At 33.2% G+C, this 288358-nt stretch overlaps 1 protein-coding gene, 1 long non-coding RNA gene and 2 pseudogenes across 2 annotated transcripts; 3 read left to right on the forward strand and 1 right to left on the reverse strand.

The window, feature by feature from the left end:
* The first annotated feature begins 11684 nt into the window (after positions 1–11684).
* LOC118607060 lies at positions 11685–11803 on the forward strand (annotated as a pseudogene).
* Positions 11804–87843: 76040 nt separating this feature from the next.
* On the forward strand, positions 87844–173231 carry ST8SIA4 (ST8 alpha-N-acetyl-neuraminide alpha-2,8-sialyltransferase 4). The gene is given in 6 exon segments (XM_036225597.1): positions 87844–88079; positions 88082–88290; positions 95672–95803; positions 104863–105120; positions 125585–125878; positions 170150–173231. Coding segments are annotated over 6 exon segments (1371 nt in total). The 5' UTR covers positions 87844–87884; the 3' UTR covers positions 170433–173231.
* LOC118606966 lies at positions 160554–160672 on the reverse strand (annotated as a pseudogene).
* Positions 173232–218069: 44838 nt separating the features above from the next.
* Positions 218070–251954, forward strand: LOC107504016. The gene is made up of 3 exons (XR_001595352.2): positions 218070–219426; positions 240498–240592; positions 251830–251954. It is a non-coding gene; the product is annotated as an uncharacterized LOC107504016 (long non-coding RNA).
* The last annotated feature ends 36404 nt before the right edge of the window (positions 251955–288358 follow it).

The raw sequence follows: 288358 nt of genomic DNA on the forward strand, positions 1-288358 counted from the left end.
AGCTTCTGCATTGTTTCTCCTCCTCTCCTAGCCTTAGCCTGCATGAAATTCCTCACTTTTGTTATAAAAAAAGTGACAAAAACTCTAAATAAAATATAACAGTTATTTGTCTGTATAGTTTTAGTTCAACTTCATAAAGCATTGTTTTGGCTTTATGTAGTATATTTTTGAATATGTCTTGTATTTTATAGTAGTGTTAGGTTCACAGCAAAATTGAGCAGAAGGTATAGAGATTTCCTATAATATCCCCTATCCCCACATGTGCACAGGCTTTTCCACGTCAAAGTCCCCACCAGAGTGGTACACTTGTTACAATTCATCAACCTACATTAACATATCACTATCACCAAAAATCCATCGTTTACATTAGAGTTCTTTCTTTGTGTTGTATAGCCTGAGTTTTGACAAATGTCTAACAACTTGCATCCACCATTATAGTATTATGTAGAATAGTTCCACTTAAAAAAAATGTTCTATGTGCTACCCAGTTATCCCTCCCTTCTCCTAACACCTGGTAACCACAGTAAAAGTAATTCTTGTATCGCTGCAACAGTTTTGCAAGATGTCATATATTTTGAATCATACAGAAGCCTTTTTCTCAGATTATCTTCTTTCACTTAAAAATATGCATTTAAGGTTTATCCGTGTTATTTCATATACACATTCTTATTTTGTTGCTGCCACAAATTATAACTCTATACATTACTTTTACATTATCACAAATTTATAACTGTTGGTTTATGTATGTGTTTGTTAAATCATGAAGAAGATAAAAAGAAGAGTTACAAACTAAAACCACACTTTAAATTTACTGTGTAGTTACTTTTACCAGAATTCTATTTATTCACGTCGTTTCAGGTTACCGCCTTTCATCTCAGCCTGAAGGACTCTCTTTATCATTTCCTATCAGGTAAGTCTACTTGCAAAGAACTTCTTTAGCTTTTTTTTTTTTTTTTTTTTTTTTTGGTGGTGGGGGGTTAATTTCTCCTTCAATTTTGAAGGATAGTTTAGCCATATACAGAATTATTGCTTGACAGTTTTTCCCTCCTTTTCTTTCAACATTTTAAAAATACTGTTCCATTGTCTTCTGGCCTCTGTGGCTTCCAATAAATCTGCTGTTACTATTATTGAGGATTCTTTGTATGTGATGAGTTATTATTCTCATAGTGCTTTCAAGATTCTCCTCTCATCCTTGACTTCCAACATTTTGATTATAATGTGCCTCGGTATGGATTTATTTGTATTTATCCTTCTTGGAGTTCATTGAGCTTCCTCAAATAATAGATACATGTCTTCAATCAAATTTGGGATATTTTTAGTCATCTTTTCATCAAATATTCTTTCTTCCTTATTTCTCTCCTTCTGAGATTTTGGTTATGTTACTTTTGACTATCCATTCATGATTTTGATTTTTTAGTTCTGTTTCTAAGACTGAATAATTTTGATTGACCTATCTAGAAGTCACTTGTTTTTTCTTCTGTGTGCTCATATCTGCTACTGAGATCTAGTGATTTCATTTCAGTTATCAAAACTTTTAGCCCCAGGACCCTGGTTCTCTATTATAATTTATTTCTCTTTATGCTCTACTTTTTTGTATATTTTTGTCCTGATTTTCTATATATCTTTATCTAGGGTCTCCTTAGTTCTTTGAACATATTTAAGACAGTTGATTTAAAGGCTTTGTCTAGTAATTTTAATATCTGTCCTTCTTCAGGAACAGTTTCTGTTACTTTGTCCCATGAATGGGCTATACGTTCTTTATTCTTTGCACGATTCATATTTATTTTTATTTAAAATTAGACATTTGAATATTACATGGTGACTTTGGAAATCATATTCTCCTCTATTCAGTGTTTGTTTTCATTGGTTGCTATAAACTGTGACTGTATCTTTAACTAATTTTCATAAGTCATTTTTGTAAAGTCTGTATTCTTTGCCATGTGTGGTCTCCGAAATAGCTGTTCCTTTGTCCTTTGTCAGCTAGTATTTTTACAGCTTTTTTATTGGATTCCAAAAGTTGAGAGAGTGAAAGAGATAAAATGAGAGTGAGAGAGAAGTAGAGAAGAGAAGAACAAAAAAGGGGGCGAAGAGAGAGAAAATAACACACACACAAAGAGTTTGACAGAACTTAAATACCTGTAGCAAAATCGAAAGGAAGGATAAGAAAATACTCTCCCATCTTTTGCAAATTGGCTCTGTGCTGGGACACACCTTCAGCACTTAGCCAAGCCCACTAAAATTCTGCCTTAGTCTTCATTTTCTGCTTGCATTGAGTCTAGGGATCAGCTTAGGGTCTTCTCAACATTTCTATCACATGTACTATTTTCTTTCATTTCAGTTACCTGTGATCAACTGTAGTAAGAAAATTTTAAATGGAAAATTCCAGAAATAATTCATAAATTATAAATTGTTCATGATTCTGAGTAGTATGATGAAATCTTGAGCCATTCTGCTCCATGTCTTGCCTGGGAAATGAATCATCCCTTTCTTCGTCCAATGTATCCATGCTGTATATGCTACCCACTCATCAGTCACTGAGCAGCCATCACAACTATGTCGTCATCAGTTGTGGTATCGCAGTGCTTGTGTTCGAGCATTGGGTGAACTGGCGTGTCTAAATTGTCCCAGCCTGAGTGAATGTGGATATGCATGTGAGTGTTCTCAGGGACAGAAGGGCATCCAGTGCAGGGTTAGTTTCTGCCTGGTGCCCTGAGCTGCCGGGATGGGCTTCAGCCACCTGTGACTCTGAACTTAATAAAGCAGGTTGGAAAATAATGATCTGATTTGTCTTTATCAATCTTTCTTAAGTATGTATAGCTCACGTGTATTTCAATGCTTAATATTAGAAGTGTTTTGGGACTTTATTTATAAGTTTGGAGAAGTTTTTGTGACCAGAGATATACCATAGGAACATAGGAACTTAACTTTTGTTTATATCAATTAGCTTATGGTAAAATGCTTCATTTCCCTTAAAGTCAAAGTTTCCAATAGCCTATAGATGATATTAAGTGAGGACTTACTCTATGTTATATATACACACTGTTCAAGTACCTTGCTCAACTAGAACCAATTCAAATATTTCAGTAGAATTTTTTTCATAATTGTTTTATTATTTATAATTACATGAATCAAAATGCTAAATCCCGGAATATCATAACTCTAAATAAACTGTCTTCAGATAAATTAAACTTGATTATTTTGAAAAGGCAAATGTATTCACAATAGAGAGCATTTACATTGCCACAGTTAAAAACAGGATTCAGACTCAACTAAGTCTTTACAGGTGTTTGGAACTAAGGTCTGTAAACTCAGGAGTGGTGTTATGGCAAAGTTTTGCTAAGATCACCAAGAAGCAAGAAAAGCCAATATGCAAAAAGAATTTGTAGATTGAAAAGAGCCAAAAAGCAGAAAGAAAGTACATCTGATATTCTAATGATTTTCTATCTAGATTAAGTGTGTCTTGAGGAATGACTCTCCCCATCCTTGTATTCCAGGAGATAGCTCTCTGTCCATCTGGTAACTATTACGGTTTTTGTTTAAATAAGCTTCTATATGTTTCTCTAATATTTAATCAAAAGAGTTGCAATAAGATATAGTGCTTTTAAAAGTAATAAATTACGACTGGCCAGAGAAACTTTTGCTTATCTGTGCACTCTGTGATTTGACCTCCAGGTTTCTGGGGCACTCTCTTCTTTCAGGAAGATTCAGCTAGCTTGAATCATCAACTGTGAGAGAACCTCAGATTTATTTCAGATACTAAAAAAGGTTATGATCTAAAATAAAATAATAGGACAACTTGTATTTTGAGTAGCTATAGAATTGCTAATGCAGGCTCAAAGGCTATTTTTTTCCCATCTAATTCAGTAATAAAATGATGAGCCAAGGGAAAAGGAAAAGTATGGAAATACACTCTGAGTGCATATTTGCTATTACTTTTCCACTGACTTTATCTCATTAGTAAATCAAGAAGAGTATGTATTAACTCAAGGTCTAAAGGATACACTCCTGTATATACTGTTTCAATTGGAAATCTTGAGTTTTCTTTGTCATTTCATAGGGCTTCCAGATGACCAAGTAACAGGAAGAAAATGTCATGCTACTGTTTTTGATCACAGTATGAAAAGGAAACAATAAAGACAACAACAATACATAGTATTGAATTACATCTTTATAGAGTGGATAATAGAGATGATTTGAAACAGCCATTGACTTTTTCTGCACTTAGAACCTAGAGTAAATATATTATTTAATCTTGGCCTATGAATTGAAGGCATTTTTTGAGAATTATGACATCATTCATGTCCCAGGTTTCAGGTTTTAAAGCTCAGTTATTAAATTTGGCTTCAAGATAAAGCATGGTGTGGTAAATGCGAATGATTGAGAGATTGGGGATGAAAATTGGATCTCCAGTTATAGAATTGAAAAAAATCAAAATGTGGAACAATGAAAAAAAAAAATTGTGGCATCTGACAGTACCTCTAGGTAGACAGTCCCACTTAGTGAATAGGACCTTCAAATTGTGACTCCAACTGTCTCCTCCTTAATATATTTTGTAAATCTCTTTTACTTTATGTTGGCAGAATGATTGTTTGGGATTCATGTGGAATATTCAACAGAAAAACAAACAGTTACTGGAAAAGAGCAACTTTATTTTTCATTTTCTTGATGAGTCTTTTTGAGGCATGTTCAGTTTTGTTCATCAGCTGTTTATTAAATATTTAATACCTGTTTAATATAGTTTTTTTGTGTGTGACAGGAAACTATAATTGTCAAGTCCATATAAAAAACATACTAGTCTGCTATATGGAAATACATTTTTCTCAAGTGAATAAATTCTATTCTTAAAGGCATTGTGAAAAAAGAATATCTTACAGAAAATCACACTCAATGCTTTAAAGAGTATTTAAAGAAATAAAAATATCATGGGTGGAAGATTTCCCTCAAATTAATGAAATAATATATATATATATTCTATAAAAATAAGCACAAATATTTTTAATACCACTGAGGTTCATTGTATTATGCTAAAGCATAATAATAAACTCTGTATGAATATAGTACACATTTGTCACAGAAAAATGTGACAAAGCCTAAACACTGTAGATTGTTTTGAGAGAGTAATTTATTGAGATGGAAAGGCGATAGAGATGATGGAAATACGAAGACAAAAATATCTTTGTTTTAGTTTGTTTGACTCTGTGGTAGGGGGTGGGGGATACTGAATAATAGGAGAAACTATGTCTCCCAGGTATGTAGGTTTGTTCACCAACCTGGAAGCTCTCTGAGCCCCATAATATTGGGATTTTCATGGAGGCTTCATTATGTAGGTATGATTGATCATTAATTCCATTCTCTAGAGATACAGGGACCAAAAATTCCAAGTTTCTAATTATGGGTTGATCTTCCTGGTGACCAGCCCCCATCCAGGAGCCATTCAGGAGCCCACCCAGAGTCGCCTCTTTGGAATGAATCATGATTCCAGTGCTCTTATCACTTAGGAATTTATAAGGATTTCAGGAACTCTTGTCAGGTAGGGGTAGGGGTGGGGAGAAGGAAGCAAAGACATATGTATTTTTCACATATGTCATTATGCACATGTTAAAGTAATGATGGTAGTGACAAGTAATCTGATGTTTTATAGCTTATGGTAGAATGTAAGAATACCCTTAACTTGCCTAAAATATATTTAAACTTGAATTATGAACAAAATCTTATAAATTTTTTAAATTCTAACTCAAGCTCTACCTCTGTTTCCCAGACAACTTAACCCATGGAGACATTTTCCTTTGAATTCTTCAGTATTTACTGTCCTTATCGTTATTTGTTAATCAGTATATACTATCTTATGCTAGAAATGACCTTCATTGGATTTTTGTTTCATTGTCCCTACTTGCACAATGTGATGTATCACCTCTGTGTAATCACATGGTTTCATATTTATACCACACTGGTACCTTAATATTTTGCACAACAAATAGTAATCGTTTTATGAATATATAAAATAATTGATTTCCTTTTTCTTTCAACTGAAGTTTTGGCAGGATAGATGACTCCTGAAGTCCTTTTCCTTTTTAATTTTATTATAACTTCACAAGAGAGTATTTGTAGGTTTCGATAAATGTTAATTATTCTAATTTTCTAGAGAAGCAGTTAACCTTGAAATTAAACTAAATTGTACACAAACCATGAATTTTATATTGTCATATTGAATGAATAGCTTGGGATCAATTTGTGAATTTACAGATACTTCTTTATCTGGAATAGTATGTATTTAGATCATGTTAATCAGATTCTGGCCCCATAATATTAGTGCAATTTATCTTCCTAATACAACTTCCTCTACTGGTAGTTCCATGATGTGATAAACCCACTACATCAGCTTAGAAATGTTCTACCCCCTAAAAAACAAAATACGTGTCCCACATAGTAACACATAGTGCCTAGAAAATTAATTTTTAATAAACATTTTTAATGACAAGGAAGGAAAGAAGAAAGAAAAGAAAGGAAGAGGAAAGGTAACAAGGAAGGAAAGATTGAAGGCTAGATTTAAAGGAGAAAGGAAGGAAGGAAAGAAGAAAGTGTTAAAGAAGGGAATTTATTAGTGACACATGTTAAAGAAAAGGCAGATTTTATTCAGGGGAACCATCAGGATAGGTGTAGGGACCACTGTAATAGGATTTTACAGTAGGGAAGAGAGATTGCACTTAGCTCTGAATACAGAAGAGGAATTTATAGCTAAGGATCTAGGGCGGAGCTCAGGTGTTCATCGAATAGAAAATTAGTTAGGAGGAAGTATTAAGTGTAAGGGGCAGATTCTGGCTAAACAGATCCAGTAGGATTCTCACTGAAGGCAGGCCAAAATGATCAGATAGCATGTGGAGGATGGTGGAAAATGAGAAATCCAATCAGATATCAGGGATGATCAGTTATTCAGAGTGAGGAATTCTGGCTAAATTGATTTAGCAGAATTCTTGCTGAAATTGGACAATACAAAGGAAAATAGAGAAGTCCGGAATTTGAGACCTTGTTGCAAAAAAGTTCAGAACCTGAATAGAATTTGGTAAAGGATAAAATTTTTGTCACAAGAAAAAGGAAGCAAGACATATATAATCATGAAGCTTCTTTACAAATGGCATCCATGAGGTGTATAATCTTCCCAGAAGCAAAAGCTGCTTTAAAAGAAAAGTCCAAATTGAGCAATTTTAAATTTGAGGATATTTGTAGCACCACAATTTTGTGATTTTTGTTTTGCTAGCAAAAAATTCCCAATGAACTTGCACCTGCAAAATTGCAAACTGCAAAATATGTTCAGCATGTCATTCTGTGTGTACAAAGGAGCAGGTTACACATCTAAGTAATTTTAAGTTTTAAAGATATTATCATTAATATTCTAACTGTCTTGAAAGGCATAAAAATCTGACTTGGAGTTCTGGAATCTGGAAAAGTGCTGTGTGCATGTTGTTTTCTTTGATAGGCTTTCTACCAGTTATTTCTCTCAGCATATCTGTACTCCAAAATTTTTAAAAAAGATCAGAAATTAGAATTTTTTGGAGTTTTATTTTTAACCGAAATATAGTTTATTTTTCTTAACATTAAACATTTACCTCTAGTAAAAACTTCACTAAAGGCACTTCCATGAACCTGACATCTGTCTTCTATAATAGCTGAGATACTTTGGAAGGACAGAGCTATTATATTATTGATTCTTTGCCAAGTTTCTTGGAAGTATTAGCATGTAGAAGCCCTGACCTTTAGATTACAAATGGATTATATGCTCTGTTGTGTGCATTTTTATTTAACTCACTCCACTAATAGGTCACTTCTCAGGCGAACAGCACCAAAAGCGCTGTAGACATTAGTGTAACGTTTTGCCTTCCCCCAAGCCCACGGAACTGGTCTAGATGGCCAGAATATTTATAGAATATTACAGCATCCCTCTGAATTCTGACTCTATTTCTTCCTGATTTTTACTAACTAATATAATTATTTTTGCATAGCAGAGGGATAATGATAACAGATGTGCAGAATACTTTAAATACGGTAATGTCCAATATGTTTTTGCATATGTGTATTTCCTTTTCTGAATTTGTTTTCAGGTGTTCTTCCTTTCCATTGCACTGAAATGGATATTTCTATCTGTGAAATATATGATAATCATATGGTACTGTGTTATTTTATCTATTGATTCCTAGTGTAAGTGCTGTCAAAAATTAGAATAAAAATAGTGAAAACTCTGCCTTGATGAGGCACAGATGGAAATGAATTTTTATTACCAGGAAACAAGAAGACAAACTTTGCTTTTGGATCTGTATGAACATGTATAATATATAGAATTAGTAGGAAGTTTGCCTTTATTATAAATGATAGTATGCTGAATCACTGCCAGAATGGAAAATGGGAGATTTTTGTTGCTAAGTATGTCTTTGGTAAAATTTAATGATATAATCAAACAGAATTATGCTCTCATAGACAGAGACTTATGTTGCCTTCTGGTCTAATACATTTTGTAAGTTTTCAGAGATTTCTTTTAACCAACTTTTTAGGTTGATGGTTTCTTAAAAATAACTGTTAAGTAGGAGAATACGTGAAGACCATACATTTTCTGTATTGGTTTGACTTTGTGCTCACTTATCCTCCCTTGAAATAGACTAAATAGTGTGAAATAGCCTACTTGTGTGTGTATAGTATACACACACATATGTATATATATATATATATACACACACACGTATATTACAGTAAAATACATAATATATACATATGGTATATAGTATAGAATATATACTATGTATAATTCATATAGTATACTATATGATATATAGTATATAATAATAGTACACACACAAATAAGCCAAAGATGAGAGAAAAATCTTTGATGGTGTAATGCATGTGGGTAGTGTCATGAGTTGAATTATGTCCCCTCTACCTCACCTCCCAAAAATTCATGTGTTGAGATTCTAACCTCCAGTGCTCAAAGTGTGACTTTTTTTGGAGATAAGATCTTTATAGAGGTTATTAGAATGAACTTCTGGTGGGTTCCTGAAACCAGTTCTAACAAGGGTGGAGTGGGGTGGCTCTTTCCACCAATAAGCAAGTCTCTGGACACAATCTGGGTGTCCTACAATTCAACTAAATTCTGATGCTGTTTATTCAGAGAGCATCAAATATCACAGGCAAAGAGTTCAGTCCTAAGGGACTCCCTCCTCCCTACTTCCAACTCCAGTCACAAGCCCATGTTGTCACCTGTGCTTCTGACTGAATATAGAAGGGGGTTCCCACGACCCCTTCCTTGGATGCTGATCACAAGTCCAGGTTACCCATACCTATGACCGAGGGGCTATAAATCAGAGGTTTCTACGACTCCCTTCTTCCTTGGGTTCAAGTAATTTGCTATAGCGGCTCACAGAACTTAGAAAAACATTTTTCTTATTAGATCACTGGTTTATTATAAAAGGGTACAACTCGGGAACAGTTAAATGGAAGAGATGTACAGAGTGAGATATGGGAAAAGGGTTTAGAACTTTCATGCCCTTTCTGAACACTCCGCCTTCCCAAATCTCCATGTGTTCACCAATCTAGAAGCTCTCTGACCCTTTCCTTTTGGGGTTTTATGGAGGCTTCATTACATAGCCATAGTTGATTAAATCATTGGACACTGGTGACTGGATTAGATCTCCAGCTTTTCTCTCCTCGAGGTAGAAGGGTGGGACTGAAATTTCTACCCTCTAACCACATGGTTAGCTCCACTGGCAACCAGCTCCCATCCTTTGGTGAACTCCAGAAGTCACCTCATTAATATAATGAAAGACACCACTGTTGCTCTTACCACTTAGGGAGCTCCAAAGGTTTTAGGAGCTCTGTGCTAGAAATGGGACAAAGATAAACTATATATTTCTTTTGTAACTCACAATATCACAAAGCCCTAAACCCAATATGGCTGGTGTCCTTATAAGAAGGGGAAATTTGGACACTGACATGCATATGGAAAAGGCATAGGGAGAAGACAGCCATCTATAAGCCAAAGAGAGAAGCCAGGAATAGGTTCTTTCCTCACAACCTTAAAAGGAACCGGTCCTGACAACACTTTGATTTTGGAATTCTAAACTCCGGAATTGTGAGATAACAAATTTCTATTGCTTAAGCCACCCAGTCTGTGGTACTTTGTTACAATCATCTTAGGAAACAAATACAGCATCACTTGGAAATAATGCTACCTTGTAGCTGGTATCAATATATAAGAAAAAAATTACAAACTTTCCTCAAATTCTAGGAGATTATAATTCAATAATAGGTAATTTTACATACAATTATAAGAGTATTATTATCTGTTCAAAAGTTTCATTTTAAAGTTAAAATGCCGAGTGCTGTAATAATATACTCTGTGACTCATATTCCATAAGACCGAAAGTAATTCCTTGAAAAATAATTTTTTAAAATTTTCCTGTGTTTTTAGTTATTTCTTTACAAATAGATTTTCTACTAGCCCATTTCATTTCAAGTAAGAATAGAATTTTTTATATTAATTATATTTCTTTAAAAAACATTTTAGGGTTTACTTTAATTTCTTTTGTGTTGAACAACTTTGGAAAATCATTTTCTCAAATTTCTACTGTTATTTATGCTGGCAATGAAAACAAAGTCAATTTAATGGAACATAATATTAGATATAAAATGCTAAGAATTTTTCTAGGTACAGATGAAAATAAATAATTTTAAATTATGCATTATTCACCATATGTGAGTTCAAATTTACGTGAGGGAAGACTGAACTTCTTAGGTAGACCCTGTAAATTAGACATAGCCATTACCAAAGACCTTTCTGGAGGTCTTTTTGGCAGGACTACAATGTAATATCATTATCAGGTGTGCAGGGTACTGAACGCTTAGTGAGCTTACTGACCTGCTGTCCAGACTGAAATAAAACTCTAAGTCTCCATTTTTATCTATTTGTTTTTAATTTAAACAATAAGAATGTTTTTCTCAGGTATGTTGAGAGAACAAGTTACTTTTTTATACACTCATGTTTTGTTCACCATTAAGAACTGTTGAATAAAGGCAAAGTATTATTATCATTATTACATTAATATGATTTTGATATAAATCAGACTGTCTAATAGAACTTTCTGCATTGATAGAAATACTCTTTTCTGTGTTTTCCAGTATGGTGACCATTAGCAATATGTAGCTATTGAGCAATCGAAATGTGAGTAGTATCACAAAGGAACTGAATTAAACCCACACATATGGAGTTCATTGATGTTTGAAGAGAGAGCCAGAAATATTCAATGGGGAAAGAACAGTCCTTTTAATAAATGATATTAAGAAAACTGGGTAATCACATACAGAATTAAATTGGACTCCCATCTTACCTTACTCAAATTTTAAAGCAAAATGGGTGAAAGACTTAAATATAAGATCTGAAATTTTAAACTGCTAGATAAAAAACATAGGAGAAAGTCTTCTTAACATTGGTCTTGGCAATAATTTTTTTGGATATGACACCAAAAGCACATGCAACAAAAGCAAACTAAGAAGCTTCTGCAAAAAGGCACAGTCAGCAAAGGAAAATGCAACCTACTAAATAGGAGAAAATATTTGCAAACCGTGTATCTGGTGAGGGTTAAAAATCAATACATACAACTCAATAGCAAAAAAAAAAAAATCTATCAAAAATGGGCAAAGGTTTCTATGGCCTTGCTACACTGAACAAGTCTGATCCTGTCTGATCTCAGAAGATAAGCAGGGTCGGGCCTGATTAATACTTGAATAGGAGACCACCTAGGAAGACCAGGTGCTATAGGCATAAAAAAAATAAAAATAAAAAAAAATAAGAGATTGCAAGCTGACAAGGTCCTTGCAATCTGCGAGGTCAACCAAGGGTTGCTTTACCTAAAAAAATAAAAAATAAAGATAAATAAATAAATGGGCAAAGGACCCGAATAGACATTTTTCTAAAGAAGACATACAAATGGCCAATAGGTACATTAAAAAATAGATGCTCAACATCACTATTCATCAGGGAAATACCAATCAAAACCACAATGAAATATCACGTCACATCTGTTAGAATGGCCATTATCAAAAAGACAAGATATAACAAGTGTCGGTGAGGATTTAGAGAAAAAGGAACACTTGTGTGCTATTGGTGGAAATGTAAATGTTTCAAAAAAAAATTAAAGATAAAACTACCAATGTGATCCAACAATTCTACTTCTGGGTATTTATCCAAAGGAAATGAAATCAGATTCTCAAAGAGATATCTGTACTCCATGTTTATTGCAGCACTACTTACAATAGCCAAAAAATAAAAACAACTTAAGTATTTGTCTATGAATGAATGGATGGAGAGATGGATGAAGATGGAAGGTGTGTGTGTGTGTGTGTGTGTGTGTGTGTGTGTGTGTGTGTGTGTTTATACACATACATGCAATGGAATGTTATTCAGCCAGAAGAAAGAAAGAAATCTTGCCTTTTGCAACAACATGAATAAAACCTTGGGGACATTATGATATGTGAAATAAGTCAGATACAGAAAGACAAACAGTGCATAATCTCAAATATATGTGGAATCTAAAAGAGCCAAACTTATAGAAACAAACTAGAATGGTGGTTGCAAACAGACTAGGGTGTGGAGAAAATAGGGAGATATTAGTTAAAGGGTACAAACTTCTAGTTATAAGATGAGTAAGTTCTGGGGAACCTAATGTAAACATGGTAACTGGAGTTATAATACTCTATTATATACTTGAAATTTGCTAAGATAGTAGATCTGAAGTATTCTCATTATAAGTACACACAAGGTAACAGTGTGAGATGATAGAGCTGTTAAGTAATCCTATTGTGGTAATCATTTCACAATAGAGACATGTATCAAATCACCAGATTGGCCACCATATACTTGCATAATGCTGTCTGTCAGTTATATCTCAATAATGCTGGATAAAAGGTGATACGAAATAAATTATTTGTAAATACAATTTAGACTACCAACTTGTACATTTTACCTGGTCTACTACAGAAATAAAACATTTAGTTGAAGCAGTCTTTGTATTTTTGTTAATAGATATGGAAGTTAGTAAATATTTAGTAAAGGATGGGAACCTAGAATGTAGAACTATAGCTTGGCCCCTTACGTGAGACAGACATGGGGAAAGGAAAAAAACATTAAAATCCACATCCCAAAACTGCAAATCAGATTACTCTTAATAGATCAACTTAAAAAATTACTTATTAACTTCAATGAAAAGGTACTTTATAAATTCAATATGATATTGGGGGTTTTGTCAAGATAATTGCATAATTTCTTATTTGTAGTTAAAGTTTCTTGGAAATTTTGAAGGTCAGGAATAACATGAAGCATAGTGGTCAGGTATTTTGTAAAATATCCTCAATTTGTATTTGTCCGATATTTTTTTTTTCGTGAATAGATCTGGGTTATAAATTTGGTAGGAGACTACCATAGAGGTGATGCTCCCATCTCACTGCATTTTTTCAAGGTACATCATGTCAACATGCTTTATTTCTGGTCTTGTTGCCTTGATTGGTGAAAGTAGTACATTCCAGGTTCCTCTACTGTAAAGTAACTATTTTTTTCTTTTCCGTACTGTATTTATTATAACAGAGTCAAGAAGTTCAGCCCCTACTCAGAGGGAGGAGATTAAGTTCCACCTCCTAGAGAGATATCAAAGTATTTGTGGTTATGCAAATTTCTGCTTCTCCTTAAAGTGCCCCAGACTGATTTTAACATTTTTCTATAGGTCTTACCTGCAACAATTACTACTATGGTTTTCTAATGATGATTTTCAATTTCCATCATTATTTTCAAAATAACTAATTGGAATTCTTCTGTAAGATAGAGTTGGCCCTTATTCCTCACTTATTCATTTAATTGTTTGTTTATATCAGTATGGTCATAGGATACTTATTCTATACTTAGGGTTGTAATAAAATATATTATTTATTTTGTTGCTCAACTTGTTTTATCTTTGTCCACTTGGAACTCTTTCAGGTTGGTCTTGTCTCCTTTTAACATGCCTCTATCCCATTTTTTTTTTTTTTTAATGAAGTACATCTGTACTCTCTGCTATAAGAAGATGCCTCAGGCTCCTCTTGGATATATTCTGGCCCTAGAATTAACCTTTGACCTTGCAGTGAACCAATTCTCCAAGGAGCACTGGTTTATTCTATTGTAGATTATATCTAGGAACCAAGACCTAGGCCCTAGATGTGTTTGTTGCTACTGGAGTATCTTATTAGAAAGGTATCTTATTAGGTATAAGGTATATAAGGTATCCTATTAGAAAAAAACTATGTGGTAGAATGAAGGGTCTTGATAATATAGTTACATTGATAATGCCTCACTATAGCTGCAGTATTGATCTGCATTGTATTTTGAGGATGTGATGACTTAGGGGAAAAAAGTAACACCTAGGGTTCAATGTTTCTCATGTGTAAGATGACACAAACTTTAGCATCTATAGTGACAATAGATAGATTTGGCTTTGAAATAATAGATTTTCCAGTTATTCACATAATTTAGTATAAGGACATTGCATCATTAAATGTAAACCTTAACAGAAACCATAGTGTAGTTGAAGCATATAATACACAATATATCTATATGCAGATCAAAATTTTCTAGTCTCCTTTGCAATTACGTTGGCCCCTTTAACTAGATCTGGCTGATAGACTATGAGAGGAAGTGATTTGTGTTACTTCCGGGCTTATGCAACTAAAAACTGGTATGCATTCTCTCTCCTAACTTTCCCTACTAAAGGCCATTTGATACAGGAGGCATAGTTACCACAAAAGAAAATGAAAACTGTCGAATTGCTTCAGATTTGATATAAGCAAGCAAGAAAAAAAAGTGCTACTTTTTTTTCATTCTAAAATTATTCAAATTGTTTCAAATATTCTCTATGGTAGGCATATTAGTAAACACTGCTAATGTTATCCTTTGTATTGTCCAAGCAGATGATTACTCAGTGCTGGACCATGAACACATTCTTAAATCCCTTCTGCTAACAGCCACTTATTGTGAAATCTTCTTCAATATTCCCTCTTGAATTAAGTCATTATGCCTACAAAACTAGAGAAGCAGTTATGTAGCAGAAGGTCCTTAGACATACATTGGAGAATGACAAATATGACCTTGTGTTCTGCTTCAGGTATTAGTTTTGATATGTTTTTGGCCAAACATATAAATCTTATTTGACACAATTTTTGAAGGGTACAGATAATAGATATATAAAATTACTGGCAGAGAGCGGGCACTCTGACCTCATAATTTTGATTTTTATTTATTCTCATTCTTACTCTTATTTTCACTCTAATAGCTTACTTAGAGTAAAGTAGAAACCCAACATTTTCTTAGCAACAAATCATTTACTTTTAGGCTACAGGTTTACCCAGCACAATAAAATCTGAAATATACATTTCTACCATGATATACAGGTAAGTTTGAAATGCTCAGTAAAGAACCATAGTCTAATTCCATTTGAGTGTACCAACGGTCTGGTAGATGTGGGTATCAAGTGCTATAAAAAATCTAAGGTCTCAAATGGTTAGGTATTAGCTAAGTAATAATTACTATCATCTATATAATTATTTAGAAATTTATGGAGGCATTTATTTGTATATCCTTATTTGATTGTTAAAGCTCTGTGAAATGTTATCAATGTTTTCCTTTATTAAAATTAAAATGATCCAAGGCCTATGCTAAATAAACAGTGAGACCAGGTATTCTGACTCCAGAACCAGTGTCCTCCTGGATTGTGCTATACCTCTGGGGGAAAAAAATTTGGTTGGCCATATACCTCTTTAAAACATTTGCTGAAGACAAGCCATGCATTTTTCCCCAGAGGTACAGCCAATCAGTGTGTATATATTTATAGATAGATAGATGATAAATAGATAGGTAAATAGATAGAAAGATAGAAAGATAGATAGATAATAGATAGATAGATAGATAGATAGATAGATAGATAGTCAGACAATAGGTAGATTGTTGATCACCTCCTGAATATAGTTGCTGAGGACTAGCTGTACCTACATAGTTACCTATATGAGATGCCTCAACATTACTTAAGAAAAATGAATTTCTCACAGTTTACCTTGTCCTGTTGCTACTTTGCCTGTCAGAGATCTGTATGTAGGTAATAAAAAAAGCATGAAAATGCATGTAAAGTAGTTGCTTAAAGACATTGCTCTGGATCAAGGAAAAGAGGATGTAAAGAAACAATGCCATCAAGTTCTAACAGAATGGCTGAAATCCGTCGTTGAAATTCAGTCTTCCCATTATTTTCTTGAAACGTTGGATTTTTCTTTTTTGTTTATCAGAAAGATGGTTTTCAAGATCAGCAATGCAGGAAGGATTCTGTGTTAGAGGTATTGGAATGAAAGTGTTGCTATGTGCACAATGTGCAGCAATGCATGCTAAGCTATTAAATGTGAAGATCATGGGCAAAAGGATATGGTAGGGAATAACAAGGCACTGTCATTTACGAGGCTAATTAACACAATGGGTTTTATTCTAGTCTATTGTATTGATGACTCAATTAACTTCTTTTCTGCTATGACATCTCATAGTGGGCAGCATGATATGGTTAGTGTTGGAGCCAGTCTACTCAGCTAGTTGCCACTTTTCCATTTATTTTTTAAAATATTTGCATCGGTGAAACCGCATCTTCATATTGAGATTCCTTGCTGATGAAAACACAAGATTTCTATTAACTAAAGCAAAATAAATGCAAATAGTCTGTAGGGATAATACTCTGTATTCTGTTAAAAGTTCCTCTTTAATGGAATTTATCAAGGGCATGAACAATGAGAAATGAGGAGCACATTGTTCAAATGTAATTATGAAAAAGTATTGTAAAATACACAACTGTGAAAAATTATGAAAAAGTATTATGGCTATTGTTGGTTGCACTATATCATCTGAAGTAATGTGTGGCTTCTGTGAAATTACGGTTATAGAATGGTACAGCATGAAACAATAACTGAGGGAAGGGAGAGAAAGAGAGTTGATAATGAGAATGTCACACATAGAGTTCGAAGACTCAGGGGGGGCAGACCTGAGGGTGGAGTTGAACCTAATGCAGTAACGAGAATACAGTTAGTTACTATTCTTAAACATCTACAGAGACCTGGCAGTCACTTAAATGACACACCTGGGTCAGGTATTGCATTATCAGTTGGAGAAAAATGGATGATAGAATAACATCATTCTAAAGAGGGCAAAGTTTACTTATTTTAAACCACAGAGAAATGCAGTCATGTGTCCAGCAAACATGATTTCTGCAAAAGTCCTAAAGTGCTGTCTGACTTTGCGTTTATAAAAGTTTTTGGAAATATCTCTTATGAATGCCAAAGATTTGATGTGACCAGATCCTTAAACTGTCATTAAGATATTTGAGCTATAATGGTTAGAAATGTGAGATGGGAACAACACCGAGACCATCAAAATACTATGAAATTCGAAAAATAATGTCTCAATATATACATTATGTGTGAGTTGCTTATAAAACCAAAGGTCTTAATTGAAATTTAAGACATTTCTCTGCTACTGTTTGCCACTGTCAGAACATCTCTGCTGTCCATCCATACTTTATTCTGGGCTTTACAAGGACAGTCATGCAAATTATATTTATAAGCTCTTTTTGGAAGTTGCAATACAGTCTCTTTATAATGCAGCGATGTCTGAAATATATGTCTTTATCTATAACTTACAGAAGTGACTAGTACATAGGAAGGTCAGAAAAATATCAGTTATGTTTATTATGAGTATACTCATCATTTTTAGGGATGTATTTGATTTTCTAATTTGTCCTTTATATCCCTTTTGAGTATAATTAAAACAGCATGAGAAAACTAGCTAGTTAAATAAATAGAGATTTGGTATATTTTTTTTCTTACCTACCATTAGAGCCTTCTCTTATTGGTAAGAAAGTTTGCATCCATCTTCTTTAGTTTAAGAGTTTTTGGATATAACCATGATTTATGATCTACAATACAACAGTAGCCAATATCTGAAAACATCTGCACTTGAGCCATCTGTTTATGCCTAAATACCAGATGTTATATATGTTGAAAATTTATATTTACTGAAATTGCTTAATACATATACTTAGCACACTTACAACAGTACAGCTAACTAGAAATATTCTTGAGTCATGGATAGATTAAATGCATCCCATTATATCTCTCAGGACATTGAATATAATGCCCTGGCAGGTTAATGGCACTTTATCTAAGCACCTAAAGGTTTGTGGCTGGTGAAAATAATTGGAATTTGTGATTAGGTAAATTCTTCCTCAATAGAGAACAGGGACGACTGCATTACTAGTAGCCATAGAACTGAAAAAAATCCTGATAAACATTTGAGTGTGTTGATAGGCAATTGGTGGGTGTTAGGCATATTCTAAATTCGAAATCTTCTTTATCATGGTAATAATGAGGAGTATTCTTATATGAAATAAAAAGAACCATTTAACTTTCCCTATTTTCCTACATATATTTGACCACAGAATTCATTTCAAATTTATACCATTTGAAAGTGATATATGAAAAAATGTACACATAACTACATAACTATATATAACTATATATATATATATTTCTGTTCCTATTATTTTATCTATCTATCATCTATCTACCTATCATCACCTATCTTGTTGTTATATGTTGGAGGCAGGCAAAGGTTCATTTGTTCCAGGTTCCTCTCCTGAATTTTAAATAACTGTAAAGTTAATCTATATTACCTGAAGTGTAGTTTAACCTTTGAAAAGCTCTATTACCATAACCTCCACACTATGGCCCTACAAGATGGCCGAACACCACTTTCCTTAACTCAGTTTACTCTGTGCATGTGTGTTTACATGTAAGTGTATTATTATGAATATTTACTTACTAACATTTTTGTAAATATTCAGGTTCAGGGATTTTGATTACACAGAATGAAAAACTGTGACAAAATAACCTGAATAAATTTAGAAATATTTTATTTTAATATAACAATAATGAGAAACAAACTTGAAAATTATTTTATTTCAAGTCTTATTGGCTAAAAATAAGAAAAGATAATATGTAAACATACTAACTTTTATACATTGAACACCATACTGTGTTCAGAAAAAATCAGGGAAAACCACTCTCTATGAATTTCCTCAACCCTGGCACATTTTTGACATCTTTTTTTCTTCAAAGACATTTGGCTTCTAATTGGATAGAGAACAAAACAGCATATGAGTAGGAAAATGAATTTTTTTAGCGTTTCTTCAATTGTATAGCTGAGAAATAGAAAGTGCAAATATTTGACTTTTGTATTTTCAGAAGAGGATTTTTCCCAAATGAAAGACTTAGGAATAAAGTGAAATACCAATTATATTTAAATTGATGCAACTTATTTTTCTACCTATTCAAATAAAAACAACTGAGAAGAACGTGAGTACACATTTCTGTTTTATGTAGCAGTTTCTTTTAGGAAAATAAAAATTCTAAACACCTACATTTCTTTCTGGTATCACAATGAATTTCCTTTCAATCATTAACAAGTAAAGTAGAAGTCTTCGCAAGAATTCTGTCTTTTAGCTGTTGTACTGTCACTGTGATGCCAGTTGGACTTAACACACTGTTCGTTTTCAAAGCAATGTCTTCCATGCAACAACTGGCTCAAATTCTGCTTTCCTACCGTATTAATGTGTTTGTATTTGTACAAAAATCTCTATTAATGTGGTTGCTCCGAATATTTCAAGTGTCAAATTTTAGATACTTATAAATTGACTCCCCAAAAATCCCAAAAAACATTTCCTTATGTAGAGTAGGACACAGATAAAAAGTATAGAAACCTCATTTTAAAGTACTCTATTATAATATCAGATACATAGTGCTGATTTTTATATATAAGAGTAGCACATTACTGAGATATTTCAAGGGAAATAGCAGTACTGTGGTGATAGAAATTTTATTTATATCAGAAAAAGAATATGTTACTCCACTTGTCAAAACCTATATGGCATTGTCATCAACTATTAAATATCAGCAACTAGTCTGAGGTACTGAGCTGAGAAAAGAAATATCTTCTTTGATGACTTTTATAAGATTTAAATATATCTTTGGTAAAGAATTCAGTCTCTTCAGAAGGCTTAGAATATTAGCTCAAATGTTTAGGTGAAAATACAGAAAATACATTGATAATTGGCCCAATTCCCAGGCATGGATGTTTCTATGTGAATTCATTTTTCAGTTTGTCCTTGCAAATCTAACTTAGGCAATCAGAAGATCTGTAATGGTGGAGACTATGCTCTGGGAGTATCTGGCCAGATTAGTGAAAGAAGTTTGGTGCAGCAAATAGAGAATGCTGTCCCATCCAGCAAATTCTAAACAGTTTATCTGCTGTGTCTTCATATTAATGGTGACTTGAAGAGGTTTTGTTTTGTTTTGTTTTTTTAGCCCCAAAGAGACAATCTTATTGGTGAAAGAGAAAAGTGATGCTCACATACAGACCTTGGGGAAATGTGCCTATAAAAATATTAAGACTATACACACACATGCATGCACACACACGAATCATAATATCAACATCGTTACAGCAATATTCTCTAGTAAGCATTTCCATTTTTACACTTTGAAAATATTTGGGGAAGCCAAGCTTTAATACTGCTTTTGTAGTCCCAAAAAAGAATGCATTTGGAACAACTCTTTCTTTATTTTCAACCTGAAGTTGCATCCCTGACTATAGACTATGCATAGTACACACTCAGAACTTAATCAATATTAGCAATTGTGATAAAAAAAAATGAGTGCATATTTAGTATTCTCCTAAGTTACATTCGTCATTCTCTGTGCTTAACTTATAACGATTTGTTATATTCTAACTATGACTTTCTGAGGCCAGTGCTATTATCATCTCTAAAATGCAGATATGAAATCTAAAGTACAGATTCACTAGGTCACTGTTGAAATTCACACAGCTAATACACATTAGAACTGGAATCTTAATTCAAGCTTTGGCTCTATACTTCAACCGTTATATCACATGCCTCTCCACTCTTGTGCCTACTCCTCTGTCACTACCTAAAAGTAAGAGAAATTATAGAAATGTTAGAAATTATCATTAATAATGATATATAATCCTTGTTTACAAAGAGGTTAAAATCTAGAGAGAGACAGATGATTTTAAGAAATACAATGGAAACAAAATAAAATGTTAGATTGTATTTGCATATTAATATCTGCAAAAATGAAATTATTTGTTAATATTCCTGAATATTCTAAGAAAAGTATGGGTTTAAACTAAGAATTCATTCATAGGAAAGAAAGAAATATTTTATAGAGAGATTTCAAGGTACAGCGATGAGAAAAAATAAAGTTGCTTTCTTGTACCACACTAAATTAGATTATCATGTGAACCACTTTCATATGCATTATACATTTACTCCTGACAAAAACTCTATATTGAAGAGTCAAAGATTTAAAAGATTAAGTATCATCTCCCTGGTCATACAGGTTTTAAGTTATTAAGTCAGAAATTGAGATAGAGAACTATTCAAACAGCTTCAGAGATAAAATTGAGACTTTAGGCCTCGGAGAAGACAAAAGGAAAGACAAAATCACACACATACACACACACACACACACACACACACACACACACACACAGACTTGGAGGAAGAATCTTTAGTATGTGTTGTCTGACTATATGGAACGGGCCACACCCTTCTTCATGAACATCTTAGATACCATAGTTACACCTAGGATTTGAAAAATGACTAATTTGACATTACTGAAAATGTGATGGCTAGCAACTGTGGGAGAAGTATTAGAAAACAGGCACAAGTTAAGATGTGTCTACAGGTTTGGGGTTTAAGGCTGCAAGGAGATACCTATATTCTTTCCACGTAATCATTTGAAAAGAAGATGGTAGGTAGTATGCGCACTACTGGCAGTAATGGAGAGTATATTTTCCCAGTTCGTGTAATAAATATCTTAAAGAAGAGCTAGTCTGTGGCAACTAGCTGAATTTTTAAAAGGTAGAAAGGACTTAGATATCATTTAATCTATCTTGTTTCCACTTTAGAAGCACAGAGATGAAAAACACCTTGCCCATGGTCACAATTAATTAATGACAAACTCAAAACTAGGAATAAGGTCATCTCTGTCCTTATCATGTACTGTGCTGATTTTGCAATCGGATCATCCACAGTATTCTGCATTGTAAACCTGTCTGAAAGTTTAGATATTTTTCTTTTTCCATCTTTACTATTTGACATGCAGGACTGATTCAGATTGTGTAGGAAGGCTCTGATGTCCTTGTAATTGCCACCTCAAAAATGGGTCATGATTATTCTAGAAATTTGTAGATACAAAAACAACAGCTTTAGGAATCTTTTGCTGTAATTCAGAAGGTCATGAAGCAACAGTGACCGAGGTAAAGTGTTTTTTTAGCATAGCTTTCTCTACTCACCTGCTGGGTTGCCTATGGAGACAAGACCCAGAGAGCTGCTGACTTCTTAGCTGCAAGGAAAATAAATGCACAAGAGCACAGTGGTATCTGCACTTTATGCACTTTATCTTGTAATTGAAACCCTGCGAGTCACCAAAATTTGTTTATTGTTATTTGGGTAATAGTTCTTGTCAAGATACAATTCGACTATCTGGCAAAGTATACAATATGTTCGTTTGTCTTTATATCTATTATTGTCTTTCTCCTACAGAAGAGAGTATTATTAAGTAATTATTTCAGACTCAGAGTTAAGATATAGTGAAAAGTGTGACCTTGCCCTTGAGTTTATTGATATCAAGAGCTTTGTGCAGAAGATCGAATGACCAGTCTGGAAGTTTTTACTTTTTAAACCAAGTATTTTCCTTTTCCATCACTTCTATTTTTCATTTTGCTGCTTTATTTAGAAACCTTGGGTATTCAAAAACCTGTAAATACAATGACAAACACTATATGAATGTGTTCATTGATACCATTTGATAACAAAACTATTTCTTTACTTGGTAACTCTTTAATCTATCTATCACATTTTGCTTTAATCTATTACCTTTGTTGTCATCATCATCACTATCATTGCCATTAACAGGCATCCAAATCGACAGCTATTACATTAAGTAACTAACCAGGAAGGAAAGCCCTTTTGGAGGAAATGAAATATTTTTCTTACCAGTTCATCTGAGAAAATGCCTTTGCTATTTAGGAAAGCATAATAATCAAATAATCAGCTAGTTGGCAAAGAACACTTCAGGGTTGGAATGAACAGTATTCTTGGATCAGCTGTTAATAGATAGCTGTGAAATAAATGTAATAATTTTCTGAAAACTTAAATTAGTATGGTGAGTCCAAATTGGTTGAACCTAAAAGTTTAGTTCAAACAGTTTTTACATTCACTTCTAAGACTCTCTAATAAAGTTTTATCCATGAAAAGATAATCCAATTTTTAAAATTCTTTTATTAAATTTTACTAATAAGTGTTTATTAAGCTGTTTATAAATTTCTCTACTTATTTAGCCAAAAAAAAAACCCTCTAAGCTAGTTTAGTGTGCATGACATTTATTTATTACCAGAAAAATTACTTCATGACCTTTCCATTAATCACCATACAACTGTATCCCACTCCTACACATGATACACATAATTCCAGATTTACTCATATTAATAAAGATATATTATAAAAATTAGATCAGTTGAAATTTTGGAGTTGAAAAGAATAATAACTGAAATAAAAAATTTATTAGAGAGATCAACAACGGTTTGGGGAAGACAGTGAAAGATTCAGAAAACTTAAAGATAAATCAATGGAGATTATCTAGTCTAAGGATAAAATGATAAAAAATGAAAAATGAGCAGAATCTCAAAAACTCATGGAATACAATTAAATGTGCCAATATCCTCATAACTGGATCACAGAAAGAGATGAGAGAATGAGTTAGAAAAAATATTTGAAGAAATAAAGGTTGAAAACATTAAATTTGTAAAAAAAAAAATAATAATTATAATGTACACCTACAATTTCAAAATTTCAGCTCTTATATGAACACTCTGAATCATAAACCAAGCACAATGACCCTCCTTCATCTCCATCCATTAAACTTGACATTCCGTTCCTTAAGACCTTCATCATGAATACTTCCCATATCATTTGATTCAGAAATAATTTCTTCCTTGTTTGAATTCATATAACATTTGACCGAACTCATGGCATATGGTGTGTAAGCATTCAACTTTACTCATCTTTAGATGACTTATTTCCTTTGTTAGATTGAGGCACTTTGTATCATTCATTGTTTTGGTTTTCATAGTGCAATACTGATTACAAGTGGATATTTGGGTATCTTGATACATTTATCAATCTGATTCTGGTGTGACATAATTCTGAAATATTTGTGTCAGCCACCCTCTCCCAGGGGTGAATAATTTACCTGTAAGTTTCTGAATGACTTCTGGTGATCTTAGAATGTCAGATAATACAAGGGTTCTTAAATACATTTAAGAATCTGTATCTTGTTTTAGTTTGTATGTGTAACCTGGAATCTCTTCTTGTTGTACTATTTTTCCCTTAATAATGTGTCTGTGAGAATAGATTTGAAATGTTGTCTTTAGAGATAAGACATTTAATTTAATTAACTAAATTAAAAATAGACCACATAAAGTGTTCCCCTGGTGTCATCAAATTTTTCTTTGATGTATTTGGGGTCTAAAATTTTTATCTTTCATTCTCCTTTTGTCATTGAACCCAGAATCAGAGTGCCTTCTGCTAATTTGATTTCTTGAAATTTTATTTTATATAGTAAAAATTTCCAGTCATAGCTTGCATATACTGAAAAAGCAAAATTTAAAAGGAGAAAATGAAAAATTAAAATTATTTTAGAATTCAATAACATAATAAATATATCCATAAAAACTCAAAAAAGTATTCTGCACAATATATATGTGAACTTTTGAAAAAAATTTAAATGGGCTAATGAAAAAAATTATTCTGCATGTCTGAATTAATGAGCATAGGGAAATTAAGGTTAGTGATATTCTAGAAATAATGTTGTTTGTGTTAGGTTAAAATATTAATCCTTTGATGTTTTTAAATTAGTACTTTGATTCCACTGATTTGACCTCGAAACAAATTGAAAACATTACGAGCAGAAGGTAGCAGGGCTGTATTTGAAATATGTTCCTGCTAATAAATGTTTGCATTGCCCTTAGATTTTTTCCCCACACAATACATACAAAAAGTTCAGATTTTTGTGGTCAGTGCTGCAAATATTAAAGTGATGCTTTTATCACACTAGATTAATCATGCAGTTGTAACCATAACCTGTTTTATAATTCTTAGATATATATTTTCCAGGTTTTAAACTTTTAGAAACAAGCAAAAAATAATTGCCTATTTAAGCATTAAAAATATTTACCAAGAATGGCTTCATATTTTTGTTAGAATGACACGCCATCTGCACATTCTTCCCTGGAAAATTTATTAATGTTCATTTTATAAACTTTGACAAGATGATATTCTTTTAATTAATTACTGTTTATTTGGGTAGCAAGATAATTTCTTTATAACATATCAAATATAAAATATGCTTACCAGAAAAACATTCCATGTGTTATTGTAACTTACCGTATATTTTAGTATAATCAAAGAAATGTTTGTAGTTTTATAATAGCTGAATAGATGATATGGGATCATTTCAGTGAAGGCTACTTGAACTGTAAGTCCTTTAAATAAGGCATTAAAGCAAAAGATGGGCTTGTTAATCTGAATCTTTCATTCCAAATGAAAAAAAAAGAAGAGGAAAAATGACAAAAATTATAATGTAGTTTTTATTAAGTAGTTAATTAGCCTCTCCTTTGAAAAATTGTCACCTTGTATTCCCTTGCTGTTTTAATATCAAAATATTTTCATGTTAACTACTCAAAATGGCTATGCTTCCCATAAATTACTGTTTATTTCTTTAATGACATTACATTTCAAATTAAAAATGAAAAACAATTCTGTTTTTTACATGATAGAGCTCTAAATATCTGAGGTGATGTGCACTTTTCAAGTCTTAGAGAAAATGTCATCTAATATTTGGTTCTATGTATGATTTCTTCATTCTCTAATTTCGTTCACCCATTTTACCAATAAATTCAATTGTAATTCTAATCCTTACTACCATTGTTTTAAAAAATTAAAAAGTTATCTAAAACTATGAGTTAAACTTAATTTGTTACATAAATTTGTTTTGATATTTAAAAGTACAACAGAATCATCCCCCAGAAACTGTACATCTCTCTTACCCAAGAAGATATCTAAAAATGCCCAAATGTTCAAATATAATATGATTGTTCAGGCCTTAAATGTCTAAAAGAGAAAAAAAAATATGTATTTTCACCACAAAGAAAAAAAGAAATGATAATTATGACATAACAGAGGTGTTAACTAATGCTATGGTGGTAATCATGTTGCAATCTATACATATATCAAATCAATACATTTTACACCTAAAACTCACACAATGTATATCAGTTATATCTCAAGGGAAATAAAAAATAGTGTAAATTCCATAGTGTTTACCATAACTTGTTGACCATCTTAGTTATCCTATAAATATTGCTTTGTATAAAATATTTTCAAACAGAATCCCAACTCGTCCTTGTACTGTAGTAATGGAATATTTGATTCCAATAAATATCACATTTAATTTTATCTATTCTTTAACAGTCTTCACCCAGCCATGCCTAAACACGCCAAGGTTGTATTGTCTGTTGTCTGCTCTAGTTGTCTCAAATGTTTGATCAGGTCTTCAGCAAAACCCTTTGTTACTCCAACATCTAATTTGGGGGCTTATTTTCCACAAAGAAAGAAAATAGTTGTTAATAAATGTATAATGAGACATCATGACTTTATTATTTCCAAGGACACTATTTATGTTTCTAAAATATTCTAACCATTCTCATTTAAGTGTTCAATGTTGAATAGCGTACTGGTTCTTTATTTTCAGCGGTTAGAACATTTTATGACTTCAGTCTTCCATTTCATTTTTTTAATATATTTTTATTTTCTCTTTCATCTGAATATGCTATTCCCTAGCTCCCACATAGCTCCTATAATTGGGTAGAATATCTTATTATTATGTAGCACGTTTTCTCTTTGTGAAAGTCTGCTTAAGCAGCGTCACTTTCATCATTTTCTTTTGATAATATCCTTTCTTTCTCTAGGTCTTTTTGAATCTAAAAAGGAAGTAAAGATTCTTACTTTAGCTACCAAAATTTATAGCTGATGTCCTGTTGTTTTAATTCTGAGTGCTGTTACAAGCAAAGGAAAATAACAATTGCATTTCATAATTTGATGGCACTTTGGGATTTCAAAATATTTTCACTGCCACCTTCAAAACAATCTGGATAGGTATGTATACCATGTCTCTTATTGTTTTACCAATGTCATAAGCCAGCCTCCCCAAAATTAGGTGACATTTCCACGGTCTCAAAAACTACAAATGAGATATTGTTACTCTACCTCCAATGTGCTTTCCTTCCAAAAAACAAAAACAAAAACAAAAAATAACAAACAAAAAAAAACTGACAGCTTTTTTTACAAATACACAGTATGCAGACTTTGATGTATTTGAACTAGATGCACGTCAAAGTTTCTTTCAATCATAAGATTAATAATTAAAATTGTGTCTAGGGGAAATGAGAAAAATATGCCAGAACTTATTATTATTTAAATTATTTCTTGTTTTCTTTTGGTCCCTCCTATTTTTCCACTCCACTCAGATCCTTTTTGTCTTTCTCACCCAAGAGCCAAGAGCCAAGGGAAAAAAACATCGAGGACATCACACTCTGCAAGATCACGCTCCACATACTGCCTTTCTTCCACATGGAGACCTAGATGGATGCTCAGTTTTAAACACCAGCCGTGATGCTTCTGATACTTTGATGGGAGAGTCTGTGGGAATTTGGGTCTGTTTTTCCACAGTGACTGGAACATTCGTAGGCCACTTTATGCAAGAAATCAAGGCATCATTTCTCTGTACTCCTTGGGCCTTAGACCTTACGCTATGTTTAGCATTTTCCAAATGTCAGGATATAGCAACTTTTTATACATTTGTGAAAATTTAGGATAGGAGAACATTTGGTAGCATGAAGCTCTTCTTTGTACATTTGAGGGAAAAGTCATAATGTTATAAGTCTGTTGGGGAATATAAATAAAATTGAATTTACCTGGTTTTTAGACTTAGCTATTCCCAGAAGATTAATAATAAGTAAAACCTATTTATGTCTTTTCCAAATGCAGTCATATTATTGCTCATGTGCATAGGTGGTTTTTCTTTTTGTAAGTTTTTAAATAAAATATTTCCCTCTTTTTGTTGTGCTTATATAATAGGAGTAGATGAATAAGCCAATAGAGTTTTGAGTGATTATAAACGTAAAATGCAGAAGGCAGAATTGACACAAAACAAAAAGATATTATAAATAGAAAAGCATAGATTGAACTCTTTTGAATCAAAAAATTTTGTTCCCTAGCTGGCCAACTAAATTTCAATTCATTACCAGCAAAGCAAGTTCCAGTGCCTTTTGTACAGTGCCAACTCTATAGAAAAATATATTTTAGTGCCACAATTACAGTTTGATAATACTTAAGACATATCTACATTAACTTTTTAAAATCTGAGAATAAGAATAGATTTTGCAATGACTTGGAATTTCTATGTTAGGGAAAATTACATAGATGCAATTTTATTTTTGAGCCATAATCAGGTTATAGTTATAACTATATCTGTAATTTTCTCTGTAGATTTTCCTAGCAAGAAGACTGTTGGGTAAGCTTCTAAGCGTATAATAAATTTAAATCTCCCTATTTAATACATATATGCCAAAAGAGATTATCCTGAGCTCATGAAGTAGCCATATTTTAAAGAAAGTATGAGAAGTATATAAGATAAAAGAAGTATTTAAAGTAGTTGTCATAATCAATCAGTAATTTGAAAAATGATATGGTCTTATAGACCAAATTTGATCAGCAGTGTTATAGTTCTTGAGGATAAGTATTGTATGCTAACTGACCTTGAGAGGTGAACAGGCATAGAAACTTCAGACATATTTTGCTTCTAGGTCAAAGAAATCTTGAAAAATCAGAAGCAAACAAAAAGTGAAATAGACATTGATTTATGATTTATCTTTTCTGAACAAAGATCCTGATAATATTTTATTTTCTTTCTAAGATTTAAGAGTAATCCTGAGATCAAAGGAAACTTCTAACTAGACCTTTTGCAGAGCACAAATGTAAAACTTTGAGGAGAGATTGGCTGTGGTGGCAATTAATACTGTGTTCTTATTCTATCATACCTGACTTATTGTTCAACACTTACTTTCTTCATGTAACTTATGAAACAAGGCAGAAAAACATTGTGAAATAAATAATAAATGGCTAATACCAACCCAGACCATCAAAAAGATGGATACATAAATTCCTTATTATTTTACCAGATATGACATTGTTATCTAGGCCTGACTAACAGCTTGGCCATGATTGAAGACCTACTGTCAAGTCTCCTAACCAGCTGCCATACTAAACTTTCCTATATGAGAGATAATTTGCAATTCTCCCCCTTTCTTTTTCCGCTTTGTGAGTTCGAAATTGTCTTCTTCTATCTATTGACTTCTGTCTAGATCCTAACTATATTCCCATACATTTTCATATTTGTATAAAGAAAAGTAACATGCCATTTCAAAGTTAATTTACAGCATATCCATACATTAACTTTCATGGACTTTTGTGAATATCAGTAGGGAAAGTATTATTATTAGTTCTTTTCTGTAGTTGAACAAAATTTATGTTCATGAAGAGTAGATATCTTTAATGAAACCTCATAGCTGGCAAATGTTAGAACTAAAACACAAATCTATGACTTCTAGGTCCAATTCTCACTTTCTTTTTATTATTCTATTAATTTTCCTAACAAAAAAAAAAGTGTGGTGGTCTTGTACTTGAACATATGTAAAGAATTATATTTCCCAAGATTCTAAAATAAGAATATTTTCATTAATTAGAGAACATTTTACTTTCCAAGATCTAACATCAATTTTGTCGAATGTAGGAACCAAAAGCTTGTATATTAAATAGAATCTGTCACTGTTAACACAGATATCTTTAACTTCTCATGTAAAGCACATAACTTAGCACAGAACCTGATGATGGCTTTTGATATTAGGATTTATTCAAAATGTTTATTAATACAATTAAATAATGTTATCATATTTCCATTTTTACCTAAGTAAGTGAATAAAAAATATTTGGGAAAAATAATAAAGCCAAAGAGAAACAACATTAAACTCTTCAGATTAAGTACATGTTGGAGAAGGAAGAAATAAGGACCTGAAAAACAAGCTAACTGAAAATGAAATTGGCGGTCAAAGCCGAAAGGGAAAATGAAATAAGAAAAGACAAATTAGCAGGTGGAGCTGCATGCTGTTTTGTCATTAACTATTGTTATTCACAGAGCTTCCTTGATATTCGACTCAGGAAAACAGCTATTTTGGGCATTCTGTTAGTTCAATGTTCAGGATATAAACAAAGTACTGAGATAAGAGGAGAATCGAAGCTTAGTCGGTTTAAGGTCACTAATCTTATACACTCCCTCTCTTCCATATCATCTCTTCCTCAGGGCCTACATAAATTTGAACATAAATAGTAACTAAATTCAACAAAGCAAATTGTATACACATTGTATATAACTATTCGTGTTTATGCCAAGTGTGGAAAGGTGGTAAAGTTGTGAGTCCCTTGAGTTTCCCATGCTTTTGAATATGTTTTTGGACGTATGTGGGAGCATTCTACAGATGCTTTTGAACATTCAGAAAGTGGTTGACGAAGGTGGATTTCTTCTTGGCAACTCCTTATCAAATCACAATCTAAAACAAACTCAAGCATGGGAAGGGGTATAGGGTGGATAAGGGGGAGTCTGGTTAGTTACTTGACAGAGCATCGGAGGGCAGAAAGGAGAAATTTTCTTTTAAGCGGTCTTCAGAGGAGAGAGGAGCACACAAATAATCATTCTCATTAAAATATATTCAAATGGTTTGATTTTTCACAAAATTTCCCAGCTGTTCCATAGTCTCCTTAAATAATACGCTTGACTAGCATACGATGATAGATATTATTTACTTGAAAAAAACTCTATGCTACAAAATATTTTTATAAAAACTATAAAAAGAAATGATTCTATTTCAGCTGTTAAATATATATCTATATTTTCAAAAAATATATACAGTTGTACATTAGGAAAAATGTGCTGTTGTGTGCTGAAAATTGCACCTGTGAAGATTTAGAGTTTTAGTGGCTTCGTACCTTTCTAAATTTCTACCTTTCTTGGGAATATGGTACAAGGTATCCATATGAATTAAGACTTGAAAAATATTATTTCTCAATGGAGCATATAGTCAAATTTTGATTTTTGAAAAGTTTTGAAAAGTACAAATCACAGTCATACTATATAGAGCATTACAAATATATGTTTTAACTGTATTACCATTCGTGCGTCATATGTAAAGTTTGTAATATTAAATGATAATAAATTATCCAATTCTGGACAGTCTAAAAAAATTAGAAGGGCTTTGTCTTTTTTTCTCAATTTCTCTCTGTGTCAAAGACACATAGTTTTCAATTAGCTTTGTGATTTCAGCCCTAAAAAAGGTAGAATCTGGAAATGTTTACATCTGTAACATGAGAATTAGTGATGAAATAAAAGCACTTAGTGTTAAACTCCTCCTCCTTGTATTTTTGTTAATTCTTTTATAATCTGTTCTGTTCTGTACTTTGCTCTTATTCCCTGAGGGTATAAAGCTATGTGACTTTGTTTAAAGCAGTACTCCCAAACTTGCTTTATTTCCTACTTCTTTGCAATGAGTCATATCTTACTTCATATGTAATGGCTTTCTTGTACTTCCACTTTACTCCAAAGTTATAAAATTATATACAAAATACATTCTTTTTAAAGAACATTAATAGGTGTGACAAATTGTGGTATCCTTTGTTAAATGAGTTTATAAAATATGGGCTAAGAAAGGTTCAACAAGTTTCCTGACTCCAAATATCTCAGAGTTTGTTGCGTAGTAATGAGGGATAAGACCTCTATGAGAAAGCTTTAGCATGCCAGTGTGTGAATCATTCACTGGAATTTTCTGCATAGTTAAAAGCAGGAAATGAGAAGCCTAGTTTTGGGATTTGTGGGCCAGCTATTTTGTTGTTGTTGTTGTTGTTGTTTCTTACATTCAGCTACTAGAATCAAAGACACTGCTCTCTGGATACATTTTGGCCAGATAAAATGTGTGCATAAAACCAAGTAGGTACTATTAACAAAGGTACTAGTAACAAAGTTACTAATTGAAGATCATCAAGAGATTGTGGTTATTTTTGTGGTTAATTCTCCTGAAAAATATACAGCATTCTAAATCAATTCTACAGATAGAAAGAGAACTTAAACAACTAATTTCCTCAGAGCAATCTAGTAAAGACATGAATTGTAAATAACATCACTTTAGGTTGAGTAAATAATGCCTGGTTCCAAAATTTAATTTTCATGAGAATGCTTGATCTTCAGCAGAGTTTGTAAAAGGTTAGTATGTTGGACGACCCTAGAATTTTATAAATTTATCATTGTTAATAAGTGAAATTGCAACCTAACTACTCATTTCTGGTGTATCATTTTAATTATTTTGAAAAGTACTTTGCTTCTTGAAAAATTTACAAAGAGAAGTTTTGTTGTTTTTTTAACAAGGAATCACAGTAATGATTGTCTATTTTTTTTAAAACTGTAGGAAAAGAAAAAATATGGTAAAAAATATTCTTAATATACAATTTTATATTCCTTGACTAATTTCTATCCGTAAATTGCAGGAAATATGTTGTAGAGGATGCAATACTCACTTTCTAGATCTCAGCCTGGGACTCTACCTCTAGGTGGAGCTCTGGTTTCTTGCTGAGCTAGGAATTACTTATGTCTGATTTGCCAGGGACACCACAAAGGAAAGAAAAATCACCAAGATAAATGAATAATTGAAAAGAAGGTATTCTAAGGAACTCTAAGCTGTTAACATTTCACATAATTTCATCACTGCTATCTCAGTTGATTATTATAAATACATTTCTAATATATTTCTCCTGTGGTTTTATACAAGACCTTTTAGAGAGAGACTGATATAAGAATATCTTATTTGTAATGTTATACACCCATATACACTATTGGTAAATCTATACCCCAAAAATATAAAAACAGTATTCTAAAAAACTATGATTTAGGTGAAAATTGAATAAAAAAACATAAATCTAAAATTGATTCTAATATTGAATGTTAGCTTGTATGGATTATTTCTATTCACATTAAAATGAGCTGTAATTATTTTGAAGGAGCTATGTATATACATATCTGTAATACTATGTTAGATATATAGATTTTTATATTATAGATAGATATATCTAACATATGTATTAGATATATAGACATATAGATATATATTCTGTATATAAATTTTAAAGTAAATTAAGGATAGATTAAAACAAAAGATGTTTGTGTTTTTATTTGAACACATTAAAAGAAAATTGGTGTATTAGGATTTTGATACCATAAACGTTGTCCAAAAAAATTAGCATTGGCATCACCTGACAGATTTTTAGAAATGCAGAATGCCCACCTCAGACCTGCTGAGTCAGAATCTGCAACTGAAGGTGGCCTATGAAATTAAATATTTTCTCAGATTTATTTTTCATGTTCAGTTACTAACAGTAAAATTTACCAAAATCTATCAGTTATTTTTATACATAAAGTTTGTGCTTGTGCCTTTTGATTCAATATGCTAATTGCTTGTCTTTCTAAAAATTCTTTATGCTACCCAATTACTTATGTTATGTCTAATCTTTTTATATTGACACAGTTTACTAGAATATGAGCTCAGTGAAGACAAGCTTGGTCTGTCTTGTTGAGTATCCCAATGCAGTAGCCAAGAACAAAAACAACAACAAACTAGGCTGGGAGAGGGACAGAATCCAATGATAACAGAGCAGAATGATGAAATAAACAACTAGAAGGGTTCACAAGAGGATTTAGGAGATTGATCTTAGAAAGAGTCCTTGAACTGCTAAATATAAATGCACATATACTTTATATGATGCCTACAGCCTCAACAGTAGGTGAATGGGAGTGCCTAAAAAAGTTAACGGTGTACACACACACACACACACACACACACACACACACACACATACACACCAAACCATAGAGGAGTTAAAAATTTCTGGCTAATCAGAGAAACAACTAATCTCATTTATTTGTTCATTCATATTATTCTATCAGTGCACAGCTACTTTTAAATTTACACTGCCAACCACCTTGCTGGTAACTACAGGTGGAATTCAAAGATCATAGATACAGAGCCTTGCCACCAAAGATGTTATTGCTTTACAGGAGAGTGTACCGTCTTAAGACAGATGTGATTTAAAAAGAAACAAATGGATGTTTTGAGAGTGGAGAAACAAGTGGTTATGACACTTTAGAAGGAAAGAAGAGAAAAAAAATGCATCATACAATAGTATGTTAGATTTTCCCACACATTGTGACCAATATTCTGAATAGTTAGGTTGAGTATAGATAAATCATGTATCAGTTCTACCATGAAGCTTGAAACAAAACATTAGTTGTTCTTTATTCAATCAAATATTACTGAAAAATATAATCAAAATATGAACCTTCTTCTGATCCCACAGAGAAGCAGAGCCCATGGTAAAAGGCCATTTGCTTACAGATATGCAACTGCAAATAAAGTTAATATTAGACTGTGTATGATTTGTTATTGGTCATTTGAAATTTAGTCCAAACTTCATGTGAAGATTACAAAATAGTGAAAGCCTCCCACACTGTCTGAAGATGAAAATGTTACAATTTTGATCTTAGATGAAGACAGAATTATTGATATACCAAATATGTAGAACTCTTTCAAAATTCCAGTTTAATTTTTTTCATGTTTTAATTATGCATTGTTTGCAATACTCCATTTATGATTCAGCTTTTTCAATGGTGGCTCAGAGCGGGCTAAACAGAGGAATTTTAACATTCTATGAAACAGGTCTTTCTTTAATTTCTGTCTGTAAGCTTTCCAAAATTAATATTTTTAAGTTTGATTGTCATTGCATTTCATAAATACAGAGTTGACATGTTTTTAATATTATAATGGCATGTATATTTAAAACACAATCAACATCTTGTTATACTTTGCAAGTACTAAATTATTCTTTTCATTAAATTTAGCTCATATCTCAAAATGAAGTCACTGCATATATGAATAATAAAATTTCAGAATGATTTCCAACTTAAATTTATATTACAGATATTTCTAACTCCTTAAGTGCTTACTTTGTAGCCTCTCAATATATTTAAATTATCTCAGGATAAAACATTATTTATATTAAAGTAATACTATATGTCTAAATAAATAATGACATGTCAAATATATATTTGCATCTTTCTAAAGCAATTTATAGAAAGGTAGTGATTATTTAAACTGCTTTGTATGCACTGTGATTGTATCTGTCAGCGTCCAAGCAGAGACCAGTATGAGATACAGTAGAGATTTGTCATAGAGAATTGGTTTACTCAATTGTGGGAGATAGGAGTCTTTGTAAGGCTGTCATCTCAGCATCAGATACAGAAGCTTGAGATACACAGGACAGGCAATCAGGAGAGGAAGACCACTGAATAGGCTGAAACCTAGAGGCAGTAGCTGTAACCCAAAAGGGGTGGACCAAAATCCATGCCTTTGACTTTAGTGACACTGCTATCCTGAAGAAATCAATGTCTTTCTTTAGGACCCTTCATCACAAAACTAAAGACACACCTAGCCCACTAGTTAGAGAAACTGAAAGACAATCTAGATAAGCTAGAGCACTTGTAGGTCCACTGCTGTTTCGTCAACAAAGTGAATCAGCAAATACTCAATGTGTACACACATGTGTGAGCACATATAGGGTACACTATGAAATGGCAACTGTCTCCTTTGTCTTCTATATTCATCAAAGATGCCCCTTGTGTCCATTTTCCAAAAGGAAACATACAAGAAATAGATTCTGAAAAGGGCTGTTCAGTCTAGCCAAATTGACAAATTCCTAAGCCATAACAGTGATTTTGACATCTAACAAATGTTATATAGCCTATTGCAAAGTAATACTTTTTTCAAACGATGATGCCTTCTACCAATTAATGTTCGGTCCATGCTACATATACTTTAGCCAAGATGAGTCACGATTCTGTTAATACCTCATCACTGACTTTTGTTCTGTCACATGGGGGAACAGAGGCAGTAGGAAATATAGAAGAAAGAATTATGTTTATGTCTCATGACAATTATTTTTCTGAAAATGAAATTTTGAATGAGTACCTGGTCTTAATGTCAGAATCAACTTATTAAAATATGTATGATTAATTTAATTACCTATTTATAACTCATGATTCAGAAATAATCAATTCTTTCCCTTTATTATTCAATATTTTTTAAAATGAAATTTGTTGTCTAGAGACAACTGTGGAGTCACATGTAGTTGTAAGAAATACTGACAGATCCCAGATACACTTGAACCAGTTTTCCAAAAGATGCTTAAAGCTTCCAAAACTATTGTTAAATATCACAATCAGAATATTGACATTGATACAGTCCATGTACAGAACATTTACATCACAAAAAGTCTTCCTCAGACTGCCCCTTCTAGCCACATGCACTTCTCTCCCATGCCTCCCCTCCCCTCTCTCCCCTTTGGCAACCACTTATCTGTTCCCTCTTTTGACTATTACTATTAAACTGCTATGAACATTCCTCTATAGTTTTTGTGATTTATTTCTACTGAATAAATGCCTTGAACTACAGTTCCACGGCATTAATGTTGGGTATTTAGTTTTCTCTTATAGAAAATGCTAAGCTGTTTTCCAGAATGGTTGTATCATTTCACATTCCCATTCTCACTAACACTGTATAAATAATCAAGTTTCTCTGAATTCTTGCCAATGTTTGGTGTTATCACATTTTTTTTTTTCATTTTAACTATTCTGATAGGTGCGTATTGATATTTCATTATTTTTAATCCGTATTTCCCTAATGGCCATACATACATTCAAAACAATCACAGAATTATAATTCTTACTTCAACATTCAATTGTAATTTGGAGAACTCAAAAGGACAAGAGAAACCTATTATTTACCTGTATTTTTGCTTATTTTGTTATTTCTTTCATGAAAGGCCTTGGTTCCTTCTTTTATTGTTTCTCTTTTTTTGGAGAACTTTCCTTAGCTCTCATATATTAGTACCGGCCTGCTTACAAAAAAATTATTTTAGTTTCTCTACCTTTTGAATGTCTTAATTTCCCCTTCCTGAAGGACATTTTTGCTGGGTACAGGACTGGGTTGGCAGTTCTCTTCTTCCTATACTTGAAAAATGTGCTGCTTTCTTCTCGTCGCCATGGTTTCCGATATGAAATCTACTTTTACTCATTTTTTTCTGTGTGTAAGCTATCTTTTTCTCTCTATCTACTTACAATATTTTTCTTTGTTTACTTTTCAGAGTTTAATTTAGCATGGATTTCTTTGATTTGATCCAAAGATTTACCTAAGTTTTATCTATAGCTTTGTGCCTCTCGCCAAATTTAGGAGGTTTCCGTCATTTTTTTTCTTCAACTACATTTATAGTTAAGCTCTTTCTCTTCTCCTTCCAGGACTCTCATACAAAAAAAAAAAAAAAAAAAAAAAAAAGTTAAATCTTTTGTTATAGTACTACAAGTTTCTGAAGCTCTGTTCATTTTCTTCCAGTCTAATTTTTCTCTGTTTTCAGATTGTGTAATTTTTATTGTTTTATCTTCAAAGTCAATGATTTTCTCATCTGTTTTCTGCATTCTTCTGTCGAACTCATACATAATGTTTTTTTTTTTTAATTTGTATTTACAGCTCTAAAGTTTCCATACAATTTCTCTTTATGATTTCAATTTCTTTGCTGAGATTTTCTATTCCTTTGATGAGGTTATCTTTTATTAGTAGTTTTGTTTTGATTTTCATTTGTTTCATTCATGTTCATAATTGTTCATCGAAACTTTCTTTTAAATCGTACAGATAAACAAGTATCTTTGTCATCTCAACATTGCAATCCATTGATTGTCTTTTTTTTGTATAGCTTGAGATATTTCAGGTTATTGATAAGAAGAATAATTTTTATAGAGTTTCCTCTTATGATAAAAGACTGGATCTTACGTATACTTTGTTTAAGCTGGCTTTATCTGACATCATTTTGGCAAAACCACCTCATTATAGCCAGGTGGATGTAGGAGTTCAGGTTCCCCATTTGGCCTCTGTTGACACTCAAGGTGGGGGCTCCTTGTTATGGCTTTTAGGGGATGAGAGTTCTGGCTCCTCAGGTAGTGAGTATGGGCTCATTATCCCTGAGTGATGGTGAAAGCCCTGGCTCTCTGCCAGGTTCCTGTTGAGATCACTCCAGAAAGCAAGAGGGTAGGCAATTCATTGACACCATATGAGGATGGAAGTTCAGGGTCCCCACATAGTCTTCACTAACACCATGATGAAGGAGGCCTTGTTACCAGCCAGTAGAGATAATAGTTTCAGACCTCTATTTGACCTTCTATGATGTTACCCCAAAAAGAATGTTGGAATACCTCCCAGGGGTGAAAATATGGGCTCTCCCCTCTGTCTTTGCTGGCATGAGAGGGGATGGAGTCATAGTGTTTGGCTATAATAGGAGCGATTCTTGTCTAAAAGTTTTGTCTTGTTAGGCTGCCCCTTCCTCGGTCCAATCCAAAAAAGAATTTTTGAGAGGATTTTTAAATTGTACTTGTTGATGTCTCTGGATTGCCAGCTTCAGCTTCAAGTATGTGATATATGAAGCAAAAATAAAACCCTGGGGGACTCACCATCAGGTCATTCTCTGGGTTTTGAGGTCCTGTCTCCTCTCTTCATTTTAGGCTTTCTTTGTGAATTTAGTTCTACTTGTCAGAAGAAATAAGCAAAATAGTCTACTCTATTTTTCCCAAAGTAGAATTATATCTCAATGTGATTTTGACAATCAAATTTAATATTGTCCTAGTAAAAATACATTTTGGTAAGAAATGCATTCAAAAGATAGATGCATGTAGGTAGCTTGGTGTTAATTTCTAACAATAACTTGCTTTCTTCCCTTAGTTTTATCTCCTTCCTTTATTCTTCAAACTCCATCACCAGATTCCTTTACTAAGTGGTTTATAGTTTATGGCTAGATTTAGCCATTGAGAGCCTTGGTAAGAGATCACAGAAATGAACACCAGACTGATTCTCATTCTCTCACTCTCTCTCTCTCTCCACCCTCTACCCTCTTCTTTCACCCTTCACCCCTCCTATCCCCCTTTATTCCTCCCACCACACACACTTATGAAAACATAGTATTTCTATGTCCCTCCAGGCTAAGAGTGGTATTGATTTCTTGCTGTTGCTTAGCTCTGGATTGTTTCAACATTGACTTATCTCTTCTATCACCAATGTGATCAACTTGCTATATTAAATACTCTCTGATTAAAATACCCCGAGTGGTATATGTTTTCTTAACTGGAAACTGACTTATACATTAGGGGTTTTCCATACTACTATTACTATTAGGATGAATAATGAATAATAACCTTCTTTGACTTATTATCTTACTTTTTTCCCTTTCTAACATAATAGGATGCTACTGAGCCAATGAGTGAAATGAAATTGTTTCTCTATTTTTTATGACATTTTGTATATGTAATTTTCTTTATTTGAGACAGTTCAGTAATAAAAAAGCCTTAGTCCCTTTCTAGCTCCTGAATTTTGTAAATCCTTCAAAATGGTAACCAACTAACAATCACTTTTGCCACGAGCAAATATTTTTTAAAGTTGATTATTGCCTTCTGTTTTTTTTTTTAAATAAATAAGCTTCATTTTTTAGCAGTTAGGTTTACAGAAAAAAAAGTTAGCAAAAGCATAGAGTTCTCATATACACCTCCATCTTGCATTTGTGATGTACATTAGTTACAACTTATGAGCCAATATTAATATGTTATTTTTAACTAAAGTACCTAATTTTATTAGGGTTCACTCTTGGTGTTATATATTATAGGGGCTTGGTAATGTTTAATGACATGTAGGCGCTAGAATGGGTGGCTCAGTCAACGGATATTCTCTCACTGTTCTGCAGAGTTAATTCTTTCTGAACACCATGAGGGAAATATCTGTTTCCGGTCTGTGTCTTTGGCTTATAGATGGCTGCTTTCTCTCTATGTTTCCACATCATCTCCCATCTGTTTATGTCTGTGTTCAAATTTCCTCTTTTTATAAGGATATGAGTCACATTAGGGCCCACCTAAGGACCTCATATTAACTTGATTATCTTTCTGAAGACTTTATCTACAAATAGAATTGAGTTCTCAGGTATTGAGGGTTAAGACTTTAGCATATTATGTTTTGTGGGGAGGGGGGAACAATGCAATTTAACTCATAACACCACAATTACAGTATCATAAAGAATAATAGTTTCACTTTTCTAAAAATTGCCTTTGTCCTGTGTTCCATGTATTTATCCCTCTCTCCCTCCCCTCAAACTCTCAGCAAACATTGATCTTTTTACTGTCTCCATATTTTTGCCTCTTCCAGAATTTCATATAGTTGAAATCATATAATATGTAGTCTCTTTAGATAGCCGTCTTCTACTTAACAACACATAGTTGTTTCCTCTATGCGTTTTCATGGCTTGACAGTTCATTTGTCTTTATTTTTTAAATTTATTTTTCTCTCCCATTTATTTTTGGAAAAATAAATGTAATCATTTTAATTAAATACTGAACTGGTAATATAATCTCATTTTTATAAAATAATTTCTATCTTAATATACAAATATTCTTATATGTTTGGCTTTTGAATTATTTTTTTATGCTTGTATTTACTCCATTGTACAGGTTCTTTTTAATAAGCTTAAATTGTTTTCACTAAGTAAAAATCAAAATTTAAACAAAAGAGCAATCAAATCATAGATATGTTATTTCTTGAAAATACATGCACAGATACAAGTATAAGAGCCAAACCATCTGTACCTATGGGCTGATGTCTCCAGTGTCATTGACAGTAATGTGAAATTATCTCTACATACCCAGCTGTGACTATGCATATCTAATACGAGTTCATAAATTAAACTGCCAGAAAGAAACTCAAACTAAGCTATGACCAAAATAATGATTCTCAGCAGAAAAAGAAAACAAAGTGAATAAAACTATACATTAGCTAAAATTAACATGAATTTGTGACCAATAATACAACACCATGTGTGTTAATGTTGAATTAGATTTTCAATGAATAGAAAAACACTGAGAACATTCTGAAAAGATTCAATAACTCCCAAGTTCTGCAATATTACTAATTTTAACATTGTGTTTAAAAGATTTTCTATAAATAATAAAAAAAATTATATATGCTACAAAATGCAACAAAACCAGATCTAAATATTTGAAAGATTTACTTATTTTCATACAAGTTTATTCTTAAGTAGGATATGCTAGAATAAAAGAAACAAATTTTTTTCACGTACCAAAAACTCATGGTATCTATATATTTTTCTCATAATGTGCTTATTCATATAGAGATTTTCTCATTCACTCTATCTTCTCTCCCTCCCCACCACCCCTTTCTCTCTCTCCCTTCTTTACTGTCTCCCTATTTCTCCTTTCTTTTATGACCAAGGACAGGAATCAAATATATAAGATAAATCTTCACTTTCTTTTGTTTGCACAGAAAAGAAAGTTTCTAGAAAATATGTGTCAAAGGAGGTGCTGAGTTTTTATGATTTTTTTAAGCTTTATCTATTAGTAAAACATTGATCAGCTCAGAGAAAGTAGTTCTTTTTCATAAGTAGTAGACCATGTGTTTCTTCTCAGCCATGATCTCCCACTATAAAGCACCTTATTCTCTTTATCATTCTTGAGTTCTTCTTTATTGTCCCAGAAACTTCAAGATGAAAACTTGGTCACTAAAATTCATGTGTTGCAGAACACTCTAGAAATATATGTGGGTCCTAATTCTGGTGTTAGCACTCTGGGGAAGCTCCCTTAACTGCTTTATAAAATAAAATTTGAGAAACCCTTCTTTTACTTTGAAGTAATTTCTATTTAACTTTGCACAAGGATCTTCTTGGACAAATAGCATAGGTCAAATAACATATTTTTAAAGTTATCTGTCAAATTAGAAAAATTTATTCATACACTTCCCCCTACACACACATGCACGTGCTAGTGTTATATATATATATATATATATATATATATATATGTATACCCACAACTCAAGGTCCATTTCTTTTATTTTTTTTATTAATGTTCACATTCCCTACAATATTAGTTCCACAGTATGATATTAGTAAAAATTGTGGGCATTCCTTTTTTTTTTACTGCAATTCTCCATTCATCTTTCAAAACATTATAATGTTAAATGATATTTTAATCACAAACACCCATCAATACGTAAAATCTAATTTTGAGCATTAAATTTACTGTTGAAATATATACAAAAACGTGGAAAAAATTGAAATTAACATCAAAGATTTTGAAAGTCATAAAATTATGTGTCGTACTATAAATGAGAGAAAGATATTTTACTAGAATTAACAGGATTGTGAAAACTAAAACTTGTAAAACCTTATAAATCTTAATAATCTGTGAACTAAATTATAAATCAGAGACTGCGTACCGACAAATTGAATTGTCGAAATATCAATTGCTTGAAAGTACCTATTGAAGGAATAAGTTCACTTAAAATTGATTGTTGACTGAAACTGTACATTCCTTTTATTTTATTATTTTCTGAATATACTTATGAATGTGATGGGTCATTAAATAACTTGTTTTCAAAATTACATTGCTCAAAATTACTACAAAATATAACATTATAATTTAGGAAAATATATTCTTATGTGCTCTCGAAAGTATCAAAAGAATTTTTAAGTTATATTATTTTTATTTATTTTCTCCTTCCACTCAAGACAAATGTTTTAAAAAATAAATAAAGTTTTGGTGAAGTGTAATATATTTGTAGTAAAGTCAGTTCAAAGAAATTTAATTCATGCAGATTTTTTTTAAAAACTCTTCAGAGAAAGCGAAGGAAATGCAAATTATACAAATAAAGGAAAATATTTTTTCTAATGAATAAATTTGTTAAGATTAAGACAAAATCTTGAAAATTTCAAACTAACAGCATATTTACCAAAAATATGAATATTTAAACTAATTTATTTTATCTTACACAGAATACCACCTATGCCTTGATTAGCTTCTGTCTTGCTAAAATGAAAGCATTTTCCTAAAAGTAGTCTGATTTTCATGAATTCAATGCATATTCATTTCAGTGATTACATCTAAGTTGAATGAGCTTTACTCTCAAGCAACACAAGCCATTTGTTCACATATATACAAAATTTTATTTACTTACTTACCTAAGTACAGTTTTCTGCTTACTGTATTTAGTTTATTTATTACCTTTCATGATTATATCCTGGAAATCAGGAAATTCACGCTTTTTTATTGTTTTTCAATTTATCCATCTACTGTCAGAAGATTGAGTAAAATATGTAAATCAAAAAAATTAACTTTTATGGAAACAAAAAAACTTCATCAAAAGATTTCATAATTTCAACTCTCGTATCCTGGCAACAACTGTTCACCATCTGCCCGTCACACTTTATTTACTGCTGTTATTTGGTGCAGATATTTTGTACATATTGCACAATTGTATCCTTTCAATGATATAATAAACATTTTATAAACATTGTAGGTTGAGGAAATTGAGACTTAGCAAGTTCAAGTGGGAATTATGTAGTAAATCAAGGATATAATTCTAGGTTTGCTGGCTACGCACACACACGTTTTTTCTATGATATATACAATAAATATCTTTCAGAATTCAGCTCAAGAAACAGAAACTAGTCCAGGTGTTTCAATAAGAATCAATGTAGCAACAAAATTAAGTCTTACAATATTATTGGACATACTAAAGAAGTGTCATTTGATTTCAACATAAACGCAGTTGTAAACTAGCAAGAGGAAACTGCTACTGCTATTACTGCTGCAGTCACCACAAAACTACCACATACTTATGGAGCTGGTGATTAGACCCTGGAACATGGAAACAGGCAGTTGTTGACTCTCATATCCAAACTAGCTTGCCAGCTGACATAGGAACAGGTAAGAATGGTCTCAGCTTTCTTTCAGCTGCCAACTCTAAAAGAATAAAACTCATTGGCAAAACCTATGATACAGTCAGAACACTAGAAACAGTTTGAAAAATAGAGTTTTTTGGCTTTACATATTCGGTGATATCTGAAGAATATATAAGAATGTAGAAGTGGATGGGAATGTTGAATTATAATGGTGCTTATTGAGCACAATATAATATGTATTTTCTTAAGGGACTTTCCTAGTCCTAAAGGACAGAAAAAATAAGTATAGCATAAATTCTGCTATCCTGTTAGATGTTCATTTTCTTTTGTTGAAATAATTGTGTAAAAATAAACATTAGGACTGTATAACAGAGAGAACTTGAACCTGACATGTGCACTGCATGTTCGATTTAAGGGTTTTTTATATTTTATACTGAAACATGGAAGTAAACAGTTTAACATATGCCAAAAAAAAAAAAAAAAGGAGTGGAAGGCATTCAATTCTTTAGTGCACCTCAGATATTTAAAAACTAGAACTTATTTATTTTTCAGGAAAAGCTGATGTTTGATTAGTTGAAGAGAATTTTAAAGGGAAATAATCTATTTAAATTGAGAGATATAATAACTTTTATTTATCTAAATTTGTTATTTAAGGTTCAGCAATGTTTTAATACTTTCTCCATCATGAAGTCCTGCTATAGTTGTCACCTGGGGATGGAATAATAATGCCTTACTGTTCTATAAGGTGTTGCAACTTTTGACTACTCAATCATGTATAAGCTATAAAATACATGATTGAGTATAAGCTATAAAATTTTGAAGTCCATTTAAATGATTGGTACAAAACATGAGGAATAGTCAAGTTGTATGGAGAAATTTCATAGCTACCCAGCAAAAGAAAAAAGTAATTTATACAACAAGAAGAAACAGCTTGAAATTAGGTTTCCCATCTGCAGCACTGGAGACTATAAGACTAAGCAACACTAGGTACAAGCTACTAAGAAAAAAGGACTGCGACCCAATCCTAGACTCAGCCGAACTATTGTTCAACTATCAGAGTTAAAAGATTTAGATTGTGTCATTCACACACCCAACCTAAGGAAAATACTCAAAAAAGTACTGTAGTCAAAATTTAAATAATTCAGAGGGAAGACCTCATTCAGAGGAAATGAAGCATATAAGAAGGAAAAAGGTAATTAAAATTGTATTATAAGTTGTTTAATCTAAATGGCTGATAATGATTACCATTGGAAGTTTAAGGACCAAAAATACATTCTTGCATTAAAAATGGTTGTTTTAAAAAATGGATAAAATCATATTCTTTTAAATTTGAAAGTTATTTACTTAGACAATTAATGATGAGAAACAATATTGGTAATTCTAGAGCAAAGGATATTATTGACTTCTCTATTCAGCACCTATGAAAATAAAAACTTGAATTCCTTTTGGGGAACTATCATAATTCTGCAAATACAGTCTTATTGGGACTGACAATCAAAATACAACATATATTTTCAAGGCCAACTAATGAGCACATGATCTAAATGCACCAATCAGATACTCTCTTCTTAGAAATTATATTTTAAATAAGGTCTTAAAATATTTGACAATAATTTAACCCTCTGACAATACTAGAAAGACTTTACACACTTATGTTAGCTCCCAAATTTTCCAGAGCCATTGTTTCTGATGCCTGCTTTTCCAGCTTCATCTCTGTATTCTATGGACAATCCTATATCCATCAAATGAATTTCCTTTTCTGTTTAAATTAGAGTCGGTAGCAATCATTGGCAACAGAAACAATATACTAATATACTAACAATATACTAATTAACTTATCACAATAGAAAAATAATGCATATTATAAATATATAACAATTTTAAGGGCAATATTAACTATACCCTGATTTTCAATGTTTGGAAGTTTTCAACAAGATGGGATATCCAAGTCTGACATGATTAATTTTAATTATGTCAAATAAATCATCAGTCACTATTATTGGAAGTTTTAAAAAGTAATTAATGTTTGTTTCAACTCTGGGCATAAAAGTTAATTTTGATAATTTTTTACATCACTTGCATAAATGAGACAATCAATGAAGAGAAATTACAAACTATGCAAAATGTAATTATGTATTTATAGTTAAGAGAATGGTAGAGGTGATAATGATAATTATGTGACATGATAGAGGTGTTAGTTAACACTATGGTAGTGAGCGTATTACAACATATAAATGCATCAAATAAAAAATGGGTAATTATGTATTCTTTATTTTTTTAATTATAGTTGACATATAATATTATATTAGTTTCAGGTATACAACATAGTGATTAGACATTCATATCCCTTCTGAAGCAATCACCATGATAAATCTAGTACCCATCTGGTACCATTCATAGTTATTATGATATTTTTGACTATAATATTCCCTACACTGTATATTACATCCTCATAATTAATTTTATAATTAGCAAGTCAGTAGTACTTAATACCTTTTACCTCTTTCGCCTACCCACCCATTCCCTCTCATTTGGCAACCATCAGTTTCTTTTCTGATTCTATGAGTTTGTTTCTGTTTTGTTTTATTGTTCGTTTGTTTGTTTTTTATTCTAGATTCCACATGTAAGTGGTATCATATTGTATTCGTTTTTCTCTGTGTGACTTATTTCACTTAGCATACTATTCTTTAGGTTTATCATTGTTATTACAAATAGCAATCTTTCATTCCTTTTTATTGCTGAGTAGTATCCCATTTTATGTATGTACTCCTCCTCCTTTTCTATATGTCGATGGACACCTAGGTTGCTTTCATATCTTGGCTATTAAGAATAATGCTGCAATGAACATAGGAGTGCATATATCTTGTCAAATTAGGGTTTTGGATTTCTTTGGATAAATATCCAGAAGTAGAATAGCTGGAACATACAGTAGTTCTGTTTTTATTTATTTATTTATTTTTTATATGAGGAATCTCCATACTGTTTTCCATAGTGGCTGTGCCAGTTTACAATCCCACCAATAGTGCGTGAGAATTCCTTTTATTTCCACATTCTCGCCAACACTTATTCTTTGTTGTCTTTTTAATAATAGCCATACTGACAAGTGTAAGGGGATATCTCATTATGGTTTTGGTTTACATTTCCCTGTTGATTGGTGATATTGGCATCTATTCATGTGTCTGTTGGCCATCTGTATGTTCTCTTTGGAGAAATGTCTTTTCAGGTCCTCTGCCAATTTTTCACTTAGATGTTTTTTTTTTTTTATGTTGAATTGTATGACTTCTTTATTTTTTTGGATATTAACCCCTTATTGTATATATCCTTTGCAAATATCTTCTCCCATTTAGTAGGTTGCCTTTTTAGAAATTTTATTTTATTCTTAGTTTCAAATATACAGTACATTTAGGCATTTATAAAATGTTAATAGTTTATAAAAAGATCCCACTAATTGCTCTTTTTCTCTTCTGGCTCTCCTCCTAGCCATTACATTAACGCTAACTGTGTTCCCTATGCCATGCTCCCTATCCCCATGTGCAGCTATCAACTACTAATTTGTACTTCTTTAACCCTTCACCCCATTCTCCCAACCTCTCAATCCTCCTCCCCTCTGGCCATCCCCAGATAGTCTGTTTGTCTATTTGTGAGTCTGTTTTTGATTAGTTTGTTCTTTTTGTTCCTTAAATTTCATGTATAAGTGAAATCATATGTCATTTATCTTTCTCTCTCTGAATTATTTCACTCAGCATAAACTCTGGATCCATTCAAATAGTAAGATTTCATTCTTTTAATGGCTCAGTAATATTCCATTATATATATGAACCATAACTTCTTTATCCAATATTCTGCTGATAGGCATTTAGGTTATTTCCATATCTCGATTATTGTAAATTGTGCGTCCATGAGCATAGGGATGCATAGATCTTTATGAATTATTGTTTTGGTTTTCTTTCAATAAATACCCAGAAGTGCAATTACTGGGTCAAAAGTTATATCAATTTTTAATGTTTTGAGAAACCTTCGGATTGTTTTCCGTAGTGGCTGTACCAATTTGCAATTCCATCAACAATGTATAAGAATTTTTTTTCTCTGCATCCTCACCAGCACTTATTGTTCTTTGATTTATTGATGATAGCCATTCTGACAGGTGTGAGGTGGTATCTCACTGTGGTATTAATTTGCATTTCTCTGATGATTACTGACCTTGGACATCTTATCGTATGTCTATTGGCCATCTGTATTTCCTCTTTGGAGAAATATCTGTACAGATCTTCTGCCCATTTTTTTTTTTTAATTGGATTGTTTGTCTTTTGTTGTTGTTGAGTTATATGAGTTCTTTATATATTTTGGATGTTAAACTCTTATTTAGATGTATCATAAATAAATATCTACTCCCATTCAGTTGGTTGTCATTTTGTTTTGTTGATGGTTTTCATTGCTGTATAAAAACATTTTAGTTTGCTGTAGTCCCGTTTGTTTATTTTTCCTTTCTTTTCCTTGTCTAGGGAGATACACCTGAAAAGAAATTACTGGTAACAATATCTACTTATATTTTCTTCTAGAAGTTTTATGGTTTCAGGTCTTACTTTAAGTCTTTAATCCATTTTGAATCTATTCTTGTATTTGGTGTAAGAAGGTAGTTCAGTTTCCTTTTCTTTTTTTTTTATTGAAGAGACAGCTTTTACTCCACCATATATTCTTGCCTCCTTTGTCACATATTAAGTGAATATATAGGCGTGGATTTATTTCTTGGCTCTCTATTCTATTCCATTGATCAATATATATTTTTGTGCCAGTATCATGCTGTCTTGATTACTGTAGCCTTATAGTATAGTTTGATATCAGGAAGGGTGATACCTCCAACTTTGTTCTTCTTTCTCAAGATTGCCATGGATATTCAGGGTCTTTTATGGTTCCATATAAATTTTAGGATTATATGTTGTAGCTCTCTGAAAAATGCCATTCATATTTCGATAGGGATTGTATTAAATCTATAGAATACTTTGGGTAGTATGGCATTTTAATGACGCTGATTTTTCCTACTCATGAGCATGGTATATGCTTCCATTTATTTGTATCTTCTTCAGTTTCTTTTTTCAATGATATAAGTTTCTGAGAATATGTTTTTTACTTCCTTGGTTAATTTGGTTCCCAGGCATTTTACTGTTTTTGATGCAATTATAATGGGATTGTTTTCTTAATTTCTTTTTCCAAAAGTTCATCACTGGTATATAGGTTACCTTTTTGTTTTGTTGACCAAGGAGATAAAAGACCTGTACTCTGAAAACTATAAGACATTGATGAAAAAACTTAAAAACACAAATAATTGGAAGGATATACCTTGCTCATAAATTGAACAATTCATATCATTAAAATGTCTATACTACCCAAAGTGATCTATAGATTTAATGCAATACTTATCAAACTACCAATGGCATTTTCTACAGAAGTAAAACAAATAATCCTAAAATTTATATGGAACTACAAAACCTCAAATAGGCAGAGAAATCTTGTAAAAAAGAATAAAAGTGGATATATTGAGCTTCCTGATTTTAAAGTATACTATAAAGCTGCAGTAATCAAAATGGCATGATACTGGCACATAAAGAGACGTGTAGATCAATGGAACAGAATAGAGAGCCTCAAAATAAATCCATGCTTATATGATAAGTAATCTATGGTGAAGAAGGCAAGAATATATAGTGAGATAGAGACAGTCTCCAGTAAAAGATGCTGAGAAAACTGGACAGATAGATACATGCAAAAAATGAAACTAGACCACTTTACAAAAATAAACTCAAAATGGATTAAAAATTTAAATGTAAGACCCCAAACCATAAAACTTCTAGAAGAAAAGATAGGCAGTATACTCTTTGACATTGGCTTTAGCAATACTTTTTTGAATATGTCTCCTAGGGCAAAAAACGACAAAAGTAAAAATAAACAAATGAGATACATCAAACTCAAAATGTTTTGCACCATGAAGGAAACTATCAACAACAAAAAAAAAGAGTGAGAAATACCCTCACATATGTTACATATTTAGCTAATTTATTTTATTTCAATTATAGCATTTAAAATAACTGCATGATAGACACCAAATATTTTCTGATACTTAGTTGTGGTCATTCTATTACTCTCAGTGGTTAAGACATGAACTTTGGGGTTCAATATCGCCAAGACTGAGTTCTAGTTTTCTCTTTTGCCTGTGTAAACTTTTCAAATAATATAAATTCTATAATTGCCAATTTGTCCTCCAAATATAAAATAATAATAGGAATAGACGTGTGAGAATAAAGTGGGTATAAATAGATGATAGATGATAGATCAATAGTGATACAGAGCTTTCTTTGTAGAGTATGCCAGAATTTAAAAAATAAATTTACAAAGCCATTATAGATTTGTTGACATGATTAAACTGTAATTTTTATGGAAGGAGGAGGAAGGTAGATGGGGTAAAGAGGGTCAAGTATGTGGTGACAGAAAGAAATTTAACTATGAGAGGTGAACACATAGTATAAATATATATATATGTGTGTGTGTGTGTATATATATACACACATATATATATACACACACACACATATATATACACATATATATACATACACACATATATATGTATATATATATGTATATATATATGTATGTATATATGTATATATACACATACATGTATATATGATATATATACACATACGCATATATATGTGTGTATATATATATATTACTGTTAAAGTGTACAGCTAAAATTTATTGGATTTTGTTAACCAATGCCACCATAAAATTAGTTAATTAATTTCAAAAACTATAATTTTTAATCTGAATTTCTCAAATTATTTACAAATTGATTTTCAAATGTTCTTTTTACCAGCATGTATCTAAATAGCAAGTTCTTTATGAAAGCTTAAGCAAAGATAAAGAATAAATATGAAGTTATAAGATATGGCTCCTTTACTCATTAAAATTAGTTTGAAACAAGGTCAACCAAATTAACTTGTTTCCCACAAAGAATCAGAGATGAGTTTATTAGACACATCATCCTCATATTGTAGTGCAACTTATTGATAACAAGAGCAACTATTTATTAAATCATGGCACTATACCAAAATAGGTTATAATGGAATATGAATATCATCATATGCAGTCTAAACCTTGAAATATTTGTTATAATCAGATGGAATAATATGGAATAATGCTATAAAATTACAACCATGGCTCATCGTTGCAGGAAAATTACCTCTTATTTTAATTCACCAGTGGTCATATTAGCAACCACAAGAACTCTTGGTGACATGTAGTTTCAGAAAAATGATTACTATGCAGAACCACAAAAGTCATTTACCACTAAGTTATATTGAAATGAAAACTATAGATAGCAATTTCTAGATAGTATAAAGTCTGTGTTTTCATCAGCATAAATTCCATTAATATAAATCACATTGGATAATATGTTGCTAATGATAACTAATGATGTTTGCTATAAATCTAGAAACCTCAAAGACAATGGCTAGAGATCAAAGTCCTAACATTAATATTTTTGCAAAAATTTTACTTTTGAAATGAATCCAGTGGTTTCAAGACAGGAAAATGTTACTGAAATTTGAAACAGTGTAATACCTCAGGATTCTAACTTGTAGTTTTTTAGATTCCATATTACCATACTAATTTTAGGATGAGAAAGGAGGAAAAAATTAAGAACATGATGCTAACCTTCAGAGTTTAGTGATTTTCAAAATATTGCTATGTCTTCTTTAGCAGATAAAAGGTAATTGAAATGTTTTTTAATAAATAAACGAAATTGATACAAAGGGTAAACTGAGCATGAACAGAGTGATATGTGACTAACTTGGCCTCAATTAAAAGCATAGGTTCAAAGCAGGCCAAGGGCTCTGATAAAAATCTGGGGAACATAACCATGATAGAGTTAAAAAGTAGTACAGAACATCTGAGAGAAGCAGTATTTATGTGATGGCCTCCTTTATTCAAATGAAATATGAGTTGAAAATTCTGCGACTTCAATGACAGCCACTAAGATTCTGTGAAACATACTGAGAAAATGTATTGAGAGTTAAAAAAATTAAAACTCAAGTAAACCTATGTCACCTCTATGGCATTTGGAGGCAAAAAGTTGTAGACATCTAAGCCAGGGTCTGAGAGACCTATATTCAAATTTCGACTTTATCATGGACACGGTTTCCAAACTAAGTGAGCCGTTTCTCTCTTTGAAAAAGAAAATAATTAATATCATCTAATTTAAAGAGTTATTGTGACAATTAGTAATAATGTTCATAAACTGTCTAACACAATACTTGAATACAGTAGTTTTAAAAAACATGGTGATGTGTTATTATGTCCACGTTTAAGCTTCTTAAAGTACACATTATTTTATCTACTAAACACATCGTTAGTAGATTAAAGTTTATAGCCCATTTTTAGTAAGTTTATATATTTTATTTGTACTATATATACATGGATTATAAATATTACATAAATATAAACATAGTCATATACACAAATAGAAACCTATACTAGGAAACTTGTTCATTTACAATAACCTAAGACTGAATACTTTTGTAAATAATTCCTAAAGTTTATCTCATTGGTCTTCATTTAGGGCCATTAATTCACCGTCTTTTTGTCATTAATATTTCCAACCTGAACTACATGGGCCAAATACATGATTCTAAGTATCATTTTGTTTTACCACCATGTTTTCAGAGGACTCAATGAAGTTTGATAATATGAATAGTTCTTAAATGTTTAAGAGTTATTTAATTCAGAACCTGTATGGAAAATGGCCAGTATGAATAATTCTTTAATTTAAAATGCTCTCTTTCTTGTATCCTATTATCACTGAAGCACTTAAAGTTATGGATATTTTATATATCAGTAGTGATATTTCATGTATAAAATGATACAGTTAAGTTTCTGATCACGTTTTTAACTTGCCCCAAAGAAGAAAGATTTCAATGGAAGAAAAACTGTTAATATAACAAGAAATTGTCCCTACACATAAAAAAGAAAATTTAAACCTCTCAAAATTACCCTAAATGTACCATGACGGCTTAGTGTGCCTATGCAACATAGCAGATTCTGATGTTTTAAAACCAAACATTTAAAAATCAATGTTTCCCTAGGGTGGTTTTCAACTTTTAATTTAAGATGTAAGCCTAGTATAAATCCATCTATCCTATACTGTTCTATCATGCCCTTGAACAAATCACAATATTATTTATCAAAGTTTGATACAAGTAGAGAATGAATATATATACACACACACACACACACACACACACACATATATATATATATACACATATATATAAAATTTAGTGCAAAATCAAATGAGTTACTTTGTTTAATTTATTCTTAGTGAAACAATCCTAATGACCATTCACATTTTTTCTATATTTACTATCAGTTTAATATGTGATGCTAAAATGGTTTTACGTGAATTACTATAAAGCTAAGAAGTGTATCATTTCTGAGACAACACCTAAAATTCATATATAAAAGCATAAACATTTGTCCATCTTTTCTTTCAGTAACTCTAGATCTCCATGATTTCTCAAATATTGTTTAGAATAACTTCTAGCTATAATAGATTTACTCTACAAATTTCCTTTCCTAGTATAAGCAGAAACAAAATGGACAAAAGACATGGAACAATGTTTTCAGACATTGTACATTAGGTAGAAGAACTAATAGAAGGAAGTTTCTTTATTGCCCCAGCTTCCGGCTTGGAGACACTTCTAGACCATGGTGCAAAGAGGATGATCACAAGAGAAGCATGTGAGTATTGTCAAGTTGAGGAAAAGATATTAGAGTTTGAAAAGGATGAAACAACTAGAAATTTCAGGACAGAGAGCAGGAGCTGGAGTAGTTGTGCATATAAGAAGATTCAGGAATCTGCTTTTGGATGTAATTATAAGCTAGCCATCCACCTTAAGAAGTCAAGAAAAATAGAGCAGAAGGAAATAACAGGGAACTGAACAGAAAAAAAAAAATAAGAGAATATGGAAAAAAAGAAGGCAAATTCTAAGAGACCAATGTTGAGTTTTAAAAAATAGCTCCTACACACTTTCAGTTTGGCGCTGCCCGATGCAAATTGATGTTTTCTCAAGTAAACTCTTGGAAATGTTAGTGTGCCTCAGTTTATCATTTAACAGATGGTTTATTGGGGTGAAGGATGTGTGAAACTTCCCTGTTTCACAACTTCTTGTGTATCTATAATTATTTCAAGATAAAAAGTTATGATAAGAACATCTTGTCACCTTAATTGTCCATTCCACTTGTTTAGCCCCTTGTAAAAACTGAGGCAATCAGCCTGTTCTGCAGGTCATACTAACTATACCAGATTTTGGACTTGAGTTTAAAGGAGGCAGGTTTGGCAGCAGTTACTGCTAGTCTTGCCTATCACATGTTTGTAATACTTAAGCATGATGTGAAATTCTAGAGAAAAGGAGAATGTATTCAGAGGCCTCAGAGTAAAGATACTATCAAGCACCAAAATATCAGCAATATTGCCTTTTCTATTTTCTCCATTTTTTAAAAACTAACTGGTTTCTAGATGTGGTATTTAAGTGTGGTGTAAAAGACAGTAAATGTTAAAATATAAATGGTTTATTTTAGTAGCAATTATTTTTTACTTAAAAAATCAGAGCCCATTTTTAATATCTTGGTTACAGTTCTAATAATGTCTTTTAATTATAAAGCAAATTGAATATCTCTGTCTCTTAAAATAAGAAATAACATCTAAAAAACAAGGTGTTTAATAGCATTTAAAAGATACATTAAATAACATTTCCTAGATAACACTTGAGTATGATTGTATATTTTTTCGTTTTGTTCTTTTACTATACACTAAACTTTTTAGGTGGAGAAGGGAATTGCAATGACTTGAAACTCTTCTGGAATCTGACATATGGTTTTGGAAGTTATGATTTTTAATGTGTCCACGTAGGTCAGCCAGCTCTAGCTGTCACGAATCACAATTATATTTATGCTCAGTTGTTAAATGGCCTCTGTGAGTTAATATCTGTTAAGCCCAAATAATCCTCCTATGTTCAGTTATCCACTAGAGTAACGATATTTTTATTATGATTCAAAATTTCTTCCTTTTATTCAGTAAAAAATAATCCTATTTCCTTAGACATAGAATAAGTAGTAGTACCATAGGTTTGCCTGTTATATCTACACCTAATCTATATCTAATCTCTGTATTCATTAATTTTTTTAATCCTTTGGGGGAAAAAAATCTATGTACAAAAGACCAACATTTTCTTTGCATGTTTAGTGAAGTGAGTGAGCATCTACAAAAATAAAAAATACTTCCATAGGACATTGTAGAGAATGACAATGAATATATGCTATGTTGTTCTATAAGTGAACCAGTCCGAAACAACTTATTGTCAATGGCCTAAGCATACAAGATCTGAAAATGAATATATTTTTAATCAGAGATATTTATCTATGGCATGTATATGTTGGATAGGGTTTTTTGTACTGTTATTTTTTAAAATTTATTTAACAACTTAATATTTACTGTTAGTTCTACCAATGACAGGACATGCACAGTGGATATACATTTTTTTGATTTTCAACAGCCTGAAATTTAATTTTTCATAGATAGCTGAGTTACAAATTTAATGAAATAGAGAATAATCACAGAAGAAGAAAAGAGGACACACACGACCACTGAACTCAAAAGTCTCAGGAGCAAATTCTACATTTAATAACATAATATATTTGAATTTAATAAGATAATGTATTGGAATTGATGCTTACCTAATAAACTATTCATAGTAAGTTCGCAGTATTCTTTAAAATATTATCTCTCTATCCCAAAAGTCATGTCTACATAAAAAATACTGACACTGTATTAAGACTCTTAGTTTTAATACTAAATATTTGTGGATTCTTTATAAATTGCTTAATATTCTTCAATGCCGCTCAGTGCCTTGATCTGCAAAGGGGCTGTACGTGGGGCATTGCTTTCTTCCTTTGTAGGAAAGAAATTCAAGATCTCTATGCTGAAATGATTTCTGGGAAAAACACTCTTGGTGGTATTTGGTAGTAGAGTTTAGGAATATAATATTAATTAATTTATTATTATTATTATTAAATTTATTGGAGTGACATTGGTTGATAAAATTATGTAGATTTCAAGTGTACAATTCAATAATATGTCATATGCATATTGCATTGTCTGTTCACCACTCAAAGACGAATCTCCTTCTGTCACTATATATTTGACTCCCTTTACCCTTATCTACCTCTCCTCCTCCCCTCTTTTGTTCTGGTAACCATTAAAATGCTGTTCTGTGTCTATGAGTTTTTGTGTATTTGTCTTGTTCATTTTTTTGCTTTCAATTGTATATCTCACAAAAAATTGTTCATTTTTTGCTTCAATTGTAAGTCATATGGTTCTCAACTTTTTCTATCTGACTTATTTTACTTAGTATAGTAATCTCAAGATCCCTCCTTGTTGTCACAAAGGACAATATTTCATCTTTTCTTATGGCTGAGTAATATTTCATTGTACATATGTACCACATCTTTTTTTATCCAATCATTTATTGAAGGACATTTCAGTTGTTTCATGTATTGGCCACTGTGAATAATGCTGCAGTCAACAATGGGATGGATATATATTTATGAATAAACATTTTTAAATTTGGGGGGTAGAAATCCAGAAGAGATATTGCTAAGTCATATGGTAATTTTATTTTTAATTTTTTGAGGAACCTCCATACTATTTCCTGAGAAAAAAAGAAAAAGGCCAGAGGTATCATACTGCTTGACTTCAAATCATACTACAAAGTGATAGTAATCAAGAGAGTATGGTATTGGCAGGAAAACAGACACATAGACCAACTTGAAAGCCCAGAAATAAACCCACATGTATATGGACAAATAATTTTCGACAAAGGAGCCAAAAACATACAATAGAGAAAGGAAAGCCTCTTTAATAAATAGTGTTGGGAAAATCAGAAAGTCATATGTAAAAAAATGAAACTAGATTGCTATTAACATACGCCCAAATTAACTCAGATTGGATCAAAGACCTAAATATAAGACCTGAAATAATAAATTGAGTAGGAAAAAACACAAGTACTAAACTGATGAACCTTGGTTTTAGAGAAAATTTTATAAATTTGACCTCAAAGGCAAGGGAAGTAAAGGCAAAAATAAATGAATGGAACTATATCAAACTTAGAAATTTATACACAGTAAAAGAATCTGTCAACAAAACAAAGAGGCAGCCACCTAAATGGGAGAAGATATTTGCAAATGATGCCTCCAAAAAGGGACTAATATCCAAAATATATAAAGAACTCTTACAACTTGACAATAAAAAATCAAACAATTCAATTAAAAAATGAGGTGAGGACCTGAACAGACCCTTCTCCCAAGAGGACATACAAATGGCCAACAGACATATGAAAAGATGCTCAACTTTACTAGCTATTAGGGAATTGCAAAATCAAAACTACAATGAGATACCACCTGTTAGAATGGCTATTATCAACAAGACAAGTAATAACAAGCGTTGGAGAGGTTGTGGAGAAAAGAAAACCTTCATACACTGCTGGTGGGAATGTAAATTTGTATAGCCACTAACCTACTTTCTTTGGAAAGTGTTTTGTAGAAAAATGAAGCAATATAAAATTTCTTTTTCTTAATAATGAAATAGGTGAAACTTTGGAGTAGAGATCATCTTATGAAGTAAAATTTTGAGTAAAAAAATTAATAAATTTGACTAATAAAGAAAAAGCATACTAATACTGACAAAAATTTTGAATCAGCATATAAAATTCAATAAAGCCATATACAATGATTCACCCATCATTAAAATTTGTTTTATAACAATTGTATTTAAATCTGAAATTATTAAAATGTGAAATTATGTTAAATATTAATACAATAAGAATAAAACTGAATATTTCTTCCATTTGACATTTTGTAAGTTTACACTATGTAGGTATCATTAAGGTTTTTCTTAAAAGTCTGTTTCTTTATACTACAGTATGAATTGCAGATTTAAAAAGTTATAGAATTATTTTAATTAATTATCCTAGTAATTTAAAATAGCATTTTGTACCAAAAACATCCTAAATTTTTAAATAGTTGAGTATTTAGACTAATCAAACTTGTCAAGTTAGCACACTTTGTTTAGAAACTTGAAGAATGACTATAAAGATCTTTTAAGTGAAAACAGAATGTTGTGGATAGATTGCAATTTCCTAAAAATATTATCTTCTTACTTATGCATTTTCCATATTGCCTTCATCCAAAAGGTTTTAAAGTGGCTTATTTTTTATATATAAAGCTGTAAGTAAGTTAGAAATTGATTGAATGCAGACAACATTTACGTGCTTTTTTAAATCTTTAAATACTTCTAACCTCAGCATGAAATTGTAAAATTTGTTCTCTAGGAACCAACTATACTAAACTATTAACAAAGTCTGAAGTTATATGTTTTTATTGGGAGGATACTGTTTTCTTTTCTTAAAACTCTTAACAGTGATTTCGAGTGTATCAAATGCTTTTATGTGATTTGTCTTTCATTTAGAGAGAGAGAGAGAGAGAGAGAGAGAGAGAGAGAGAGAGAGAATTGATTTAACCATGAAATTAATCTGAACTATTTAGAGAATTTATGCTGAGTCTTGCAGAGTCTCAGTGATCATTTAGTCACATAATGGTGTGTTTACTAAGAGTAATTCGGTGACTTTTACAAGTCTGCTGTATTATAAATCAGTAACTCTGCAAGTAGATACACATATACTTGTGTGTTTACTTTTTTGGTAATAATGAAAATTGAAAAACAAAAAAATGTTACCTGAGCTTGATATATTTAGATATTTTACAAGTTATACCTAATTGTCATGCAACAAATTTCAAAAACTCTTCTTGAACAGTTAATTATTATTAATTTGTGTACGTTTTCCTTGAGAAAGTTTTTCTGCCCAGCCAGTTGCTTCTACACCTAGAATCTCTGAACTGTCTTCCTCCAATGACTTTATCAGATATTTTTTAATGCTCACAGCAAGTATTTTATACTAAATGGTACAAAATAGTAAATCTAAACTGGGCAGGGTAAAGTAGCTGGGTTCACAATCCACAACAACTTTGAGTCTATTTTTCCACCTCCTTGTTTATCTCTGTTACTGGAATTTAAACACTGCCATGTTGGTTAGGAAAAGTCAAGAAGAATTATCTACTGATTTATATCATCTATACTTGTGATAAACTGAGAAATTACATCACAAAAAGTTTAGATAAGAAAAGGCTGGATATCTCTCCTCAGTAATGAATAATCTATAAGTTCACCTCCTTCTGAATCATGGAATGCTTTTCAAGCAATACTGCCACAGGCACAGTTGAGTCTGTCATTCACCAGTCCTCAGATAGACAGGATCTAAGTAGAGAGCCTGTAGCTAATTCTTAGATTCTTGACATTTCATAGACAGTGCTTGAAAACACACACCAAAGAAAACCAATTATATATGCAATCAGATAATTTTAATGTTATTCAAGCTAGCCTGACCATATGTTGTAGTTTACCACTTTTTATTTGTTATTCCAGGATCCCATCTTGCTTATTAATTTTTGTCATGTAAAGATTCACCAAAGTGACTCAACTAGGCAAGATACACCCTGTAGGGTCCATCCTAGCATGATTTAATCACTATTCAAAAGGCAAAACAATTTTTGGAAATGTTTTTATTTCCTTTGAATATGTTGATATTGTCTGAAATGTAGGTTGAAAAACTACATAGACATATTTAAACAAACCACAGAGATATTACACATACGAATGGATAATACTTTAAAATTATCATATCATAAGATTGTGTTGACCCTGGGTTTCAGGTCAAATGATGGACTAAATATGTACTGAACTGCCTGTTGTTAAGAATTTATTGTGACTTTTCTTCGTGTTTTTTATTTTTTAGAAAATCTCCAAAGCGCTAACCATAAGAGTAAAATTAAGTATTATTACATTAAAAATGAAGTATTTCTCATTAATCAAAGTCAACATAGGATAAGTACATGAAGAGATTATCAAATGACAAATATAGCTGTCTGAAATTTTAGGATAATAGTGCTTGTAGAATATAGAAAAATACAAACATTTATGCACTACTAGAAATAGCATAAATCAGTGTAACTACTTTAGAAATTTTACAACTAGTTATAGCATAAGTCAGTGTAACTGTTTTGGAGGTATTTCTGGATTTTCTTGTTATGAAATTAAGCATGTATTTCAAGGCTTAGCTCCAATATACAATCCCCAATGGGTTCACGAGGATGCTCTTCTTAGCTTGTTTGTGGTGACAAAAGTTGAAAAAAACTGAGCCATCATCATAAAAGAAATTAATAATAAAATGTGTTATGCCCATATATAGTGATACTATGTATTATGCTTAAAAACATCAAAGTAAAAATATCAGAAAACTATTTAGTACAATTCAATTAATATAAATAAAATAATAAAGCAAATTAACATATTTTTCAAGTATATTTTTATCTAAACATATATCTTAAATTATTAATAAGATTTTTTATGGGTATGGGAGACGGCATAGGGGAAGGGGGAAGAAGGGGAAATATAATTAAACACGATAAAAATGTAACATTTTATATGTTTATGATAGTGATATGCCATGAACCGAAGAATTTAACTTAGTACTCTATGTAAAGATCAGAATAAACAATTAAATATCAATAAATTAAACACTAATGTTTAATCTATACAAAAGTTTCCAATATAGGTCATCCACTAAAATACAGAGAGTAATTCACTAACACAGTTTAATTTGTTTTTTTTTTTTTAAAGCATATTACCTATCCATAGATGTCACCAACACTGAGATGATTTGTAATGAAAATAAAGAGAGTTATTAATAATTGGCTACATTCCACACTTGGGACGAATAAAACAACAACCAAGATTTAATAACCTCATTGCAGTCTGTATGAAAAAAGAGTGAGAAATGTGGTTTCAAATCTAAAAGCAGCGTGTGACAATTTGTTTCTGTGGTCACCTGATAGAACTGGCGCCCTGAGCAGCAGCGCTGTCAGAAGATAGGTGTATCCAGTGATGGTGGGGCAATCAAACCGCCAGCGGCACAGTGACCCTAGCAATTAATATCACACCATTATCATTATCATGCTTTCATACTCACTCTGTGATTAAATTTTCCATGTGGATTATCAACTATTCTCTCTAATTTATACTTTATGAGTTAAGATTTTGTGCCTCTAAAATTTATCAGATGTTCATGTCATGTAATGATTCACCAAGGTGACTCAACAAGGTGACAGTGTGTGAGTGTCACTTTTGTGTGTAGATATACAGAACCCTGACTTTTCATTCTAGTATAAAACAACAATTGCAAAGCATTCAAACAATACAGAAAGAAAGAAAAAGACAAAAATGAAGTACCATCAAAACATTGTGACCATTAATTTCTGAGTATATAAGCCTTCAGATATACATCAATGCATACTAAAAAATATATATGCTCCACATATTTGTCAGATCTGCTAGCTATTAGTTTTCCTAAAGCAATATATAAATCTGCATGGCCTTTTTGACAGTTACATACTATTCCTTTTTAAAAAAATTCATGACATGAAAATAACATTTGAATTTAAAGCTTTTAGTTTTTGTGTTTTATTTTCATTTGAGTTTAAAGTTTTTCTTTATTGGTTATATTATAATTATTAAAAAATTGCATTTAGCTCAAGATTGTGCATGTTTAAATGTTCATTAAAGGAAGACTCTATGTTTTTGTCTAGACAGCTTCATTATCTTCTTTAGGGAAAAAAAAGGTATGTAATCATAATTTTTCTCCTTAAAAATGCCAAGGTCACTTTAAAAATAAACCCCCAAAATTTATCATCTTAAAGTTTCATAGGTCACAAGTCTGGTAAAGTTCTCACCTGGCTAAAATCAAGGTGTAAACAAGACTGTGTTCTTTTTGGAAGGTCTGGGGATTAATAAATTTCCTTACTCACTTAGTTTGTTGGCAGAATTCAGTTCCTTACCATTGTAGGATCAGAGTTCTTATTTCCTTTTTTACTCCGAATTCAGTTCCAGGTTTTAGATGCCACCAGAATTCCTTAGCTCATGGTCCCTTTCCTCCACTTTCAAAATCAGCACAGTGCATTGACTACAAGACTGCATTCTGTTGACACCAATACCACTCTAGACTGAACCAAAGTGATTACAACTTTGTATTTCTGAATCAGACACATCCATTCACACATACTTAGATAGACTGAGAGAATCAAAGATAGATATAGTATATATTACACGACATATAATTAACAAGATATATGATGTCCGTAGCATTCAGGTTTAAATAAATGCATTTGAAACTGGAAAATAAAGGGACATAAAAAATAAAAAAGTTTTTTTTTTTTTTTTGTAAAATAAAGAAGAATTTTTTTTTTTTTTAAACAGAACAAGTTCTGAGATTGGGTTTAATTTCTAAAATGGCAGTATTTGCTTGGAAATTACTAGATTAAGTGTTCTCTTTCTAGGGAAAATGAAGGCTTAACAGTTAAATAACTATTATTTTAGTTACACAGAAATAAAGATGACTGCATTTTTGTACCCCTGAATTTGTGCTGCTAGAATTCATTATGAGATGTAAAGTAAGACATGTAAGGGAAACTCAGCTGGGTTCAAAAGGATTTTTATGCAAAGCATAACTTCACCACAAAACAAAATTTAAAAATAAAACCTATACATAGAGATAAGTTATCTTGAGCCTTGCTGATGTGTAGTTTATATGAAAGTTTTAATAGCTAACATAACAGAATGTCTTAGTAGAGAAGAAATATTAAATATTTAAAAAAACATTTCAGGTTATAAGTTTGGTGACTTTGGGCAAATTGGAAGAGAGAGTACTTTGACAAAATAGCAGACATTCAGGGTGGCTTGGAGCTCACAGGACCAAGGGGTGCTGAGCTGTGTGGAGTCCACAGAAGCAGAACCCTAGTTCATTACCACACCCCTCTCAGAGCCAGATGACTCAGCACATGAAAGTTTTTACAGTAAACCATTGCCTGAAAGAGAATTGATAGTAATATGAGGTCATTTTTCCGGCCCCAAAGGGAAAATAGGTTCATGTGTGGCAGAAGATTGAGGATCAAAATGGATGTTCATACACAAAGCAAACTTGCATCTCCCTTTATCCTTTGAGGCTCTTGAGGAAGTAGTTGTCAGGAGATTTATCCATATAATTTGTAAGGATTCTGAGATAAAGAAAAGCAGTGTCTATTATACCATACGAAACTTGAGTGAACAAAGCGAAAAAAGCAAAAATAAAGAAATAAAAAAACACCTTCTGCATACCACTACCACTACCATTTCTTTTTGAAACTGAAATAGTACGAGAGAATATCCCTAAGTATTCCATATCCCCAAAACTTGTGGCAGAGAGTAGAAAAATAGTCCCAAAGAGATCTCTCTATTTATAAGGCAACTGCATCAACGTAGTGACTAGAGAACAATTCAACTCTCGACATGTAAGTTTCTGCCTACCTCATTCTCCTACCAAACTCAAAGGAGAAAGAGAAAAAAATATTGGAGAAGAGAAAATACAGAACTGGCTGATCTTCTAACCACTAGAGGAAAGAGCAAGTGAGGGGGAAGGAGAGAAAAGCAGAGACAGAGAAAACTTTTATCTTAAGTTGGCACTAATTTTCTAATTAAAGCAGAATTGGGACACAACACTTAAATATATTTATGAAAAATAAAGTTTTACTATGGCAGTTTGTGTTTTCAGACTATGAACTTTGTACCTACTCTACCAGTGAAGACATCTCAATATAGTAATGATCATCTTATAAAATTAGTACCATTATATAATAGCAGTACTAACAAGCTGTTCCTCATGTTTTTGGAATATTTGAACAAGAGATAAATACTGCAAAAAAAAAAAATGCCTAATGGAAGAAGAAAAAAAGTAGCTCTCTGTATTTAAATTTTGGTATAGGATAAGTTGCAAGGTGGTGGGAATGCCATCCATATCTGTTTGAGTAAAAGGAAGAGGAAAAAATGTATATGATAGCCACTACCTAGACTGCAGTTGTTAACCTTTTCGGAGGAGAAGGATTAAAGTAGATGGTTTTTCAAAATACAATCTAGGGCTATCATTCTATCATTCCATGGCTCTTTGATGTCAGAATGCAATCCAGAGCTTTTGAAGTATATTAGAAAACTCAGTATAACTTGCTGTCTCCTGGGCCACAAGCCAACATGAGGCTCATGAAAGAAAGTGTCAAGGATGGCATTCACTAAAGATGCAAAAATCAACCAAAGAAATAAATGAAAGAGGGAATAAGATAGTGATGAATACATTAGGAGGGGAAGTGAATAGTGGAGACATAAGATACTCAAGAAGAAACGATCTAAAATAAGATGGCATATATACAGAGTACTGTTTATATGTTTTTATCCATTTCAGATAACCAAATTTTGAATGTTAATAGACAAGTATGTTTCAGATATAGCACAGGAAACTCTAAAACTGTGTCTAGAGTAATTTCTTATAACAAAGTGCTGTGAAGAAGAAAGCTTTATTGAGAATATCTGAAATCTTGAAAATAAACTGTTTGTGTGTGTGTGTGTGTGTGTGTGTGTGTGTGAGAGAGAGAGAGAGAGAGAGAGAGAGAGAGAGAGAGAGAGAGATAAAATACAAACACATATATGGGGACACTGGGATCATTAATTTTTCAAATTAATATTTATGAGCACTTACTATGAACTAGACACAGGCTATATTCTGTAAATAAATTAGTAAACAAGAAAAATAGTCTTAATTCTCCCAAAACATATAGTCAGTGCAAATCATATGTATCTTCTACCTTTCTCTCACTCTCTGTTTCACAACAGGGCTGTTGCTCTGTTGTAATCCACAGACAGCACCCCCTTGCTCCCATGCCACCAGACTCCAGTCTGGGTCCTGACACAAAGAGGTACCAGTGGAAGGTAGGAGAGAGAGAATTGGGGAGAGAGAAGCTAAGATATTCCTTGACCTCTTACTCTACTTCTGGCCTCATTTCTCATGGTGGCTGCATCTCTTCAGTAGTTTTTACTTCTTCCAGATGACAATTCTGCACATGGTTCCGCATGAGATTGTGGACTCCTGAGACCATCCTATCCATGTTTTCAGCTCTCTTCAGGTGATCATGGATTCGTGACTCTCATAGCACCATATTTTTCTTTTGTTTCTCAAGCATCTAATTGCTGCTGATATCTTGGCAGCCTTATTATCTTTAATAAAGGTTTTGGAAGATCTGAGAAGCTCTGTTTGGCTTCTCAGGTCTTCTAAAACCTTTATTAAACTATGTCTTGTAGACTCTGTTTTCTTATCTTAACCCTAACTAATTCACTGCCTAATAGAGTAATTAAATTAAATGGGAATACAGAGGACCTAGGATACTATGGACACACTTATTAGTGGGGACTATCTTCTTCTTAGGTCAAGGAAATGTCTCTCAAGTCAACTGACATTTATACTGGGACCTAAAAGTTGAGTGATCATCAACCAATTACAAGGAAAGGAAGATTTCAGACCTGGCAATAGTACTCTCAGAGCTACTGTGTGTATCTGTGTGTGTGTGTGTGTGTGTGTGCGCGCGCGAGCGCACATGTACGTACACGTGCACGTGTGTCTGTGTGTGGTTAGAGCACTTAAGATCAACTCTCAGCACATTTCATGTCTACAATAGATTATTAACTATAGTTATCATACTGTACATTGGATAGCTAGAACTTATTCATCTGTAAGTAAATGTTTGTGCCTTATGACCAACATCTCTTATTTCCTCCAACTCCTGGCAACCAACATCCTACTCTCTGTTTTTCTAAGTTCAACATTTTTAGATTCCACATATAAATGACATGATGTAATAATTTTTTTCTGTGCCTGGTTTATTTCACTTAGCATAATATCCTACAAGTTCATCCATGTTGTCAGAAATGACAAGTTTTCCTTCTTTTTTAAGGCTGAATAATATCTCAATTTAGCTATCATGTTTTAAGAGTCATGGGGATGTAAGATGGGACTGGCAGCGTGCTAGATGGAAGGTAAACAAGTGAGGGGTTGGAACAATGAGAAGGTGACACATGGACAAGTAAGAATCTTCGCATTTCACCTCACTACAGAAGTGAAAATGTTAATGCATGTTAATCCACATAAAATTTTGATTATAATCTTTTCTAAAACTTATTTTCTTCCCCCTTCATTTTCTTCCCCCTTCATTTTCTTCCCCCAGATAACTAGATGGCTCACTCCATCAACTCATTCAAGTATTAAACATCGCCTACTTATTTCTTCATCTCATTTAAATCTCAAACTTTCCAACATGACCTATTTTTTTTGCTCACGTTTTTTTTCTCTCCTTAATGCTTATTATCAGTAATAAAGCAGAATTTTTTAACTCTATGTGTTTTAATCCTTTCTCCCCAACATCAGATCAGTGATTAAAATATATATAAGAAGAATTTAATAAGTATTTCTTTAATTGAATTTAATTATATTATCCCAACTCTGCTGATCCTTTTCTTTCTGACAAAGACTTATGGGCCATTACTGCTAAATATTTAGACTTTGAAACAACAACAACAAAAAAAACTACAGTTCCCTTTAAGTAGAATCTACATTAGTTAAGTAGAATCTACAGAAACTTTGCTTCCATTCTGAGATGTTCTGCAATATGCTGACAGCTTTCCTTGTTTTCCACAGGAATAGTGTCTGTCTGTCTGTCTGTCTGCTCAGACTGCAGCGCTTCCTATCATGAAATCCCCTACTTCGGGGATCCTTGCCATGTTAAATGTGAGGGACAGAGAAAGAGACTTTCCTCATATGTGGTTTGAACTGATAATGGGCTCTCCTCACATAGGGCCTTAACATTTCCTTTGTAATCCCTACAAATATTCACTGGCAGCAATTTTGTATAATCAGTTTGGAATGGTCTCTGCAAAATAGACCCAAAGACAGAGATGTTTATGCAGAGAAGTCTTGCAACAACTGCATTTCATTTAATATATCATGAACATTTTAAGAACTTCAAATGTTCTTATAAAATACTATTCTTTTGGTTGCACATTATTCTGTTACACGGAAGTGTTACAGACACTTACAGAAGTTTACTCAGACAACCACATGGAAGATCTGAGACGACGGGGATGGCCCTTCAAAGAAGTCCTGGATCCAGGCACAGGCCTCACCATCTGTAGCTCAACACTAGTCATCTCTGAATGATGACCACTCCCAAAGGAGGAATCATCAAATCTTGGGTGGCTTGTCTCTCCTAAGACAAAGGCATTTCTGGGGGAAGCATCTGACTGCCTGTCATTGTCAGGCAGCTTTCCTGGTTTCTAATGGAATGAGTATGTCCTGGGGGCACACCCAGCATCCACCACAAACTCATACTTATTTACGGGATTAACAAGAGAAGAGAAAATAGAAATAAAGTAGAGATACAAGAAAAAACAAGATTCCTTTCTTTGAGGTAAAGAAAAGAACGGGTATAAAATGAACAGGTGAATCTAGGAATTATAATAATTATAAGACAAGAATATCTTAATACTAGACCTAGGAGATATAATAATAATGGGTTATATTTGTGTGTAATTTTTTTAAAAAAAGAAAGTTTTGAGGTTTTTAAAAATTTTTATTTTTTAATTTCAGTTGGCACGATATATTAGTTTCAGGTGTATAACATAGTGCTTATACTTTTATATAACTTATGAAGTGATCATTTTTGTTTTGTAGAAATAAGCAATTATTGATATAGTAGATATTAAATGATTAATAAATATATATTCTCTACGATCATTAATAAAGTTTTCTTGAAACCATCATTGTCTTTTAATAGTTATATATAGTCATGATGAAAACTTTAAAACTCCGAAGAATGATAAGAAGGAAAATAAGAACACACTACCCAGATGATGCTTGTTATTGTTCGGTTAACTCTTAATTCTAAGTAGCTGTGGCTATCTATCTCTATCTCATTTTCCATACACACTGTATATGTACATATATACACACATATTACATTCACCCACACTGTTTATATCATAAGGTACATATTGCTCGGTCACAATTGCATTTTAAAAATATATCAAGAACATTTCAATAACTTCAAATACTCTTTTAAAATATTATTCTCCTGGTTACACATTATTCTCTTGCACAGATGTATCTTAATTTCTACATTCTTCAAGTTAACCATAATTCATATGAGTCATGAACTACTGCTTTGGTTGTCGACAGATAACACTTTAAACTCTTCTAGTTTTCCTTAAGCCGTCGGCAGGTTTTCCCAAAACCCAGTTACTGCAGAATATATAACAACATATTTTGCACGACATGTTTATAATTCCTCAATATGTTCCTCAGCATGTAAAGAGGCTTCGAGGCAGAATATATCTTTGAAGGTAATTAACACATTAAAATGTTGAACCACTCAAACATATGATTATTGGTATTTTTATATTTTGTTGAATCCAACTTTTCATTATTAAATAAACTCAGCAATTACTATCAACGTCCCTAAGAAAGAATATGTGCTGCTTTAAACTTCATTAACATAACTGAGAATTATTAGATATAAAGTTTCTTTTGCTTTATTTAAATATTTCTTTTAATAATAAATGCACAATGTCATTTAAATTTTTAACTCTGGGTAGCTTGTCAGCATCACGTATTGCTGTTGAAGGGACATTAATGGGGTTAATTAAAGAAATCAGCGATGTGCTAGATAGATTCTTAACATTCTTTTACAGTAAACTCATTTTGTGTAGTAATAAGCTTTGCCATTACAAATGAAATGCACCACCTGGCACAATTAGTGTTATGTTTCTTGTTTTTTAGTACACCTCAGAGCTGTAGTACAATATTATAATTTGCAATGTTAAAGCTCAAGTAAAATGCTAGGACTTGATTAAAAAAATGTCTTTCATAACAGGGTGTAGGATCATTTACTATATCATATACACTTCAGTTAGATGTCATGAACTTTTTAAAGACTGCACAGTGTTGGTAAAATTATGGCAAAAGTTTGTAATATATATATATAGCTAAAACTTTCAGGTAAGAGTACCTGACTCATGTAATCTAGTGAAAATTACAATATTATCTTAAAATATAAACTCAATACAATTAATCATGTATATGTATTAAACTATCCAAAGGTAAAATTGTAATAATAATATTTAGTCAAAGCATATAGATTATCCTTCTAACACACCAGGGGCAGATGGGAGGAAGTCTAAAAAAGTGGTCTATCCAGTGGGCCTGGCTTTATTAATTAACTTGAGAACAGCTCATGGCAGAATGAAAATAGCATTGTAGCCATTAAATTTGAGACAGTGATGATTCCAGTACAACAACTGTCAAACATACATATAGTAAATCTCTCAACTATGAAACGGATTACTAGGATTATCTCAATCTCTATCTCCCAAATTCCATTAAAGTCACTATAGAACAAATGAATAAGAATAAAAATCACAAAACCTCTGAAATCTAAAGATAAAAATAAGAACAGAACGGTATATCTCTAGATGTGTGCTAAATTAGAAACCCAATTCTCAAGCAGTGCTTTCAAAGCAAGCAGATGGACCCCTTTCAGGGGATGGCTGGAAAATGGGTGATTTTGCCTGCATTCTCTACCCTGAGCCCTGGGTGGCATAGCCATAGCCAGAAAAGTGCCAGTGTGCTCACTAATAACTGCTCATGTGTTTGCTATAGCTTGGTAGGTCTCTTAGTTGCAAGCCTCAGTGAAGCTGGGAGCTGGAAGTTCCTTCTCAATTATATGGCGCTATGCCTGGGATGGGACTTGTGGAAAGATGGAGTCTCAATCTTTTCCAGCCTATTTTGGTGTGAGTATTTTCTCATTTACCCATGTTTCCCCGGGAGTAGGGAGTTCAGGAGCTTCCTATATTGTCATCTCAGTCGAAACCTGAAAAGTTTTTTGATTGGACGACAGGCATTATATATTTTAAATTGTTAGTTACTGAATTCTGTTGTCTGACTTTTAACAGTGTTGGACTTGGTTCTGACAGGTTGTTGGATTGCATGAAAATCCTTTTGATCTGAGTGAGTCTAGAGGAGGAATCAGCACACTTTCTATGAAAGGGAAGCCAGTATCTATCTTAAGCTTGGCAGGCCACGTGGTCTCTATGTCAATTAATAAACTCTGTTGTTGTTACACAAAAACTTCCGCAAATCATATGTAAATGAATGGGAAAAGCTATGTTCCAGTAGAACTTTATATCCTGAATCAGGCAGTAGGTGAAATTCGGTCCTTAGTTTGCGGACACCTGGTCTTGAGTAACCTATTCTATAAAAGGAGTTCAGCCCAATTACTAAAGTATGACCTCTTTTGTACCTCTATTAAATGTCCCATGTATTTAATGAGGTTTCTTCATTTCGGTTGCTGGATTTCGGAAGGATCCATAGCCCTGTTTAAGATATAGCAATTGTTTGGCATACAGGTACTTGGCAATTTCTCTGAAATTTTTCTTTGTCACCACTCATGGAGTTGCACTCTACACATGCAGGTTAATATTCCACCAAGGACTCCAGAGGATCCTTATGCACATTTTCGGAGCTCTGACTCTCTGTAACGCCCTCCTAATTGGTTACCTGCTTCCGGTAATGCTAGCCACCTCACCTTCACGTTGCAAACTCCTCAAATCAAACGTATATCACAGGTCTTTTGAGTCTCCCTGCTCCAGGATTTAGAAATTGCCTGTAATCAGAAAGCCAGAGTGAGTAAGAGCATTTACTCCTTTCGTTTCTCTCAGCTAATAGTCTTGTGTTGACTGTTGTTCAATATCTGAAAACATATTTTTTTTTCTAATTTTCTAATTGTTCAGGGATGGAAGTAAGACCTTACCCAGAAGTATATGTCCTCTATCGAGTTTTTATGAGTTTTTATCAAAAACTCTCTACCTAAGCACATATTTTCCCTCTACTTTTGAAGTAACCTTACAGTTTCTATAGCAAAAAAAAAAAAAAAAAAAAAAAAAAAGAATGCTGTTATATGTTATATAGTAAGTTTATATGTTGCTTGTTTGGAGAATTAAAACCACAATTATGTAGAAAAAATTTAAAAGTTTAAAATTTCATTGAATATTTTGACTGGTTCTCTTAGGTAGAAAGGTGTTGAGCAGGAACATTGAAAATAAAAGTTGTTTCAACAGTGGCTTTAGCAGTTTTTGCCTTATCTAACTATTTTATATCTACATATTGTCATTTTCCCCTAAAACAGTTGATATTAACATTTTAGTCATTTTTAATTTTCTCTTTCTTCCTTTTCCATTTTCTTTTGCTGTATTTTGTGTTTTTGAATATTAAATAAGTACTTTTATTTTCACTTTCTTGAGAGAGAATGCTGGTGTATAATCATAAACCTGCTCTGGCAGTGTAATTAGTGATATAATCTCTCCATTAAGCAAGCTCTATTATCAAAGCAGAGAGAATTTAAGGACCTAGATACAACCATGGAGAGATGTTAACAATGTGATCATGGTTAAATTTCTGAAACATACTTTTATCTGATTTGAATATCCAAGTTTTCTCAGGGGTTTCCGGAGAAACAGATCACATAAAATAGATATCAATATCTATGTAGGTATTTACGCCTCTATCTATCCTTTTATCTATATATGTATATCTATTTCTTTATATCTATATTTACCTATCTATATCTATATCTCAATAGCTTTACCTGTATCTATATCTATATTTATATCTATATGGAGAGAGAGAGAGAGAGAGAGAGAGAGAGAGAGACTGTATTTGTTATCAGGAATTATAGAAGCTAGCAAGTCCAAAATTTGCAGTGTGGACCATTAGGCTCAAGACACAGGAGAGCCAGTGGTGCAGATAATGTCCAAAGGCAGTCTGCTAAAGAATTCCCTCCTGCTCAGGAAGGCTGATCTTTTTGTTCTATTAAGGTCTTGAACCGATTCGATGAGACCTACTAACATTATAGAAGGCAATCTGATTTACCCCAAATTCACCAATTAAAATGTTAATCTCATCCAAAAACACCTTCCAAGTTGACACATGAAATTAACCATCACAACAGCATTTGTATTAATCCCTTAGGCCTTATTAAAATACTGACAAAAAGATAAACAAATTACAATGAATATATTTGATAAACTAATGAAGTCATGCTTAGTTTATAGAATGTAATGAAGAGATGTGAGGAGGAGGAGATAGAGGTTGTAGAAAATGCATTAGAATGCATTTAATGTGAAACACTGAAGAATTTGAGATACAGGAAAACAGCATTTTTTTTTTTTGTATTCTATTATTAAATCTCTAGAGTGTCTGTTGTGCTAAAGTCTTTACATGCCAGTAGCACATAAGGACAGCGTGAAGACTCATGAGCACTAATGTTTTCAGAGACTTCAAGGATCATATGTGAAAACCCTACAATTAGTGTGGTGGTTAATTAGCAGTTTTAATCACACAAGGGGTAAGAGATTTTTCAACCTTAGCTTTTGGTGTAAACATTTCTAAAGAGAAAGCAATATTATTCACAACAATTATTGAATAATTAGACTTTGTTAGAGTTCTCGTTCTGCCTCCCAATCCACAGGAATTAGATTGATTTTTTTTTTTTGAACCTCTTTTATTGGTTGTCAGGCTACAGCCAAGGAATTAGTGTGTTTCTGACTTATTTGTGAGGAATTCTCCCTAGTTACCTTATTTTCTTTCATTTTCTTCTCCCAGGATACTTTGAATATGTGAAATTTCTAAGCTCCCTTGAGCTTTATCCCCACCCTCAAAACTTAATTTTTTTCTCCAGAGATTAGGAATATTTTGGGTCCATTATGTAATTACACTAGGTGAAACAGAGAATAAAGAAGCATAATTTGGTGCCTTTTATGTCAAAAACAGCACTCTTCCAAATACTCAAAGATAATAGAGCCACCTCCATTTTTACGAAGTTTAACACTCATTCAAAAACTCTTTTTAATCTATGAAAAAATAATAAAATGACTCTTAATTCTTTCAGAATAACCCGTAAAATATTCATACAGCTCTCATATTTTTATATCTGGAAACAATACAAAGACCTATGTAAACATTACAGTGAGTAGATGATGCTAGAATATCAACTAGGTCTATTTTAATTAATCATACATTTAAATGTGCACTTTCAGGCTTTGTATTTGAATCTATCCCACGACAATATGAAACATTTAGGTACGTGTTGTTGAACATTATGTGCAACTGTGTGATTATTCATGAACGTTTATATGAATCTTTCATTGCCCATCTAAATAAATGCCACATTGAGCATTCAATATGTTTGAATGTACAATCTCTCTCACACACACAACAAATAGTCTTTCTTCAAACCATAATGTTATACATTACCTTACTATGGGGTTTTTAATATCATATTGGAGTATGATTCTGCACGTATCATCTTTGGGATTTTGTGCTATGAGCCATGGGATGCTCTTATACAGTGATGCCTGAATCAATGGACCCGAGCTTTATTATCCTACTGCAAAGAGAAAGTAGAACAGAGGTGCTAACCACTTACATGACTGTCTCTTATTTTGATTGTTTCATTTAGACAATAAATCTCGGTGACATTAAAGGTGAACTGAAAGTTAAATATTGTGAAGAATCTCCAAAATTAACAGTGGGTTGCTTTAAAACAAAATCCTCTTAAAACTGCAGGTGGTATTTATTTGGTTTTCCCCTTTTTCCATTTTTCTTAATACCTATACAAATTGATTAAATAGCTCATTTTCTTCTAAAGCCTACAGAGATATTGGGCTTTGTGAAGTTAGCTTTTATAAGAGGTGTCAGAAATAAGCTGTCTTTTTGCTATAAAATTCTGAGTTTCTTGAAAAAAAAAAAGTTGTAATTCTCATGGAAATGTTAAATAACAACGCCCTAGCATGTATTACTTAAAATAGCCATCACGTGCATCATTGATGACGGTACAGAATAAACCTAATGAAACTGGAACCAACTTACTTTATACTTCCAGTTATAGTAGAAATGGGAAGTAAAAATTTTTCTAAAATCCTAATGAATGCAAAATCAAGGTGTGACTAACCAACAGTGTCAAACTTAATCACGCTGTAGTGGTTAATAGGATATGCCACCCAGACTCCCCCTACACTCATCTTTCCACCTTTTGGGAATTCCAGCAGCTGGAGTCCTTCCTAGAAATTTACAATAGCTGAAGAGAGTATCTATACTCAGGTCATGTCCCATCCAAAGTAGAAACCTACCCATTGTAAATATAGGAATGTAAAGTGATGGCTCCTTTTTCTGAATGCAAGACAACTCCTAAGGGCCGTCCAAACTCCAGTGCTTCCCAAGACACTATATGAGTTCATTATGTAACTGCACTGAAATTCAGCTTTTCTTTTTTGTACGATTCTGCTGTCTTTACTCCTACAAATGTTGTATTGAGGTTACTACCAAAACCACTTCACACATGCAAATCTACATCTCAGAGCCTGCTTTCCAGACATCTTGATTTAAAACAATTAGTGTTCACAGTAGTTTAAATAGGTTTTAATATGGGATATTGAAGCTGGATGCCCTGCCAGCCAGCTGGCAAAGAGGAAGGAATTAATTATAATAGCAGAAAGCCTTCCAGAGAACGTTGAATTGTCAGTCTTTACAACAAAGACTGCCAGTGAGAGATCTCTGCTTGTAAAGAGTGAGACTCTGAGGCTTGGGCTGGGGACATTTAGGTTGATTAATTCACAACCATTAACTCCATATATCTTGAATCCTCTGAGATTGAAGAAGAGGCCCACTCCTTCCTACTAAGGCAAGCATGCCTTCACTGCTTGAAAATGAAGCAGTGAGCTCTGCCTCACAAGGCATCATGAGTACCCCCCAGCACCAGGCTGTAGCATCCATTTATCCCTCAAGCTGGGGAAGTGCCAGGCATACTAAGGAAGATAGCGGACTATACCCCCAAGGGTTCCTGAGGTCACCTCTCAATAAATTTCTAGTTTGGTTCTTTATGACCTAGTCAATACACACTGAGAGGAGTTGGAAGAATATGATTGGGATTACATCCCAAGGGTCTTGTATCAAAAAAAGTAGAACAGGCGATTAGATAAGGACTCCCTAATTTATTAATAAGGGAGAACTATTCCAAGATAAAAGATTCCACACCTTGACAAAGACCTCAGAAAATGGTGCTGATACATTGTTTAGATGGTCCTTATAAACATGGAGAAAGTGATAGACTATAATAAGTAAAGTAGAAAGGTCAAAATGCCATGGCAAATATGGAAAAAGGGAATTTAAAAAATTCACAGAAGTTCTCAAGCTATTGGATGTATGAGTAAGGCCAGAAAACCCACAAGTTAACCATGTTCTAAAAGAGCCTGGAAGGTGCCCCATTTGCCAAAGCAATAGTAATGCACTGGTAAGGGAAACACCATCATCCTTAGCTCACTTGTAGCTGTCCTCTATTGGTAGGGCTCATGGTAATCAAGGCTGTACAGAACTGTGTTCTCTGATTGTAAGAAGGATGATAGAATCTTGAACATATAGAGGCCAAAGGCAGCATCTAACCATCAGAAGCAAAGTGGGTGCAACATTATAATGAGTGGCAAAATTAGAATGGCTGTCATAGGAACCTACTCAGAGAGTTATAGAAGTGGTTAATAGAACACATCAGCTTTGGGCAGCTGACAAAGATATTTCTCCATCTGTGTAATCAAAAAAAAAAATTAAATATCAATGATCAGAAGCTGAGGGCAGCCACTTCAACAAGATGTCATGATTTCTAATCCAACTTTCTGAATTTCAGCGAGTTTTCATGCCCGGATCCCACTGAGAAAAAAAACGGAGGGAGGGAGGCAGGTTACTAGACCCTGGTATGTATAGAAGGAGTACTTAACCATGGGAAGTTAAATTATCATTCAATCCGAATGGCCAATCGTGAGGTTAGTTCTGTCAGATCCTTCAAGTCATAAGCAAGGCATGCTTAGTAGCTATACATTGTAACATGGAAATAGTACATATAAGATCAGGAATGTACAGGGCCAGATGGAACATATAAGGAGTAGGAAAAAACGGTCTAGAATTTCATTATATCCACGACCCTTATACCAGCCAGCACCACTGTCTGCATTTGTGACCATATAGCGGCTTGTTTTGTGTAGCTTATGAAGGAGGAAAGAAGTTGAGCTTAATCTGCTGCTGAACTACAATCCCTCTCAGGAGTAGTCCTGAAAGGTAACAGTGATAAAAAATCCTGTACATGGTAGAGCTTCAGTTTTAAAACCAACTGCTTTTGCAGAGGTGATAATTTATCTCATTGTCCTTTCTTTTTGAAGTTTCTCTTGACTAATAGTCCAGCAAGAATCATATAAAATATGTTCAAGATGTACTACAGGGCGGAAGTGGGTTAGAATAGTACAAGGGGTGGACTGCAGTGAATATTGTGTCACACAAGCCAGAAACTCAACTTCAGAAATGTTGATAGATAATGGTTCTCAGCTGAGTCCTTCTCTATGCATTGCTTTTAGTTAACAAGAGCTGCCTTGCTCTACCCTAGAGCAACTCACATCTCATAACCACTGGTCCGTGCCTTAAGGCTGGGTGACACTGATTGTCCTTCCCAGATTCAGAGCTCCTTAATGGATAGAGTGAGGCCTTTGTTAAGATTGAGTCACAGTTCACCTTCTCTCTGCCCAAACTTATCACTCCAACACGAATATTGAAAATTTTCTACATTCAAGTCTTCATTCCAGAGTGTGTTTCTTGTACCAAATAATATGTACACTTAAGGAAAATCTGAAATCTTTACTGACTACACAGTTATACCTTGGGGATATTGCGGGTTCAGTTCCAGACTGCTGCAATCAAGTGAGTATCACTATCAAATGAGTCATAATCTTTTTATTGGGGAGGGTCTTGCCTTTAATCTATGAAAAACACAACATCTTTGAAGTGTAATAAAACAAAGTACACCTGTGTTAACATGCCAAATAACTTAAGTTCAGCCAAGCACCCCAGCCTTAATGGGCAAGAGGATAATCCAAACGTGTGTATATAAATCCAAGAAGGCCTGGAATTTTCTAATACAGTATTAAGAAAGAGGAACTGAAGCTGGAGTTTTGATCCAACATAAAGTCACTGTCTCTAGCAATCTCTGCTGGACACCTGAAGTACTTTACTTGAGATGAAGCATGGTGGCTATAATTGAACATTAAAAGGAGAGTTCTGGCACAATAGAGTATTTGATAGATATTTACAGTGCTCTAGAATAAGCCATCCTTATGCTGAGATGAATAAACAAGCTATTAGCTTCAAAAGATTGATAATGTGAGTCTGCCTTTTTACAATGAGAACTTGTGAAGTAATGATAAAATCATATATCTATCTGAGCCAGTAAATTTGGTGGCCAGACATTGGATCATGAAAAATTACCATAGAAGAATTGCTACTTTGTAAGGGTTTTAGGAACATGGACTAACTAACCTTTTCTTCTACCAGCACTTTTCCCATCACTTCACCTGTTTTTAGTTTCTGTGATTTTTAGAGAAATATTCTTGACATTTATGCTGTCTTTAAATCTCCTACCCCTTTGGACCCTGCAGATTTCTAGCCATAGCAGATACCTGTCTGTCTGCCCAGTGTGGATTTATCTCCTGAGTATGCTCTTAATCATTGATCTATTATAACTTTATATCTTGTGAGAGGTACCAGTGCTATCTTCCAGTGGTAGGCCTTATTTTTGCCATTAAATTTTTTCTCTCTTCTCTTCCTAGTAAAGGCTTCACCAGTCTCACTCATGCACGAGGCATAAAGAGCCCTCCTGAAGCTGATGCTATCTTACTGTCTCATTGATTTGGGGCTTGGCCACAATACAAGCTTTAGCCAAAGAAATGTGAAGAAGCATACAGAAATATCTGAAAAAAAAAAATTTTAGGAGGTGTCAAGAGTTTCTGCCAGCTCTGTTTTTGAGTGTCCCAAACAAGGCCCCCTTCTGGAGTCTGGAATCTGGAATTCCAGAAGAATGCGAATGATGTGTGGAGCAGACCCACTGAAGCTGACCCACAGCCACTGACATCTATCATGAACAAGAGGTAAACGTGTTTTGTTGCAAGCCACTGTGATTTGCGGGGTTGTTTTTAATTAATAAAGCTAATGATATTCATTTGCTGGATTAGGAAATAATCAAACCAAAATATCTTACAGCAAATTCAAGTTGCAAATTTGAACCCATTTTAGATGACGTGTCAAATATGAGTGATAAATACACTGGCTAAACAAAAGTAAAAATAAGATTAAAATTATTTCAAATTCACATAAATACAGAATTAAAACTTTTAAGAAGGCATCTGTAATCCAGAGGTGCTGAAACACATAATTTCTTTGTCTTTTAGTTGTAATAATTTAAGATTAAGCTAAATAATCTTCTCAAATGATCACTTTTGAGTATTTGAGGAGAGATCTCTGCTTCTCCAGTAAGCCCTTATAAAGTAAAGGCTGTTTTTCCTTGACATGTCATGAGAGTAATGATCAGGAACGAGAAAGATATTCTTTTGGGTTCCCATTACATATACAAAACATTTCTCCATCTCCTTTGGATCTCATGCCATCAATGGTATCTCCGTCTGTCTTCCCTCATGCTGTCATCTGTAGACCACCTATTCATTCCCAGTAATTAAAGTTTTGCCCAACTCACATAATCCATATTTACTTCTGTCCATAATGCTTAATGACTTCAACTAATCATGTGGACAATGCCATTCCAAAACTCCAGTCTCTTTCCATTCCTTGTCTTTCTCAAATCTGACAAAATTCAGTTTCACCTCAATTTAGTCTTTCGTTAGTCTCAAATTCCCATAGAAATTTTGTATTTTGTACCGCTATTAACTTATTTTGGTCTGAAATCCAAGTTATAAGTATTTCATTCTCTATGTACCATTTATTACCTTTTCTATTTACTTTCTCTGGTAACCCCTTAAAATTGCTTCATTATATTGAGAATTCTTCCTGTTTGGTTGTATACATGTGTCCCCTTCTGTTTTCACTTCTCTTTTTACCATTTTAGATTAGGTGGTTCATCATTATTTTCATGAGTTTTTAAATCACTTTCAATTTTGTTTTCTCTCTCTCTCCCATACTTGTTTGAAAAAACTTCAGCCCTGATTGAACTCAAGTATATACATTCTGTGTCTAAAACCTCTATAATTTGACTCAAATGGAAATACTTATATAATCATGCTGACAAGTCTCTGTTTTAATTCACAAGCTCAAGCCTCAAATAGACAAGTAGCATTGCTTAAAAATAATATTACATGTCCTAAATAATTTTGCTTTTCTAGGCTTTGATATAAATATTTTAGAAATTTGCTTTCAACAAATATCTTCTTACGCAGTTCTCTAGTTTGCTTAATTGATTATGCACAATATAATGACTTTTATTGTATTCTTTACTTCCCAATATTTTTGCCTAGCTGTCTTTTACTTCCCGGTCTTTGCTTTGCACTTGCCATTGCCTCAGCTTATAATGCTTTTGTCCAGTTCTGTGCCTTGCTAGCTCCCTCTTATTCTGCAAGTCTTGCTTCAGATGTCGCCTCCTCAGAGAGCCCTTCCCTGACCATCTTATTCAAACAACTCCTTTATCACCCTCCATTATACTGTCTTGTTGAGTCCTTCACAGCACTAATCACAATATGTAATTATTTCAATTTTTTTATTTTATATATTTCTATATCTGGAAATTAAACTCCTCAAGAGAAGGACATTTGTTTGTTTTCTATTCTGCTGAAACTTTAGTACCAAGTATATTGTCTGGTAAACAGTATGTACACAAGAAATATTTTTTGGCTCAAGAAATATTAATGAATAAATGAATGAATACCATATGCAAATCCCTAGATAACTCTTCATTTTATTTTTTAATCTGTACAATGAAAAGGTGATAGTACATGGTTTCCAAAGTCTCCTGTGGGATTTTAGTCCCATCTTTAACTTCTGGACTATAAGTTGTGAATAGCTGTACTATGGGATTGAGTGAGTACTTGACTCAACTGGTACTTTGAAGTGTCTTTTCGCACTTGGTCTACCATTTGTCATTAGAGAACTGATGATATAAGACTAGTTTTGATACTTCTTATATGTGACTTCATCTTCAAAGAGATCTTAATATCCATGGACAAGAATTGTCAACAGCCCAAACTCCCATACTCCCCTCAACAGACGTGACAGGTTATCTGCAATACCAAGGATAAACATCAAAAATCTTCATGGGTAATAGGTTAGTCTTCACTGGAATTCTACACATCAGAAATATTGTAATAATTCGTTCACTCTTGAGAATTCCCTATTGCTTAAAAAAATATTTACTCCTGTGTAAAAAAGATTATAAGTGGGCACACTGTATCTACTTCTTCATGTCTCTATCTAACACATGTGGTCAAAAGATAAATAGTTCTGCATTTAGTTCACACAAGAGCGTTTAAAATCCCCCGCTATTTTAGATCTTCCCAATAGAATTTAAAAATGTATTTCTTTGTTTTCCTAATAATAGGAGCACGATTGTAACAATATAAACTCATAATTTACAGAAGTTGTGACTTTGAGAGTGTGTGTTTAGCCACTGTACTTATGTTAGCCATAGGTATTTACATAAAGTTTTCTGGTGGAATGTGGAGAAATATGATTTTTGTAATGCAGAAGATAAATCAATTATTTATATTATAAGTCACAGGTCAAATGTGAATTAGACTCATTATTTTTCCTTTATTCCCACAGGCTCCCTCCAATAAGTGTTTATTGATTCATTTTGCCACAGTAACTTTCTCCTGTTGACAGATTAAGCATCTCTAGACATGACATTCAAAACTTTGGTTCATAAGGGCTTTTTAAAGTTATTTTCTCAATAAAAGCTGACATCATCAAAATTTCAATACAGTAAAATTTAAAAATTACAGCCCTAAAGAATAAAATCCCTAGATCATGACACAGAAAATTGCCTTGTAAGTGACCACTATTTAATAGGAGAGCAGTTTGGGGTAATAATAGTTACTAATGGTTACTCTCTTCCTACCAGACAGTTCATCCCATCACCATTGAGTATGGAAGCACAGCAAGAGCAAAACACAGAAAATAATTTCACTGGGCAATAAGGTAGGACATCTAGAACTTCCCAAAACATGTGAGGGAGAGTGTATATGTTTGTTTCAGGGGTCTCTGCAGCAGGAAATAATACAGCAAGACCCGAGATTACAGAACTAAAGGGGATAGGTATTTTAAACAATCAAAATGTAGACTACAAGCAATAGAAGTCCTCATTCAAAATTGGAGTATATTTGACTAGCAGTAGTTAAAAGATGTCTCATACATTTCAAATGGATATTACAAATTGAAGAATATTTGACTAACAGTGCATAAGAACTATCTCTTCTAAACATATTCATGTTTAAATAGAGGTCAAGTAATAAATGTAAACAATAATGTAAATGTCATGCATTAGATAATGAGGAAAAACTGAGAATGGCAATGATGGGGCTTTTCCTGTTGTTTCATAAATTATACTAGATTTATAATTGTATAATGTACCTACAGTCAAAATCATCCTTCTGTTGTAAGCTTATTAGTTTGCTTATTATGGATTAAAAAAAAAAACCTGAAAGTAACAGAAGTACTATAAATATACATGCAAAAAAAAAAATCGGTGAAACTTTTATGATATTTACATGGCAAAATGAATTAATTTAGAATAAATTTTTTAAAACTAGTTATTTTGTATTAAAAAAAAAAGAGAGAGTGAGCTGCCTAGTTGAATATTCTCATTAATATGCTTCTTTTTTTTTCCTGATCATTGGTTCATAGGTAAAAGGCTTTGCATGAATAATTCTCACTATATTGTAAGATCATTGACAAAAACTCGAACCAATCCATCTGCGATGACTTTATGTACCCACTTGATTAGTCCATGGTATCCAGATATTTGTTAAACACCAATCTAGAAGTTACTGTGGAAGTATTTTTAGATGAGAAGGAACATTTAAACCAATAAACTATGAGTAAAGTAAATTATCCTTCATAATGTGAGTGGGCCTCATTCCATAAGCTGAAGGCCTTAAGAAAAAGAGAGATTTAAGTTCCCAAAGGAAGAGGGATTTCTGCCTCCGGATATCCTCAGACTTGAGCTGCAACATTAACTCTTATCTTCCCAGGTCTGCAGGCTACCATCTCACCCTGGAAAATTGGAATGACCCAGCCTCCAAAGTCACACAGTCAATTCCTTAAAATAAATCTTTTCTCTCTGTACGTACACACATCTTATTAATTTTGTTTTTCTGGAGATTCTTGACTAATAATACCAACATTTTCATTATAAAACTGTTATGAGTACTAGCAAGGAACAACTGAAACTTGAAATGAAAAAAAAAATACCATTTATTTTAACATTCAAAAAAGTAAAAAACTTAGATATAAATCTAACTCAACTTGTACAAGATCTGTATGATGAAAACTAACCAATTCTTATTTTTTAAAAAAAATCAAAGCATAACTAAGTAAATGAAGAGATAATCAATGTCCATGGATAGGAAGACTCAATATTGTCAAGATGTCAGTTCTTTCCAACTTGATCTACAGATTTAGCACAATTCCGATCAAAATCTCAGCAAGTTATTTTGAGGATATTGACAAATTTATTCTAAAGGGTGTGTTGAGAGGCAAAAGATGCAAAATAGCCAACACGATATTGAAGGAAAACAAAGTCTGAGGACTGAAACTACCAGACTTCAAGACATACTATAAAGCTACAGTAATCAAGACAATGTATTATCTGTGAAAGAATAGAAACACAGAAGTATAATCAACTAATCTATGACAAAGGACTAATGGCAGCGCAATGCAGAAAAGATAGTCTTTTTAACAAATGATTCATAAACAACTAGACAGCCACAAGCAAAAAAAAAAAAAAAAAAAAATCTAGACATACACCTTCACCGTTCACAAAAATTAACTCAAAATAGATAGTAGACCTAAATATAAAATGCAAAATTATAAAAGTCCCAGAAGATAACATGAAAAAATATAAATGACCTTGAGTTTGACAATGACTTTTTAGATTTAGCATCAAAGATATGATGAATATAAGAATAATTGATAAGCTAGACTTAATTACATTAAACATATTTGCTCTGTGAAACATACTGTCAAGAGGATGAGAAGATAAGCTGTGGACTGGAAGAAAATATTTATGAAATATGTGATCAATGACTTTTATTCCAAATATACAAAGAACTTTTAAACTCAACAGTAAGAAAATGAGAAAATGAAAAAAAAAAAACTGATTTAAAACTGGGCAAAAGATCTGAACAGATATCACACCAAGAAGATATACAGATGGCAAATAAGCATATGAAAAGATGTTCCATGCCACATGTCATCATGAAAATGCAAATTAAAACAAATAACAAAAATCATTTAACTCCTATTAAAATGGTCAAAATACAAAATACTGAAAATATCAAATGCTGCTGAGGATGTGGAGCAAAATGAATTCTCATTCTTTGCTGGTGGAATGTAAAAAAACAACCACTTAGAAGACAATTCAAGTTTTTTACAAAGCCAACCATAGTCTTACTACCAATCCTACCAGAAGTTACACTTTTTGGTATTTACCCAAATGAGTTGAAAACTTATGTTCAAACAAAAAAAAACCTGCATGTGGATGTTTATAGTAATTTTATGATTGCCACAACTTAGAAGTAACCAAGAGGCCCTTCAGTAGGCATTTGGATAAATACTGTGGTATATACAGACCATGGAATATTATTCAGTGTCGGAAAAAAACGAGCTTTTAAGGCATGAAAAAATATGAAGGAATCTTTAAAGCATATTACTAAGTAAAAGAAGCCAATATAAAAGGGCTAAATACTGTAGAATTTCAAGTATTTGACTTCTGAAAAAGGCAAAACTATGGAGACATTACAGATCAATGTTCACTACGGGTTGGTGGGGAGGGAGGGATGAATAAGATGAGCACAGATGATTTTCAGTGCAGTGAAACTACTCCTTATGACACTATAACGGGGAATATGTCATTACACATCTGTCAGAGCTCATAGAATATACCATATCAAGAGTGAAGGCTAATGTAAACTATGGACGGTGGGTGACAATGATACGTCAAGGCAGTTTCACTGATTATAACAAATGTACTATTCTGGTATGGGATGTTGATTGTGAGGGAGGCTGTGGATATTCAGAGGTGAGGATTTATGAGAAGTCTCTGTACTTTCTGTTCAATATTGCTGTAAACCTAAAACTTCTCTAAAAAATAGTCTATTAAAAACTGTCATGGACCATTAAAAAACCCACTGAGACTCCAACTGTCTATCCATATATCTCAAGCTAAAGTTGAGGGCACAGCCAGCAATTAAGATATGATTTACATTAAGTTAAAGATAAAGTAGCATTTTAAAAGCAGCTGCCATTACTTGCATTATTTATTTGCAGGGTACTGTGTAATTGCAGAATTGTGCTGAATAAATATAAATGTGTTCTCTTTATTGAAGAGCTTACAGTCCAAAGATAGAATGGAAATTTAGAAACAACTTTAATTTCTCAGGATCACCAAAATGACATTCTAATGAAAGGCAATGAGTCCAAAGGACCCTTGTGTGGATAAGACTTCTTACCTAATATTTATATTTATTGTTCTTGTACCTAATTGCATATTGAGAAGAACCAGACAGTCCTCGATTTGGCTCAAGTGTTGGCCTGTATGTTTTTTATTAACTTGGCAAATTGTTATAGATCTAAAAATATCAAACAGATGACACTAAAATACACTCTAAACACTGAATTGTTCAAATTTGAGATGGGGAATCTCTTGAGTGTCACTGAACTATTATCAGTCATTTAAAAGGGTTCACCTCAATTTAAAGGTGTTATGCTTAACGAATTTAGAAACAGCCACATTATACAATTGGGAAGTTCACTTCTTCCCTTTTAGGTGTTAAAATGTCTTATGTGTTTCCAGAACTAGATCTTAGTGTGCTTTCATTTTGCCGTTGGTGGGTTTGTTCTGTTCTGTTTAGGCCAGATGAACAGTTTCCCCTAATTTAACTTAAAGCTTAATACAGGAATTAACCCCATTTTTCTCTTGAAGATTTTCTTATGGCAACTTTCCCATTAAAAGAGACAGTTTGACATTGTCGAGCTGTAGAATATTAGATCATCCTGAAACTTTTGCCCCATTACTCTTATTTCTCACTTCCTGTTATAATAGTACTTGAGCTACTTCAAAGTTCCCCAAAGCACCACCATTTTATTCCTCTTTGAAGTCACACATCCTCTGCTTGTGATGTTCTGTCCTGCCTCTGCCTGCCTCTCTGAAGCTTTGCAAACCCCAGTTTGTGTGCCCTCCCCCCAGGAAGTTCAGCTTCCTTGCTCCCAAAGACTTAAACACTTCCTCTGTTTCTTCTCAGTAACTTACCCCAGATCCAGGTAGATGCTTCCAATGCTGCTGTTAGTTTGTGGTGCCATATCACAGCTATTTCTCCTACAATCTACTCCCTCTCTCCTAGTGAGTGAATTTGAGTCTGGCTAGATGCTATATTTTATTCACGGCTGTGTTTCCATGCCCTCAAATTGCCTGACCTATAGTAATTGCTCAAGAAATACTGGCTAAATTTAATTAAGTAATGCATATGACTGCATCACCATCAGCAAGTGGTGTTTTATTTAAAACCCCCAAAATATGTGTTTATTATTTAAAAATCAAAAGACAACCTGGAGAATTTAGCATCCTAACCATGCATTGTCCACCTCTTCCCTGTCCAGGTTCCCTTTTAACTTAAATAAGCTGTTTTGTTCTTGCACTTTCTGCAAGTTGAGAAGTCAGTGTGATAGAGATGCATTAAAGGAAGTGAGATTTGCCTAGACATCAATAAACTTGAAAGGCTCCCAGTGGGCCACTTGTTGTGTCAATAAAGGCTCATCATTACTTGCTCCTTTGAGCATTTTAGACTCAACCCCTTAGTTCGCCCTGCTGTGAATACAAGGCTTCAGGACTGAGAAGTTTTTAACTTCCTAAACCTTAGGCGAAGAATATTAAACATTGGCGGGGACCTCGATTTTTTTTAAGCAAGGGAGCCGGCTGTTATCGTTATTTTAAGCTGTCAAGGGACTAGTAACTCAGAACTCCCTTTTTTAGACCCCTCCAGCGAAGAATTAGTGGTGGGCCTCACCATTTCCGGGCTTGTGTGGGTGTAAACCCCAGGGGCCAAGAAGGGATGAAGGGTGGAGCCACTGCTCAATCTGAAGGAACTAGGAGTTCAATTGAGAAATGGGGCGGGGGGCGAAGAATTTGGGACTAGCACTTGTACCTGGTGGAAATCCTGGCTTCCAGGCATTGTCTCAGGCTAAGCGTGCCTTGGATTCATTCCCACCAGCCTAGCGCTGAAGAGCCAAACCAAGGCGTGGAACGTACCCCAGCAGCAAGCTTCTCTCTGGGTGGGGGTGGGGATCAAAGGGCCGTGGAGAAGTACTCATACTAAAGATTGGAACCCAAGACTGGAAAAATGCTCCTGCCACATAATACAGTAGAAGTGAAGAAACAGTAGGAGGAAGGAGAAGGTGAAAATCAGAGGATAAATGCATATCATTGAGACTTTTGAAGAAGAGCTTATCCGCTTTCCTTTTTCTTCCTTCTTTCCTTCCTTCCTTCCTTCCTTCCTTCCTTCCTTCCTTCCTTCCTTCCTTCCTTCCTTTTTTTCTTTCTTTGCGTGAGTATGCTTGCATTTAAAAAGAAGGTCCTTGGTGACTACTTTTTCTCAGAATCCTGTTTCTCAGTAAAGTTTAAGTGGGATTGGAGTTTCCTTGACTTCTGCGTGAGGAGTTTTTAAATGGCAACGAGTCACATAAGCATCCATAAAGTGCCTAATGATACTTGTCATCACTCGTTTCCTACAGGATTTTGAGTCGGAGTTGTCATCCCCCACCCACCCTGAGTGGGCGATAGGTTAATCAGTTCATGTATGTATTTATACTTTCCAGATTGAGCTGTGCACGGAATGTAAAACGTCCTTCTCCTCCTTCGTCCTCCCTCTCCCCATTCACTCTACTTGGGAGGGCGCGCGGATGCGTGTGTGCGCGCGCGCGTATTTAGCACAGGCGCTTGGAAGAAGCGATCCTTCTTATAATGCACCCTCGCTCTATCTGGAGAATTTCTCTTCCAAGAAGCGTCTTTGATCTATCCGCAACAGAAGTGCACTCTCCACGCTGATTCGGAATAGACTGTCTCGGCGCTTCTCGATTCAGGGAGCTGACGCTTTGGTGTTCTGGGAGAGGTGCCTGACTTCTTCCTGGAGTTTGAGATTTTCCCGGGGTGTAGGAGTGGGGTGTGTGTGTGTGTGTGTGTGTGTGTGTGTGTGTGTGTGTACACGACTATGAGCTTGCCGGCTTCCTCTAAGCAGGCAACGTTACTCTCCAAGCAGCCGCCAGCAACGCAAGGCAACAGCAGCCTCCGCCTCCTCAGTCTGGTGATTGGCTGGTTTTGCTCATCATTTCCCTGCTAGAAAAAGGGAAGGGCTAGTGACGCCCCCGAACCCAGCTGCAGAAGCGGCCGCCACCTCTGATGCACAAGGTGTCTTGTCCTCAAAGAAACCTGAAACCTAGGTTGGCGACGCGGAGCGACCTGGCAGAGCTGGCGCGAACCGAGAGGGAAAGCGCTGGGCAGCGCTTGAACACCAACGGGAGCTCTGCCTCAGAGGACCCTCGCGACCTGCTCTTGAGATCCCGGCTCCACGCTCTCCTCGCATTTTACAGATTCTGCCCTCCACCCCCGCGACTATATTCCCTAAAACGGAGCTTTCACATCCAGAGAAGGTGCGAGAGCTGGGACAACCAGGACTTTCCCGGGCAACCAAGATGCGCTCCATTAGGAAGAGGTGGACAATCTGCACGATAAGTCTCCTCCTGATCTTTTATAAGACAAAAGAAATAGCAAGAACTGAGGAGCACCAGGAGACGCAACTCATCGGGTAAATGCAAAGCTTCATTTCAGGATATGACAAAAGTCAAGCCATATAAGAAATGTGAATATAGATGATAGAGAGAGGGTTGGGATAGTATGTGTGTTCGTATGAGCTTGTGTGTATTTAGTTTAATTAATTAAATAACAAAGGCAGTTGTTAAGGTGTGTGTGCTTCTCCACTGTGTGTTCCCAGTAAGAGTTCAACTTGCCTCTGTTTGGTGGTAGTGACAGTTGTTTTGGTGCTGGGGGCTTGCACGTCAAAGGGGAAGTCACTGCAGAAGTGTCAACAAAGAACGTGTGCCCTTGTCCTTTTAATCCGTGGGCAGAACTCAAGCGAGGTGTCTTTATTGACCATCTGGTTGCCTTTCCTTCTTTCTTTACCCTATCACTCTAGGAGATGCTAGAGAAAGTTGGCTTTTTGAAAGGCTGAAGTTAAAGCCCAGAAAGCAGGAAATGTGTTTCCACTGTTTCTTTAATCTTATTTGGGGTAGGGTAGATTTGGGTATCTTAAACTCTAGATACTTCCTTATTTACTCTTCCGTGGGTAAAAGGCACGGGCATCATGGCTACAGTTTTAGAACCTGGGGGACTGTAGCTTTACGCAGACTATATTTCTGCCTTTTTTCTTTCTTTCTTTTTTTTTTTTTTTTAGTTTGTCTTGATGAGTTCAGACTCTTTCCCTACCCCAAGTAGGTTATCTAAATACCACACTTCCTTCCTCCCTTCCCCTGGCCTCTGTATCTTTGAAGTTTACTCAGGAGGTGGCTGCAACTTCGTGTTGCTTACATTGCTTGGAAGCGTTTTCTGAGGATGTGAACCTGGTTGTCAACTGTGTTCAAAGTCCTGTTTCGGAAATCCTCCCTCATCCGGAGCAGTCTGTGGTCGAAAACTCCACACTGGCAGAGATGCCCGTTTGATTTTTATTTTCCTTGACGTTTGTTAAAGAGAACATAGAACCCTTGGCGGGGCGGGGGGAGGGTGGAGGGTAGTGGGCATAAGGACTGCTAAAATGCGCGCGCGCGTGTATGTGTGTGTGTGTGCGCGCGCGTAAGCACACACACAGACACACACAGACACACACACACACACACACACACACACACACACACACGAACTTCCTGCACTCCATTTCTTAATATTCCTGCTCCTCCCTAAGTAATGAGCATTTAAGTCAGCAAGTGGCAGGCTTATCCTTACAGAAGGAATTGCTATTTTATATAAACTAAGATAGCCAGAAGTACAGTCGAAAGGAACTGGAAGAGAATGAGAAAGCTAATAAGGAATGGACTGGATGGTCTTTATTCATAAACGAATCTATAAAGGGTCTGGGAGGGGGGCAGGAATGCCGAACTATATGAGGTCGTTTACACAGGGTTGCAAATACAGCCTAGCTCAATTGTCAGAAAAGAAGGACTTTGGGCAAGGGTGTGGGCATCCCTGGCAGACCTCTACTTCCCGAGCAGACAAAGGCGTCTTTAGGAAGGTGATGAACCGGCGCGTGGGGGAGAGGCGGAGGTTGGGGCGTAGGGGTCGAGGCTCTTTGTTCTCTTCCGGGATGATGGGCTCCAAAGACAAGCCTGAACCCAGACAAAGCGGCCAACCTTCTGCAGGACTCTGAGGGTTCGGGCCCACGGCTCTCAACCCTAGAGAGCAGGAGTGGGCGGGACGAATTAGGCGAGAGGAGGCGCCACATGCTGCCCAGGCGCCCTTCCCCGGCCCCCCTAAACCGCCCGCAGGGAGGAGCGCACCTCGAGTCCCTCAGGGGAAATAACAGACCTGGGATGCTCCAAATTTGAGGGGTAACATTCCTTCCGTGACCCTTTCCTGGATGCCGCTGGCGGGTGGGCACTACCCAGGGTGTCAGGGAAAAGGAGGCGGCGCAGTCACAGGCGCGGCGGTTGGGCTGGTCGGGCTGGGTTTTGTTTGCACCCTTTTCGGGCTTAGCTGCAGTTTCTTCCCTGCTCCCCAGAGAAAACCTGGGGCAGGCGCTTGAGTTAATCACAGGGAAGCGAGGTGCGCCCCGGGGTCTATCCTGGAGGGCTGGCGGGGAGGATGGAAGAATGTGTGAGGAGACGGTGGAGCTTTTATTGCAGAAATCAAGACCCCTTAAAAAACATCACTTTTTCTGCTCAGCTCGCATCCGGGCTCCTCCTCCTCAATTAAAACATACTATTACAGGTGTGCGTGGAGAGGCAGAGAGCCCGTTGCCGGCGTCGCATTTCTGCTGGTGCCCCGCAGTGTCCTGGCTGCCGCGGTCGCCACGGGCTCATCCTTAAGACCGTAGAGTTGGCGTGGCCACGAGCAATGGGAGGACAGCCAATCCCCCTGAGCATCCTTTCCCTCAGAATAAAACGTTCAACGGAAAAAGCTTGTGACGTTAGTTCATGATTTCGTTTTAACTCCCAAATACTGCTTCTGGTGGAGAAATTGACTCATCAAACGATCATTTCATTGACACTTCATCCAAGTCAGGTGGAGGGGCTTGTTTTGAGATGAGTAAACTGGAATGGAGGTTTGACTCCAGAGCCCAGGCCAATATTTAAGTGAGGCAAGACCTTTGGGCGGTGGGGCGGGGGACACCGCGTGTCTTGCCAGTGGGCAGTATATTCAATTAAGGGTTTTCCATATTTCTCATATCTTAAAACGTCCCACTAGATTCATATTTAGCCTCCCTGCTATCATTTTGCAATAGGCAGGCAATTTCTTTGTCTATTGGACCTCTCCTCTCAACTGAAGGTCCCATTTAGTCAGTGCAGTATTACTCTTACATACAATGTTAAGCAGTCATTCCCTGCAGAAGAAAAAAGAACACAGCACAACTTTCCTTCTACCCATCCACATTCTCTATGTCCACAGGAATACTAACAGCATGGTTTTTGTTTTGTTTTGTTTTGTTGTTTTGTTTTGTTTTGTTTTGTTTTTATAAGGGAATATTTGAGAATAGGTCAAGTAATTATGCAACATTTAAAACTGATATATCCTTCCATGCAAACCTGTTAATTGTCTGGCATGATGACTAGTTAATAAGGTTGAACTCAAAGGCTATTGAGGGTATGAAGTGGTCTATTTTCAACAGAAATCTTTTTTTAATAGGAAAAATGTCACTTGCCTCACAAGTGGCCCATGATTTCACTGGCTCTATGTACTCTTTGGGTGTCATTGGAAATGTGCTAACCTAAGGGTCTTACAGATAATATGTGGGTATGCTTATTTAATGAAATAATATATTTGAGAGTGTAACAAACTTTAATATCATACAAATATTTTTGATTGTCATTCCTTAAAATTTGCCATATACCACTTTTCCGATTGACCACAAATGAGATTTCAAATTACTTTTCTTATCATTTAAGATCTTTATAATTTGATTGTGTACCTTAGGTTGTCTCATCTGTATTAGTTCTGAGACTTATGACAGAATTGATTGTAGAGATAAGCATTCATACTTAGAGTATCACCATTGTCAGCAAAGTTCCTTCCAGTTTGTTCTAGGGTAGAACATACTCTTGTAAATTATGAAATCCAGAAAATGTACTTTATTTTATATGTTATTTTTGGAATTCTGCTAAAAACCATAAAGCAGTAAGTTAAGGTAGTACATCTTTCATCTTTATTTTTAGTTGTTTGACACTTAGGTAATAAAGATACAAAACTGCCTGCTGTTTGTGTTCAGACTTAGTTGGATGCAAGTTCTTTTTAAAAAATGACTTTAAAAGTTTTATATTAAGGAGGAAATTTAGCCTAGTCCAAAGGAAACACATTCATTTCGAAATCAAGTCAGGAAGAGTTTTCAGTGGAGTTGAATGCAAGGCTTCAGGAACCTAATTTCATGAAACAAAAATAATCATATTTATTATGTACTGCAGAATTAATAGAATAAATTATAGTGATGCCTGACAACTCAAATTTCAAATCGAAAAAAATATTGGTAAATATAGTAACATAACTAATGATTAGTTTGTCACTAGTATTGCATTGAGTCAACCTAAGGTTTTAAGCTCTACATAAGCGGGAATACTGTATAACATATATTGCTTTATGCTACATTATTTCCTTGATGTGTTTTATAATTTTCCCTTTAGAAGTGCATATTGAATCTTCCTGTATGTAGCCCTATGAAAGAAATGTTTTCAGTGCAGCTGTTTAGCAATCATGTCCGATCTGGAATAAGAAACTGTAGTGGGCGGCAACATTCTTCATGCCTTGCATTCATGGGAAGGAAAAGTCTTTTTTAAGACAGAACATTACCAAGGTCACAAATGAAAAATCCCTTGGGACCCATTTAACTTTATACAAAGAAATTCGCTCCAGAGCCTCAGATTGTACTAAGTCTGGCCTTCTTATATAGGAATTTCATTGACTTCAAGAAGTGTGACTAGTTGTAGCTGTTTTTTATTCAAACTTCTTTCCAGTGATAAAAGTTTGAAATTTGGCTTGTCACCAGCCAGTTCAATGAAAACAATTCAAAGAGCAGAGTAACATAGTAGCATTTTATTAATATAAATCACATTTTTTTTTTTTTTAATCTTAGAGGTTCTGAAAAGGCTCCATATAGGTGGGTACATCATAACCATCCTTTTGCCATGTCAAAAGTATCTACATCAGTAAAGTAATCTTCTACAGATATTTAAAAATGCCAGCCTATGTATATTTTTATTTCTCCTATAAAAGTTCATTGGTGTTGGAATTAATTATTATAAACATAGCAATCTGTGGTTAGAAAAAGATAATAATGGTAAGCTGGAAAGACCCCTACCCCTAGAAATAGTGAGAGTTTGTACCATACTCTTAAAGGCATATCTTCAAAAGTTGTGAGGGTTAACTTCTTTGTATATCAACATTTTCATTCATATGTAGGTATTATCATTAGACATGTAATATAAAAATTGACTTCTGGGCCACTGACTAGTAAATTGCTCCCCATGTTTCCTTGCATCCTAAAAGAGCTCTATAAAATGATTATTACTAGCCATGCATAGGCATGCAAATATATGATTTTCACAAGTAAGATAGTTTAAATATTAGTTTTTGCAGAGTTCTAAATTTCACAGGAGTAGTTGCAAATGATGCTTTGAGTTGCTTCGAATTGGAACTACATGTTTAAAAAAGAATGCAGGCAAAAATATCAAACTACAAGCCTCCAATTAGAGAATTCATCTAACAGCTGTTACACATGCAGTGTTTCCATTGATAGTAAGAGAGGATTGCCTACGTAATACACACAGATTTAGATTTTGTGACTGAGCAAATAGTTATGTTACTTTTTAGTTATGTTTTTGAGATTTTAACATTAAAAAGTAACATGTAAAGAAATAAATGCAGATACTGAAAGGGCTATGTCATACACAGGTGGCTTTTCAATTCTCTGAGTCTGGGTTTACATTTGTAAAGTACCAAGAAATTAGTCTATTGAACAATTAATTGATTCAGCTATAAATGTCCTAATAGCATAAATGCTATCAAAGGTACCTGTCACTATTATCATTATCTCCAGCACCCCTGCTACATGGTATACTTGCCTGACACTAATATTGATTGGAGGGAGTAGCACAGTTAATTCTTTTGATGTAATAAAAAATACCAGTAATAATGACTACTCAATGAGTTTTCTCCCCACTACAATCTCTGTCTCCTTACCACCACCAATTATTAGGAAAGTGTCTCTTGTTTTGAGATTCAATGTAATTTTAGAAATTAGCACTTCAATAGTTCTTTATAAATTACTTTCATATACAGAGTCCTACTTAATCCTTACAAAGTCATTGTAAATTAGATAACAGTTATTGCAATTTTCAAGGTAAAATAAGGCCTCCAAGGCCTAGAAAAAAATATTATCCAAGGTCATGTAGCCTAACAAGTGATAAAATCACCGACATGTCTAGATCACCTGATATTCCAAGGTCTTCTTACTCCAAAACAAAAGATTTTTCCCTTATGTTAATATCCCTTCTGTGAAAATAAAATTACAATCTTGGGAATCACAATTATACAGATGCAGAAGAATTGGCCAAACATCCTGTCCTATTGTCTAAACACAGCGGGGAGGGATTGGCTAAAGGGGAACAGAGCTTTGATGATATATTTTTTTTTCTTTTAATACAAAAAGAAAGCCTTTTTCTTTCAAGATTTTTTATTCAGGTAACATTTGTTTATATTGGTTTATGAGGGCTTATATTAGTTTATAATAGCATGTAAGTTTCAGGTGCACAGCATCATAATTTAACATCTGTGTACACTGTAACACACTCACCACCATAAAATTGACCTTTTATGCATTTCACCCTATTCCCCCTACCCTTCCACTCTGTAACCACCAGTCTTTTGTCTGTATCAATGAGTTTGTTTTTATTTTGTTTTGTTTGTTCATTTTGATTTTTTTATTCCATATAGTATTTGTCTTTCTTCATCTAACTTATTTCACTTAGCATCATACCTTCGTGGTCCGTCCATGTTGTTGCAAATGGCAAGATTTTATCTCTTTTATGGCTGAGTACTATTCTATTGTGTGTGTGTCTTTATATATCACGTCTTCAGCTATTCATCTGTCGATAAACACTTAGGTTGTTTTCAAATCTTGTCTATTTTAAATAATGGACATAGGGATACATATATCTTTTTAAATTAGTGTTTTCATAGTCCTTGGATAAATACCCAGAAGTGGAATAGCTAGATAATATGGTAGTTCTATTCTTAATTTTTTTTAATGGACTACTATTCTTAATTTTTTGAAGAACTTCCATATTATTTTCCACATAGGCTGCACCAATTTTTAATCCCACCAACAGTGCATGAGGGGTTTCTTTTTACCACACCCTCTCCAACACTTGTTATTTCTTTTCTTTTTGATAATAGCCATTCTAGCAGGTGTGAGATGATGTTGTGATTCTGATTTGCATTTCCCTAATAATTAGTGATGTTGAACATCTATTCAAGTGTCTTTTGGCCATCTGTATCTCTTTTTTGGGCAATGTCTTTTGGATGTTCTGCCCATTTTTTTAATCAGATTTTTTGTTGTTGTTGTTATTGAGTTGTATGAGTTCTTTATGTATTTTGGATATTAACCCTTTATTGGATGTATAATTTACAAGTATCTTTTCCCATTTGGTAGATGCCCTTGCGTTTTGTTGATGGTTTCCTTTGCTGTCAAAGGCTTTTCCTTTATATGAAAATGGTTTATTTCAAAAAGAATAATATAAGTAATTGTCCTGATGAAGTCATATTCAATTAATCTTTATATTACCTTTCATTGTGCTCATACCTCTTCTTCTAACATGTAGAAAATTTCTATCTACAATTTGTTACCAGAAATCTAAATCAAGTTGTGTATTATGCCTCTTAGACAAAATGCTTCTTATTTTCACAAAGCTGGCATTTTTATTTTGTTTCAGAGATGGTGAACTGTGTTTGAGTCGATCACTTGTCAATAGTTCTGATAAGATCATTCGAAAGGCTGGCTCTTCAATCTTCCAGCACTCTGTAGAAGGTTGGAAAATCAATTCCTCTTTGGTCCTGGAGATAAGGTGAGTTTCTTTAATAAGGCAGAATACATTTCACATCATGTTTTGAATACATTGGGCTTGCCAAACTTATATCGAATGCTTGATTTATAGTTTAACTATGAATACTTTAATGAAAGAGTGAACCAGCTCTACTTAATGTTATTCACTGAAGAATATGAAACCATAAAAATGAAATCATACAGTCAGAAATTTAAGGATGAATGTGTGAATTTTGAATATACTATCTTTATAACTAATTAAATAAAATATTTAGTGGAGTAGTAATATTTACATACTTTTCTTCACTGAATTACTCAGGATAGACATATATTTTGAGAATTAGCTTTAACTTTCCTACTAAGTCTTCATACTGATCTTGTGTTTTCTCACACTAGATGAAAATAGAGCCTATTTAACTCATTTTGCTGACAATTACGAATACAAATTGCAAATAAATTTAACTTACTCTATCAATGGGTATATGAGCTTCTGTAATAAAAGTCTTAATAATTTTATCCTCGATAGATTAAAAAAAAAACAAAATAAGCTTTCTAGAGTACTAATTTATTCTTTGTAAGATATTAGCATTGTAGCTAAACAAGCTCTTGAAATCAAGATCGGTGCATAAATATACCCATTATATCTATTTTCTTCAATTTTATTTTTTTTACTAGTAAGAAAGGTAGGGCCAGACCTTCCTAATTATGATGGAAGAAAGCAAATAATTTTTCCCTATAGTTACATTGTTGTATTGGTTGCTATGTTTAAATCAGAGCATTTTGGTAAGTCAGAACTCTTTAAAAGTTCAAGAGAATAACTATCCTTTACATAATAAAATTATTGCATTTTTCTAGGATTGGCAAAATGCTAATTATTCAATGATTGGATAAACAGAGATTTTATAAGAGTAGATAGTGGTTAAGAGGATAAGCTGCTGATCTATTTAGGTTACTACTAATCACTTCTTAGATCACACCTATAAATAATGTAGAGTGTAAGCAACTTGAAGGAAGAATCTACTACCCTCATCTTTTAAAGTATGCGTAGCAATTCATAGAATTCATTGCTGCAAATGCACTCACTACATGTTGAAAGAATATCTTTAAAGAGACGTGTTAGGGAAATGTAGGGATGGTTAGATTACTTTGTTTTAAAACTTTGGAAGTGACTGGAAAGAGAAATAGGAATCAAATCACGGCATTGTCAAGCAGTACCGTGGTTTGTTTTTGTTTAGAGGGAACATTGTATATTTGTAGATGGAGTGCAAGAGCACAACAATGAGTAGAGTCTGATGACCAAGTTTATCAATTGGTATATTTGGGGTAGAATATGGTCAGCAGGGAAGATTTATTTCAACCGGATGGAGAAAAAAACTTAAAGCCAATATTAAAAATTTGTAGATTACTTATAAAAGTATAGATTTTCATATATACTTGAGAAATTGAAAACTTTGACATTCTGGACCCGTATTCCCCCTAAGAACTTGTCGTCTAAAGCGAACACTAGCCAAAGTCTCCCTTGTTTAACATTTTTACACCTAGAGTTCCCTTTTCTCTTGGTACCTACTTAGTATATTCTTTTTTATTTCACACCCTTATACTCACATTTGAATTCAGAAACTCTACAAGAGATGAGATAATTATGAGAAAAAGCTACAGTATGTGAAACTAGATGAAGTCATAAATACAGGGTAGTTTAGTTTAGAAGAGAGTAAAAGTTCACATTTCTTAACAGAAGATTGTAAAGAGAGAAAAATAAATGGTTAAAAAGGGAAACATTTGATCTATAAAGATGTCTTAAAAGCAAACTTTAAAATTGAATGATTGGCAGGAGGTGAACCAATTAGGCAAAGCTATATAGATCAGGTAAAGGAAAGAAATGGAAGAAAGTAAAATGAAATAAATGGTAATAGTTTAATATATCTAGATATGCTAAATAATATATCAGATAAAGTAAAATCTATTAAGTAAATTAAATAAGTAACTGGAAATAGTTTAATTACTGTATCTGGCTATGTCTTCCTAGTATCTATATAAGAATAAATACTTTAGATGTGCATGAAACTACAGAAGTATGTTTTGCTATTTTTAAGATATTCAAGCTAAAGGTATTAAGCAGTTCATTACTGCCTCTTTACAGATTAATGAGGGTTGTATTTATATATTTGAGGGTAATCTATTTTCAATTATAACAGCTGATAATGTGTATGAAGCATTAGTACTCTCTTCATAAGGTTCTCCTTAAGAGATAAAGAAGTGAACAATAAAACAGTGAGCAAATATTGAATAATACATACAAAGTTATCACTTCCTTATAAGAAAATAATAATTTTTAAAACTATTATTGCACAATGTGCAAACAGTTCATTGAAATTATAATTGCCTATAGCATTAGTAACTAGTATTAATCAGTTTGACACCTGTAGTGAAAAATTTAGAATACAGAAATAGTTGATTGTTAGCTTAGCTTTTGTTTTTCTAAATTATACTGGGAACTAATCATATTTTTTATTATATACTTTACTTTTCCTCCACATCAACAGTATTTATTAAGAATCATATTTTTCTGTGAGTGAGTATGGGCATATTTTAAAAATATTTTCAAAATTCTTTGAAGTTTTTGATTAAGACATTACAACTAATCATTTTTGATCTTATATGATTGAACCATGCTTACATCTCTCTCACTTAAAAAATCTCATTAAAATTATAATGCTCTTGTGACATTTCTAATAAATTATTTATCTATTTGCATTAAAATGTGAAACAGTCACTGGAGAAAATTGTTTTTTCCTACATTTATAGACACGATTTTCTTTTTTACTAATTCTTTCAGCCCTATGTATACTCTGCTACTTTGATAAGTATATCAAGAATTGATTCATATATATTCATTGAACAATTGTACCTCTGGGGAGTTGTCAAAGAGATATGGTTTCATGTATTAGTTCATTGTACTTTGAAGATTCATTGTGATTTAGGGAAGTTTATGCATTCTACAGATAACTTCACAATTAAAATAATCAGCTTGGTAAAAGCTTGATTTTATTGGTACTAGTTTGTTCTTTATTATTATAAGCTAAGAAATGACACTTTCAAGATGCATCAGATGTTGTGAGTAAATCTGTAAACATTGTACTGAGACATTATTTGGTCATGCCTAACACTTGTGACTTGACTTTTTCTTTCCATCTTGGGTTGTTTCTTGTCTTTTTTTCCCCCATGAGTTGAATAAATCCTAAAGAATTATCAATACCTAACATGGATGTATGAAAATGCATGAGCTCAAATACTCATCGGAACAGAGTAAGCACATCATAATTAGTCAGAAAAAATATTTTCAACTCTTAGTATTATTATATATTAGAGTTCTTAAACAGATAAGGCTGGCAGGTTAACTAAGCATATTGCAAATTTATCTGTGCTTACTTGTAAAAAAAAATCTTGCTGTTGCCTGCATTTATTTACATTATAAAAAGCTCCACAAACACTTCTACTTATTTTGTTCAGTAAGTGACCAGTAGAGCACATCTTTGGTCACACAGCTTCTTAGTGGCAGAGTCAAGCTACAAAGCTAGGCCTGTCTGCCTGTAAAACCAGAACTCTTATTAAGAAACAGTCTTATTGGAAGACTATATGTTAATACTAAAAATGTATACGATTAAAGCATCTATGAAGTACAAAGGTTTTGTTCTAAAATAACAAAATGCATATGAGATGTTATTGATCCAATATTACCAAATGCTGGGCCAAATATGAAATGGCCACTTGAGGTGTAAATTAAACTAAAAAAAATGCTTTCCTTAAAGCATTGTGAGATAATTTTGCCTTTTCATTTGGTTGTTTTTAGGATATTTATTTCGATACTAAAATATCTTTCAATGAGGTAACAGTGAGGACCCTCAGCTCAGAAATCCTAATAAGCTACAGGTTATGTTTTTTAAGATCACTGACTTATGGTGCCTCATGAAAATAATCTTTGAGAAAAAAAAATCATGTGTTTTCTCAGTTTTTTGTAGGCATAACAAAACGTTTGGCATTTCTTAAAACTTTTTTCTTTTTAGTAAACCATGTAGTAACAATTAAATTCAGTGATGACTTTTGTCTGGATTTTTGTCAAAAGTTTTTAAAAACTGATTCCTAATATGCGTGTCAACCTAATTTGCTTCTCAACTTGTGATGCATTGCAACTGTAAGATTTGTCTCACAATACTTGCTGGTGGTGTCAACAATGTCATCTAGATTAAAGTTCAGTTGCTACAGCATGTATGCTTGTTGTTGACAGGAAACCTACAGAGAAGAAAGAGTGGCACCCGGTGATAGGTTAGCTATATTTAACATTTCACAAGTGAAAACAATGTTTAGTAAATTAATTCTCTGAGACTCGACAGCTGTTATTTCGAATGATGGGCAATGTTGAAAAGGAAGTTCTAGTTGAAAATTCAGTTAAAAAGTTTCTGTATAGAGTCTATTTTTGTCAGTTTAACAGTCAGTCTAAACCATCTTTCAGTTTAAGCCAGTGTTGCCTAACAAAAATATAATCTTTATGACTAAGACTTTTAGTCTCACTAGAAGTGAAACATATTTTCGGATTCTTTCAGTCATCTTTATCATGAAAACAATTACTGATTTAGGTGTATTCTTATCTAATGGGTTTAAAAAGTTACATTATGCTTATAAAATGACAGTTAATTTTTTTTTGTTGTTCTTATCATTCTTTTAAATCACACGCAGGAAACGCAACCCCCTGCTTTAAATATCTGGTAATAACTTGACTACATATTAGGAAAACTTGTACAGAAGGACCTTAAATAACATGGCTTCCATTCAATGTAGTTTTGTTATAACATTGATGAGAAAAAAAAAAAAAAAATCTGTACCTGTCTGGGACCATTGCCTGTGTGGAGTTTGGATGTTCTTCCTATGTCTTTGTAAATTTTTGTCTGGGTTCCCTGGTTTCCTCCCACAATGCAGAGATATGCACATTAGGTGAACTGGTGTGTCTACGTTGTCCCGATCTGAGTGAGTGTGGGTGTGGGTGTGAGTGCGCCCTGAGATGGAAGGGTGTCCTGTCTAGAGTGGGTGCCTACCTTGTATCCTGAGCTGCCAGGATATGGTCTGGCCACCCATTATCCTGAACTGGAATAAGTAGGTTAGAAAAGAATTCTCTTACTTGTTTTTATTTATCTTTCTTAAATGTGTGTGTAGCTCGTGTTTAGTTCAGTGTTTAATATTTGAAGTGTTTTGGGTCTTTAGAAGTTTGGTAACGTTTTTTGACCAGATATATATTGAAAGAACCTAACTCTTGTTTATATCAATTAGCCTGTGGCCAAATCAGTTTTGTCCTTTCACTTAAAGTCGCAGTTTCCTAGAACATATCCATGATATTAAATGAGGAGAGCTTACTATACTAGTTCGGCCTGCATATTAAAGACTAGCTTTTGTTGATTCATGTTTCTTTAGAGCCCAAAAGTTAAACTGAGCTGTCTTCCTATCTCTCTTATTCTGAAGTAATTTGTTTAACTTGCTCTTTTCATTCATATCAATTATCTTCTGAGCAAAAGCAGGTCTGTTCTCCTTGGTGATACTTAAAGTGTTATTTCAGTTCAATGTATGTACAAGAGTTTTTCATGCTTCCAGTGACATTTAGGTAATTCAACATTAGTTTTCTTCTTTATAAAGTCTGAACAACAACTAGAACTTAGTAAATTCACAGAACTTTCTATAGTTCTTTACATCTGTAATCTAAAAAATGCCTACAGCCTGCTAGGGAGAAAAAAAAAAGTACTAACCTTTGCCTGTTTCCCAAAAAAATATTAAGCATTGAAGTCACAATATTATTCGCTAATAGTCATTATTTTCAATCTTTCTTGCATTCTACATGAAGAATGTTAGCTCAGATATTTTTTTTTTGCATGGAATTAAGCTCTAAAAGAGTAACTAAATGTTTGGTTCAATATAAGAAAAAGAACATACTGGAGACATTCAAGGTTTCCTCCTCCACTCTTTCAGTCTAAAAAAAAAGCAAATACTACATTAACAATCATTTTGAATTTTTTCTAAAATTTTAATATTTTGATTAGTCTATGTGAATTGATATTCCTTATTCTGTCTTGGAAGGCATTTTTACTGTTTTTACTGCTCCTATTTAAGAAAATAAATTGTTGGGCTATAACAGCCTTGGAAGAACATATAATAGTATCATCTGCACTTAATAATTATTGTTCTCATTAAGGACAATATGATGTCTTTCAAAACTTTTCTGAACTCTAATAGTCTACTTTTTTATAACAGTTTTCCCTGAGTGAATAAATTAAAGATGTCCTATGATACTTAGGAACTTAGAAGACTTAATATTTGAAAATACTTTTGCCGTTCACTTTCTAACAGCAGAGGAGCTGTTATTGGAAAGTTCCTCTTGTAATCAGTTGACATATATACGTGTTAACTGTTTTTATGAGTATAGGGATTTTCCATTTTGGATTTCCAAGCTAAAGAATCTTCTTTCAAATCTAGACCTGAAATCTATTTACTTCATGCTTGGAAACATGTCACTAATTGTGAGTTACATCTTTAAATATCTACTGCAACCCCTTCGAATTATATTCAAAGGAAAATGATAATACCATCTAGTTTGGTGATTTGACCACATCCGTGAAGTCTTTATTTAAAGCCAGCCTTGTCGATTTGACAGGAAATGAAGTTTTTGTTGAAATGCAGGTGTCAGGTACTATTTTTTTCCCCGCCAAACAAGTAGATGGTTGTTAATAAGTATGTACAAACGTTTCTATGGATTTCTGCTCTTGGTGCCAGTTAACTTTTGTTAAGAATTATATTTGTTTGCTTAACATAATGAAAAACTTCTAAAATTTCTGCAGTTCAAATGACCTATAATTACTGATTTCATCAGCGATTCTTTTCTTATATATTCTCTGCTTTAAGATGAACCATTATGGTGCCTGATAGTATTTCTATTAATTTTTAAATTTCATTTGTAGGACATTTATACAGGTTTTCCTATACAAAGTCCACTCTTTATGAATCTAATATTTTGAATTTTTGAGAAATTTTTTCAATATATCTTTTTTCAGAAAGCTGATGGACACATCCCTTGTAAAATCTGGCCAAATAAAGTTTTAAATCACCTGGTTTTCTAATTAGACCACACATTAAACTGGGACTTATTTAATGCAAACCAAAGTAAAGAAAACAAAAAAAGATCTCAGTTATTTTCCATTCCTTCTTGCTAGTCGTGCTTCTGGCTCACAAGTATGATTTGGAGAATTGCCCTTTTGGTGGATGATGGGAAAAGGTCATATTTTGTGCTCAGTAATAAAATGTACAAATTGTGATGGAGCTTAAAGAATAATACCACTAAAGGAAAAATATGTCTGTCATATCTTGAATGTCATAATAAGGGCATTGTTTTTAGCACTTTCAAAATACAAGCTCGCAGTAAGAACACTTCAGCAAATAATATACAACTTTCAAGCAAAAAGAACTTTCTCCAATTGTTTCTAAATGTTATGTATTTGGTAGCTTAAAGATCAAGCAATCACCAGACTTTGTAACTTTGTAGGCCAGGTTCATAGTTTTGTTTTTGTTTTTGTTTTTGGCAATATAATTCCTTCAAAAATTTATTTAGGCTCCCAGGCTATTTCCTTGTAGTTAGTTCTTGATATAAATAAACCCACCTAAGGATTTCTTCTGAACACAGCTCTTCAGTGTTCTGTCTGTCCTCTCATTATCTGGGCCTAACCCTCCTTTCCCTAAATTTAATGGCAGCTACTCTAAAAGTCATTTGAATAGACATACTTCAGTGGGAAGGCAATATCCCTCTTGCTGCTGGGATAGCTCTGATTTATAGTTGCACCTGTTGCTCATTGGAATATTGGAAACATTTGGGAGGTCCCAATTACTAGAGCCTCACAGAGTTTAGATTACAAGTCATTGCCAGAGATATTCCCTTCCATCTCATGCTGCAACTTAGCTATTTCATGCAACAAACATAAAACATGAAAACACTTTTTAAACAATTCTCCAAGAATGGCAGGCTTATTAGATATAGAGTATGACTCCCAAATTATTGCAGACAACAATTTCATCAGGAGATTTTCTGTATCATGCTAAGGGTCACCAGCTTTCCAGCCAGCTGTATCTATTATGTCATTTTCCATCATCTAACTTAGTATATGCGTATATGTTTATGTAGCTTCTCATATCTATTATCAATTTCTTTATTAGTTATGGGATAGGCTAAGCTTCCATAAAAAAAGAGACCTTAACATACAAGGATCAAGCAAGTTGAAAGTTTATTTCTCTCTCATATAGTCATGCACAGGATTCGCTCATATACCACTTAAGAAAATTAACTCACATGACCAAAGCCAGTGCACCTATGTTTGAAAACTTGAAAATGTTCTTGTTGAGAACCCATGCACTCGATTAAAATTTAGGAGATCAAATACTAAAAGAAATGAAGAAGTTCAGTGTTCTATCTGTTCGTCTTTTCCTCTAATGTACTAAGCTTGCTTTCTAGATTTTTGAACTTGGAAGGAAACTTTCATATGAAAATAGTGTTATAGTTTTAACTCTTTTTCAAATAATTATAATATGCATGTGATTTGAACTGTATATCTGAAGTTGTTGAAAAATTTAATGATTTTAATAGAGTTAACTAAGGTATAATTCCAAACAATTTTAAGTTAATTCTACTCATCTTAACTAGAAAACATCAAACAAAATAGATGATTGTAGAAAATTAAATACAGCAGAATATCTAGTTATAAAAAGTCAAGTCATGGCAATTGTATTTTATTTAATAAACTAATTTTTCTATATATTTTGGTAGATGGGGGCTATATTCACTTCACGAATAGGTATAAATTGAGAAACTGTGTAAATGACTTTTTAAAAATATAAGTCCTATGGAATCTACTTAATTGGTTTACTTACCACCTCACAATTTAAGATTAATAATTTACCGATTTACATTTTATTATTTGGTACTTTGTAAATGATATCGCCAGTTCTTGGACATGTTATCATTAATGGAAAGCTTTGTTTCTATTTCAATTACAGGAAGAACATTCTTCGTTTCCTAGATGCGGAAAGAGATGTCTCAGTTGTCAAAAGCAGTTTTAAGCCTGGTGATGTCATACACTATGTGCTTGACAGGCGCCGGACACTAAATATTTCTCAGGATCTGCATAGCCTCTTACCTGAAGTTTCACCAATGAAAAATCGCAGATTTAAGACCTGTGCAGTTGTTGGAAATTCTGGCATCCTGCTAGATAGTGAATGTGGAAAGGAGATTGATAGTCACAATTTTGTAATAAGGTAAGCTTTCTACTGTTTCTAAAGATTGTAATTTCTTCAAAGATGTTTAATTTTAAAACTGATATAAATTTCGATCTAACAATATTAGGGATTATTGAAAGCTCAAGCCAATATGCTTTCTGCGAAGCATCCAAATTTACATTTACCCTGAAATATAAAATTAAAAGTATTTTGTCATTGAAAGAAAAGATTCATACCAGCATTTTTTTGTCAAATGGCAATTTTATTAGTTTTAATACTACATAGGGAAACTATTTTTCTTAATATTTCCTCTTCATATTCATTATTTGACATTAATTATATTATTGCATGAATTAATTCACTTAATTATATTTATAATTATATTTATATTAAACAAATTCTATTACTTTATTAATAAACATTTTAAACGTTAATATGCAATGATGTAATAGATGTAAGGTAATTTTACTTTTTAATAATTACTTAGCAGATTCTAAGAATATAATTTAACAAGTTGATATTTGATATATTGGGCCAAATTGTCTTCATTATTCTTTATACATGGTATTTGTGTATGTTAGTATTTTCTAGTTTTTGAGTTATTGCACATAATTAGACATACCTGTTTGTTTTTCAGTGATAGTTAACAGATATTTGATGAGTCGTGTACTCAATAAACTTTTAATTAACTGAAAAAAATAGAAATAGGATCATGATGGCATCACAACTATTAGCAATTTTTAATCCCCAATTCATATATCTGGACAGATTTTTTAGCTTGTTTTAGTTCTTTAGAAAAATTTGCTGAATGAATAAAGTATGTATATTGAAATAAGAAATAGTGCAATATAAAGATAAGTAGAAAAGATGCTGATTAGCCATATTGACAATAACCCTGAAGTCTTGAATATGCTGGAATCCAGCCTATCAAAGTACAGATCTTGAAAAAATCATTTTGATATATAGCCTAAAAATTAATATTATTAATTATGTATCTATTAATTATAATACCTACAAAGTGGTAAAAAGGCATTAATTGTTTATAAAACATTAATAGCCAAGAAAAATCATAATGGAACATTATCGAGTGAATATAATTCACAATAATGAATATAACTAAAAACGTTTTGCCTTATTATCTTATCTTTTCTTAGTCAGATGCGAGGTCAGAGATTCATTTGATGTCAGTTGAGCCTTTAAAAACCTGATCTCTTAAACTGATTGGACCAAGAGAAAAACCCTGTTAACATGTGGATATACAAACAAAATTATATCCAAAAGGAGATAAAAATATTTGGTGAGAGAATGGCAATGGAAGTGGAAGTAATGAGCTTCAAACATTGAAATCTATGTGAAGTATTGAAGTATGGTTGTGAAAAAAAACCATAAAGCTTTTAGAATTTCCAAAGAGACTAAACTCAGAGGACAGGTCAAATAAAGAAGTAAAGATTGTAGGGCATAATGGAAATTGTTGCAATGTAAAGAAGATAATTTTAAAAGTTGATTAATACTGGAGGAATTCAGGATCCGAATGTGACTGATTCCTCCTTCCTGCATCCCTCTGAGCTGTAGCGTTAGGATCTTATTGTTTCTTTTTTTATGGTGAGAACAGTAAGATCTAGTATTTTGTAACTTTGAAGTTTAGAATACATTATTGTTGACTATAAACACTCTGATTAGATCTCCATAACTTATTAGATCTCAACTTATTTATCTACTTGTTGCAAGGCACATACTGGTGTTGGAGCATTTGCCAACAGTAGAGTGTTCTTGGGAATAGAACTTCAAGAGATTCTTTATACTTTCTTAAGCTGTGATTATTTTTAAAAGTTATTTAATAAGAATGCAATAATAACCATGAAAATTACCATCATATACATGTTTTCTTTTTTTATTTTTCCCTCTATTGTTACTATTTTCCAGAAATAGAAGTTGGAATGTTCTAGATTAAAGTGTGTATCAGGGAAATGTAGCTCAGGATTGGGTTTTTGATTTTCCAAGAAAAACATTATCAGGAGTCCACTTATCATTAGAAATAATTAATCTTTACAGGAAAAAAAAATCTTTATTGTATAATAGCTACTTGGGGAATTCTGGTCTTCAGTGATGTGTCATCCTTTCTAAACCTTTTGTCTTTGTCATGGCATTCTGGCTCATTGTCTGTGTGCCAGAAACCTTTTCCTGCTCCAGGAAAAGGCTTGTGTATGTATGGCCTTTTGTTTTTGTATGTGTCTCTTCTATGCTAAAATATCAAGAAAGATTTTTTACTTAAAACTTAATCAAAGCACTGTTCCTCAAAATAATTTCCCATTTGTATCAAACTGGTTAAAGTTGTTAATAATTTTAGTAATCTATAGAATCTTTCAAATTTCTCACCTTTCTGGAGATATATTTTGTGTGTATCTGCATAGCTATATAGATAATTTTGGTTGGTTGTTTGCATGTAAAGCCTGGGTTCCTAATTTGTTTGATTCCCACTTTTCTTGTAAAATAATAGTTTTTTTAAGAGAAAGATAAGTTATGCCTGGTTTGCTTGCTGTGGACACTAATTAGTTCAGTGACCCTGCAATGATCAGATTCACCCACATATTATATTCAAATTGACCTCTACCTTTATAAACCAAAGCATATATTTAGATAAAGTCTCATTCGACATTAATTAGATTATATACTCTGCCTTTATTAATTTGATACACTTATACATTGCAATATGAACACCTCCATCAGGTCACGTAACTGCCATTTCTATTCTGTGATGAGAAAATTTAAGATGACTCTCTTAAAAACTTTTGAGCATATAATACAGCATTGTTAGCTATAATCGCTATGTTATGCATTAAGTCCCCAAAACTTATTCATGTTAGAATGGGAAGTTTGTACCCTGTGACCAACATCTACTAATTTTTCCCACCTTCCAGCCTCTGGTAACCACCATTCTACTCCCCATTTCTATGAGTTTGGCTTTTTTAGATTCCATGTATGGGCAATATTACATAGCATTTGTCTTTCTTTGACTTTTTTCACTTAGCATAATGCCCTCAAGTTGCATCCATGTGGTCACAAATGACAAAAAAAATAAATGTTATTTTAATGTTATTTTTTAGATCTACTTCTTCAAATATTGTAGATGTTTTGAATTCTCTGGATGTGCTACCTTGAAAGTGGAGGAAACTGTGATTTCCTTTTATGTGCTTTGGCATCCATAGGGTAGGCACAGGCCAGGATCTACACAAAAGAATGTTTTGTAAGATGTATAATTTTACCTCCAATATTCTCTTTTTAACTCTCTAGGATAAGCATTTTTTTCCTTCAAGTAACATTTTAGATCTAACCAAATATTCAGTTGACTAAACTTACATTTCTAAGAAAAAGAAGAAAAAAAATATATGTGAGTTTCAAATTGTGAAGCACTTTTTTATACCAGTACTTATATGACCAGTAAATTTAGAGGCCTGCACAAATAATTCCTTAAAGTTCTTCTTCTACCCAGGGGCCACATAAATTACAATTCTACCCATTAAAACACATTTGTTTGGTATTATTCTTATGGTCATTTAAAATGAAAATAATCTGTTAAAAGATAAACATTAAATTATTATCTTAAAGTTATTAATAACTTACTGTATTGGTTATTTATACAACAAAACTTTATGAGTGCTAACCACAAGCCATCATGACTAGAGCACAATAATTCTTATGTGAAAATATAGTAAAGAAATGTATAAAATGTAAAACAAAACTAATGATGAATGATACTAAAGCACATCTTGTTCGAATTAAATGTAGTTAAAAATTAAATTTGTCACTGCATCCTGATAGCAATGGCCATTGACTAGAAATTAAAATTCTCATTCTCTGATATAAACAAAAAGACAAACTTTCCCCTGATTTATCAAATATGTATATAGTTGACATTGATTAACACTAGATAATATGAAGTGCAGACACAGTAACACTGCTTGAATAGATGAGTAACTATAAAATTTGAGTACATAAAATTAGAAATAATGGTAGCGAAGATATATATTTATTCATGAAACTAAAGTAATAAGATAAAAATGTTTTACTTTGTGATGATCTAGCTTCCTAAGAGAAGGAATGATATGTTTCACAAAAGAAAAAGATGGAGGAATTGACTCGCTTTGACTTATACAATGAGTTTTTATAACTCAGTTTTTCATTCAACACTAGTGGGTAATTTATGGCAAACTTTCAATTATTCTCTTGACCGTCTATAAATGCTAACTCTTTCATAGCCAAATAGACTCTTAGAGAAAAAAAAAAATGTTTGGTTTTTGATGTGTTCATAAAATGGTCTTCCCCAACCACTCTCACAGAGAATATGTTTGTCATTAACTCAAATGTTTTTACTTCAAACAATTAAGTTTCTGGTAGGGATCCATCCATAGAATTCTAACTTATTTTTATTTAATATTTTATTTATATTTTTGATCTATGAAATTTTGTAGTTTTTAAAGTAATTGTTTTTGTGATTTCTATTGATTTTAACCATAAATTGTAAATTTTGGGTCAAAATCAGAACTTCTGCTTTAGTTGGATTATGTATGATTTTAAAATTTTAAGTTAAAACTAAAAATGGAATGTATTATAGATTGTGTTGTGAGGTAAGGCTTTAGCTTTTTTTTCTTTAATCATGTCATTTTGGATAAAAAGATTTTATTTACAAGAGATAATTTTTTTTAAATAGAAATGACAATGACTGATAAACTTATATTTTAAAACATTTTTAAAATACTCCATTTTCTAAATATAATATAAACAGCTACAATTGCTCACCTATCAATCTAGTAAGAATTGTTTTTTTTTAATTCTTAATATTTAGTACACAGTTGCAATGATATTGGCGCTCCTGTGAAATGCTTTCTAAATGTAAACTGATAAAACTTTTCCAAAAATCAGTTTGATGTTTAGCAGTTCTAGGAATATATCCAAAAGTAAACAATAGTTTAAGTAAGAAGGCATTTTAGAATCATATGGTGACAGAAGGAGACTACACTTTAGGTGGTAAGCACGCAGTGCAATTTCTCCATGATGTATTTTAGAATTGTACACTTGAAACTTTTATAATTTATTAACAAATGTTAACCCAATAAATTTAATTCAGTAAAAATTATACAACAAGAAAGGACAAGTAAATAATCATACATCTGATGATCGGTCATTCAACAAATGGAAAAGAGGAATCTAAGGCAAAGGAACAAATAAGTGCAAAGACAAATGCTTTCCAAGGTCTTAGAATAAGACAAGAGTTTGGGACCACTCTACTATTATGTTCGTAATGAGCAGCAATGTGGCAGGGGAAATGGCAAGGCTTAAATGATGAAGGATCATTATACCATGTTAATAATTTACATAGTATCCTGTAGTCTAAGAAAGGCCCTTAGAGTTTGTTGGTTTGCTGATTTATTTGTTTGTTCTTATTTGTTTGTTTGTTTGTTTGTTCTTTGCTATTGCTATGGGCAGGAGAGGAACATACTTAGAGGTATAGAGCATGAGTATATTTGCAGGTGGAAGGACCATGTTAATAAATAAGTCAAAGATAAGATAGAGAAAGAGTTCTCAATAAAAAAGATACCAGAGGAGGCAAATATGATGAAATCCAAGTCATAGGATAGAGTAAGATGATAAACCAAGCTTAGATGGTATGATTCATATTAATGAATCAAAATATTGTGGAGATCCTTCCCTGACATCAAATGAGCATTAGCAAATGGGCAGTTGATCAGTCCTTCCATAAATTTTAAAATATAACTCCAGTTTCGGGCTTAAAGAATCTGTTATTTATCAGCTATCAGACTCATCTGTAAATGAACATAAGCCCAAAGTATGTACTCCAAAGCCAAACACAAACTTTTCAGTATTTATTGTTTTAAGTGATGCGTAGTATAGCTTTGATCCTTCTTATACTTTATTCATTAACTCCTTCACTCTTTTACTCGCTCATTTATCAGGAAGTAGAGATACTTCCTGAAATGGAGAATAAGTCTCTACATTGAGATGATCACAGTCTAGTGAAGGAGATAAAGTAATGAATTAACAATGTGCAGATTGTTTTATTAGAGGTATGCAGAGAAGTAGACACTGGGGAAGAGGCAGGGAGGAGACATAAGTGGATAACCAAGGATGATTTTCTGAGAGAGGCAGCGCTTGAATTGAATCATGAAGACTGAGGAGATAAGTATAGAAAAGAGAGTGATACCTAGTCCAAACTGTATCTACAATGAACAAAGAGACCTGGAAATGAGAATGAGTGGCTTTTCCAGGCCCATGAGTAGTTTCAGCATACTGGAATAAAAGGTTGTATAGGTCAGAGGAAGCAGGTGAGGCTGGAGAGAGAGGCTGAGAGACAGGTAATGCTGGGTCCATTATACCTTGGTAAGGAGGGTGGACTTAATTTTGCAGGTAGTCTGTGGAGCTAATCAGTATAGAGGTATGACATGATCAAATGTAAATTTCAGGAAGATTTCTGGGTAATAAATAAATTAGAGGGAGACAAAGATGGTAATGCTGAAAAGAGTCTATAGGTGGAGATAACGAATGGCAAAGTAAGATAGTGACAATGGGAATGAATGTAGAAGGAAAATTAGGAAAATCAAAGAACGATATCAATTATATAAGGGAAAGTACAAATAATAACATAATTATGCTATATTTTAAAATATAACATGTTTTGAATGACAGAAAATGAATCTTGAAGAATCTGAATTGTTTTCCATTGGTTCCCCTGAGGTAGTTAGGTTTAGGTTAACTACATTTTTCTGTAGAACAGAGTTTTGAATGACTTTCCTGAGTGTACACCGTAAGTTGGAGAAAAAAGCAATAACAAAGCTTTTTATTCCCTCCTATTCAAAGATTGAAAACATCTTTTTCAATAAGAAATAATAGTTAGTGCTACACTAGATTGATAGATTTTTAGTTCATGTTCACTCTGAAACATAAAGATCAGTGAGAGATTGTTTCAATTATAGATTTCAAATTCTGATGACATAAAATAAAATACAGAAGAAAAAAATGTCCTTTGAATGTCTGATATTTCCACAAGGTACTAATCATTCTTCAAAGTCTAGGCTCACAAAACCAACTGAACAACAAATAAAACCACACTCTCACAAAAAAGGTAACTATGTAAGGTGATGGGTGTGTTAACTAACCTTGTCCTGGCAATCACTTCACAATATATACATATATCAAATACTCATGTTGTACAGATTAAACTTACACAATGTAATATGTCAATTCTATCTCAATAATGCTGGAAAGAAATTAAAAAATCAAAGAAATATAAAATAATTTTTAAAAAGCTGATTTTATAATGTCGAGTAGTTTCTCCAGTTGTAGTCTGTGAATCATCTGTGAGATTTCTTTCTTTTATCAAGTACTTATTGTGTGCCAAAAGTATATAAAAATATTCTACATATGATAAGTGTGTGGGAGACATGACCTCTCAAGGGAGCTAACACCTTAATCAAACGAGATAAATCTTAAAATCAGGTAGATCTAATTTCAAGATCCAGTTCTTCCATTTAATATGTATATTCAATCTTAAATGATTTATTTACTTCTCTAAGCCCCAGTTACTTGACATTTAATATGAAGAAAATAACCCGTATATTTTTTTTGTTGTTGTAGAAATAAAATTAGATAATGTGTAGGAAAGAGTATAAGCCTAAGTACAGATTAGTTATTTAAGAAATGTAAATCTTCCTTCTGATGGCTTAAGATTAATATTCATGATGAGAAAATTGGTGACAGAAAGTGCAAATATTTGCAGTTATATGGCCATTGTAGCTAAGTAATATGGATTCTCCTATGAAGTGCGATTGAAATGATATTTATTTGATAGTTCAGAAACCCAGATCCTCCTGCTGGCATTGCTGCTAAGTATAGCTGTATGACTTTGAACAAGTAATGAAAACCACTTAGGGTTTTAGTTTCCCAATATGCTAAATGAGATAGTTGAACTAGATGGACTCATGAATTCCTTTTGATATTTGAAATTTTATGATTCTATGTTCTTATGTTTCAGTAGATAACTTTGGAATAGGTCCTGTCAATTTACATTGTTTGAATTTTTTTTTCTTCTGGTTGACATGTTTTATGAATAAATTTTCTTCTCATTCCCTCTATACTCCAGATTGTAATACTGCATCCTCCATTCTGGCTGTTTGTTTCCTTTGGTCCAGGAGTGTTGCCTTTCCTTCTGATATATGTAAGAAAATGTTAAGACTTAAAATCAGGAGAGTATCACTTCCTTGCCAAAGAAAATCAAGGATAATTTTTAATGATTTATACAGATTATTATAACTAATAAAAGTTATGAGGTCAGGGGCTTGGAAAGTCACAGTATTATAAAATATGTAAAGAAGAACCAGTAAATACAAGTATTATCAAAAGGGAGAGAAATTATTTTACATCAACATCATTTAGTATAGTTTTGGGGAAAGGACTCTGACATTTTTCTGGGAAATAAGACCTCCTGCTTTCCATATCTACTTCACTGACAACCACCAAGATCCCAAGAACCACAGAAAGCAATCTTTTTCATGTGTTATTTGACTTATGTCATTACCAGAAACTTCTTTTTAGAACAATGGCAGTCAGTATGGTATCAGATGTTAATATAGATTTTCTTTTAGAGGGAGACTTACAAGTATTTTATGTTTGAAAACTAGCTTAACTTCTGTTTTTGGTACTGGTGTGGTGACGTGTGTGTGTGTGTGTGTGTGTGTGTGTGTGTGTGTGTGTGTGTATTTCCTCATGCAGTGAACACAAATAATGTTTTTAAATTGGGAATAAAAATAATTTTAATTTAAAAAATTACGTTTAAAATCTGGAGTATAGATGGGAAGGGTGATATAATAGGAGTTATAAGAGTGAGGCTCATGTTCCAGCTAACACTCCCCAGTGAAATTAAACATGAAATATATTTTTTTAACAAATGTAAAAATTTAACTTAGAGTGTTATAGTCTATAGTTTTAATATTCTCTCATTAGTGTCAAGTGTGTGTGTGTGTGTGTGTGTGTGTGTGTGTGTGTGTGAGAGGGAGAGAGAGAGAGAGAGAGAGAGAATGAGGGAGAGAGAGAGAGAGAGAGAATATGTATTTCAGATAATCAAAATCATTTGAAACTGCAGTATTGTGCAATACATTTTGGATTCATTTTGTTTCAGATTCAAAGTTGAGTTCAAATCCTAACTCTGGAGATTTGTAAACTGAAGCTCCTCCACCTTATTTGTAAAATATGATTACTGATATTCAATTATATGGATGTTCTTTGGGTTTGAATAACTTATATATGTGTGGTATTGGATATAAGGTAGTGACATTTAGCTTTTAAATGTTTAGCGAATTATATTCACTAAATTATATAATGATCAGACTGAACAATACAGTCTTGATTCAAAAGCATGGTAATCCTATTAAAAACTGGAAGTGATTTTTCTACTATAACACATTAATTGTTTAGGAAGATGTTCCAAATTAGAATCCCATAGTTATTTTTTGACTACCAGTATGATCTTCGGGATTAAATGTATGGATCCTAAATAAGATTATTAAAAAATTCAAAAACCATTTATTTGAAGTTGTTTAAAAATGGAAGTAGTTTTATTAATCTGTTGTCACATTATTCAACAAGTATTTTTTCCTTCAACAGACAATTATCAAGCAACTACTAAATGCCAAGTTCTGAGGGACTTCAGGAGGTATGAGGGATATAAAGATAAATTATGTAGTCCATTCTGTTTGGGATTTGCAGTCTGTTGGAACACACAGACATGTAGAGAAGAGTAACAAAATAGTATGACAGTAATAATAATAGAGCTAGGAACAAAGCATTGCCACCAGTGAGACAGAAGGAATTAATTATAAAACGAATGAAACTAAGGTTTAAGGCAGTTCCATTTGGGACAGGAAAAATATTTTTTTTCAATGATTTATGGATATTCTTGCCCTTGTTCTTTGTGCCATCATCTTATGAGTCTTGTGTGGATGTGCTTTTCATGCTCTTCAGACCTTGATGATTGAGTTCTTTAATAATCCAACTCAGTTTTGTAACATGCATATATACATGCCTTGCCCTTCACTTTAATTTTTCATATTCTCCAGGAATGACCTTTTATATGTAATTTAAGAAAACTATTAATATTTAGAATGTTTAATTTGGTTCCTTTTAGATTAAAGATATTTATGATCTATTTTTAATTATTCATGAGATTTCTAAGTCTTGGACAATTTTAACATACATTAGACTTTTAAGCATAGCTCAATATTTTACATGAAGTTCAACAGAAAACCAAACACTATCTCGGTTCAGAGAGAACTGGGAGTTTCATTTTTTTACAAACCACAAACTGAAACTGTTATGCTTTAATAAAATTAAGTGGGGAGGGATCCTAACAATTGGAAGAATGCTAAACACTAGTTTTTTTCCCCACTTTTCATCCTTACGTACCAATTCTTTTTTATGAGTAAATTTTGACTTATGAGTATTTTTAAAAATCAGGGTATTTTTTAAAAAAATCATCTTTTAGAACTTCTCTAGTTTCCAAACTCGTTTTGAGTAATGATAGTTCTGCTTACAGAAAACATTAGTCACTTAAAATAGGTATTTTGGTGAAGTAGATTATAATTCTTGTTGAAGTGTAAATAATTCCAACTTAAAAGGACAATTTTTTTTTTCAGTTTCGATCTAATTTAGTTAGCACAACTTCTGAGAGTTAAACCTTATAACAACTGCAGTTAAAATACAGTTTTCAGATTAACATATTTATTGGTACTCTTTGTTTTCCTTAGCTTATCTCCCAAAACACACACTATATCAACTTTCCAATGGAACATCTTTAACAAGTTTAACTGAACTAACATGTTAAAAATAAATATGGAACAGAAAATCAGAAGATCTAGTGCAGAGCTCACAAACTGACAGCCTGGGGGGTCTAATCCAGGTGGTAGCTTTTTTTATTTTTATTTTTTTTTGCATTAATCATGACAGGCCCAGGAGAGGCTGTCCCCTTTAAATAGGGAAATGTATAAACAAAGTTACTCATTTTTCAGAGTTCTGTTAACATCTGGTCTGAGGGCCTGTATGTTTTCAGGACCTGGTTTAGAGTGTCAGCAGTGCTCTAGAAGACTACTGATCAAATACCATTGTGAATAGTTCTCATTTCACATGTATATACAGAGTAAGTCTCATTATTATTATGGTTGGCTCTACTAATTTCACTAAAGAGATACATCAACCCTATACAAGCAACTAAATATGACAGAATTTCATGCATGGTAGAATAAGGATATAAGTAAATATTTTAGAACACTGCAATGAAAGCAATTAGTTCTGCCAAAAAAAAAACATGTAAAGCATTGCAATGGATATTATCCTTTGAGTTTTAAGAATACTTATGACTCTTCTTAGGTTAGAGGCTAGAGCTTCTTGATGAAGGAGGTCACTTTAGGCAAAGACATCATCATAAACAAAGGGACACAGAAAAGTACAAAGAGTATACTCCGATGCCATTCAAATCTAAAACAGGCAATGGGTGTAGACAGAGAATATTCTGAAAGTAAGAGTAGGTACAAGCTATGAAGCCCTTGATCAATATTACTGAAGATTTTTGGTTAAGATAGTAACATGATCAAATGTACATTTTAATAAGATAATACTAACTGTAAAACAGAGAATCATAAAGTTGGAGTCCTTGTGGTAAAGAACTGATTAGAGCAATACTGTTTAATGAAGAGGCATGGTAAGAAATACAACTTACATCATAATATACTTCTACTATTGCTTCCATTGCTACTATTATTACAAACACATAAATCTGGAACAAAGTTTTATAAAATTATGTGCAAGGAAATCTTACATTTTCTATTATAATCCATTCTGTTCTTTTTTATTTGTTAAAAGTTACTAATCAATGACCCCAAGTTTAATTAACGATCCACCAGTATTTCTAACTAATAGCTTCAAAATAATTAATTAAGATATTATTGCAGTGATAGTTCAAAGAAACATGGTGGTGGCTAAATTAAGAAAATATAAATAGTTCAATGGACAGAGAATATATTTAGGAGAAATTTTCTGAGAGGAATTTTTAGGGCTTTGTAATAAATAAGATATGAAAGTTAAAAAATTTATGGATCGAGGCCTTTCAGCAGAGTCAAAATGTGACTTTCTACTAAGATAAAGCATAAGAAAGATCCACATAGAATAAATATGGTGTGATGAATGAGAAATTGCCTTGGTCTACCTTGCGATATCAGAAAATTAAACATTCACTGTTATCTTCTTATGACATGATAGTTTTCTCAATGCTTGACCAATATCAGAATGCCTAAATTTTCTGGTCATTATACGAACTGTTTTTCTGAGACCAAGTGTTGAATAAATCATATGCACTAAGTTAGAAATAATTTCTCAACACTGGACTGTACTTTCAAAAAAAAATAAAAAAGAAAAAATATATTTTTAATTTATATTGACCAATGAACATGTTTTTAGTTTATTTTCTTAAATAATAAAATAAAATGTCAAGGCAATTGTACTGTGACAAGTTTGATGATGTAATCACTACAAGTTTGAAAACTCAGGTATGTTTCCCTCAGACACTGTGATGAACCCGTGGTACCTAGTTTATTAACACCATGACTTGCAAAGAGAAAAGTTATGATTTCTCTGCCTTGGCTTTCTGGCATGGGTGATTAAAGTATCAGCCATAATATTTCATGAATTCTGTTTGTTTCTTTTTAATGGAAATTAATTTCTAAGAAGATGAACCCATGCTAAATAGTTCTTTCCTCTATAAAACAGTAGCAACTGTTCAAGCAACCACCAATCAATGGAGAAGTCCAGTTCCCTGATTTTGACAAGAGTCCATGAAAATGCGTTCTAAGAGTTCTTGCTTGGTTTCCTACCCTCTTGTCTTTAATATATTATCATGGATTTTTACCAAGACAATAAACAGGGAATTTCTCAACAGCTGCCAGAAATTTCTCTTTATACTTTCTTTATTCAGAAAATTAAAATGATCCTACTTTTTTCAATTACAAAAAAAAAAGGATTTAGAGGGTACGTTTAGTATTCATTCTATATGCAGTTTCAAGCAACATGGATTTATAATAATTCAAATAGATATTACTTTCGCACATATATGTATATGTCCATATTCACTGTTGTGGGGGAAAAAACACATGCAAGTCTTTAATTGTGATAAAGGGTGAAATGAACAGATCATATTTAAATTACTTTAAAATTTTATATACTGTAGCAATAAGTTTTCAACAAAGCTCATGAAGTTTAGGAACTTGTACAAATGTGTCGTCAAGCCCCAGATAGAGAACAGCTGTTAAAGCTCTTACCTTCTAATTGCTTAGCGCACACAATCATGCACTGACCACCAGGGGCTGTAAGACTTTATTTTTAATTGAGAAAAATATATTTGTAAGTTATTATTCTTTCCGATGTGTTACATTTTTTTTTTACTTCTTTTAATATTCCTTTTATTCCTTCGTCCATTTCTTATTTTGCCTTGGAAAATAAGTGATGACTTGTCAGTAGTCACACCGCTCAAAATGAAGTGGGCTCCAAAGAGGATGACAAATGCTAAGTTTGAGTTTGATTAAAAATGTAGAATCACAGGTGTATAGCATAGTAGTTAGACATTTATATAATTTATGAAGTGATCCCTCCCATTAGTCTAGTGCCTGGCACTATACATGGTTATTACAGTATTGTTGACTATATTCCCTGTGCTGTACTTTACATCCCCTCGACTATTTTGTTACAATCAATTTGTACTTCTTAATCCCTTCATCTTTTTCACCCAGTTCCCTAAACCTCATCCTATCCAGCAACCTGCTTTTAATTACCTGGCCCTTCTTCCATACCTCACTAGTAGGAATCCCAGAATCAACCTTTTCTTTTTCTTCACATTCCTTTCCATGTCTATTTGCTCTGGAGAGTTTTCAGAGGAGCACAACTTTTTATAGATCCCTTCCTAGAAGTGACCTTCCATATGCTGAGATTGTCATCTTCTTCCATCCTCATCCTCACCTTTGGAGAATGAGGAAAGTTGAAACTTTCACTTTAGCCATCCAGATCTTCCAACCAGACATGCAAATCAATAAAATGAATGAGATGATAAAAGCCATAGCTGTATCACATTCAGCTGCAACTAAATTTGTGATCAAGTTCTCTAAATTTGTTCTGTGGTCTAGTTCATCCTTTTCATTCACAGGGATTAACTGGTATGCAATTTTTAAGAGCTTAAAACCTGTGCCTCTACCACTTGCAAGCTGTGTAAAACTTGTACAATTCACTGCAACTCAGTTTTTTCATCAGTGGGGAAACATATGATAGTGCCCGTCTCATGGGATTATTATGAGAGTTGCACATAATTTACATGCAAAGGAAATAAAGCAGTTTTGGCAAGTAATCAGTGCTCAATAAAACCTAGCTATTCTTCTTCTTAATATTATAGTAAAAGACCTTCACTACCTTATATATGAACTTTCAAAGTTATAATTGTAGAGCCTTATTCTCTAGCACACTTATGTTATATTTTTCTTAAGTACACTGGGCATGTCTATGAGCTTCTCAAGTTTTCACATTGCCTGTGCAGTCAGATTTACTCTGTTTAATACTCAAGATATTTGCAATCAACCATTGAATCAACCGTTCAAGCCCCAGTTAGTTTTGGGGGTGCCTAATTCCAGACAAAATGGGTTATTAAATATGCTATAAATAAATCTTTTTTTTTTTAGTGTTGTCACTTCTTCCTATTTTACATGCTCTTTAATTTGCTTGCCTGCATTTCTTTTGCCTCTCACAATAGGTTGTAAAAGGAAAGAGCATGTAAAAAAGATGAGTATAAACTAATATTTACTACCAACTCTAAGCAAGCAATCCTGAAAGGATATTCAGATGTTCTGCTTCATTTTTTTTTCAATAACATTCCAATCAGTGTTAATAACCTCATTTACAGAAAAAGTTGGATATCAGAGATGTTAAGTAACTTGTCTAAGGTCACATATGTTGGGATGTGAACACCAATGCCCATATTGCTACTATTGAAAAATGGCTGAAGGCAGAAACTAAACTGAATACCTTTTATTTCTTAAATTATAAGCTAAAATTGGATATTATTAGGTGGATATTTAACATTTTATTTGAATTAAGCACAATATACCCATTCTTTGGTATACCTTCTCCCTTTACCTTCCCCCAAATAACTGTTATTGAATAACATCTGTGCAATTGTAGCAAATTTGCCCAATGACTCCGTTTTGGTTTTGACTGAAGTGTGGAAATGACATAGTCTAAAATATTTCTTGGTATTTAGATCTTTATCTTTTAGAATGAGTTTGAGTTTTTTCATTCTGTGATTTCCCTAGAAATAATATGACACTGTTCTTCCCAGCCTTGCCAGTAATGTAAACAAATCTGGATTTGTGAAAAATTTCCTCTTTTGTTTAATCAGTTTTTCATGATATGTGTCATTAGTATTTATTTCTATGATGTTTAGGATTTTTTTATTACATTATCAGCAAGCACAAAATATGACGTGTTTATTTTTGTATCTACCCGCTATGCTGAAAATCTAAATCTTCAATATGATGTTTCATCTCTATTTCTTACATTTTGTTTACTATATAATATATAGTCAATTTATATGGTATATCACATAGAATCAACTGTTAGTTCTATACCTCATATTTCAAAAAGTCTCATCAATTAAATAGTTAATCGTTTTACTGGCATTTTGAAAATCCTTTCCCTCAAGAGATCTGAGGTGTTAATATTATTTTCATATTTAATGTTCTTAAAACCTTTTGTTTGATAACTGCTCAGGTTTGGGGTAAATTCATGGCTGAGTGGCCTTATATAACATGTGTAAGTCCTAGGACTCTGAGACCAAAATATAAAACTCCTTTTACGGGAAAGTTGGGGTGAAGAATGAACATAAAGACATTGCCTCCAATTCTGAAAAAAAAAAAAAAATTATATGTGTAAATAGTGTCAATTAAATCTTCTGTCCTAGAATCATTCTAAAGTAGCCATACTTTTCTTTTATATACACTATGTCCTTGAACATGTTTCTTAACTACTTTGACCTTAGTTCCTCATCTCTTACAGTGGGGGTGATATTACTCCTCACCTCAAAGTATTGTAAAAATTATTGGTTTTGTATCCATTTGGGGCCTACTACCTTCAATCACCTCAAGAAAGTCAGAGAGACTGATATATTTCATGTTTCAGCTTCCCCTAGCAATTTTGAGAGGGTAACCACAAAACCTAAAACACTCAGGTATCAGAGATACTTTGTTCTCTTGGTTCTTCAAGCTCAAAAGCAGGATGGGAATAAATAGGAACCATGAGCTTCCTCTGTAATCAGAAAAGAGAAGAGACTCTCCCTTTTCACAGCTGGTTGAAAAATGTGGTTCCATTGGTAATGATGATTTGGGCTGAGGGGTTTCAGTGCTAGTACAGAAAAATGCACATTGAGATTGGTCAAAGGAGAAAAAAGATGCTAATTATGTGTTTGGAACTTGTCTGGACATTAGCTAATGGTTTTAAAAAATAGATTAGTCTGTAATCCATTTAATATTGTTTTCTTCTCACTTAATCTATGTTACATGTATAAAGAATTAACGATATCTTCTATCACAGTACATGCTGTTTTACCTCAGTATCGTATATGACTAGTCCTGTGGCAAGCACAAATGTATAACATGTACCGTGGGATGAATAAACACATAGCTAAGTGAATGAGCATTATCTTGTTGATATTACTAATAATAACTGTCAAGATTATATTTTGGCCAGATTATATCATTGTAAAATAGCATAAATAGTAAGATAGCCAGAAAAAAGAGTTTTGTGCATGCAGTGTAATATTTGTACAACGAACTCTCAAGACAAAGCTGTTGAGCTATTGAAAGAGGGATTTCCTTGTTGCTTAAACTGTTGAGCTATAACTTAAGGGAAATGCATAAAATATTGACAAATCTAAGAGATATGTCTTCCCAGGGAATTCTGTAATCTTGAGATGTTATATGTGTAATAAGCATCTTTCCTTTAAAAATTAAATGCATTAATATTAAAATGAATTTTAAAAATGATATAGCCTTGAAGAACAAAGATACCTTCAATTCTGCATAAAAGGAATGTTGAAAGGCAATCATGTATAGTGTGAGATCACAGAAGAAGTTATAGAGGTCTAGAAAGCAAGAGGTTTTAGTTGCATTTCTGCAAATTTTTTATCAATGATGGAAAATGAACACAAACAACTTGAAAACTGGGCAGAAATTTGGCCAACATACCTGATTCTTTGTATATATTTTCAGGTTTTTAATATGTCAAAAATAGTTGGACAATACAAAGAATGTAATTTGGCTAAAGAAATAGAGTTTAGGTGTATTAAATATTCTTATGAAACCAGTAATTTTGACTCACAAAAATCCGTCGTTTAAAAATTGGTCACTCTTTAATTTTATGAGATTAAGAATAACATGTCGAATAACACGTTATTTCATAAATGCTTGCTACACATTCTGGCTACTTTTGAATATTATAATCCCAAAGAAGATTTAAAGAAAGGAAGATTAAAAATGTGTGATTGCAAATCTATTCATAATCTTGCTCAATCAGCTGTATTGCTACTACTATCGCTATGAAGTTTACAAGTCTACTGAATTGCTGGAGTGCAACACAGCTGCTCCGTTATTTTGGCTTCTTAATGCCTGCCCTGATTATGTGGCAGTCAGCTAATTATATGACTAAATATCTGACTCAACCACAGAGTAGTTAATTTACTGGCAACATGTGGATATGATGTTAATCTTTCCTTCCAATGAAAAATTAGACAGTCACTGCAAGGAAAATGAACTACTGGACTCCAGGAGCCAGCACAGGTTATATTTTACAATGTGTCCTTCTGTCATGCTATTTTCAGCATCACTATCTCTGTCTCTCATAAAGTCTGGTCGGACTATGTTTAGCTCATAAAAACTTTACAATAAAGCTCATGTGGATTAATTACTCTTTGATCTCCTGGTTTCTTTTAGTTAGAACCACAGCCATTTAGCATTCTCTGATTGAATCAAATATGTTGGTTTGTCTTCTGGGTCATCCCTATTCTCTAAAAATATTCTTATTCTGTTAATTTCCTTTTGCTTCCAAGGTGGAAAATCTTTTATTACCCAACTTTATTGATGAAAATCTCTTTAGCTCTTAATAACACATGGACAGGCAATAATGTTTTAGAAACATGCTGAGTCAATCCTAAAAGAGTGGGTGTTAGTAAACATTGAGGTGGGGGAGCTATTAAATATGTTCTAAGAAAAAGTAATGAAACTATAAAGTAATTAATCAATTTTTTTTTCCTGAAAACATTCAGCGGAATGCTATTTTCGTTCTCTTTAACTGGATTGGCTTGGATTATTTTTATAAATGTGGAGAAAATGAAGTACCGATATTGTTTTTGAACAGTGGAAATCCTCTGAAAAGAATTGCTGAGGAATTGTTATAGCAGAATGATATATCTGAAGCCAGCTTCCCCCCACCCCCACCCCCTCCCAAGACAAGGGCATGTTAACCGCAACGTTAGTAAGTGATGTCTATTTTTTACCTGAGGAAGGAGAAGAGTCTGTAACAAAGAAGTCCAGAATACATGCTCCCACAGTATCCACAGTCATCTTATGATCAGTTTGGTTAAAATTTTAAACTATTTCTAAAGCTGGTATGGAATTCATTTTAGAACTTTGAAAATTATCATGTCCTCAATCTTCCTTGAGTTCCACTGCTAAGATGTTCATTCTGGCTTCTGTTCACATGTAGCTATGTTTCTCCAGGGCAATCCCATTTATAAATATTCTGACTGTGATGGGAATGAATAATATCTTATCTCAAATAATGCATGGACCATGGATAGAGACAAAAAATGCTGTCTCATAATATTGTGTGTGTCATTAAATACATATAACTTGAAAAGATATTTCTAAATAATATGATGTGCTAATTTTTATTTGTTTTCTCTTAGTAGCTCATGGTAGATATTGCTTAATTGTGTGAGATGAAAGATATTTGTTGTGGTAGTTAAATGTTTTCAGAGATCTAAGAAGTAATAGGATGTATTAATTAAAAGAGATAAGGAAGGATATACAAGCCAATATTTTTAATAGCAGAGCACGCACTTTACTTTTTAATTAAATTTAACTTGTATAAGAACATAATTAACATGGCAAAATGCACAAGGAAGAGATTTGTGAGAAACTTATAATGCAGTCAAACCTGCAAAAAGCAGAAAAAGGAAATTGGTTTATTTTCCCTTCCCTCGAAAGACTGATGTAAGGAAAGGAAAAGCAAAGAAGAACTTTTCTCTTTGTGCGTGTGTGTATATGTGTGTGTGTTTTCATGACAGTGTAGATTGAATAGATTCAAATAATTTTTTTTTCCAAATTAGCAAACTGTTGTTTAAAAATCTATTTTTTTCACTAATCGACTAATTAAACTTTGCAGTTTTTTTTGGCAAGTTAAAATATTTTAAAATATAAGACTATTTTTTAAGTATCCAAAGATTAATGTGACAAATTCAAAAAAGCATCACAAATTAGTCAAAGACAAAATTCAAGATGCTCTCCAAAGCGTTCTTATAATACAAGCATGAAATCAGATTACAAGAATAAAATCAAGCCCGGGCATTTTGAGAGGTCCTGGAGCTTTAGTGGTGAGAACAGGACAAACAGTTCTGTCCCTCCTCCAGAGAGTGCATGTGGCCTGCTAGCAGGAAAAACAAGCATTCTGAGGATGTCCTCAAAAGGAATGGAAAGATATTTAACCCTATAGAAGGGCTTTTCTGCATTATTTAACATCTCAAAAAAAAATATGAAGTGTGATAACTCTATTTTTCTTACTTTTATTTTCCATTTAGGCCTCTAGAAGGTAATTACAAATAGCGCTGTGGAACATACTATAAGAATTATAGTTTTCCCTTAACTTCAGGGGACAGAATAGCCACTGTCATATGTTTATAAAGTTGTCGAAATGACTTAAGCTTAACAAGTGGTGTGGACTGGAATATCAAGTCTCATGTGTTTTACTTACTTACAGAAAGAACAGCATGTGGTTTAGATTTACGACTTCATCACAAGAGCCAAATTTACCATCATAAATTCACCTGTTAGGAATTCATATCATATGGTTTGTGAAGATAACAGAAAAGAGAATTCTTAGATAATAGGTTAAATTAACGTAAATGACAATTTGATCTCTATACCAGAAGTGTATATCTTTATTGAAGACAATATTCCTGAATGTGTGGTGACTTACTAAAAATGTAATTTTACCAGATTATCTGTTTGTTTGTTTTTTCCCACCTGGTTAAAAAAAAAAAAAGTCTGTTCTCCATTCTCTTCATGCACACCTTTTTAGGAGTGAATGTTTCATATTTATTTTTCATTTGTCCATTAATTTTTTTCCTCTTCAGGTGTAATCTAGCCCCCGTGGTGGAGTTTGCTGCAGATGTGGGAACTAAATCAGATTTTATTACCATGAATCCATCAGTTGTACAAAGAGCATTTGGAGGCTTTCGGAATGAGAGTGACAGAGAAAAATTTGTGCATAGACTTTCTATGCTGAATGACAGTGTCCTTTGGATCCCTGCTTTCATGGTCAAAGGAGGAGAGAAGCACGTGGAGTGGGTTAATGCATTAATCCTTAAGAATAAACTGAAAGTGCGAACAGCCTATCCATCACTGAGACTTATTCATGCTGTCAGAGGGTAAGTGTCTGGAAAGGACCAGTCTGTCCTTGGCACAATGGAACACATAACTAAACATTTCCCCTAGACAGGAAGGAGCCTCCATAAAATCTCCCAATGGATATATGTTTTCATTATTTTATAGTGGCTATTCACCAACTTGAATTTTGTTTATGTGCTATATAGTATTTTACCTCATTCTCTTTCTTGAAAAAGCAAATATTTGAACTTGGCACTTATTTATGTTTGTCATGAACAAACTGCTGTTTTTTTTTTTTATATTTTCTGTGTTAAATAATAAGAAGAATTCAGAGTAAAACCAATGAATTTGGGGTAAGAAAACTACCAACTAGAAGTAATAAATGGCTAGTGGGTAATATTATGGAAGCATAAATGTTAAATGTATTTAAGGAGCAATTAAGACCCATCTATAGTTAAGAGGCCTACTAGTGGTCAAGAAGGCTGGCTGAGATACTTTTCCTTAATGCTTCTCCACAAGTTACAGATGCTATTTTTATGAATTAAGTCAACGTTTTCCTTTTATTAACTCAAGCTCAGAAGAAAAGCCTAATAAATAGATTCTTGTTTAAAAGTGCCAAATGATCAAAAAGCCAAATTCGGTCATATATATGTGTGCAAAATACATGACACAAAAATGAACAATAATGTGTATTTATCAAATATCTACTAAGTAAGTGTCAGATGCTAAGGATACAAAAATGAGGAAGAACCGATCACTGCTGAAAAGGAATGCATAGGGTTTATGGTGGAAACAGAGGCAATTATAAGCAGCTAGAACATTAACAAATGATAAGGGAGTATGCTCTCAAGGAAAGGAGGGAGAGAGAGGTAAGAGAGAGGGAAGGAAACAGAAGGAAATGTTATTGCATCATTCGAGCAAACTGAGGCAGGAAATGATTAAGTACACAGTAAACCTGTGGAATTATGGAGTCCATGTGGAGCATTGTAATATAAAATTAGAAAAATTACTTGTGACCTGGCTGGGAAGAGAATTCATTTTATCCTGCATTAAGCACAGTTAGCTATATGAATTTAGGAGAGTAAATCGTGTAACTGCAGACTCTGCATTGGCAAGGTGAAGTGCTAAGTGGAATGAAGACCAATGAGGCTTTTGACTAATTTATTCATAAGATGATAAGGCTGTAGGGCAGAATCAGTGGACATGGAAAGGAAGGGTAGGTTCAAGGGGTCAATTAAATACAGTGGCTAAAAATCCTAAAAGAAAAAGGTTTCCAAGTCCAGAGTTAAAAATAATTTGCTTCATATACTGTAATTGAGACTGGGCTAAAGTGTTTTCATTTTGTTTAGTTATTGAAATACTTTCAAGGATTTACAGTTTCCTTGTTTAAGCCTCCTGACAGTTTCTTGGATTGTGTTATTCTGCACAAAATTAAATTGCATTCTTATAATTACATCATGATTATTCAGTGTTTATTCTATTGATGTTTGGCACAAAGTTTTAACAAAGTAGGATAAAATATGTGCTTTAGAGAATAAGTATTTTTTTAAGTTACAAAGAATCCTGGTAATTTCAATTTGACTGGAAAAAATAATGTGTTCTTAACAGAGTAACTATACAATGTTATAATTGTACTAAGAACACTTAACTATTTTGAGATATTAATGTTGAGTATCAGTTGATTCATAGAAAAACAAAGATACCACTCTGTCCTATCTTACAAATGCACATGCTGTGACACACACATACATATACACGATATGCTCCAGTGATAGCTTATTAAGATTCAAAATCGTACTAAGATTAAATTTGTTAAAACTAACAAATCTACACTGATACAATATCACCCAAAGTCCATAGTTTATAGTTCATTCTTCGTTTGTACATTCTATGGGCTTTGACAGACATATAATGACATGTATACACCATTCCAGTACCATACAGAGTAGTTTAACTGCCCTAAAAATCCTCTGTGCTTAACCTGTTCATTCTTTCTTCCCCATTAACTAACTCATGACAAGCGCTGATCTATTTACTGTCACCATAGTTTTGCCTTCTCTAGAATGTCCTATAGTTGGAATCATACAACATTAAGCTTTTCACATTGGCATTGTTTACTTAGTAAGATGCTTTAAAAATTCCTCCATGTCTATTTATAGCTTAGTAGCTTATTTTTTAGTGCTGAATAATAGTCCATCATCTGGACGTACCTGTTTATTTATTCATTCACCTATTGATTCCAAGTTTTGGGAATTATGAATGAAGCTGCTATTAAATCTGTGTGCAGGTTTTGGGTAGACCTAGTTTTCAACTCATTTGGATAAATGCTAAGGAGTACAATTGCTGGAACTTATAATAAGAGTTTGTATACTTTTTGTAAGAAATTTCCAAGCTGTCCTCCAAAGAGGCTGTACCGTTATACATTCTCACCAGTGATGAATGTAAATTTCTCAATTTCCACATCTTCACCAGTGTTTTGTGTTTTCAGTGTTCTGGATTTTTGCCATTCTAATAGGTATGTAGCGATGTTTTATATTTATTTTAATTTACACTTCTCTGATGACATATGACGTTGAGTGTCTTTTAATGTACTTATTTGCCATCTGTGTCTTTCCTTAGCGAAGTGTTTTTTAAGGTGTTTGGCCCATTTTTTAGTTAAGTTGTTAGTTTTTGTTGAGTTTTAAGAGTTCTTATATGTTCTGGATAACTGTTCTTTATCAGATGTATATTTGCAAATAATTTTTCCAAGTCTGTGGCTTGTCTTCTTATTTTTTTGGCATTGTATTTTGCAGAGCATAAGTTTTTATTTTTAACGAAGTCCAGATTGTCAATTATTTCTTTTATGGATCACGCCTTTGGTGTTATATCTAAAATGTCATCACCAAACCCAAAGTAATATCGATTTTTTTCTGTGTTTTCTTCTAAGAGTTTTATAGTTTTGCATTTTACATTTACATCTCTAGTCTATTTTGAGTTATTTTTTTGTGACGGGTATAAGGTCTATGTATAGAATCATTTTTTTGAATATGGATATCCAGTAGTTCCAGCACAATTTATTGAGCTATCTTTTCTCCATTGTAGCATGTTTGCTTCTTTCTAAAACATTAGTTGACTATATTTATGTGGGTCTATTTCTGGGCTCCTTACATGTTCTGTTGATCAATCTGTCTATTCTTCACCAAACCGTACAGCCCTGATTACTGTAGCTTTATGGTAATTCTTGAATTCGAGGAGTGTCAGTCTGCTGACTTTGTTCTTCTCCATCAGTATTATCTTGACTATTCTGGGTCTTTTTCCTTTTTATATAATCTTTAAAATTAGTGCTTTTTTTCCTCTACTTTCGATTATGGTTTATATATCCCTATTCATTCCCAATAGCAAGACACAAAATAAGAAGCATGGTTCAAACAGGGCGTTTTCAGATCATTAGAATCCAGAAAGAACTACGTATATTAACTGTAGAAAGTACACAGCCTTTAAATTAGTTCATCAGTACTCTCCTTTGATATCTTATCCACCTTTCTTCTATAATCACTGAATATAAACTACTTCACTAATTCCTAAATATTCTATTTCAAAGAGCGATAAGACAAAACTTCCGACCACCGGTGATGTTAATGGTATGCTTTCTTTTGATTACTATGCTGAAATGTCAAGTGATTAAGTTCTAAACTGTGGCCTAGGATATAAAAAGTAGATGTAGAGATGCCTTTCCACCTTTGAAATACTTTGGAAATTTGTATACATAGTATATGTGAAAGGTAATTTTGTCTGCGGAATTAGTGAAATTAATACATTAATGCATGCAGTACAGCTTTCTAACATAGTGTTTGTACCCTACACAGCTACTAAAACTCTGAAAGAAAATAAGGAGATGTGAATGTTGATTAAACAAGAGTCACATGATACTTACAGAAGAGCAAAGTTCCCAAAGATCTTGAAGTACTTGTTTTCATCTCTTTGAAATCCTGTGGTTAATACACAGTTCAGGGAAATACTTCAGAGAGTTTCATATCCTCTATTGATTACGGGAGTTTGTTGTCTCTTATGAAAGTTTTGGAGCACACCCAATACATGCATTTTAGGGTGTACATAATCACAATGTTAAAATGTGAAGGCCTTTCCAAGGCAAAAGGTTCTTTAACACAATGAGAACCATTTAGGTAGTTTTCATATTGTCAAATTACATTTTGTAAACTTTTCTGGAAATTATGATGGCTTACTAACTTTAAATGTCCATTCATTTGTAGGTTTTTTTTTAAAGGCTCAAAAAATATAATTATAAATCACAAAACTCAAAGAGATTCTTAGATTGTTTTAATGTATGGTCATTCTTCCCAAGCCATATTAAGTGAAACAGTAAGGGAAAAAATATAGCTGAATTCCAGTTTTAAAACAATCTTAGAAAATAATGAAAGGGTTATCTATTAGGGACAAATAAAAGCTGTAATTACACATTTAGGAGAATACATAAGTGTATTAAACTGGTTTGGGATTGCAAGCTTTTCATTGGTATTCTTCAGAAGCCACACAGGTCTATATATTTTTATTACTATTTTGTAATTTTTCTTTTGAGAACTGGAACAATTTCCATAAGACTTTAAGACCAAAGAGGGGATTTTTGAAACTATAAAATGATGTGTTGAAATTTGTAAAATGTGACTAGATATAAAAATCAAGATTTTTTCTTTATACATTTATAATAAAATTATCAATGTACAACCTAAAAATTTCCAAAAAAATTAACCCAATGACATAATTTAATATATGATTTTAAAATAATATTTAGGACATATAAATGTATATTTTTATAAAATAGTTTTAGGCAAAAAACAAAATTATATTTTATGAAATGAAACATATATAGTTAGTTCTAGATTAGAATCATATGTACTTTTGTACATTTTTGTGTTTTGAAATTTGCATTTTAGGGAGTTCGCTCTAATAGTTATCATCTCCATTCTTCTATTTCTTATTATAATGCTCATCTCTATTCAGATATTTATATTTAAGAGCTTAATCGATTTAAACATTATATTTGTATTCAGTTCTGAAAAAAATATCCAACGTTTATATTTGAATCTTTTGCCCCCGGCAATTATTATGAACTATTACTGAAAACATTTAAATAAAAAACAAAATAAATGTTAATTATTTCAGAATGTATATGACTCATTAGTTTTATTATTTTAATTCTACTTGTAACAAAAATTATGTATTTGCTCTATTTTGTTGCCACACACTAATTATTAATTTGTTCTAATATTAATATTAATATAACAGTGATTTACTCATTAATTTGATAAGCTGATACTTTTTATTAATCAAGATAAACACGTATTAAAGATTTATTGGCGATTCTTGAGATTGATAAAAGTACATATGTTCTGTGATGTTACTTTCATAGTTAAAAATTCTAAAGTCATCCAACAATTTTATAAACAAACATCTTCACCAAAATAAGTTTTAAAGAAAATGTAAATTCAGTTCATATAGATTTTAAAAACTTATATTTGAGTCCTACTTGTGATTTTCATTCTTTATCTTTCAGCGGAGAATAAAATAGGCAATTTCATTTCTTTGGAATTAAAATTTTTCATTCGAAGTGCTTGATATGTCCCTCATGATCTATACCAGTGTTTCTCAAATTTGCAAAGTCTGAGGAAATGTTTTATGCTTTTTAAAATATGTTTTTACATTGATCCCAAATAAGTATACTTACTTAGAAATTTTTTAATAATTATTTTGGAGTTTGATTTCTAAAGAAAGTAAAAAAAAAAAAAAACCCTCTCCTATTTTGACTGTAGACAAGGCTATTTACCTTCTTCAGTGTTAGATTTGTATCCTTTAAAATGTGGATATTGACATAAATAGTCATATAGATTCTTTTGGACTTTGAGTTTTAATGGTTCTGTACTTTACTTGTTCTTACTGAAGTGAATATTTAAATCACCACAGTAAACTTTTGTACTTAATTTTCATAAACATCCTCAGGAATGTCTTCTCGTAACCTAAAGGAAGGTCATGTAACTTTTGATCATTGGGATAGTGAAGGTAACTTACTGAAATATTCCTGCTTTAAAGTCATTTCTCTTAGAACTTCAATATTCTTCATATTCTTCAAGACTATAATTTAACTAACCCACCTTATATAAATGTTTCCTGTTGATAGTAAAAGATACACATGCATATCTAGAGCCAAATATGTATAGGCATATATGTATGTATGTATGTATATATATAAATAGATATAGAAGATATAGGCATATATGTTTATTATGAGGCCATTTAGTCTATTGAATTTATTCTTTCTTTGGATTTCTGCAATTATTAAGTTTTTTTAAAAGCATAGCTTCATTTATAAATGCACATTCCGAAAAATTATATCTGGAGTGGTATATGTTGCATAGATGAAAAATAAAAGTAGTATACATATATAATATATACACACACACAGCATATTACAATACTTAGTATACTATTAATTTATATACACTCACAAATATAATATAATGCACTATCATATAGAATTATATAATGTATTACGTAATATAATAATAGTGTGTGTATATATATCTATTTTGTTTCTATTTAAATTTTTTTAGTATATATATATATATATATATATATATATATATATATATATATATAAAACAACCTATTCTTGGCAATTGTTTTGCTAGACCTTTTGTGTCAAACACAGTATCAATAATCAATCGACTTTCCTTATAATTATGATACATTGTTGATTCATATTAAACTTATTGTCACTTGGGATTTTCAAAAATTGGTTTGCCATGCTTAATATATAGCAAAAGTCTCCCGTTTTATATTTATGTTATTGGTATTTGTTGTGCTGTCTTGCATTTATTTCTAGTAATTTCATCTTATGTTGGGAGGATGTTTCTCTTACACTATTACTGTGAGTGACTAACTTTTGAATTATTTTCTCTTATTCAAAATATAAGATAATATTCTAATTAATCTTCATATTTCATAAACGGTATACTTATTTCTTCATTTTTGTTATTAAATAAAATTAAGTTGAACAATGGGATATCACTTAATATACATACCCTCCTAAATTTCCCAAGGTTTTGCTGGATCACTGATGTGTTTTTGTGGCATGCAGCCCATAAACTAATTGATTATATTTAATTCACAATTTAATGATTAAGATCATAATCCCTAGCTTGTGAAATTAAATGTAGAAAGGAATAACAACCTTACAGAAATCAAATCAAGTGACATCTCTAGCTTGCCTCTTATCCGTGTAGCTGTCACTCTGTTGTAAAATATTTCGTTGGTCAAGTATGTCTTTCTATTAAAAGAAGCACACATTAGTTGCTTTTTTACAATGTATGATTTTTATGTGGCTCTTAACAAATAAACAGATTGTATTTCCACATATCTTCCAGCATCAACTTTTTTTTCCAGTTTTAAGATTAACACAAAAATACTATTTCTCAGACTTTAGTTACTGTACTCATCTTTCAGATGTGAAAATTTGTCCATTTTAAATTAGTGTAAAGATAAAAGGCTGTGTAAAATTAAGGTGATCCTCTGCAGGCTAAATTTATGTGAATGGCACACGCTTGCAGTAGAATTTGAATCAGACCAGGGTTCCAATAGAACCCCCAGTAAAAGTGTAGGCTGAAATAGACCATTAGTAGGCTTCAGGAAATTTGAGTTTCTCACTGTTATTTAAATGAATTGTTTTGGAATATTGAATCAATTCAGTGACATAAGGAAAAGCAGTTTTAAAAAACAACTGAAAATGGGCACATGCACTCCAAATGCTTTCTGAAAAAATGCCTTACTTGTTTTAAATGTAGTCTTATGCCAAAAACATTTTCCTATGGTTTCTATTTTGACCAATGAGCAGCACAGCTTAATATAAAACATGTATCCTTCTTTAATGTTTTTGAGTAGTGAGATACTGCATAATAGGTATTTTAAACCTCATGATATTTTCATGATGGCATATTTTTCTTTACTTACTGGGATACTCACCCTTCTAGCATTGCAGCATTTCCTGATATTTACTGTTTTTTTCTGAGTCACAATATTATTTCTTACCAGCTTCCATCATTCATATTTCCTTCTGGAATGTGAAAATGTAAATAGGTTATATCTAAAAAGGTGAAAATATCTCACCTTTTAATATTGGCCATAAGTTGTTTTTATTTTGATAAACATTTACTTAGGTTTGCAAAAACAAACAAACACACAAACAAACAAACAAACAAGTTGTATCCGAGAAGTCATTCACAGCTACAAGATTCAAACAGAAAACCATGGGAAACAGAGCTGCCAGGGTACCCTTCATCAACACGATTTCCAATTCTGGTTCTCTCTCATCGAGACTAAAAGACTGCAAAGTATCTAGAATGTCTTTTGAGAAATGGGAAGCCTTCATGGCACTCGGTGACATTGACATATCCTGATTTTTCTCTTTGGTATTCATTGTTCTCGCTTCTCTACCTGGATAATTTCTACTCCTTCTTCAAGTCTCAATTAAAGGTAAGTTCCAGTTGGATGCAATTCTTCACTCTCATCTCTTTGAGATTTATCTGGGTGTCTTTTCTCTGTATTCTCTTCTCAAGGGATATACATGTCTAATAGAACAGACTTCAGAATGTATGATTATTGTTCATTTTGTTCTCTGTCTGTTTATATTTTAAGCTTCATGAGAGCAAAGTTTGATGTATTCATCACTTATGTACCTAAGAAGCACAAAAACCCCATGTTTATTATGGTGAGGGCTGTGGCACAGATGTAAAGGGATGGAGAATGGAGTCATGTTGAAGTTTGGTTCAGGGTTACTTATTTAGAACAAACAAAGAAGCAGGGCAGCAAGTAGAATGTAAGAAAGAATTTTTTTTAAATCAATCTGAGTATAACTGGAAATCACATTCACCCTTTAGTTTATGTTGAAACAGTGGGAAATCATGCCAATAAGGATGGCTTGAATCTCAAATAATGAGGCTAGAACCTGGATAGCTTGTCTATCCAGGTTAGCAATTTATTAACTAATCAACTGGTATATGTTAAGAACCAACCTGTGTCCAGAATCCACAAAATCATGAAACCAATACTTATTAAATTTTACCTGCCTAAGGAGTCATTAGAATGAAAATATAAGATTAACTTCTGATTAAAAAGTAAATGGATCATAGTAATGAAGTGTGACACATGGAAACATCCAAACTGAACATTTGCAAATTTATCCTGGCTACTCGAGAAAGTTGTCATAGTTTCATAATTTAGTAACTTAGTGTTATCTCTTGAATATTATCATGAGAATTATCTTTCAAAATCTCTGTGTATATGTGTACAGGGGGATCTACTAATTTAAAAAAATAATTAGTATGGTGCTTTCAGGAAAAAAAATGGTAATTTTAAACATTGTACACAGGGAAATTAATTTTCATCATTTTTTTTTTTTAAATTCCGAGACCGAAATTTAGTATATGGAAAAAAAGGTTTATACTACTATATTTAAGAGCTACAGGAAAAATTCATGAATTTATTTCATATGTTATATTCATTACATGCTTTTGGTTGTATTATTCCATTTCTACTTTCAAGACCCAATCTTGTACTGAGTAGTAGTATGTACATAAATAACCTAAGAAATTCCCTTGTTTCTCTGACCTTTCAGGAAAAAAGAGGAACACTAATCAATATGCAAAATATGTATTGAATTAATCTGAAAAAAATATTCTAATTTAAGCTCAAATGACTGAACAATAACTATATTCAGAGATTTCTTATATAGATTAAAATAATTGTGAATTTAAAATAAAATAAAAAAAATGAATATGTAACAATGTTTTTTTTTTTTTTTTAAAAGAAGTGACCATGACTGGATATTGAGTTTGCCAGAGGAGGTTATTAAAACAACTGTCACATAAATCTTTCAAAGTTTATAGTTTCTTATCCCCTTAAGATTATTTAACTCTTATTTATCTTAAAGGCAATAGTTTAGACTAAGAATTTCCTTATGATCGATCATAGTCGATCAACTAACTCTAGCTTCTAATACGGTCACTCAGATGATCACAACCTCAGGCTACAACTTCCACATTATGGCTTCAGATAGTTGAAATGTCACTTCAATATACCAGTAATATATAGAGAGAATAAGGCAAAGGACTTAGGGCTTGCCCACTAGAATTTTCATGTAGGAAACAAGTCTGTTCCATATTTCAAAACCCAGTGTGCTAGCAGTTGATTCCTATTGCCTAGAGATTAAAGAAAGAGCATCTCTTCTTCCTTTTCTCTCTGCTAGATAGCCTTACCCCTATATCATTTGAATATCTGGATGAGTAACTAAGCATATTGTACTAGAATAAAGACTTCGACTATTATGTATTTTTAAAGTCTTTAACAATTTCTTTTGGTTCTTCGTTTATATAAAAAATAATAGAAAAGCATATTTGGGCCCCTAGGGCCAGGCTGGAGGCTCTGTTTCCTACAGGTTCCACTTGGAGCCATATAGCTGGGATTGACTTCTCAGAATTAAGACATTTATATTTTCACATTCTATGGATGCAATCAGTCAAAAAGAATATTCACAGAGACAAGAGAAGAATCAAAGTTATAGAGTCCTAGTAAAAATCAATAGTTAGTGGTAGGGAGGAAAACCACAGTACTGCTGTCCAAGTCTGATACCTCTACCAGCTGCCCTCATCAAAGTGCAGTCCAAACAGTCAGGGCCCTTCTCTGTTCCCCACTGACATGCTGAATGGTGTTCCTTTTTACGTATTGATCAGTGAGCTTGCTCCCTCTTCAAGTTAGGACATTTGTGGTTCGGTGTGGTTTTCTGAAGACTATACCTGTTTAACAAGTATAGTAACAATATATGTTTGTAACAATAGATGTAACAACATATGTGGGAAACTTTCAATAGTTTATTTTGAGAACCAATCAGATCACATTATACAAGTTACAAATTCTTATATTCATTTTTTTCAGATCAGTGTTCATTGTCACAATTATTTCCTCTAAATGGTATCATGCAGGGCCTGTCATGTCAAGGCCTAAGGGAAAGTAAAATCCTAAAGCATTTTTTTCAATTCTTAAGAAAGGTTAGTTTTCATTATACCTTAAGAACTTTAGCCTCCTGATACACCATTGTTACTACTTGGTGATAAATTGGAATTCTGCTATATGGCAGAATGTTTTGTATGTGCCGTGAAGGATTCCTTATCCCTCAAAGGCCCTTACTGCTATAGAATTTGAACAGATTTTAGTCTCAAAGAGAAATAACCAGCTAATATTCAGAAGAGAGATAATAAAATAACCTAGATGAACAGTAAGATAGTTGATTCTTACTTATTGGTAGATATATTTTGAGAATTAAAGGAAAGTAAGCCTGATATGATATATAGACTTTGGGGACTGAGAAGTAAGAAGTGAAGAAGACGTGGGAACAGCAGCACTGCTGATTTTTGATATCACATTTCTCTCACCCTGTGCATCTTTATCAAACTGAGTAATAAAGTTAGTCACTGCATTTAAGTTCAGTACCAAAAAACAGTGGGAGATAAGTCAGTACTCTGTATTGGGTAAATGCCTACTGCTTTTTTGTTTTTACATGGGTTTTCAATACAAGAGCTCATTACCTCAGCAATGGTATTATTTAGCTATAATCCTTGATTAAATTTTCCTAAAAAGAATATCAGTTCAATGCTAGGATATTAAAAGCTCAGTTTTAATCATTCAATTCTACCCTGTTCCACTTTCTTCTTCCACTTTCATCATCCGATGACCATGTTGGTGGTCAAATGCTATGTGTTGCAGAGACTGGGCTGGAAGTTGCTATCTTATTATTGATTTCTTACCAAGAATAAACTGGTTTTATTTCAGGCAGTATAGTTTCATTGTCAACACCCAATTGTTTTCACAATGAAAAAGTATGATTCATAGTATTTGACTCATTCTCTAATTCCTCATTTAAAACATACTCTTCAAGAAAATATTGCCCTTTGATGACTCTCTAGAGATGGAAAAATTAGTGAAAGAATCCATTTCTCCTTCTGTAAAAAAGTAAACAAAATGATAGTTTAATACAGTCATTAGGAAATCTCAGGTACTTAGCTTGTATAGATTTCATTGACTGAATTATATGGATTGAGTTTCCTTGGCCTTTATAACAATGTCAGAGAAATTTGCCAAAATTAATTAATCTGTAGCATCAAGCAACTGAGTTCAGAGTTACAGCTTCCATGTTTTAGCCATCCAACGATACTTATGTCAGTTACAAACTTAGACAAAATTAAATAGCTAAGACAATCACGTGACATCTGGATATTCTTACATAATCTAAAATAGAAGGAATTCGATATTACATTTTTAATATTTTTGATAATTTAGTCTAATAAGAAATATATTCTTCTTTTTCTTGTTCCAGGGAATCTTACTTAAAGTATTACTTGCATCTAAAGTTATGATTTTGTATTTTATTCCATTGTTGATCTTATTCCTCTCAATAGAATTCTGTAAACTTCCTGCAGAAGTTATTTTATAGGCATATAAAATTTTTACAAGATGACAAGCTGATCTTATGTTAAAATATCTGTTTCTCAGTAGTGCTTGAGAAAATTGCAGTCATTTTAAATGTTTGACAGTACCTATTTTAAAATAATAAAAATTGAGCAAGCAGTGTTCAGATGGAATGTGGGCACTTTCCCAAAACTCTCATCTTTGTTTTTACTTCTTAATAATCATTATTAAAAAAAAAAGAAAAGAAAAGAATGTGATACTTTGTAGAGTTCATATGTATTATAGTCAAATAATCTATCGGCAGGTATCCATTAATAAAAGTCATACCAGGAAGAATCAGTTCTACTAAGCACATTTTATAGTTTATTCAGCTGGCAAATATTTTTCTTTTTCCCTGGAACAGATGCCTACAACAGAAATGCTGTTATTTTCAAAATTAGCAAGCTGATTATTTTATGGGAAATAATTAACACAGAATATGTTTCACACAAATATTTCAGTAATGTACAAAGCATGGCATTCCTATCAGACTGGATAGAAAATAAAATACAGAATTTTTCATTAAAAAAGTTTATATTAAAGTGGCAAAATACTTTAAACCACACAATTCCACATAATTTAGAGCATATGAATAAATAGATGTATTTCTGTTCATTCACTCCTTCAACAACAGTTTATGAGTGCATTCTGTGCCAGGAGTTGGCCTGGGTCTGAAGCTGCAAAGAAGTTAACCCAGTGGGGGATTCCTCAAGTGATGCAATCCCCATCTTCACAGTCCAGAGTTTATATAAAGAAAGGACAAGGTAATATGAGAATGCTAGCCCAACGAATTTAGCAAACTTTGGAATCCCTCCAGTGAGATATGTAAGCAGGGTCACTGAATAGTATACACATAAGAGTCTCAAGCAGAATTAAAGGTCAGCTAAGAGTAAAAACCAAGAATTTACAGTAGTGCTTATTCACAAGTTATATCATAGCTATAAACTACATAGTAGTTTTATTTTGAAAAAAGTTAAATATAATGACTCCAAAACTTTATTGCTTGATTTAAAAAAAGAAAGAGAAGAATACTAATTGGACTCCCAATTTACAAAAAACTTCAGGATCCAAACAATGACTTTACAATGTTAAAATGGTGAAAGGAGTCAAATATGTGTTGACAGAAAGAAAACTATGGGCGTGAACACACAATGCAGTGTATACATATGCCTTACTGTTAAATTGTACACCTGAAACTTACTGGATTTCCTTAACCAATGTCAGCATAATAATAAGAAAAAATATATTTCAGTAGTTATATAACTACTGAAATGAGCTACCTGTTTAGAAATAATAAAGGCGAAGAACAAAATTATGTTGAGATAGATTTGTGAATCTCTTTTTTTCCACCACAACATGTGGTGAGATTGACATTTCCCTTATTCTGGTTTTCTCATTTAACTTGATGTGCGCAGGAACTAAGTCCTCGTATTTCTCACTGCCTGTAAGACACTGAATATGACAGTAAGAAGGCATACCATGATTGCCAGTAGATTAGGAGTGGTTCAGGGACTTCCTGGAAAATAGAAGAGGAAGAAGCAATTACAAAAGAAAAAGGTGACACCTTGGACAAACTATCTGCATTTTGTTTTATGTTATTTTATTTTTATTTTTGCATCTATGTAAAAGTTTTTTTGGAGATTGGTTTTCTTATATCCTTAATAACCAGAGGACAAGAATGTTACAAGAGCAGACGTAAGCTGACGAGGAAAGAGACTGAAACGCAAACCGAACTATTTAAATGGGATGCTGCCCCTACTGGTCAGGCGATGATGGAGGATGTGGTTTCCGCTCCAGAAGTTAGTGCGTTAGGAAATGACTACATTGCACAAGCATTGTGACTTATAATGAAATGAACTGTTTGGGGAATTCAACCTTCTGAACCTTTTAACACTCAGATTTGATTAGGGACTTTCTAACCAGTCTGATGGCTGATGATATTAGGGGACATTTTCATATCTTGTTCTTTATTTCATTATAGTAGTGCATTGAAAACAGGTTTTATAGTGTCTCTGAAAATCCCCTTTCTTCTACCCTAAAGAAAAACCTAATGTATCATATATGTTCATCAAATAACTGTAGCCTCTGTTTTGAATATCTTTAAGAATAGCACTATAATCCTCCCTGCAATAAATAAAACATATTTGAAAATGTTGAAAAAAAAATGTGAGGAAATTTATAACTAATTAGAAAAATCTAGACCCATCATAAACATAAATATGCATATCTAATACCTACCAAAGATATTTTAGTGATCTTTGATACATCTAGTTAAACCCCTCATTTTACGGAGCAGGCTATTGAGGGCCAGAGTCTCATCCAAGACTAGACACTCAAAGGCAGAGCCAGAATTGCTGATCCCAGGAGCATCTCACTTTCCGTCAGTATTTCTATGGACGAATGTAGCTTTACATTAGCATGACAATATTTGTGCCATTTTATCATTCCTTCTCAATGTTTATTTTTTAACATAATAAAACCTATTAATTTGTATAGCTTTGTACTCTTTGCCAGAATGATATATTTGTATAGCTTTGTACTCTTTGCCAGAATGATATTCAGAAAATGAATTCATTCCTATTTATATAAGTTATCACAGATCTTGAGCTGTATTCTGACTTGTATTTCCTGGCCAGAGATAAAAAGATTATTTTTCATAGACAAGAAGGGGAAACAACTAAATAAACTGTATAACTAAGGGTTATACCTCAAATTGCAGGCATAAGTTTTTGAGTAATTCTAAAATAGAATTCAATTTTTTTTTTAACTCTAAAAGAGATAACAAATTCAATAGCAGAGTTCTGAGGCATTTTATTAAACTTAAGTTTATCTACTCAAGCTTTCAGCTGATATCTGCAGAGCAAAATCAGGATATCATCTAGAAAATTGATTGATGGTGTGCCATATTATTTGTAAAGCTCTAACCACCTAAATTTGAAATACTTTATTTTAAATGAAATTCGAAACACAATACAGAACTTTAAAATATTTATTTAGCTCGAGAGTAAGTGCAATTTGTACCATAACTAAATATCAATTCTTACACATTTTAAGTTAGTGAAAGGTTATAGAAATAAAAAATAATCTGTTTTTAGAGCAAGCTCTGTCAATATGGTTTAAATAATTTTGCTGAGAAGTTTAATGTGGATAACACAATGTTAGAATTAGAATGTCATCGTTTTACAATTAGTTGAAATTTCCTAGTGACAATTTTGTTTTCTGCTGTACACATTATTTCTGTTGTGCATATTATTATTGTACACAAAGCAAATATTCATGAGGATATACCTGAGAAAAGTGTCAGAGAATATATATTCTAAGTAACTACAACATTGATGATTTAGACTTGGGTTTTTGGACTCAAGTTTATAAGTCTTTATTTTAAATTCAAATTAAACTAGGACTTTTATTTCTTAGAGATAAATAAGTAAATGACTTGCAGTACTATGACTTTTAATTTAATGTTTAATTTAACAGTTTTTTTCTCTCTCTCTAGTGTTCCTCATAGTGTTGGAAACAGAATCAGTTATTCATGTTTGGACTAAAATGAAAAAATATAATTTAGATTTATTTATGGTCAAGACAGATTTTTGATATGTGTTGTTTTCAGTGAGTATTTGGCACTTATTTCTTCACAGTGTAAGTAATACCATGTTGGTCTTCATTAAAATTTCTGATTTTTTTCATTTCTCTTGTAGAAACACCCTATTGCTATTTCTGTTCCTCTTCCTGATTGTAGAATAGGGGTAGCAAACTCATGAGTAAAAATTTGATGCCAGTTTATTGACCTATTTAACTATGCAGATATTTAAAAATAAAACTTGCTGCCATAATTTAAGAACCATGAACTTTCAAATAAGATTTCAATTTTTGTTGATTCTTTAAAAAATAAGAAGTTCTGGCTATACTGGACCTTTATTTTTTCTTGATAACTGTGAGCCAGACCTGAGTTGTTCTGTCTTCTGTAGCATAGGCATTGTTATCTAGTTCTTCACAATCCATGTACCCCTTTGTCTTTTCCATCCTGACAGTCAATCTGAGTCCCTCATCCTGGTTTTCTGCTTTATCTATCTTTTAACTATTAGTTTTATTTTTCTCCCTTTTGTGAGGAGAATGAGGTATAAACATATATGGTAATTGATTCACACAGTCTTAGAACAGGAGAAGACTTTGCGTATCATCTAATCAAAGGACTCATTAAAAATAGTGACATTAACTCAAATTTGTGTAAGCTAAGTGACTTAATAAGACTTTATGCACAGTACCTTGGTTTCAAACTCACATCTGTCATGCTGTTTTTGCTAGTTTAAAAAGCTGACTGTGAAATAGTTGCAGAAAACTATGTAGCATTTCAACAGTGGAGGTTCTTTTCAGGCAATGTGTATTAATAAATGTTTAACAATCAACAATCTGAGAAAAGAGGAAACATGGATTATAGCATTTGCTGATTTCCACAGTATAAATACTCCCACCATGCCCAATTTTAAGCTAATGATGAGGTGTCAATGAGCTTATAAAAATCAAGATAATTTAACAATTGCTTTTGTGAGTCACTAAGAGCCAGCTTCCGCCCACCAGAATAATTGTATAATTCTGGAAGTTTCTTCTGTATATTACAGATAAATTCAAACCATTAACATGCAATCTTATTAAATGTTATCGTTTCTATCACGCTGGCAACTCTATCAGAAATGTCTATCTCATTTATTAGGATATTTTATTTTTATATACGTCATCATAGTTTATATTGGCTAATGCAAATGCAGTGACTACAGTGATATTTGTAAAAGCAAAATCAACCAACTTTTATATAATTCTTCTCTTTGGTTTATTATACTAATTAAATATAGGCATGCATAATTGATATTTTTTTTTATAATAATCCCTAAAGTGGAGTCTCTGAATGTTATTGACTAAAGGAAAATTATTCAAATTCTTCACACTGCTTTTGAGTTTGGTTTAGCTAAATGCTTGTGAATGATATTCAGATTTTAAGATGTTTGTCAGAAATGAATATTACTCTATACCTATTATTATTTACCTACATGTTCATCTTTTTTTCTAAAATTTAAGAACTACTAATCTCATTAATAATAGCTATCTTATCACGAAATTCTTATATTCTGATTTCTATATTATAAATGCTTGAAAGCATTTTGATATGAGTTAAAATTTTCCATTTTATTCTGGGAACTTGGTAGTTTTGACATTTATTCTCACAGGTATGAAATATGTTTACCTATACAATTGGAAAAATGTGATTTCTTAACTACTTATCCTAAAAACCAAGATAATATAAGTAAAATGATAATAACTTATCTGAGATATTAAAATTATGTTTAGTAATTTCCATTAGCCATAACTAAATATAATAAGAAAAATCACTTTTGGTAAATTTTTATACAGACAACAGAAATAAGTTTTAATACTAGATAATACATGATTAAAATATTATAATAAATATATTTATACATGATTTAGATATGTGCATATGTGTGTGTATTCCAGTTAATGTGCATCCAATTCTGTATCTATTTCCAGAACTCTAATGCAGTATTTTATTGAACTAATTGTTAATACAGATTAAGATTCATTTCTAAATGAAAAAAAGATGTATGTGTGAAAAGTAGTAATTTCGATTTTCAGAAATTTTTAAAATTTAATTTGTGATGTTTTACTGTAACTTGGTTATCTATTTCAGAGTTATTTTAGGCTAAGAAATTGAAATATTGCTAAGAAACTGAAATATTGTTTCCTCCTCATTCCATAAAAAAAAAAAAAAAGCATCTCATCAGCAAAGGGAATTAGAACCAAACCTTTTACAATACTTGAGTTCATACATAGTTCATCTTACTCTATTTTCTAGCATTTTTAATCTTATATTTGAAGAAAATGATTTTGGCAAGAGAACTGCTTTTATAGAGATTACTGGCAAAATAAAATAGCAGATGTTTCATCTAAAACTTCTTATATTTGTCCCCATGTTTGAACGTGGTTCCATCATGACCATTGCATGTAAGATATTTCACCCCTCTGGCAGGAAGAGGATTTTCACAGTGCCACGAAATTATTAAATGTCAGACAGTGAATCTGCACCATTGGTTTTCATTAGTTGTCCTATCTGGATGAAAGAAGCAAAAAGAAAACAGGCAAATGTAACATTTGATTTAGGAAGAACTTTAGGAAGAACAAAGATTTCTAGATGAATGTTCAAATACTAGTAAAAGGTTGCTACTACACACAGGACTTATAAAACCCAAAATGGGTTAGGATTTTGAATTTGGGGTAAGTGGTGTATGAAAGAAAAAAGAAAAAAAAACATAACAGTTAAAAAAGCTCGTGCTCTAGTATTCTAGAATTATCCTCTGTACAGAGTTTGGGGGTAGAAGTGGGTGCATAAGTCTAAGATATAAATTGTCATTAATTTGCTTTATGTGTTTTCTCCAAAGAGAAAGAGTGTCATATGAAAAATAAAACTGTAGGAATCTACTTTATCTATCTGTCAATCTGTCTATTATCTATCTATCTATCTATCTATCTATCTATCTATCTATCTATCTATCATCTATCTATCTATCATCTATTATCATCTATGTATCTATCATCTATCATTTATCTGTTTGTTTATTTATTTATTTTCTTTTTTTTTTTTTTGTAAATCAGTTCAACACTGACAACACTATGAAGTGCCTCTTATACTTATGATGACTCAGATTTTACAGGTGGAAAGTAGAGCTAATAATCAGAATTGACTCTTATTTCCCTAGAATGTTGTGTGTGTGTGGGTGGGGTAGGAGTATATTTTAGCATTAATGAAAAAATTCCCTAGACTTCCTTTAGAGCTCCTATGAGTAAAATCAATAGTGATAATACCTGGCATGGGAGTATTTTTACCTGGAAATTGGGAAGAATGTCTCCAAAGTGTTCCATTTTAATGTCAACACAGAACAGTAGCAATTTTCTCTGATGGATTTTATTCTTTTCCAAGTATCAGTATTATTTCTGCCAAATCTAAGTAAAACTAGAATTTGGAGATGATAAAATACTTTTCTAGAAATGCTTTTCTAATTATTCATAGTTTAAGTTGATTGTTTTAAATTATTTTTTATTTCTAAAAATTATTTGTCCCCCTCAGAGATATGGAATGATAACAAATTGAACAAATTGAAAAGTCCACATGAGATTTAACATTTGCCATAGAAAAGTGAAAGTTGTTAAATTTCAGATTACAATTAGTAGGAGGTATCATATATTTAACTGAGAAAAAACATGTTGACCTTCTTTTCCAAATTAGATTTTAGAAGGGTTTTTACTTCATCGTGTGAGTGTGTATATGTTTTGTCGGTTAATACAACATACCTATTCTCAGAATAATACTCAAGAAAGTTATAAAATGAAGTATTGGAACTTCAGTCACATTTTACCTTTTAAAAATTTAATTTTTAAAGTAGAAATAATGTAGTGTCAACTAAAATGCCATGGCCAAAGGAATAGCATTACTGAAATTCAACTCAACCTAATTTTTAGGATATAGACTCTGGAGGGAAACTGTTTTTCAATTCTCAGTTCCACAGCTTACCAACTCTATGACTTTGGGCTAATTCTTTATTCTCATCCTGCTTCAGGTTTCTGATCTGCAAAATAAAATTTTTAAGAGTACCTACCTTGTAGTTTTGCCGAGATGATAATCCAATGTATATGTAAAACATATAGAACAGTTCCTGGCACATCGTAAGTGCTAAGTAAGGCTTAGCTCTAATAAATGCATCATTTAAAAAACAGATGTATTAAGTTGCCCTTTGGGTAATTAAGTAAGGCTCATTTCTCTTTCCAGGTACGTGTTTCCCTGCTTTCCCAAGATAGAACATTTCTTTCGTAAGCCAAAATGGCATAAAGCAAATAAGCAATAATAATTGTTAGCAATGACACATCTTGCTAACAAATGCAAGAAAAAAATAGATATAAAGCCCAGATGCTCACAGATACCATTCAGTACTATGGCAGCTTGATGGGGAGATGCTGAGTATAGTTCCCAGGGAGGTAGCTTGTTGATGCCACTCTTGCTGCTTGGAGCTCGGTGGTGGTACATGATGCCTCAGTAATGCATGCCGCAAAACAAATGCTGAAGCAATTTTTTGCTTTTTTTTTTTTTTACAAAATTGAAATCCTCTTCAAATTTCTTTCGGTTGGTGAAAACAGGTACTAACGTAAGTCTTTCATTAAAGTGAAGCGAACTTCCAAAAAGCAGGGGATACCTGTATTTCCCACTCTCCAGGCAATTCCCACCCCTTTCTGCTGGTTGATTTAAATTAATAACAGTTGCTTCTAATAAACTATATTGAAATAAATAAAATCTTTGGCTAGAAAAACTAGTAGGAGACCTAGTAATTACATCTTATGCCTTACTCTTATACTAGGGAGTACTCTACTCCAGATGTTTGAGTTACCTCTCCACTTCTATCTTCCTCTCCATTTCTGTCTCTCTCAGTTTGGTGTGAAGTCAAATGATGTTTATCTTTCTATACTAATGAATATCAATAATGGATGGACATTTCTAAATACAGCCCCCAAAGCAGAAATACATTCATTCCAAACTTGGCAGACGAAGCAGCTCTACATTTGTTGTTGGTAAATCTCTATTGTCTTTTACAATATTCTTTTAGTGTCCTCTTTCTGGAGGTCAGGGGTGGGACTGAAAGTTCTCACCCTCTAATTAGTTGATCTTTCTAATCACCAGCCCCAGTCCTGAGGTATATAGAAGCCCTACCCTCAGTCAACTTTTTAGCATAAACTCAAGTGTAATTGAAAGGGACTTTGCGATTAACAAAAACATGCCTATCACTCAGAAAATTTTAAACGTTTTAGGAGTTCTGTGCCAAGAACTGCGGGCAAAGGCCAAATATATTTCTTAATATACCAAATAATCTAAGAGAGAAATATCACTTTTTATAGTTACTAAAATGACCACTTGCTAATAGATCTGAACCTCATGCCCCACAAATTAACAATTGCTCCTTTTATCATTATAGGATTCCATGTTTTATTTCCTATCATTATTCAATCTTTCAACTTTTCTAATTCTTTTAAATATAGACCTAAATATTATATAACATATATATTTTATACAATAATATTATTTAGATTTCATTTTTTTAGCACTCTCCTTTATTATGATATTAGTACTAACTTGATTAAGAGGAATTCCTAAACTTTAATTTTCTTCAGTAACTTTATCTGTCATTCAACTTTTGTTGAACATAAGCTATGTGTCAGGTACTTTGCTAGGTTTGAGCTACAAACTTGGCTTAAATAGACACAGTTCTCACCTTCACTCAGACGGTTATATCAGTACCAGGAAATTGTGACAAATGCTATGATTGGGGAGGAAAGTATACTGTGGGAGAGTCACTTCTTGAAGAAGTAAAACTGGCAAGTTGATTTTAAAAAAAAAAAAGATCTGCTGGAGAAATTTCTGTTTTAGTTAATGTAGGAATAGGGAGGGAAAAAGGAAAAAAGGATTAAGGCAGAGAAAATGACATGTGTAAAGACAGATGTCCTTTTGAAATCATTTTATTGTTTAATATTAGCTAACACTCATGTAACTTACTATGTGCCAGTCTTATTACAAGCTATTTTCACAGTGTGTAAACAACCCTGTAAGCTAGTTCTGTTATTACTTTTATTTTCCACATGAGGAAACTGTGGAAGGAACTAGTGAAGTAACTTGCAAAGTTTATACAGCTAATGAAAGGCCAAGCCAGAATCCAAGCCAAGCAGCTTGAATCTGTACTCTTCCTCTCAATTCCATAGTGCCTTTTACAATGGAAATGCATTAAAGTAAATTTTTAATTTATTATACTTCATATTTATTTTGGAGGCCAATAAAACCAGTAAAAATATTTTAGAGAGCAACTTATAATAGCTGAAATAATGTAAATCATCAAAAAGCCTGCGTGCCAAATATCATGAGTCATAAGTCCACAATAGACTAGGGAATCACTTCACTTCAACAAAGATTTATTGTCTTTCTCTAAATGCAAAGTTCCCTCCAAGGGCCCAGGGATACAAAGAGCAATTAGTTTAATCTCTGTGGTTTTCAATTTTGTCTGTGATGTGATATGTTAACCAACAAGAGTAACTTACTAACAGATATAACTAAACAAACACCTGTGTGATATGGGGGTAGAGAGTTTGCCTTATTTGCTTTTGAATTCATAACACAGTGTATAACACCTGATTAAATATGGAGTGAATGAATTAATGCAAAAAAGGGAAGAATTATTATCATCTATATAAATTATGAGATGTATCATTAAAAATAGGCTTTTTGGGCCCTAAAGGATGGATTGGATGTTTCTAATGGAAGATGGTGTTGCAGCAGGGCAAACGAACCTTGCTTAACACAAAATCAATAAAGTCAAAAAATAAATAACTAAGCAAGGACAGTGAAGTTACTAAAGAGTTTGACTAGTGGCAGACTTTAGAAAGCCTCGAACAATACTTATTATTCAAATAACTTTATTATTTTGAAAATGGAGAATCAGTAGAGATTTGTGAGCAAGAATTGGCAAGATTGGAGCTGTACTGCCATTAAATTAGTGTCATGTTTGGCAACTGGAGCCAAAATATTCTTAGAATATTTTAGAATATTTTTAGAGGCTAATTTCTTAAAGTGTTTTTAAGTTAATGATGGTCTAAAGCAAAAAGAGAAGGATCCAGAAAGATGTAGAAGTTAGCTAAAGGTGTATTGAATTTTTTAAATGCTACAATAGGTTTTAGTGCACTAACCTATAGTATCTGAAAGAGAGAAGGTCACACTTTGAAAATAAGAACAATTCCTACATTTCATTGATGGAAATAGCAAGTCTTTCTTTTTATTATTACAGTTGCTGTGGTCCAAAGCATACTTGAAAATGAAATATCTGCGAAACTAAAATATCTTCAATAATGAAACATCTGTGATACTGAAATGTCCTCAATATTTTTTTTAAGACTTAATTAAGAAGGCTTCCCTCAGACACATGTCCCAGATATATTGTATTTAATCTTAGGTCTAATTGCAAAAACCGTGTTCCCCAACAGAGCTCTAAAAGGAAAAACTAGCCCACCTGGAATTAAGATTAAAAAAAAAGATAAAACCTAAATTGTGGACAGATTTGTATCAAAATTCTTGCTTTAAGTATAAATAGTAATTTTAAAAAACCACACATTTAACTTATTCAAATATGACATGTGTTATTGATAATTTAGTATATGCTTAGACAACGTTAAATAGTGTTGTGTTTAAACTACTAGATTCCATTTAGAACTCATAGATAAATTCTAAGTTTTTACAGAAGCAATGTATTAAACAAAGTTATGATTCCAGATACTGAGATATAGAAATTTCTATCACTTCTCAACTCACATATCACCCATCCATTCCCCACTCAAAAAAACCCCGAAAAAGCAAAAAACAAAAAGAAACACTATCTAGGAATACCCGGTGCTGTAGGCGTTTAAAAACAACAGCAGCAACAATAACAACAACTGTAGAAAAGTTATATCAAGAGTCAAATGAGAAGATTTTTAAAAATCAAATGATTCGTTTCGGGCCCCTTCAGAGATGATTGGGTCAAACCATCTAGGAGCAAGTCATCTAGCTAAGCACTGGACTCCAATTCCAATGTAAAGTTAAGTGGTAGAGCAGAAGTAGTGGAGAATGAAAGGAAAATGAATATGCTGAAGCAGGATGGAGAAGGCAAGATATGCTAGAGAAGAACTGGATGTCTCTGCTCAAGAGGAAGGCCAATAGCAATAAGAATAACTACATTTATTGAACATTTATTTTCTCATTTAACCCTCATAACAAATAGGTTTTATGAGTCTCTTTTTAAGATGAGAACAGTTGAGGCTAATAAAGAGTGAGAAACTTGTTCAAGAATCCAGATACTAAGTTATAAAATTGGGAAGAGTTTTATATTGTATGATATAATCCTAGTGTTTTTATAGTCACGTTTTAGAGCTTGTCCTGATATGGGCACCTCAAAGGCATTCCATACATTCCCTTCTTGGTTTCTAAAAGGCTCGCTGAGTACTCAGTTATGGGATGGAGATTGTTTGTTTCCCCAGGGAGGTAAACGGTATCTATCTTGTTCTGCATTGGTCCCCAACAGAGTACCCGGCAAATAGTAGACCCTCATAACTGAGTAGTTGCTAGAGGACGTGAGTGGTAAATGAAAAAGGAGAAATCTTTCCAAAATTGATTTATGTAGGTAAATATAATTATATAATATATTGTAATGATCCACTGGTAAAACCAGTAACTTCGGTTTCAACTCTCCTGAATTCAAAGGAATAAAATATTTGTCTTATGTAGATATGTGTTGCATATGCACAGTTTCTACTCATATGCACACACGGATTCGTTTTGAGAAATTGTGGGTCTAAATTATAAGAAATAATATATTGATCATACTATATTTTAACGATTTGTTATGAAAAGGCTGTACTTACAGTTACCATCTAGGTAACTGCAATAAAAATATTCAGATTTGAAGTCATATACAAGTATGGTTATATAAATATATATGAGTACTTAATTCACTGTAGAAAAAATTTGTATCTCTTTTGAAATTAATTTTAGTTTTATATACACATATGCTTTTTGCATATCTCTACACATATGCACACACATGTACACACATAGACAAATATAATGTAACCATTCAAAAGGATATCTTTGTCCTTGACTGCATGCCTAAATTCACAAGCAATATTATAATATATTACTATCCATAGATATTATAAGACATAAAATAGTTTTTCTTGTGTGTTGGAGGAGGGAGATGAGTCTTTACTCCTGAGGCTGAAAGCACGCATGTTCCCCCGACCTGACCAATGACTCATCCCAGGCTTAGAGGACTGCTCTTAGAGTCTTCAGACCTTCCATCTCTGAGTTGTGTATGTGTGTGTGTACGAAGAGGACTCCTAGTGACGTCTCGAGGAAGCGTAGAGATGAGAGATTCTCACAGATACCCCATCATAACCTCCAGAGGTGGGCAGTCTCGAACAGGATGGCTGAGTGTTTAAAGGGCTCTCCTGAATGCAGAAGAATAAAATATTTGTCTTACGTAGATATGTGCTGCATATGCACAGTTTCTAGCTTAGAAATGGATTAAGCTTTAAAAATTTGCTTTCTTATTGGGTGTTTTATTCAACAATAATAGTATAGTGCTAACTACATGCCAGACATTGCAGCGCTTTACAAGTTTTAACTTATTTAGTCTTTATAACAAACCTATAAAATAAAGGTTATCACCATTTTATTGATGATGAAGTTAAATACCTTTTACAAGCTCATGCAGTTAAGTGGTAGCACTGAGCCTTGAACCCCATCAGTCTGGCTCCAATGTGTCCATTTTACTAAACTCTGCAAACTTTCACTTATTTGCCCATCAGAACAGGTCTTATTATGCAATATTTTTATAATTTATATAAAAGGCTAAAATCAGACTGGGCCACACAAGCCCCTTATCTTTAATATTGTACATTCATGGCCAAAGATTGCAAAAATATCACTATCGTGCTCTTAATAGTATGCCATAAATAATAGATAAGACTTTGCATCTCTCTCTCATTTAATTATATTTTAGAAAATTCAGTTTTACTTAGTTGAGGAAATGTTGCTAGATAGAAACATTATGACAATTCAGGTTATATTTAAGCATTTGAGAAGTTAGGAATGTGAATAACTTATTATGTCCACTTTTGGTTCAAATTATGACTTTCCTTTCCCTATTACAGATCTGTCTCTGTCAGCATTTTTTGTTTTTAGATTTTTTTTTATAACTTTAAAATAGAATTAAGGCTAAGAAAAACTGCAAGTAAATGAAAATATTTATCAAAGCATTTGGGCAATCATTAGGAAGAGTCAAGGAAAATGGATCAAAGAGGATCTATATGCTTGTGTTTGAAAATGGATTAGGTTAAATTTCTAATCCATAAGAGGGAAAAAAAAAGACAAAGAAGAGGACATCAGCCCTAAAGATGATTTTGCTTTGAAGGGGGAGAGTGACAGTCCTGGCAGAGAGTCCTGGGTTAAACTGCTTGCAGGGTTCTGCTGTTCACTGGTATCCTTTTAGTAATTATCCTGAGAAGGCAGAGCACAGCATGGCTGTGGGATGAGTGGAAATGTGAGTTAGTGCATACACTGATATTTCTACATGCAGGATATTCATAGTTCATAGGTAAAGATTTATGACTTGGAAATATTTCTATACTAGCAAATCTCTATTCCCACACCCTCCACTGGCACAGTGTGGGACCCAAATACTGTCTGTATCGGCATTTCATAGTAGGTCACTTGACATGGCTTTGTTTTTCCTGACTATAATAATTAAGTTAATGAAAATGCTTCTCACTCTCAGACTTGCTAAGAACATTTCAGAGGAATCTGAGCTTTTGAAAAGAAAACTGAACTCTTCCCTTTCTCAATTAGGAAGTAATATTTTAACAGGTGAACCGCAGGTTTAATCATGAAATATGGCCCTAGATGTCTCTAGTGTCCCACAAGTGAGAAAATTTAAGGCATAATCTAAGCTTTGGGGCAGAGAGAAGTTCTTTTGCAAAGATGTCCTTAAAAATCTTAAACCCAACCTATGTTCCCATCTAACAAAAAAATTTCAATTCCATGATGAGCCACTTTCAGAGAGGTTTTCAAAAAGGTATTGCTTTTTGAAGTCTCAGCAAGTGAAAAGTGGATCTTCAAGCTGCAAAAAGTATAGCAAAGAGTCGCTCTCTCAGGTGCTCTGGGGAATGCCCTGAAAAGCTGCTTGCCTGGCACAAGTGAGGAGCTCTGAAAGGCTGAGGGAAACACTCCTCACACAGGCACATATTAATTTATCGCCTATTGACTCATTTGAGTTTTGCACAGTGGTTGGTTTGTGCAAGCGGCAGTTGGTAATGAATTTGAGAATTGGAAACTCACCCCTAGAAGGACACAAGGACTCACCTAGGACAGGTAATCCACTTTCCAGTGAATGAGAGTGGATTCGTGTTTTGTTGTTACAGTAAGATTTGCTCTGATTGCTGAGATGTCCCAGAACTGTAAATTCAGGTGTTTTATTTTTACTTTAGTTTATATATCTATATATACACAGATAATGTGTAGATTTAAATTTCAACCTGAAATGTGAATCATTGTTTACCAACAGTGTACATAGTGCTGATGTTGCTCGTGGCATCCGGGAAAAGTACTACAACAGGACACATAAAATCTGTGAACTTAAAAGGCACTTCATACTGTTCTAATAGAGCCGTAGAGATTGCTGCCATGAATGTCACTGATATTTAGGCAGTGACATAGGTACCTCTTGGACTTCTTAGGGTAGTCTGTGGCGACACAGGGGCAGTGCAGCTTGTCTCTGAAACCAGGGAGGGCCCACGGGAGGGCCCACCCACTGTGAGAAAACTCTCTGGCATCCCAGCTGCCATTCAGAATGTGAAATCCAGGATATGACCTGTCAGTATGAGCCACTTCAGCATATTGTGGCAATGCAGCTGTCACTGAGATACATAAGTCTCTAGAGGATAGCATTCAAACTGTTTCCATGGTAGAATGAATACAAATACCCAGCTCCAGTCACATTTGAATGTGATTTTTTTCAGCAGAGTGGCCTAGACTAAATATGAACACTGGAAGTGACCCCATACCTCTTCTCATTTTTGATTGTTGTGAAATTTATGGAGACAAACTGGTTCAAAATTTCTCTTGAGAGGGATATGGAATATTTGTCAGCCGTGCAGATTTAAAATGTGCATCGTCCTTCTCTTTCTTCAATGAAGACAAAATTGCTATAGATCCCCCAAAGTGTTTTGGTGAAAAGCTTAAAAAAGAGACACTATAATCCAGATTTAAAAGAATTATTCATATCTATTCCTTGAATCTGAATTTATTCTTTTTCAACATTTTTATCAATTTATAGCACTAATGCCAAAATGTATAGTAAAATTTGAAATTTTCTAACTTGTATCACTAATGCCAACAGAAGGTCAGTGAATAACATTAGTGATTATATAAGCATTTTCCTAGTAGGGGATTAACATACATGGTCCCTCAGGTGTGTCCAAATAGGTGGCAGTAAATCAATTTTAGAGCAAATGTCTTTTTTCATTTCATATTAAAAGTTTTTGAAAAGTAGAAAACAGGGTCAAGTACCAAATTCAAGCATGTTTGAGTAAAACCGGCTGAAATAAATCTCATTAAAAAAAATGCCTTATTTTAGGCAGAGTTTTATCAGGAATTATTCAGATCTGCATAGTCAAACAACAGACTATGTTTTCCTAACAGCTAAAAAGGAAATGAGAAAAACTTTGCTTCAACTAACACAGTTAAAAGAACTATTGCTATCCCAAACTATTTTGGATTTTAAGGCACTATTGTCAACTACACATTCTGATATTTAAATAATTACACTTATGGAATGTTTGTATATTTATATATTTGCATGGCAAACTGGAGATACATATTTACATGTGCATTACATATATTTATTTACATTATTTTCTACACATTAATGTATTAAATATAATTATATATGTAAATATAATATGTGACATATAACTCTATTATTATATAGCTATACTTCATAGTATGCTTATATATTCACTTTATCAATTAGAATGAATTGTTCCATTTCCTAATCATAACCTGTAATAATGTGTTTTACTTGTTTATCTCAGAAACTCTTGATTCCAATAATTTATTAATTTATTTAACAAGTATGTTAAATAAATTAATATCTACTATGTCAAATTGTTTAGTAGGTAAGTGTTTCTAGTTGATGTGTATGTAATCAGAAGTTGTCTATCCCAAAATACCTGAAAGCCATCACTGAACCATGAGGAACCTTGAGACTTTCACACATGTTATTTCTTCATTGCACTATGATGGCTTCTTTTTCCCCCAAGCACCTATCATATTCCCCAGATGGCTTAGCCATCGTCACTGGCAGAGTATGAATAATGTTTTCAGTGGAACAGATGTAAGCAATTTGTAATTTTTCCCCTTTCTGAACCAGCTTTGTTTTGATGAATCAACTGGAAATTGAAACTTATGTGGAGCTTCTGTCTGAAAAGGATCAGTGTTTTCCCACATTGAAATATGTAGTTAGTTCTTAAACATGGGACAAGAGATAGAGAGCAGGGACACTGGCCAGATTGTGTGACAATAAAAAATGGGAGATCATCACTTAACATGGCAATGTAGTTCCAATTTCTTTAGTCTATAAAACCACATATGAAAAATAGTTTTAGGTCATTTTACACCAACCAAACCTCCATCACATTTTGAAAAGAAGGTTTTTAACCAGTACATATATCAGTTTGCCTGCGTTTCTCTCTAGTCAGAATACTCTTTGAAGAACTAGAGTTCTGGAAAAGCAGAAAGTACTGATGAAATGTTATAAGAGAAGGGAATGTACTATTCTGGCAAGGATTTGTTTATTCTGCCAAATTAATTTTCTATAAATTATACAAATTATAATTATATTTTTGACCTTACTAACCTATAAAGTCAACTTAAATTGAGCCTTACTGGCAATTCAATTTCTGAGAAAGTTCTTTACAAGCTATAAATTAAATATTCTTTTATTTTTATTATTTTTATTTAGAAAAAATATTTTTATTTAATCATTTAGAAAAAATGATTAAAAAAATCTACCTAAGATGGATTTTGATTCTATAATATAAAATGCATATTTACTTTTACATTGATATTCCATTTGTATGCAATATAATTTATTTTTCTTATCATAACAATTGCTAGCCCTAAAAGGCCATACTTAATGTTTAGAGTTCAATCACTGCCCTGTACTTTCAGAGTCTGTCTCTAACTTGATAATTCTTGCTGTGGGAAGAACAATCATAGTGAGTATTTTTAGCTCTCTTTAAATTAAGGTTTGTAATACTAAACTAATTGGCAATTGATCAAGATTAGATAACTCTGAATTCTTGAATGCTTAAGAATTTGGGAACTCCATATGCTACAAACAGAATTTAATAACCAAAATGAAAACTATCAGAGGAGGCCATCAGTGGACTTCTTATTTCTGTGCTTACTACTACATTTCAACATCACTGACTTAGAAAGTTTAATGTTAATATTGTAAAATGTATTTAGATAGAACCCATTGACCATCCTCAAGGCTTTTTAAAACCTTTCTCCTTTTGAAAACCCATGAAATTTCATGCACTTCTTTTGAAATTTCAATATAAATTAAATAGTATGATTTAAATTTGATCAAAACAATTATAATATTTATTATGCTTCTCCTTCCATTTCACTCCAGAAATCCACCTGGTTTGCCTTCTTCAGTGTATAATCACTGGTTCTAGTAAGCTGGTTAAGGATTTTATTTACCACAATCTCTCATGTAGGTAGCCATTTTAAGGACCTAATTAGGTACATTTTCTTATTTAATTAAGGGCATCCATGGATGGTCTATGTTGGCTCCTTTTTAACCCCCTTAGAGTCTGTAAGTTAAAGTTCCTCAGATATATGGCTCTGTCCTGAGGTCCTGAGTTTGCTTTCATGCACATTTGCTAGGCCAAAACCAAAAAGCCTTTTCTTTATGTCTCTACAAACTGAAGGACAGCTCTTCTAGAGTGCTCTGGAATTTTAATGATTTGTAGCCCTTTCGGTGTTGCATTTCATTTATCCTCTTTATTTGAAAGGATGAATATTGAGATAACAACCAAGAAATTTTAGAGGTGTTTTTATTAGTTAAGCAAGACCATTAGAGATTTGGTATTAGATTTCTTAATATATGACACATAATCACTCTTGTTCCAAAATTTAAATGTAACTTATTCTCCAGCAGTGTACACTCTTTTTTTGAACCTGTATAGTCCCCAGATTCATCTCTTGCTTTCTGTACTCTGCGTGTTTCGTGCATTAAAGTTTATAAGTGAAATTTGAGTCAGCACACAGAACAATAATACCTGAATGTACTAACACAAAGAGAAACAGATGGTCAAGGATACTGTATACATGCTTTGTAAACCCACTCCCACAGACTGCCTATCTTCAGATTTTCTTTTTCCAAGGAGAATCAATTGTCAGACAAGTGATTTGAGATGCTTTAATATGGAAATATTCCTCTTGAACAACAACAACAACAAAAGCCATTTCAATTACATTTTCATTTTAAAGGAAGTTATGTGTCACCCTCTTGATAAGTTTATTGTTAAGAATTCTGAGCTAATTATCTCCATCGACACATATTTTATTCAGTCTGGAAAAAAAGTTTTGTTACTCTCATTCTTGAATTTCTATTATATCAGTATAGCTAAAAGAAAACAAATTGTGTAAAATAAATGATTATCTTAGGCAGTGTCTCTAAATTTATGTGAATTTCATGATTGCTGTATTCAGTTAATTGTATAGTTCATATTCTAGATGGAAACTTAATTATCATTTCTCTCTGCCTTTTAAAATTTATGAAGTTGAAAAGTAATAACTATTAGGATTTTTGTTTGTCTATTTGTTTTATTTTGTTTTCCTAGATAATTTTTAAGCCTTAGTAGTACAACGCAAGTAATAATTCATCAAATTCTTTGAACAAAAACAAGAACTAAACTAAACTGAACTCAGATTCACTAGTTGAGTGTTATCTAGCCATGTGCATAGGTTATGTGACTAAACTTTTCTAACATAATTGCATCAGTACAATATATTAAATTTCATTTGTATATAAATTCATTAAATCACAGTGAACTAGAAAAAGGTGGAGGATGAGGCATTTGATCAGATATCAAAAGTAGGAAAATTCTCCCTAAACTAACTTGGCACGGTTCTTGCTAAAACTGGGCTCAGTGAAGATGGACACAGGAGGCCAACGCAGAGGCCTAGTTGACAAGAGGGCTCAGAGGAGTCTAACTAAAGTTTGGTTTATGAGAGAATCTAATACTTAGGAATGCAATTGCTGCATCATATGTAACTCTAGGTTTAATATTTTGAGGAATTTCCAGACCTTGTCCCAAAGGGGCTACATCATTTTACTCTCACACACGAGCACCAACAATGTATGGGTTCCAATTGTATCACCTTCTTCTAACACACTATTATTTGTCTCTTGTATTACTTTTTATTATCGAGTTGTAGGAAATTTTTTTCCCTATGTATTTTAGTTGTAAATCACTTATCAGATATATGATTTGCAAACATTTTCTCCTATTCTATGTTTTTTTAGTTTTTTGATGACTTCATTTGAAACAAACATTTTTAATTTTGATAAAGTCCAATTTATTTTTTCTTTTGTCACTTGTGCTTGTGGTGTCATATCTAAGAAGGCTTTGCCTAAGGCCATGTTACTTTACTCCTGTACTTCTAAGAGTTTTAGAGTTTTTTCTTAATTTTAGATCTATAATGAATTCTGAGTTGTTTTTGCAAAGTGTGTTATTAATTGCATTTTAACTGAATATTATGACAAACGTCATAATAGGGGCAAGTCTCAGGAAAGGTGATGTTTGTTATACAAAGTTTGACTTTGTAGTACATTCTCACTTTTATATTTTTCATTGTGAAGAATAGTATATTACATAATGTAATTACCTTTATAGCTGTATTACAGATCGTTTTATTTTTCAGCAATACAAGAACATTTTTTTAAAAAAATCTCTACTAATGATCTTCCATTCAGCAACTATTTTATTTTACTTTATTTATTTTAATTTATATTTTTTACTTATAAATGTATTTAGTTATTTATTTATTTTTAATTTTTAATTAAGTTTATTGGGGTAACATTGGTTAATACAATTTTATAATTTTCAGGTGTACATTATCATTTGACATTTGTATGTTCTATTGTGTGTTTACCACCCAAAGTCCAGTTTCCTTCAGCTACCGTATATTTGATTTTTCTTACCCACTTCACTGTCCCCCTAAACCCTGTATTCAACCCCCTTTACCTCGTCTGCCTCCTTCCTCTTCCCCTACCCCACTACAAACCACTAGTCTATATTCTATGTCCATGAGTCTTTATTTGTTTGTCCTGTTCATTTGTTGCTTTTAGGTTTATAGCCCACATATAAGTGATATCATGTGATTTTCAAATTTTTCCGTCTGGCTTATTTTGTTTAGCATGATTATCTCGAGGTCCATCCATGTTGTCGTAAATGGCGGTATTTCATCTCTTCTTATGGCTGAGTAATATTCCATTGTTTATATGCACCACAGCTTCTTTAGCCAATCATCTGTCGTAGGACGCTTCGGTTGCTTCCATGTCCTGGCCACTGTGAATTATGCTGCTATGAACATCGGTGTGAAAATATCTTTTCAGATATGAGTTTTCAAATCTTTGGGGTAAATACCCAGAAGAGGGATTAGTGCATCATATGGTAGATCAATTCTTAGTTTTTTGAGGAAACTCCATACTGTTTTCCACAGTGGCTGTACCAATTTGCAGACTCACCAGCAGTGTATGAAGGTTCCTTTTTCTCGACATCCTCTCCAGCCTTTGTTATTACTTGTCCTGTTGATTATAGCTATTCTAACAGATGTGAGATGGCATCTCATTGTGGTTTTGATTTGTATTTCCATAATAGCTAGTGATGTTGAGCACCTTTTATATATTTGTTGGCCATTTGTATGTCCTCTAGGGAGAAGTGTCCATTCAGGTCCTCTGCTCATTTTTTGATTGGATCATTTGTGTTTTTTTTGTTGTTGTTGTTGGTGAGGTGTATGATTTCTTTGTATATTTTGGATATTAGGCCCTTATTTGAAGTGTCACTTACAAATATATTTTCCCATCTGGATGGTTCTCTCTTTACCTTGTTCAGCAACTATTTTTTAAATGTAATTTATATATTTAGTGATTCTACTTAAAAATATTTTGAAGAGATCAACATTAAGTTAGGCTTAAAAAAGAGAAAAAGGAGGAAAATTAGCATTGATTCCATTAGATTAGTCTTTCATCAAAAAAGATTGACATTTAGAGGGGGATAAAAACAAGTATTTATTAACATTTGATTTAATGTAAAACATTATATATCATTTTAGAGCCCTTCAAAATTTATTTATTTATTATTATTATTATTATTTTTTTAGGCAAATAATGCCTTGGTTGACCTTACAGATTTCAAGGAACTTGTCAGCTTACAATATTTTATTTTTTTTATTTTTTATGCCTACAGCAGCTGGTCTTCCTAGCCGGTCTCCCATCCAAGTACTAACCAGGCCTGACCCTGCTTATCTTTCAAGATCAGACAGGATCAGGCTTGTTCAGGGTCGAATGGCCATAGACCAAAATTTAAATAAAAATTTTAAATTATCCTCTAATTAATCTCATGGAGCAGAATTATAGCCATAGTAGTTCTAGTGACAGGTAGCTTTAGAATATAATTCAGATTCCAAAGTCTGCATTCCTAGTATTGCCTCAGCAATGTTCCTCCACAGTGTTTTTTCCTTAGCTGGAAGCCCCTTTCTCAACTTATATGCTCATAGAAAGCACTTTACTGAGTGATAAATTTATGCCAAGGACAAGACAATTGTCTAAACGGGCAGTCCCTTCAACATCATTTATGGCAGGAGTAAAAGTAGAGAATAATGACCTAAATTTTACTAACTTTCCCTTATGCTATTATTTTGAAACTTGCAAGGAAAGCTTAAAAGAACTACTTTAAACTTGCTTATGGATATCTTGATTCCATTACTTCACTGCGCTTTGAAAAGAATTCTGATTTGGGCTAATGTTATTTGTACACTTTGCTAGCAAGCATGTTACATTATTGAATGGATTATAGATCACATTTGTTGGTCTTTCCTTCTCTTGAAATAGATTTTAGCACAACTCCTATCTGGAAGGTTAATGTAACCTGACTTATTGATGTAAACTGGGCATATACATTTGAAAATGGTCTAAATCAAGCTAAAATAAGATCATCAGGCCATTAGAAGAGCTGTTTGCATTTCGTTATTATAGTAAAATGGAGTTTTATTGGGAATCTGTTCTTATGTTGGCTGGGGAATGTGGAAGTGTAATCAATAAGTACTTGTTTGGAATAAATGTTTATGTAATGAAAAAAATTTGCATGGGTAAAACACCATAATGATTTTCATCTTCCAATATCTAACTCATTTTTGCTAAGCTTTATGATAACTTACCCCCATTTGATTTTAATTCTTTCTTTTTGTGTAGAACTCCACATAATCAAAAATAATTTCACTACTTCCTTTTAATTTTAATAGGAAAAATGTAAGATTTTCAAAAAGCAATCTGATCTCGTAAGAAGGATCATACGAAAGGCACTTTAGCATTAACATCATTGCATTCCTTCATCGTGCCGTGAAAGACCATCCCCCTCTTATGTTTCCAGTGCTTCACCTTTTGGACGTCACCACTTCCTCATTCTGGCAGTTTAGATGATAAATTTCAGTTGTCTTTCAGAATTCAATTATTAGGTTAAAAGAGAAGGTCATTAAAACCTGTGGCATTATATCTACTTCATTTTGGTCATAGCCTCCATGCACCAGTTAAAGTTTTTAAGCATTATCTTTGAGCTATCCCAAAATACAGTTGAATTCCATTTACTTACTACAGTTATTTTAGAAATTCTCTTTCACCAAAATCTAACTAGCATATAATGTACTTTTGATGTTATCCATTTAAATTTCATTCAGGTTTCTGAGATGGTAAATAAAAGCTAACGTAGTCCTCTTTATTTTTGTTTAATTTTTTTCACTTCTCAACAAAATTCTGTTTTCCCATATCATGCTCTTCCATTAGCTTTATCTTCAAAATTTCAAAATTATAATTTTATAATTTTTAGATGATCAAAAATCAATTTATTATGAATTTATAATTAATTTTTATTACCCCTAGTTACAAGTATTACAGAAAACTAGAAATGATGTTGAGTTTTTCAACATGTATGATTTTATCAAACAGCTCTATAATGTTATTGAAGGGAAATGCTGCATGTTATGTCAGATCACACATTATAAAAATAGTAATAGTTACTGACTACAAGTAATGTAAAGATTACACTACTGCTACAACTGGATGAAATTTTCATGTTCCTCAATTTTAATTTACTTAGGACCTTTTATAAATCAGAGTTTTAGGTGTAGTAGAAATCTCATTTTATTGGTTAGTAATCTGAGGCCGAATTAGTTTAAGTGGTTTGCTCAAGATCGCATAGTTAGCTAACGGTAAAGCAAAACCACATGCCAGCTTTTCCAGGGCTTTCCCACTATTGAATATTGCGACTGAGAGAATGCTAAGCCATGAATGTGCTCCATTTTATTAACACTACAAATCTCTAAAATGTCAGCAAGAATTAATTAAATAAGCACTCCTTAACTACCTACTGTATATCCAGAACTGTGCTAAGATATCATGAAATAAAAATAGATTCGTCTTTTTCTACTTTATTATATAATAATGTTAAACTTTCTGTTAGTCTGCAGTGGAGCTATCTCTACAGAGATGCAAGTCATGCTCTCATCTTCTCTCTTTACAAATGGGGTAAAAATAAACAACCACCTGGAAACTTTTCAAAGACAAGTTTCTTTAATGTTGAATTTTCTTGTGTAAACTATATGGGGCTATAGGCCAGGAGGAATATTATCTATCTCTTTCTGCAACCAGGGTGTACTGGAGCTGGCTTGTACTGACTTCTAAGAGCTGATTGTGCCATCTCTTCCAATATCAGTGTTCACTGATGTCAGGTTAATAGCTTGATATCAGCTGTGATGGGAATATTTATACCACAGAAACTGGTAAATGCTACACATCAGCAATGCTCTCTTCCCTCGTCAATCTCTGGTATTTAACTTTTACCAACATACCAATGTAAAATTCACTGGCTGAGCAATATTGGACAAGCTATTTTACTTCTTGAGCTGTTAATTGCACCCTCTGTGAAGTAGGGATGATAATATGTACTACAGTATATATCACAGGATTTTATGAGGATCATATGAGAGTATTTGAAACTGTGACTATGAAGTAGAATTACTAATATCACAATAATGGGAGTTATATGTCCACTAATAAGATATGAGATACATAGCAAAACCAATATAGTATAGGTAGATATAGAGTTTCTTAACACTGTATCTACACTCAACCTACGTACCCATCCAGATTAAGAGTAAATAAATAAAAGGATGAAATTCAGAGTTAAAGTAAAAGTGTGATTCCTATAGTAGACATCAAATAACACAAATAAGTAGCACATAGAATATAGAGTTTATTCAGCCTAACATAGTATCCTTACTCCTTTCCCCATGCCATGAGTCCTCTATGCCTCTGATGAATTAGGCTAAGGAAGGTGGATAAAAATTTTCTGTATGTAGACTATGAAGGCCTCTGCAGAAAAGATTTTCTATTTTCTTTTTTATCACCTACTTAATACAGAACTCTGCATAAAAAGACAGGGGAAAAAATTTTGACAGATTGACCTCTTGAGGTTACAAATTCCTATTTTCATTTTCTTGACACTTCAAAATATTTTAAGAAGCCTTATTCGAATCTGCATGGAAATCCCTACCCTTTGATACAATGTCACTGCCTTTGGCATTTGCAGTGTGGTTAAGAAAGTTATATATTGAAACTACAAAATCCTCTTCTAACTTCAAACACTTTTGAGAGTATACTTGGGAAAAGTGCGTCCCATATACTGGTCAGTTTTTATTTGCCTTTGAATAAAACAAAAAAGCCAGAAAAACTCCGTGCATAAAGCACATCAACACTATTAACACCAGATTGTTAACCACCAAAATACATCATACTGATCTTACTTTTTCCCCATGTGAACTCTATGTAGAAAACAGACCCATGGACTTGCTATTCCAAGCTGAATGCTCTTGAGAACTAAAGAATTCAATTATTTTTTAGTTAAAATTGAAATCTTCATAGCCAGATAGATGTGAGCTTAAATCCTGGTTTCTTAAACTGGTTAAGTAACTTTCTTAAGCCTCATCGTCCTCATCTGTGAAATAAGTATTCATAGGTTTGTGGTAGGGATTAAATTTAAAAGAAAAAAAAAAAAAACCTGTCTCTGGCCCATTATAAATACTCAATAAATTATTATCATTATTTCTATCTTTTAATAAATTGCTTAGATTTTTACTTCTGGGTTTATTCCTAGCTTGCCAAATCACATTAAATATGCCTCTCTGTCCCTTTGTTTCCTAACATGAGAAGTAGATTTAAGACTTGTCACTTTTTGTATCTCTGGAATAATATAAAGCTTAATTCATGGGGGGTGGGGGGAGGAAATTATTCTTAGTAAGTACAGTGATGGAAGTTCTATTTTTGTTTTTAAAGAAAGGATCACCAACTCTACTTTTGTGGCAAACAAGTCTTCTCATAGTCTTAAAAAATGTACCATGAACTTTACCATAAGTTTTAAAATAAAATTAAGTTTTATGCACTTTAAAAAATGAATTCATGTTATGTTGCGTACTGCAGACTGGGAATACAGTGAAAGGAGTATTTGAACAGTTGAAAACAAAACAGCAGAGCTGTTCTCTTTCGGTATGCCTGGGATGATTACTTTAAGTTTTATATTATTTAGCTTATCTACATATACTCCTCCTAAGAATGAACCAGCATATTGACAAATATGAAGTACAGAACCCCTGAAAATTCATCTATAATATTCAGATATCATAAAATAATTATTTTGATGGGGCAGAGTGTAGAATTGGAGAGATGCAGACATCTTGTGCAAAGATGAATTATAGAAAGCCAATTCTTGTATATCTCAAAGTTCCATAGACAATTTAGAACAAGAAGCCGTATTACCTACCCTTAACAGAATCCCTCTGTGGAACCAAGCACAAAGCTCAGTTGTGGGAAGATTAAATGTAAGAGGAGAAAGAGAAAAGACTCCTCTAAATTATGAGTGTACAGGACACTATGTTACGTACTTCATCTCACATTCCAGATAAAAGAATTTCTGGTCTCAAAAATGGAAACTTTGCACATAATATAATATTAAGTTAAAAACTGTTGGCACAGTGAGATTCCATATTTTATATTCAAATTCTTTTAGAGATCTTCATGTTTGATTATTTGAAGAATAATGCTTTAGGAGAAAAAATATTATTTCCGAACTTTTAGATTTCTTTGGTTACAATGCAAGTTAATATCCCTTATTTGCTAATATGTTGAGTGCAAACTGTCATTAGTATATTAAATGCTGTTGAGTATAACATTTTTTGCTTTATTTCTAAAATGTTAGTTGCTTGAAATAATTACACTTTGGCTAATAAGGAGATTATTATCTAATATATTTTGAGATCAAATCTCATATATTGCTGGCTTTAGAATCAAGAAGCATTTGTTCAGTACCTTCTTTGCTTTGTAATGTATTGAAACCTGAAAGAAGGTACAGGGAACAGAATAGGGAGGAGGAACAAGAGCAGGGCCAAGAGTTTGTCAGGGAATGTGCGGTGTCATGGAAAGAGAAGATCTGAATGAAACAGCAATAGAATTTCATAGATCGAGGAAACCCTAACAGCATACAATCGAAAGTTTTTGTTTCTCAACTAAGGAAACATGCCCACTGAGGTTAAACGACGTGACCTCAATTGTCCAGCCAATGTGTAGTTATAGAAGATGCCAAGAGAAAAGTAGAAATTATGAGTGGACTTGAAGAATATGAGATATGTTGAAATTCAATTCATATTTCTATGTTTCAAGCTTTATGCTATATTCTTCCCCACTTACTCTCTCTTTTACAGGATCATAACAAGCTTATATGACAAATATTATTAACTGATGTCCAAGGAAATGAAGTAGCTTTTCCGAGGACGCAAAAACATTATACAACACATTCACAATCACACATTGTAACCATAAATATGGACTTCTGTAGCATACTGATTTAGTGGGAAAAGGTATTCCAAGTGTTCAGTTTTTCTGAAATAAGAAACAGGATTGATATGTTGGAGGGAGGGTAGATAAGGCATTTTGCTTAGCAAGAAGAGAGCTTCCATACTGGGAATTAGTGCAATGATTGCATCTATTAAAAAAGAAAAAAGAAATGCACAATTTACCCATAAAATCCAAGGTGAGTTTGTTTCATAAAACAAGACAGAGTATTATAATATTAAAACAGAAAGGAAAGGAGGAATGGAGAGGGAATTAATAATATCTGAAATAAAACAGCCTAGCTGATGGAAAAATACTCACAGTATGTTTGTGAATGGTTGTGATATATATTAATATCCAAAACTGTCAGGGAAGTAAAAGGATGCCACACAATATAACAGTAATTATCGCTATGTAGTATATTATAGGTAATATTTTTCATTCATTACTTTTTTCTTCAAATTTTCTACAGAAAATTTGCATTTATTTTATAATTAAAAATTAGTTTCTATAAAAATTAGTTTTTAATTATTTTATAATTAAAAAATTCATCTCTATAAAAAGAAATGAATACAAACAAACTACATTATGTGCTAACTTGAAAACACTGCTAAATTTTAGCCTATGACAGATATAAATTTGAGCTCAAAATTATAATAGCTTGTACTCAATTAAAAGAGTTCATTATTGGATTAATGCATTCTTTGCATTTGTTTTTTTCCTAATTAGGATTAAAAACTTAAGTTAATATTCTTTTTTCATAAACTCCTCACGAGGAATTTATAGTTTTTAAATGTCATCTTGTATATAAGCAGATACTTGCAAATATGTATTTTAAAATTTTACTCTGTGGTTGGCTAGTAAAGTTAACCAATATTATCTGATTATGCTAATAGAAGTTTAAAAAGAATATCCATTTTTGTCTTTTACACATGTGGAATGTATTTCTGGTCAAATACTGAATCCTTATAATTTAGGTTAGTCTATATAATTTCAAGCATTACATTTGATTTATAATAAGTACATATAAACTCTTACTGACTATATTTGGATTAGCTCCTTTGTTTTTTAATTTCACAGAATATTATTACCTGTGACTTTAGTTCATGATCTGCTTTAAGGTTTTGTTTCAATTTTTCTGTTACATACTTATGCCATTTATTAAGGTCTGTTTTCTTGTGATGTTCTTTAGAAATTAATAGGATATATGGAATTTGTTTTCTACTTTTTCTCCAAATATGTCCTGAGAAACAGATCGTTTTTCTTGGGAATTATTCAAATTTTTACAAGCCAAAAATCACAAATCTTAATTTCTTCTGTTAGCATTTCTAAAGCAAAATTTATTAATACCAGTATTTTAACTGCATAGCTTAAAACACAACAAGTTTCTAAATTATCTCTGCCTATTATTTTCAAATAGAATACTTTATGATCAGGAGTTAGTTTTCAAAACAATTTTTATTAATATCAGGTATAGCCTCCCTATTAAAAAATTTACACATTTATTTTTTCCATAAAAGTCTTCACTAAAGTCACATCACAGAATTGAGAATTGTCACAAGAATTACATTTTTCTGTTACTTTTTTCTGAATGTGCTGATGTCTCCATGCTTCATTTGCCTGCTCTGCATTGAGATGTCAGGTGCTTGAGGGTAAAAAGAATACAACCTTACTGATTGTTTTGTGTTACCTCATTGCCTGGACCTAATAACTTTGAGTGATTGCACATCTCTGACACTGTTTTGAATTTTTTAGGCCAGTAATTTTGCCTTTGGTATTTCTTTCTAACATTAGAGTTGCTTATATTTGTATTACATATGGAAGTTGCTTTGGTATTTCACCTATGATCGACCATAGTTAAGTGGATTTCCATCAAATCTTTCCAGAATTAGGAAATGGAAAGCATTTATTTACAGTCATATTGAATGTCATACAGTCATATTTAATGTGAGCTTGCAGTCTCATACTAATAATATAGTATTCTATTATTCTATTATTTCCTATTAGTTATTTTTTTTCTCATCTTAGAAAAGGATAATTCAGCATGATCTTTATACTGCTACACTATTATTCCTAATCATTGACACTTCCTGATGGAAATAATCATTTTTTGACTGAGTTTAAACTTAAGCTACTTTAAACAATTAAAAATAAATGTATGTTTTAAAACTAACAAACTGCATCAACTGACAGTTATAAGCAAACATAGATCACACTTAGGAGACCTTCCTATAATAAATCATTTCATATTAAGAACACCCACTTTCTCAAAGCTGTGTGATCTTCAGGCTGGATCATAGTCTCTTCAAAGCCTTCAAATTGTAGTGTTTATTTATTTATTTATTTTGCCCTCTTTCCAGCCCCCCGCCTTTTTTTTTTCAAACTGTAGTGTAACTATGCTCTCTACAAAGAATCAGTGTCTGTGGTTTCGTCATGATGTTACCCACATGCGTGCTATGATTTTTGCTCATTCAGCTACCTTTGGGCTGTGAAAAATTCTTAGATGTTCTCTGAAAATTTCTCATGAATCTTTTTTCCTGAGAATAGGCTTTCTCAAAACACTGTGATAACAAAAGGTCAATAATGCATTTCACATTGTTTAACATACTCAGCATGTGGCCTTCACCCAAGAAGAAAAATAAAATATGTGAAAGGTCAATCCTGGTTTGAAGGAGGGGAACAAACAAGAAAAAAAGGGGGGAGTGAAAATGGTTAAGTATATTTTTCTTGTTTTAGATGTTTGTAGTGAGATTTGAAAGTCCAATATTTCTCTACCAAATAAAGTAAAACAAAATTTGGGGCTTTTTTTATATTTAATACTCTAGATACATTTGATCTTCTCTGAAAATTTTCATAAATTATTTTTAAAAAGAAAAAGGAAAACAATTCTAGGTAAAATCTAAGGCAAGTGTTTAAATATAGCAATGACAAGAATATAATAATCCCCTTATATTTGGATGGCAGGGTACATATTTCTCTGAATAGGAGATGATAAATACAAAATGACAGAAAATCAAATAATTTATTAAATTTAGTCTACTTATAATTGGACAACCTTGAAAGTGAGAGAAAATCTACACCCTTCCTCTTTTAGCAGTTTCCACATAAGATCATGAATATCCCAAGAGGTCTTGGAAACCCCCTCCCATGCCAGGAGAGATGATTAATTTCTGAGTTTGCATACTTTTCAGGTGAACAAAGTGGTGGATCTGAACATTTTGGAGCATTTCATCGCCTTTTTTAAAGAACAGTATAAAATATTTATCAACTTTGAAATATATTTATGAAAACCTCATGAATGGTGAACTATTTACAAATAATATGTGTTTTATATTGCTGTTCTTCTATGGGTTGAGGTGATGTTTTTAATTAGCTTTAGTAAAATGTGACTTGGGCAATTGAAGTTGAATAAATCATTTAGTATAATATATCTATACACTTATTTGTTTGGATTTTTAATTGAAATAGTAGAGATTTTGAAAAACTGCAGGCATAGATACAAATTCTCTTTTTCTGGGAGAATTATTTAATAACAGCCTAATTAAGTAATTAAATCACATTAATTACTTAATCAATGACTGTGCCTCTTGTCATATTAACTCTTTCTGAGAAAATTCTACTCTATATTTTAGATATTTGCTGCTAATTCATTTTGAATACGAGATTATGTGGTAATGTTTACCTACATTCCAGGTGCTATGACCTCAGAAATAAGCAAGAAAATAAAGGATAAAGAAAAATAAAATGAATGTGTTAAATTTTTAAATACTTACGAAAATATGATTTCTTCAGCAATCTTCTGTTAACTTTAATTTTACATAGTATACTTGCTATAGGCTGTGTTGTATGTGTCTCTAAATTTTTCTCTTCTGGATTTGTGTGTGTCTGTTTTTCCAGTTACTGGCTGACAAACAAAGTTCCCATCAAAAGACCCAGCACAGGTCTCCTCATGTATACACTTGCCACAAGATTCTGTGATGAAATTCACCTGTATGGATTCTGGCCATTCCCTAAGGATTTAAATGGAAAAGCTGTCAAATATCATTACTATGATGACTTAAAATACAGATACTTTTCTAATGCAAGTCCTCACAGAATGCCATTAGAATTCAAAACATTAAATGTGCTACATAATAGAGGCGCTCTGAAACTGACAACAGGAAAATGTGTAAAGCAATAAAGCACGTTTGAAAACAGACAAACTGAATATGAACTTCTTTTTTGAAGATGCTTCCTAAGATTTGAAAATAGGATCCAAAACAAGGCTGGGTTTCAGCATCCACCAATTATCTGAAAGGTGATAAAGGACATTCATGAGAAATTCACTACCAGCTGATGAAATACCTGCAAAGTGCTCTAAAAATTAAATATTTTGACTTCAAGGGTCCTAGTAAGTGCCACTTCCACTAAGAACACAGTTTGAATGTATAATTAGTAGTGTTTACAAGATCCAACAATTCACTCGTCATTAGTTAACGAAGCCAATACGTTCATCACTGTTGGGCTGCCATTGCAACAACAAGCACATGAGAAGAGGAACCCAGGAACACAACTCAGTCCTCGGGGAAACTAACCATCCTTGTCAGCAGATATGAAGATGGAAACAGTTTGAACATTGAAATTCATAAGATTACGCAACTCAAGTAAATGCCTTTCAGTCAGGACTCTGAGTCTGATCATGAAGTTTATGGTTTTAGTTTTTTTCTGTTTTTGTTTCTCCTCTGGAATCTCTTTTGGTTTGGGTATTGGGGTGCTTAGAAATCCTTTCTAAGATAAATATGAATGAGATAACCTTCAAGTAATCATTTCTAAAATTCTCATATTTTTAAAGAGCAATCACACAATAATTTTGTAAAACGTTTTATTTTGCACAACTCTAAACCTCCAGATTTTTTTTCCCCAGTGGTGTAGAAAGTACCAGTTAAACTGTATCATTCAGTCATCTTGAGCTATTCTAAAGGAAACATGTTCTATGTCATCTGAGATGGTAAAATTAGCTGGAAAAAAAATGTACTTTTGGTACCAAAGAGTATATTAATGTTTCTACACAACAAACCATTCTTCTTTCATAAAAAGTAGTATATTAACATGTTATTCTACTAATGTTAAAGTTGTCTCTAGGTAATTTAAATTTTCCAAACTCAAATTTTATTTTTATTTGAAGGAAGACTTCCACAGCTTTTACATTTCATAATAATTTTGTGGAAGCATTTTGCCCTCTAGAGTAAATGTTAGACTGATAGGGCTGAAATATGACTTCCAGTTCTTTGATATTCCCCTCATTATTCAAATGGGAAGATTGGCATGCTCTTTATATCATTGTTAAATTTTCTTAGTGCGTAAATAATATGACTAATACAGTGTTGTTTTCATGATAGAGATGATTCATTTTAAGAGGTTTAATAATGAAACTGTGTCAGTTTTTTTACTTATAAAGAATTAAATCAACCAATATTTTTCCTGTGGTTAAATTTATTCACGTTATCATGTTAATGTGTTCTTGAAGAAGCACACGAAATTATTAATAAAGTGATTTAAAATGTTTTAACATATAACAGAATAGACCAATGGGCCAGTTTTCTGGTAATTTATACTACACTGATGGTAACCTGTTTCTTTAGAGAGAAGTGCTATGTTCCCACTTCTACTCTTGACCTGAAACAACTTAGATGACTTCCTATTTCTTAGGCAAGGTAGGCTGAGGAAAGAACAACATGCATTTCTTAGGGAAGACAGTCTGAAAAAAGAAAAATAGCATGGAGAATGTATATATACATTATCATGAAAAAAGATTTTTACAGTAATACAGTTCTCAATATATTAACGATACGAGGTATTATTTTTAAAATTATGGTAAATTGTGGGATACAGAAAACTATTTTCTGAGAATTCATGTCTGTTTAAGAAACAAAATAGAATGCATAAAAGAGATACATAGCTAAAAATGGATAGAACATGATGTACTTTCATCATTAATCTCGTATCTATTTGAAATTTAAAAAGAAATAGACACATATTTTGAATGTCAAGTTGAAAAGTCTGATTTATTTAGCAAGTCAAAGGTAGATAATTTATAAAAACTTAATTTCAACTATTTGTGGATAAGATTTTTGAGGAGCCTTTAACTTGAATTCAATAGATATTTTGAAGTCAGAAGTAAATTCTTAAATAAAATTTGTCTCAGAACTCATTCAAAGTCTGTCTTTAAAAGGAGCAGTAAGGTACCTTGTCCTTTTTACTGCATTTTCAAGAAATGTATTTAAACAGTTTTAAGGCCACAGAAAAAGCATCTCAGCCATTCACTGTTCTGTGCATTGAAGTTTATCTCATAGATGCATTGAGTAGTGCCTTTTTAGCTTCACGTTGCTTTGTTATCCTATGCTTTGTGTTCTCTCAATACGTTGCCCAGTTTTGAAAATGTTCAGCATTTAAAAAGGGCTTCAGTATCGACTGAGACTACTTTTGTTCATCTCAGGGAACTTTCAATACTCAAGAATGAATTCAATTAAAGGCATTTAGTGTTCAAAGAATACAAACTGTACAAGATCATTTCATTCTCTATTGAATACTTTTCCATCTAACCCCCTTCACTATCTATTGTGGCCTTCCTACAGGGATGGAGCATGGAGATCATTGAAGGCTAACAGCAAGAATAAGAAAAAGAATCAAGATGAAACCAATAGGGGGCAAAAGGGATCACGATAAAATCAAATTATAAATACATACTTGAAATATCTGGAGTTTTTTTCTTTTGAAACTATTATATGTTCACAGCTTTAGTTATTTCTTTTTTCATGATTTAACCTTGTACCTGGCAACGCTCAGGCAGCCGATTGTGCAGTATTCCTGTCCTTTAGAGAACATGGTTGTTTCTGTGCTGTTGACATGAATGGACCATAGAAACATTTTTGTCATCATTACCCAGCCTACTCTATACTTGATATTAAGTTGCTGGAATAAAAAAAAAATGAATCAGTAACAGATTTTCTGGGCAAATCGAATCATTCAGCCCACAAAACTGACAAAATACTGTGGAAGTTTTTTCTATCTGAAAGAAGGTGCTGGGCATTCAAATGTCTTTATGTATTGTATATCATATGAAATGTATATCAATTGCTAATGGGAATTTCTACACATATGCTTATAGAAGCAATTTATTTAAATAATGCTATGCTTGCATTGGTGGTATAGTGGTGAGCATAGCTGCCTTCTAAATAATGCTATGGGTAGTGTATATACCAACTAGTTATTAAGCTACCACACAGGAAAAGGGTGAACAAAGTAATTTACTTCTAATTGAGCCGGTTAGTCATAATGCACCCAATGTGGTATTTGGTTCATAAAAGAGTTGTTTTCACGTGGTTATTGTTGGGAGTAGCTATAATTGTGGAAGAGGTGTAGGAAGAGTTAAATAGTTAGTTGTTACCTCTACAAGTTTGAAAGTTGCCCCATAGACATTATCAATATACCAATGTTTTAATATTGAGTGAGAGAGGGTTATTGTTCATAAAAGAAAATCCAAATAAAGCCCACCTAGAAATAGATATTTTATTATGTATGTGCTATAGACATATCTATATAGTACAAATAGACATGTGTGATGCATATATACAATGTTATATATGTGTGTTTGTGTGTAATACGCACACATTAGATTTGTGTTATGCTAACGTCTTCAGGGGCTGCACCGTGAAGTACTCTGGAGATAAGACCACTTTGGAATAAAGAAGTTCTTTTGAGACTTCCGTTATTAACCGTTATGTTTAAGAGGGATCTGCTTTATAACTGAATTCTACGTTGTTCATACCAGAGTTACAATAAGGGTCTGTCCAAATCTTAAAAAAAAGTAAAGAAAAATTAAGAAAAAAAAATGTCTTTGAGCTGGCAATGTATATGAATTGCAGTTTTCAGGCCCTGTGTCTCCCATTTAAGTAGCACCTTTTAATAGATACTGTTTCTTTGTGTAGGCAAAAGCACAAGGGGTTCAAATGTAAATAGCAGGAAAAAGAGTTTACAGAGATAGCATTGCTGCACAAAATAATTGCTACTGAATATTTCTTATATCATTTGTGGAACTGAAAGATGAGGTTTATTCTGTCAAGTTCATTCTGTTCAACACTGTTTCTCTATTTATGTATAGCAATTGGGTGTTACTGTTTTATCATTGATAAAATTGTAAAATAAATTAAATTTCTTTTTTTTTCAATGTTTCTCTTATCTCTTATATCCAATCCCTAGGTCTACTTTATATATCAACACTAGGTGATAGTTTTTAACAAGCTTTAACTAGTGCTCTTGTCTTCCCTGCCTCTGAGCCCCAGCCATTGGCAATTTTGGCAAATCATTTATTTTAAAATGTACGCACGGGAATATGAACAATATCAAAAGCTCTGTGAACATCAGGAAATCCTTAACAATTTTTTTTGTGGTACATTCTGTTGGTAGTTGAATGAACCGGGTGTTACACAAGTTACAGTAATTTATACCCGATTTATATCCCATTGCTGTCAGTGGGTCACTTTAGCTTCATAGCTGGAGAGGTCAATGACTTAACAAACTGCATATTCTTAAGACTGCTCTTTAGATTTGTGATTTCAACTGATATTACATCCACTTGCTATTGTTTGCAGTTCACTTTCCAGGAGATGATTCTGAAAAACTATATGTTTAGATCTTCTTCTATGGCTTTTTATAACTGTCCTATGTTTTCAGACTCTACACTATTTTCTCCAAAATTTATTAGATGAGGTCACTTTTAGCCTTCTTTAATTTTGAAATATTTGTTAGAGACTAACAGTGAAACATTAACAATGATTAATGAATTTAGATCTTTCTTATATTTGCATAATTACCTTTTACTTTCAAAGATCCATACACTCTTGGTCTTTCCTATCTATTCTTGGGATATAATCAAACCTCATCATGATCCTATGAGATGAATATTGCAAATATCCCCATTTTACAGATAAGATTAAATGAGAGATTGTGTGACCTGTTGACGGTCACACAGCTTAGAAGCAAGAGAATCAGGATTTGAATCCAAGTGGTCAGCCTGACTTCGGCGTTCACTGTCTTAACCATTACATTTCGATAGCACATCTGTTTAACTGGCAAGAAGTTCCCTGGGAAGCTTAAGTTTGCAAATAAATTATTTTTTAATGAGCACAAATCGAAACATAGGTAAGAATTATATAAATTATATAAATTACATAGGAGGAATATATAATTTAGGCTTTGGGACAGTCTAATAAATGACTCCTGTCCCAAAATAGAGAAATCATCTTTAACAACAAGAAGTATATCCTTCAGGTCAGTGGCTTTCCCACTGGACGATGCTGCATAACCACTGCTAATCCTTGTTATAAATTCTTCTTATATATATTTTTTCATACAAGCTGGATTGTGCTTATATTAGAAGCAAACTTTGTGTATCAAAAAATGTATTATATTACCACTATTTTAAAGTCTAATTGTGAAGTTCTTATACAAACATTTTGATTAAACATGAGTGTTTCATTCCTCTCCATTAGCAAATATTTACAGAAATTTCTTAAGTTGGAACTTTTGCAGGTGGCTGAGTTCATCCACTTTAATTTTTTTAAAAAACTAGTTTCCCTTTCTTCCCGGAAATGGAAGAAACTTAATTTTCAAATTAAGGGGGTAGCTTAGTGATTTTACCCTGTATAATAGCTTCATTGTGCATGACCACATGAAAGAAAAAAAAATGGATATAAGAATAAAATATATTGTTTGATCCGTTCTTAAAAGATCGATAAGATAGATTTTAGTCACTTGGTTGCTTAATTTATGGAATCTCAATAAACAAAGTATGAGAAAGAATTGAATGCCAGTATAAATCTCTCCCTCACCCCATCATTTTAGATTGCTGATTTCCGATTCTATCATTCAAGTAAAATTTCTCAAATAAACATAAAAATGCTAGTCCAGCACATGCTCCACAAAAAAAGTGCTCCGCGAATGACAGTTCTGTATACCTCTCCCTTGGAGGTTCAGAAAATACATTAACATAGAAAAAGATCTGATAAATCTCACAATAAAGACATTTCTATTGTTTAAAAAGTCAGAAATAATTTTGCAAATAACTTCTACTAAGTATGTTCTATAGAGCGTACTTTGGATAACATTTCTGAATATAACAAATAATACAAGACAAGAGAACAGGTAAGAGCTTCATTATAAAGGCTGATGCTGATTTAGTTTTTTTCCATAGATCCAATATTTTCAAATATAAAAAGAGTTTAAACTGACATATTTATTTATTCTGTAATCTAATATAGTAATATTTACAGCAGCAATTACTCTGTTTTCTAAAATATTAATCATACCATGGCTAAATTTTTAAGAGCATTCTCAAAGCTAAAGTTTATTGCTCATTCTAAGCAATGCACACAAATTAGCTTTAAGGCATTAATAGCACAGGAAGAAAAAAATGCAATGAGGTGCTAATTTGCATTTCTAGAACAACTCAGTATGTTACAGTAAGCTCTCTCCCTGCTGTCTGTCCAGCCCAGATTCCTTAGCTTCAGCCTCGCATCACCACACAGATGGGCCGTCTGTGAGCACATCTGCCAGTGCTGCCACAATCTAAACACACTCAGCTGGTAGCAGATGTTTTCCAGAAAAGATCACTACCACAGGAGTTGTTCCGCTTTGGATTCTGTGTGAGTTGATCTCCATGACTGGGCATAAGGTCATTGTGTTCAAATGGATCATTTGTCTCTCAGGTACAGAACAATAACAGGGTAGGTACAGGCTCAACTGTTTGATATTTACCATGTGCTTATATGTACAAATGCCTCTGAAGTCTCTCCTAATAAGTCAATATTTTTCTTTTATAAAATATGAGTCTTTATAAGACTTTATTTGCTGAGCTCTTCAAACTTGAAATGTAGGCTTAGTAAAGAAAAAGAGGTACATGCTCTGATTTTCTATGGTTCTTGTTGCGATTGATTGTTAGTGTTCTTGTATATTCTAATAATTGTCTGTATTCATAGTTCTTAGTCCTACTTCACATCCATATACTAGGCATCTATTTATGAGGCAATTTTATTTAAATCTATAGAAAATGATGCTGTGTTTTTCGTCTGTGAATTTATAAATCACTTTAATATGAATATAGTTGCAAAGTTTGATGGTATGTAAAATCTAAAAATACTCCATCTTATAAATAGGTACATTGATTCAACATTTATAAAGTAACACTGCCCACTAGACACTTTACTAAACTTGAGAAATACCTTTCTTTCCTCATGATTACCAAAGTTTCCATGGAAAAGACATAGAAGAAAATAAATGATCATATCCTTTGATGGCAAGTGTTCTGTTCCCAGAGTGCACAGAGAGTTAAGGGAGCATAGAGGAGGCCAGGCAGTAAACACATGCTACAGTGAGTATAGTTTGTAATCAGGTGGTAAAACCAAGATAAGCAATATTCCATTAACACAGAAGACCCAAAGAACAGATACCAACTGTATTTGTGTGTGTGTGAATATATATATTTAGTAATATAAACAGTAGGGTTTAAGAAACTATTATCCTAAAAACCTGAAATATTCAACAATCTCTGAAAATTACACAATTTCTACCCCTGCTCCTGACCATAGTTCTCCTGAATCATTGTTAAATTACAAGTGTAAAGAAAACTGAGGTACACTCTATACAAAACACTTACCACCAAGACCAAACAACTGCAGACTTATTGAAATTATCCATTGTACAATACTCTCCGCTTCTATATATCTATCTTAATATTTACTTTGTATTTCCAGGTTGAAGGAATGCACCATGAAAGAATATGTCTTGGACTCGCTTCTGAGTAATGACTTTTAAAAATGGTTTATTTCTTTCTCTTCAATATATGTTTCCAAATTATCATAACTTTTACGTTTGATTTTGGAATGACCCCCGAATTTGAAAAAATTCACTTGCTCAAACTTTCTAAGAATGTGAACCTTCTAATATTACTTCTCATTCAATCACATACCTTCTCTCTTCTCTGTGGGCTCTTTCTTTTATGTCCTCAACTAAAATGTATTTCTGTGGGAATTTATAGCAGTTTTCTTTCTCTCTACAACTCTAGAGACAGGTAGATAGATATAATAAAATTAAGAAATCTGTATATAGAAGAATGTGCATACTTGTCATATTCATAGTTTAGGTTTCCTCAAAAACACAGCTCGAAAGGGATTTCACACAAACAGTTGATTGGGCTAACGTTTCCAAGAGGCAGAAGTGAGGAACCAGGGTGCCATAGACTAAAGTCTGTGGCCCTCCAAAATTCACATGTTGAAATCTAATCCCCAGTGTGATGGTATTCAGAGGTGGAGCCTTTGAGAGGTGATTAAGTCATGAGGTGAAGCCCTCATGAAAGGGATTAATTAATTTATGGAAGAGATCTCATAGTGCTCCCTCACCTCCTACACTATGTGAGGACACAGCAAGAAATGGCTGTCTTTGAACTGGGAAGCAGGCCCTCACCAGACACTAAATTTGCTGATGCTTTGATTTTGGACTTCTCAGCCTCCAGAACTATGAGAAATAAATGTTTGTTGTATGAACCACCTAGTTTATTACATTTTGTTATAGCAGCCTAAATAAACTAAGACAAGAGGAAACTGTAACAGGAAAGGAGAGAAAACCTATGTAAAGATATGTTTTCAAATTGATTGCATCTCTGGATACTGGACGCTCAATCTCATGTAGACTAACTAAGGAAATTTATGATAAGGATCCCAGGATTCAAGGGATGTACAGAGGAACAATTACCCATCAGACACTATCCCCCATCAGTCATATATTCCCTCAACTTCTGAGTTATGCTTGTGAATTCTAAGCTAGATCTCACAGGTGTCTCAAGGCATATGCCAGAGAAGCACACAGTATAGAAGAAGTGCAATGCAGCTTGACATGGTTTGCTGAATCAGTGACTGGAATGAGGGGTGAGGCAGAGAAAATCTGAGGTAGTGCACAAGGTGTTTAAAGTGGTCCTTCTACTGCACCACTTGCTTAGGTTTGCACCCCCTGTTAATTCCAATCCATAATGAACTCTCAAAATCAATAGATTGCTGTAAACTTTACAGAAGAGTTTCGATAAGGGGGTTAGTTTGGAAACGATAGTCCCACCACCTGTGAATCATTCCAAGTCATAGCTGGTATTCATCATCTCTTTCTTTCTAAGAGCCCTCTCACTTCAGCAAGTGTGAATTTCTTGCCTAAGGGGCGATTCTAATCTTCAAGGAATCTGAGCACTTAGTTGACTTGCCTGTAGTAGACCTTGATTGCTGCTATCGTTCACTTAGATTTATTTCTGGGCACTGAAGCACCAAGGGACACCCAGTGCATTTTCTAGATCCCAGATATACTCTTCCATTTCCCCATCACATAGTATCAAGTCTAATTCTTTATCATGTCCAATGTCAATTACCGCTGCCAGTATTACAACTTCTTTCCTTGCCTTTTTGCTCACTGACATAAGCAGCCCAATTATATAAGGTAGTAATCATAGCTTCAAGTTCAGTGGGATCTTTATTGTGTCCTCTGAAAGAAACATTCCCCCATTAGCAAGAAGGACTTTTAATCTAACAGAGTTTAATTTTTTTTTTTTAGGTGAGGCAACCTTTTGTTGACCTCATAGATTGCAAGAAACTTGTCAGTTTACAATTCCTTATTTTTTATTTTTATTTTTTTATCCAAGTACCAACCAGGCCCAACCCTGCTTAGCTTCCTAGATCAGACAGGATCGGGCTCATTCAGGGTGGCTTGGTCATAGACCAGAGTTTAAATTTTGAGTACATGAAACACAAATTTCCAAAATGGATTGACAGGAGAAATGGCAGGAGGAGACAACAATACCTTTGTTACTTAGTTATGGGATTGGTATTCTAGACAATAGAGATACAACACCATATACTGGCCATTAGTTTAATGCTTATTACATATTCTAAAAGACAGTATATCAAACCTGCATATGTCTTGGCTCTGAGCTGTCATTTTACTGAGCAGTTAGGAGGTCATTCCATTATCACATCAGGTTAACATTTTGTGATGATAAGGTATGTAGTGACACAAGTAGATTCCATGGTAGTGGTAATCACCCATTCATTGCCTTATCTTGTTTGCCATAACATTTTCTTCTTAGTCTGAGGAAATTTGCAGGATCCCAGTCGAGTGAATTAAAGATTTTGTAAGAGCTTGCATGGAAAGATTGACATAAGTATTGTGTATTGGAAAGCAAACCCATATCTAGAATTATATTAGTTCTGGTTAGTTTATATTGCTGCCTCCTCCAGATTAGAAAAGGTCCAGACTTTTAACCTTGTATCATCTCAACATGCTTCCAGGTTGTTCAACTTGAGTTGGCAGTATGTTGAGGGCCCACATTGGTTGCCTCCATTAACAGGTTGTACATTGAACAGTGGCAATAGCTAATCCAGTCTCAGGGAGGGGGAAACCCACACTGATATGCCTGTGCATAGTTCCATCTTGCCACCGTCATGGACAATCTGTTTATGGGCCCATTAAACAAATGCTGTCCTGCCTGAGAAATGAGCTGAGTGCCATCAGCAGGAAAGGCCATGTTGTCTCCCTAGTGGTTGAAATTTTCCTCTGTGAGAGAGGCTTTCTGTCTTCATTAGACATTAATGTGAGACACACAATAATCCCAACTTCATGCCTTCTCCCAAATCCATCTGCATATAATATTCCAGATTTTCTTTTTTTTTTTTTCTAGCTTCCAATCTTTATCTATCTAGTTCCCTATTCGACTAGTGAAATCATTTGTCATTTTGATACAAAGTGAATGACCAAGGATACTACTCCCAATTTTGCTAACGGGGAGAATTGTCTCTCGCCACTGTCTCATAAGACCATACCTGAATTGGGCTGAAGTATAGCGGGTACACATTTTCAGCTTATATCAAACTAAGAAGCTGATGCATTTGAGAACCAGACCTGAATTTCCCCTACTGTCATTTGGTCTTATGGAATCCCCTAAGAGGTCATAGATGTGAGCTGAGAAATAAACAACGGTCCAACAGAAGTAATTGACATGGAACTTGGGCCACCTATTTGTGTAACTTATGGGTGCACCCTAGACTGACTTAGGCCCCATTGTCACCCAGTAAATACAGATGATGCTAAATAACAGGTATAGGAGAAGTAATAATTTTAAGGACAATTTAATTGAATGGCTATTGTTAAGCACTGTTAACTAACAGGAAATCGAAAAGCAATATGGAAAAGATAAGGAAGGAGATTCCCTGAAAGATCACATAGATAAATTCTTCCTCTGAAATGGGAAGTCTGAGGATCAGACCCAAAACTTAATCACCTGAGTAATCCAACTCCAAAGAAGATAAAATTCTTAACCAAGGAAACTTTTTGTTAAAATTAGGGCTCTCAATGAGAAAAAAAAAAAAAAAAAATCAGGAACGCATAGTCTGACAGCTCTCAAAATATCGAATTTCTAGATTTCCCTGAACTACTTTTAAAGTGTTCAATAGCAACATAAAGCTAATGACTATTGACTTGGACAGGGCACTTCAAGGCATTGCTTCTTTGACAGAATGTAAGAAGACTTTCACTGTCGATAATCAGGTTATGTCTGTGCAGAAAGAAGCCCAAGGTTACAGACAAAATGCCAAGTCTAGTCCTGGCTCCTCTCACTGATTTGCTGTAAAATCTCTGATTTTCAAATTATCTGTTTATTGGAGAGAAAAGTGATATCCTCTTAGAGTCTAACACTTAGCTATAAGTCTAACACTTAGCTATACTAAGATGTGATAATTGATAGAAAATAATTTTAATAAAAGAATTTGTGATGTACTATGAACTGAGGGTACTAGAAATGTTGCAAAGGAACTGTTTTCTCATAACAAATAAATTATAGAAAATTTACCATATATTCATAATAAAATAGAATATAGAACTGTTGGTTTTCCATGGTAATTTCACCACATTTATATCCTTACGTGACATAGAGTTTATTATGCATGGTTTAAGCTCAGTAAAAATAGAATCATACTTTATGTATTATTTTACCACTGGAATTTTCTCTTAGCATATTTATGTGTTATATTCATATCAGTGTATGTAGCACTATTTCATTCATTTTCACTATTCTTTAGTATTCTTTTGTATAAATTTAAAATTTAAGATTCTGTCTGTTGGAATACTCAGATGAAAGAATACTTTTCAGACAACATCCTGCCTAAACCTTTCCAGATGCAAAGCCAAAGTTTCTCTGCATGTGTCAAGATGTGCTCCAAGCACACACCTGTATGTCTCAAGTCAAAAAGTTCTGTTAATTACAGAACTTTTAATTACAGGTTGATCTTTCAGGTAAACATTTTCCTTACCACAAACGTTTAATTCTATTCACTCCAAAGGAAACAAGGTGTCTCAGGAATAAGATGCACTGAGGGTGATTAGGACCCTGACTGTATTTAAATGATAGCTATTATAGACCTAAATATACTTTTTCAGTATTCTTTGTTTATCGAGCCCCTTCAGGAACTTGTATCTTTTTGTCTCTTTAATCGCATTTCTCGTCATGCACACTTTATGGGCCAAATCGTACATTCTGGCCATGCTAAATTTTTTAAGCACCTTTTTATTTCTATTTCCTGGCTTCCAAATTTCTGCTCTAATCATTTTAGCTAAAACACCTTTCCTGATACTCACTATATACTAGCACCTAGTTATCACTTGGATCTCAGCTGAAACGTTAATCTATATTTCTCATATCAAAGCACTGTCCAAACTTTATTATTATTACTTATCTAATTTTCTATCTACTTTGCAAAACTGTTAAAAAACTTGGGGACAAAGATTGTATATATTAGTTCTACTTGTTCTGACAAGAGACTGCCCTTTACAGTACCTGGTACATAGTAGATCTGTGATGATTTTAGTTGAATCAATTCTTTAATTTTATTGTGTTTCATTGCTTCTGTGGCACACATATTTTAATAGTCTAACATTTCTAAACTGTTTAGCATTGGTAGTGTTTATAGATTGTTTTGTTTTAATTTCATCTAAAACAATAGAGAATCTTACAACTGAGGATATATGTGATTCTACAAAAAGATGGTAATTAATGATGAAAATGCTTGAAATATAAAATTATCTTCTCACTGTTTATTACATTTACTAAATAGTAAGTATGCTAATAATGTGAAAACGATGGTTAATGATTAACCATCAATTGGTGTTGATCCAATTCTTTCTGTCACATTTTTATTCTCGAGAGAAGTTGATAAATTTTCTTTCATGCAATGTTAGCTTGTTCTTACACCATAAATTACTGGAACCCCAAATTTGATCAGCAGGATCTAAAATTACCTTGTTTATAAGCATTACTTGGTAATATCACCAGGTTACCCACACACAAAAAAAATCTTTGCAGCTTGAAAGAACTGCATAACTTAGCTCTGGCTAGGCAAGGAATAAATTCTTTAGAGTACTTGACCCTCAGAATTTATAGTGACCTTCCGCACATAATCAAAAATAGAAGCATCATTATGCAGTAAAATAATTGTAAGATGGAAAATAAATCTCCAAGATGAGTTTATATTTTAAAATTAATTATCAAATTCTTAAAAATATAGTGTTTTTTTTTTATACCTATCAAGCTGGTTGTCTTTCTATTGAGTAATCTAGCATTGGCCACATACACTCAGGCCACAAACATTGTCATTTCTGTCTGAAAGGACAGAAAACATTTCATCATGTGTATAAATCTAAGCTTTTTTATTTGCAATTATAAGTTTAAAAAAAGTTAGAAACCAGCAAATGATCTAGAACGGATACCATTTCATTGGAAGATGGGATGTTGGAGACTCTTTCCGAAGTGGAATACTGTTTGTCCATATTGACCTAATAGCTGTGCCAGGACATAGGGGCCCACGGCAAAGCCTTGTTCTAAAACCCAGACCTTCAGGGCTTATTAGGCAGCAAGTGTTGGTCTTCTTATTATGCCAAGAAAATGCTGCTTCCCCTTGGTCTCCAGACTTTCCTTATGAGTCAGACATTAGGTTTCCACCCTGACTCTGGCTCTGGGAAGAAGGTCTGGACATGAAGACATTGGTTCCCACCCTCCCCTTCCCCCTTCCCTTGTGATCAGACTATTGCACTAAGGATCCTATCTTGGGATTTTCAGGATGAGAAATACATCTAGATCTTCTGGGTCCAATTTAGACCTCATCTATATTGTTTTAATTCCAGCGTACTTCATCAAATGTTCATACTTCTATAGGTTTTGAGAACATGGACAGTTATATGACAAAATACAATAAAATCCTTCCTCCTGACTCAGGGGATCAGCCTTGTTTTGAATTCATGCTCCAAAAGAATTACTGTCAAGTGAATCTTGATGCCAAAATAAAATTTATGTATCCAAGTAGTAGAAATTTTGGGGTGAAAGTACTAACCTTCCCATCTCATGCTGATATTAAGTCAGTTATAACAGTGGCCCTATGTGACCTGTAACACTGAACCACTCACATACAGTAATTCCCCTCCTTCACTCCACTCCGGCCACACTGGCCTGTTTGCTATTCTTCTGACACACCACTCATGCTTCTGCCTCAGAACCACTGTACGAGCTGTACCCTCTTTCTAGAGATCCTTCTACTCCTGGGTATTTCCATGGCTCACTTCATCTTCATCTTCTGTTCTTTACTCAAATGTCACATTCTCAGTGGGCCTTTTCTAATTGCGTTATATATTAAACATATGCCCATATTTTTCCTGTTTATTTTTTCCCCAAATACTCATCAGTGTCTGAAATCTACATACTTCTTACTTATTATATACTTCCTTTTATGAGAACGTTAGCTTTGAAAAAGCAGAAGGACTGACTTTCACTATTTACGTCTCTATTCCCAGGATGTAAAACAGTGTCTGGCACATATGTGAAAAATAGTTTTTGAGAACAAACATCATTTAAAAAAATATTTGAAGACTCAGAGTTACCATGATATTCAAATCCATAATTTTGATTGGCAACGAAGAGATTAAAGTGAGAAAATATCCTGTTTAATTCAACAAAGCCAATATTTGTGACTAAAATTTATAATTTGGTATATTAGAATTCAGTGTAACATTGAGTATTAAATTTTTAAAAATATCTAAAGCTGCAAAATTTAAAATGTAGACCTTACCCTTCACATTTTCATAAATTTCTCATACCATAATCATAAATTAAATTTAGGGTATCATTCACTCACTTGTTCACCCTTTTAATATAGGGTTATAAAACACCTCCATTGTGTCAAACATTTTGAACAACCTAATGGTACCTCCAGTCGATTTGGCTTACCATGGGTCACCTTTTAAAACAAAATAGTGGCAAACAGTAAATCTAGACTTTCTTATCTTAGTTATAAAACTTCATTATGCACATAAGACAAAAAAAAGTTTTTTCACCTTAATAATATCTATTTTTTTCATTCATAATGTCAGATATGCTCCTCTAAGTATATCTAAGACATAGGAGTCTTCTGACTCTTTTAATAGGCCTTCTACTAAGAGACGGAATACAGGCATGCTTCTCAGATTGGGGGAGAATGTACCGCCTTTCACGACAACCAATACATGTATAAAATCTGTGCCTACCTTGATAATTTGAGCTGTTTCTTTCCTAGTTTCAGTTTTATTATTTGTATTATTCTGGATTTTAAGTTTCCACTATGAAAAGACCTTCATATGTTTTCAACTTATATGGATAAAAGTAAAATTTTCAACCAGATCCAGCAATGAACAAAATTTTTATGACACAATTGAATTTAAGTTACAGTGTGTCTTAGAATAGGGAAACATAAAGTAAGAAGAGGAAAGAAAAAAATTTCATTTCTTTAAAGACATTTTTTTTTCAGACAAAGCTTAGTTTCAGGGAAGCTCTAGTAGGTTTTGAAGAGGGATGGGGCTGCCAGTTTCAGGTGAGTGGAACAGAGTTAAAAGTTAATCAAGTTTGTTCAGCCATCTTTGGCTGGACGCTAAGTGGTCCTGTGAATCATTAAAAAAGGAGGACAGGAGTAGTGTAGGGTGAGATTTTACCATAATAAGTATCAGACAAGCATATCTGTATAGGAAATATGTTTGTTTCAACAATTTATAAAAGTACTTAAAATGTTAAGCAATGGACAATTTGAGACTTTCATTCAGAAATAATAGATTAAAAAGAATTTACAGCAGTTCTTCAAGCTTGATTTGCCATTTGCACATGGAATTCATTTATAGTAAGGTGATTGTACAGTAATATACATAGAACGTAAAACCTTCCATTTGAATAGATAGATATATGGCATTTTAATTACTACCAGCTAGATTGAGACGCTGCTCCAGTTTAGGGAGTTAAGAAATCAGTGAGATGCTATTTATGTTCTCCAGAACATCTGATGCACTCATGTTTTTCTATTATCTATTGTTTTGGAAGGCAGTTAGTTCCAGGAGTTATGTAGTTTGTGGAATAAAATTAAAATCTTCCCCCCTCCTCCACTTCTAATTAAGATTAAAAGAATTCTTTGTCATGTTGTGTATTTAGGCATAAAATCACAATTATTTTGACATTAAATTCTCATTACACTATTTCCCCAGTGTGATCTTTTTAGATATTTGTTGAAATGCTGACTGATGACGATCTTTGTATAAATGCCATTCCTTTGCCTACTTTTTCTTCTTACTTTTGCTTTCATTCCTCCCAATATCAACCTCTTCTCTGTTATGAACTTTGAAATTTATGTAATAAGGAACTAAAATCCAAAAAAAAAAAAAAAAAGCATAAAATTATTTCCCCACTGGTTTACGTAAGGTGAGAAAACTAAGAAAAGAAACAATTGGTAAGGTCACTCTCGTACTAACAGACTTCTGAGAGCTCATTTAGGTGTCATGAGGCTGCAGTCACATGTTGCTGTGTGGTTAGTTCCTCTGTAGCTTCTCTGTGCGGTGCCTGCCAGTGGGAATGAATGAAAGTACCCAGTGCTGTAAACCCACCCAACCTCCAACCTGCAGTTCAGGTGAGCATTGAAGTCTGCAAGTGCTGAGGACGGCCTTGAACGGCTGAGGCCAGCTTCCTAACAGTGTCCCAAGAACTTACTGTTTTCTGCTGCATACAATGCCCTTGAACTTTCTTGTCTTTTGTTCTCCAGAAAAGCTGACATGCATAACCTTGGACAATGTAGTCTAAAAGGAGGCATGCTGGCTTCATTGTCTCTTTTAAAAGTCCCTTCTGAAAGAAGTCGGTCCACAATATCATTGTAGTTCCCTCTAGGACCATACTACAAGGTCAGCACGGCAAATGGGTCCTATGCTGGAGACGTGAGAAAAAGATAAGAATATTTGACTTCAAACCTCTTGGTGATTTTCATTAAAAGATAAATCTACCTCAATCTATTCTGAGCCTGGATTTTTCTAACACAATAATCAAAGGGGCAATGTGAAAAAGACTTCATTTCACCTACCACATTTTTCCTACTGCTCGTTCTCAATCCATATATGCATTTAGCAAGTCTAAAGGCAATTGGAAAGTGTATAGCACATGGTACTCTGCAGCAAGGTGAAATATTGCTTGATCAAGTTAGAGAATTCAAGATCTGACTCTTAGTTCATTCCTGAAAAGACAGCTAAAGTCAACTTACTCTCCAAGTCTCTTCATGTGAAGTGGCAACATGATCAAGGGCTGTATTGTGTGAAAACACAATAAGCTGCAGAATGTCACCTACCCTTTCACAGCTATATCTCAGTGCACCTGAGAATCTGAGAGATCCCAAATAGGCGATTCAGGGAGTTAAAGCTACCTTCAATAGGTGTTGTGTCTGTGAGTACATTGCTTAGCGATGCTCTATGGATAAACTAGTTCTTCAAGGAGATCTTTTGCTCCATCGAGTCAGGTCAGAAAGGACACAGTCACATGAGAAGCATGTGATTCTGATGGGATAATCAATTGGCCACATATTTTCTGGGATGTCACATAAACCTGGCAGCATTTAAACATTAATTTGTTTCTAACAGTTAAAAAGACATTAATATATAGGTAAAATGAATTATGATTAAAATTAATGTGCAATGAAGCATTGGATTCCAACTAAATAAACATTTGTTGTTATGATAATGGTATCTATATTGCTAAAATATGGATAGCCTCAAAGGTAATGATTAACATTTTGTTCAGGTCTAAGGGACCTATTTACCTTGGCATTTCTGTCTCACACAATTTAATTTTCCTTGATTTTCCATAAATTTTTAATTAACTCTTTTTCCTATTTTCCTTCTATCACCACTCCAGTACCTAAAAAGCAAAAGAGATTTTCTGAGGTACCCATTTATTTAGTAAGCTCTCGTTAAGTTTAAATAATGAACCTATTAGAAGCTTATTATTTTTTAAAGTACAGATTTTCTCTGCATGGCCACTCCTGGGGGTACCAATTGCCAGTCTCTTATGGTCTGGGTCACAGGGAAAGAGTCTCAGTGCTCTTTCCTTAAAGCCATGTCAGGAAGTCAGGTCAGGTCATCGTCAACTAACTGCTAATGGCAGAGACGAACCAAATCAAATCAGAAGCACCGACCGAACTTAAAAATTTTTTAATTTTCAGATTTCCATATTTTAATTTTTAAATTTCCATATTTGCACTGAGAAGATCCTTAAAATTGCAGTGTTTAATTTTTTTTTTTTGTCAAACTGTTGAATATCCACCATATGCGGGGTGTACTGTTCTATGCACTAAAGAGGGGGACGCTGTAATCTTTTTTCTTTTTCCACTATATATTCCTCACAGTTGATTTCCTCTATTCTTATGGCTTCAGTGGCTTATGTATACCAATATGTCTAAGTTGATCTTTCAGCCCAGATCTGTACCCACACCTCTAGACTCAGATAGATAACTGTTTATCGTCAAGTGTAACATAACTTAAAGCTAAATATTCTCCCCAGTTCTGTACATTTTCTTCTTCTGATGTTTTCTATCTCAACAAATGGTATCATTATCAACCCAGTGACTAAGGCCAAGATGTAGTCATCTGTTTTTTTTAGTCCCCACAAATAATCGGTCGTTCATTAGAACTCCAAATATCTCCAATCCCTTGATCATTATAATAGTCTGAGATGCTATATTTTGGAAAACGACAAGATCCTTTGTGCAGGTCTTCTTGCCCCTGCTGCTCCATTTTCATACAGAGACAGATTCAAATAAAAAGCTGATTATACGCACCAATTATTTATAACACCATCGACCTTTTGACAAAATTTAAGACTCCTTAATTTGCATTGCAAAATCCTCCATTATCTGGTCCCAAGTATCTTTTCCATCTCAGTTTGTTCTCTCTCTCGGATATCCATGCTTACATTCCTAAGATTAATTCCTAAACAGAGCTTCTTTCTATGCTCCATCCTCATTCCTTCAATTTAACATACTCTTGCTTATCACTCAAAACTGTTTAATATCACTCTCCTTGTAACATTTCCATCTCCTCCTGTGATACATTATAAACCTCTAGAGAAGTTTTGAGTTAATGATAGGCAATTACACAAAACCCACTTCTTTGTGCGTGAAAATCATACCCAAATAAAACTTTTAACTCATCTCCAAGTTATTTTAACAGAAAATAAAAGAACATAATTTCTTTTCATTTATAGCAAACTTAATCTGTGCTATGTATACTGCTAAGTGCTTTACATAAGCTACTCTAGTCTTTAATAGTTTTCAGCATTAACATCATCACATTTTTCTGATGAAGAATCTGAGGTTACATTAGTGAAGGATAGAGAAAGAAATTTGACTCCCAAGGTCACACTCGCTCATGAGTTAGCTGTGCACACTCTGTAGGCCTCATTTACAAAGTAGCCCAGACACAGGTAAGGACAGTAGTTGAGAATGAAAAAGTCAGAGGTCACTCAGAGAGAAGAACTGTAAGAGGTGGAGACTCCACAGAAGATCTTAGATGACTCCATAGAAGATCTTAGGTGAAGAGGAACCCCTCTAAATATGTTACCAAGAGCCCACACTAGGTCCTGATCCCTGATCCCTGCTTCCCATTCCCATCTTTAGATGTTTTGGGATCAAGGCCAGGTGTAATGATATAGAGTTCTTTGCCATGATTGTTGAGCAATTTCTCTACAGGACCTGAGTGGTCGGATCTGAAGAACATTGCTTATGTGTCTGGAGACACATCCTAAACAGGTGTCAAAGAGTTTATTTACTCTCACCCCCATCCTGACACTCATCTTCAAATAGGAAATGGCCTCTTTTGAGACACTCAACCTCTAACAACAAAATAAAGTGTAAAAGAAGCAAAGACATGAATAACACTTGGCCAAGAAAAAAATTACCAAGTAAGCACACTTCCCAAACACAATGACCTATTTAAATATATTAAATATCTATACTCATTGACCAGAAAGATGGATCACTCTGGACAGGTTGACCACTAACAACAGACTGACAGCAAAGTCATAACTGCTCTAGACAGACTACTTTTTTCTTTTTTTGGACCACTTACCTTTGAAGCATGGATTGTTTATTGTTTGAACATGGAGGATATGCTGAACTTCCTAAACAGATTTGTAGTTCCAGATTCATAGTTCTGGACTAATTTATACCCCTCCTCCATCTGAGCCTACCACCTAGATTAACCCTATCTATTCTGTCCCAGCTGCCCATGGGCAATGGGTTAAGGAGAAGAAACTTAGGTCACTCAGAATATCCAGTGGCCATATCATACCTTCATATTTTCCCCAAGTTTAACATTTGTGGTTTCCACTGAACATTTGACCACTGAACCTGCTATCTACCTTCTATTAATCACATGGAAGCTATGAATATTACTTTGCAAATGGTAACATTTGTTTAGTTAATCACTTCTGAGTTCGGTCTGTAAATTTCTATAATGCATATTATTAAACATTTAATATATAAAAAGTGTATAAAAAATGTACCTCTGGGTATTTTTTAGGGATGCATCTTTGAAGAAATGTGTTTATATCTTCCGAAATCTTAATTATATCATAGACAATTATAATTTTTTAAAGATTCAATAACTAGACTCATAAAATCCTGTATCTCATGAAGCTTATTAATAGTGTTCAAATAAAAACAGAGAATAGTCATAGTTTGTTAGCAATTATTAAGTCTTTGAAACAGTATATTTTATCTTGGAGAAATATTTATTTGTTCTATCTGACATGATCAGCACTGTATTCCTTGGTCCTTGCGCTGTCGATGAAAGCATTTGTTAAGTGAATGAGTAAAGCAATGGTTCCTTTCTCAAGGTGCTTCTACTCCAGGTGGGAAAATGAAAGATTGAAAGCACAAGAATAATGACATATTAGTAACACTAATGTGTTAGGGAAAAGATTGAACATTGAAGGAGGTGGTATTGCAGAGAAAAATAAATTTTAAGACGCATAGATCAAGTTTCAAAGTCCTGCTCTGTTACCAAGTAGTTAGGTGGCTTTGAGTATACCGTTTTTTTGTTTCAAGCCTTAGATTCCACATCTGTGAAATGGGTATAATCAAAACACATAGCTTACCATCACATTGTTCCTTTAAAAACTAAAATAAAATTCAAGGGTTGGTAGCAATCATGGAAGAGTTTAAAGAAGATGACTAGAAGCTGAGATTTTAAAGAATGGCTAAAATTTCAGGTAAGTGAAAAAGAGTGAAAATTAGGCTCGATTCTAGTTGTAGTAAGGAAAACAGAGTAGAAAAGAAAAAGTGCTTATGTGGACAATATAGTTAGGAGGCCATGGTGGTAGCATAAGAAACACAGTGGTAGCTTTGACCAAATCAGCAGTGATGACTGAGCTGCATTGCATATGAGGGTGGCTGAAAGATATTTCCCACATTTCTTGTTTGTAAAACAAGATGGAGAATGATACAATTCATTGAAGCAAAGAACACCAAAAAAAAAAAGATCAGATTGGGGGAGTGATAAATCAAAGGCTTTGTGTATGATAAATTAAATTGCTGTAGATTTTTTTTTATATTAACAGAGCTATTAAGGAGTCAGTTGAATACATTGAATGTATTGAACTAAAGCCTAGAAGTTTTAATTAGAGAGGTGATTTGTATTTAGGAAGAGAATCTAAAAGCAAATGCACCAAGGAAGAGATATTGCTCAAGACCAGATGATCAGACAAGACTGGATGTCAGAAAAGTTACATAAGATACAAATATGGAGTTTGCAAGTGGGAAGCTGAAATTGGAACTGGAACCATAAGAGAGATTTGCTGCTAAAGAAATAGGTTAAGAAAATTTCAACTTATTAATAAAATTTGAAACCAGAAGAGTATATGAAAAATATGAGGGAGAAAGCACAGAAAGGGAACAGAAATTGGCAGAGCGCCCCATTGATGTAGCAGAAGTGGGGAGGGGAGACAAAACAGGAAATGAAGAAAGCATGTCAGTGGGGAAAAAAATAAGTACAGCTACACAGGAATTAAAGAAAGACAGTTTTAAGAAAGCAACTGTGAACAGTTACAAGTACCGCAGAGAAAAGAAAGAGGAGATGTAACCCCTGATACAGGCGATTTTATCATGACTGAAGGCAGTGTGGAAGCTAGAGTCAATTTGCCAGGAATTTGTAAAGTCTATAGATATTTCCCAAAGTATTTACTGTTTTCCAAATAATTCAAAATCTTTCTAATAATCAATATTTTTTTACCTCTGGGTTCAACAGGAAAATATCAGACAAAATGTTCTTTAAAATTTTGTAATTACAATGTATAAATAAAAATGTTATAAACATTTATGATATTAGTTATAGTTGTTAACGATTCTCTGAATTACTTCAAAGTTAGTATCTCCATTTCCAGCTGGATAGCCTAAAGCCAAAGGGACTAGTGATTTGTCATTTTTGTTTCAGTAAATCAGAGACAAAATGTGCCTATCATTTTGTATTAATAGCATTTGGAATGCCTTACTATTTGCCTAAAAGAAGATTTTCATTTTTCAGGCATTTTTCCACAATTTATTTTTAAATAAATTGTAGCAAATAAAAACTGTGATTTGTTAAGTATAACTACATGCAAGAATTGCTTTCAAACATATTAAAAGCATTTATCTCTCCCTTAAATTATTGCTGATCTAGGATCCTGTGGAGGAGACAAAGTTATTTTATTTCTATTCTGGTACTATGTGACTCAGAATAAACACTTCTTTATTCAACATCTCCTGTATGAGTCATATAAATATAAAATGTAATATATACATGGTTTGTTTATATATACATATATAAAACATGTATATATCTACGTATATGTGTGTGTGTGTGTGTGTGTATTATTACATATGAGCAGGGGTTTTTAAAACATAATTTAAGCTATAAGGTAGACCTATAGTAGGAAAGAAACCTATATTTCATTACCCAGGCCAAGGTACTCCAAACTCCAGGGCTGTGGACCAGTATTGGTCCATGACCTGGTAGGAAATGGGTCGCATGGCAGGAGGTGATTGGCGGCAAGCAGAGAAGCCTCATCTGAAGCTTCATTTTGCAGGCGTTCCCCAGCACTACTAGCATCACCACCTCAACTCCACCTCATATCATCAAGAATTAGATTCTCATAGGAGCACCAGTCCCTGTTGCCAAAAAGGCTGGGGGCAACTGACCTAGGTAGCACCCCCCCCCCCAAAAAAAAAAGTTGCTAACATAGGAATGAATATGAAAAGAAAATATGTTACATGGATTGACCTAATTTCCTCATCTCCATGTTTATCTCTGAATTGATAGTTGCCTAATTTAAAAAAAAAAAAAAAAAAAGTAGATTTCCTTCCACCCCAGGAAGTTTTACGGTATTTTAGAAGAGCAAAGCCCAGTTTAAAAAAATTCTCTTTGAATTTAGAGATTGTTTTAAATAGTAACCATGCTCATTCTCATATGCACTTGTAAGGAAATATTAAACTTTCAAGACGCCGCACACTTGGCCTCTACCTTAGCCCACAGTGTTCCCCTGCGTGTCTCAGTGAATGCGCAGAGGTGATCTGACTGGAGAAGAAATTTGATAAACAGCTAAACAGCAAAAATGAGAGCCTGTTCATTGCTATGGGAGGTCACGTGCTTAACTCCTGGCTCTAGCAATAATATTTCCTTTGTTACCAAATATTTAGCAATTTTAAGATGATTCAGTAAAATATAATATTATGTTTGTTGCAAAAATGCAGCAATTTTTATACGGGATTTTCTTGGATAACGTTAACTTTACAGTCTTCTTAAATCTATTCACCTCACTTCTCTGAATGTCAGTAGTTTTTTCTTATGCTATCTATCTTGCATATTCCCTTTTTCCATCCTCCTTTACTTTGAAACAACTGCCATTCTGAACTCTCACCTCACCACCACACGGGTCCTCTAAAATTGGATTAGCTGTGCCCTATATATCCTTTTCAGAAATTTCCCTCATCACACCTTGTATCTAAGAGACAAAGTAGCAGACCACATCATTAAAAGAAATCCTTCAAATATTTCGCTTTTTTGTAGTAAAATTTCTAATACTGATTTTTAACATATTCTTGCAAACACAAAAGAAACTCTTTTATCAGCATGGTACAAATTGCTTCGTTTCAACAGCAGAATTCACGGCCACTAGAACGGAACTTGAAGAATCTGTGTCCCCTCTTCGGCTCTATCTCCTCACCTCTGCCCTCATCTAAGAAGGCCAAGCTAATATTGCCTGACCAGTAAGTTATGAGAACAGAAATGAATTATTCAATATATTTCATTATGGCCACTTAAAGAAAATTTCTACCTTGGGGTCAGTGTAGTTCGAGAATAGGGTTAATGTTCTTACGCTAGTTTCCAATTTTTTTCTCTGTATACTTTGTACTCTTTAAAACTGTATAAGATATAAAATATATGAGAAATAGGAAGAAATCATATTTCATACAGATGACAATAAATATAAAAGAATTAATCACTTTTAAGAAGTTGTCCTAGCATAAATGGATCCTAAATAAGTTCGAACATCTTTTAAATAATGGAGACATAATGGCAAAAAAGAGAAGGTGTGAGTGTTGTACCAGATCTTTAAGTCAGACCCAGGCTAGCACTCATGCTCCCATGACGTGACCCTCAGAAGACTGATTGGCAGCAGGACACTTGAGTGAGATGGCAGATGAACATGGCCCTTCACTGGCCACCCATTTTCACTGCAACGCCTTGATGAGAATAAACTTGCCAAATCACTTCAAGAGAGTCGTTTAATTCCATCCTGATCAAATTTTACAGGTCTGTGATTCAAATTATTCCACGTTGTCGGCTGCAAGACTTCATCAGAAATGAATTTGTTCTGCTTGGAATCCTTAGTTAGTATTCGATAAAGACCTCTGTGATTAGCCAAATCAAAACCTTTCAGCAGCCGCGGCAGCCACATTCAGACTAAATCTCTGCAGCTGACTTTTTTAATGAAACATCTTCTCTTTAATCAATGGCTAAAGCACCTGATTTTGTTTCTCACTTTCAGTAAATAATTGACCTGTGAGCTAAACCCAGAATCTAGAGGCCCTAAGAGCCACACTCCTTCTTCCCTCCCCAAATGGATGAGGTGCCTCTTCTTCCAGTCACTTCTGCAAGCCCTCTAGGTCCTTCCTCTCAGTATAACTGGGCGCTCAGAACGACATAAGTGAGGCCTTTAGAATCCTTTTGCCAAGGGGGAGCTGTCGAACCTAGGCAACTCAAATTTGTGTGAACATCCCAGCAGGAGCACACCAGGCAGGTCTCTGCCTGACCAAACAAAGGTACCTCTGCCCCACTTAGCAGCCAGAATCTGTTTTAGGTGAATTGCCTGGCTTCTTGCAGGAAGCTCATTTCGCAGAGCCTCCAGGAGCCATAGCTTCCCTCCATTATGTAAAGCACTAGGCAAGGTTCCCTGGGTCTTGCTGGAGATACTAAAGGCCATCCTGCAGTTGCCTCAGCCTTTTTTTTTTTTTTTTAAGCTCTTTGCCTAGAATTTCTTCGAGCTTAAGCATATATACATGTAGAAAATTCTGATTTTGTGTTTCATACTATTTATTTTGTTTACCTGTTTATCATTTGCTGGCCACCTAAGGTTTTTGATGACATTAGAAGGCAAGTAATTATCTCTAGTTTACAGCCAAGTACCTTGCTGGCCTGGAGATGTGCTGGCTGTGAGCTTCTTTTGAAGTCTAGTATTCATTCATGGTTTTGTGATCCTCTTACTTCTGCTTCAAAAATGGTAATTAATCAAAGCATCTGATTAGTCCTTTAGGATTGCTTTTGAACATCTTGTTGTTCAGAATCACCTGCCCTTCGGCCTCAAAGAGAGTACAATTTACTGCTATTGGAGGAGATGCATTTTGATGATGATCCTTGTGGCAATTCTACTCATAACTGATATTTTTTTCCTAAAGATTCATATTTTCTGTCTTATTCTCTTTGTGACAGTTAACTAGATGTCAAAGGTGAAGTCTTTGACCATCAAAAGTATGATAATAGATAATACGTGCTATTTATTCATTTTTAATTTAATTTTTATTATAACCATGATAGATAGATACAACTATTCCTATTTTATTAATGGGGAAGTAAAGCACAAAAAGGTAAAAATACAGCTGGGAAAAGTACAATATTATTAGCAGAATGTTTTTTTCTCCCTATTATTTCCACCTTAATCCTCCAAACCAAAAATGATGTTGTTCATCCTCATAGAATGTATTTGAGAAAAAGAAATAGCCAATCTGGCTTTGTATACCTCCAAACCTAAGTTTAGTAACGTAGTGTTAGAGGAAAACATCACACCAGAAATTTTACCTATGAGTGGGAAATATCAAAATAGGGAGTAAGTGGATGCCTTACCCTATAGATTAGAGAAAAATCCTGCCTGTGTATGTGTGGTGGAGTGAGAAATGAAAAAAAAATAATAATAAAATAAAATAAAATAAAATAAAATAAAAATAAAAATAAAAGAGATGAAAGTGGGCTGAACTGAGGATCTTGCTTCTGTGAACAACCTAAGAAAAATGTAACAATCTCAAGCTGTACATAAGACCACAAAGAGCCTAGATGAGAGTTTCCTCAGGGTTGAGAAGGACAAAGATGACTCTGAAAGTCAAATTTGAATAAGTAGAGAAATGATTTTGCATGAACAAAATGATGCTCATTTTATATTTGTAAAATTGGTGATGTAGATTTGGAGGGAAAGTAAATTTTAATTTTGAAATATTGAATTTGTGGTAGCAGCAGGGAATCTAGGGTGAGACACCTAGAAAGCAAATTGGAAATGTAGTATTGAGAATTAGGGGAGATCAGGACTAGCAACATAATTTAAGAGTTAAGTATAAAGATATGATACTTAAAGTCATGAAATATGATCACTATAGGGGCATTTAATGTAAGCAACAGTCATGTTCTAGTCATTTTTATATTCTGAATTTCTTAAAATATACCTGTCACATTACTGATTGGACTCATTGCACAAATGTGTAAAAAGAATAGCTAGAGAGACAGGCAAAGAGGTCAGATACCTTTCAAAATCTGAATTTTAAAACAGAATTAGCTCAAAAACCACTTTCAAATCTCTTTTCCTTCCCTAGTCAGAATTAATTCTTCCTTTTCCTCTATTCTCCTGTCACGTAGTATCTATTATACAGCACTTAATACATTATGTCTTACTTATGGTTAATTGCTTTAAACTTCTTTCTCCCACACTAGATTGTGATCCCTCAGAGGCCAGCTGTCAAGTCTTAGTATCTTCATATCCCACATTTCATGTAGCACTGTGCTTTATAGAGTGAGTACTTAATATAGGGTTATTGCTCTGGCTTGAACTGAATTGACTAGGACTATGCTAAAAGTATTTTTACCTAAAAATTAAAAAAAAAAAAAAAGTCTTGATAACACAGTAAACACTTTTCCATAAGAGGCATGCATTACTTTAATGCAGCTAATATGATTCAATTTCAAACATTTATTATTGTTTTGCAGTAATGAGAAGGTCTAACAAACAAATCCATCAGAGTTTTTGTTTGTTTGTTTGTTTTGGACCCTATTTATCTGTCATGCCAAAAGCAATTTAAAAATATCCTGAGAAGAGGGATACTTTATCTAACAAAATTGCCTTTGTTCTTTAGGGATTTAAGGTACACTGTGTTTGTGAAGTAATCAGTCTGGATTTAGCCCATCTCTTTGTTACTAAAGGATTTCTCTTTGTATTTAATAATTATGGTAAAGACTATTTCTAAATAACCATGGGCTTAATTTATTTTTTAAATGACAGGTATTAAGCCTTGCTTTCCTCCCTTTTTAATAAAATGAAAGTCAAAATCACTCCCCTTGTGTCGCCTAGGTTGTGCCATGAATTAAGAAAACATTCTACCAGAAAAAATAGTAAACAACTTTCCTAGTCACATGCTTTCTGTTTAACTAATGACCCATTTAGAGAAGCCCTAATCAGTTTTTGCTTCCCTAGGCAGATAGATGATATAATGCATAGATGGAAGCTATAGTTAAAGCATTTATTTTTTATTTTTCTAATGATTTACAGAAAATCACCTTTCTAACTTGCCTGAAAAAATATTAATGAGTCTCTTTAAAGTCAACTTATAATCTATATATTAAATAAAAAAGTCAAACAATGTCTATTATTTTTCCTTCTGTATTAGAAAGAGTTTCTTTTCTGGTTTGCTGATTTCTCTGTTATTTTGTCCAAGGACACTCATGCTGTTCGAATACAATAACTAAAAGTAACTTAGAATTACCGCCTGTGAATTAATATGTACCTTTTTTGGTGAATCAAGCATTCACACTTATGCTGCCATTTTAGAACGTAGAAATATCTTTTTTAGTGGTAATTATATCTGATCATAGTAAATCTTATGGAGTTTTCATTGGTGGTGGTAAAAGAGGAATCTTAAAATGCAGAAATGTCTTGCCAGAGAGGGCATTATTTTTCTGTAGCTAAACACTGAAAACCAGAGACTACAGAAAGGCTATGTAAATTGCACTTGCTCATAGACCTAGTCTTATAATGTCTAAGTTTTTATATTAAACAAAAATAATGTATTGTCTGTCATATTTGTCTGTGTTTTTTGGTGAGGGAAGAGAGCTATTTGTTATATGCTTGTCCACTACAGACTTAAGAAGCTATGGAAATAAAAGTTGTATCAAGGACATTTCTTTCAGTCTATTTAAAGTCTGCTCACATATCTACTATACATATTATGTATTCACTTATTTCTGAATAAGTGAATACATTAATAACTACTTAACCCCATCAAAGAACCCTTTCCATGATCATCCTAATGTAAAACAGGATCCTGTCTCCAGTATATTGTGTTGCTTTAATTTTCTTCCTATTACATATCATTATTTAACATTATGTATTTTAAAATTTATTTGTTTATTAATTATTCTCCACCAGAAAGTAAGTTACATGAGAGTAAGACTTTATAGTCATGTACACCACTGGATCCCCTAAACTTAGAACAGTGCCTGCTATAGTGTATGTGCTCTTTAAATATATATGGGGTTTTGAATGAATGAACACTATATATTACTTTTAACTCTAGGAATAAAAAAAAAAGCTAAGACTTATAAAGACAGCCAACTGAGTCCCCCCACACTTCTTCTTTATGCACCCTTGAGAGCCCTAGGAACTACACTGGCAGCTAGCTCAGGCCTCTGTGGCTGTACTAGACCTGCCTAGAGCCCTATGATGGATCCCCACTGTCATGTGTGCACTAGCCCCTCCAACTTTGCATGACCCCCATCATTGACCTCCACTGCAGTGCACACGCCCAGGGGAAATTGTGCAGCCATAGCCCTACAGCTGCTTGTACATGCCCTGTCTCTGTCACTGGCATGTACCACCACACTCACCAGTAGCTACCCCCACCATCCAGCTGTGCACCTGCATGCTCCAGCTCATCCCAAGTCCTGTCAACATCCTACACTGCAGTGTGCAGGCCTGGGGAAAATTTTGTAGTCACTGGAAAACCACAGGAAAGCAATCCTGAAAAAAGAACAACAAAGCTAGAGGCATCATAATTCCTTATTTCAAACAATACTACAAAGCTACAGTAATCAAAGTAGTACTGCACTGGAATAAAAATAGGCACATAAACCAATGAAAAGGAATAGCGAGCTCAGAAATAAACCCCCTCATATACTGGCAGCTAATATTGACAAGGGAGCCAAAAATACTCAATGGGGAAAAGATAGTCTTTTTAATAAAACTAGACCCCTCTCTTACATGTCCCACAAAAATTAACTCAGATTGGATTAAAAACTTAAACATAAGACCTGAAAGCATAAAACTCCTGGAAGAAAACATAAGGAAAAAGCATTTCGATAGTAGTCTTGGCAATTATTTTTTAGATATCACACCAAAAACATAACAAAAGTGAAAATTAACAAGCAGGACTGTATCAAATTAAAAAGTTTCTGCACAGCAGAAATAGCAATTGATAAATTAAGAGGTAACCTGTAGAATGGGAGAAAATCTTTGAAAATCATATATTTTGTTAATATGCAAAATATGTAAAGAACTTATACAACTTAATAGAAAAAAATCTAATTAAATAATGGGCAGAGGAATAGAATCGTTGTTTTTCCAAAGAAGACATGAAAACTGCCAAACATGTACATGAAAACATGCTAGACATTACTAATCATCATGGAAATACAAATCAAAACCATAATGGGATATCACCTCACACATGTTAGAATGGTTATAATCAAAAAGTCAAGAAACAACCATTGTTGGTGAGGACATGGAGAAAAGGAAACCCTTGTGCGGTATTGGTGGGGATGTAAATTGGTGTAGCCACTATGGAAAACAGCATGGAATTTCCTCAAAAAATTCAAAATAGAACTACCATATGATCCAGTAATCCTACATCTAATTATATACCAAAAGGAAATGAATACAGGATCTCAAAGAAATATTTATTCTTCCATGTTCACTGCAGCATTATTCATAATAAGATATGGAAACAACCTAAGTGTCTGCCAAGGGATGAATGGATATAAAAGGTATAATACATACACCCACAAACACGAATATTATTCAGCAGTGAAAAAGGAGGAAATCTTGCCACTGGATGAAACTAAAGGCAATTATGTTAAGTGAAATAAATCAGACAGAGAAAGACAAATACTATATAATTTTACCTATATGTGGCTTCTAAAAAGTTGAGCTCATACAAGCACAGAGTTGAGTGGTGGTTACCATGGGCTGAGGAGTGGGGAAATGGGGAGTTATTGGTCAAAGATATAAATATCTAGTTATATTATAAGTAAGTTCTGGAAATATAATGAACAATATAGTAATTTTAGTTAATAATACTACAGTATATACTAAAATGTCAAGAAAAGAGTAGATATTAAGTGTTCTCACCACCAAAAAAGCAATGGTAATTGTGTAACATGATGGAGGTATTAGTTAACACTATTGTATAATTATCTTACAATATATAAGTGTATCAATTTAACATGTACATCTTAAGCTCAAACAATGTTCTATGTGCAATTACATCTCCATAAAACTAGAAAAAATAAATAAAAAGTCACTTGGGGGAAAAATAATATGTGCATAGTATTAAAAATTTTAAAAAAAGTTTATAGAGGAAAATAAAATAAAATTCTAATCATGTGGAGGTTTCTACCACTAATGTTTACATATCTTGTACAGTATATCTATGACCATAGATGCAAGGTTTTTTGATGAGAATGGAGCAGTATTTATCTGAAAGTGGGAAATAAGGAGGTCAAATCCATTCTCAACTGAGAAAAGTGAGCTGTGGGATATTGCAGTTCTCCATCTAAAAGTAAAAATAATGATTTAAGGGGAGAGCCAATATTGGTTAAAGGAAACAAGTGGAGATGACTTTCTTTGATTAGACCATGATTGTGATTATATGAGTATTAATCATAGACTGTAGATTTCAGAAATCATAGAAGAGTGTTTGGAAACTGGAAAGCTGAAAAGAGATGTGTCATGCTAAAGAGAATATGAAACTCTGTCATCTGAGACTATGGGAGAAGAGAGATGATCAGAAGGTTCCATCTTGGACGGCAAGCAAAACACTTGAGGCATGGCGATGTAGCTGCAAGGCTAGCAAGAAATTCATCTCTGTAACCTCTTCATTAAACTGGGCGGCCATGTGGATCTCTCAGGAAGCAGTTGTCAGCGGGACACTCATTCTTTCTCTTATCTACTCAAAATCGGCTTTGAGCACCTACTATGTGCCACGAACTGTGTGAGTCTCTAGGGATCATAGTCCCGGCCCTCAGAATGAATAGAATGGCAAAATAGTAGTGTTAATAAATGCCACTGGAAGTCTGGAAGTCTGGAAGTGAACAAGCACAGAGCAATCTATTTGCTAGAAGATGATTATCAGTAAATGAAGCAGGAACCGAGGAGCAATACCATCAGATCACAGGTTTCAAGTAAAAGAATAAAATAAAATCTAATATCTCCGAACCAATTAAAAAGTTACCTGGCTTAATTGTTTACACATTATTAATATTTTATAATTTTTAGCATATTTTATAATCAGGGGACTAGCAAATACACTGAGGTGCACGCTTTAAAAAATACTGAGAAAGCTAAGATACTAAGATACATATATTACACACTTGAATCTCCTATATATGATTATTAAATATTATTTAATACACGAGATTCTTTTAATGTCTTCACATGCCACCATATTTCCGGCACATCATGATAATTTTAGGCATATGTAAAAAAGAAGTCACTGGCTTCTTGTGATTCATTTCACAAAGACACAAAACATGACTTTGCATAACCATAGCAATTCATCATGTCTGACACCAATGGTAATATCATCATATGTATATAGAGAAGTTACTCACTGGCTTCAATACATGTGTTCCACACCCAAAATCCTAAAAACCATCCATGGAAAATTTCTCTTTATCAGATACTGTCTTATTTCTAAAGGTTTCCTTTCTTTCAAAGATAAAATTACAATACTCTCTCAAAAAGAATTTTATACATTTATAATTTTTTCTTTGTAATTTATTCTAGAATTTTAAAAAGTATTCTTTTGGGCTGGAAACAAAGATTCTTAAATTTTTACCAATATGATTCATAACATAACATATATCCATAGGTAGTATTTTTCCCCCCATTTTAGGAGCTGATGAACTGTGGTTGAAAGATAGTTTTTCCCAGACAAAGAAAATGTGATAGGCTTCACAGCAAGGAGGATAAAAAGCTTTTCAGTTTATTCCAGGACAGCTCTTTCACAAGCAGTTGCACTCCAAGCTTTAGTAACATTTAACATTTCTTTGAGAACAGGCCCCATGGAGAGACAGAAGAATTGCAGATGGAGAATGGCAGTTACAACTTAGCACCACATAGTGAGGGCAATTGTTCACCTTTGTGGCACCTGACCCCGTGATTTAAACTTGCATGTCACCTCACTCACCTAAGACTGTATAAATTAGAAACTCTCTATTGATGAGGATGACAGCAAAATGTTAGAGAGTTTTATTTATTTATTTTTAAATCAAATTTCTGATTACCACTGGCTTAGCAGCTTGTCCTTAGATAATTTGTTTGGAATCAAACAAAATTTATCTTTTGATTGGAACTGATCTGGATTAATTTACCTGGACAGGTGGCTGATTTTCACCGGCAGATGGTTATGCAAGCCAGAAATAAGCCACAGTTTTAGGGGTCTTTGGTGAGCAAAGAGGGGGTCATTCTCCACTCCACTTGCACATTCTTAAACAAATGTCTTCATATCAGAAAATGGAAGTGTGACTTTGCATATTATAATTCCCATAGAATAGAAATTCTGGGAAGAATTCTAGCCAAGGGGAAAGGCCTTACTTAAAACTTTCTTTCAGTCCTTCTCCATAAACATTTAATTCTCCAAATAATTACATTACATACTTTCTTCTTTAAAAAGATATTTCTGTCATTCATCTAGTTAGGATATCAGTAGCTCTCCTGAATATTTCCTGAATTATTATGCATGTGATTACGTCATAGAAAGGCTAAATTATGTAAGAATTCTATAAAGAAATTACTTAGGCCCTAGTCAAAAGTATTAAAATCACATCTGAAAAATTTCCTATGCGTGAGAATTTCCTGGATGCAGAAAAGCTCTCTTTCCCAGAAATTCTATTGATGATTAACTTCCCTCCAGCCTTCAACAAAGAAGTGGATACCTATAATCCACTTAACATTTCAAATTAATTAAGAATTTAAAATCTGGCTAATTTCTGGAGTGTACACTCATTGTTTACAGAGCAAAAGATGCAGACTCTACTTTGCTAAAATGGTTTTGTTTATAATATGCATCTTTGTGGTTCATTAACCCCATTTTTCATGTCAGCATCACACTTCCTTTCTTGCTCATATGTACCCAATCGCCTGAATGGTCAGAGTGAAGAAAATGACTTCATCTTCTACTTACCCAATTGTTCTACAGCAGGGGAGCATTCAGATGGTCATCAATAACTGAGACAGTCACTACCTCCCTTAACAAAGCCTACTGTGTATCAGCTGAATCAGAAGCAAATGTTCCTTATAGCCCAACTCTACGTTGGAACTTACCAGCTTCAGCATTTTTCTTTAAGAATCCTTCTGGTCAGCTGGTCACAGATCATTCAAATCATAAAAAATCTGAAGCTATCTAATATTAAAGGAATATTGACTGCGTAAGAAAACCCATGTTTAAAATGTGGGGCTATATTAGTTATACTTCAGTTGCTTTCTAGTCTTAGGAAATAACATTATTTTATCTCTTAGACTTAATTGGAAAAAAAAGCTCATAAGATACTTGAAGACAAATTTTGAGGAAAATAAATTCTTCCTTTTTTAAACAAGGAGTCCTTTTTAGGCAAATGTTTTGTTTCTGTACACATCAGATTTACTACATAAATAATAATGCTGATATGTATAAAACACCCATTTTTTTTCAAGAACAGATTTAAGTGCTTGTGAAAATTATATCATTAAATCCTTCTATGTGGTCAATGAGTCAGTCATTGTTACGTGCAAGAAAAATGAGACTCAGAGAACTTAAGTGGCTTGTCCAAGGTCTCACAGCAAGTAAGCAGCAGAGACGAGATTCAAGCCCACAGAAGTCTGGTGTCAGATTGCATTCAACCAGTATACCAGAGAGAGATATTTAGGAGTAAACCAAACCCAAAGCTGTTTTTTACCTGAAAGATTTAATTGCACATGCCATTTAAACTGTAACGATATATTAAGAAGGAAATTTTACTCTGTTTTTTGGAGACAACTACTTTCAAAGAAAATAAAAGAGCCAGATTAGTATATATCCAGCTTACAATTTCCAACTGTACAACTGTAAGTTGTTTTTGAAGTAATGAAAATCAAATGCGATCAGCAATAGTCATTCCACTGAGGAAAACTCACCTTTAGAATGGAAAAATTTGTGTGTTGCTTATTCTGATTTAAGAGTTACAAACATGAAAAGGAATCCCCGTGGTGTCTGATCTAATCTTGACACAGACAGTATCCACGAGATCTATTGTCGGTCACAGCCCAAAGATGCTGCCTGGGGAAGAAAAAATGCTTTGATAACTCATTGTGTCAAAGAAAAAGATTTCACTGTGTGAAATATTGATTAAAACTTTAAAACAAAATTGGTACTTTCTGAAAGAACCTTGTAAAGGTAACAAAGAAAATCCAAAGGGTGCTTTTAAGATTGTTTTCAGAAAGGTTGATCTTTAAAGAAAATCTTGTCGAGAAAAATGTATTTTACCTTTTAATACTTATATCAATATAATTTTCCTCTGATAATGACAATATGTTTTCTTCACATTGCTGTTATTACTTTATATTTTAAGGTAAAAGTGCATTCACTGATTTTTAGTTAATAAAATGAATGCATATCAGCCCTAACCATCTATTATTCCTTAAGTTACAAACAAGTCAAGGAAAAGTCGATAGCGCAAATAGATATTTTACTGTCAAAGATCTCTCTCCAGGCTTTCCAATTGTATAACATATTTATAAAATACTACAATGCTATCACAAGTTTTTGGAGAGTTTCTATTCCACTAAGGGATGTGGGAAACTATATTATATTATACAATAAAAACAGTATTCACAAACAAACTTAGACAATATTGACCTCATGATGATTATATTATTAGGAATATTTTTAGAGATGTTTAAAACATGGAAAAGTCACCTTGACTAAATTTTATTGCTTTTGGAAAAATGAGGGTGGAGGAGAAAAAAGGCAAGAAATAGAATTGAAACAGGAGGATCAAGTTGAATCTTAGCTAAATTACTGTACTTTAAATTACTAAATTAAGAGCAAGGTAAGGGCAATGATGTGTGTCAGGCTGCTTTGAGTGTCTCCTTTTAAAGACTTTTCACTCAGTTTACCTACGTTTACCCACTGTGCACCCTATTATGTACCCACTCTGATGGCTATTTCAAAAAATGATAGGTCTAAGAACATGGTTCCTTTTCTTGGGTGGAGAGATTACCAATGAAGTATTAAAATATATGAAGTTTATCTGAAGATATGCATGGTGTTTTGAGAGGAAATATGATGAGATAAAAACAAATTATATTGGCACAGTGCTTGGAACATAGTAAATGTCAATTGATATTTCTTGTAAGAAAAATCAGTTGATATAGTCAGTGTAGAGACCACTCGGGGTCCTGAAATGTGAGTTGGGACCTGGATTCTAGTGCCTTCTCTGTTACTTACCTCAGTGTTAGACTGTGGGTGTGGGTCCTATTTCTCCTTCGGTAAAACAAAAAGTGAGGAGCAGACATCTCTCCTTATTTTAGAAGTACTTCTAAAGAACGATTCTAACTCTCCTAATATTAATTTTATGACTTTTGAGAAGAGAGATTTTTTCAAGCATTCTGGATGTAACACAGGGAAAATGATGAGTATCAGATATAGGGGTTCAGAAACTCAGCGAGGAAGGCAACCTGGGCTGAGGCTCCAAATTCAGTCCTGGGTTCAAATCCTGTGCCTACCACTAGCTGTGTGATCTTGGACAAGCTATTTAGACTGTAGACCTCAATTTCTCCTCCTTAAAATGTGGATATAATTGTACCTCTCTCATTATATTATTGGACAGATTAAGAGAGTACATAGAAGCTGCTTTGAACTGTGCTTAGATTTGGGCTTGAGCCATTTTACCAGCTTCTAAATGTTTGAGCATGTACTATGTTTTGAGCATGTACTAAAATCAGGTTCTCTGATTTTAACCTGGTAAGTTTGCAACCATGTTTTTCTATGAAGTGACACAGTCCCACCTCGTTTGTCTTGATAAGTTGGTCCTTTTTTTTATTCTTTTGACAGGGCTATAGACCCAGAAGTAGTGTTTCACTAGGCCGTTCATTTGAAAACAAGCAATCCATTTTTCCTTTCATTTTCCCAACCCATGTTGAAATTAATTTGTCTAAAATATCCAGAAAATTAAGAACAAACTGTGAGAATATCCTTGGCTTGGCTTAAGATCTTTGTCTAGATATTTCATATAACATGCTGTGAAGGCATGACATACTCTAGGGGAAAAAAAAACAAACACTCTCAAAACAGTCCTCTTTTTCTGACTTGGCTTTTCAGACGATTAGTCCTCTTCGTCCTTCAAATCATTTTATATTGCAGAGCCAGATAAATCCAATTATTATCCTAATGCTAAGCTCTGTGACTAACATTCAGTCCTTTGGGGTTTGGTTAGATACGTTAGACTGAGTGATGTATAATATGAAGTAGAGCATATTTACTAGCTGTGACCTTTATCATACATGGTATCAATAAATGATTTACACAAAAACACTCAGAGAGAAGGTCAGGTTAAAGATAAAAAAGCTGGTCTCAGAAGAAAGGTTTTTAAATTTATTTAATTGAACTGACTGCTTTACCTTAAAAATTATGAACCCTTTACCCCTTTCCCACAGGCCAATACATGTCCTATTCCTGCCAGTCCAGGATTCTAGCTACAGTACAACTTTGTTTAGTTGTGCCTCTAAAATTAACTTTTGATTATGCTGCTAAAAGACAATGATATTTTTTGCTGTATTAGAATAAATATATTTTTGGTTAGGATAATTAAGAGTAAGCGATAGAGGTAAATGTACATTAACATTTCAACCGTTTTCTTATTTTTGACATTTCTTAGAATGTAGTGTCAGTAAAAGTAAATTACTTATAAACTTTGCTGTCCCATAGTACCTTCCTCATTCAACCCAGAGCTATCCATGTTTGAAGTACTAAGTATTCACTCTCAACTTCTTCACTGGTACTTCAGATCAGCTTAACTTCTTTACCTACCCCACTTTGTTTTGACCCAGTTGTTACAAACTTAAATGTTTACAGAGCCAGGTGAATAGAACTAATGTCTAAAGCAGGTATAAGGTGAATATTTGTATGTATTAAGACATATTTTCAGGGAGCCATATCATATAACATAGAATTATTATTCTGAAAATGACAGCCTATAACATTTTGACTGTTAGGTTTATTCCTCTTAGAGAAGTTCATCTGCTTATATTTGATAAGAAAAACCTATGCCTGAATGTTTCAGCTATGTCAAAATTCCTTCCAGACATTCTCAGTGGGGAACCATAGCCTGGACCATAGCGAAGCTTTCTTGGATGGTCCATGTCTAAGCTATGTGGTTAGGTGGCTGAACTCTGACTTAGCAGAAATGGGCTGTGTATAGTCACTTGGTGGATCTGTATTAATGATTCACAACTCCGTGTCCAGTCTTAGAGAACATATCGTGGCCTCCATATTAAGGTTACGTGAGCAAGATGAAAGTACTGAATCCACGGGAAGTTCCTCAGGTGGACGTCATTGCCTAGAGCTAGAGGCAGTCTCGGCGAACCAACTTTGAGGGTCTCGATGTTACTCATTGCCCGTTACATTAGCCTTGCTTCACGGATTTTATTATTTCTGCTGTGTTATACTCAAGTTTTTTTTTTTCCTCAGAGGAAAAAAAATGTCAAAGCACTGTAAATCTTGTTATCACCCATTCTGGATGCTTGTAATAAATGATATTAATAGAATAAAAATAAATGCATGCATAATACAAGTAGTCATAGCAATCTGAAACATATTTCAGGGCAACATGAAACAATGTACTTTATTCAATTCAAATTTCAATTACAAACAGTAGTGTCATAAACCATCCCTTTATGGAGAGGAAAAAAAATTTTGGAACATCTTGCCTGTGCTTAACTTACTGCAGAACCACCAAGCTTAACTCCTGCTCAGTTACAATGTGTTTAATAACAGTTTCTGGTCCAGAAAAATGGTCCACAGATTCCAACTTCTGAGAGTACTGCAAATGCACACACAATACCAATACTTCGTTATGATGCCCAGCGGAGTCTCCCTGAAGTAAATAATTTTTGGAGGGTTCTAGGAATTTGCCAAAACTTTGATTTTTAAAATGTATTACAAAATTAATGGGCCCCTGGGAAATACTATGATTTATTGATGCAGAGTTAGAACAATGGCTAAAGAAGCGGTACTGAGATATTTCTTTTTTTCGTTCAATCAGTGCATGTGAAGTATCTTTATTCTTTGCATAAAGTGAACGGACTTAACTTAAATAAGCACGTCAGCACCATTCTGGTGCCCTGACTTCAAGCAATTCAGTAAAAGGCATGTTATGCTAGTGAGGAAGAGTGATCTGCTTTCCAGGAGCCCTATTGGTACCCCAGCTTGGTCCAGAAGCAATGTGTTTTCATATGCACCAATCCTGGAACTCTTTGGACCATGTGCTTATCCCCACCGGTTTGATGTAGGTGTAGAGGGCTAGAAGGCACCTGGAAAGAGAGGAAAAGGTTCAGAGTCCACACATTCCCCATCTCAGGCTCCAGGTACCTGCCTGAATAGCAGAATTGCATTGCTGCCCACGTGTTCCCCATTCTACCCACTCCCATGCCCACCATGTCCCAACACTGGGAGACAGAAAATTTCCAGAAATGCATCCCAAAGCCCTACTAGGGATTCCATTTGCCATGGCCTAAGTGCTATACTGGTCCCCAAAGATGAAGATCTAACTCAAATCATCCCTGTACTATGTTTTATTCAGGACTGTTCACTTGTGACCCAGAACTATTTGAAAACAAAACTGCTTGGGTAAACTAACATTCTTAATGTAAACAGAAATCAAGTGCTTTGGTTGTGTATTTTAAAAACTGCCTCATCCTAACTTGTTTCTGTACCTATGTCTCCCCAACCTGTGTCAGGGACTGCTCTCCTCTGTCTAGGTCCTCTGCAGCCTGTATCTAAACTGTTCCTGATTGCTGCAACAGTTCATCTTTATAAACAGCACTTTCATCTTCCCAAGCTTCCCCCCCACACACACACACACTGACACTTGCAACAGTCTGAAGTTCTTTACTATTGACTTTCTCCCTGATCCCTCCAAACATTATGAAAATTTTGCTTTTCCTATGTCTGGTTCGTGATTGTCAAAATTTGACTTAATTTATACTATATCATTACAAACATATATTTAAAAGATTGGGTGATTTAATGAAATGAGCTAAGATTTCAGACTTAGGTAAACTTAATTTCTGCTTCCTGTGTGATGTGATCAACTCACTTAACCTCAGTTTATCTGTAATACACGAATACATATACTTTAGGAATTTTATATTTAGTAAATAAGAACTAAATTGACTAGTTTAGTGTCTGGCATATTGCCATTATTTTTGAGGTTAATAATCCTTAGAGTTATATGAGAGTCAGTATGAAAGTAACTTTTTTGGGAATCTAACAACATAAAAGACCAAACCCTTAGAAGAACATTTAGCTGTCACAAGGTGTTTGGAGATAAAGTAGAGAGAACAAAGCTGGCTATTTTCAGGCAAAAGACACACTTTCCATTATACCCCTTCCTCCTCTTTCTCTGAACACTAGAGAAAAAGTTGTTTTGAATCAATGAATGTGGTAGGATTAGGCTTTAAAAGAATTTCAGTTGTATCAAGAGGTCTTCCTGTTCCGGCATATTGTTACCACTGAACTGCCATGATGTCTGAAAAAATTCCACTTGTGAAGCCATTACTTTGAGCAAATCATAGTAGATGTCTACTTTAAACCCAGATGTACTGTGTGGGTGGGATAACATGTTAAATCATAATTGTAGCATTTGTCTCTTAGATGGATTTGATGTTACAGAACACAAGACAAAGCCTCTGGAAAAATAATCAAGTCAGGCTGTGATGAAGGAAAAAGAATATTTGCATGTTAATTCTTGCTGTTCATGAAAGCAAAGCTCGTTGGAAAAACTTACATAAACTCTGCAATTTGGGTTCTTCCTGAGGACCAATGATCAGAAAGATAGAGACATATTGGTTGAAAAAGGTCCTTCCTATAGATCTTGACCCTAAATAATGGGTGCTTCCCTCTGACATATTTTAGTGAGTTTCTTTTTATATATATAAAAAACTACGTGTTATTATCTGTGTAAATAATTAGGAGGGAAATTTCATCGGAGATAAGCTAGTCAATATTTACAATAAAAGTAGAACTAGTCCTTAGCACAAAAATACATACCTATATCCGATATTTTTGAGCATTTGTTGTATATCCATTTTCTTGCCAGGCCGTGGTAATTCAGAGACAAAGAATTCATGTTTTCTAACCCACAGAGTTCATCTCTCTAGTGGAGAAAACCACTACATTCAAGACAAACTAGATTGCAAATGAATTCTCTCTTCAAGATTCCAGTCAAGTGTCTCATCTATCAAGTCTTAACTAACTCAAAATCCATCTCTTGTATATCCCTTCATCCTTATATTTACCGCACTGTGTTACATGCATATATTTATATGTCTATCTCCACAACGAGGTTGTAAGAATTTTTAAAGTAAAGGATTTTAAGTTTTGTTCAACCCTGTAACTTTGATAACCAAACAGAGTTTGATTTGCAATGGGCATACAAATGTTTTATGAATGAATGAATACTATAATCATGTTACAAACTGTCTTTGAATAGAGTATAAAAAGGCAAAGTATTAATAATTCTAGCAGAGAGGAAGGCATCATTGAGGAAATGACCTTTGATTTGGATTTGAAGGATGAGATAAATTATGCTAGTATACAATCAGACAAAGCTCAACAGATTTCTAGGCTGATTCTAAATGCATTCAGCTAAATTGCTTTGAGGGTCCAAACACAACCTAAAGACAGCTTGTCAAAATAGTCTAGAAATTGCTTAGGGAAACATGTTGAAGCTCAAAGCAGCAAAAGTATTTATTTTTCAAGGAATGTAAGCAAGAATTTATAGAGGAAAAAAACTAAGAGAATTTATTGCAATGAACTTTTCAATAAACACCACACACCACACTGTTGCTGAGCCATTTCCCTGGATTTCAGGACACAGAATTTGCATGAGGATGTGATGCGACTAATCCTTTAATAGCACACTGAAGGTGAGCTGACAGGTCTGCAGCAGTGTGTCATATGGTTGACAGGATTTGTCACACTTTGGGTTCTCCTCACATGGTACTTGCCATTGGTTCTTAAATTTCTCTCCCTTCTTGCCTAGAGAGGGCAAATCATCCTTCTAATATTTTCCAAGATACTTCCATGTTGAGAGGCAAATGATTCATGAGAAAATCTTGCCTAGAAATAGGAAAGAGAGATGTCAGGACATTATTATAGCCAATTTGACTTGGAGTAGTCCAAAAAACAAACCTTGATCTCCTGTGAAATAAGGTAAAATAGAAGATTTAATGGTAATTTTGTGATTTGTGACCACAGAGATGACCACTCATGGTGTATATCTTGAGAAGTAGCAAGTCAAAGGTCTCTGAGAATTAGCTCATGAAAGGAAACTAAGAAAATCATAAATTTAATTGTGTTAAAATATTGCTTTGTTTTTCTCTGTTTAAAGAAAGTAAGATTTATTCCAGTGGTTAGTAGACTTGAGTACATTTTTATTTGTTTTTCTAAATGTACTGCATTTTTAAGAGTTACATTAGCTAAGCCATGGAAAAAGCACCCATCATTAGAATTTTTTGGGTCCACATGAAGAGACTATAATTTCACTATTTTATATGTTTACAAGACTACATCTGAATGATTTGTTTCCAAGTTACACTTACAATGCCTCAGAAGAATCAAAGATCAAATGGATTGTGCTAGAACTGAGGTGTGCCTGAATATCAAGGCATATCAAGACAGCTAGAGTAGTTAATGATAGTAAACTTAGAGAAAAAATGACTATAAACATCATGATAATAGCTAAAAAATTGTCATGTAGTAGATGAAGTAAATCTTCTGTTTTGCTCCAGAGGAACTAGCTATGGAGAAAAAATGGGAGATATAGGATAATATTTTCTTTCATTTCAAACTCTAAGGACCATGTGTGAAGATTCCTAATCAATACCATGATAAATTATCAACAGTATCAACAGTTGTATATATACAGAGGCTGAGGATGATCCATCAGGGATGCTGTAAGAGATTTAGGCATTAGATGGAAATTTGAATCAACTGACCTTGCAATCCCTTTATAACTATAAAATTGGCCAACCAGATAATTAGATGGATTACTAAACCATAATAATAAATATGGTATGGAATCAGACAGAAACAGACTATAGTCTAGTAGAATAGATGATCTCAGACAGAAACAATGTATAGAACCTTAATTTACAATAAAGAGACCCTCAGATCAAAGATTAAAGATAAAATGTTTATTATATAGTGTTACTAATCTATTTCATTATATGGAGGAACAAGATTGGATCACTATCAGCACATTAAAAAAAGATGATTCCAAAAGAATTTGATACAAGGTGTTCAAGGTAACACCAAAAAAATTTTAGTAGGAAATGTTGGAAATATCTTCATGATAAGTGAGGATTTCTTAAAATTTCAAAAGCACAAACTATGAAGCAAAAACTTGTTTAATTTGATCACATAAAATTAAGACTTTATGTTCAAAATGGACTCCAAACAAACTTAGTATATATATAAAATGGAATGAGAAAAGATATTAGAAGTCTACACATGGTAGAACAAAATAAACCTAGAATTCTTGACATCAACAAATCAGTCCCAAATGAAAATCATTAGTAAACAGAGAGTTACAAATGTAAAGGCAATGAGATACCATATTATATCTATTAAATGGCCAAAAAATTTAAAGATAATACAAAGTGTTGGCATAGATATGAGCCAACATCTGTGTCTGCTGAAAAGGTACATTATAATACTCATTCTGAAGAGATTCTGTCATTTCTTAATAAAATGAAATTATATATGCCTTACGATCTAGGAATTCTACTCCTTGGTATATAACTCTAAGAAATTATTGCACGAGTCATTAGAGATATATACATTGGTGTTAATTGCAGTAATATTTACAGTAATAAGAATTTTGAGGCACTTTTGGGTGTGGTACTACACATTTTATCTGTTATTAACGCATATCCTTTACTCAGATCTCCTAGTAAGGTGTAGTAATTCATTTTCCCTTCTCCCATGGCAGGTCTCAAGTTTTTGCCTTGTAACATATAGGTTTTGTTAAAGAGTTTCTCCAGCTTATTATGTACATACATATATGGAAGAACAGCAAAAGAGAATTATCTCTGACTTTTTCACATTTTGATACAGTTTTCAACTATGTACTAAAATATTTCAATCATTTTTAAAGGTTTCATTTTTAATGGAAGAAAAGTTTAATTTGAAGATAATATGAAACTGTTATAATAGCTTATTAAATACAAAGGATAAAGAAACTAGTGAAGCTTTAAAATGGTAATTAAAAGAGCTGATGTGTGTCTAATGCATTTATTCAGCGTCTTCGAGCAATAAGTTAAGACGATGTTAAAAATTTTATCTATATATTCAAGTCAATATGATTGCTAAAATTTCTGTCCCCACCAGCTTTGCTGTTATTGCATTTGAGTCACCAAAAGTAGTAAAGGATGCCCTCAGAATATAGGTACGTGCACTTTACCTGGTGCAACCCAATCTGCCTCCTTACAGAGAAGTGCACAGAGGCTGTGTCACTATCATAGAACTGAGGAGCAAGGGAGGTTAGATGAGGCTTCCCAATCGAGGTGCAATTAGAAGTGACAGAAATTATCTAATAGTTCTCCATGGATAGAAGATTTATTCTGTTTCCAGGTGCTTTCAAGTTTACAAAAACATTTACACGTATAGTTAATCACTGCCTTGCAAATAGATGCCTGTGAGATAAGTAGGGTAGTATTACCTTGATTATAAAGAGGAATAAACTGGATCTACAAAGACATTTTTATAAATATGCCAAAGGCCACATAGTTTTTATGCTCAGGTGTGATTTCAACATGAGTTTTCTAATTCCAAGTCAGAATCGCTTCCTGAAACATGATGTGAAACTTCCATCATACCATAAACAGCTTCTTCAAGTTATTTCCCAGTTTGAATCAGAAGTTACATTTCCCTAATGCTGGTCAGAAAAAGGGGGTTGGGGTGGGAGTCTGATGGAATCACAGAATATTTTGGTACAATGTATGATCTGACATAATAGTTTCAAGCTGGATTGATGTTAATTTTGTTGTGTTTTATGAGTATGCTCAATAACCCATGTAGAAGAATAAAAATGTGTTTTAAATAAAATATAAAATAATTCAATGATGTTGGTAGACAAATTAATACATATGCTACTTTATACTTTATATGATTCTATTGGACAAGAGTGCAAAAACAGAAAAAAATCACAAAAGCCTAAATAATTACATGTAAAATGTGTGGAAATTTATAAATACTGTGCTGGATTCCTCTACAACTCAAGATAGTGTTTTGTATATCATAGCTTTATTGACCTCCCCCCCCCAAAAAAAAATACAGTGTCATTATAATATGAATCCATAGGATGTAAATTTGTTTATAGAGAGGGAATTCTAGTTCTCTGAGAAAGAAGAAACTCAACAATTTCTAGAGTAGGAATAGAATCTCAGAAATCCATCTTCAGAAAAACTTACTACATACTCTCCATAATTTATAATTAATTTGGCTATTGCCTCCTTTTGGTAACTGCAAATAGCCCAAAATATGTGTGTTTGAGGAGGTGGGGTAAAGGTGGAAACTAGTTCATAGAATATTCACAACTTGGTATCAGTAATTTTCAAATTATAAATGGTGACCCACAACAGAGTCTCCATGAACAATTTTTTAAAAATAAAACAATGGAATGGAATGGAAAACTAATAGAAAATGTAATAGTAATTGCAAATAGCACGGGTAAAATCTAATTTATAAAATGTTTGTTTCAGTTGCTTCATGTGTGTGTTTATATTTAGAAAGTAATGTATATTTCTTATTGTTCTTAAAATTTTTAAGCCAATGTATGCAGTAAACTTCATGCTGACAGCCATTGACTCAGCATAAGAAATGCTGAAGGAGGGGAAGGAAGAAGAAACTGCGGGAGCAGAAGCCTTTGGAGTTGGTGTCTTTTGAAAGCCAAAGGGACCATGGAAAAAACTAAAGTTCAAAAAAATTTGCTATAACATAAGAGACCAGGCACTGGTGTGTCTGGACCTGTTAAGAATGCCACTTAGCTCAGTTTCCCTCAATTTAACCAATTTTCTACAGTTTAGACCAAGAATCTGCAAACCATAGACTGTTTTTATATTTTATATATCTTACAAGCTAAAAGTACTTTTTACATTTTTAAATGGTTGAAGAAATCAAAAGAAGAATGCTTTCTGACATTTGAAAATTACATGAAGTGAAATTCAATATCCACCAACATACTTGCACAGTTACATGCATTCATTTACATTATTGCCTATGACTTCTTTGCCCTACAATGGTAGAGTTAAATTGTTGTGTTGGACACTGTATGGTTAGTAAAGATTAAAATATTTACTATCTGGCTTTTAGAAAAAAAGGTGCTAATCCTTGGTCTAGGTTTCTCCTTGTGGATCACAAAGTACAGGAGCCAACTCACCCAGGCTCATAAGAGCAGATTAAGAGCATCTTCTCCCAACTCCACATTCGATGACATTACTATTATAGGCTGAAATCAACCACAGTAGGAAGATTTACACCATTGAAATCAATAGCTGTACAAATTACAGCCTTTTTTTTTCCTCCTGAGAACCAGTTGTTAAACATTTACCGACATACCACTGCATTAAGCAATACTGGACCCATTTAAGAGGTGTGTAAATTTAAGTGGGTAACAATCTAAGTAGAACATAGTTTTCCATTAATTAAACTCAACCACTCATACTATACAAGATTGCTTTTGGAATGAAACAGGATGAGGTAGGTGTACCCTTTATTAAAAAAAAAAAAAAAGGGCAGGAAAAATCTCTGTATTTTTCTCTCAATTTTGCTGTGAACCTTAATTGCTCTAAAAAACATAAAGTCTTAATTAAAAAAAACAAACAAAAACAACAATAAAACACTGAAGTGTAATCCACTATTAATATTATTTTTGTATCTCTATATTCTACTTCCAATGTGGAAAGAAAAAAAAAAAAAGAAGAAGAAGAAGGAAAAGCTCGGTCGGTACTGGGAGATTCATGGTCTTCCAAACAGCATGGCCTGAAAATTTGAGAAGCTGAAGTTTGATCTCTAGACTTCACACAGAACAGCTGATGTTAAATTTTACCATAATTACACCCTTGGAATTTTTTCTCAACATTATAATTTTATGTTAGACTTTGTTCACTTAAAGACTTCTTTTTAATACAGAAAAGAATTGTTAAGGATCTTTTTACTCAGGAGATTTATGACAAAATATTTGGCCATGGTTCTTTGATACAAAAAGGAAAAAGAAAGAAAAGAAAATGCCATCAGTAGAGAGATGTACACAAACATGTTTTTAACTTTTGTACTTCTTATTAAGTTCTGAACAAATGTCTGCTCTGTCATATTCCCCTTAGAATTTTAAGTATCTGCAGGAACCAATAATTTCATTGGATAATTTATGTGATTCAAATCTCTAAACTTAATGTGTTTTCTTTCCATTGCCAAAATTAAAACTATTACCTACTCTTGAATATATCTAATATATAAAGAATTGTGCTTTTATCGTGTAATGCGACATGGTGGAAATATGCAGTTTGGAGTTATACACAAATGAGAATCTTGGCCTTACCTTTTACGTTCCTCAATTTCTTCGTTTCTAGAACAGAATATTATCCAGTCAGCAAGGGAGGAAGCTGGATTTCCACACCACTTCCTATGTCTCTAAGGCACTTGAGTTGGCAGAAGTCTGAGTGGCCTGGGCTGAAACCATTTCTCTGTCACACAATTACTGAATTATTTTGGAAAAATCTTTTCACTCACTGAACCACTGTTTCTGCATGCCTGCAAGAGGACAACGATGGTATGTTCCTTGAAGTATTCCTATTGAAACTAAGTAAGATTGAACAGTAATGCAATGTTAAATATTTAATAAATAATAACTATTTATTTTCAACTGATCCAGGCCATTTCTAGTCTCTTCATATTTAATTCTTTTGGTTCTTATAGTTTTTATATTCATTAGATCTTAAGCACTATTCTTGAGAATTTGACTGTTGTCTTCTTTCAGATTTTAAAATATAATAGTAAACCACAAACTATCCAATATTTTATGATTATCAGAGTCTCCTTTTTTAAAAAAAAATTCATTTCCCCACTATTTGATCTTTCCAGTTGATTATCATCACTCCGGAAGTAAAAACAAAATAAAACAAAACAGACACTATCTAGATATCTCTCTACATTAGGATTCAATGGATAATTATTTAGAATAATTTGAATCTAAGCAAAAGAATGAGAAAAATAACTATAAAATGGCCAACATATAGTTAAAGAAGAATTCTTCCTCAGTCTAGTCAAGTGATTTCTTTCAGAATTTGAAATTTTGTTCAAGATGTAGCACAATAAAAAATAGTCACTTTCCAGTCCACATATGTTTGTAAAGGGTTTTGTAAGCACAATTAGATCTAGAAAGTCACAACTTCATCTTGCTTAGGAGAAAAATAACACAAAACTTTTGACAGAGAACTTTCTTCAGGTTGGTCTCCAAAATCAAGTTGACTCCTTGAATAACTGTCTTTGGCAGAGTTTATAGAAGATCAAAACAATTTGCAAAACAGGAAGGATTATGCACTCCACACAACATGTTGAATATAGCATTGAGCACTATCGTCAGAGGAGGTAGTCCTTAATGCAGCCTGGAACATGCTGGCCCATAACCTGTAGGGACTGGAAAAGGTAATGTTCAAGCTTGCTTTATGGGATGCATTCCTTTAGTGATGAGATCAGATCAAGACATTTGTAAAAGTAGATTAGAATTCTCAGGGGATTTTAAGTTCAGGAATAATAGAGAACTAAAATGTATACTTTCAAGATTTAAGGTTGTTTTTAAATACTAAAACTAGCATTTTTATTTTATTGTGTATGTATTACCAAATCATTATTTAGAAGCAGATTTTAACATTGTCTAAATAACTTAAATGTTTTAGCTATATCTCTGTAATTTAGTAACTTTATCATGATTTCTGGAGAAATACTGACTGGATAGCAAGATATTATTTCTCTTAAAGCATAACTCCATTAACTTTTTGAGTGATTTAATATAAGTTATTATGTAAATGCAGAACTCATAATTTGGTTTATTATAAATCTATGCTAAAAATAAAAAAAAATCTCTACAAAATTTAACTGATGTAGTTAAACGGTAATATTATCTAATATTTTCTCAGTTTTAATGCCCTAAAAATCACCGGTTTATACTCCAAATCATAAAAATGTTGGTGATTTTTCTATTCTCCATTTGCTATTAAATGTTAAGTATATATTATTGTTATCTAACATCTCAATGTATAGTCCCTCATTAAATTTATAATGTTTAAAAAAAAATTGGAATGAGCTTGAAGAATTGAGATCAATGGAAAATTAAAGTCTAGGAGCATTTTTTAAGATGCTATTTATTTCACAAATTGAGTTTCATTTGAAAACTAAAGTAAATCTAACCCTCATGATCACATAAAGTTTTGTTTTATTGTGATTCTTCCCACCACATCATAAAATATTTTCATGAAAAATAGGTCTGTCATAATTATTATGGCCCTAATTCAGGGCCTGAGATGTTTCTGGTTTATGTCTGATATCCTAGTATAATCATTAATGGCATCCGATTCTCTTTCAGACTTTTCTTGTGTTAGAAGATAAATTGTATTGTCACCCTGACCATAATTCAACATAAGACAGTAGTTATATTTTACTTATAAATAATATACTGTGTCAGAAAAAAAGAAGAGTTTATAATAGCTCAAAACTATCAATATCTTAATTTCAGTAAAACTTAATCTTTAACAATTTGTGAGATTAGTTCATTAGGCATATTCAAAAATACATCTCACTCTTAGTATTTATTAGGTAAAATGTTTAATCAATTTTAGGTCAAGTCTGAAACTAGAAAGGTAGGTAGTGAATTCAGAGCCAAATTTGGTTGACTAAAATAAAGGTGACAATTACCTCTTTTTCTAACAGTAAAACTAGTCAGTCGTTCAACAAAAGTATGACTAGTGCAACTGCATACCATGTCCTTCTTTTATAGGGGCATCAGCTCCACTCTCCTGCTGAATCACCTTTAATTCAAGGTTATCTTCGTAATTCGATTTCCCCCCTATGGCAAGATTACTCTTACCAAGAGCATCAGTCCCTTCCCCTGGTACCAAAAGGATACTTTTGATATATATCAATGACTGAAACCTTGCTACTAAGAATTATAAAGTGCTATGGCTGACAAATTAAAGTTGAAGTCTAATTACTGCAATTTGTTGTAAGTGCATTAAATTATTATAAAAGGAGCTATATTGAAATCTCCAAGTACCAAATCTTCTTTTTATATCTAAAGAATAAATTGCTGCTTTTTTCTATCATGCCTTAGGGGTATATTTTATTGTGTATAAATCTATCAAAAAGGATTAGAAAATGAAAGTTAACTTTCTATTTTTCAATCTTTAAACTTTAACCAATATTAGGCCACAATCATGCCAGCTGAGATGGTAGTATTTCAGCCTAATATTTCAATGATTTAATTTGCTGAATCTTCATCCAATCTTTCTATGCTAACAATCATCTTCATTTTTTCCTAATCTGAATTTGAAGAAAAGGAGTCTGTAAAGAAGTTTTTTTAATCCTCGATAGTGACAGTGTGACAGGCATTTACTTCAAACATGTTCATAGCACAGATTCAGATTTGGAAAATTCTCTCTGTATTAAAAATAGGAAGAAAAACTTGACATAATAAAGAAACTGGATGTATACTTCTCTTTTCCTTACCTCAGACCTCAATCCTCTGCTTTCGTATGAATTATAAATAGAATATTTGACCTGATTATCATTATTTCCTCAATCTTTAAGTTGAAACTTATATAATCCATGGAGAGACAGTAGCCTCTTAATATTATTAAGTGAAATGAGTACATCATGATTTTAATAAGAAACTAACAGAATAACATTGTAATCTTTTTACGATTGAGCAAAATTGTAAATTAAAATTGTTTTTGTTTGCTACTCCTCCATCCAAGTAAAACCACAAAAGCTCCATTTCCCTTGTACTTTCAAGGTTAGAATTGCTGGAGCACATGGCATCAGATCAATTAGAATCTCTCATTTTATTTCCTCCCATGTCTGCCTTCTCCCATCTTTGCACAGATTCTAAACCATGGGTTACTTGACTATCTCTCCCTCTATGAAGGCTATGCTAGGACTCCATAGTCCTATATAGGAAATATCTATGCCCTTAAAGCATAGAACCTATAGTTCGCCATCCCATTTAAATTATAAGAGCACAAAAATTAGAACTGTTAAAATGAACATGTCCAAAGACAATTCTTTCCTAAAAAATCTTGATCAAGTAATTTATTAAATGAAAAGTTTACATTAGGGCTTATTTAAATTTTCTGAAATATGTTCTACCACATATTGTGTGTGTGTGTGTGTGCGTGTGTGTGTGTGTGTGTGTGACATATTCAGTCTCCTAAAAAATAAATTTGTTTCTTTTAAAAAATCATCCCTGGTTATTGGAGCAAACTAAAATTTCTTCTTTTTTTTTTTAATTTTTATGTAAACCATAGATTTTTTGCCTCTAAAGTTCTCAAAAGTAATGTTTTTCAAAAACAATGTATGATAGTATTTATTAAATTATGACCAATTTCCACCATTAACATGTTTTACTGATCCTTTTTCTGCATTTAAATGACCAGATTATTAAGAATATGAAATACAAGAAAACGAAATACTCAAGACCAATTTGAACTAATATAAAGAAATTTCAACTATTCACTCAAGCTTAAAAATATCTATACGATTTTGTTGGGTTCAGTTCCTAATGAGATCTTCAAGCTCACTCTCTTAACTATATTCTAATAACTTTGAATGACATTTTCACAGACCCTGTTGCCTTAGTGTTTTATATCAATTAGCATCGCCGTCTTCTCATTTACTTTATTTATGAATTTATGAGCATACTGGCTTTGTGTGTATTACATCTCACATTACAAAATGAATTTTGAATAACTTTTAAAATTTTCATTCTTCTTTAATTAAATTATCTTTATCAAAAGCAGCATGAATTTGTGTGGATTCCACCGGCATGCAGAAGTTAACACGCAGAGTTTTTAAAGTAATACTCATGGTAATTATTTAGTACTCAAACTTTTTAGCAATTTCTTTATATAATTTTTTTACTTTTATTAAACTAATTTTCTTATAGCCAAAAACAAATGGCAAATATTAAATCAGAAGGTTTATAAATTAATATTCTTTTCTAAAGTTATACCTAAAAATAAGTCATTAAGCTTGGAATAAGTATTGAAGCTGTATTAATTATATTGTTAGAAGGTTAATATTGAAGCCAATATTAGGGACAAAAAATTAAAAATAAATAAAAGGAGGAGAAATACATGAAGCATAAATATAAATATAAGTATAAATAAGTATAAATATAAATATAAGTATAAATAACAGAAAATAGAGACTAAGATTAGCAGGAGAGATACAGGAGACATATTACTATTTCTTGAAATCCATGCTATTTTAATTGTATAATTTACAAACTTATATATCAAATTGTGTTTTGCCAATATACTATTTATTTATATGTCTCTGCATAATTAATCAAACATTTATTAAACACCACTTGTATGTCAGGCACTTTGGTGGGTACTGGACAAGCAAAGAGAAGCCAACAATCTAATGAGGTAGAAACCTAGGTAAACAAGTGCCTCCATTCTTTACAGTAGAAATAGTACCTGTCTAATGTTTAATGATTCTTCAGATTTTGGCCTAATGGTCACTCTGTCTAGAAACTCTTCCTGATCAATAATTCCTCCCTACAACTATATTAAGGGCCGCTACTAGGCATGTCCTTAAACCTCTGGTTTTCTTTTGTATCACTTACCATACATTTTTGTAAATAATATTTAAGATTTTAAATCTGACTCTTTGATTCTAAACTTTTGGAGGGCAGATACAAAGCTGTCTTTCTCACATTTATATCCTTTGTGTCTAGCACGGTGCTTGGCATATGGTATATGTCTAATATATATTGGTTGAAAAGGGAAGAGGGAGTAGAGGGGAGAGACAGAGGAAAGAGAAATGAGAAAGGAAAAAGAAGAAGAGAGGAAGGGAGGAAAAAGGAGGAAGGGAGGAAAGGAGAGGGGGATTAATTTAACATGGGAAAACTCTTAAGTTCAGTTTTGGACGGAATTCTTGATTTCTCCTCATATAAGTCTAATAATAGTTGAAAGATCAGAAGAAACTAAAATTCAGAAAAAACTATCATTCACCTCAAATTTAATATATTTGGATGAGGGCTAGAGACACACAGCAATATGAGATCTAATTCTACTTTCAATCTATAACAAAATACTAGCCGGTGCTATATTCCTTTGAAAAGTTTGGGGAAAAAAAAGGATCACTAAATCATAGCTAAAGATGTCAATCATTATTAGTCAAATATTTACCTGAGCAGCCCAAGAAGCAGGAAGATTTCAAAATGTTTTCTACTTAAGGAAACTATGCAATATATTTAGAAACATCCAGAGTCATTTTTTATATAACATACCCAATGTTAGAATTTAAAAGAAAATATCCCTGAATCGGTAGAAAAAGATTTATGAATTTCATAGTGCAAAGGTTATTTAAAATTAAGACAGCAAATTTATTTTTTTCTTTTCTACTTTTTTATCTTTGCGGCTGTATTTTCAAAGTTTTCTATAGTGAACATGTATTATATGTATATTTAGAGAAAATAAAGATGACTGTTAATAAAAACAAAAAATATAGAACTGAACTGATCATCAAATCACATAGCAAAGTGTCATCGTGAGTTTTCATATTCAAATATACACATATTTATATAGTACCTACTAATTATCTTTACCAAGAATGACATAGCATGTATTGAATTATGTCCTACTTAAAATAGATTAACATTATTTAATTTTTTCTAAGTTGATTGGATATAGAACTGTCACACCGTTAGTCTATTTGCATTATTTTATTTGTATTAAGTTATGTATTTGAGTGTCATCCCTTTGTGAATTAGCTGTTTAAAATATGTTTGCAAATCAAAACTAATATATCACCTTTATTCAGCAATACTTAAGCCATCATATGTAAAAATTGAAATATTAATTTAATATAAAGGAGAGAGGTTTTGATACCAACTTGACAAATTAATATATAAATGAACTATTTGGATTACATTTACATGCCGAATTTTTAATCATTAGTCTATGCTCAAACTATGTCATCATTCTGTATTCAGCAACCAAAGTTGGGAAAATTAAAATGTGAAATTAACAAGTTACAACCTTTGCCAGGAAACCTGTTACATTTACTATAAGATAGAATAACAATTCGTGGTGCTAAAAAAATTTGCTTTCAAGTTCTAATATGCTTCTTTCGAAGTAGCATTATTGCAGTTGTAGCAATAAATGGTTCAAAGTTCACCTGACACGTTCAGAGTTCACCAAATTCTTTGCATTTCCAATCTGACCCACAACATGTTATTGGGCTATAATGACTGTGGATTACAATGAAGTCAGGATGATTCTGGAAAGGCAAAACCTCTCTTATTAATAATGTGGCAGTTGAACATTAAAGTACTCCCACTATGCTGGTTTGTGATGTCATTAAAATGTTAAAAGTACATTACTATACAACTGCAGGGTTACATTTGGCCAAAAGTGTGTTTTAAGTACTAAAGAGAAACAGGAATAAAGACTACCATGGCATTCATGCAAGTAAAAAGGTATAATGCATGTTATCAGGCTAAAATGATAACATGTTTGTGTGTATGTGTGGTATATGTCATACGCAGTGTAATGTGCTGACTTCATGTATATCTCGTGTGTGTGCTAGGACACATATGTATGTTCATGTATGTGCCCATATGTGTGTGTACACGTGAGTGTGAAGGTGGCACCCAGATTTCACTGCTCACAGTTGAAGGTGCTAATGACATGTATAATGGGTGTGAAGTCAGGGGATGAATATTTTATTTTCTGAGAACAAAGCAGGAAGTGGCAATACCTAAGTGTCCAACACTATCAGTAAACCCTGCAAAGTCTGGACTAGGTTGTAGCACAGCGTAAATTCCTTTCATAGAAATTATATATTTAAACCAAAAATTGATTTTGAGGTGTCTGTATTAGATTCCCACTGATGGTTACAAATTACCACACACACCTTCACTGTCTTAAAACCACACGCATTTGTTATCTCACAGTTGCTGAACATCAGGAGTCCAGGAGCAGCTAAGAGTCCTCGCTCAGTGTCTCACAATGCTACATTCAGTGTCAGCCAGGTTGCTTTTGTAACAGTAAGTTTTATTAGGGAAGAATTTCTTTCCAAGCTTAACCAGTTTGTTGGCACAATTTATCTTCTTACCATTGTAAGGCTGAGGAACACGTTTTATAACTGGCTATTGGCTAGGATAATGCTCAGTTTATAGAAGCCACCCAAAATTGCATGCCATGTGGCCTTCTCTCCAAAGACAATTCACAATATGACTGCTTTTTCAAGAGCAGCAGGAGAATCTCTTTCTAACCTCAGGAAAATCCCAGTTATTAATTTAAGGGCTTTTATCTGATTAATTAGGCCCACCAAAGATAACCTTTCTTTTAGTTAACTAAAAATCAACTGATTTGGGACTTTACATCTGCTAATTCCATTTACCTTTGCCGTATAAGGCAGCCTAATCATAGGAGTGACATCCCATCATATTCACAGTTCCCGCCAACACTCCAAAGTGGGATTATACAAGTGTGCACATGAGTGGACAAGAGTTTTTGAGAGCCATCTTAGAATTCTGCCTGCTACAGTGTCAAACCTACTTTAATATCCTACAAAATTTACCTCTATCCAATTCCCGCCTCCAATTACCAAGACTATAATTTGTGTAGAATATATTCGACCATTTGATCTCCTTCTAACTCTCTCACTTTTATCTGAAGCCTCCATTATCCATTCCATTGCTTATTGCTTCATTCTTTGATTTTCCTTCTGTGCCAGCACCCTCAAGACTGACAAACTATTACACAGAACTTCTGGATTTGGTTTGGTTCTTGCCCCAAACCCACTCACTGCCCCTGCACACTATATCTTACAGAAGCAGTATGGAAAAAAGAGTGAATTTTTCTCCCACAGACAGATGAGTTTAAACCTTGATTATTCCATTTTTTATAAGACCTTGGACAAGTGATTTCACTTTATTGAGTCTCTCAGTCTCCTTTTCTGTTGAAAGAAATCATTTACTTTCAGTAGAGCTAGGAAAAACTATATACTCCATACATAAACACCTAGGCCAATACTTGGCAGACAGAAAATGTTTAAGAAAAGGAAATCTCAATTTTCTCTGTTCTATATTGCTGATGCTTTGCATGATGATAATTTCTATTACAAATAACATTTTATGTTCTGGATAATATGCTAAGTACATTCTTTTTACAATTATCTTTTAATGTTGTATTGGCTTTTGTGACTGCTATATCAAATTATTATAGACTAGTTGACTTAAAACAGAAATTTGTACTCTCACAGTTCTGGAGGCTGAAAAGTCCAAAGTGAACTTGTCAGTAGGGTTACACTCTCTCCAAATGTTTAGGGGGAGTAGCCATTCCTTATTTCTTTCTGCTTATGATAGCTCTAGATATTCCTTGGCTTGTGGTCACATCACTCCAATTTCTCCACTGTAAATAGCCTGCTCTTCTGTGTGCCTCTCCTTTTTGTGCCTCTTGTAAAGATACTGTCATTAGATTTAGAGCCCATCCAGGTAATTCAGGGGATCTTATCTCAAGATTCTTAAGTTAATTGCATCTGCAAAGACTTTTTTTTCCTAAATAAGGTATCATTCACAGGTTCTAGGGATTAGGACAAGGATATATATATATATTTTTTTTTTTTGAGGGGGGGCATCGTTCAGCCTGCTATCAGTCACAATATACTTAAATTTTAGGTATTAATGTTATTTCAATTCATAGAAGAAGGAATATCTCAGACACGTGTAAGGACTTTTCTCAAGATCACATGAACAATTAGTAGTATGGGGGTGAGCAGGTACTACACACATACCCCAAGCCTGTGCCCTGAGCCTGTGCTGAACTAGTCCTCAAGCTCTTGGGAAATCTTATCTTGAGGATATATCTATCAGCAAAAGAAGAAAATTTTCGTCTTTTTTCCTTATATGAGCTTAACCTGACTTTCTGAAACTGTCAAAATCATTTCTTCTAGAGAAAATTAACCTGAGAGTAGGAGTGAGAGTTAAATTGCTTTAAATGTGATGATGTCAAAATGAAGGTCAAGTAGATGCCTATCTTGGTTCTTTAATTAGAAGATCTGAGAGTTCTGTACTAAGATTTTAAAAGCAGAGTGAAGCACTTCACCTTTGTGCTATGATCTTTGATGCTTTGTTGCTGACCCATGTCACCACAAATTACAGTGATCAGAGACAATTTAGAAAAGAAAGTAAAAAAGAATTATCAAGAAGCACATTGTCTTCCTCATTTCCCTACCATTCCATTTTTGTCTTGCCTTTCTAACTAACTTGGACTTCTCTCACCTGTATGCTGTTTGGTGATTATGATGAGCGATTAATGTATCTTATTTTATACATATATTTTCTAATCAGAACAAATTTCCTTTCCCATTAGACTCTTGTCAGATCATCTAATAAGAATCTTCTCCACCCAGCAACTAGAAGTCACTTTTACATGTTTGCGCTTAACATATATTTTAATAATAATTACATAAATAAATATACGAGAAACCACAGACTCTAATGGGAAAGTCTTAGGCTAGGACCTATAAAAATCTGTGTTGTAGTTTCACTTCTGCACTGATTAATTGTGTGACCTTAGCGGAAGGCCAGAATGACTTCTGTGCGCTTTCCTTATTTGCAAAGCTGAGATAATTGCTATTTCCTGACTTGGAGCAAAGTATAAAAAATTTATAAAATAAATGTCAAAATGCTTAAGAAGCAAGGAAGTGTGTGGTCTAACTTTAAACAAAAGATAAAATAAGGAACAATTGAAATAACAAAATTTAAGATCCATAAAAACATTTGGAACTTTCTTTCAGTCATTTTCCTACAGTTATCATGGTCTATTTTAAGCTTTGGCATTGGGATAGATGATCAAGATTTCAGAAGGATTTTAATGTTGTTAAGGAAATACAAATTTGATTCCACTGAAAACACTTCATTCTGTAATGGTGATTCTGCAAATAGCAAAAGTGCCTTCAGAAACTTATTCTAGCCTTCTGTTCTCCTTAGCCCTTAATTTCCAGATGTGTTACAACACTTACTCTATGTGAAAGCTCATCAGCCAGCTCTAGGGAGCTTTAATTCTCATACACTCGCTTCAACAGATAAGTGGTTAGATAGTAACCAAGTGCGTAGGCCTTTCCAAGAGAAGGTAAAAATGTTTGTAGTGAAAACCCAAGGCAGTTAGTTGAAAGTATTTAAACCCAAATGATTAGTGGAGTTGTCCAGGCACCAAAGGGACTTCTGTTGAGTGGATAGGAAAAAGATTGGCCTGCTGTTCTCCACAGATAGTTTGCACTTAAAACGTAAAGTAATTACTTGTTTTAAGTTGGATCCCCATGGTGCCTTTCCTTTTCAGAGCGCAGCAGGAGGGCGAACATAATTGGCATGGTTAGTAAGGTTGAATGTCTATAGTTGTCGCAAGTCTTTCTTCGCAGTTGAAAATAAACATTTTTTTTTGAAATTTTTGGTTTTAATATGTTGCTATACTTCTCTATATTCAGTTCCTATTCTCATTATTGAGCAGGAAGATGGTACCTATCCCCATCTTCAACAAGTAGCCTCAAATCTTCAAAAAATAGGGTATCTGTTATCTGAGATTAACTGCATGTTCACCTGGGAAAACTCCCAAACTGAAATGCTTTTTTTTTTTTTTTGTATGTTTGTATATATGTTTATTTCTGATGTGATTTTATACTCAGACAAGATTATATATTATTTTTATAGTTTTGCTTTACTCTAGAACATATTTGTGTGCTTATATACAGTCCCATAGGGTCTCTCTATTTCCTAATTAACTAAACCTTTGGGTTAGACTCATCTACCATGAATAATTGATAACAGAATAGATCCTGCTTTCAACTGATATAATAAAGGTAGATAAATATAAAAGATTATCTTGAAAGACAAAGTCAGACTTGCTTACCGCTGAGATTCATGCCAAAATAGGGCCTGGCATGCCGTAGTATGCTCCCTATATTTGAAGATTCAATTAATGAATGTCTCTTACATTTTATTCCCTGTCATGTACAATATGGCAGCTCTGATCCTGTCCTAAGCTGTATGCCTTGAAGATATGATGATGTCCACGGAATAGGTTAGATTTAACGTTTAGGTGAGGACATTTATAAATGACCTACCAACTCCAAACTACTTTTCTATTTGCATTGCAGTTAGAGGCGTGCTGAACTAAGCAACTAAAGGTCTATAGTCTAAACCTTATTGGAATATGTGACTTATTTATCTCAGATGCAAAATGGAGATTTTAGTGTTATTTCCATCTTACAGAATAGTCAGATAAGTCAAAAGAGAGAATGTACACAGCCTTTTTGAAATTCTAAAGATGTTATAATCTCAAAGGTGAGAGATTATTTATCAGGATAAATGAGAAGCACATAAGCTGCATGAACACTTCTGGTCACTGAGGGGTGGAGGATATATATATAGGGGTGAACAAAAAATCTAAAGATTGTAGAAAGTAGCAATGTTCCAAATCAAAGTGGCTTAAGGGGAAAAAATGTGTGGGGAGGGCATTATTGCATGACAAAACTGAAATATTCAAGGATAGTTCTAGCCTAAAGGACAGCATAGCTAGATCCAGGAATTCAAATAATATTGTCAGAAAATTTTCAGTCTCCATATCTTGGCCATGCTTTAAGTTGTGTTGGCTTCATTCTCAGGAAGTCAATTTCCTCAATGCCAAAATGGTCACTGGCAGACACAGACTTATTTTCAAACAATCATAGTTTGGCTTTTTACCAATAGTTCAAGCAATAGCCTTGAGGTTGAAGTCTACCATTATAGGGACATGTTCAAAAGCATGAGTTCTAGAGATAAACTGGATTTGAATCCTAGCTCTTCTCTTTGCAATTTGTATAACCTCGGGAAAACTACTTAGCAGATCTCAACTCAGGTTTAGACTTTTCCAGTTTTCATTTATTTCCACCATGATGACTTGTACTTTCATATAAGACTTGTTATTAATAAAATAATTTCATTTCCTCAGTATATATGAAAGAAATTTTTATGTATTATAAAATAATAACAATACAGAAAATAAACCTCTGTAAGAACTCACATTAAATCTACTTAATACTTTTTCTTAATTCTTTTCATTCTGAAAAATTTCACAGGGAATTGCTTCATAGAGTAAAATTACAAATATTACAGAAAGAAAAATTAAGAAATACACCCAACAGGCAAAAGCTAAATAGTATAATGAGAAATAATGGAGGTGTAAAATTGCAGAAGAAAAATTGCAGAAGTTGAAAAAAAAGTCAATAAGATAGAGTATATACAACTGGAATAAAACAATTTATATAAGGTAGTCATAAAATATGATCCATTAGGGTTTTTCTTTCAATAGTAAAGCTAGTTTTAAAAAATCCAGTAAGTGTAGCCAACATAGAAATGCCTGGAAAGAAGAGTATCTGCCATAGAGTAATGATGGTTAAGAGTGCAAATAAACTCAAATACCCCATTAACAGGCTCACCAAGGGATAATCCTGTAGCTGCCAACAAAATGGTTTGAATTATCTGCCAGAAGAACAGATGCTGCTCTGTTAAAATTAAAAGAAAATAAAGTCTTGTGAATTAGTTTGTGACCTGTAGTATCTGTTTTCACAGGTGGAATAAAGCAATATCTATAGTTTGAATTGAGTTCTATTTGTAAAAGGATTTTTGCAAAAAAAATAATATATATATATAGTTATGTGTGTGGCTTTGTATATGTGTGTGTGAGATTTGTAATTACAAATTACAAAAAATAATAATAATTAACTATTGCCAAATAACGATACCTCATAATTGCACAGTTCTTTTATCATTTTCAGTAGAATTTTCAATTTAATACTCTAAAATAAGCTTGTTTTATTATGACTATTATTCTGACTTCATTTTAGAAATGTAAAAAATCTGGAGTTCAGAAAAGATAAGAAACCAGTGACCCCTGACTTAGAATTAATGAAGTGTCAAACTGAAATTTACTAGATTTCAATTTATTTTGGCACTTCAGAGATAAGCCTTCCACTGGAAGTTTCTTCAGCTCTATTCAGTATCTGGTAAAAAAGGCAAAATGTAGTCAGAAGATGGCTCTTTTGGGGTTATTTCTTATATCTAAGTCTGTGCATAATTGAAGTGGTTAAAAAGCCTCATTGCTAACCACTTTTATTTCATGGATATGAGAATATATGATTTATTTTAAAGAGTATTGTTTAGATTTTGATAATAATTCCATGATACCATTTTACTATGGCTACATGGATTAAAATAATAAAAAAAATAGTTGATCTTAACCAGGTATATAAATGTCCCAAATATATTTCTATTTGAAAAGGCATTCATAATTTCTTTTTATCATTCTAAATAACTGAAAAATAATTCACAATTAATAAACATATCAGGTATATATCTTCTTGGGAAATATGACAGAGAAAAAATGAAAGTTGGATCGGAGAGCATTTTATTATATTTTTAAAGATCGAAACAATTTTATTACTGGAGAGCATATTGAATGCCACAGAAATGGCAATCTCTCTTGGAGCACTTTTAAAAACATGTCAGGAATTATGGTGGTCGAATCTCCCCACTTCGATTTACTGGTTCAAGAAAATAGATGCAGGAACAGATAGATTTCAGAAACAAGTTTCATGGCTGCAAACAGAAGCTAAAAGTCACAAAAATGAGCAAACGGAGATTTAGAGAATGGCTGTGGTTACAGGTGCAAGGCCTTTAAGGAGTATACCCTATTAGGAGCACAGCAATCCATGAGCGGGCCCCAAACCCGGATGAAAGGCCAGGGATACTTAATTGGGTCACATTTGTTGAATTAGTTGCTGAGTATTGAGATATCCAAATGAGAAAAAGCCTAAGAATCAATCACTTTTTTTCCCCCCAAATAATGCTTCTATCACTCCAAACAGAATCTACAAAACATAACCCGTAAGTCAATATAAATGTAAGAAATTTGGTGTCTTTGTTACTCAGCAACAATGCAGAGACAGAAAATTTACTTCTAGTAGCAGCCCCAAATTTTTATTGAATATATAATTAAGTTCGGATGCACCCTTTCCTTGCCTCCTGCCCCCATGTGGATCTAGTGCCTTCCTACTGCTATCAGGAATGTTTGTTTATTCATTCATCCATCAATTCATTAATTAACTAATTCACCAAATATTTTCCAAACACATATAAAATGTAATTGTGGGCTCATGGGCTGTAAAGATTGGATCCCTTACCTTGTGAAAATTATAGTCTGAAAACTTAGTGATTAGTCTTCTGTATAAGATGCCTCACTTGTCATTCCATTTTCTTTTTGCTCTCCTTACTTCATACATATTGTCCTTTCTTCTTTAGGTTAAGATGTGTGCTAATATAACAAAAGTTGATAATTGTTTGATGTCTTAACTTATCCCAGGGATAATAGAATTGCATTTTAACCAGAACCTTCTAAAGATAATTATATTAATGAGGGATTTGAGGTATGTTAGTAACCTGGTATGGGAGAGCTGCATCACCCATAAACCAGTTTTGCTATATGTTTGCCTCTCCTACTTGACTCTTCACTTACTTGATGCTAAATTTCATATTTTGCTCTCATGATTTAGAACAATGACAAAATGTTCACTGAAACATACTGTACTGAAATGAAATGTTAAAAGAACTATTTACTTAGTACTGGTTCTAACCAGACTACAAACCATTTAGAAATATATTACCAATGAATTCTTTTTGAATTTTTGTTTTCTGGTTTGAGTAGTTTGTAAACAAAATATTAAAATAAGAACTGTGGTTTACATATAAAAAACAATTAGATTTTTTTTTTGTTTTTGGTTTGATTTCCTGAATTATTCTAAGTATTTCTGAGATAGATAATTTTGACTATCAAATGTTAGATATTTCATAGAATATCATTTTCTCAGACAAAATGAATAGGCACACCAAAAGCTACAGTTTTTGAATTATCAGATTGCAACAAATTATAATTTTATTTTATCTACAATTCTTTGTCAACAGTGAGCTAATTGGGGAATAAAAGTAAAATAGCATTTATGTTTATATTATAAGAATTCTAAGTTGCCAGGGTGGTACCATTAACAAATGGAACTTGCACAAAAACAGAAAAATAGTCTTTAAAGACTGACCTTTATTTCATAAATCTTCTGTTATCACCTCTTTATTAGTTCCTATTGTCCTATATGTTACCTGAAATGAATGAATGAAATAATGGCATGAAAGCAAAGGTATACGAATTCTCTTTCAGAAACTAGAAACCCCAGAAAGAAATGATTCGAAGAAAAAGAGCCTTAATTCCACTTGACTCTCCAAGACTTTCATAATTTTCAAAGTTCATTTTTATCAGAAAAAAGGAAAAAATTGATATTGAATTTAATTAGTTGGGTGAAACAAAAGAGATCCATTCATTTGCTTACTTATTTGTTAAACGTTTTAAAATACCTATTTGTGTCAGGGACTATAGTGGATAGAGGATACAAAAGTCAGCAGACAAATAAATGAACAAAAAAACACTGTGTCTGTCTTCAAAGCACATGTATTTCGAAAGAGAGTTTAATTAAATAATTCATAAATACAAAATTGCAATTCTTTTTTGATGCTATGAAGTTCTTAGAAGTGCCTATAACAGGAGGACTTGGGTTGAGATGTTGAGCTTAATAACAAATATAAGTACATTGGGCAAAAAGAAAAGAGTATTCCATTTTGCTTTTTTAGACACACCATGATCACAGCAGATTCACAAATGTTTCTACTATATTTCCTTATGCAGAGATGTATTCATTCATACTGTGACATGGGGGCACAGCCAAAAGCTTTTCTCCAAAAGCCTTAGCTTACTTTAGATGAGGGTAACCTCACACTTCAGTTTGCCCTGTGCCATCCTAGCTTATGCCTGTTGTCCTGGTTTAAATTTTTAATAGCTCACCAATTTACTCTTAAAAGTGTGCTTATTGGGACAATAAATTATACTGGCAACATTGCTTTGCACTCCTATTTTATCCTAAATATTCACAGCAACATTTCATTGAGTGCCAGAATAAGCCTGTATTATTTCATATACAAGTAGGCAAGGAGGAAGATAATGCTCAAGGGGAAATTATTAGTCTTAGAGCAACTGCAATCTGAGTAAAAGCAATTTCAACAGACTATTTAAATATATAACTTAAAACTGATGTAAGTGTTATAGCCTCATCCTTGATTGTTCCGAGAGACAAAATAATGGATGCAAACAACTGATCATGATTATAAGAATTATAGAAATAGGAGACAGAGAAGAAGAAAAAGAAAACAGAAAGATGAGGTAACTACACAGTAATCAATAATAAGGCAATGTAAGTTGTTATTGTTATTAATTTTTAAGGATAGCTTCTTTGTGTATTTTTATTAACATCTTACCTCATTTCACAAACATTAACTTATTCTCTGATTTATACATCCAGCAAATAAATATTTTCTGAGTGCCTATCAGGCATTGTTCTGTTCAAGGTGTTGGGGAATATGAGGGGAATAACACAGAGGGGGAAAAAAATCTGTCTTCATAGAGCTCGTTAGTATGTAAGTACTTTTATATTTAAGAATAAATTATTTAAAAAATAGCTAAAATTAAGTGGTAGTGTCTAGGTAGTTGAAGAAAGAATCGATATAAAAGAAAATATAGAGTTAAGTTCAGGGAAAAAGAAATCAAATTGTCAGTATATAAAGAGGCTTGCTATGATTAAGTCTTAGACTTGTTTCTAGGCTTCCCAAAGTCAAAAGCAAAAAAAAAAAAAAAAAAGAGGTTCCGTTAGTAATCAATTTTTTTCTTGTGAGGGAAAAAAATACTCAGAAGTTACAAGTATTTTCTAGGAACAAGTTCCAAACACACACACACACACACACACACACACACACACACACACACACGTGCGCGCGCTCACACACACACACACACACACACACACGCACACACGCACACACACCTTTGAATAAAAATCACTAAGAGAAACAACTCAAAGGGTCCAAAGCTGAGTTCCACAGAGCTATTACATATAACAATAAACCAGAAAATCTGAAAAAATACAAATTCTCGGGTATTTCTCCTAGGATAATGATTCTCAGATAGCTCTGAAATGTAGTCTGATATGAAAATCCCTGAGATACTGGGAAATATTTTTTCAATAAAAAATGGAGCAGTTCTTATACAGTACAATCTATTTGAATGTAGAAATTAGTTTTTTACAATCTAGAAAAAATAAAATAAATGTATAATTATAGATGATGTATATAATAAATATTTTTTAATCAATTTATTACAAAAAATTTTCCCCAAATTCTGATACCAAAACATGCCAGAAAAAGCCCCTAAAGGAATGAAAACAGACTTGTTGCTATTAAAAAATACAGATTTTAAAATCCATAAAGCAAATACTACAAACTTAATCTGAATATCTGCTAAATAATTCACAAAACCATACAAAGTGTATTTCTGGAATATACTGATAATAATATTAAAAATAACTGCTATATTTTCTTATATCAGTAGAACAAATAGAAATAGCATTTTTTTCAATATTAAATAATTGATATATTTCAAATAAATTCCAAATTAAAAAAAAAAAAACACTGATCCAATAACATACATTTCCTTTGCAACCCATGACACAAGAGTTTCAAGAAAGTACATAAATTAGCAGCATCATCATCATCATCATCAATGACCTCAGTAATTTGGTGCTGAGGCATAAGGCAAGTGCTTTACATTCATAATTTAATTTAAAATTAGATGTAAAAAATCTAAAAATCTACTGTTTTGCTACTTCTAATTTTCATAAATAAAATCGGCATGGTAAAGAGAATTTAAACTTAGTTCTAATAGTTTTCAAAGCAAGAATTTATTATCAATATGCTCTGTCAAGTTAAATTGAATTTAGATAATAAAGGTGAATATTTGTGATTAAAATTGAGAACATTCTTTTAAAACATGACAGTGAAAAGATGATCAATGAATAAAATTATATAAAAAAGAGTATGAACATAATTTTTTAAAAAGCAGATAAAACAGAAGAATATTCGTGTTTAATTACTAAAGCCATTCTCTTTCACATAGCAAGTTCTCATAGATTAATACATAAGAGATACATATTTCATTAGAAATATTTTTAAAACTGTGAAAATAAACTAGCCAGTACCACTGCAGATATATTTATACTAGAACTTATAAAATATGCAAATTTAAAAAAAGAGAAATATTATTTTTGCCTATATAATATTCTATAGAAGAGTGAAGGGAAATGAGACAAATATCTTTTTTATATATCTCTCTTCGGAGTAAAAATTGGTATGTCTTTCTAGGGTGACTCCCAGAAAAGCAATATATATTAAATGTCTGAAATATTTTCTTATTGCTTACCTAGTGATTCCACTTTAATTTATCCTAATGATATAATCTGAAATGTGCTCAGACTGCACACAAATACAATGACTGCAGTGTTATCTATAACAATATAAAAAATAAAAATAATCTAAACATACATAAAAAAGCAGAAAGTTAAAAGATTTGTTGCATATCCACGGGCTAGAATTCTCCTATAAATCTATTAGCAAGATTCTGTAATGTCTTAGAAACACAATCATTTTTTATTAGGAGAAAATAAAAGTAATTCAAAAGTTGTACAGTGATTATATTGGAAAACAATCCAAATGGCTTGTAGAGACATAATTTTGAGGACAAAAATTAGCCTATATAGCTACACCTGACTCAACACTGGAAGTAACTGTAACAATTCTAACAATGGTTGTCTCTGAGAATAGGTAGATGTGTAATTTTACATTTCTTTTTATACTTTTCTGTATTTCTCATGTTATTATACTGCACAGGAAGTAATTTTGTAATCAGAGAAGTTTTGAAATACTCTTAACAGAATGTCATATCTGTAAAATGATTATTCTTATAAGAACACCATGTGCTCTTTTGCCACACAAATTTGTTATTTCAATAATATATGCAGACATAAGTGTCACAGAAGTACTCAGAGGACTAGTTTTTAAGGCACTTGAAGAATTTTACATTACCTTTATATGTGATCCTTACCACCGGTATGTCATCAGATAAAAACAGACACCAATAATTTGGCTGTCATAAATCTCTATATTTTTTTCTCAAGAAAGCATGACAAAAGAATATTGCTCACTAGCATTAGAAGACCATCAAATTCATAACTTCCTAATGAGATGTACATAGTAAAGTAATCATCTTCCTCTTTTCTCTATAACTTGTCCTACTTCAAAGAAAAATGAATATTGCCATAAGCACAGAGATGAACACTGTGCATGAGCATCTTGTAAAAACATATCTTCTTCCAGAATTTAGCTCCCAATAAAGTTCTAGTGTTGTTTTCTCAATTGCGGGCAGGAAATGTTTTGTTAAATAACCGTATGAGTTATAAAAACATTTGAACAAACCTTCAAAATGTTTTCCACAGGTAGCTGATTTATAAACCTGCTGAAAGAGGAAGGAAAATGGGTAATAGTTCTTAAAAGCCATCAGTTTTGAATAGATATTATCCTTAAGAAAAGGAAATTGCATCTGAGTAGCTTATGCTGAACCCAATTTTGTTTTTCATTGTGCAGTTGGCTTTCCTTGAATGGAAAGGACAGAGAAATCTTACAATGCTCTTTCTTGGGTTGTCTATAAGCCAAATTTATATTTAATTCTGTAAGAGAAAAACTGACATGGAAATAATTTTCTAAATGATAAATCTTCATTTTCAATTTAGTTACATTTAATCAACAGTTTATGTGAAATCACACCCCAACATAGCACATTAGAAATCTAACTACTTAAGAAAATTCATAAGTATGTGGAGAAAGGCCTACTGTTTACCAAGTGGTATAATAAAACCCATGGAGTATACAGAAAGAAATATTAAGGTATGACTCCTGAGACATAGACTTATTGAATCTCAAATAATGAAAAGGTTCATATCAAATTAGCGAATTCCACATTTTTGCACAACTAGTTTTTGTTACATTCTCTGAACTGGCATCCAACTATTTTTAAATTGTGAAGGCTATTGTTTGCTATAAATCAAGATTTCAGTCACCGTTGTTTCGATATCTATCTTTCCCCTTATACATCAGTGCCATTGCCAAGGTCACCTAATGCAGTACCTGTTGAGTCTTAATTTTCATCCACAAAAAAGCCCCACATCACTTGTATATTTAAAATGAGTTATTATATATGGAATTATCAATATGACATTAATCAATAAATTTTCTATTATCAATTGTACATGACTCAAAATCTTTTGTTTAAACAACTTTTTTTTTCTGATGAGCAAATTTATTAATAATGGTATTTCGCTATTATTTAATATGTTATTGTTTGTAACCCTTTGCTAATGGAATGTCTGAAAAGAAATTTTTTAGTTGTATAAATGTAACATACAGAAGTTTGGGTAAATCACAATAGAAAATTTTATTGTGCCTATTTCAATATCCTAGCAGTACTGCTGGGTATCTTGACTATGTCTGGTATTTATACACCAAGGTTAATAGATAGTACTTAAAACTGCATAGTTTGTAGGGCAAAGCAATTGTTTTGTTATAAAAGTCCAAACTTTTACTGAACTCTTCAAAATAGTGTGGTAATCTAAATTAAGAGGATTATACTAGTTCTAGATCTTTGGAGTTTATATTTTGTATTCCTCTCCAACATGGGTAATGTAAATAGATCTTGGTTCTGTTCAAAAGGAGAGACGTAAGTATCGATACCAGTTTGCGTAGAACTAAAAATCAAACTTACATGTTAACTGAGAGAGAAATGTAACTTCCTTCCACAAAGATTTAACAGATTTAGTTGAATCAACTGATTATATGTGTCAGTGTGTTTTTGGAAGGAGTTCAGGAGTCCAGTGTTATCAGACATTTTTCACTAATCTCTAATCAACCAGAATATGTTGGACATATTTAACAATGACGGAAGGTCTGTCATGAAGGTATAATTGCAACTCTTTTAGGAGAAAAACTATGGAAACATGAGATAGCATTCATTTTGGTGATGGAGACAGCTCTTTTTCATTTACTTAAAAAGGCTTTGGAAATTTTTTATTTAAACTTCATATCTGTGGCAAGTATAATAATTTCCAGCCGGCATACTTAGTTGTTCAATACAGGCACTACATAAATCTACTCAACAACATAAACATCCTGCCTCAGAGTGATCTCACAAATTAAATAGGCTGTTTCCCAGAGAGAGAAAAGTATAGAAAAAAATTAATAGTACAGATACCGTGCATCAATAGGGAACTACCCTCAAGCCTGAATTATTGCAGAAGAGATGTTAACAAAGCTGATTTTAGTATGAGAGTGAATATGTCTGTGAACTCAAGAAAAGGAGTGAGAGAGTTGATATGGAAGCATGTTGTTAATTAGCTAACTTAACAGAAATGAAAGTCATGTAAAAAGCTAATTAAGTGAAGTTGATGTGCATGATCTGTTTTTATTTTGAATACAGCTGAAGCAATCTCTGAGCCAGGGAATCCAGCTCCAGAAATGTGTTTCCATGGGATGAATGCTGATAAAAGGGGTTGATTTCAGCTGTTCTTGAAGGTATGTTTTTCATGCTCTGGTGGTTTGCCAAGCACAGCCATCCATGTCAATTCTGTCTGAAAGACACCTACTTTTTGTAAGATTGTCAGGAGTGAAAAAGTTGATATCGACCTCATTTTATTATCTAATTATGACTCCACACAGCCTTAACTGCATTGCTGACGCAGAAAGTGCTGAGAACAACCATTTCACCCAGAGCTGCAAAATCTGAGTAAGGTGTAGGATTTTTGTCCTACACCTTTAAAATTTATTTCTCAGTATTTCTTCTCATTGATTTAAGGCTGTGCTTTGTTCGTGTCACTTTGCACATGACATGAACAAAAAGTATATATGAAAATCGATATTCTAAGGAATCTTCTAAGAAAAATTGAAAATATTCTGTACTGTTTTGGTGTGCCCAGATCATCTTTCAGCAAATTCTTTCTAAATCAGAGAAATAAACAGAGGAAAATTGGGTAATGCTTAAAGTCTTTTTAAGGATTTATACATCTCATTTTTTATAGGTAATGGGGTAAAATTCAATGGAAGTTCCAAGGAAGTTGGGGAGAATGATTTGAATAAATTTAAAAAATAAGAAACGACTACCATTAATTGGGTAATTTCTATTCGCTAGTGACTATGCTAAGCACATAAAGACATTACCCTACTAAATCTCTAAATTATATCCTACAAAATTATAATTACCATTTTATAGAAAATTCAACCGAGAATGGGAGAACCTAAGTAATTACCTATGATCACAGAGTTAGTAAGAATAAAAAGGCTTCAAACTCAAGTCTTTCTCTAAAAACAAGGCTTTCGGCTCTAAAAACCTAGACTGCAAAATTAAGAACTGCTCTTTCCGATGTCATTTTTCCTAACTGATGATCATTTGGGAAATTTCCTGATCTCAGTTCTTCAGCAAAGTCCAGGCTATTAATATTGAACTCTGGCACAAAGTAGTTGATATTCCAAACATCATTAAAAAGTTTCTTTTTTTATGAATTTTAACTAGTAGGTCTTATTATTATTCAACATTTATATCCTGAAGGTAGGTAACTAGAAGTATTGGAAAGGCCAAGAACTAACTCTTTTGTACCTTTTTTATTTTTAAGGGTTTGCGAATTTATTCTGTATTTTTTTTAGCTTTAACTGTTTATATATCTTCATTGTCAAGCTGAATAACTGACCAAAAAAAATCCTATAAGATCAGAATTTATACAGTTTCTCAATGGACTCTAAGCTACATTTAACCATGGCATTAACTGGGCATGTCTGACACATGATTGGGAGGGAGAGGACAGAAGAATTTTTTGCAAGATGTACAAAAAACTGTTTAGGGAAAGAATTTACCTTAAGGCAACAACACATAATTCTGCACAATGAGAAAGCCTCTTCCGAGCTATGAGAGAGAAGGGTAATTCAAAACATGGCATGAGAGCCATTACCCAAATTTGTCCACTGCCCCACCTATTACAGGGCTAGCACTGAATCCCAGAAATAGTAGGGCTAAGGTGTAAAGCCTGGAAAAATATTTTCCCTAAAAGCTCAATAAGATGTTGAGGATACAAGGCATCAGACACAATGAAAATAGTATAACATGCTTCCAAACATAGCTTCAGTATGGGACTACTCCATATTATGTCCGGGTGTATAGTGTTGCTTTGAAATACTGAGGTGGCATACATGAGCAAGCAGCAACAAGAGCCTGTGACGACAGATTTCTCACTCAGCGAAGGGGACCTCAATAGCAGTGGTGTCTGTTGCTTGTTTATTTGTAGCGGCAGGAATTAATATCAGTGGTGACAGGTGGTACCAACTACTTTGGAATTTCATAGGATCCTTTGGGACGGAAAGTGGATCCCTCACAGAGGACACTTTCAATTGTAGCACTGGTGAGGTAGTTTCTTAAATATATAAAATGAGTTTTAGTAAACAGCGTCAGAGAAGAAGAATATAAAGAAGAAAAGGGTAGGTACAAATATAGGTGATAAAAAAAAGCTATTTCTCAATCATGCGGTAACCCTACCCCAACCAGAGACTTCCCCTAAAACTAAGAGATGTTTTGAACAGGGCTAGAGTGCTGATAAAATGGATAGTTGTAAGACCAGGAAATACTCTTTGTTTTTATTATTCAGATCATGAAAATTATAAGAGCTTTCCTAGAACACTGTAAGAAGAATACCATATCTATCTATTGATTTTCACTTTTGTAAAAAAAAAAAAAAAAAAAGCTGATAGGTCTAAGATTCTAATGGTGCCTCTCAAAACCTAGGCTGATACTCATTCGATATTTGTGGAATAAACATTATTACTTAGTTTGTAAACAAAAACAGTCTTGTCTCCTTTTCTATTCATACGCCTTATTCATAGTCATCTTATTAATCATATAGCTTCAAATCTACTATCTAGAATATCTAGTGTGAGGCCTAGGGTGTAAATTTTAAGATGTCACTCACTCAGAGAGTTGTGCAGATGCCGATGCTGTCCTTACTGGCCGCATTCCACACTTGGCCCTGGAAGATATCCTTGTCGCACTCTTGATTTAATGGCAATGCTTTTCAAATTTTACCACTAAGTATGATGTTTGCTATAGGTTTTTGAAAGGTACTTATTATTCAATAAAGAAAGGCATCTTAAATTTTTAGGTTGCTATTAATTTTATAAATTAATATTTAATTTAAACAGTTGCCTTTTCAGCATCACTTGAAATGCTTGCTTTTTGACCCATTTTTGGTCAGTGCAGTGTGTTATAGTAATAGATGTCTATGATGTTGATTCATTGTTACATTCCTATGCTAATCTCCTTTTCTGTAAAGCCCAATTCAAATACTTTTGATCTGTCACCAAAATAACATTTTCCTCCCTCCTGTAAATTGCTACGGCACTATATTTATCTTTTCTATATACTTTAGCATATCCTACCTTGTTTTGTATGAAGGTAAGTGCACTCGTCTCTCCTACTTCATTTTTCCTCAGAATAGAAAGAATAATAGATTAGAAGCCAGAGAAATTGAAATGGATTCCAGGTCTTCCACTTAAAAAATATTTCTAAGGCTCGATTTTTTTTTATCTAAAATAAAGATCATACTGCATGCTTTGCCTGATGTACAGATTTTTAAAAGTATCTAAATGAGATATGTTGATCATGGTATTATCCTGAAAATGTGGAATGCTCTATACATATCATTTTTATTATTGATCATCAAACTTCAAAAGTTATGAAAATTTTATTCAGTATTGACTATACTTGAAGATAAAAATTAAGATAAGAACTTGAAAAGTTCTTCAGATTTCTATTTTAATACCATCTTATTATAAATATGCAATAGCAATAGTCATATTTAAGGATTGTCAGTTATCCCTTCATATGTTATAAATCAGATTGCCTTGTGGCTTACCACAAAGTCTATAAATGCCATATACCTTCTGCAAGAGGCAGAAAGTACAACAATCACAAAGGGATCATTGAATAATCTTTGAATTTCAAAGGTTATTTTTTGAGATTTTTGTGAGAAAATAATCTAGAAAGGAAAAATTTATGAAAAGTTTGAAAGTGTTTCTAAATTCTAGAAATTCCCCACTATATACACAATGCAAAGTTTGGCTATCAGCACAGTATTATAAGTCATGGGTATAGAAAAACTCAACATATTCCGTAGGGTAAATAAACTCATTTTATTTTCATAAGAAGATAGAGATCTACTTAGGAAATGACCTATCAGTTATTTATTGTTATAGAAAAATATCAAAACTTAGTGGCTTACCAATTGTTATTTATTATAAGCCTACAGGTTGATATGAAGTCATCTCATTTGCTCATGCTTAGGTGTCTACAGTTAGCTGGGAAATCTTTAGTGGCAGCTGGTATAAGGTGATTTTGGCTGGGATGAATCAATTCTGGTCCACATGATTTTTCATCCTTAAGCACTTCATCTTAGGCTTGCTTTCACGGTAAAAGTAGAGGACCAAATAGAACTAAACCATAAAAAATACCTCTTGAGGCCTAGGCTTGGGAATTTGTACAGCATCACTTCTGCCACCACATTCTATTGGCTAAAGCAAATCACAGGGCTAGTTCAAATTTAGAGTGAAGAAATAGAATCGCCTCTTGAGGAGCAGAACCGTACACTTATGTTGCAGCGAATATGAATACTTGAAGGAATAGAGAATTGGAGGCATTTTTGCATCTATCCCACTGATCAGTGGCAAAATCCTGTAACAGATGTGTTAGATATGGTGACAGCAAAGTTAAAAGGCAAGACAACTATGCCTCACTCTTATTTGGTAACATGGAGTGTGACTGTCACAGGGTTCCAATGTCCAGTAGAAAGTTGTAAGAGGGGCCTTGATTAGAATATTCAGCACTTACATTGGTTCCATGTTTAGTGAGGTGAAAGTGACTAAAATACTATTTAATTCTCTTCTGAGTTCAAATAGACATGATCATTTTATAGGTCTTGATTGTAGATTGTCTGAAGTACGCCTTGAAAAGCCTTAAGACTGAGGTATTTCAGGCTGGCAGCAAAACTGTTTAAATGGGGTGGCTGAAGGCCTCAGGCTAGAGAGCCCTTAGAGTTTTCTGCAGCCATAGAGGTTATGGGGAGGAAACACCACTGCCCAGTCTGCGTACAGTTACCTTTCTCCAAGCTTCTCAGATCTAAACATTATGTCAGCTCAACAAGAGGGTCTCTAATGGGCATTTCAGATTTCCCTTCAGCTCTTGATTTTCAGGATTTATCTTCAGCATTTCTCTTGATTATAAGGACCTAGTAGAATATTAAAGTTTCTTGTTCTAGTTTGATGATCCCATATCTGCCTTCCTCTTTCTCAAACTTTGTTCAGTCTCTTACAGTCCTAGTGGTCAAATTGTGTTCACAACAACCTTTGTTTGTGAGCTGAACTTAATATGCTGAATATTTATGTCTAATCCTTACCATGGAATAGGGCCATCTGTCATTAGATAGCCTTCATCATTCCCACAAAAGGATGATGCTGTTTCCGTCAAATCTATATTGAAATAACTTTTTCAGTCTAGTCTATTGTGATCTCATAATTAATAAATCATTATTCAACTCCTTACTTGAGTTACTTGAATTTCCTATTTATATGTAATTCAAAAGAGTTTACCCAGTTTAACTTCATTCTATTTGTTTCTCAATACTTTATAACATGTCAAGATTTTAATATAGTTTAACATCATTATTTCATATTCAAACGATTATATGAAACACTCCTATTTAAAATTCAAGCTTGTCATTGTCCCTATTTAGTTTCTATTTAATTAGATTTTTAGAATCACAATGTATAATAATGCCTGTTAAAAATGACAAGTTTTCATATTCTCCTGATTGACTAAACAACTCTTCCTAAATAGTCCATCTTTTTTTTTTTTTTTTGCCTCACACTTCACTGAACTATGAAAACCTACTCAAGTATTTGAAATGGATTTTGTAATATTTCCTGAAATATAATCTGAGACTACAATCTTCTAGCACCCCATGAGGTCACTCTATAAGTTTTAGAGAGATAAGAAGATAGATGCCTGTGCAGCATTTATGAAGTGCTTTATACTACTCCTTCTTCAAACTGCAATATAAAGCAATCTGTTCATGTAATTTCAACATTCTTCTTCTACAGTCAAGACTATTTTAGAAAAACATATAAAAGTTTAATCTATCTCATGTATGAAACCAATTTCCACATCCCTTCTTAACAATGGCTAAGCTAATAGGAATACAGGTATTTCCACTTCCATGAGATATCCTGTAAAATAGATGTCTTCACGAGATCCTGTTTACACAGTATTCAGCCTATTTAGTAAAGATGTTATGTTTTTATAAAGCATTTGTAACTGCTGTGTTAGAAGTCTCTGTGACACAAATGAGCCATGTCATTTTCGAGGGATCGAGCCTACCTTTTAGTAATTCGAAATATGTATGCTTAGTCAAAGGTTATTAACAGCTCCATCTAAAAACTCACCAGGCCACATGAATGAAAGAGAATATTTCTCAACAGAAATGAACCCCAGTGGATGTCAGATGTTACAGAAGAGGGAAATGTCACGGGGTAGAATAAAAGGTAGAGCTTGGGGATATGGATCTGAACTCACACTGGTGTGAGCGGGTTGAGCCAAGTTATCTCTCTAGGCTTCAGTCTCCTTGTCTGGAAGACTCTATGATTAAACTCAAATAACATTTCTAAAATATATTCTATGAGCACTACCGGCATGTAATGATCTTTGTGAAATGAGAAGAAAAAAAAGAGAGATATCTAAAGGATTATAGAGTACACAAAAAATCAGTACATTTGCAGTGCATATTAATAAGACCCCTGAGTGTTTTAGAAGTAAAGAAATGTCTTACATTGTTTTATTATTATTATTATTATTATTATTATTATTATTATTATTATGATTTATGCCTGCAGGTCTTCCTATGTAGTCTCCTATCCAAGTACTAAACAGGCCCAACCCTGGTTAGCTTCCGAGATCAGACCTCAGGCTTGTTCAGGGTGGCATGGCCATAGTCCATGGACCATGAATCCACTGGGGCACGAATCCAGGATCTCCTGTGGGTAAAGTAGATGTGCTAACTGCTACACTATGGAACCACACCCTGTCTTACATTGTTTTGAGAATTCTTTTCTGAATGTATTTAACCAGAAAATTCCTTCCAAATTCTCTTTTTATGTGGCATCTATTAATATCCCAAAGAAACACTATTTCAAGAGACACACATTGAGAGATGTTGAACTCTTAAAGTTTCCTCTAGCTTTAATATAAAACGTGTTTCTCTGAGAGCTCTATTCTCTTCAAAAGTATATCTCCCGACCTTAATGTTCCTTGATAAAAAATTTCCTCCTACATGGCACGACCTCTTTAGTTTTGCCTGTCCAGAAGCAGTCATTGCCTTGGAGTTGCTCCAGTAATTCAGGATGAGCCACCCACACAGTTATCTTCTCAGCCTTTGTCCCTGGACTGCTTCCAGTCCTCTGCTCAGGGCTCATACCCATGTCCCCATTCAGCATATTCTCCCGTTGTCCACAATCTTCCCCAGGCTCTGGTTAGGAGCACAGCAGGGTCTGGGAACCTCCCCACTGCCACCACCATCCTACCAAAGAAAGGCAGCTTTTTGGTAACCTTCCACAGGTCCATAGGTGGGTACGCTGCAAACAAGCAGAACAGCTTCAAAAGGTACAACTGAAAATGTAACTTATAATCAATCCTCTCATTTGGTGTAATAGTGACTGAAGGATCCATTATTACAGGCTGAAAAACAAATTTCTCTCTCTTATAAACCTTACATTGTAACCCAAGTTACATAAAAATCAAGATTACTGACTTTATTCCCTCATCTTCTTCTGCTGTTTCCCCAACCTTCCTCGAATCCCTTTTTATTCACTTTTACTCTTCCAGGAGACAGCTTACTAAATATTACCTACACTGAACAAACTATTTTGTTTAGAGTAATACTTACTAAAAGTTTAATCCCTTTATTCAATAAAATTTGATTTAAGAAAAATATACTAGACTCTACTGGGTATCTTTCATTTTTAAGTAGCTTAGAGAAAACTAGGTTAAATAATAAAGAAAATATATTAGCTCGAGTAACTAAAACATTTAAAAAATATATGTTCTAAGTGAGGCTGAATTCAGAATCTCAATAATGTTATAAAATACCATTTTCTTTTTCTTATTTTCTTCTTGCCTTAGGTAGTATGTGTTCCATCATAAGATATCTTACCTCATGATAACAGATTGGTTATTCAAGCTTCAGAAACCACATGTGTCATCACTCATATCAAGCAGGAAGAGTGAGAACCTCGCCCTTCCTAAAGATCACACAATAGTCTCAGGCTGTATTCTGATTGATTTAATTAGGATATTTCTCTTCCCAAGAAAACTGAAATACTGAATGCCTCAGGTCATGAATTACCAATGGGCTGGACTGAATGGTTTGGAATAGAGCTGCCTCTGGAAGTGAGGATGAGATCAATGCCATTTGAATCACATTCATTCTCTCTCTCTCTCTGTCTCACACATACACACTCACTTAAAAATCCATATTTTGTGAAAAATAAAAATAAGAGAATTATAAACATTTCACTGGACAAGCCAAGCCTCAGAATGTCTACCACATGCAGAGTTCCCTTTGGAGGTCATCTGTCCCACACTCATAATATGCTGAAAGTATAGCCCTTAATTAGTTCTATTTTATGCCTTGTAACATGCCTTGTGCAAATTGATTCATCTCTAGGATGGGCCTCTTTCCCTAAAGCAGCAAATCTGTTGGCCATAAAAGATGAACAGAGCCAAACAGGCTCTATCTTTGACTATTGAGATACACAGTTTGTTGTTAGAGTTGAGACTGGAAGAATGTGAATGAGTTAGACTTGGAGTTTCTGAGTTAGAAAGCCAAAGTTATGAGTAATAATAAGCAATGAGACAAAATTCATACAGGTTAGAAAGGGAGGAAGTCTAGCCTTAATGAGAGGAGATCAGAAGGTGCAAAGGAAAGACATAAAGGCAGGAGAAAGGGAGTAAAGAGTAGCCACATCTGCAGTAACCTCATCCCTGAAAGCTTTTGGTCCCAGTTACTATGAGAGCAGCTCCACTTCTCATTCTAAAATCTCTGTTGCCATTGTTGCTCTCCATGTATTCTTTAATAACCACCTGCCTCTTCCATGTAGTATTTCAGATGAGTTTCTGTTCCATATAAAAGATAGAAGCAAAGTAAAGAGCATGTTATGAAAGCACTCTGTTTAACCAAAGAATTCACTATGAGGTTCTTTGAAAAATATCTTTACTCCTGTTATATTTAAATTTACCTCACAAATTTACCCAACATGTTCAGGAGCAATTGCTTAAAATGAGATGTGCCATAATCAAACTTTTAAAATATGTATATATTCTTTAAGATTGCCTATCAGATTTGAAAAGGAAAAAAAAATGCAGCCTTGCTCCCAACGCTGTTCCCCAAATGTACTGGTTTATTGTTAATACATGCTAGACAGCAACTGTCTTAGGCTGAAAAAACATGTGGGTGGGGGTATGTGACTCTTATTTAAACATATGTAGATTTCCTCTCCAGTTGTCAGGGAAAGTTGAAATGACTATTTCCAACACAAACAGGAATGTTAATCTGCTTACCCATCTACTATTGAATAAATATGTACTCTATTTCTAATTTATGAAATATTTCTAAAATACCTCCAGATAAAAATAATTGTTAAGATATTTCCAAATAACCATTATTGAATTTAATAAATTACTTCACATCTAATTTTAGTACTATTGTAAGCTACGAAGCCACAATTATATTCTGAAAATGAATTGTGAAATTCTCCAGTACTCTTTTTTCTAAAAAGAAAATGTAAATTTGGTACGGTCACGTATTTTGCCAACACAGAAGAGCAATTGACATGCTGCTCTGAGTCAGCGTGGAAATTTGCCTAGAAGCAGGGGTTCTGTACTACTAATTGACCTGCCAGTATGAGATCTTTTCTTGGCAACTGTGACTTCCTACAGAGTTGAAAATACTGTCCATCTTGAGCTCAGATAGCATACTTATTCTAAAGCAATATGGTTTTCAAATTGAAATCCCTTCATAAGAGGAAAAAAATATGAATTTTTAATGAAAGAAAAAAAATCAAGAGCTGTTGGATCCAAAATATTGGATGGAAAACATACTCTCATATTTCTGAATTATTATGGCCAAGGAAATTTTATTAGATATCCACATTCTTAGATAGTAAATTTTCATTTCTATGAGAATCATCAATACTTGATCAATTAGTATGATAAATTAACTTGTAAGATTTTTGTTGTAAAAAAAAAGTAGGCTGACTCTTTTGCTTCTTAATGCATTTCTTCAGGCTGACTCTGACACCACGAGAAGTTTCCAAACTATCCTCAAATGTCTAGTTGTCAAACTCTTAGTTGTTACAGCAGTCATAACTGGTGGGTACTGACTATTTGGGACTCCTCTCTTAGCCTCTGTGTGCTCCTTCAGCAGAAATTTAGAGTCATCAAGAGTGAATTTTGTACCCTTCATGTCCTTTCCTTATTCAAAAATTTTATCCATAAGATATCTCAGTTCCACTGTATATTTTCACTATGTGCTACTGTTAGATATTCCTGTAAGAATAATATCTGTAAAACTATATATGATAATTTTTTCTTTTATGTACCAGTTCTGACTCAGAAACATAAAAACATATTTCTTATCCTAGCTCTAGTTATATTCCTTTTTAAAAAATGTTTCCAATTTTGCTTCTTAGTTATAATGACACATACTACAAGTGGGGTAAAACCAGAGAGAGGTTCCTGTCCAAGACAAAAAAAGGATCTTCAGAGGGGACAGTAATTAGCTTCTAGTAGTCAGCCTCCACATGGCACTTTTCCAGCTCCATCCAAAGGTTCCATGGTTTCACTATATGAAACTCCAAAACAAGAGGAGTTTGAGATTTCTGGAGCTTCTCAGAGTAGAAAATGCTCCTGTAGTGTCTCTGGATTTTCATATTGTCCATGGTCTCAGGGTAAACTTTGAGATAAGACTTAAAGATTGCCTAATCTGTTAAAAAACAAAAACAAAACAAAACAAAAATTATATCTATATCTATATCTATATCTATATCTATATCTATATCTATATCTATATCTATATATATATATATATATATAGATAGATATAGATATAGTTTAATCCTAACCAGTATTTGGATAATGATTACATGGTAAAAATCTTGTTTCTTCTGATAAGGTGGGGGTTGGGGTGGGGATGGCACAATATCTACCTTCCTTCTTCCCTCCCTCCCTCCTTCTTCCCTCCCTCCCTCCCTCCCCCCCTTTCTTTCTTTCTTTCTTTCTTTCTTTCTTTCTTTCTTTCTTTCTTTCTTTCTTTCTTTCTTTCTTTCTTTCTTTCTTTACTTTCTCCTTCATCCTCCTACAAGTAGGTACATTACATTGATTTTTATCAAGGACTATTCTACACCACTCTAGACAAGGTAGTTATGGCAGTATTAACTCTATTCTCAATCCAGTAGTGAAGATGGGATTTATATCCGACAAGTTAGAGTATTCATGCCTGTGATCACAGTGATTGGTTCAGGGAAGAATGCAAGAGCTATTAAGAGTCAGTAGTACACATTATTAGAATCTTTTCTAAGATTATTAAAGAGAAACATTTTCTTTCCTTTCTTCCTTCCTGTTGTTTTTTGTTTGTTTGTTTGTTTTTGTTTTTTGTTTTTCGATTTAGAACTGTGAAGAGATAAGCCTAAACTGATGATATCCACACTTCTACCTAAAGGGGAGCTTCTTGAAAACAGAGCTAACGTAAAGCAAGGCAGAGCCAAGAGATAAAAAAAAAAAAAAAAAAAAAAATCAACCTTGGTAACATTGTTCAAGCCTCTAGATCCAACTATGCACAAAGTTAATTTTACTCTTGAACTTTTATGTTATGTAAACCAGTATGTTTCCTTTGTGTTTAAAATGGTTTGAATATGTATTTTTGAACTTGTAACTTTCAGATCCCAATGTATTCCAGCTACAAACAGAACATATATTAGGTTCCCTTATTACTATGGTTTCTAACCTTTCACATCAGGAATATTATTATCTGATATCATATCCAGAAATAAAAATGAATTTATAACCTATGAAGTAGAACTGATTTAACTGCTATAAAAGGGCTCCATGGAACTGCTATTATCTCTAGATGAGTCAGTGAGATCCTATTTGTCCCCAGAGGCAGAACAGCAACAACAATTAGACATCTATGAAAACTAATGCCAAGTAGCCCCAGTAGCTGCGAGAAGACAGATAACCATTACATTCATTAGCTACTGCAGTGGATACCAAGCCAGAAGAGAGAAAGATGACTGAATAACACTTCCTCATTTTTAGTCTGCCAGTCGCTTCATGCACAAAAGCAAAATAAATAATATTTCTGGTTTTGGAAAATGTGTCAGTAATTCAAGAGCCCCATCTTAAGTCGTATGAAATATTGTACTTTGGCAGAAATTGTCTTTGCATTACTCTGCCTTGAGAGCAGCTGTGTTTGAGTGACATCTGGAAATCCCATTTAAAGGAGCACTTGGTTGAACACATTTTCCACTCAGATGAGCCATTAGCATTAATGAAAACCTATAACTCTTCTGCACATTTCAAATGAAAACTACTACAAATGCTTAACCATTGGTCTTGGCAGGATATGCTTTGTGGAGTCCATGATAGGAACTTAAATTTGAGGAAAAGAGTTAAAAAAAGATGTTAGTCATCATGCCCACAATTATAGGTTGGTGACTAATGTTAGTGTACTTAGAGAGAGAGTGCCCATAGTCAAGTGATACTTATTTGGTCAACTGCTGGAAAAAAAAAAACCCACATGATTCTGTTTAACATGTTCCAACCGACACTGCTGGTTTAGTAAGCTATAGTTACTACAGGAATCTCAGGGGGAAATCTGTGACAATGTTGTTGTCAATATCTGAGCAACACAAGTCTACTGGGTTGCAAATCACTCGTGTATGTCTGTAGGAACAAGAGAAGACCTTGTCTCCATTCTTTAGTCGTGAACTAATTCTATCCAAATTCTATTTCTATTATTTTTACATGTTGCCCCATCGTCAGCATAAACAGCAATTAGAGTAACTTAAAAAAAAAAAAAAAGATAGACAAATGTATATTGCCTCTTTAATATTAACGGTCTTGAGTCATAGAAAATATGTTAATCTAAGAAATCATTTAATTGGATTTCTAATCCAGGAACATAATGAGAGGGGGACTGTCGAAGTTTGAAAGCAATGCAAAAATACATGTCATTAGATCAAGAAGGGTCCCAGTTGGCTGGAATGCTTGACAGATACACTTTCTTGCTTTCTTGGGACTGATAAGATATATTTGAATACATTCCACTTATCTTATGCTCTGGAGAGAAGGTAATTCTTTGAAATATTCTTGAGGTCTCATGCTTTATACTATTTGTTGAGAGTTAACATGATCCTATGGCTGCCACATTTAGATAGGATTCGGGTAAACATCTGAAATAAAATTATGTCGTAAACACATTGTTTGACTTATTTCAACTCTCTTTTTCCGATGTATACCAACCTATTCAATGAAGAAATTAATTAAAATCTAAGTTAATTAATTAGAAAATTATCTATATCCCCCATTACATGTAAGATATTATGGATTATGGTATATACTTTTAGTGCCTACAAAGATAATTTCAAACTACCGTGGCTCTAAATTTATGTTTTCTTTAATAATTGAGACCTGGATACTGCAAATATTAAAAATTATATGGCTTCAGTGATTGGAGATACAGCTAGTATTTGAGAGGAGGGGCAGTGTGATGCCAAAGATTTTTCAGGGCTGAGAAAATTCTGCATCACAACATATTTTTCATGTCCAACTATTTTATCATGCTATGCATAAATTAAATTTATAGTTGTCAAGATTTTTGCTTTTCTAATGAAGTAAAAATTAAACAAAATAATACTAAAATCAAATGAAAATTTTACAATAAAATTTGGCAAGATTATATTATACTTTCTCATTTTCTCATTTGTAATTTGTTTCTATGTTTATCCTTTATTTGATTAGATTATTCCTCATTCCATTTGTTATCATACACTAATATCTTGTCTTTGAATATTTATCTTAACACTTATTTTTTATTAGTATCTAATAATAGCTCCTCTTTTTGATTCTCCTATATGTCTAGAATGGCTTCTGATCCTTATTTCTCTGAAATCAAAACTTATTTATTATAAATAGGTGAAAGAATCTGACTACTTCATTAAGCCATCTACTGTAGTCATGCCTAAACATTTACATATTAGAATATGTATCATTATTCTTTTAAATTTATATTTTAATGAGATAAAACTATATATTTTTAAATTAGGTACATAAGCATGTTGCTTTTTTTGTGAATTCAATTTCAGGATAATAAAGAGTTCATTTCATTTCCCTTTCTCTTTCTTCCCCAGAAGTAATCCCTATCCTAAAGTTGATTTTTATCTTTTACATATTTTTAAATAATTTTAAATACTATTACCATACATATGTTCATTAATAAAATATAGGCATTTTTCCTTGCTTTTAATTATTCAATACTTGGTATCATATTGAATTTTTCAACATGCTTTTTCCATTCAACATTATGTTTTTGAGATGCATTGACTTTAATCATGAGATTCTAGTTTATTTGGCATCACCGAAGAAGCAAAAAGCCAAAGTGGTTAAGATTAAAGACTCTGAAACCAAACTAGATTAGAATTCTAGCTTAATATTTATTAGCTATGGGTTACCTTGAATAAGGTTCTTGACCAAACTGTAACTCATTTTCCTCACCTATAAAATAGAAATATTTAATAGTCTTTATTTTGCAGGGTTATGGTAAGGTTTAAATGTATAGGAAATCATCTGGAGAAGTACAACACATAATCACTTTGTTAAATATGTGATGTGTATACTATCCCATTTTATGAAATGTATCCACTATATCTTGTTGAATATTTAGATATTTATAAGTTTTTTCTTTTTACCATTGTACAATGTGTTGTATTCTATTGTTTACAGCACACTTTTGAAGATGTGTCTTATTCAATAATTTCTCCAAGGTATATATTGTGATGTGGAACTACTAGGTCATAGAAGATGAAGATGCTCAACTTCACTAGATATTGCCATAACACTCTTTGAAGTTATTTTCTGATTTATAATAGAATAATGTCGTCTTTTATTAAATGAGAGTTTAAATTTTAATAAAATAAAATATATTGTTCTCTTTCCTTAAAACGTAACTTCCTTTATGGTTTTACAGTTTCATTAATAAATTATGTCATGTCCTAGAGTTAGAAGAATATGAGGTAAAAATCTATTATTTCTCAGATATAGATAATTGATCTATACTGTCTATTGACTATATTATGAAAGTGGAAGAGTTTCATTTTTTAAACCGTCTTCTACTTGCTACATATTATTATTATTATAAATACATATGTTTTAAACCAGAAAAAAATATTTCCATTGAAATAAGAATAAAACAGTCTATGGACTTCTCAGTGATTTCATTGCATTAATGGTAAGAAAAAAGAAAGGAAAACTAATATATTTTAAGCTAGTTTCTAGGCTCAGTCAGGCTTTTTCACACACAGAAGACACTCTCCAAACTTATCTCCATGGAAATAGATATAAGAAGTACACATTACTCTCCATTTCTTTTGTTAATCATATTGACCATTTTCCAGGGCATTTGGGATACTGCACGTTGCCGATTTAACCAATTTTCAATTAACCAATCAACTACTTGTCACACTAAGGTACAATACATAACACTACATTGTATATTACATCATTTAATTCTCATAAAAGTCCTGTGAGGTAATTATAATTTCACCATTTTACAGGAAACTAAGGCTAAGAGAGGTTACATATTTTGCCCAAACATGAACAAGTTAAACAGTGGTAGTATGAAGATTTGAATGACTCCAAAGCCAATACCTTAAATTGTCGTCAGTTGTTTCTTTTAGATATGGCTTAATATTAGACCTAGAATATCTTTGGGTTTATTCACAACAGCTTTTCTAGGAAACATCACAGTCCAAAGCATCAACTTCAAGTGAATTTATTTTTTCTACTCTCATTTTAAGTGAAGTTCTAAGTCAACATCTAAATTCTATAACTTATTTAAAAATATAAATGCTTGGTGGCACAAAAAGAAGGATTAGGCTCTGATGAAACAGTCTCATCCTAGAGTTAATTATGAATATTTATGGTATAAAAAGTCCATTTTTTTTAAAAGCAAGTATATCAAAAGGGAAATGTTAGAAACATATTAAAAATAAAAGTTAAACTACCATTTATTTTTGTTCCCTTGAAAACTTGACTTTGGCTTATATCTAGACATATCTCTATAAACTTTTGGAGTACGCTTTTTCAACCTAGTTACTTCCAGGATTGATAAAAAACAAGCACAAACAACCAAGACCATTCTGAGAACTAATTTGCAGATTTCACAATACTCAGCCACATGCTGAGCTATGCTTAAATGTATGAAATGTTACAAACATATCCTTTCTAATGTGGAAGTTCTTTCAGTCACTGGACTGGCTATTGCTTATAGCTTGTCATTTACTTGCACAATCCTTATTTAACTTTCATTTTGCTGCATGTCTAATTGTGGGGATCTCCATGCTGCTATTATGGGCTTCCTAGCTGTGAATACAGATGTCATATCTATTGCAATTCTGTTTCATAGATTATTTGGATATATCATCTGCCATCTACAACTGCCAACTACTCACCATGCATGAAGTGCTCTATCTTTCTTCTTTTATCAAATTTTATAACAATGCCAAACATATCCTGCTGAGGTATAATGAACAAAGATTTCAAGGCACGACAAGGGACTTTATCATGAACCTTCATTGCTGAGAATTTGGTATTGTTATTTCCTGAATTTAAGAACACTTGGAGATCATAGATAAAGTCTAAGACACAAAACCAGTTCTTTATCTGCAACAACAGCAGTACTTGGAAGTACTTCCATAACAGAAATCTTTCTTAAACCCCAAGCCTTTCTTCCTCACAGTACCAGAGCAAAGTTCTTCTTGTTTGTTTAATTCTATTTGCAAAAGAAAAGCAGTCTTTGTATTTTACATTACATTTTATTCTGTCATTCATAGAGTTTTGCCGATTAGTTGTGAAAATCAACTTCCTCTTCCAGGTTAACTAGTTAACATATTTTTTACAAAAGGAATCAATAAATATAAATATATATACACACACACACACACATATATACACATACACACACACACACACCACACACATACGTATACACACAATTGCTAGGTTCAAATCTTGACTGTTTTTCACTACTGGGTAACTAGATGATAAATTTCTTAACTTCTCAGTCCCCCAGCTTCCTCATTTTGTTAAATGAATTAAAACAGAACAGATTTCAAAACTTGGCTGAAATTAAATGAGCTAATACATGAAAAACATACTTGGCATAACAGCTAGTATGTATATATGTGCAGCCTTAATAAGTTTGCTTCATTATTTCTTCCTATAAAATGTACCTTTGTTTTTAATTTATTCCTTCTGCCTTTACATTTTGTTGCTGTGGATGTTCATGTATTTACATGCCCGAACTTTCAATCTGTTATTACTCAGAATAAAGAGGGTAGATAGAATAAATAAGTTTGGCCTAGAGAAAAATATAAAAATCGATAAATTTGGCCCAGTAAAAGACTACGAGGAGCAGTGGGGCTGTGATGAGCATGATTGCCTTGTCTTGCTCTTAAAAATTCAATGTAGGATATTAAAATAAATACTAAAGCATGTTTGAATGATTATTTAACTTCAAATCACTAAATTTTCAAGCCTGTATCTAATGTGTTAGGTCTAGAAATGACCTCAAAATGTTAAGATTTAGAAACTTTAAGAGAAGCATAGAATTAATATTTCCTAAATAGCTATTTTATGTGTCAGGTCCTGAACTAGAAACTTCAAAATAATTGGAAGGGATGGAGAGAAGGAAAGGGGGACAAAAAGGAATAGAACTGACATTTTCTGAGGTGCTGCTGTGCATCTATAGCCAAAAGGATCATAGTCAACAAAAGCAAGCAAGATATATGTGATTTTCTTCAAAGTCAACTAAAGATGACTCTGAATCCTCATTCTATTGGGCTACCAGGAAACTCAAATTCACTCATGGATCTGTGGTTAGGCCTTTACCTCTCCTCGGGACATGCACACATAAAAGAGGTCTAGAAAGCATTTGTCTAGCCTTTTTAGTTCCAAGACAAAAGACAACTAGAAAATGTTCTTCAGCTTGGTTGTACAGTCCCCTGTAGGCAAGTAGTTCTGCTGCTTCCGAGTGGAGACTGGTATAGCCCCTGATAGGCTTCCATCTCTCCAGATGTGCAATAGCACTGCCCTCGGAGGCTACTCCATTTTCCTAGGATGTGGGTAAGAGTTCACACCAATCTAGGAAACTCAGTCATGCTTCTTTGTCTATTTGGAAAACCTTCTCTTTTGTTGCTTTCACTTGCTTCTCTTTGCTCTTTTGAAATAACCCTTCTGATGAACTAAACCTTGTAACAACTGAAGACAATTGAGAAACATCTTTAGGTAACTTCTTAGCCTGAACTACTCCTTTGAGGTAAGAAATCAAAAAGGCCTGGCTAACATCGCAGAGATAGAGGGAAAAAAATCTAAAGCACAGAATGAAAATAGCAATTTATGTTAATTCTTCAACTTCAATAAAAACAAAATAGCAATTAATATCTCAATAAATTATCTTGACATATGCTAGGCATTTTGCATGTGTAAACTAATCCGATTCGCATTACCGGCCCAGTTTTACAAAGAAAAAACTTGGCCTCAGATTGATTAGAGGCTAATAATATAACTTAGAGAACTGAGAAACATGAGGTCAGAATCCGAGTGTATTTGTCTGCAAAGGCCACGTTCTTTTCACTTGACCGGTCTGGTGGGAGACAAAAAGCTTCTTTGAGGAATAAACCACTATCACGAGCTAGAGAACCAATTTTTAGGGATCATGCAGGAAAGAGAAATGGCAAAAATCATATCACAGAACTTGTTGACTGAAGATAATACTACTATTGAGAATCACTACACTCTGCAGCTTGTTCTGGATATCTCCTTGCATCTTGCAATTATCACCGCTACAAAAATGGAAGTTCACTGTGGGCCTTGAACTTCTGGCCTAGGTGCATGAACAAGTCTCCTGCCTTAGCTGGTAAGAGGGCTGAGAAAGCATTTGCCTAGCCTTTTTGGTTCTAATAATGGAAGGCAGCTTTGCTAACTAACAAAATCCATAAAGTAGAGAGATCCCCGAAAATTGAAAGCGGTTCAGATGCAGGTTTGCCACAGTGAAAGACCAGTGGCTTCCATACTGAATAAAATATAGGTTAGATACTGGAACCTTAATAAAAACAAGTTTCATTTGGTGAAAAGGTTTGAAAGGAAATGGATTAGTTCCTTTCAGAGTGGCAGCTAACAGAGTGGCTTTTGGAGAAATCATTCCTAAATGCATTGGGCTGCTTCTTGCTTGCAGAACAGAAATTACTGACTATTGGTTAAAATGCCATGTGAATTAATTTTCAGCCTCATTTATTCTCTGGCTGAGCACAAAGGTAATTTCAAAGGGAGAAAAATGGCCCCAATATGTGTTGCCACAAATCTTGAGAGATGAAAAATATTAGCGACTAGTATAATTTAATTCCAGATTCAAACAACTATCACTGTTGTAGTTAGCAGTTCTGGGTGTGTACTTTGCAGAGTCATAGAGAAAGACTATTATTCTCTGATCTTAGATTTCAATGATTTCTTTTTGCATTTAATTTACTTATAATTGCTCCAGTACATGACAATATATTTAAGCAGTAAATCCACCCTCTGTTAACCTTCTCAGGAGAGGCTTAGCTGGATGATTTCATTAATTATCTTTTCTAATTCATTATCTCTCCTCCACTGTAAGGAGAATAGTTCTTTGTGAACTGTTGGTTATTGTTGTTTTTTAGATGATTCCCATAAACTGATAGTTTCTTTAATTACTTAAAATAATTTCACCATATAAGTAAATCTTATGAAGATTAAACAATTCCAAAAATATGATGAAGCAAGTATACTCATTTCAGTTACTGAAAATGGATAAAATAGTGATATGGTAGTGACAACCTTTGCATATTTCATGTATGCCTTTAATAGCGAAGTAAATTAACATACATTCATTTCTGGGTGGCTGCATAGCAGTGAATTAAAGATAAAAAATGAATCTAAAATAAAGATATTTGCAGTCAGACAGAATCTCCTGAGTAAGATAATTTTGCTTTATTATCTCAATTTTTGATAGGATTTAGATTAGATTGAGGTGACTACTTGTTTTAACCCCAAGTTCAAAGAACAAAAGGCCACTTTTTATTGGGCTTGTAGAACACTTTATATGAACTTTTCTTCTTCGCAATGTACTCTTCACTGGGGTAATGGAAAAGATTGGAGAATGAGATTGAAAAATTTTAAACTATCAAATTAGAATGAAAAAATAGGAAATAAGATTTTTTAAGTTGCTTGTATCTGTACCTCTGTTTGTTCCTATACTGCTTTTTTTTTTTTTTTTGACTCCAAATTGTTTCCACAGTCACATTTTATTAGTAAAGATCTTTGACAATCTGAGAAGTAGTTTTAATATCCCCCTAATGGATATATGTCCTTGAGAAAGTAATTTAAGCATTTTAATATTGGCCATTGTAGAGAGAGATTCTCGTATGTGCGTATTAAAGCATGAAGGATCATAGCATAACACTACTTTTAAGTAAGTTTTCTTATTTATTTTCTGAAGGGGGACATTGCACAGTGCACCCTGGTCTCAGTGGTCAGCAATCCAATTAAAAAATGAGAGATCGAATTATGAGTAAAGTCCTCTCGTGAATGCAGTGAAGTACCAATGGGAAATACCTGCTTCAGAGATACAAACAGAGAGGTTACTGCTGCCTCAGAGACCAAGCATAACTTTGTCTACTCACACCGCATCACAGCAGAATGAGTTAGTCCAGAGAAAAAATGCCTCAGGTGTGAAGCATATACTTTCATAATAAAAAGTAAAATAAGCCTTTATTTAGACATTTTTATTTTAAAATTTAAAAAAAAACAGGTTATATTATCTCTTAATTTTATAAACATAGGGTATTGACTAGAATTGAAACTTTCCTTCATATCTCAAATTATTACTATTATTACTATGTCAACATAGATATAATCACTCAGCAATGTGTCAGATTTAGTTTTTGTATTTTATTTGCTATCAGGCTGGGAACTGTTCCTTTTCACATATTTATTTTCTTTCTTCAGTAAGAGTCCTCTTACCCTTAAAAAAATAATTAGGACAAGAAGATTTTTTAAATAAAGTATTATGAATCAAAAAATAAGGACATAATGGTTTCTCTCAGTTTGCTCTACAGTTTTAAATGGACTTTCTTGAGAGATTTCTCTAAAGAAAATGAAGTAAGTGAAAATTAATTGATTCTTCTGTCTTTAGTAATTGAAAAAACTGGACAAAATTTATGAAATAATAGCGTTCAAGACAACGGACATCAGATGATGAAAGTGAACTCTCCCTCAGACATAAGAAACAAATGAGATGAATCGTAATTATCCAGCTCAGTACTTGGAGAGTTTCTAAGCCAGGAGCAGAAGAAGGGGATACTAGTAGGATTTCAGTGCATTTTTTGAGTTGAGGAAGCAAAACTGAGAGTCTGGGGTTACCAAGGTGGCTAGAATTCTCATGACAGAGTGCTGGATAGGAGGAAGCTTCATAAACAGAGAGCTCCATCTATCTTCTAAAGGTTGTCCTTAGTATTTAGCAGAATACTTAACAGCAAATTCTTTTGAGGAAACTACCTGAGACTGAGGAAAGATTCACAGAAAGGATTAGAATATTGCTTGATGCTTACACAGAGCTGGAAATAGTGACTGTGACTGTGCCCACCAGCTAGAATGTAAACACATATAATTCACAGGGCATTGAGTACAGTATCTAGAAATATTTTGTTCAAAAAGAAAAATTGGAATGATTAAATCAGTACTAAGCATTTTATGGTATTACCTAAAAATCTTAAAAGTAAGATCTGAAAGGATCAAACTATTTACAGATATTTAAATATTTTCTAGAACAAAGCTCCAAAATATTTATAGAAACACAAAATAAAGGTCACGAGTCAAAGACTATGTGAGTGTCTAGAAGCTGGAAAAAACTCTCATTTTACAGGCACCAAGAAATTGGGGACTTCAGTCTACACCACAGTAATTGAATTATACCAGCAACTTGAATGAGCAGGAAATTGATTCTCCCCTAGAGAGGGATGTTATCTGCTTCTCCTTTTGAAATCTGTACTGAACTTCTGATTTACAAAACTGTAAGACAATAAAAATATCTTCTCTTAATCACTAAGTTGCTGGTGATTTGTTGCAGTAGCAATAGGAAACTAAAATAATAACCAAATTGCTCAAAGATATAAAAAGAAAATCTTTACAGAACCCAGGTCAGGGTGTGTGTGGGGGGCACATAGAGAGAAAAGTATAAGAAAATAAACAGACTTCTTGTCAAAAGCAATGAAAATGAGAAGACAGTGGAACAACATCCTTAAAGTACTAAAAAGATAATACCTGTTAACCAAGATTTCTACATCCACCGCTATTGCTTTTCAAAACAAAAGTGAAATAAAGACTTTTGCGGACATGAAAAAGCAGAAATAACACTTCTTTAAAGACTTCCATCCTAATAAACATTAAGGAAGTTTCTTAAGTCGAATAAAATGATACCAGATCAAAATATGGATCTATACAAGGAATGAAAAGAGCTAGAAAGTGTAACTTCATGTGCAAATATGTGAAATTTTTATCATTATCATTATTTAACTTTTTTAAAGACATAACTGATTAAGCAATAATAGTAATGATATATTAGGGACTTTATAATATGATGTAAAATTATGACAAAAATGGCACAAAGGTAAGAGGAGAAGTAAAGGTATACTATAGTCAGTTTCTTTAAGTATATTCAAATTGATATAATATCACTTGAAGGTAGCCTGTGATAAGTTAAGCATGTATATCATAAACCCTAAAGCAACCACTAAAAAAATAAGTTAACAGATAATAGTTAATAAAATAGCCATCCAAAAGGACAGAATAGAATCATAAAATATAATGTAGATGAAGACAGAAAATAGGAACAACATAAAAAAAAATGGGATAAACAAAACTAATTGAAAGATAGTAGACTTAAGCCTATTATCAATAATCATTATAAATGTAAATTGCCTAAATAAAAATTAAATATTAGAGATTGTCATTTGATATAAGAGCAAGAACTAATTCCATGCTTCCTATAAGAAACACACTTTAAATCTAAAGTTACAAATAGATTTAAAAAATATATAATATGTTAATACTAAATAAAAAGGAGGCTAAAATGGCTACATTAATATCAGAAAAGTATAAATTTTAGGGTAAAGAATATTTTCAGAAATAGAGGTCATTTTATAGTAATAAAGGAGTCACCCACCAAGAGATGTAATAATTCTAAATGATTATGCAACTAATTAAAGAACTTTTTAAAACATGAATCATGAAATGATAGAACTATAGGGGGAAACTGACAAATCCAAAATAAGTCAGGGATTTAAAAATCTTCCAATTGGAGTCAACCTTTAAGATAAGTTATATAAAATAAGCGGATAATATGCACAAAAGGAAAGTACACAATAAAAGTGAATTTCTCTTCACTCATTTGAATTCAATAATTTCAGCACTTTTTATTAGCTTTCAGATGTCATGACTTGCCAGATGTTAAGTATTAAAATCATTTTATTTACAAACTACGTATCTGTAAAAGATTTTTGAAATTCATGATAATATATTTTGAACAAATTCTTTGTGGTAAATTTTAGAGAAATGGTGAACAAAATAGTTCCTAACCAGATGGTGCTTCAGTCTTGTGGGGAAAACAGGCATTCGTGAACTAACAAAAAAAGACAGTGCGATAAGTAAATCAATCATCATCCTAGAAACTTCTGTCATTAGTACCCGTGTCACCTGTCGGGAGCCATTGTGAGACACTGAAGAAGTCAAGTAGCTGATAGCCATGAAGCAGCTGCTGAGACTGCTTAAACAATGGTTCAAGGAAGCAGGGTGTTGAGTTAAACGTTACTGACCCTGGAGGGTAGGTTTGCCTCCTAAAGAAATCCTTTTAAGATAGTGGAATGTTTTATAGCCCAGAAAGCAAGGATGTTTGTATCCTGAGGGAAGGATGTTTAGGAACTTATGTAAATGTCAGCATTCCTATGGTATGTACTCTGTGCTTTGCTATTGTACTCAAAAAGGTATATAAAGGCTATGCTAAATAAAGACGAGGCTGCAGCATTGACTGTATGCCCTCCTGAAGAACTTTCCTGTCTTTTTTTTTTCCCTTAGGCTTTACCCCCCTCTTTCAGGTGCTGTTCGATCTCTGCCTGCGGGCTCCGGCAGTCAGCATACAAAGTTGGCCAGATAGATTTCTGGGTTGGTCTCAGTGTTTCTGAAAGTCCATAAACTTATTATTTTTTTTTTAAGTTTCCATAATAGACCTAAGGAAAAATGAAAATGGAATGAGATGCTTCCCATTTGGGTTAAAAAAAAATACACACAAATGAGTTTGTACCTGGGATAGCAAATCTAAGTGTAGAAACTCATAGCCTGTCTTCTTCATGTATCTACAATTGTAAATGTAGAACATAAGGGACCATACTTTTAAAATGACTGCTATCTTCATAAGAAACAAATATCCCTGGGTCTTGCATTTGAAAAGTAAAGGAGCAAAGTAGATTGGACCCATGGCTGCATTGTAGGATGATGCAAGTTGTATACTGCATAATGTTTGGGAAACCATTCATGGCAGGCTTATCCATGCATGACATACATGACTATATATAGTAGCCCTTAGTAGACGTCTATATAAACTGCTGCTATAAACTTCCAAAACAGGATAACTCTGTCTCTGAGCTTTCATACCTTGATAGTAAATAGACCAAGATCTATTGATTCTCCACCCCATGCAGGGTGCCAGGGCTTCCCTATATGATCAGAAAAGAGGTTTCTTCTCTCTTTGTTTCCATAACTATTGTCCAGTCAATTTTGTCAAACAGAGTTTAATGACATTAAGGTTAAGTTGATAAATTCATCAGGTGACCAGAGAGTTGGAACTAGCAAGTGTTTTAAGAGACTGAGAGCTATCTGTGTCACCATCCTAAATAAACACCCGAAAAGTAGTTAAATGTGTGTATGTGGATTAACACAACGGGTATAAACCTCCCCAAAGATTTCATTTAATCGCCATTGCTCTCTCATGCTCTTTCTTGAGTTTGGCATCTTGAGGAATACTTTGCTTCTATCTTCCAGTCCTTCATTGAACTAAAAAAATGAACACTGCTTAATAAGTTTGAGAGAGCTCTATAGCCACTGGTACAGTTGTAATAAAAATCCTTGAAGTCCTTCCATAATATTTAAATTTAGACCAGCCAAAAATTGTTCTGGCATATGATGTGTGCTAAGTAGGTAGCTGTATAAGTTTTCGATGGGTAATAATTTTGGAAGAACCTAAAAAAATCCCTTTAATATCAAATAATGTACCATGATTACTAACCAGGTATGAATAAAAGTAGAGCAGGACTTCTTTCCACAGGTCTAGCTGAACTAATGCTTTCAATAGATAATAATTAGTCTAATCAATGACAATCTTTGCACTTAATATAGTACAATTCAATAGTGCTAAAAGATGTCTTCCCAGGGAAAATTATTAAGGTTATCAGGTAATAATGCTGAGAAAGATGCAGTAGCTGACAGAAGTTCTAACATCCAGTGTTGGCAGCAATGCTTTTTACCACTAAAGATTTCTGGCTCATAGATCTTATTCAAACTTTGAGTAAAAGGAAGTTCTATTTTTTTTTCAATGTCTTTCCTCAACACACCTCTATTCATTTTCTTATTCATTTAAGAAATATTATTTGAGAATCCTCTATATGCCTGGTACTGTATTGGGCAAAAAGGATAAAATAATGAGCAAAAACAGACCTAGAATCCGAAAACTAATATTAATCTTCTTTACCTTAAAATATTCTATCTGTAAAATTAAATAGATGAGTAACTAATACTGACTGTACATTGCTGACAGTTCAAAATACTATGTTTCTGTGCCTAGGGAGAACAGAAGTGACAGGAGAGAGAAATGCACACTGTGAGGTGCTTAAGAGAGAAAGTTCATTGAAGATCTGACTCCTGGTGTTATCCTAAGGGTGTGAAATAAAGGAATGACCCTTTCTTCTTATTTTACTCTGTCTAATGATAAAATATAAATTTAATATTTTTAAGACATTTAAAATTTTATTTTTAAGAAGTCAGCATTTTGTTATTGAGCCTAACATCCAGATGTGCATTCATTATGCAAATTCATTGTATTTGTTATAGGCAGCAAAATTTCATCAAATTTGATAGCATTGTCACACAAATGAGCTTAGTTGTCATATAAGTACCACATGCTAACAGACTGTGCCACTGGAGCTCCAAAAAACAATGAGGCTAGTTGTAGTTGGTTGTTACAATCATAATGCAAATTTTAAATACAACTGAAAAAACATATATAGGCAGAGAGAGGAAAGTTAATATTCATAAAGTGGTACTAAATAATACTTATTACATACAATAGTCACAAAAGAGCATGTTTAACATGATGAGCTCCTATTCTTAACAGTTTTTCTGGGTTTAGGATATGTAGAAAGCAACATAAATATATTCATGTATATATACCTGAATAGTGGAAAGGGCTAAGAAGGAAATATTTCTTTCCTACTCCTCCAGAAGAAATAGCACTTGGAAATTTCATGGATGAATGTTGCTAAAAGGAATGCTGAGCAAAGAATTTATGAATAATTCATCTTTCTTGAACCTGCCAGCTTCCCTACCTTATTCATAGAAATCTTGCCACTGGTAACTTATAGTGCCATGTCCAACCCGCTGCTGTATTCCATTATAAGGTCCAGTCCCTACTCTTAAAATCCACTCAAGGATAGCTGGTACAGGTAAGAACTCAGGCCAACATTTATGAACTATGATGCTTTCGGAGAAACTTTCACTGGAATAAACAAATCATTTAAAAATACTTACATGAAGGGACTAAAATACTCTTGGAACTCAATACTGTACAGCTTTTATAGAAGCATAAACTTAGACTTTAGAAGGCGTGTAGGTGAGTGACTTAGTGACAATTTTCCTTGAGTCCCTGTTTCCAGCCTCTCTTCAGGGGCCAGCAAAGTGCCCAAATGACATATTTTTGTGTAAGTCATCTAGGTTGACAATGGACTAGATAGGCAACAAGAATCCTAATGCATTAGATAAGTTCTACACATAGGTCAGGCATTCCATACAGATTTGGAGGAAGTGCAAAATTCCCAGATAGCCTTTTCTTCTTCTGTGACAACTATTAGGAATATAAAGAGAACGGTTTCTATAAAGACATGGTCTTGGAATTCTATCCTAGCTTAACGCTCATCACAATGGTGCCCTTTGGCTTTTTTTCTTGGTAGTTGTGTTATATGAGAACTTGCTTCCTATGAGACAGACTATAGGTTTGAGTCATGGTGATAAATTGATGAGCAGCACATAATTCTTCAGTTCTTAGAAAGTGGTATACACGAAGAGAAGTAGAAAAGATTTATGTTCATCACCCTTTTGTTTGTGGTTCACAACTCTATCTTAATAGATAATAACATGGTCTCTGATATAGGAAACGAACGAGTAGAGTACAGTTATTTTTGTTAGGTTTTGTTCACACCAGTGAATCATGGTTACAAGAATAAGATATTTCAGTAAGATGCCCAATTGAATGAAAATGTAGCTGCTTCAAATGCAGGGTCTCATTATGATGCATACTTGTACTGAAAGAAACTGCTGAGTAGTTTGAAACACATGTTCTCTGCCACAACGAAATGTGGCTCTGCTGACATGGAACGGTGTTTGAATCATGGCCTATGATGTGAAAATATAACCCAAATTTATCTAAGACCTTTCATGTGGTTGACATCATTAGTTTTAATGAAACTTGACCTATCAAAGTAACTGTCCTCATGAACTTGTTTAACTCTCTGGCAGTTCCACTGGGTTTTGCATTAATTAGTCAACATCCTTATAATTATATATTCCATAATTGATTCTGACAAAACATTCACACTGGTGCAGACAGAATATTGTCTTTCAACTTTAAAAATTATTAGACACACCTTCAAAAAGAGGACTTCTTGCATTAGAATCATCCGTTTCTTTAATAGTAAAGTTGATGTTATATTGGTCAATTTAGGTACTCCCTCCTCCCTCAAAATAACCATACTTACAAGAATCAATTAAATTCAAATTTAAGTTTTAAATTGAAAATCTGCTAGAGAAAGAGACCTGATATGATATTTTTTACATGTTCTACATATCTGTGAACCTAAGACTATGTATGTAATCTTATATATAAAATAAATAAGTATATGTAATGAATACCAGGCCAGAGTGAAGAGTGCATTGTTCTCCACAATTTATTCATTTATTTTTTCTAGTCCTGTGGAGCACCTAGTTTGGTGTTGGAGAATGATTCTTTTGCTATGTGTATATATGTACCCCTGGCAGGCTTGAGCAGAGTAAAAATTAAATAATAATATTTTGACAAATGAGACTCTACTCAGTGGACTCACTGATTGTTCTGTAAAGAAAAGCAGGCTAGAGTAGGAAAGAGCTTAAATGCAAGCCAAAGGGAAACTTCCAGTAGAAGTTATGTCATTAATGAACTATGTAAATTTAAGCAAGTCACTCAATACTTTGTTCCCTGGTCTTATATAAGTAAATTTAATGAATTGGACTAGATTTTTTTCTACAGTCTACAAAAAGCTATACATGTTTTCATTCTGTAAATAAATAATAACAAATGCATAACACAAGAATTCTCCAATCGCCACAGTTATTAAACATCAATCTGGAGACTGAATAACATAGGGAAAAAAATGAAAGTTATGAGTATCAGACTGGAAAAAATTAAAATAAATATTGTCAAACAATATGTTTGTATAACCAGATAAAAAGATATATAAAAATCTATATATAATAGGTTCATAAAGTAAATAAACAATAAGTTTTCCATATATAAGCAATAACAAATTTATGATATAAGAAAAAATAATAAATCACCTTTTCTATAATAAACTATATAAAATAAAGAATAAATCTAATAAGAATTATAGAAACATAAATAAAATTATGAAACATTGCAGAAAGGTATATGAAAACCAAATAAATGTGAAGTCATATATTATTTCTGAGTAGGAAACCCAAAGTTCTCAAAGATATTAATTCTTAGATTAATCTATAAATTTAATGTAATCTTAAGTAAAAACTAATAAAATCTCAAGAACATTAAGAAAAGAAATAGGTGAGATATGCCATGTTGGGTACCAAAATGTGCACTAGAGCTACAATAATTAATTGTTAAGCCACCAGCTCAGGGATGAACACAAAGTTCAAAGAAAGAGAACAGAGTCCAAAAATAAGTCTTCACTTTAATATCCAGAATTCTAAAAATGTCTCTTCTAACAATCTTGCCAATTTTCTCATTACTTTATGGAGAGACAAATTTCAGAGTTCCAATTCTCTACCATTTTCACAGACATAACTCCTTAAATGTAATTTAAAATCAGTCTTCTAAATGAGAATGGTATCTAAGGAAATCGATAGTGATTTAAATGTTCTAAATGTCATGTAACTCCAAAATATGCTCACACATTTTGTTAAAACCTACATTAAAATTAAATATTTTCTGAATTCCTTAATGTTTCTATATTTCAACTTTAACTTCTCTTGCTCAGTATTCTCATAAAATCACTACTTAGGTCTTGATAATATAATTGATCCCAATATATTTGATCCCAAATATATTTTATCGCAATAATTATATTTAATTATTCACTAAGGTCCATGACATAAAGCTTCAAGCATGATGACTATAGTTAACTACAGTGTGAAAAGGAAACACCTTCTGTTGTTAGAATGTACCTTCTTGCATAGCGACAGAACTTTCCCTCAATCATCCCAAACAAAGCTTCCCTTTCAACTAAGTGACGCGTTTTTTTCCCCATGGAATCACAATCAGAATTTTAAAAAGACAACTAAGTAGACAAGTTTCATGAACTGATTTGACTGAAACTTATGGTTCAACTATGTTTTAGAAGGTGTATTTCCTCTGGGTTATGTGGATGTCGATTTCTAATAAGACATCTATAAGAGACTGAGCTTCACAGGACTCCAAGGTAGAATCCTTTGGTCCAGACTATAGGTAAATCTAAGAGGCTTTCACTCCTCTTCCTCCTCAAGGGCCGAACCTCATGCTGCAATAGGGATAACTTACATTGTGCTAATTATGCCTGCCTCTCCCCAACTCCCATTCAATAGCATCACATTATATCTCAAAATCAGCCATAGTGAGAGTACAAATGCTATGGAAATCAGTAAACTCCACAGGAATGAGGGAACCTGCTGTATGAAAGCCCAGTTATTACAATTTTTCTAGCCAACCATTAGCCAAACCCATGCAAACTCTGGTTGCAAAGAAAAGTGACCCGACATTAAATATGTCGATGAAGAAAAGAAGTGTTCTTGCCTTTGAAACTAAAATCTCCTACGCAAGGGCCTCACAGTAAGGTGACTCCCTAACTGCCAAGCTCTCAAAAGGAAGCATTCCTTGCTTTCCCTCTGAAACTAAGTGACAAGGGAGAGACTTAACAGACTGAATTCTGAGAAAGAGACAGTTTAAACACTGAGTTCCACTAAGTGTTCTTGCCCTTGAGGAATCTTAGTCAGTGAGAGGCACTGAAGAGAGTAAAGAAAGCTGACAGTTACCTCCTTTCTCTCCTTTGCCTTCCCCTAGGTGAACATAGGCTAACGAAACATTTTCCCTGCCTCTTTGGGTTTGTCCTAAGAATTTTAAGTAGCAGTTTAATTGCCACCTTATGGGGATTTGGAGTAAGTTAAGGAGAAAATAGAAGAGACAGCTATTAATTGACTTTAATTATTAATTGATTAAGTTAATAACTTAATAATTAAAGCATTTGACTTTTGAAGGACTTTTCGACTTGCCATGGGGCTTATCATTGTAACAACTACAATTCTAATACTCTTTATTTTATAAACACGGTATTAGATTGGTTAAAACAGCCTCCATCCTCCAAATATATGAATGAGAACTTTTTTTAAATTAAAGGGTTGAAGGAACATCTTATGTCAGTGATGCTGATATGTGATGGAACGATTCAAATAACAAAATTATTATCTTTCCCACAAACTGCCTCAGGGTAACAGTATTAAAATTAAAATTGAATTAAGAAAGAAAATTATAGTTTTGATTAAAGCAGAATAAACTACATTTTTAAAAATTGTTTCTTTCAGTTGTTTTCCATTTCTAGTGGCTCAATGAAAAGTATAATCATTGCATTGCATGGGAAAATGGGACTTTTAAATGTCACATCAGGTAAGAATTTCAGAGATAAAGGCCCTTCATTGAAAACAACCTATGTCTAGTTCTCTGATGCTTACATTTGGGGGATGTAAAAAGGTTGTGAAATGGAATCTGGTGAGAAATTAGCAACCTAAGAGAATACAAGAGGAAAAAGAATGAGTCAACTAATAATCTTATGCTTACTATATCTATTGACTCAAAAGAAATGTAAAAAAGTTATATAAAATTTTACTCTAGTGAGTAAAAGAAATGCATCAATCACCTGCATCCTGGTAAACATTACCACTGAAAATGTCATTACACTTAATGTCTGATACAGAATTTAAATGTAATGGGTCTTGAATAAAGTATAAGTATTTTTTTTATTCTTTACTGTTAAAACTTTGAGATGTAATTTATTAAATTTCTTAAGGCCATATAACGCTTAAGCATAATTCTAAAAAGGATGTATGTCACATTCAGATCTGTTTGCTTAAAGCAACTCTTAGATTCTCCCTCAGAATCTTGGTGATTGATTTTTATACGTTTTATTATAGTTATAGTTAACCCATTTCCCATTTACCCTGAGAATACTCACCAGCAGAGCTTGTACTGCATTTACCCTGAGATAACTCGCAGATTACAGTCCTGACCTTACCCCCAAAGTTTGCCATGAAATATCTCACTTTTATTATTATTTTCACATCACACTAGTGTATCCATAGTCTTTGGAAACAAATGACATTGTTCTGTTTATAACATTCTATTTTTAGTAGTGGTATTTCCATTTACAAAATATAGTAATTCTTGATCACTGAAAATGTCAAATCCTAGAAAACATTGCATTCGTACATGTGATGTTAACGTCATTCTCAAACAGTTGTCAGCTGAAGATTCAGTCAATGAATCCAATTTATGTATATATTACTGTTACATTAAGATCAGAGACAAGTTTTGTTTAGAAGTAACTCCAAGAACAGTTTTTATATTTTATTCTCACGTTGAAAACCAGTCAGATTTGTTTCAGCCTCAAAGCAGATGCTTATGTAAAAGTAAATTAATGCTGGCAGTGAGCTGCACTTTTTTTCTCTAAACAGGAAATGGGTTAACAGGCAATAGAGATCTGAGTTCAAAAAGTGTTTGGGACTTTTAGAAGAACTGACTAAAGAGAAAGAGTTGGGTTATGCAGATAACACTTAAGGGGGTTGAGCAGGAGATGCCATGTTTCCCGAAAGCGAGAACAGCCATCTCTGAGAATTCTGCGAGAACTGTGCAAAGATGCTGTGGACTCGAATTTTCTGGTGACTTTGAGAAAACAATTTCATTGTGAAACCCAGAGAAACTTACAGAGGAACAGAGAGTACCAGCAGAAAATGCTGTGCTTCCTCACACAATAACTGAATCCAAAGAAACAGGAGGGAAAGTATAATCATGGCCTAACTGAAAGATACGTGAAAGGAACTTGGGTTTAGAGGAGCTACATAATGGCCAATGGCTGGGAGTACCTGATTAAAACTGAGCAATGCTTTTAGCTAGGGTCAAGTTGACCTGAGAAACTTTTCATCCTCATATTTCACTCATCATTACTGAGCTAGTAACTCAAGATTTGGTTGCACTTTACCAGATTGATCACTGTTCTGCAGGCTGACTGTGTGTGAAGTGCAGCAGTGAGCATCATGAGTTAGAGGGATAATGAAGAAACAGAAACCTCAGAAAGTTATGAACCCTGAGGATGGAAGCAGATTTATTTATCTTGAAACTACTGAAGCTACAGCTTCAGGGCCCTCACCTGCACCAACCCCTATTTGTGGAGTGTTTCTAAGCGATCACAGGCACTGTGGAGATGCAATTAAGTTACAGATTAATTTGTGTATAGTTAGATGTATAAATCTGTGTTTTGTAGTCATTTCCATTTATAGTTAAGTTATTGCTTGTTCCAGTGTCAAAATGTCTTCCAGAATATTCCTACCACCACTCTGCCAATTCCCTCATGTGCTAAAATGAAGGTATAGGCCCCAACGTAAAATTCATAACCCTCACTACAAGTAATATTTGAATACTAATTGATAAATGAACATCATCATTACAAATAGGGTTTGCCTAGGACATTTGGAAATACCTGAAATCTTGGAGTTTATATATAAAAGAAACTTGATAGAGATTTGTCCAAATTTCAAAATAATTTTCCAAATTAAAAAATGATTATAAGTAATGAAGCTATCACATTGAACAGCCCTTCCAAAGTTAAGACTATATTATCTTTCTCTGGTCTCTAAAGAAAATAATATTATAAATTGTCGGCAAATAAAAAGAAAATTAAAAAGTGGGCAAACAAAAAATAAAGGAAAGCATTGCAAAAAAGGGCAATTAATTAACAAAAAATACAAAAGAAAACATTGTATTCTAAAGGTCAGACAGTTAATTAATAAAAAAAATATTGGTTCCCTTATGAATTTTGTGCTGGTTTGGGTGGCAGTGTATATGGAGGTATGATTCTCTTATATTTCCAGCTGTTGTAAGTACTGGCTGCCATTTGCTCACAGCTGTCGCACCTCCTAGGAATTTCCCTGCCTGGAGTCAGTTGCCCTGCCCAAGATGATGCCCCTTCTGGGGGCAGCCCACATCCAAAACCAGGTCACTAGCAGGGTTCAGAGTTCTGTCTCTCTTGCCTCTTGCTTGCCATGGGGGCAACTCTGAGGGACCATCCAGTTCCAGAGCTGCTGGTGGAGTGGCTGTGGCCCCTGTCACCGCTGCACCACAGTTCAGACTTTCCCTCCCTCTTACTAATCTTGCTGCCCTTACTCCCTCAAAGGTGTTCCTTAGCACATCAGTCACCAACCTTTTTGGCACCAGGGACCAGTGCTCCCATGAGAATCTAATGCCTGATGATCTGAGGTGGAGTTGAGGCAGTGATGCTAGCTCTGGGTTGGGGGTTGGGGGATTGCAAATACAAGATGAAGCTTCACTCATTCACCCTCCGCTCTCTTCCCCTGTGCAGCCCAGTTCTTAACAGACTGGTACAGGTCTGTGGCCTGGGGTTTGGGAACCCCTGCCTTCGCAATCTTCCAAAAAGTTTCCAGCACAATCCATTTCAAGTTAATTTCATTTAAGACAATGGTAGATTTCATTTATTTTAGTTATAATTTTGAAAAGTTTCTCAATCTCAGTAAATATTAAAAATGTTTTATTGAATTCTGTAGCCATGATTTTGTATCCTTATTCTTAAAGAAAGCTCTCAAAACTGTATAAGCTTTAGGATCCAAAAAGCCTGGATGATCTGGTCCTTCCCTCTTTGAAGGGGTAAGCTCCTTGTGATTAGTCCACCCACCTGGTGACAGGAGAAACTATTTCAATAATAGCAGAGACTGGTTAGAGAGCTCTTTGTATGAGAGAAGTCTGTGGCCATATGTGTTTCACCACAAACTCCTGTGGTAATCTTTCTTCTGTGCATTGCTACTCTGTCTTTTTCATATTATCTCATTTCACAGCCCATACATTTAATATTGTTCAAAAATATTTTCTAATATACACAATATTAGAAATAGATGTATATATATATTAGATATATGTCAGAAATATATATTAGAAATTATATATATACACAAATATATATCCAATTATCCCCAAATAGCAATTTTTTAATTTATTATTTTATTTTTCCCCCCAAATATCTTAATAGCTTTTTTTGACCTTCCATTCAGGTAAGTAAGGTATATTGCCTTATTTTACCTTATTGTCATGTCCCTTTATTACCCTGAAATCAATAAGAATCCTTCCACTTTTATTTTCTTTCAGGACGCTGATATTTTTTAAAAGTTTAGGCCAATTGCATTACAGGATACCAACATTCTAAATTTGTCTGATTAAGATAATTGTGTTGTGGGATATTTAACAATCTCTATTTGTCTCGTTGTTTTCTCATGTTTAAGTTTAATTTTAAACCTGTTGGTAAAAATACTACATAGATGACAAGAATTGTCCATTGAACCAAACATAAAGTCACTCTGACAATTTTTTTCATCTTATCATTAGTGAGACAATGTGAAATTGGATCACTGTTATCTGCCTGAATGTTACCTGCATTTCCCCTTTTGTGATGGATAAGTGATCTGTGCAGTGATGCCTCGAAAATCATGTGAATATCCTTCCACCGATTTTTGTGCTCAGAAATTCACAGCAAATTCTTAACTACTTATTGAGGAAGTTAGACAGGAAATAATATAATTCTAAAAAATCCAAAGTACAAAGCGGGACCATAATACATTGTGTCCTGTAATGAAATGTATAGAGCTCAGATGGCTTCTGTCTTGGCAGCAGTGAAATTTGCAACTAAGTGTGCAGGTTTCTGTGCAAGGTCTTCCACGGCCGATGAGCCGTACCATGTGATCCATCTCACTCTGGTCATTAGAGCCAATGCTTCAACCCAAATAGTCACTAGTTCCAGGTTTGAGCATTGCTCTTGGGCTGAATCAGCTCCTTTCCACTCAATTGTGTGCATCGCATTTTCCAGGAAATATTCTGCATTCACTGAATTCCTGGTGACAGTGTCACAGCATGTTTCCAAAGTGCGCCAGCTGCCCAAGTGCTGTCAGGACAGCTGGGGTCACATTTGCTTGACTGATGCATCATATCCCAGTTGCCTGATTTGACAGTACCCCTTGTAAAGAAAAGATTGATTGATCGATCGATTGATTGATTTTATTGATTAGAAGTTTGACTCTCTTGGATCTGTGTTCTTATCACTCTCTCTTTGCCAGGTGGCAGCAGCTACCTTAGATGTCACTGCTTCACACCAGGAGGACTACCGTTTGTGCTGGGAGCCTTTATTTTTCTCATTCTGCTGCTTGTGCTGCTGCTGCTGCTATACTGTTTTTCAGTCCTTGGTGCATAACAGTTCTGAAATTATAGCAAATATATGTCTCTTTACTTTCTGTTTTCCAAGGGTTGATTCTTTATCTGTCAGTGATCAGGATCCTTTTCCAAAAGATCAGTATTCTAGATTAATTATTCTGGACTGTATTTTAAGCTGGAAGCTCATTTCCTCCTGTGCTGTGTTAATGTTATGACAGCAAAGCATTACAGATATTTTGTACTTCACACTTGACATGAACCATTGAGCCCTTAGTTGGGCTGCCTTGCTGACTAGGCTATTCTCTACTCTACAGTGACCCACTTAACATCAGAAAAGTTTTAGGGGTTCCATTGACAGCAATTTTAGAACAATTTTGCTATCATTGTGGGGAATTAGTATACTACAAAATATTTCCGTTTACCCTGTAGTCCTATTAGCATCTGCATAAAAGCAATGGAGAATAGTCTAATGTTACTTCTTATTCAACAATTGAAATTGTACTCTATAGTTTTTTTACAGCAGATGTAGTAAAATATCTTTTTCCCCTGACTACTCCTTCTTTATCCCTTAATCTTCCTATCTGATTTATTCTTAATCTTCCTATCTGATTTATTCATATCTTCAGAAAAAAAAAAAAGGCAGAGAACAGTTAATATATCTAGAATACCTTCCAGGATTTCTAAAACTGAGTTGATAAATATATTTCCACTCACATCCTCTGATCCACTTCTATTCACATGTATAGTTGTGTTTCCCAGTAAGGCTATGTAAAGAAAAGCTGAACAGTTATACCAAATTGGCCATCCAGCTTAGAGGCACACAATGAGGGTATGATAATGGCATAATCAATCTGCATTGTCCTTTTGTCATAACATAGTAGTTAAGTTGAGAAGTGACCACACAATGGCTCAATACTGCCTGTGTGAAGGACTAATTTGCCGCCTTTCTTAGATATTCTTTCCGGGGTTATAAAGAAATAAGGCAAGCCTAAAAAATTTTTTTTAAGGACTCAAGGGAAAACCATAGTCAATTGTATCAACTCTTTTCTTTTTGTGCTTAATATCAATATGTACTCAGAGGAGTTTTAAAAATATATGATTTTTTAAAAAATCTGTATATATTCTCTTCAAACATCATATTAGTCAGGATTCTCCAGAGAAACAGAACATATATACATACATGCACACAAATACACAGACAATACACACATACGTGGTATGCATAATGTATTCTGAAATATGGACTATATTAGATTATATAAACAGATATTAATTATAAGGAATTGACTCACGTGATTGTAGAGACTGTCAAGTTCCAACATCTGCAAGATGAGTCAGCAAGATGGAGACTCAGGAGAGCCAAAGATGTAGTTTCAGCTTGGGTCCAAAAGCCTGGAAACAGGAGAACCAATGGTGTTGTTCTAGAATGAAGAGCAGGCTCAAGACCTTGAAAGACCTTGCAATGTTTCAGTTTGAGTCTAAAGGCAGGAAAAAGCTGATGTACCAGTTTAAAGGCAGTCTGACAAGTAGAATTTTCTCTTATTTGGGGAAGGGTCAATCTTTTTGTTTTATTCAAATACTAGATTGGATGTGGCTCTCCCACATTAGGGAGGACAATCTACTTTACTCACTTAACCAACTTAAAGGTTAACCTCATCTAAAAACATCCTCACAGGAACACCTGTCCAAATATCTGGGCACTCTGTGGCCCAGTAAAGGTGACATGTAAAACCATCTATCCTCCCTGAAAATAGTTTGTCATTCAAATGTTTATTTTCCAGAGTACTCTCTTTATTTTCACCCAGCTTACTGCAATTTACTCTCATGACCAAACTTTATATGACAGGTGACTTGACTTGTTTGGATGATAGCAACCCAATTCAAACATATCATGAAAAAATAGTACTGATGGCTGGAGCTACAGTTCCTAGATTTATGTCAGATTCATCTTATTTATTTTTCCAGAGAGGATTCCATTTTTGGAGATATGGGAAATCATACCTCACGTTATTTCCTTTTAATCATCCATTTGCAGAATCTGTCACAATTTAAATGTCTGACACTGTTAAGTAATTTCTTTTTTTAATTTCTGAGAAAGGCTTTGGAGATAGACAAGCCCTTCATTTATGTTATAGACAGAGTCTAAAGTGTGAAGAAGTGAAAGTCTTTGTCATGGCCGTAGTAGTGGGAGAACAGAATCAAAATTGTTACTTTTCAGGCCCGTTGCACCTTTCAGTCTGTGATAATTTTTCCTGTGCTATATAGCACACAAAGATATGTCAAACAGAAATGCAGCAAAATTTCACCCTTCTCTGCATAATCTTGAACCACCATTCCTTCCATATTTAATGATGACCATTATTTTAATCTAAATTTTTAAGAGAAAATATCAGTAAACTAAGCCAACTTTTTAATAAATAGTTGCTGTGTAACCACAAATATAATAGAGTGACCAGTGCAAGCAGAATTCTTCCTTTCACCAAGTATAATAAATAGAACCTTCCTCTAAAGAATATTTCAAAATTATATTGCTATTATCTCCAGGAGAGAAATGCAAAATAACCCATAAAAGGAATATATTATAACCCCAAGTAATAACAATGCCTGCTTGAGCAGTATCTCCTTCCCTGCAGGCATAGTTACATAGGAACCAGCCCTAATGGAGAAGAAAATATAACAATGATAAAAAGTTCAAACTTCAGGGTGTTGTCAGAGGTTCACTTTATTCCACAGTAAATTAGTTTTAAACTTAACAGACAAGGAAAAAGAAAATAGAGTACAATGAGGAAAAATATTTTAACCTTGGGGATCTAGTTCACATGATTTTTCTTAAACCTATTTATTTGGGGGGAAAAAACAGCTGTGAAGAAGAAAGATAAACAGTCATCTAAGTAAGCAACAAAACTACAAGAAAGATTTCCCTTCTCTTTATTCCCCTTACTTTTTTTTTTCCCTAAGGACCAAAGTGCACTCAGTATAAGTGGCAGTTTTTCTGCCTGTCATATCTGAGGAGAGAGTCACTTTTTCATGCTTGATAAATGCTGGCTGCAGAGCAGATGAAAGCTGAAGCATCAGAGGAGGGAAGGGCTGATGGCCAAAGTGGAGGGACAAGAGCTTATACTTATACTGTCTGGGTCAGCAGCGGACCCTGCTAGAGAATCAGCATCAAGTGCAGAGAACATCCAAACCAGGAAAAGGGCGGTGGGGAAAAGTGAAATGCTTAAAACTCCAGGAAGGTAAATTTGAAATAGCTTTCCTGTTATTGTACCATTTTCTTAGATCGTTTACACACAGTTCATTCTGTAAGAACTTCAGTTTCTGTTACAAAGTCACAAGGGATGAGAATAATATGATCATGAACCTGGAAAATTACATTTGTTTATTTCTCTTAAATCCCCATCAGTATTTTTTTTAAAGAGTCTGTAAAATAATGCTGAGAGTAATAGTACTTAACTCTTACATTTCAAGAATGACCTTTTTCTGGCTCCCTTTTGTTTGAAGAATAAGCCTCAGTTCAATTCCATTTTAGAGTGGTTTGGAATTGACCCAGTAGTCTTATTCCTCATATAATGGTCTTGAAGAGAGGTATAAGAAAGAGCTTAAAATATGACCAAAGGGACTATTCCAAATCCTAAGGGGGTAGATCTTGGTTTCCTTGAGCCTACAAAATTAAACATAACATACCAAAAATTATTCTAAGAGTCTACAGAACTAGTGGAACCACTCCATACTTCAGTATACTGGGTCCTCAAATCTCTAAAACTTGATCAAAATGAAACTTATATTTTGGGGTGAAATTCACCAATATACAAAGAAAACCATTAATTTGGTATTATCTATATCTCACTAAGTGAGAGTTTAAAATATAAAAATGGTTCTGACTTTTAAGAAGTCAGGCGGTAAAACAAAAGCACATTCATTCACCTGGAGATGCAAATGTTGAATCAGAGGCCAATAATACATTCATAAACATGATTTTTTAAACAAAAATAGATTCCAAAAGCTAAAAAGTCAGTCCATACTTGAAACTTAAAGTTACGTACTGCTAGGTCAATAGTAAATGAGAAAATGATCACCTGTATTAATAATAACATTCACATACAGGCTAAACAATCAAATCAAAAAAAAATTATATATATAAAAGGATGACATTTAGAAATTTCTTTCCAATCTAAGTATTTCAATCTCTGTTTTCAAAATCTTACACTTCTTTCAAGCTCCATTTCAAAATGTCACTTCTATTTCATAAAGACACTCATATTTTTGTTTCTTTAATTTCACACTCAAAATGTGTATCTTCTTTTAATTTCCTTTCTATTAAGATAAGAATGAGAGTGTCAGAGTAAATGCAAAAGATTTTGAGAAAAGATTTTAAGTTAAATAATTTTTCTTAAAGATTTATTAATATTCAAGTCATCATATGATTCCCCCCCCCCCCAAGTCATTTAATCATTCAGGAAATTACTGACTATTTATTTTGAGCTGAATCTTGTATTAGAATCTGGAAATGAAAAGATGGATTAAGACATAGTGCTAACCTCAAAAATTTCACATCTAATGGGCAATAGGGATTTATTTGAACATTGCCAGAAAACAAAAGTAGAGAAATAGCCAAAGAGAAGCAGGGCAGTAACATATCACATAAAATTTTCATAAGCATCCACATGTCTAATTTATTCAAGATTCAAACTGTTCAGATCAGTGGGAATTATTCTGTCATATCATCTATCAATGAAGATATAATCTAGGCAACTAGGAAAAAAATAAACACAACAAACAAAACCATGAAAACCTTATTTAAGTCGCCCTGGGCATTTCTGAATTTGCTTCTCACTTCCATTCGTTTCAGATTTTCACATCTCATGGTTCACTTAGCTTCTATATGTCCGATGAAACATTTTAAAACATCAGTTCTTTTTTTTTTTTCTTATTTGTATATGTTTATTTTACAGGTTTGTAATCTTTTTGGATTAAATTTCTGGCCACAATGTTAAAGCACATGATAGAGTATGGACTTTTTAAACAATTTTCTATGTGATCTAGTCTCTAAAAAATATTGTTTATGCTTAGCATATAAAATTTTCAAGAGTATAGAAAGTAGACAGGTATATATTTAGGAAGAAACAAAATTTCAAAGGGGCTCAAAAATTACTTAGAAATCTAGATATAAGATAATTTTGCTAGTTTTCAAAAAAACAGGAAAATATATAAAAGATTAAAGTAAAATTATTGTGGGACTACAGAAGGCTCAACACTGAGGAACTGGAATAATAGCTTTATTTTTTGCATGAAGATTATCTATATGAACTTGAATCAAACAATTAACTTATTTGTATCACCCATTATTTATCTGTAATATTGAGCTAAATATTTTTTCCTATCTGAATGAGTTTAATGGTATATTATGCCACTTCAAAGGAAATTGTTTTGTAAAATTCAACAAATATTGACATATTTTTCAAGTATCAATAATTGGATAAAAGACAAATATAAACTAAAACTATAATTGTTGGAAATTAAAATGCGCACATGTATGAAAAAGTTGCTTTTTCTCCTTACTAACTTATTCCAAAAATCTCAGAAATAATAAAAATTAAAATATAAAATGGATGCCCTTGTGGTAAGAGTACAGACAGAATTTTTCAGTCTCAACATAAGTAAGCTCTCTATAAAAGGTCTTGCCATGGTGCCTGACACAGAAGAAACTTTGATGTACCTGATTTTCACAGACACTGTATTATATTATCTTCCCTCAGACTCGGTTATAATAGACTTGAATGAAGATTCTTTTTTTGAAAGAGAAAGACATTTAAATTATTTATTTATTTATTTGGTTGTTCATAACTGTTCTTCGTTCATGTGAAGGAACGAAGGAATCAGGAGGTGAAGGCTTGGGAACACTGCCAATGCTTTCAAAGCCAACCCTGTTCAAAGACAACCTATGTTGATAATGTAGCAGGCACAGCCCTTTAGGAATCTGAGTTACAGGTCCACTGAAAAGCATAGTTTAACCTGCTCAGTATCTCAAGTCAAAAAAAAGATTTTCTTGAACTCTGGGGTTTTCTTCAGAGCTCCTGGGTCAAAAAAAGTTGCTGCGGTGAGTTGACTTTTGTATTAATCGAAAACAATCTTAGTAGAAATGTTAACAGGAAAATAAGACTCAATCTGATAGATACATAAATATATGTTGCTACTTTCTATACTCTCAATTAAAAATATAATAAGCATAGTGATAATATTTTTATATTACGGTTTACTTATTGAATGATAATATATAACAATGGATGTAAATCTTATGATACAAATCTTATGCTAGCTAAGTGTCACCCAAAAAGATTGTACTGCAATGGCATTTGAATCAGTACAATCTGGCTAGTCACTGAATGACATCTCAAAGAACTTATCAAAATAGAACAAATTTTTCAAAACCATCAAAAAGGCCAATTTTGTCAAGACATATTATTACTTTTATCTTGAAATTCATGTAAAAATGAAATAGATAGAAGCAGAGAGTAGAATGGTGGTAGCCAGGGGCTGGGGGAGGAGGAAATGAGAAGTTGCTATTCAATTGGGTTTAAAGTTTCAGGTATGCAAGATGAATGATTTCTATTTACGCAACATGAATAATTTCTAGAGATTCACTGTACGACAACATGCCTTTGGTTATGGTTAAAAATTTTGTATTGCATACATAAAAAATTATTAAGAAGATAGATCTCTTGTTAAGTATTCTTAGCATGAGAGAGAGAGAGAGAGAGAGAGAGAGTCAGGTATATCTAAATAAACAGGTATGCCTATCTTACTTTTGACATTTTGATCTACAAACATTGCTTAGCTAATTATTCATTTTTTTCATGAAATATTAAACTTTATATTGAAATACAAGATTTGCCTAATATAACTAAAATACAAAGTTAAATATATAATTTATAATAACAAATTAAGTTATAAGGTTCATAGATCTCCAACAACTTCAAATTTCCAAAATAAAGCTGCACAGCTAGAGATAAGTGAGCATGATTTTGATAGGCAAATGGCTTGAGGAACAGGGGGAGATGAGCAGAAGAATAGACGGCCCCTGTCTTCTGGACTAGAATCTTACAAACAAGACTGTCTTATTTTATAAATAACCTGCTACATGTGTCATTTAAGGGAAACATAAGTTTTCCTTAGGTACAATAGCAGCACATTGAAAACTGAAGGTAGAATAACCAAACTTGAAAGAGGAAAAGTCTTTTAGAGATATAAGCCTATGGGGTATAGTAATATCTGATATCAAAACACAATATAAATATTGAATACAATAATTTATCACAATTGAATAAAAATGCAAGCCAAATCAGGCACATTTCAAAATACCCTTTGTCCTCATGTCTTCAAAAGGAAAGCCTTCTAATGTGATAATTTGTATATTCTAAGAAAGAGTTTGAATCCATTATTACTTTGTGTCACCATGTCATCCTTAAAAGAAAATTTACTTATTCTTTATGATTGTTAGAAGGACATTGTGGTAGAGAGGATGCCTCCACCCTCAAAATATGATCATATTTTAATCTCCAACCTGTGACTATATTATGTCATGTGGCAAAGGGGACTTTGCAAGTATGAGTAAGGATTTATAGATGGGGATATATTTGTGGATTATCTGTGTAGGCCCAATGTAATCTCAGGGGCACTTATAACAGGGAGATAGGAGAGTCACAGTTAAAAGAGATGTATTGACAGAAACAGAAAAGGAAGGAGGGGGAGAAATATTTGAAGATGTTATATTGTTGCTGGCTTTGAAGATGAAAGAAGAGGCCAGGAGCCAAGGAAAGCAGGCAGGCTTTAGAAGCTGATTCTAAAGGAAATGGATTCTCCTCTTGAGCTTCTAGAAAGAATGAAATTCTGCTGACATCTTGATTTTAGCCATGTAAAATCCATTTTGGGCTTCTGATCTCCATAGCAGTAAGATAATAAGTTTTTTTTTTAGTTTTAAGTCACTAAATACATATGGTAATTTGTTACAGCAGCAATAAGAATCTAATATAAACATCTTTATAAGCCAAGCCTTTACAACTAAAGTGCTTTAGATGTATAGAAAATAAGGAAATATCCAGAGTATACCCAGTATTATAGTGATTTGTTTGCACAGAATCTAATTGGAGTCTGGAGCTACAAACTATCCAGCAATGTGATTAGCAGTCCCCAGATGGAAGTTTAACTCCAGGATGCTCTTGAATTGGTCTCATTTGTATAAGGACAAAACAAATCCAACAGAAAGAAAAGAAACAATGTGAGAGTAATTAAATTGAAATTTTCTTTCCTGCCAAAAATCAACATATATAAATATTTTATTTTATAGTTATTCTCTAAAGGGGTTTGCCATGTGGTCTTGATCAAAAAACAGTTTCTCAAGATGACATTCTGCTATTTCTTTTCTCTCCATCTATGTCTTATATAAGTAAATATTCTTACTGTAAAAGTTAAAATAAGATTTTTTTTGTTGTTCTGACAGTGTTGAAGTTCAATCCTCACTCTAAAAATCAAGCTGTTGTTTTTGTTTCATATCTAGTATAACTGATAATAATCACTGAATATTGAGAAATTAGATAGGCTCTGGTAGTTTGGTTGACACGAGCAGCTAAAAAGATTTTGCTTGCCTCTTCCATAGTCTAATTTTTCTGTCATAACAGTAGCGCTCAGATATTTTGAGGCTCATAAATTGCCCAAATATGTTCTAGGAAATGTTCAAGAAACATAAAATAAAATAAATAAATATAGAAGTTATATCGAAATATCATTGATTCATGGGATCTAGAAGGGGGTACCTAAAGCTGTTGTTAAGAAAAAAAGAAATCTATACTAATTTAAAATAAATATAAATTTGCTCTTCTAGAGCATCTGTCATAATTCAAATCATGCTAACAAAATATTACCTTGTAGGAATCTTTAAGCCAGGTACTTCAATAAATGTACACAATAAGAAAAATCATATCATGACTTTTAATACACTTACTACTTACTATCTTTATGTAATTAGATGTTTCTAGAAAACTTCAAATAGTTCATTTATAATGTCTCCTAAGAATTCATTCTCTAGTCTTATTCATTAATCTTTGTGGCCTAGGATGTTGAGCATGAAGAAACTATTTAAAAAGTAAACATCATTGGGTATGAAAGAACAGGTGAGTGAGATCTCAATATTATGAGTGTGATCCAGCTTTAAGAAATTGGCAACATAGTTTCTTAGATTTGTGATCTGACATTTAGGCTTCAAATTTTATCTGTAAAGTATATTTGGGATTCAGCAGTATCTCTAGTGAACAAAGAAACAAATAGAAAAGGCTCTCCTCAGCTCTTGGGAAAAGCAGGAAGCCTGGCTACACCCCTGAGCAACACTCAGCTGCTTCTCTGCATGCTAGCTAATAGCAATGCTCACGTAATCAAGAGTACGCAGCACTAGAGGAATGATGATCATGGTGAGTAGAAAAATGATTGCTGAAGTTGAGAAACATTGAGAAACTGTTCAATGTGGTGCTGGTGGCCCTTTTTTTGTGTGTCTCCTTTATACCTCCTGTCTATATACCCAATCCCATTCTGTGACTGTAGGCATCTGGGTCTACTTTATGCAGTTCTGATAGATACTACACAAACTAGTTTTATCATAACAAACAGAGGCTATAAAAATACAGTTGTAGACACTCTTAAATTTGTATCCTTTTCTTTCTGCTCCACAAACTCACTACTTCTCCTTTTAGGCTCTCTGTGTTGAGGCTGTTATTACCTCTTTCAGCATCCTTAACTGTCTCTAATTTTGACAGAAGAAAATATTTCTGTTTTTAATTTTACATCATTCCTGAACTTCACATCCTCAACAATAGTTATACAGTATTTCAATTATAACTTTTTTACATTGAGCTATGGGTATTATAGTATATGTCTTTATTCTAAACTCCAAACTTTGCGAGAAAAAATATAACACTTGATTCATAATTTTTAAGCCCAGTGCTGAACCTGAGTGTTCAAGACATGTTGTTTGAAGCAGACTAAACTGAATATCATCCACTAATGTCTGTTTCTTTATGGTCTTATAAAACTACATTATATCGCTATGATACTGATAGCATTTCAAAATTACACTTCTTCTCCCTGGAATGGGAGGATGGATAATATTAGAGTCTGAGATCTAAATATTAGATTCTGAGATCAAGAACAAAAAATGTCTCAGCGACAAATCTAGGACTTCAGTTATCATCCTTAAAATGGATTCCTTCAGCATTGTCCATCCACTTTAATGACTCTTCAGTCATGGTTTTAATTGTAACAGTGGAAATAAGACTAATTCTAGCACAAGAGATATCTTGCAAGGTTATCTATTGGAAGAGATTTGGGTAGCTTCCAAAGGTCAAAAAGAATATTGGGAAGCTCACAGAGATTCAGGCAGAAGCTGACAGGGATGAGAACAAACAAGATCCTTCCACACTAAGCATCTGCCTGGGCTGCTGACACCGGTGCCATCAGCACTGGATGACTGCAGCCACACCTGGATATTCTCATCTCCGCTATAGCCTCTGCAAAGCAATTAAAAGCTTGCTTGTTCCTTTGAATTATTTCCTCAAAATTCAAAGTTACAAAAAATAATAATTTAATGGGCTGGACCTGGGTAATATAACAATCTTCCTGCCACGTAGTTGTGAGAGAAAATTGGTGTCCCTTTTAACTTAAAGAGAAACCAAAGTGAGAAAGGATTTAGGATGTTTTATTGGTCATGAATCTCTAGAGAAATAGAAGCAATATGGTATTATTTACATGTATCAGGACACTTGTTATGAAGAATTGGCTCACATAATTATGAAGGCTGAGAAGTCCCTTTATCTGCCATATGCAAGGTGGAAACACAGGGAAGTCAACAGCATAACTCAGATCAAGTCTGAAAGCCTGAGAACCAGGGGAACTGATGGTATAAACCCCAGTTAAAGAGCAGGAGGGAACCAATTGTCCCAGCTCAAGCAGACAGGAACAAAAGGGGCGAACTCTTCCTTCTGCCACCATTTTGTTCTATTCAGGCTCTCAGTGAGATTAGATAATGCTCGCCCACATCAGGGTGGGCAATCTCCTTCACTGAGTCCACTGAGTCAAATGTTAATTTCATCTGGAAACATTCTCACAAACACACTTAGAATTAATGTTTAATCTGAGAAGACCTTGATCCGGTCAAGTTGACACATTAAAAATTAGCCATCACAGATGTGAAACCACAAAAATACCAAGGTTTCCTATAATGAGACTCCTTGAGATCCTGCCCATTTGAGATCTTACTCCACTATGAAAGTGTATCTTTGCTCCTGGGACTTTATTATTTTACAGTTTTTCACATCCAAATTATAAAATACATAGATTAGGAACAGAAATATGGGTAATTAATGGGTTTAGTTTCAGAGCATTTTTTTAAATTATAGGTTTGTCAAATTTTTTTGAATCTAAAATCTCTACCTGCAGTTTCTAATCCATATACATATAATAATCAAAAAAATTACAAGTTATCAAGGCTAATTCATAAAAACTTGCTTAGTTCATTATGAAAAATAACACTGTTTAAAGATCAGAAATTAAGTTAAACTATTCCACAGATTTCCTAATAACATTTCACAATGTTTGTTGGAAAAAGCTCGTTTAATTAGAGAGAGTCAAAGACATATCAGTGACTACTGTGGAGAGAAGAGAAAGGATTTTCCGTGTTCAGCAAAAAGCAGCTGAGTACAGGAAGGAATGAATAAAGGGCGAAAGGAGAATAAGATATACACCTGTGTGAGATCATTTGATATGTAACTTACTCAACCTAAGAACTAAATTATAG

Source organism: Rousettus aegyptiacus, unplaced genomic scaffold (assembly GCF_014176215.1).
Source record: "Rousettus aegyptiacus isolate mRouAeg1 unplaced genomic scaffold, mRouAeg1.p scaffold_m13_p_8, whole genome shotgun sequence".
Classification (NCBI taxonomy): domain Eukaryota; kingdom Metazoa; phylum Chordata; class Mammalia; order Chiroptera; family Pteropodidae; genus Rousettus; species Rousettus aegyptiacus.